General features: G+C 43.2%; 2 protein-coding genes across 6 annotated transcripts in view; one reads left to right on the top strand and one right to left on the bottom strand.

The window, feature by feature from the left end:
- DNAI1 (dynein axonemal intermediate chain 1) overlaps positions 1-35,137 on the bottom strand; it is a 142,908-nt gene extending 107,771 nt beyond the window's left edge. Inside the window, exons 1-13 of the mRNA XM_075847599.1 lie at positions 34,994-35,137; positions 31,802-31,862; positions 28,982-29,044; positions 27,941-28,039; positions 26,568-26,648; positions 26,112-26,238; positions 21,993-22,063; positions 21,015-21,137; positions 19,218-19,277; positions 18,960-19,091; positions 18,400-18,484; positions 17,984-18,101; positions 10,531-10,592 (exon numbers count right to left, since the gene is read on the bottom strand). Of these exons, the coding sequence (XP_075703714.1) occupies positions 10,531-10,592; positions 17,984-18,101; positions 18,400-18,484; positions 18,960-19,091; positions 19,218-19,277; positions 21,015-21,137; positions 21,993-22,063; positions 26,112-26,238; positions 26,568-26,648; positions 27,941-28,039; positions 28,982-29,044; positions 31,802-31,822 (1,042 nt within the window). The 5' untranslated portion in view covers positions 31,823-31,862; positions 34,994-35,137. The remainder of the gene's footprint in view (positions 1-10,530; positions 10,593-17,983; positions 18,102-18,399; positions 18,485-18,959; positions 19,092-19,217; positions 19,278-21,014; positions 21,138-21,992; positions 22,064-26,111; positions 26,239-26,567; positions 26,649-27,940; positions 28,040-28,981; positions 29,045-31,801; positions 31,863-34,993) is intronic.
- A 49,992-nt stretch (positions 35,138-85,129) lies between these two features.
- Positions 85,130-208,656, top strand: FAM219A (family with sequence similarity 219 member A). Of its 5 annotated transcripts, none has more exons than XM_075842617.1 (6): positions 85,130-85,348; positions 177,986-178,085; positions 198,008-198,110; positions 202,179-202,259; positions 202,577-202,631; positions 206,180-208,655. In XM_075842617.1, the coding sequence occupies exons 1-6, from the start codon at positions 85,289-85,291 to the stop codon at positions 206,333-206,335; spliced, it is 555 nt and encodes a 184-aa protein (XP_075698732.1). In that variant the 5' UTR covers positions 85,130-85,288; the 3' UTR covers positions 206,336-208,655. The 5 variants fall into 5 exon arrangements, with proteins under 5 accessions (XP_075698732.1, XP_075698737.1, XP_075698727.1 ...); XM_075842622.1 differs by having other exon boundaries at positions 85,134-85,315; positions 206,177-208,655; XM_075842612.1 differs by having other exon boundaries at positions 85,136-85,348; positions 206,177-208,655.
- Positions 208,657-209,959: the final 1,303 nt, after the last annotated feature.

The following is a 209,959-nucleotide window of genomic DNA, read 5'->3' as shown; positions in this document are numbered from 1 at the left end:
TAATGTAGTATAGAGGTGAGCACAGGTATAATGTAGTATAGAGGTGAGTACAGGTATAATGTAGTATAGAGGGGAGCAGCAGGTATGATGTAGTATAGAGGTGAGCACAGGTATAATGTAGTATAGAGGTGAGCACAGGTATAATGTAGTATAGAGGTGAGCACAGGTATAATGTAGTATAGAGGTGAGCACAGGTATAATGTAGTATAGAGGTGAGTACAGGTATAATGTAGTATAGAGGTGAGCACCAGGTATAATGTAGTATAGAGGTGAGCACAGGTATAATGTAGTATAGAGGTGAGCACAGGTATAATGTAGTATAGAGGTGAGCACAGGTATAATGTAGTATAGAGGTGAGCACAGGTATAATGTAGTATAGAGGTGAGCACCAGGTATAATGTAGTATAGAGGTGAGCACAGGTATAATGTAGTATAGAGGTGAGCACAGGTATAATGTAGTATAGAGGTGAGAACAGGTATAATGTAGTATAGAGGTGAGCACAGGTATAATGTAGTATAGAGGCGAGCACCAGGTATAATGTAGTATAGAGGTGAGCACAGGTATAATGTAGTATAGAGGTGAGCACAGGTATAATGTAGTATAGAGGGGAGCACAGGTATAATGTAATATAGAGGTGAGCACCAGGTATAATGTAGTATAGAGGGGAGCACCAGGTATAATGTAGTATAGAGGTGAGCACAGGTATAATGTAGTATAGAGGTGAGCACAGGTATAATGTAGTATAGAGGTGAGCACAGGTATAATGTAGTATAGAGGTGAGCACAGGTATAATGTATTATAGAGGGGAGCACCAGGTATAATGTAGTATAGAGAGGAGCACCAGGTATAATGTAGTATAGAGGTGAGCACCAGGTATAATGTAGTATAGAGGGGAGCACCAGGTATAATGTAGTATAGAGGGGAGCACCAGGTATAATGTAGTATAGAGGTGAGCACAGGTATAATGTAGTATAGAGGTGAGCACAGGTATAATGTAGTATAGAGGTGAGCACAGGTATAATGTAGTATAGAGGTGAGCACAGGTATAATGTAGTATAGAGGGGAGCACAGGTATAATGTAGTATAGAGGGGAGTACAGGTATAATGTAGTATAGAGGGGAGCACAGGTATAATGTAGTATAGAGGTGAGCACAGGTATAATGTAGTATAGAGGTGAGCACAGGTATAATGTAGTATAGAGGTGAGCACAGGTATAATGTAGTATAGAGGTGAGCACAGGTATAATGTAGTATAGAGGTGAGCACAGGTATAATGTAGTATAGAGGTGAGCACAGGTATAATGTAGTATAGAGGTGAGCACAGGTATAATGTAGTATAGAGGTGAGCACCAGGTATAATGTAGTATAGAGGTGAGCACCAGGTATAATGTAGTATAGAGGTGAGCACAGGTATAATGTAGTATAGAGGTGAGCACCAGGTATAATGTAGTATAGAGGGGAGCACCAGGTATAATGTATTATAGAGGGGAGCACCAGGTATAATGTAGTATAGAGGGGAGCACCAGGTATAATGTAGTATAGAGGGGAGCACAGGTATAATGTAGTATAGAGGTGAGCACAGGTATAATGTAGTATAGAGGTGAGCACAGGTATAATGTAGTATAGAGGGGAGCACCAGGTATAATGTAGTATAGAGGGGAGCACCAGGTATAATGTAGTATAGAGGGGAGCACAGGTATAATGTAGTATAGAGGGGAGCACCAGGTATAATGTAGTATAGAGGTGAGCACAGGTATAATGTAGTATAGAGGGGAGCACCAGGTATAATGTATTATAGAGGGGAGCACCAGGTATAATGTAGTATAGAGGGGAGCACCAGGTATAATGTAGTATAGAGGTGAGCACCAGGTATAATGTAGTATAGAGGTGACCACAGGTATAATGTAGTATAGAGGTGAGTACAGGTATAATGTAGTATAGAGGGGAGCACCAGGTATAATGTAGTATAGAGGTGAGCACAGGTATAATGTAGTATAGAGGGGAGCACCAGGTATAATGTATTATAGAGGGGAGCACCAGGTATAATGTATTATAGAGGGGAGCACCAGGTATAATGTAGTATAGAGAGGAGCACCAGGTATAATGTAGTATAGAGGTGAGCACCAGGTATAATGTAGTATAGAGGTGACCACAGGTATAATGTAGTATAGAGGTGAGTACAGGTATAATGTAGTATAGAGGGGAGCACCAGGTATAATGTAGTATAGAGGGGAGCACCAGGTATAATGTAGTATAGAGGGGAGCACCAGGTATAATGTAGTATAGAGGGGAGCACCAGGTATAATGTAGTTTAGAGGGGAGCACCAGGTATAATGTAGTATAGAGGGGAGCACCAGGTATAATGTAGTATAGAGGGGAGCACCAGGTATAATGTAGTTTAGAGGGGAGCACAAGGTATAATGTAGTATAGAGGGGAGCACCAGGTATAATGTAGTATAGAGGGGAGCACCAGGTATAATGTCGTTTAGAGGGGAGCACCAGGTATAATGTAGAATAGAGGGGAGCACCAGGTATAATGTAGTATAGAGGTGAGCACAGGTATAATGTAGTATAGAGGTGAGCACCAGGTATAATGTAGTATAGAGGTGACTACCATGTATAATGTAGTATAGAGGTGAGCACAGGTATAATGTAATATAGAGGTGAGCACAGGTATAATGTAGTATAGAGGTGAGCACAGGTATTATGTAGTATAGAGGCGAGCACTAGGTATAATGTAGTATAGAGGTGAGCACCAGGTATAATGTAGTTTAGAGTAGAGCACCAGGTATAATGTAGTATAGAGGTGGGCACAGGTATAATGTAGTATAGAGGGGAGCACCAGGTATAATGTAGTTTAGAGGGGAGCACCAGGTATAATGTAGTATAGAGGGGAGCACCAGGTATAATGTAGTATAGAGGGGAGCACCAGGTATAATGTAGTTTAGAGGGGAGCACCAGGTATAATGTAGTATAGAGGAGAGCACCAGGTATAATGTAGTATAGAGGTGGGCAGAGGTATAATGTAGTATAGAGGGGAGCACCAGGTATAATGTAGTTTAGAGGGGAGCACCAGGTATAATGTAGTATAGAGGGGAGCACCAGGTCAGGTATAATGTAGTATAGAGGGGAGCACCAGGTATAATGTAGTTTAGAGGGGAGCACCAGGTATAATGTAGTATAGAGGGGAGCACCAGGTATAATGTAGTATAGAGGGGAGCACCAGGTATAATGTCGTTTAGAGGGGAGCACCAGGTATAATGTAGTATAGAGGGGAGCACCAGGTATAATGTAGTTTAGAGGGGAGCACCAGGTATAATGTAGTTTAGAGGGGAGCACCAGGTATAATGTAGTATAGAGGGGAGCACCAGGTATAATGTAGTATAGAGGGGAACACCAGGTATAATGTAGTTTAGAGGGGAGCACAAGGTATAATGTAGTATAGAGGGGAGCACCAGGTATAATGTAGTATAGAGGGGAGCACCAGGTATAATGTCGTTTAGAGGGGAGCACCAGGTATAATGTATTATAGAGGGGAGCACCAGGTATAACGTAGTATAGAGGGGAGCACCAGGTATAATGTATTATAGAGGGGAGCACCAGATATAATGTCGTTTAGAGGGGAGCACCAGGTATAATGTATTATAGAGGGGAGCACCAGGTATAATGTAGTATAGAGGGGAGCACCAGGTATAATGTAGTATAGAGGGGAGCACCAGGTATAATGTAGTATAGAGGTGAGCACAGGTATAATGTAGTATAGAGGTGAGCACCAGGTATAATGTAGTATAGAGGGGAGCAGCAGGTATAATGTAGTATAGAGGTGAGTACAGGTATAATGTAGTATAGAGGTGAGCACAGGTATAATGTAGTATAGAGGGGAGCAGCAGGTATAATGTAGTATAGAGGTGAGTACAGGTATAATGTAGTATAGAGGTGAGCACAGGTATAATGTAGTATAGAGGTGAGCACAGGTATAATGTAGTATAGAGGTGAGCACAGGTATAATGTAGTATAGAGGTGAGCACCAGGTATAATGTAGTATAAAGGTGAGCACAGGTATAATGTAGTATAGAGGTGAGCACCAGGTATAATGTAGTATAGAGGTGAGCACAGTATAATTTAGTATAGAGGTGAGCACAGGTATGATGTAGTATAGAGGGGAGCAGCCGGTATAATGTAGTATAGAGGTGAGCACAGGTATAATGTAGTATAGAGGTGAGCACAGGTATAATGTAGTATAGAGGTGAGCACAGGTATAATGTAGTATAGAGGTGAGCACAGGTATAATGTAGTATAGAGGGGAGCACCAGGTATAATGTAGTATAGAGGTGAGCACAGGTATAATGTAGTATAGAGGGGAGCACCAGGTATAATGTATTATAGAGGGGAGCACCAGGTATAATGTAGTATAGAGGGGAGCACCAGGTATAATGTAGTATAGAGGTGAGCACCAGGTATAATGTAGTATAGAGGTGACCACAGGTATAATGTAGTATAGAGGGGAGCACCAGGTATAATGTAGTATAGAGGTGAGCACAGGTATAATGTAGTATAGAGGGGAGCACCAGGTATAATGTAGTGTAGAGGGGAGCACCAGGTATAATGTATTATAGAGGGGAGCACCAGGTATAATGTAGTATAGAGAGGAGCACCAGGTATAATGTAGTATAGAGGGGAGCACCAGGTATAATGTAGTATAGAGGGGAGCACCAGGTATAATGTAGTTTAGAGGGGAGCACCAGGTATAATGTAGTTTAGAGGGGAGCACCAGGTATAATGTAGTTTAGAGGGGAGCACCAGGTATAATGTAGTATAGAGGGGAGCACCAGGTATAATGTAGTTTAGAGGGGAGCACAAGGTATAATGTAGTATAGAGGGGAGCACCAGGTATAATGTAGTTTAGAGGGGAGCACCAGGTATAATGTAGTTTAGAGGGGAGCACCAGGTATAATGTAGTATAGAGGGGAGCACCAGGTATAATGTAGTATAGAGGGGAGCACCAGGTATAATGTCGTTTAGAGGGGAGCACCAGGTATAATGTAGAATAGAGGGGAGCACCAGGTATAATGTAGTATAGAGGTGAGCACCGGTATAATGTAGTATAGAGGTGAGCACAGGTATAATGTAGTATAGAGGTGAGCACAGGTATAATGTAGTATAGAGGTGAGCACCAGGTATAATGTAGTATAGAGGTGACTACCATGTATAATGTAGTATAGAGGTGAGCACAGGTATAATGTAATATAGAGGTGAGCACAGGTATAATGTAGTATAGAGGTGAGCACAGGTATTATGTAGTATAGAGGCGAGCACTAGGTATAATGTAGTATAGAGGTGAGCACCAGGTATAATGTAGTTTAGAGGAGAGCACCAGGTATAATGTAGTATAGAGGTGGGCACAGGTATAATGTAGTATAGAGGGGAGCACCAGGTATAATGTAGTTTAGAGGGGAGCACCAGGTATAATGTAGTATAGAGGGGAGCACCAGGTATAATGTAGTATAGAGGGGAGCACCAGGTATAATGTAGTTTAGAGGGGAGCACCAGGTATAATGTAGTATAGAGGAGAGCACCAGGTATAATGTAGTATAGAGGTGGGCAGAGGTATAATGTAGTATAGAGGGGAGCACCAGGTATAATGTAGTTTAGAGGGGAGCACCAGGTATAATGTAGTATAGAGGGGAGCACCAGGTCAGGTATAATGTAGTATAGAGGGGAGCACCAGGTATAATGTAGTTTAGAGGGGAGCACCAGGTATAATGTAGTATAGAGGGGAGCACCAGGTATAATGTAGTATAGAGGGGAGCACCAGGTATAATGTCGTTTAGAGGGGAGCACCAGGTATAATGTAGTATAGAGGGGAGCACCAGGTATAATGTAGTTTAGAGGGGAGCACCAGGTATAATGTAGTATAGAGGGGAGCACCAGGTATAATGTAGTATAGAGGGGAACACCAGGTATAATGTAGTTTAGAGGGGAGCACCAGGTATAATGTAGTATAGAGGGGAGCACCAGGTATAATGTAGTATAGAGGGGAGCACCAGGTATAATGTCGTTTAGAGGGGAGCACCAGGTATAATGTATTATAGAGGGGAGCACCAGGTATAATGTATTATAGAGGGGAGCACCAGGTATAACGTAGTATAGAGGGGAGCACCAGGTATAATGTATTATAGAGGGGAGCACCAGATATAATGTCGTTTAGAGGGGAGCACCAGGTATAATGTATTATAGAGGGGAGCACCAGGTATAATGTAGTATAGAGGGGAGCACCAGGTATAATGTAGTATAGAGGGGAGCACCAGGTATAATGTAGTATAGAGGTGAGCACAGGTATAATGTAGTATAGAGGTGAGCACCAGGTATAATGTAGTATAGAGGGGAGCAGCAGGTATAATGTAGTATAGAGGTGAGTACAGGTATAATGTAGTATAGAGGTGAGCACCAGGTATAATGTAGTATAGAGGTGAGCACAGGTATAATGTAGTATAGAGGTGAGCACAGGTATAATGTAGTATAGAGGTGAGCACAGGTATAATGTAGTATAGAGGTGAGAACAGGTATAATGTAGTATAGAGGTGAGCACAGGTATAATGTAGTATAGAGGGGAGCACAGGTATAATGTATTATAGAGGTGAGCACAGGTATAATGTAGTATAGAGGTGAGAACAGGTATAATGTAGTATAGAGGTGAGCACCAGGTATAATGTAGTATAGAGGTGAGCACAGGTATAATGTAGTATAGAGGTTAGCACAGGTATAATGTAGTATAGAGGTGAGCACAGGTATAATGTAGCATAGAGGGGAGCACAGGTATAATGTATTATAGAGGTGAGCACAGGTATAATGTAGTATAGAGGGGAGCACCAGGTATAATGTAGTATAGAGGGGAGCACCAGGTATAATGTAGTATAGAGGTGAGCACAGGTATAATGTAGTATAGAGGTGAGCACCAGGTATAATGTAGTATAGAGGGGAGCAGCAGGTATAATGTAGTATAGAGGTGAGTACAGGTATAATGTAGTATAGAGGTGAGCACCAGGTATAATGTAGTATAGAGGTGAGCACAGGTATAATGTAGTATAGAGGTGAGCACAGGTATAATGTAGTATAGAGGTGAGCACAGGTATAATGTAGTATAGAGGTGAGAACAGGTATAATGTAGTATAGAGGTGAGCACAGGTATAATGTAGTATAGAGGGGAGCAGCAGGTATAATGTAGTATAGAGGGGAGCACAGGTATAATGTATTATAGAGGTGAGCACAGGTATAATGTAGTATAGAGGTGAGAACAGGTATAATGTAGTATAGAGGTGAGCACCAGGTATAATGTAGTATAGAGGTGAGCACAGGTATAATGTAGTATAGAGGTTAGCACAGGTATAATGTAGTATAGAGGTGAGCACAGGTATAATGTAGTATAGAGGTGAGCACAGGTATAATGTAGTATAGAGGTGAGCACAGGTATAATGTAGTATAGAGGTGAGCACAGGTATAATGTAGTATAGAGGTGAGCACAGGTATAATGTAGTATAGAGGGGAGCACAGGTATAATGTATTATAGAGGTGAGCACAGGTATAATGTAGTATAGAGGTGAGAACAGGTATAATGTAGTATAGAGGTGAGCACAGGTATAATGTAGTATAGAGGCGAGCACCAGGTATAATGTAGTATAGAGGTGAGCACAGGTATAATGTAGTATAGAGGTGAGCACAGGTATAATGTAGTATAGAGGGGAGCACAGGTATAATGTAGTATAGAGGTGAGCACCAGGTATAATGTAGTATAGAGGTGAGCACAGGTATAATGTAGTATAGAGGTGAGCACAGGTATAATGTAGTATAGAGGTGAGCACAGGTATAATGTAGTATAGAGGTGAGTACAGGTATAATGTAGTATAGAGGTGAGCACCAGGTATAATGTAGTATAGAGGGGAGCACCAGGTATAATGTAGTATAGAGGTGAGCACAGGTATAATGTAGTATAGAGGTGAGCACCAGGTATAATGTAGTATAGAGGGGAGCACCAGGTATAATGTAGTATAGAGGTGAGCACAGGTATAATGTAGTATAGAGGTGAGCACCAGGTATAATGTAGTATAGAGGGGAGCACCAGGTATAATGTAGTATAGAGGTGAGCACAGGTATAATGTAGTATAGAGGTGAGCACAGGTATAATGTAGTATAGAGGTGAGCACAGGTATAATGTAGTATAGAGGTGAGCACAGGTATAATGTAGTATAGAGGTGAGCACAGGTATAATGTAGTATAGAGGTGAGCACAGGTATAATGTAGTATAGAGGTGAGCACAGGTATAATGTAGTATAGAGGGGAGTACAGGTATAATGTAGTATAGAGGTGAGCACAGGTATAATGTAGTATAGAGGTGAGCACAGGTATAATGTAGTATAGAGGTGAGCACAGGTATAATGTAGTATAGAGGTGAGCACAGGTATAATGTAGTATAGAGGTGAGCACAGGTATAATGTAGGATAGAGGTGAGCACAGGTATAATGTAGTATAGAGGTGAGCACCAGGTATAATGTAGTATAGAGGTGAGCACAGGTATAATGTAGTATAGAGGGGAGCACAGGTATAATGTAGTATAGAGGTGAGCACCAGGTATAATGTAGTATAGAGGTGAGCACAGGTATAATGTAGTATAGAGGTGAGCACAGGTATAATGTAGTATAGAGGTGAGCACAGGTATAATGTAGGATAGAGGTGAGCACAGGTATAATGTAGTATAGAGGTGAGCACCAGGTATAATGTAGTATAGAGGGGAGCACCAGGTATAATGTAGTATAGAGGGGAGCACCAGGTATAATGTAGTATAGAGGTGAGCACAGGTATAATGTAGTATAGAGGGGAGCACCAGGTATAATGTATTATAGAGGGGAGCACCAGGTATAATGTAGTATAGAGGGGAGCACCAGGTATAATGTAGTATAGAGGTGAGCACCAGGTATAATGTAGTATAGAGGTGACCACAGGTATAATGTAGTATAGAGGTGAGTACAGGTATAATGTAGTATAGAGGGGAGCACCAGGTATAATGTAGTATAGAGGGGAGCACCAGGTATAATGTAGTATAGAGGGGAGCACCAGGTATAATGTAGTATAGAGGGGAGCACCAGGTATAATGTAGTATAGAGGTGAGCACAGGTATAATGTAGTATAGAGGGGAGCACCAGGTATAATGTAGTATAGAGGGGAGCACCAGGTATAATGTAGTATAGAGGGGAGCACCAGGTATAATGTAGTATAGAGGTGAGCACCAAGTAGCATCTCCTAATATTCATTTGAAAGGTGTAAACCAAATAGATAACAGCAAAATATGGACTGTTCCAGTACTGACACCCGGTGGTTAAATGTAGGTACCGCAGTTGGTTATTGGCAGTCCCAACTCCTTGGCCCATATAAGCATACATGATGGACGCCTGTAACACACACCTGTCTAAAGGTGCCCCCTATGCTGCACACATATACAGGTGAGATATACTTTGATATGTGACCTCAGATATATCCTGATTTATGGAGCACTTCGGTGATCACTGCGTGTAATAAGTTGATGTTGACAGGGGCAGACGCGCAGCTGATTGGTGCACCATGTAATCCTGGAGAAGACGCGGGGTGAGGGCTGCATGTCCAGTATCATGAAGTTCTGCCCTGATGCTGGGAGATGAGCCGGCAGAGTGACTCAGAGGATACCGAGCTGCTCTGTGCGTTACAGTAATGGGGGTCGGGACCTCTTATCTACATAATTAACAGCTGCACAGTGCAGGACAAGCCGGCCAACTCCAATGTACATCATCCCCTTATTAATAATATTTTATCACTGCCGCAAGAGTCATCTCCGCTTCCACTGATGTGGAGGCTGAGAATAGGGAAGTGTGATCCCATGAATAATACTAGCTAGACTGTCTATATATATATATATATACATAGTGGCAACTAGAGTGCCCCATGAATAGAGCCAGAAAGAGTTCCCCCATGAATATTGCTAGAGTTACCCCCTTATAACAGTGCCAGCCAGAGTGTCCCCCTAACACTGCCCCCAGATGTCCTCCTAATCATACCCAGATTTTCCGACATGATGGATCCATCCCTTTTCTGATTGACCTGGTTATGTCTGGTTTCACATGGAGCGTTTGGTTCTTTCCCATATAAAATAACGCACTGGTAACATATAATGCGGATGAAGAAATTTCCAATTCCCTGCCTGTTATTTTATTTATAGCATGCTCTGTCCCTGTTTAGTTGTGAAATAAAAACTCTTTGTAATATAAACCTTTGGTTCTCTGTAAATAGCCTGCAGTGTAAAGAATGGGGGTTTCCATTCTAGTTGTCATGGCTACATCCAGGGTCATACATCTCTGTTGCAACAATGTTTCTATTATTTATATTTTGTATAAGAAAACATCTCTGCTGCTCACTGATTGGCTGCAACCAGAGAACTGCAGAAGGGTGGAAAACCATAAGTGTCATCAGTCCAGGGGTCCTATATACTCCATGTACATCATCAGCCATTAATATAGAACTTACATGATCCATGTCCCACGGCAAACAGATCCTTGTACTTGGGGTTCCTGTGAGTAGAAAGAACAGAGATCAGGGTCTGGGGTGATTCTCAGGTATGTGATGAAAGAGTTAATACTGGCTACAGGTACATGAGTAATATTCTGAAAGATGGACTTTCTGCTCCCCATGATATTTATGGACATCAATACAGAGCAGGTTATCAGAGTTATGTCCAACATACAGGTCCGCGGCTTCCTGTTAGCTCTCAGGTTGCAGGACATCACCTGTTGGTTCAGTGTCTGTATAGAGCAGGGGTGGCAGGGGTGGTAGGGGTGGCAGGGATGGCAATTATGCAGCTGCTCCCGCGCCAGAGGAATAAGTGTAAGTTTCATCATAGCAGACTGGCTGGGAATCCCTCTTCATAGCAGCGGGCAGGAGCATAAGCATCTTGTTTACAGGGGTGCAACAGCGACTAGGCCAGAGATGTAGGGGGACCAGGAGACTACCACAAAAAGGGGAGACTGCCCTGATTCCTGTCCGTCCGCTCCACTCTTCATTGGTAGTTTTTTGCTTTAAAAAACATCTAATGCCTATCAATAACACAAATTATATTAAATCCACGAACCCATGAGTGGGGAAACCGGAGGAGGTGGAGAAGAAAGATCCAAAAAGAAGAGAAAGAGGAAAATAACAAAACCCCCAAAAAAAATCTCCTGCTTTCACCCAACCAAAAACTTTCCATGAATATTCCCCATACTTTGTTAAATCCCATCTCTTTTCGATTCCTCATGGCCCAATTTTGTTCCTGCTGTATATATATATACCTTTATTAGGCCATGTTCACAGAAAAGTCAGCCTCAAAATTCCTTCAGGAATTCAGAGGCAGATTTTGACCTGCCTGCACTCTCTTTGCCGCATTCGTCGGGGGGCGTTTTTCAGCTGCGGCCATTAAAAAAATGCCACGAAAACTGTTTTCTCTGCCTCCCATTGCGGTCAATGGGAGGTCAGAGATGGAAACGCCGGAAGAAAGGGCATGACGCTTCTCTTTCCTGTAAGCGTTTTTTTCCACTCGTGGGAAAAAACGCCTCTTCCTGAAATCAATGAGAGGCATTGTTGGAAATTTTTTGGGGCAGTTTCCGCGTCAAAAACCGTGCCAACCACTGGCCACGATCTGCCCAGTTGATACACCGTCTCCCCGTCATATATTTGCATACTCCCAGTTACAGCATTTTTACAGTGTCACTAAGCGTAGGGCTCATCTTCACCGTCCGCTTACTGATTTTGAGCGGTTGTGCGTTTCCACCCGGTCCCCTGCGCACGCCATCTCCATATTCTATAAACTACTCCTATCCCAGCGATCCCCTCATCTCCCATCCTTCTGTAGGGCCTGGGAGACAGAATTGGACGCGACCTTCTCTGACGCTCAATGGAGACGGTGTTTCTACCATTTCCCAGAAGGCCTCAATAGCCATCCGAGCCCAGGAAACCAGCTACAAAATTATTTCTAGGTGGTATCGAGTTCCTGCTACCCTGCACAGATGGTACCCGTCTGTACCTGACGAGTGTTGGCGGTGCGGGGCGTCGGGGGCTTCCATGTCTCACATTTGGTGGATTTGTTCTAATTTGCAGAGTTGTTGGGAGGCGGTTCTTAAAATTATAGTGGAAGTGACTGGGGTTTCGGTCCCTAACTCCCCTGAGGCGGTCCTTTTATTTATGTTCCCTATGCCGCTTCCCATTTACAAATGTTCTTTAATTAGACATCTCCACCAAGCCGCCAAATCAGTTATCCCTCGTAAGTGGAAAACGGCAGTCCCTCCGCTGCTGGATGAGTGGTTCCAGGAGGTCGCTTTGATACAGCGCATGGAACACCTTCTGGCTCATTCCCCGGCCACTTCTAGACGGTACAAGGATACCAGGTCTCACTGGCTAACGTTTCTCTCTTCTTCCACCTATCGCAATGCAGTGGCCTGAGGAAAACATCCTTTCCCAGGAGACTTCGTCACTGTAGGGACTACAGGCCAGTGTATTGGGGTTTGTTCGCTCTACCATCATCTCTGACAGGTGCATGGCTGCTTCTTCTCATTTTATCTAGGATGTTCCGGTGCTGGAGTCCAGGTTCGCCACGACCTCTGTTTGTTTCCCATCCTATCTTTCCTTCCCTCATTGTGTCTATTGTGAGTGGTCTTTGCTTCCTGTGATTGCGCATACATGTACTTACCATTGTATTTTAGGAGGTCTGGGGGGTTGGATTGGTGTATTTTCTCTTCTTTTTGTTACTATGCTCATTTCCTTTTAGCTTCCTCAGACTGCTGGGACTGTATTTTGCGCTTGTTATGGCTTGTGATGTCCACTCTCCTGTTTGGGCTGTGCCCTTCTTGTCATGTTCTTTTTATTATGGGGACACATTTTTCCCGAATGTGTGTGTATTTGTTTGTATTAAAATCAATAAAAATTTTGAATATGAAAAAAAAAAAAAAACGTGACAAAAAGCTCTGTGTGAACTAGGCCTTAATTTTTTCCAGGTAACAAAACACTTGGTCCTTCTTCTGAGACCCATTGTTTTAAAATACATTTCCTGGCCATGAATAATAGGAGGTTTATTGCTAGTTTTTTTTTTTCATTTTATACCAGCATAAAGAAGATGTATATAAAATCGGCAGCCGTAAAGAGGATACGGTGTGAACCTGCCTCCAATACTTTCACCTTTCCTAGTTCTTTGTTCAGAAATTGGTGAACACATTGATGTATTTCTGTCACTCCTTTTGGAGTTCCCCTCCGTGCTGCCCCTTGTGCTGCCAAGTAGTAAGCTTTCCAATTTGGGACTGCCAATCCCCCCTTACCTACCGGAAGTTGTATATATTGCTTCCCAATTCTAGCGACACCATTTTTCCATATTAGTTCCCTCTCCAGGGTGTCCATAATTGAGGACATTTTTCCCGGTATCTCCACAGGACAATTCTTGAAGCAATACAATGCTTGGGGGTAACCACACCATTTTGATCAAATATATCCTATCAGCCATGGACAAATTCATTTTCGTCCATACTTTCACTTTTGCTCTCCAGCTATGGACCAAGGGGACATTCAACTCCACGTATCGCTCCACCTACCTAGACATATTGATTCCAAAATATTTAAAGGATTCTTCTTCCTCCAACACTCTAAGTTTTGGCGCTATTCTTTTAAAGGGGTTTTCCCATGAGAGACATTTATGACATATCCACAGGATATGTCATAAATGTCAGATAGATGCAGGACTCACCTCTGGGACCCGCACCTATCTCTAGAACTGGGCCGCCTAAACCCCGTTCAGCCGCTCTGTGTTGCGGCTGAATGATGTGAATTCCGACCATGAAAAAGGTTATATGGTCGCGAGTTATGAGAGCAGCGTACTCTGTTTCCGTAAGTCCCATAGAACTGAATGGTAGTTACGTAAACAGCGTAACTGGCATGCTACGCTGCTTCCGTAACTGCCATTCACTACTATGGGACTTACGGAAACAACGTAGCTCAGCGAGTTACGCCGTTTTCGGAACTCCCGACCATATAACCAGGAAGTGGCCGTAATTCAGCGATATCAGACGCAGCTAGAACGAAACGACCCTTCACTCACTATGGGTCGAAACGTTGCTTGTCGTTTGTGGATGTCTTGACAATAAAACCACTTTGCTGATTTGAAGACGTGTGCTGTTGTCCTACTACTTCTTTGGATATACATCGTGCTGGAGTGGGTTTGCCTGGCTTGACAGCGTGCACCGCACCATACTCGGGACTAGTGCTGCTTCAAAAATCTCCTTTTTTCTGATATCAAATCCTGTGGATATGTCATAAATGTCTCTCATGGGAAAACCCCTTTACGTCTGTCTTGATCCAGTTTCCCCATAGGCATTAGTACCGATTTTCCCCAGTTAACTAAAAACCCAGAGAATCTTGAGTACTTCCTAATTATTTCCCCTAGAATTTTTAATGATTCATTGGTGTCATCCAAAAAAATCATTAGATCGTCTGCATAAAGAGAAACCTTAGATTCTAGTTCCCCTATCCTGTCACCAGTTTATTAATTCTGCATCTCCTAACTAGTCTAATAGGCCCTTTGCTGCGGATAACTACAGTGAGATTTGTTTTAAACGTTTAGTATTTGCAAAGTTATCAGCATTTTCCTGAATATGTTAATGTGGCTCTAATAGCCAAGTGGGAGGTGACTCTTTCTTTTCACTCTGGGCGGTGTGATGTTTTCGGTATGATGCTGTCCAATCAGCATACAGCTTCTCCCCCTTCCCTGCCCAGCAACACAGCGTGATCATATAGTATACAGCTTCCATTCCCGACTGTGTTTTCAACTGGTGATATCTCTGGTTGTGTCACAGCTAGAACTGCTAGATTAGAATCTCCTCTTTCATATGCCATCAGAAGCACTGTTCTAGGTGGTCCACAGCTGGAGATATGGGTATTTGAACTGATCCCCCCTTCCCTCCAGCCTCAGTCTCTCACACTGTGTGAAGCAGCTTCATGCTGATAGGACAGCGTCAGAGGCTGTGAGGTAGCTCCGCCTCCGGAGAATCGCTGCGGTCACCTCCCAGTTGTCAAGTATAGGCTCATTTACATATTTAGAAAAAAAGCTCATAACTTAATAAATAATAAACGTTTTGGGACACAATTTTCACTAGCATTAATAGTATGACAGAACCTATCCGATTAGCTAGGAGATAGGGCATTACTAAACAAGTGACAGAGCGTCTTTAATATCCATACTGTTCCTCATTTGATTCGCTAGTACCTCTAAACCCAACGCAAATAGCATGGGGGATAGGGGGCAACCTTGTCGTGTTCCCCTTGTCAGGAGTAATGGAGGAGATCTATCCCCATTTATACACACTGAAGCCTGTGGTTTCCTAGAAATCAATATAATCCACCTCAAAGTGTGGTCCAAACCCCATTTTCTCCATTGTTATCAACAAAAAAGGCCATTCTACCCTATCTACGCTTTTGTTGCGTCCAGTGATAAGATTGCTCCTCCATTCCTACCGACCTCCTCCAGCCCAATAAGTGCAAAGAGATTCCGAATATTACGTGATGTTGTTTTACCTGAAACAGACCCTGTTTGCTCTTCTCCCGCAACCTCTTGGATCACCCCAGCCGACCTCCCTGCCAGCGCCTTTGTGAAGATCTTCATATCTGCATTTAGCAAGGATATTGATCTGTATTGTAACTGCCGTGGTCGCGGACCGCCACCGTTCCCCACCTTCAGAAGGCCGCGACCGCAGACTTCTGGCTTCTCGCCAGCGTCTCCTTCCTCGCAGGCGCCAGCTCACATGGCCGTTCTACTCTGGACTGTCTCCTAGGGTACGCACGCTCGTCCCCAGCCTTAAAGGGCCAGCATACGCACATACAAAAACTTCCCTAACCAATCCTCAGATCACCCTGGACTATAAAGTTGGCTCCGCCCTCCCACTACTTGCCTGAGCGTTGTTGCTGTTGTTGGTGTTGTTAGTCTTGCAAATGGTCCCTTAGTTGTTATCCTGCTCCCAGTGTTCCCGTATCTTACTACCTGTATCCTGTATCCCGTAACTGTGCTTGTTCCCGAGTTGCATCAATTGTTGAAGTCGTGTTGTCATCGGCCAGGTCTGGTGTCATCCGCCACGCCAAGCATCACCTGTGCCACGTGTTTGCTACTCCGAGCATCTGCCTGAAGATCCTGCCAGGTACTCTTACCCTAGAGACTGTTATTGACTGTAGTTGGCCAGCTGCTACACCGCTACGGTCTAATGGGTCCACATACCCCATAGCGTGACATGTATGATCCATGGTCTAGGGTATCCTTCTCTTGTTTACCTATCAGAATCATATCTGCACTATACATTGACTCAGGGTGTATCCCACCTTCATAATATCATTCTGATATTTTTTATATATCTCCACCGGGATACCATCGGCTCCTGGTGCTTTATTTTTCCCCAAGTTTTTAATAGCTTTTTTAACTTCTTCCAACTTAAGTGGAGCATTTAGTATTATACTGCCGGCTTCCGCTGAAAGGGTTCTCAACTTCGCGGAGTCAATATAGATTGATAAATCTGCCATTGTATCCCTATATCCTGTTGAATATATTTCCTCAAAGCAATTCCTAAAATAGCTCATAATCTCATTCTCCTTCCAAAAAATAGTTCTCTCATTGCTTTTTATAGCCCCTATATGTGTTTTTATTTTGGTTCTTGATCAACTGCGCCAGATTAGATTGAAGCTGCGATATTTCTTTCTTACATAAACCTCTAAAGGAGGCCATTAATGGTAGCTTAGTGTGTGATGTTGATGGAGATCACACGGCTCAGGAAGACGTAATCCGTCACTGAGTGAGGGCTAAATATTACATTTAAAATAATTTTGGGTAAATATTAAACTTTTGTAATGCTGAAGAGAAGGTATTTAAAAATAATTATGTGAAACATATTTTGGGTAATTTATTTTTTACATTTTCTATGTTGTTATTTTTTATTAAAAAATAATCCTACAATCTTGCAGTTCTTATTCTGGCCACTGAGCCTGGAAATAGAGTGACCCTTCCTGTTCTGTAGAGATCACTTCTCAGCAGTCATCACATTATCATCAGAGGCAGGATTACACTGACAGGTGACACAGCTCCCCTCTCCCCCTTCGTGCACAATGACCTCTACATGCATATATCTAGATGCTGTTAACAGCAGCTCAGGCAAGATGGCTGCCCCATAATATTTCCGTTAGGGAAACCCATCAACGGAAAGGCAGACGGAACAAGCCTCCATTTGCATTATCATTGATTTCAATGGTAATACTTCCATTGCAAATGGTTTCCGTTTTTTTAGCGGAATCAATAGCGCAGTCGACTGCGTTATTGTTTCCACAAAAAAAGGAAGCCTTTCAGAACGGAGACAAATGGAAACCATTTGCAACGGAAGCATTACCATTGAAATCAATGGTGATGCAAACAGAAAGCTATGGTTTCCATTTGGTTTCCTCAGACGAAAAGGTCTAGCGGAACCCATCAACAGAGCCCCGACGCTGATGTGAACAGGCCCTACGATTGGTCGTTAGATTACACGCACTAACATCATCATACACAACCCAGCTGCTGCAGAACCTCATAATACACACTACAGCTGCATGGCCAAGTACAGCGCTGCAAAACCCAACGCTGTTTTACGATGCAATTTTTGGCGGCACAGCTAGTAGAGGTGTAGCACGTATCTTCAATATTCCTTCCCTTTTACAAGCCGCATGTCCAAAATCCACATTGTAAAACTGCAGCAATTTGCGCTTCTTCTACGGCACAGTTTCTGCAAATTATTAAGGCTACTAAAATGCATCAATCAGTCACATGACCAAATAAAACCTACATGAGAGACACTGGGGGTCATTTTGGTAATCTGAGAACATTTCCTGCACCCCTCCTTATCAGGTAATGGAGTAGTGTAATACCAGCACTTACCAGCAGAGGGCAGTCACCGCTAGACGTTTGGCTTTTTCATACTGGAACTTCCACAGCGGCAGCAGCGTGCCCTCCTGATCCCTGAACTCGTCGGCCACATCTTCGAAGTACTTGAAGTCTAGGAGGAAAGAACGCAAATAAATGTATCACCGTCAGGTGACTGTGGGTAATTGGGAGACATTAGTAACATGAACCCAAACGTCTATCTGTGCGGATATAAATCCAAGTGACCAAATATAAGGCATTCATAACAAAAAACGTAATACTATGTAACACTTTATAATTGCTGCATTTATATAGTAGCAGATTCTATTTTCCAACATTCCGGATTATTAGGCTTTCCAGTTCGTCATATGTAGCAGAGCTGAGGGATCATGTGTTGATTCAGGACATGGTGTAACGTGCGTGATTCATACCTTGTGTGACGTCATCAAAAGTGTTCTGATTCACCATCCGCTCTATTATTTTGCTGGATTTCTCCACCTTCGTGATGTCATCGCTCTGATCCGTTATAAGAAAATGAGAATTCAGCTTATTACAGCAGAGAATCAGCAACAACAAGTAATGTGGGTACAGAGATCTGATCCATGGTACCGACTGTAGACTGAGACTGTCCGGTCACCCTTTGGTGTACTTGCCGTAGTAGTAGTGAACCCCAACACCAGCATTTTACTATCGGAACCCTCCATTAGGGACTACGTAACAGCCCTGGTAACACTGCCAATCTCACTGGTGGTAAATGTCACTTCTACTGGGATCCTGGTAATGGGCATACAGAGGAAGGTCGGAGCCGCGGTCTGATTTTGGTATGGGACCCTTTCTCGTGTATATGGGGGTTAAAGGACGCGGGGAGGAGCATGACCCCTATTCAAAGAGATGGGGGCACCATCATTGCCCGCAGCACAGCAGGGTATCTCTATCGCCTGTACCTACGTCATTCTCTCCCAGGCAGGTTGTGGGGGTTCGTGTTTCTCACCTGAAACTCTGAGGTTGGCGCTTTCCGCCGAGAATGGACCTCATCCTCCTTCTTAGAGACGGGAGCTTTCTGCTTCTCCTTCAGCTTCTCCTGTTTCTGCAGCTCCTCAATGTAAGCGTCATAGATTTCCCACTGAAAGATGGAGGAGCCAGGCTAAAGCAAGAGGGCTATATACATCTATAGTGGTGTACAGCTGAGGTATACGAGCAGCAGGACAGTACAGTGCTGTATGAGGTATATTGTCAGTAAGTCTTCTACCTGATTTGCGGTGCTGGAGAACGTTGCTCGAGGAGGGGGTTCAGTCTGGGAGGCTCTTTCCTGGAACAGAACACAGCGATACATGGAACCGTTTACTGGGATCCGCGCAGCTCTGTGTACATGGTGCTTTACTCTGCGCCAGACGTATGATACAAACAATTGCAAGAAAAAGTAAGTGAACCCTTTTGGAATTACCTGGATTTCTGCATTGATTACTAATAAAATATGGTCTGATTGTTATCTCAGTCACAACTATAGACAAACCCAATCTAACGGAACTAACAACACATAAACAGTTAAACATTCCGAATGCAGGGAGAAAAAGTAAGTGAACCCTTGAATTAATAATCTGCAAATCCCCTTTTAGCAGCAATCACCTCCACCAAATCTTTCCTGTAGCTAAAAATACGATTTTTGTAATGATGAGGAGGAATTTTGGACCTTTCCTCCCTGCAAATGGGTTTCAGGTGATGAATATATCTGGGATGCCTTTGCGTGCTCAGCCCTCTTAACGTCATGCCACAACATCTCGAAAGGGTTAAGGTCAGAACTCGGCCTTTCCAAAACACAAATCTTCTATGATTCAACTTTAAATTAATGGTTTCCTCAATGATAGCAAGGCGTCCAGACCCCGAGGCAGCAAAGCAGACCCAAACCATGATGCTGCCTCCACCATGACGCACCCTCCACCATGACGCACCCTCCACCATGACGCACCCTCCACCATGACGCACCCTCCACCATGACGCACCCTCCACCATGACGCACCCTCCACCATGACGCACCCTCCACCATGACGCTCCCCTCCACCATGACGCTCCCCTCCACCATGACGCTCCCCTCCACCATGACGCTCCCCTCCACCATGACGCTCCCCTCCACCATGACGCTCCCCTCCACCATGACGCTCCCCTCCACCATGACGCACCCTCCACCATGACGCACCCTCCACCATGACGCACCCTCCACCATGACGCACCCTCCACCATGACGCACCCTCCACCATGACGCACCCTCCACCATGACGCACCCTCCACCATGACGCACCCTCCACCATGACTCTCCCTCCACCATGACTCTCCCTCCACCATGACTCTCCCTCCACCATGACTCTCCCTCCACCATGACTCTCCCTCCACCATGACTCTCCCTCCACCATGACTCTCCCTCCACCATGACTCTCCCTCCACCATGACTCCCCCTCCACCATGACTCCCCCTCCACCATGACTCCCCCTCCACCATGACTCCCCCTCCACCATGACTCCCCCTCCACCATGACTCCCCCTCCACCATGACTCTCGCTCCACCATGACGCTCCCTCCACCATGACGCTCCCTCCACGATGACGCTCCCTCCACCATGACGCTCCCTCCACCATGACGCTCCCTGCACCATGACGCTCCCTCCACCATGATGGGGAATAGCGCTGTCGACTACGCTATTGATTCTGTCAAAACTACGGAACCCTGTCACAACGGTGACAGACGGAAACCATTAGCTAGGTTTCAGTCACCATTGAGTTCAAAAGTGAGGGAAACGGAAGCTGAGGTTTCCGTTTGAGTTTCCGCTGAGGGGTTAACCAGACGGAAACCTCCGACGGTACCCCTTAACAGAAACAAACGCTGATGTGAACACAGCCTAAGTGTCTGTGTGTTATTAGTTTAGTTAGATTGTGCCTGTCTATAATTGTGACTTATCAGACCACACTTATTAGTAATCAATGCAGAAATCCAGGTCATTCCAAAAACTTACTTTTACTTGTACCTGTATAAGGTGGACCGTAGGTAGATCTTACCCTCAGGGGGTTGTTGTACGTTTGTGACGCTCTCTCGCTGAAGTTGAACTGATTGGTCAGTTTTCGCTCCTTCCTACTTTTGGCGAGAAGTTCTTCATTCTCTGTTGCATCATCGCCCGTCCCCTAAAGTCATCATCACATATACAATGCTGAGGCAGCCGTCACCACATATACAAGTGTGTATATATATATATATATATATATATATATATTCCACCCACATATATAAGTATATACATTATATCACAGTGCAGATTCTCTATTAAAGAGTATATAATTATCAGCATGGTCTGGTGTCACTAACTGAAGCAGGTGAGGTGCGTATTATAATGCTCTTCAGCAGTTGAGCTGTGTATTATGATGTTCTGCAGCAGCTGATGTGTGTATTATAAAGTTCTGCAGCAGTTGGGGAGGGTATAAAAATGTTCTGCAGCAGCTGAGGTGTGCATTATGAAGTTCTGCAGCAGCTGAGGTGTGCATTATGAAGTTCTGCAGCAGCTGAGGTGTGCATTATGAAGTTCTGCAGCAGCTGGGGTGTGTATTATAGGTTCTACAGCAGCTGAGGTGTATTATGAGGTTCTGCCACAGCTGAGGTGTGTAGTAAAGGGCATAATTTGAATGATTATAAAAGTTTTTGGGCAAATAACACTCATGCCCTATCCTGAACATGCAATCAGTGTGTGCCCAACCACTGGGACTCCAACCAAGCAATGTGAAGGGGCAGCCGCACTTACTGGAGCGTTGCTGCCCCGTTCCTGCAGTACGTGACACGGCACTGTCCATTTCTTTACGTCTGTGCCCGATACCGCAGCTATTCCACGGATATTACAAGTCAAGTTTTGTGAACTGCAAGCTTATGCTCTTATATGAATGTGGAACTCTGCAGTGACAGTAATATTATTATATTTCACAGTATCGGGACATTATCCCACCCTTGTTCAGATTGTTGACAGATATAACCTGATGTCTATACAGTACCGTAGACTCGGGTCTCCCTTCTTTCTCGGCTTCTCTTTCTCCAGCCTCAGTGGAATCACTCGGCAGAGTCTCTGTGGGAGGTAGAAGAACAGGCATGAGTACGAGGATATAATCTACAAGTTATTATCAGAAGATCTTGTCATATCAGATACAAAAAATAAAAATAGATTATTTCTCAGCTCTGTTTGCTACATATACTGGCATTGTACCCTTAGGCCCTTAAAGCATACCTAACTTTTCAGGTAACTTTTCAGAATAAGCTGTCATTTGTGTGTACATGATGAATAACACTATTTCTGGCCATTATATGACTTGTATGTTCCATTATTTAGCAGTTTTCCTCTCTGCAGGCTCTCTCTCTCTAATTATCAGTTGTCTCTAATCTAGTGGGTAGAGCCTAACTCCCATCATGTCTTCTATACACTGCACACAGAGAAGCGGCGAATCCTGCTCTCCTATCTCTATCACACATATAGGAGCTTTTGAAGCATGGAGGACATTACACAGCAGTAATGAGCAGTGTAGCTAAGAATCCAGCACTGGGGTGACATAGAAATCTTACCATCACGTCTGTGTGTTTCTCTCTGCTCCTGCTTCCTCCCCCTGCTCACTCCTCCCCCTTCTATAGACTTACATGCATCTTATGTCTCTCTCTCTCTCTCATTTATGGCACCCCACCAGCACTTCAGGCAATGGGTCCAATGATATGTATGATATTCACGCTCCCCCCCAACCTTTAACGATTAAGTGACAAATTACTGAAATAAAACAGAGCACAATACAAATATGACAGATCCTCCTCTAAGAGACTGTCCCTGCCGAAAAAAAAACTAAACTGCAGTAGTCTGTAAATAGCTTGAAAGACGCGGACTCTGTATCTGCAATTTTTATCTTCCTTCTCACTTGCATTCCCCCTGCTGTAAGCCAATAAACTGGTTGTGCGCTGCAGGTGGATGCATAGAGGACTACTAATCTGGGCAATATAATAGAGAGGACCCCTAAGAACTAGTCCACACGTGGCATAAAAACTGTGGATTTTCCGCAACGTATTTCGTTGCGGAAAATCCACAGCATAATACAGTAGCAGCAAAGTGGATGAGATTCTAAAAAATTGGGGAAATTTGCGGCGGAATCGCAGCGATTACACCACAAAAATCGCAACTTGGAGAAAAGACAAAAAACACCTTATACTTACCTCTGACGTTCTGCAGACCAGCCTCCTGGGATGATATTTCATTCTATGTGACCGCCACTGCAGCCAATCACAGGCAGCAGCGATCTCCGTCTGCAGCGGACAGTCCGGGTGAAAAACCGCACCACGATTTGGTGTGTTTTTTGCCCAGAATTCCGCATCCGCACCGTGTGGATTCGTCATCCGCAGGCCAACAGCAGGGGGGGGATACAAGTGAATAGAAAAATTGCAGATTCAGAATCAGCGTCTTTTAAGCTACTTACAGAGTTTATGGGGGTTTTTGAGGTGACAGATTTCCTTTAAGTCCTGCAAGTTGTGAGGTGCATTCTCCCTGGATCAGACTTGTTTTATCCAGGACATCTCACCGATGATTGATCGGATTTAGAGCAGTATTCCCTATAAGGTGCGTGGCTGCGCACCTTCCACTGTCCCCCCGCTCACTAAAGTTTTAAGCCCGCGCACTGTCACGGGCGGCGGGCGGATGCAGTGGCATGGCTAGCACCGGAGGGAGCCCCGCTGCGAGTGACAGCCACATTCACTTGTATCTGCGTCCTTAGGACGCAGATACAAATGAATGCTATAGGCTGCAAGCCACGTTAGGTCTGCAGCCTATAAGGCGCTGGGAAGACTCCCTGACGTTACTGCATCACGCTGGCAACGTGGCAAGGCAAGTACAATATTTTTTTGGGGGGCTATGTGGCAATGTACAGGGGCGGATTGCTGTGTAGCACTATATACAGGGGGTCTGTGTGGCACTATCTATGGGGCTAGTGGTGTAATGAGGGATTCTTTCACTGATGCCTATAATTGGTGTTTATAACTGTCTATTTTACTGCTGGACTTGTAATATTATAGTATTTAAAAAAGTAATTAAAACTAATTTAACATAAGTTTTCTTATTCTCTTATTTAGTCGCTATATTAGCGTTTACTGGGGGTATTACTTTTGGTCATCAGATCACCCACCATTTATTGAGACTTGCCCTGCTCCCTAACTGCCCCAGCTGCCAAGACTTAGGGGGAACTTTGATTGAGATCTGGGAATTTGGAGACAAGTCATCACCTTGAATTCTTTGCCATATTCCTCAGACCATTTCTGAACAATGTTTGCAGTGTGGCGGGGGCATTATCCTGCTGAAAGAGGGCACTGCTATTAGGTATTACCGGTACCATGAAGGGAGTACTTGTCTGCAGCAATGTTTAGGTAGTGGGAACGTGTCACATCCACATGAACACCAGGACACAAGGTTTCCCAGCAGAACATTGTCCAGATCATCACTCTGCCTCCGCCGGCTTGTCTTCTTCCCATAATGCATCCTGGTCCTATCTCTACCGCAGGTAAGCGACGCACACGCACCCGGCCGTCCACATGATGTAAAACAAAATGTGATTCATCAGACCAGGCGCCTTCTTCCATTGTTCCTTCTGCCGTTTTGGAGATGTTATGACCCGGTCGTCTCTCATCACAATTTGGCCCTTGTCAGATTCGCTCAGATTCTTAGACTTGCCCATTTTACCTGCTTTCAACATCAATTTCAAGGACTAACTGTTCACTCGCTGTCTAATACCCCCCCCCCCCATCATTGTAACCAGATCATCAATGTTATTCACTTCTCCTGTCAGTGGTTTTAACCCCTTATCAACATTTGACGTATTTGTACGTCAATCGGCAAGGGGTTCCCACAACTTGCCGCACAGTTACGGAAAGCTGATGGCACAGGCTGCCGTGTGCCAAAACAGCAGTTTCCAACCACATATGGGGTATTACCGTACTGGAGAAATTGCGTAACAAATTGCGTAGAGCCTTTTCTCCAGTGCTACTTGTGAAAATAATTTCTTTTTAGGTAAAAATAAAATGTTTAAAAAAAAATTATTTCATTTTCAAGGCCAAATTCTGATAAAATTTATAAAACACATGTGAGGTCAAAATGCTCTATGGACCCAAGGATGAATGTAGTTTCTAAAATGGGGTCTTTTTGGGGGTGTTTGTTATGTTTTGGCACCTCGAGGCCACTACAAGTCTATAGTGGTGCCTGGGGGCTTCTAATATATAGGCCATTCAAAGCCACTTCAGAACTAAAGTCGTCCCTAAAAGAAAATTCTTGGACATTTTCTTGAAAATGTGAGAAATTACTGCTAAAGTTTTAAGCCTTGTAACGTCCTAAAAAGATAAAATGGCATAAAAAATGATGCCAACGTAAAGTAGACATATGGTATCGCGATAGCGAGGTGCCAATGGTTGCTATGGCAGCCTGAAGTACCAGAGGCAGGGCTTAATAGGAGCCGTTAAAAAACACTATTATTGCAGTATATTGTGCAAGTGATCGCAGGTTCAAGTCCCCTATGGGGAATAAAAAAAAAAAGTAAAATAATGTTTTTTTATATACAAAAAAGTTTATATTAAAAGTAAAAAAAAAAAAACTTTTCCCATCTTCCCTCAAAAGTAATGTAAGAAAAACAAAATTGTTATTGCTGCTTTCGTAAAAGTCTGAACTATTACAATACAACATTTTATATTGTATATTTAATACAAAGATTTTTTTTTTCCTGTTTCTTAGTACATTATATAGTACAATAAATGGTGACGCGAAAAACTACAACTCGTCCCGCAAGTTGTCGACGAAAAAAATAGAAAACTAATGGCTTTTGCAAGGTGGGGAGGAAAAAACGAAAATGAAACAACGAAAAAATTGCTGCAGCAGGAAGGGTTTTTAAAGGGTTTGTCTCAAAAAGACGACCCCCTACCCATATGCCCTATCAGTAAGGTATTGAATTTATTTCTGTACATGGAGTTTTGAGAAAGCATGGACTGGATTGGTTGCTGCGGATGCTTCATGGACGAGAGATCAGCACAATGTCGTTACACTGTCATCTATGAAGCTCGGCTCTGTTGTATGTCCAGGAATGGCGTTATGGGCTCTTTCTTACCTTCAATGACTCCCAACCTCGCCCTCTGTCTCCGCGCCTCATCGGAGTCTTTATGTAGCATGTTTCCATCAAGGGAGAAGTGTACGGCCAGTTGGTCCACAATGTTGATGGGTTTGTAAACTCGTTCCTACACAGGATGAAGATCATTATAGTATGCAATATACACATGATTCTCCTATATACTGTATATAGTGGAGGAGGGGGTGCAGGTCATCACTGACCTGATAATAAAAGTCCATCAATCTGGAATTAGATTATTAGACATTCTGGATTACTGGACACGATGGGGGAGATTTATCAAAACCGGCGTAAAGGAAAAGCGGAGCAGTTGCAACCAATCATATTTCACCTCTTATTTTTTAACCTGATCGGCTGCAATGGGCGACTACCTCTTGATAAATCTGCCCCATATTCCTCGTACACATTGAAGTTTCTGTAGGATCCCCCACTACTCACTTTGAAGCTATATCGGACGATGTTCTGTGGAGCGTGCGGGTTATTGGCGGTCAGGATACGAGTGAATTCTTCCTTCAGCTCCTGAAAACAACGTGAATATTTAGAGATGCCGGTAAATGTAGGGTTTGCGCTGTTCTAGAGCCGGTGACAGCGACGTCCTGCAGAGAACACTGAATAATTTACCGGACCCATCTGCTTTGTTTATTAGTAGAATAAAAGTGTGAAGTGAAATGCTGGGAGGAAGGCCGGGGGGACAATTCACCATCACGCTGCTCTCTGCTTATGTGACGACCTTATATACTGTATATATATATGGTCCCTACCGTCTGCAACCCTGATCCTTCGGCGCTTCTTTGCGGTATTTCACACAGTAGATCATACTTCCGCACACTCTCCACTTTTTTGGCATCCATCCGATCCCTCTGACCGATTCTTTAGTTTGTGTTTACTGGTTCCTTTTACTCTCCCGCTCGCGGTTCCTTAGGGCTCAGTGCTGTCTGTCAGTTTTCTCAGCTGTCTATCTATGGTATATATTGTCCGTCTCTGCTGTCTGTCTACTGTCTCTGGCATCGATGGCAGTCTATGTTATTGGTTGGATGTCTACTGTTGGTTAGAAAGCTTTGCTGTCTGGCGGTGCTGTCTGTCAGCTGTCTCTTCAGATGTCAATGCTCTCTCTCAGCTGTCTCTTCAGATGTCTCTGCTCTCTCTCAGCTGTCTCGGCTTTCTGTCTCTAAAATATATAAGACTTGTTATTTATTCCTTACTCTCAGCCCATTGCCAACTCCTGTAGCCTCCCCCTAGAAAACATCTGTCCTTACCTTACTATACTATAACTCAGGCCCTGATCATTTCTCACCTAGACTACTGTAACTCATTACTGACTGGTCTTCCATTAACCCACTGTCTCTGCTGCAATCCTTCATGAACGGTCATTCAGATCAGCGATCGCCACGTGACTGTCTCTACTCCATGGCAGGTTTGGCTCTGTTCACACCTGGTTATGGGGCTACATTCGGTGCATGCACCGGGTAATTTACCAGCATATTTGCCAAACTTATACCATACAGTTGCACACGTCATCCATAGAACTCTATGAAAAAATAACTATATACAGCACTGTATACCTTTTTTCGCTCTGTCCGACTGGATATGAAAGTGCAGCAGGTTGTGATTACCTATACAGTTACAAAAAAGGTATACAGGCATATACCTACCCGGAGGACACTATACATCAGGTCTATGGTTTATCTTACGCACCGGGAATATCTGAATACTTCTATGCTATAAAGACTCAAACGGCGTATAGGCAGTTACACAATACAACTATTATACTTCCTATTGCCGATCCCTTTAATTGTAATATTCATACTCACGGCCTCTGTTAATTCCAGCTGGTCTAGTGGTTTCACCAGGGTCTTGGCCTGCGTCCATTCATCTGCTCCGTCTCCCATGTCGGTGGAGTCATCTTCATCCTGACATATGGAGGCACCATAAATGGGGACAATAAAAGAGCAGGACAATAAGCTCTATGTGGTGGCGAACCCTCTGCATTCAGACAGGGCGCATGTATCATTTGCAGTGCAAAATAAACATTGTGGTCCCTTCAATCACAGGATCAGTGGGGGTCCCAAAGGTCGGATACAAGCGTAATAATGGCGTATTTTTGCATCCATATTACTGCCACGAGTCCCGGCTCGACCGCAGGAGTTATGACGTGAACAACAGCATCACAGGTCACCATGACGGTGCTTCAGCGGTCAGGTCGGGATTTCCAGCCGTGATATAGGTGCAAAAATGCACCCCTCTACTGCTCCTGAGAAACTGGCCTTATGCCACCTCGTGGTTGTCAAACATCAATATTTTGCACCAAAAAATGGAGGTGGTCCAAAAGTTTTTTGCCACGTCCCCTTTGATGCAGATTTTTTTCAAGTCTGTCGTACATGTTGCCGAACAAAATAAAGAGTTGAATAAATATGACATCACCTGTGCCATTTTTGTTACACTTAATGCACCACTCTGCGCCTCTATGATTGATAAATGTGCCCCAATATGTTCTTTATATGGGAGGGGTGGCAATCATTGTCTGCACTATGACCCTAATAATTGAGACGTACACTACAAGAAATGGGTTGAAGGAACACTCCGGCCAAAAGTGACATACTGTGGTATACCTGATGTAGGGTCTGTGGGGAAGGAGTATATGCGAACACTAAAGAGAGAACAGTGTCATGCCCCACCCTCTCATAATAACGAGGATGACAGGTAATTATTGGTGACTTGGGAATACATTATACAACATATAATAGTTTACCGTTGTTGACTCCTAATCTCCTTATTGTTTATGATTTTATATTCTAACCCTCAAATAGCACAGTATAGAAGTGGTACCCAAGTCTACAACAACATGTCCGCACCCTTCTCCTGGTAATGGTCTTCATCGGCTTGGAGACATTCTGCTTCTGAGCAGGAGCAACACCCTGCGGAGACAGAACAAGAGTCAGCAGGTAGGTAGTGGGAGGGGGGGTCTAGAGACAGGTGGGTGAGGGTCTATATGTGCATCAAAAAGATATATATATATATATATATATATATATATATATATATATATATACATACATAAAAGGTTATCACAGAAGGCAGAAGGTTGGAAAGTTCTAGATGGAAATAGAGAATTTTAATATGTAGAGGCTATATATGGGGTGGGTGAGTACTAGGAAGGTTGTAGATTGAGATTGTAGACTGAGAGGGGTGAATTCTAGATAAAAAAATGGAAGGTTGAAGATCAATCTACATTGAGATAGAGAGGTTCAAGATACACCATGTAGCTACAAGTATGTGGACCCCCCTCCTAATTGTTGAATTTCGGTATTTCCGCCACACCCATTGCAAACGGGTGCATAAAATCAAGCACACAGTCATGCAATCTCCATAGTGAAACATTGCTAGTAGTATGGCTCAGTGACTTTACACGTTGAACTGTCATAGGATGTCACCTTTACCACAAGTAACTTCATGAAATTTCTGCTCTACTGGATCTGCCCCGGTCACCTCTAAGTGTTATTATCTGTTAGATCTGCCCCGGTCACCTGTAAGTGTTATTATTATCTGTTAGATCTTCCCCGGTCACCTGTAAGTGCTATTATTATCTGTTAGATCTGCCCTGATCACCTGTAAGTGTTATTATTATCTGCTGGATCTGCGCCGGTCACCTGTAAGTGTTATTATTATCTGCTAGATCTGCCCTGATCACCTGTAAGTGCTATTATTATGTGCTAGATCTGCACCGGTCATCTGTAAGTGATATTATTATCTGCTAGATCTGCGCCATTCACCTGTAAGTATTATTATTATCTGTTAGATCTGCTCCGGTCAGCTGTAAGTGTTATTATTATGTGCTAGAGCTGCCCCAGTCATCTGTAAGTGATATTATTATCTGCTAGATCTGCGCCGGTCACCTGTAAGTGTTATTATCTGCTAGCTCTGACCCCAGTCCCCTGTAAGTATTATTATCTGCTAGATCTGTCCCAGTCATCTGTAAGTGATATTATTATCTGCTAGATCTGCGCCAGTCACCTATAAGTGTTATTATTATCTGTTAGATCTGCCCCGGTCACCTGTAAGTGATATTATCTGTTAGATCTGCCCTGATCACCTGTAAGTGTTATTAATATCTGCTAGATCTGCGCCGGTCACCTGTAAGTGTTATTATTATCTGCTAGATCTGCCCTAGTCACCTGTAAGTGCTATCATTATGTGCTAGATCTGCCCTGATCACTTGTAGGTGTTATTATTAGCTGCTAGACCTGCGCTGGTCACATGTAAGTTATATTATTATATGGCTAGATCTGCTCCAGTCACCTGTAAGTGTTATTATTATCAGTTAGATCTTCCATGATCACCTGTAAGTATTATTATTATCTGCTAGATCTGCCCGGTCACCTGTAAGTGCTATTATTATCAGTTAGATCTTCCATGATCACCTGTAAGTATTATTATTATCTGCTAGATCTGCCCGGTCACCTGTAAGTGTTATTATTATCTGTTAGATCTGCCCTGATCACCTGTAGGTGTTATTATTAGCTGCTAGACCTGCACTGGTCACATGTAAGTTATATTATTATATGGCTAGATCTGCTCCAGTCACCTGTAAGTGCTATTATTATCAGTTAGATCTTCCATGATCACCTGTAAGTATTATTATTATCTGCTAGATCTGCCCGGTCACCTGTAAGTGCTATTATTATCTGCTAGATCTGCCCTGGTCACCTGTATGTGTTATTGTTATCTGCTATATCTTCCCTTCTCACCTGTAAGTGTTATTATTATCTGTTAGATCTGGCCCCCTGTAAGTGTTATTATAATCTGCTAGATCTGCCTGGTCACCTGAAAGTGCTATTATTATCTGCTAGATCTGCGCCAAGTCTCCTGTAAGTGTTATTATTATCTGCTAGATCTGCCCTGGTCAACCGTGAGTGTTATTATTATTTGTTAGATCTGTCCTGGTCGACTGTAAGTGTTATTATTATCTGCTAGATCTGCTCTGGTCCCTTGTGTTATTATTACCTGCTAGACCGGCGCCGGTCCCCTATAAGTGTTATTTGCTAGATCTGCCCTGGTCATCTGAAAGTGTTATTATTATTATCGGCTAGATCTTCCCGTCACTTTTAAGAGTTATTACTGAATGTAATACTTTTGGCCATATAGTGTAGATGTTTTAGATTAAAATGAGAATATTCTAGTTGAGGAAATTCTTGATGTAGATCATGTATTTATATTATCAAGGTTATCAAGGCCAGAAAAGATTCTAGACGGAAATTCTACTTGTAAATGGAGGTTCTAGATGGAAATTGGATGTTTTAGAAGCTGATACTAATATATACTAATATAGGGGTGGGGGAGTTCTAGATGAATCTTTTAAAATTGCAGATGGAGATTTATATATGGAGATACAGAAGTCCTACATAGAGAAAAGTCTACATGAAAATAGGAAAATTGTAGATGGAGATCTGCAGATGAATATTCTAGATAAAATTAAGAGAAGTTCTAGATGGAAATATGATGATTTTAGATGGAGAGGCTGTAGGAGTAGGGAGAAAGGTCAGTGATGGGCATTTGGGATGCAGATGGAGAAGACTCTAGTTGTAGATGTCTTTCTATTGTACACATTATGTATCCGTCACAGTGATGCTATAACAAAAATACATCGCAGGCTGCCCACTGACCAATACCATTACCTGTTTCGCTCTGGTGGGCATGTTCCTGTCAGTCCTGGATGTCTTTATATGGTTAATGAATCTAAATAAAACATAAAAAAATAGAACTGTTTGGATTCCAAAATATAAACGCACACCCCTCCTCCCATGCACACACAAATGTCCCACATCCAGCAGAGCTGTCCTGCAAGTCCCATAAGGTCCAGAGAGACTGTAGTTATTCTATCGCCTATGTTTAAGAGACATTGTAAAATGGGGGACACGTGACTGTGATGTATATGGGGGTATGCGACTGGCGCTGAATATTGAGTGGGGCATGTGATTGACATTGTATATGGAGCATGTGACTGGCACTGCATATGGGAGGGAACGTGTGACAGATGCAGCACATGGGAGGGGCCATGTGACCGACACTGCATATAGGGGGTGGTATGTGACTACAACTGCATATGGGAGGGGATATGTGTCTAACACCGCATATAGAGGGTGGTGTGTGACTGACACTGCATATGGGATGGGGTATGTTACTGGAACTGTATATGGGGCTTGTGACTGCCACTGGATATGGGATGGAGCATGTGGTAGACACTGTATATGGGGAGTGTGTAGCTGGCACTGCATCTGTATATGGCACTGTATTTGTATATAGCCGTGTAGCACTGTACAGGGAATACAATTATGGATGTTAGTATTTACAATATATAATAATAGCTTACCTCCCAACCGTCCCAGATTCCGGGTGGTGTCCTGCTGTCCTGGGTGGACGGTGGTATGTCCCAGTTTCAACTGTATTTGTGTCCTCAGGACCCAGATACAGTTGAATCCAATGCTGAAGTAGGGAAGCTCCCTGCTTCATCATTCAACCATGGAGTACTGGGCCAGAGCAGCGCAAGCTCTCTGGCCAGGGACTCCTGTCTTAGAAAAGCCCTTGATGTCACTGCCCATATATGGACAGTGTAAAGGGAAGTGTACCAGAGGCTCTGTCACCAGATTCTGAAATCCCTATCTCCTATTGCATGTGATCGGCGCTGCAACGTTTTTGTTTTTTTTTAAAACTTTCATTTTTGGCCAAGTTATGAGCTATTTTATATATATGCAAATAAGGTTTGAAATGGACAATTGGGCGTTTTTTTTTCTTTATGTCCAACTGGGCGTGTATTGTGTTTTTAACTGGGCGTGTTTACGTGTATGACGCTGACCAATCAGTGACCAGTCAGCGTCATACACTCATCTCCATTGATTTACACAGCAGCAATGTGCAGCCGCATACACAGAGAGTAACGTTAATCAAGTGTCCTGATAATGAATACACATGAAATCCAACCTGGACGTCATGTGTACTCAGAATCCTGACACTTCTGAATCTGTGAGATTTGCAGCAAGGGAAACGAAATCTCGTTTATCTCCGAAATCTCGCGAGATTTCGTTTCCCGTGCTAGAAATCTCAAAGAAAAGAGTCAGAAGTGTCAGGATTCTGAGTACACATGACGTCCAGGCTGGATTTCATGTGTATTCATTATCAGGACACTGCAGTAACGTTAATCTCTGTTTATGTGGCTGCACATCACTGCTGTGTAAATCAATGGAGATGAGTGTATGATGCTGACTGGTCACTGATTGGTCAGCGTCATACACGTAAACACGCCCAGTTAAAAACACAATACACGCCCAGTTGGACATACGAAAAAAAAACGCCCAGTTGGACATACGAAAAAAACACGCCCAGTTGTCCATTTCAAACCTCATTTGAATAAATATAAAATAGCTCATAACTTGGCCAAAAATGAACGTTTTTTAAAAATAAAAACGTTTCTGTTATCTACATTGCAGCGCCGATCACATGCAATAGGAGATAGGGATTTCAGAATCTGGTGACAGAACCTCTTTAACAGACAGTGATGTCAGTGGCTCCTCCAGGAGCGGAATCCCTATCTAGAGCGTTGCCGACGCTCTGGCCGGGGATATGGCTCCTAGAGGGAGCCCCTAACATCACTGTAGTGATGTCAGGGGCTCCCTCCAGAAGCGGAATCCTCGGCCAGAGCGTTACCGCCGCTCTGGCCGGGGATTCCGCTTCTGGAGGAACCCCTGACGCCACTATCCATCCTGGAGCGGAATCCCTGGTCACATCGTGGCCGATGCTCTGGATCCTAGAGGAGGGAGCCCCAATGGAGTTATATACTGGGGGGGGGGCTATCTACAGGCAGGGTGGCGCTATCTTCAAGGAGTGTGTGGCACTATCTACATGGGCACTGTGGCACTATATAAGCACCTTCTACATGGGCACTGTGGCACTATGTGGGCACTGGCACTTTATATGTGGGCACTGTGGCACTATGCAGTCACTGTGACAATAACTACCGAGGGCACTGTGTGACTATGTGGGCACTATGGCACCATGTGGGCACTGTGGCACCTTATATGTGGGCATTGTGGAACTATCTATGTGGGCACTATCTACAGTGGGCACTGTGGCACTATCTACATGGGTATTGTGGCACTACGGGGCATTATACTGTATGGGGACATCTGTGTTGGCTTTATACTGTATGGGTGCAGCTACGGGTGCATTATATGTACGGGGGCGGCAGCTATTTGGCATTATACTGTGTGCGAGGCACTATGGGGTATTATACTGTGGGGGGGGGGGTTCTATGGGGGCATTATACTGTGGGGAGGCACTATGGGAGCATAATACCACGTGGGCTTAACCGGGTGTGTATGGGCGGGTATTGGGCGGGGTTAGAGGTGTGGTTTAAAAGTAAAAAAATTGCCTTGACGCGCTACACTACGCGTGCCGCATCGCTTGTCCATCTTTGCAATACTTGAAAGTTGGGAGGTATGTAATAGGACTCAGCAGTCAAGGAAGTCATGGTGGTGGTTTATTATAAAGTATGAAACATAAAGAAGAAATATCATATAATATAAGGTATTCTATTTATAATACAATGTATAATATTCTGTGAATACATAATAAATCGTATAGTACAACAAACAGGTTATATATAATAGTGTTACATGATGATAATACCATACACATATATAATCATATAAAAGACAGGTAATTTATAATGCAATGATGAAATGACATGTACAGGTGACACATATACTACAGATGTCACAGCATTCTACAGCATGAGGAGCGGCTCCTATATATATATAACATATAACATACGATATAACATTTTATAATACGATATAATGAGAATTATTTACCTACAATCGCGCTGTTCCTCCGGCCGGAAGTTGATATCTGGTTGCTAGGACACAGAAGGCACGTTGAACTTGTACCGGAAGTTGATATCTGGTTGCTCGGAAACGGCGAATTTCGGAGCCGTGAGTTTTATAATCTGTGGACGCGGAATGCGGCTGAAACGTTGGTCATGTGACGAGAAATGAAGGACGTAATTGGTCAGAGAGCGGTTACCGTAGAAACCGCGTTATACACGTACAGAGTTTACATAATTTATACTTGTAGTCACCTGACCTGCTCCGTGCCCTGTAGTAGTCACCTGACCTGCTCCGTGCCCTGTAGTAGTCACCTGACCTGCTTCCCATGTACGCTATACATTTGCTTGATCGATATACATAATGAAGTGACGTCTATGGCCGATTGCTGCCACATAATGTGATGTCACCGTGGACGAAAAGGAAGGAGTGAATGACTACATCGATCTTGTAATGTGATTTTAAATGGACGTAACATTATCATGTCGCCATCACCCGTCTTTAACAAAACATTGATTCCAATGGACGCATTTAATGCCTTTTTTTTTGTCTTTTGCACCAACAGATCTAGAAAGGAAGGTGAGGGACTTCTGTGACTACTGGGGAAGGGGGACTGCTGTGACTACTGGGGAAGGGGGACTGCTGTGACTACTGGGGAAGGGGGACTGCGGTGACTACGGGGGAAAAGGGGACTGCTGTGACTACTGGGGAAGGGCGACTGCTGTAATTACTTGGGAAAGAGGGCATTGCTGTAACTACTTGGGAAAGAGGGCATTGCTGTGACGACTGGGGAAAAGGGGATTGTTGTTACTACTGGGTAATAGAGGACTTTTGTGACTACTGGAGAAGAGGGGGACTTTTGTGTCTTCTGTGGAAGAGGGGACGGCGGTGACTACTGGGGAAGAGGGACTGTTGTGACTACTCAGGGAAGGGGACTGCTGTGACTACTGGGAAAGGGGACTGCTGGGGAAAAGGGGACTGTTGTGACTACTGGAGAGAGGGGACTGCTGTAATTACTTGGGAAAGAGGGCATTGCTGTGACGACTGGGCAAAAGGGGATTGTTGTGACTACTGGGTAATAGAGGACTTTTGTGACTACTGGAGAAGAGGAGGACTGTTGTGACTACTTGGGAAAATGGGACTGTTGTGACTATTGTGAAAAATGGCACTGTTGTGACTACTGGGGAAGAGGGGACTATTGTGATTACTGGGGAAGAGGGCACTATTGTGACTACTGGGAAAAAGGGGATTGTCGTGACTACTGGTAGAAGAAAGGAAAGCTTTGACTACTGGGGAAAAGGGGACTGTTGTGACTACTGAGGTAGAGGGGACTGTTGTGACTTCTGGGGAAAGGGACTGTTGTGACTACTGGGGAAGAGGGGATTGTTGTGACTACTGGGAGAAGAGGGGACTGCTGTGACTACTGAGGAAGAGGTGACTGCTGTAACTACTTGGGAAAGAGGGCATTGCTGTGACTACTGGGGAAAAGGGGACTGTTGTGACTACTGGGTAAAAGAGGACTGTTGTGACTACTGGGGAAGAGGGGGACTGCTGTGACTACTGGGGAAAAGAGTACTGCTGTAACTACTGTTAAAAATGGGACTATTGTGACTATTGGGAAATAGGCGATTGTTGTGACTACTGGGAGAAGAAAGGAAAGCTTTGACTACTGGGGAAAAGGGGACTGTTGTGACTACTGGGGTAGAGGGGACTGTTGTGACTTCTGGGGAAAAGGGGACTGTTGAGACTACTGGGGAAGAGGGGATTGTTGTGACTACTGGGAGAAGAGGGGACTGTTTTAACTACTGGAGGAAGAGGCGACTGCTGTAGCTACTTGGGAAAGAGGGCATTGCTGTGACCACTGTGTAAAAGAGGACTGTTGTGACTACTGGGGAAGAAGGGACTGCTGTGACTACTGGGGAAGAGGTGACTGTTGTTACTACTGGGGAAGAGGGGACAGCTGTAACTACTGGCGAAAGAGTGGCCTTTTGTGACTACTGGGGAATATGGGACTGTTGTGACTATTAGGAGAAGTAGGCACTTCTGTGACTTCTAGGAAAAGGGGACTGTTGTGACAACAGGGGGAAGAGGGGACTGTTGTGACTACTGGGGAAGAAGGGACTGTTGTGACTACTAGGGAAGAGGGGACTGTTTTGACTACTGGGGAAGAGGGGACTGTTTTGACTACTGGGGAAGAGGGGACTGTTATGACTACTGGGAAAGAGGGGACTGTTTTGACTACTGAGGAAGAGGGGGCACTGCTAATACTGAGGGGATACTGCTTTGACATACAGATCAGATGCCGTTATTACAGTTGGAGCAACACTACCTTGATTTATTTTGTGGGAACACTGCAGTACAACTTAGGGGATAGGTTGGACACCGTGGCTGTGCTGTGTCTGCTGTGGAAGGGGACTGGTATGCAGCTCTACCTAAAAACTGTTAGTTTTCATTTTTTTCAATAAAGAAGGGATGTGGCCTAAGTTTTCTGACTTGTATATCGGTACTGATCGATAGACGGTATCCAAACCGGAAAAATCCTTTAAGATTGCTCCTGCTAGAAGCACCAGTGATAATGCTAATGAGAATATCATACCTGCCAACTTTCAGATGGCCAAAAGAGGGCCAGCTGAAAATGTTTATGTCCTGCCGATATGACCTGCCACATGCCCCACCATACAAATTACCAGCCGCATGCCCCCAAATACAGTGCCTGACACATGCCACACTATACAAAGTACCTGCCACGTCTCCCACCTTCAGTCAAAGTGTCCGCACCAGCCCCCTATATACAGTGCCTGCCACATGCCACCGTGAGTGCCAGCCACATGCCCCATAAGTGCCAGTCGAGCTCTACAGTAAGTGTCTGCCACATGACTTCCCGTTTTTACATGTGCATATGTTTGGGATTATGGGTGTATTTGTGTTCCGTATTGGATGTATATTGGGCACCGGAGGTTTGAGATACTTCTTACACTGCCCAATGGTCCGACAGTTCCGTCCACCCCACGTTGCCCTGTAAAACAGCAGCTTGATTTTTTCTTTTTATAGACATTTCTCTCGTCCTTCAGTTCCTGCATTCTCTAGGTTTTTGTGGATATCGGAAAGTTGCAAAGTCTGTGGTTTCTTGAACTTGGCAAAACACGCCGTTTCCTCTCATCTTATGACTTTTGTCTGCAATTGTAAATTTGTCCGTGTTGATTTTGAAGCCTTTAGCATTTTTGTCTGTAGCAGCCAGCAATGTTCACAGTTAGGTTATTTCCATTCCAGTGATAAAGTATACAAAACATTCCTGTGATTCATATAAAACATGGCAGACCTTCTAATAACACATATACTACACAGAGAGCATTCTAATAAACATATACAACACAGAAAACACTCTAATAAAGATATAAAACACTGGGAACATTCCAATATCACATATATAATACAGAGAGTATTCTAATAAATATATACAACACAGAGAACACTAATGATACATAAGACACTGTAATAATGATATTAAACACTGAGGACATTCCAGTATCACATATACTACGCAGAGAGCATTCTAATAAACATATACAACACAGGAATCACTCTAATAAACATATACAACACAGAGAACACTAATGATACATAAAACACTCTAATAATTATATAAAACACAGAGGACATTCCAATATCACATATACTACACAGAGAGCATTCTAATAAACATATACAACACAGGAATCACTCTAATAAACATATACAACACAGAGAACACTAATGATACATAAAACACTCTAATAATTATATAAAACACAGAGGACATTCCAATATCACATATACTACGCAGAGAGCATTCTAATAAACATGTGCAACACAGAGAACACTCTAATAAATATATACAACACAGAGAACACTAATGATACATAAAACACTGAGAACATTCCAGTATCACATATACTACACGGAGAGCATTCTAATAAACATATACAACACAGGAATCACTCTAATAAACATATACAACACAGAGAACACTAATGATACATAAAACACTCTAATAATTATATAAAACACTGAGGACATTCCAATATCACATATACTACACAGAAAGCATTCTAATAAGCATGTGCAACACAGGGAACACTCTAATAAACATATACAACACAGAGAATACTAATGATACATAAGACACTGAGAACATTCCAGTATCACATATACTACACGGAGAGCATTCTAATAAACATATACAACACAGGAATCACTCTAATAAACATATACAACACAGAGAACACTAATGATACATAAAACACTCTAATAATTATATAAAACACTGATGACATTCCAATATCACATATACTACACAGAAAGCATTCTAATAAGCATGTGCAACACAGAGAACACTAATGATACATAAGACACTGTAATAATGATATAAAACACTGAGGACATTCCAATATCACATATACTACACAGAAAGCATTCTAATAAGCATGTGCAACACAGAGAACACTCTAATAAACATATACAACACAGAGAATACTAATGATACATAAGACACTGTAATAATTATATAAAACACTGAGGACATTCCAATATCACATATACTACACAGAAAGCATTCTAATAAGCATGTGCAACACAGAGAACACTCTAATAAACATACAACACAGAGAACACTAATGATACATAAAACACTGAGAACATTCCAGTATCACATATACTACACGGAGAGCATTCTAATAAACATATACAAAACAGGAATCGCTCTAATAAGCATATACAACACAGAGAATACTAATGATACATAAAACACTCTAATAATTATATAAAACACTGATGACATTCCAATATCACATATACTACACAGAAAACATTCTAATAAGCATGTGCAACACAGGGAACACTCTAATAAGCATATAGAACACAGAGAATACTAATGATACATAAGACACTGTAATAATTATATAAAACACTGAGGACATTCCAATATCACATATACTACACAGAAACCATTCCAATAAACATGTGCAACACAGAGAACACTAATGATACATAAGACACTGTAATAATGATATAAAACACTGAGGACATTCCAATATCACATATACTACACAGAAAGCATTCTAATAAGCATGTGCAACACAGGGAACACTCTAATAAACATATACAACACAGAGAATACTAATGATACATAAGACACTGTAATAATTATATAAAACACTGATGACATTCCAATATCACATATACTACACAGAAAGCATTCTAATAAGCATGTGCAACACAGAGAACACTCTAATAAGCATATAGAACACAGAGAATACTAATGATACATAAGACACTGTAATAATTATATAAAACACTGAGGACATTCCAATATCACATATACTACGCAGAGAGCATTCTAATAAACATGTGCAACACAGAGAACACTCTAATAAATATATACAACACAGAGAACACTAATGATACATAAAACACTGAGAACATTCCAGTATCACATATACTACACGGAGAGCATTCTAATAAACATATACAACACAGGAATCACTCTAATAAACATATACAACACAGAACATTAATGATACATAAAACACTCTAATAATTATATAAAACACTGATGACATTCCAATATCACATATACTACACAGAAAGCATTCTAATAAGCATGTGCAACACAGAGAACACTCTAATAAGCATATAGAACACAGAGAATACTAATGATACATAAGACACTGTAATAATTATATAAAACACTGAGGACATTCCAATATCACATATACTACGCAGAGAGCATTCTAATAAACATGTGCAACACAGAGAACACTCTAATAAATATATACAACACAGAGAACACTAATGATACATAAAACACTGAGAACATTCCAGTATCACATATACTACACGGAGAGCATTCTAATAAACATATACAACACAGGAATCACTCTAATAAACATATACAACACAGAACATTAATGATACATAAAACACTCTAATAATTATATAAAACACTGATGACATTCCAATATCACATATACTACACAGAAAGCATTCTAATAAGCATGTGCAACACAGAGAACACTAATGATACATAAGACACTGTAATAATGATATAAAACACTGAGGACATTCCAATATCACATATACTACACAGAAAGCATTCTAATAAGCATGTGCAACACAGGGAACACTCTAATAAACATATACAACACAGAGAATACTAATGATACATAAGACACTGTAATAATTATATAAAACACTGAGGACATTCCAATATCACATATACTACACAGAAAGCATTCTAATAAGCATGTGCAACACAGAGAACACTCTAATAAACATACAACACAGAGAACACTAATGATACATAAAACACTGAGAACATTCCAGTATCACATATACTACACGGAGAGCATTCTAATAAACATATACAAAACAGGAATCGCTCTAATAAGCATATACAACACAGAGAATACTAATGATACATAAAACACTCTAATAATTATATAAAACACTGATGACATTCCAATATCACATATACTACACAGAAAGCATTCTAATAAGCATGTGCAACACAGGGAACACTCTAATAAGCATATACAACACAGAGAATACTAATGATACATAAGACACTGTAATAATTATATAAAACACTGAGGACATTCCAATATCACATATACTACACAGAAACCATTCCAATAAACATGTGCAACACAGAGAACACTAATGATACATAAGACACTGTAATAATGATATAAAACACTGAGGACATTCCAATATCACATATACTACACAGAAAGCATTCTAATAAGCATGTGCAACACAGGGAACACTCTAATAAACATATACAACACAGAGAATACTAATGATACATAAAACACTCTAATAATTATATAAAACACTGATGACATTCCAATATCACATATACTACACAGAAAGCATTCTAATAAGCATGTGCAACACAGGGAACACTCTAATAAGCATATAGAACACAGAGAATACTAATGATACATAAGACACTGTAATAATTATATAAAACACTGAGGACATTCCAATATCACATATACTACACAGAAACCATTCCAATAAACATGTGCAACACAGAGAACACTAATGATACATAAGACACTGTAATAATGATATAAAACACTGAGGACATTCCAATATCACATATACTACACAGAAAGCATTCTAATAAGCATGTGCAACACAGGGAACACTCTAATAAACATATACAACACAGAGAATACTAATGATACATAAGACACTGTAATAATTATATAAAACACTGATGACATTCCAATATCACATATACTACACAGAAAGCATTCTAATAATCATGTGCAACACAGAGAACACTCTAATAAGCATATAGAACACAGAGAATACTAATGATACATAAGACACTGTAATAATTATATAAAACACTGATGACATTCCAATATCACATATACTACACAGAAAGCATTCTAATAAGCATGTGCAACACAGAGAACACTCTAATAAACATACAACACAGAGAACACTAATGATACATAAAAAAACAGAGAACACTCTAATAACACATGTACAACAATGAGAATATTCCAATATCACATATACATCACAGGGAGCATTCTAAAAGACATATACAACACAGAGAACACTAATGATACAGAAAATACCCTAATAAGATATAAAATACTGAGAACATTCCAAAATCACATATACTACACAGAGAACATTCTAATAAACATGTGCAACACAGGGAACACTCTAATAAACATATACAACACAAAGAACACTGATTATACATAAAACACAGAGAACACGCTAATGATACATGTACAACATTGTGAACAATCCAATATCACATACACAACAGTGGGAGCATTCTAATAAACATTTACAACACAAAGTACACTCTAATAAAGATATGAAACACAGAGAACACTCTAATAGTACATGTACAACACTGTGAACATTTCAATATCACATATACAGGGAGCATTCTAATAAACATGTGCAACACAGAGAACATTAATGTTACAAAACCACAGAGAATGCTCTTAAAGCACATATACAACACCCTGAACATTTCAACATCGTATTCTGTATATAACACAGAGAACACTCTAATAAACATATACAACACAGAGAACACTAATGATACATAAAACACAGAGAACACTAATGATACATAAAACACACAGAACACTAATGATACATAAAACACAGAGAACACTAATGATACATAAAACACACAGAACACTAATGATACATAAAACACACAGAACACTAATGATACATAAAACACACAGAACACTAATGATACATAAAACACACAAACACTAATGATACATAAAAAAAAACAGGGAATACTAATGATACATAAAACACACAGAACACTAATGATACATAAAAAAAACAGGGAATACTAATGATACATAAAAAACAGAGAACATTCTAGTAAACATAGAATCCAGAGAGCATTCTGATAAATATATAACACAGAGAGCTTCCTAGTAAGCATACAACACAAAGAGCATTCTAATATATGTATAACACAGAGAGCATTCTAATAAATGTATAACACAGAGAGCATTCTAATAAACATATACAACACAGAGCTGCAGTACCGGGCACAATCACACATATGTATGGCGCTGTGCCTGTGTGAACAGTAAAGGAGACACAGCGCTTGCGGTAGTTCAGCAGTCCCTTCATTATGCTCATCATCAGAGTCCTAGGGTTTGGAACCCCACCGATTAAACATTGATGGTCTATCCTAAGGCCATTAATGTAAGTTCCAGAAAACCCCTTTAATGGCAGTATAAACTTAAAGAGGCTCTGTCACCAGATTTTGCAGCCCCTATCTGCTATTGCAGCAGATCGGCGCTGCAATGTAGATTACAGTAACGTTTTTATTTTTAAAAAACGAGCATTTTTGGCCAAGTTATGACCATTTTTATATTTATGCAAATGAGGCTTGCTAAAGTCCAACTGGGCGTGTTTAAAGTAAAAGTCCAAGTGGGCTTGTATTATGTGCGTACATCGGGGCGTTTTTACTACTTTTACTAGCTGGGCGTTCTGACGAGAAGTATCATCCACTTCTCTTCATAACGCCCAGCTTCTGGCAGTGCAGACACAGCGTGTTCTCGAGATATCACGCTGTGACGTCACTCACTTCCTGCCCCAGGTCCTGCATCGTGTCGGACGAGCGAGGACACATCGGCACCAGAGGCTACATTTGATTCAGCAGCAGCATCGGCGTTTGCAGGTAAGTCGATGTAGCTACTTACCTGCAAACGCCGATGCTGCTGCAGAATCAACTGTAGCCTCTGGTGCCGATGTGTCCTCGCTCGTCTGACACGATGCAGGACCTGGGGCAGGAAGTGAGTGACGTCACAGCGTGATCTCTCGAGAACACGCTGTGTGTCTGCACTGCCAGAAGCTGGGCGTTCTGAAGAGAAGTGGATGATACTTCTCATCAGAACGCCCAGCTAGTAAAAGTAGTAAAAACGCCCCGATGTACGCACATAATACACGCCCACTTGGACTTTTACTTTAAACACGCCCAGTTGTACTTTTGCAAGCCTCATTTGCATAAATACAAAAATGGTCATAACTTGGCCAAAAATGCTCGTTTTTTTAAAAATAAAAACGTTACTGTAATCTACATTGCAGCGCCGATCTGCTGCAATAGCAGATAGGGGTTGCAAAGTCTGGTGACAGAGCCTCTTTAAGCTGGCATAGGCTCCACAAGTTTGTGAAAACCTCACGATACACCATAATTTGCGACTGTCTAAAGAGAATCGTGATGTTACTGAATGCTCTGCGTTCCCGCTCCTCTGGTGATTGTGAAGTTGAGGTCAGGTGACTCCTTGCTCTTCTTTTATCTTCAAGTGGTTCTTGTAAAGTTTTGACGTGTTTTGGATCATTACCTGCTACAATTTGTTCTTCACCTTGCCCTGGTCCAGCATTTCCAATGACTCTGACCCTTAGGGTATGTTCACACCAGTGGTGTAGCTATACGGGTCGCAGCGGTCGCAGTTGCGACCGGGCCCCCACGCAGGCCCACCGTTGCCACGCAGCGCGCTGATACAAACTTTGTATGTGCCATGATGCCAGCACTTCCTGATTACAGGTATGGTTTGTTTAGACGTCACAGTCACATGGTACACTGCGTGTACCATGTGACGTCACGTGATGGGGCGTTCCAGCCACTGTGGAAGAGCCGATGCGGAAGAGCATGGAAGACTGCAGGTGAGCTGCAGAGGGGGCCCGTAATGTATGTGTGTTGTATTGTATTGTACTGTCTGTTGTATTGTATTGTCTGTGTTTGAGGTGGAGAGAGGTGCTTTAAATTACAGGCCTCCCTCTCCTCTCTCCACCGCAAACACAAACTGCACGACACAATACATTACAAACTGTGGGTCGCACTCCCCCTGGGGGGTCGTGTGAAGACCTCCGGGTGGTCGCAAACCACTCACCGAGGTCCTGCTTCCAACTGTATTCGCGTCCTCAGGACGCAGATCCAGTTGAATTTAATCCTGGAGCAAGGAGCTGACGGCTCCTTCCTCTAGCATTCACTGCCGTGAGCTATTAGCGGCTCGGCGCAGACAGGTGCGATTTAGTTTCGTCATCGTGTCTGATGATATTTAGATTTTCTCCCCAGATCTGACGACTCATCGGAGGCATGTCCATCAAGTTCTACTGCGATTAAGGGAGAATAGTTTATATGACAAGCTGGAGAAGTGCGTCTTTCAAAATAATTCCCTGCCCTTCTTGGGCTACATCAGCTCAGATTAAGGCCTCAAGATGAATCCTCAGAAACTAAAGTCTGTCCTGGAAGAGCCACTTCCTCAAGGCCTGAGGTCTATACAACGTTTCCTGAAATTCGCCAATTTCTACCGGCAGTTTATCCCAAACTTCTCATCACTGACTGCTCCCATCTCTACCCTTACCAAGAAGGGTGTGAACGCCAAGTTGTGGACTTCAGAGGCAGAATACGCATTTATTGGGCCTCAAGAAAGCCTTCACTTCCATCATCCTGACGTGTCTCGGCAGTTTTCATTGGAGGTGGACGCTTCCTCTGTTGGTGCAGGTGCATTTCTGTTCCAGAGGAGCTCCAAAGGAAAGGCAGTAGTATGTGGCTATTACTCGAGACTTTTTTCTTCTGCAGAGCGCAACTACTCTATTGGGGATCGGAAGCTACTGGCCATCATGTTGGTTCTGGAGGAGTGGAGACATTTGCTAGAGGGCGCAGCTCACCCCATCCTGATCTACACAGACCACAAGAACCTCACCTATCTCCAGTCGGCACAACGACTAAACCCCCGTCAAGCCAGGTGGTTGCTGTTCTTCACCCATTTCCAGTTTGTGCTCCACTACCGTCCCACTGACAAGAATATGAGGGGCGTAATTTGAGACGGTTGATACGGTGGAGTCCCTTCAACGTATCATAGACCCGTCCTGCATCGTCACTGCCAATCCTTTGGAGGTTAGAGACATCCCTCCGGGGTGGACTTTTGTTTGGTTGGCAGACAGGAGAAGAATTCTCCGCTGGGGATACAGCTCTAAATTGACTGGGCACGCTGGTGTTCGTAAGACCCAAGACCTGATTACTCGTCACTTCTGGTGTCCCATGCTACCCAAAGATGTTGTGGACTTTGTCTCTTCCTGCACGGTGTGTGCTTCTAACAAGGTTGCTCACTCCAAGCCTGCCGGCATGCTCCAATCTCTGCTTGTACCCAATGTCCCCTGGCAGCACATTGTGATGGACTTTGTCACTGACCTTCCTCCCTCAGCAGGATGCAATACTGTCTGGGTGGTGATGGACCTGTTTTCGAAGATGGCACGTTTTATCCCGCTGACCAGCCTACCTTCTGCTCCCCGACTGGCGAGTCTCTTCATTCAGCACATCTTCCGTTTGCATGGCTTGCCCCTTTACATCGTATCCGATCGGGGGTTCAATTTACCTCAAAATTCTGTAAGCTCCTGGATGTGAGATTGGACTTTCCCTCAGCCTATCACCCCCAGTCCAATGGGCAAGTCGAGAGGATTAACCAGATCATGGAGAATTATCTCCGCCACTTCATGTCCTTGCAGCATGATAACTGGGCACAGCTTCTTCCATGGGCCGAGTTCTGGTATAACAACCACATTAGTGAGTCCACCACTTCCACACCATTCTACATTGTGTACAGTCAACATCCTAGAGTCCCTCTTCCTGTGTCGGCTACATCTCAGCTACCCGCTGCTGACTCTGCATTTGTGGACTTTCTGCAAATCTGGCAACAGACCCGCTCCTTTATTTTGCTGGCAGTCGATCGCATGAAGCGAAAAGCGGATATAAAGAGAAGGCAGCCGCCTCAGTATCTTCCAGGTACTAAAGTCTGGCTGTCCTCACGGAACATTTGTTTAAAGGTGCCTTCATACAAGTTTGCTCTCAGGTTCCTCTGACCTTTTGAGATATTGCAAGAGATAAACCCTGTCTCCTATAAGCTTCGGCTGCCTCCTACCCTGAGAATCCCCAACTCCTTTCATGTGTCCCTCCTGAAGCCTGTGCTCCTGAACCGCTACAGTAAGACTCCCAGTCCCACAATTGCTCCCAGTGGTTCATCTGATGTGTTTGAGGTGAGGGAGATCCTGGACTGCAAAAGTATAGAAGGAAGAACTTTCTATTTGGTGGACTGGAGAGAGTTTGGTCCTGAGGAGAGGTCCTGGGAGCCGGAAGAGAACCTCAGTGCTCCTGCTCCCATTAAGAATTTTCTCTCTCGTTCTGGTCCCAAGAAGAGGGGGTGTAAGAGGTGGAATACTGTAGCATCCATGGCCGCAGACCGCCGGGTTTACTCACCCCCTGGCAGTTGCAGCCATGGATCTGTGAGCGCTGGCTCGCATCTCCTTCCTAGGAGACTCCAGCGCTCACCTCCGGTCCACTGTGTCCCGTAGGGTGCGAGCGCAGGCTCGTGCCCGGTCTTAAAGGGCCAGTGCGCCCACAAATGGAACCATCATTATCAACTGCCCATGATTCCCTAGACTATAAAAAGGCCCTGTCCTTCTGAACCTTGCCTAAGCGTTGTTAGTGTTCCCATGTCAGTCTTGCAAATTGTCCCTTGGTGTTATCCTGTTCCTGTTGTTACCCGTGCCCTGTTTCCCGTGCTGTGTCCTTGTTCCAGAGCCTGTTAGTGTTGGAGTCGTGTCCCTCAGCACCTGCTGTCGTCTGCCACGTCCAGTGCCATCTGCCACGTCCAGTGTCATCTGCCATGTCCAGTGTGATCCACCACGTCTGGTGCAACCTGCTGTCATCCGCCACGTCTGGTGTAACCTGCTACATCCATTTTCATCCGTGCCAAAGCCTCGGCCACTGTCTGGACCATTCAGGTACCCTAGTGCGGGACTTTGTATTGCTGGGGTACTCTGTTATTTTGCCATCTGCCACCCCACTATGGCGGTGCGGCCTAGTGGGTCCACATACCCACAGACCGTGACACAGAGCCAATCTTATTTGTCTGTCTGCAACCTATCCGGGCCAAGGGAGGAGTGTTTGAGTCTGTTCAGTTTTTTCATTGTTGCTTGTGATTTTCTTGTGAATGCATATGTCTGATCAAAATCCTGGTTACACCCTGAATCACCTTGAATGCTTGGACTATTTGAACTGGACTTCGGCTTATTCTTTGGATTTACCATTTGCACACTGATTTGGATATTCTGCTCACAGTTGGTTTCGACCTCTGAAACCCCTGGTATTCTTCTGTTTTGCAATTTAGACTTTTAGTCTCCACTGGCTTGAACTCTGTTTGTTGATCACCCCTCTTGCCTTCTGGTTATCCGTTCTGGTATTGCCTGTAACTGCACCTCCTGTCCAACACCTTATTCTGTAAAAGCAACCTGGGTTCTATGCGGCCAAATCCAAGCTGCATTGCGGTGGGCTCTGGTGAAGACCATAGAGTAGTCTTAGACTCTGCTGACCAGAGTGGTGATGGACTTGAGGTAGCTGATATATGTGTATGCTTGATGCAGACAGTCTCCAGCTGCCTTTGGGGAATTGCTCGCATAGCACTTACACAAACTTGCACTCTGGGGAATTGCTCAAGTAGTGATGTCTTTACATAATCACAAGCCCTTAAAACTTGTCTTTTCCACTATGAAGCCTATGCATGGCCTGGTGGAGCAGATGTACGGTCTGACTCAGCTGGTACAAGATCTGGCCGAAAGGAATCAACACCATGAAACGTCGCAGGTCCAAGCAATCGTTCTAGCTGCAACTCCGACTGAACCTAAAATGAACTTACCTGATCATTTTTCTGGTGATCATAAGTCTTTCATTAACTTTCGGGAGAGTTATAAATATAAATGTAAAAATATTTTCGGCTAAGGCCTTTTTCCTCTGGAACTGAGCCGCAACGAGTTGGTGTCGTCATTTCTCTATTGCAGGGAGATCCTCAAACCTGAGCCTATTCACCCTGGACCTACACTTCTCTTCATTCCAGCCCAGCTTGATCCACAGCACAGCGTGATCTCACGAGATCACGCTGTGACATCACTTCATCCCGCGAGTCCTTCACCGGAGCGATGGAAGAATGAACAGACATCGCCTCCAGCCGCTGCAGATTCGGATAAACGTCCTGGCACGGCTGGAGGAAATGTCTGTTCACTCTTCCGTCGCTCCGGTGAAGGACCTACGGGAGGAAGTGACGTCACAGCGTGATCTCGCGAGATCACACTGTGCTGTGGATCAAGCTGGGCTGGAATGAAGATAAGTGTATGACGCTGATTGGTCAGCTTCATACACTTTTCTTTAAAAAAAACACCCAGTTGGGCATAAAGAATAAATTAGCATAAATCATAAAATGCTCATAAGTATGCTCACTACGCTATTGATTCCGTCAAAACGTCGGAACCCTTGTACAACTGAGACAAACGGAAACCATTAGCACCGGATCCGCCACCATTGAAATCAATGGTGATGGAAACGGAAACCTATGGTTTCCATTTGTGTTAGTCAGGGCTCCTTTCCAACTGAAAGCTCCGACGTTCCATTGGAACGGAGCCCTGGCGCAGATGTGAACGAAGCCTTACTTGGTCAAAAATAAATATTTATCTACATTAAAGCGCCTATCAGATTCGGTAGGAGATAGGGTAGTTATAATCTGGTGACAGAGCCTCTTTTAGTAATGCCCCAGCTGTTTTTTAGAACCTGGTAAGTTATATTTTCTGAAATTTTATCGGACGTTTTGTTGTTGTGTATCTGGACAATATTCTTGTGTTTTCTTCCGATTGGTCCTCTCATGTTCAACATTTAAAGAGGCTCTGTCACCAGATTTTGCAACCCCTATCTCCTATTGCAGCAGATCGGCGCTGCAATGTAGATAAGAGTAACGTGTTTTTTTTTCAAAAACGAGCATTTTTGGCCAAGTTATGACCATTTTTATATTTATGCAAATGAGGCTTTCTTAAGTACAACTGGGCGTGTTTAAAGTTATGTACAAGTGGGCGTGTATTGTGTGTGTGTACATCTGGGCATTTTTACTTGTTTTACTAGCTGGGCGTTGTGAATAGAAGTGTATGATGCTGACGAATCAGCATCATCCACTTCTCTTCGTCAACACCCAGCTTCTGGCAGTGCACAGGCACACAGTGTGTTCTCGAGAGATCACGCTGTGACGTCACTTCCTGCCCCAGGTCCTGCATCGTGTCGGACGAGCGAGGACACATCGGCACCAGGCGACAGAGGCTACATCGACTTACCTGCAAACGCCGATGCTGCTGCAGAATGAACTGTAGCCTCTGTCGCCTGGTGCCGATGTGTCCTCGCTCGTCCGACACGATGCAGGACCTGGGGCAGGAAGTGACGTCACAGCATGATCTCTCGAGAAAGGCCTTGCAAAGGTTCTTGGGTTTTGCTAATTATTACTGAAAATGTATTTTTCCTCCATTGCCAAACCTTTGACAGATCTCATGATAAAAGGATCTGACCTTGTAAATTGGAAACCTGGTGCGGTCTATGCCTTTAAAACATTAAAACTTTGTTTTTATAGAAGCGCCTGTACTTGTTCAACCTGACCTTTCTAGCCTTTATTGTTGAGGTTGATGCCTCAGAAATAGGCGTGGGGCTGTGTTGTCTCAAGGATCTTCTGTACTGACTAATTTGCATCCCTGTGCTTTTTTCTCTCGCAAATTTTCTGGCACTGAGAAAAATGATGATATAGGTAATCGCGAGCTTCTTGCTATTAAGTGGGCGCTTGAAGAATGGCACCACTTTCTAGAGGGAGCCAAACATCAAATTACTGTACTGACTGACCATAAGAACCTGACTTTTTTAGAATCGGTTAAAAGACTCAATCCCAGACAGGATAGATGGGCCTTGTTCTTTACCAGATTTGACTTTTTAGTAACCTACAGACCTGGGTCTAAAAATGTCAGGACTGATGCATTATCTCGAAGTTCCTCACAGGTCCCCGACATTCATCCTGAACCTATTTTGTGTAAAGGGGATAGTGCTGGGAAGTTGTTTGTACCTCCTCAGTTCAGATTTTGTTTGCTTAATGAGTTACATGATTCTGTTTTGTGTGGTCATCCAGGGATAACTGATACTAAAAAAAGAATCTCACGTCTCTACTGGTGGCCATCTTTATATCGTGATGTGAGTTCCTTCATCTCTGCATGTGATGTCTGCGCTCGCGCTAAGACTCCCCGAGATCGTCCTATGGATGCAGGGGCGTAGCTAAAGGCTCATGGGCCCCGATGTAAAAGTACTTATTGGGCCCCCCCCCCCCCGCAAACTTCTCATGGCTGATGGTCCGCAGCTTTCAGTTGCATCGCTGGGTCTCCTAAGTGACCCAACAATGCAGCACTAGCAGCCAGGGGCATCACTAAGGTCTTAAAATGTCAGGGGAAATAGCCCCAATACATATGTGTCCCCCCCAAAAAAAAATTTATGTGTGTATAATTCCAATTATTTTTTTTTTATTTTTTTTTAAATGACGTGGGGTCCCCCCCATTTTTCATAACCAGCCAGATACAATAAAGCAGCAGCAGCCTAGCATCACCAGGGTGGGAAAGGCCACTGTTTTTGGCCTTTCCCCTCCTGATAATACCAGCCTGCGGCCGCCCCAGTGGCCGACCATCGCTACAGATGGTCAAGTACTGGATGGTACCCGGCTCTTCCCAGCACCCCTGGTGGCGGTGGGTACTGGGGTAATAAAGGGGGTTAGTGTTAGCCTCTGCACCGGCTAACACTAAGCCCCGCCTTAGCAATGCATGATGTCAATCAGCCGGCGGCCATTACTAAGGCGGTAGTAATATAGTTTAAAAAAACCACAAAGACAGCAGACAGTAATCTTATACAGTAAGATTACTGTGTGCTGGGGCCCTGTATCTAAACCTACAGTGTGGTAGGCTTATATACAGGGACCATCAGACAGGATCACACATGGGCCATGTATCTAAGCCTACCATGTGATTGGCTTAGATACAGGGCCCAGCAGACAGCGTCACGCAATCTAAGATCCTGTCTCATGGGCCCTATAAGCCTGCTACATTGTAGGCTTAAAGGGGTTTTCCAGTCCCTAAACATTGATGGCCTATCCTCAGGATAGGCCATCTATAGCTGATGTGTCGGGGTCCGTCTCCCGGGACCTGCCAATCATATGATTTGAAAGGGCCGCAGCACTCGTACGAGAGCTGCTTCCCCTTCATTTCACTTACTCGCTCACACTGTGAATCGCCGACACCGATTCACAGTGTGACCGGAATGAAGGGGAAACAGCTCTCGTACGAGTGCTGCGGCCCCTTCAAAACAGCTGATTGGCGGGTCCTGGGAGTCGGACCCCGCCAGTCAGCTTTAGCAGTCAGGGCTACTAATCTTACCTTCTGTAATGACGGGGTAGGGAAACGGACAAGTGAGCTCTAATCTACCCGCCACTCTGTCCCTGCCTACTTGCAACGACCCGCCCTAGGCGACGGGGTACAACTGGGCGGCGGTCCCTACGCTCAGTAAGTGCAAGAGACAAACAGACAAGGGAACACAAAGCAAAGGGAAATGGGGCAGTTGCCCACGGCAACACCGTGAGCAACAAGAGTGGTGAACGAGCCGAGTCAAACCAGGAGTGCACGAGGTACCAAACGCAGAGCAGGAGAGTAGTCAGAAAGCCAGGGTCAGTATGGAGCAGGATAAAATAGTCAGAAGCTGTAGCTGGGCCAGGAAACCACACGAGAAGAATCACAAGCAAAGGAGGAACAGGAAAGGCAGGTATAAATAGACAGAGGGCGGGAGCTAGCTCCGTCTGGCCAGGCTGCGATAGGCTCTCCCACTCCTAAGCCTGCCATCCTGAGTGGTGGAAGCTGGAGTCAGTCTCAGAGACATAGACTCAGGTGCAGACTGATTACCTATGGGCGTATACACAGAAGTTGTGCCTGGCAGATCCTTTACAGTACCCCCCCTTTTAAGAGGGGCCACCAGACCCTTTCTAAGTAGACCTGGTTTATTGGGGAAACGAAGGTGGAACCTCCTGACCATTACCCCAGCGTGAACATCCCGGGCGGGTACCCAAGTCCTCTCCTCGGGCCCGTATCCTCTCCAATGGACCAGGTACTGGAGGGAGCCTTGGACCATCTTGCTGTCCACAATCTTGGCCACCTCGAATTCCACCCCCTCAGGGGTGAGAACGGGAACAGGAGGTTTCCTCGAGGGAGCCAAGGACGGGGAGCAGCATTTAAGGAGGGAGGCATGAAACACGTCGTGTATTCGAAAAGATGGGGGCAACTCCAGTCAGAAGGAGACAGGATTGAGGACTTCAATGACCTTATACGGCCCAATAAACCGGGGAGCAAACTTCTTGGACGGGACCGTAAGGCGCAAGTTCCTAGACGATAACCACACCAGATCCCCGACCATAAACAAGGGGTTAGCAGAACGTCTTCTATCAGCCTGAGTTTTTTGTACGTTCTTGGATGCCTCTAGGTTCTTCTGAACCTGGGCCCAGACTGTGCACAGTTCCCGATGAACGACCTCTACCTCGGGATTGTTGGAACTACCAGGTGAGATGGAGGAGAACCGTGGATTAAACCCAAAATTACAGAAAAAGGGGGAGACCCCTGACGAGTTACTGACCCGGTTATTAAGGGAAAATTCGGCGAGGGTAATGAATGAGACCCAATCATATTGACAGTCAGAGATAAAACACCTTAAATATTGTTCTAAAGATTGATTAGTCCTCTCAGTTTGACCATTAGTTTCAGGAAGGAAGGCAGAGGAGAAGGACAGATCAATCTCCAACTTTTTACAGAAGGCTCTCCAAAACAATGAAACAAATTGTACCCCTCTGTCCGAAACAATATTGACAGGGACCCCATGGAGACGCAGGATGTGTTTGTCAAACAAGGTAGCTAATGTATTGGCATTAGGTAGTTTCTTGAGGGGCACAAAGTGGCACATCTTACTGAAGCGGTCTACTACCACCCACACCACCGACTTGCCTTGAGATGGAGGCAAATCGGTGATAAAATCCATGGAGATATGGGTCCAAGGTCTCTGGGGAATGGGCAAAGAAAGTAGTAAGCCCGCTGGTCGGGACCTGGGAGTCTTGGATCTAGCACAAACCTCACAAGCAGCGACGTAGGCCTTAACGTCTTTAGGCAACCCAGGCCACCAATAGTTTCTGGCAATGAGGTGTTTGGTACCCAGGACGCCTGGATGACCAGATAGTGCGGAGTCATGATTTTCCCTAAGTACCCTTAGCCGGTATTGCAGGGGAACAAACAGCTTGTCCTCAGGAAGGTTCCCGGGAGCTGAACCTTGATCAGCCGCAATTTCAGAGACTAAATCAGAATCAATAGAAGAAATGATTATACCAGGAGGCAAAATACAAGCAGGATCTTCCTCCGAAGGAGGGCTGGCCATGAAGCTACGCGACAGAGCATCGGCCTTAATATTTTTAGACCCATCCCTATAGGTAACCAAAAAGTTGAATCTGGTAAAAAATAGCGCCCATCGAGCTTGTCTCAGGTTTAGCCTCCGGGCAGATTCTAGGAAAACCAGATTCTTGTGGTTGGTAAGGACCGTTACCTGGTGCCTAGCCCCCTCCAGGAAGTGGCGCCACTCTTCAAATGCCCATTTAATGGCTAAGAGTTCGCGGTTGCCAATATCATAGTTACTCTCAGTGGGCGAAAACTTCCTGGAGAAGTAGGCACAGGGACGGAGATGGGTGAGGGACCTGGGACAAGACAGCCCCCACTCCCACCTCGGATGCGTCAACTTCCACGATAAATGGCTCCATTTGGTTGGGCTGAACCAGCACCGGGGCCGAGATAAAGCACTTCTTAAGGACCTCAAAAGCCTGGACAGCCTCAGGGGGCCAGTGGAGGAGATCAGCACCTTTGCGAGTGAGGTCCGTAAGAGGCTTAGCGATGACCGAGAAGTTAGCAATAAATCTCCTGTAATAATTAGCGAACCCCAAGAAACACTGTAACGCCTTCAGGGAGGCAGGTTGGACCCATTCCGCCACAGCCTGGACCTTGGCAGGGTCCATGCGGAATTCATGAGGAGTGAGGATTTGACCCAAAAATGGTAACTCCTGTACCCCAAACACACATTTTTCGGTTTTCGCAAACAGTTTGTTTTCCCGAAGGACCTGGAGCACCTTCCTGACATGCTCAATGTGGGAGGACCAGTCCTTGGAAAACACCAGTATGTCATCAAGGTACACTACAAGAAATACCCCCAGGTAATCTCTTAAAATCTCATTTATGAAATTCTGGAAGACCGCAGGAGCATTACACAACCCAAAGGGCATGACGAGGTATTCTAAATGACCTTCGGGCGTGTTAAACGCAGTCTTCCACTCATCCCCCTCTTTGATGCGGATAAGGTTATACGCCCCCCGTAGATCAAACTTAGAGAACCATTGGGCCCCCTGAACCTGATTAAAGAGATCAGGAATCAAAGGAAGGAGATACTGGTTCCTTACAGTGACCTTATTCAAGTTATGGTAGTCAATGCATGGCCTAAGACCACCATCCTTCTTCCCTACGAAGAAGAAGCCAGCACCTACCGGAGAAGTTGAGGGGCGAATGTAACCCTTGGCCAGGTATCCCTGGATATACTCTCTCATGGCTTCACGTTCGGGACAAGAAAGATTAAATATCCTACCCTTAGGGAGCTTAGCTCCTGGTACCAATTCGATAGCGCAATCGTATTCTCTATGAGGAGGTAACACTTCGGAGGCCTCCTTAGAGAAAACAACAGCGAAGTCCTGAACAAACTCAGGTAGCGTGTTCACCTCCTCAGGGGGAGAAATAGAATTAACAGAAAAACATGACGTCAAGCATTCATTACCCCATTTGGTAAGCTCCCCAGTATTCCAGTCAAACGTGGGATTATGCAACTGCAACCAGGGAAGGCCTAAAACCAAATCGGACGATAATCCCTGCATCAACAGTACAGAGCACTGCTCCAAATGCATGGAGCCAACAAGGAGTTTAAAAACAGGGGTATGCTGTGTAAAATAACCATTAGCAAGAGGAGTGGAGTCGATACCCACTACCGGGACAGGTTTAGGCAAATCAATTAAAGGCATATCTAGAGACATGGCAAATTCCACAGACATGATATTAGTAGAAGTCCCTGAATCCACGAAGGCACTGCCGGTAGCAGACCTACCCCCAAAAGAGACCTGAAAGGGAAGCAAGATTTTATTACGTTTCATATTTACGGGAAATACCTGTGCGCCCAAGTGACCTCCCCGATGATCACTTAGGCGCGGAAGTTTTCCGGCTGCTTATTCTTACGCCTAGGGCAGGTGTTCACTTGATGCTTGTCATCCCCACAATAGAAGCAGAGACCATTCTCCCTGCGGAACTCTCTACGTTGTCGGGGGGACACGGAGGCCCCGAGTTGCATAGGTACCTCCGAGTCTTCCGTGGAAGAGCGAAGCAACGGGACCTCAGGAGGCATCATGGGGGAGTCAGAGGAGAAAACACAAAAACTTTCACGTTGTCGTTCCCTGAGACGTCGGTCAAGTCGTACCTCTAAAGCCATAACCTTGTCTAGGGAGTCAGAAGAGGGATAGCTAACTAGCAGGTCTTTCAGGGCGTTCGACAGACCCAACCTAAACTGGCACCTTAAGGCAGGGTCATTCCATCGAGAAGCTACGCACCACTTCCTAAAGTCAGAGCAATACTCCTCAACAGGTCTCTTACCCTGACGTAAGGTCACCAGCTGACTCTCAGCAAAGGCAGTCCTGTCAGTCTCGTCATAAATGAGTCCGAGAGCAGAAAAGAAACGATCAACGGAGGAAAGTTCAGGGGCGTCAGGAGCCAAGGAGAAGGCCCACTCTTGGGGCCCTTCCTGGAGCCGGGACATAATAATACCCACCCGCTGGCTCTCAGAACCTGAGGAGTGGGGCTTTAAACGAAAGTAGAGCCTACAACTCTCCCGAAAGGAGAGAAAAGTCCTCCGGTCCCCTGAGAACCGGTCAGGCAACTTGAGGTGGGGTTCAAGAGGTGAGGTGAGGGGCACTACCATGGTAGCGTCAGGCTGGTTGACCCTCTGAGCCAGGGCCTGGACCTGTAGGGAGAGACCCTGCATTTGCTGGGCCAGGGTCTCAAGGGGGTCCATAGTAGTGTCAGGGACCAGGGTAGACTAGGTATATGGGCTTATGATTATGTAATGACGGGGGTAGGGAAACGGACAAGTGAGCCCTAATCTACCCGCCACTCTGTCCCTGCCTACTTGCAACGACCCGCCCTAGGCGACGGGGTACAACTGGGCGGCTGTCCCTACGCTCAGTAAGTGCAAGAGACAAACAGACAAGGGAACACAAAGCAAAGGGAAATGGGGCAGTTGCCCACGGCAACACCGTGAGCAACAAGAGTGGTGAACGAGCCGAGTCAAACCAGGAGTGCACGAGGTACCAAACGCAGAGCAGGAGAGTAGTCAGAAAGCCAGGGTCAGTATGGAGCAGGATCAAATAGTCAGAAGCTGTAGCTGGGCCAGGAAACCACACGAGAAGAATCACAAGCAAAGGAGGAACAGGAAAGGCAGGTATAAATAGACAGAGGGCGGGAGCTAGCTCCGTCTGGCCAGGCTGCGATAGACTCTCCCACTCCTAAGCCTGCCATCCCGAGTGGTGGAAGCTGGAGTCAGTCTCAGAGACATAAACTCAGGTGCAGACTGATTACCTATGGGCGTATACACAGAAGTTGTGCCTGGCAGATCCTTTACACCTTCCCCTTCAGCCGCGGCGGAGGTCCTGTCCTCTCGATGTGCGCGGCGCATAGTGCTGTGACGTCATTCGCTGCGCACAGCGCTTGACGTCAGGACCTCCGCTGCGATCCGGAACCAGGAAGGTAAGTACAGTCTGTTACTATAGTAGCAGGGGCCCACGGCCCGAGTTACTATAGTAACTTTTTATTGATGTGGTGCGGGGGGCCGTGGGTCCCCCTGGCTTGGAGGCCCGGTCGCAGTTGCGACTGCTATAGCTACGCCACTCTATGGATGCACTGCTGCCATTGTCTGTTCCACAGAAACCTTGGTCTCATCTCTCTATGGATTTTGTCACCGACTTACCTCCCTCTGAAGGGAAAACTGTCATTTGGGTTGTGGTGGACCGTTTGTAAAATGTGTCATTTCATTCCATTGCCTCAACTCCCTGACTCCGAAACTCTGTCTCAATTATTTATTGATCAAGTGGTTCATCTGCAAGCTATTCCGGAAAATATTGTCTCTGATAGAGGTGTACAAATTGTGGCTAACTTCTGGAGAGCATTCTGTAAGAAACTTGGGGTACAGTTATCTTTCTCTTCTGCTTTTCACCCTCAGACTAGTGGTTAAACCGAGCGCTCTAAACCTTGGAACAGTAACTTGGGTGTTATATTGCGGATAACCAGGCTGAATGGGTCTCGTATTTTCCATTAGCGGAATTTGCTATTTATAATCGCCACCATGTTTCTCTTGACACCTCGCCATTTTTCTGTAATTATGGTTTTCATCCTCGTTTTGGTTCATTTTCCGCCTCTTCTAGTGATAACCCTGAGGTCGAAGTTCAACCAAATAAACTGTGCACAGTTTGGGCTCAGTTTTAATCGAACCTGAAAAATTCCGAATTAATTTGAAAGAAAAATGCTGACAAAAATGTATGGTGGGTCCTGTCTTCAGTGTGGGACAAAAGTACCGTCTCGTAAGTTCGCTCCAAGGTTTATTGGTCCATGCGAAATTGTTGACGTTATTAACCCTGTGTCTTTTCATCTGAGTCTTGCTCCTTCTTTTAAAATTCATGATGTTTTTCACAAATCTCTCCTTAAAAAATTTGCACCACCATCTAATCCACTCAAGAAACCTCCTCCTCCAGTTCAGGTAGAAAAAATATGGAATTTGTGGTTCAAAGGATTGTGGACTCCAGAAGTGTCAGGGGTACACTCCAGTACTTGGTGCACTGTAAGGGGCATGGGCCAGAAGAACGAACTTCGGTACTGGCTCATTCATAGAAGGAAGTAAAGATGATCCAGCGCTGTGTCGGGGTAAAAAGGATTCCTAGATCCCACTTTTATTGAAATGCAAAAAATTTGTAAAATTGGCAAAGAGACGAAGTCTCAGGATGGTTAGTAGTGCGGGCAGATGCCTGAGCCTACGCGTTTCGAGCACAAGCAGTGCTCTTAATCATGGCAAGAAATGTAGTGGCCATGCATGTCCGTCTCGTCCATATGTACCGTTTGTGATTAGGGCGGCATAACATTCCAGCATTTGGTTGGCGGAGGTCGGTGGATGAAAAATATAACCCTCTCCTTCCTGGAGGAAATTAGGGTAAGAAAAATATTAAATAATTTTAATGAAGAATATATATATATAATTATAAAACCACCGTCATGGAAATTAGGGAATCTGAAACCGGCTTGAAACACACAAACGGCATATCTGGACATGGACGAAACAATGACATACATGATGTTAAGGATCTGCCAGGCACAGCTTCTGTATCTACGCCCATAGGTAATCAGTCTGCACCTGCTTCTATGTCTGGGAGACTGACTCCATCTTCCACCACTCAGGATGGCAGGCTTAGGAGTGGGAGAGCCTATCATAGCCTGGCCAGACGGAGCTAGCTCCCGCCCTCTGTCTATTTATACCTGCCTTTCCTGTTCCTCCTTGCTTGTGATTCTTCTCGTTTGGTTTCCTGGCCCTGCTGCAGCTTCTTGATCTATTTGACCCTGCTTCATATTAACCCTGGCTTACTGACTACTCTCCTGCTCTGCGTTTGGTACCTCGTACACTCCTGGTTTGACTCGCCTTGTTCACTACTCTCCTGCTCTGCATTTGGTACCTCGTACACTCCTGGTTTGACTCGGCTCGTTCACCACTCTTGTTGCTCTTGGTGTTGCCGTGGGCAACTGCCCCTTTTCCCTTGCTTCTGTGTACCCTTGTCTGTTTGTCTGTCGTGCACTTATTGAGCGTAGGGACTGTCGCCCAGTTGTACCCCGTCGCCTAGGGCGAGTCGTTGCAAGTAGGCAGGGACTGAGTGGCGGGTAGATTAGGGCTCACTTGTCTGTTTCCTTACCCCCGTCATTACATAATCACAAGCCCATATACCTAGTCTACCCTGGTCCCTCACACTACTATGGACCCCCTTGAGACCCTGGCTCAGCAAATGCAGGGTCTCTCCTTACAGGTCCAGGCCCTGGCTCAGAGGGTCAACCAGCCTGATGCTACCATGGTAGTGCCCCTCACCTCACCTCTTGAACCCCACCTCAAGTTGCCTGACCGGTTCTCAGGGGACCGGAAGACTTTTCTCTCCTTTCGGGAGAGTTGTAGGCTCTATTTTCGCTTAAAGCCCCACTCCTCAGGTTCTGAGAGCCAGCGGGTGGGTATAATTATTTCCCGGCTCCAGGAAGGGCCCCAAGAATGGGCCTTCTCCTTGGCTCCTGACGCCCCTGAACTTTCCTCCGTTGATCTTTTCTTTTCCGCTCTCGGACTCATTTATGACGAGACTGACAGGACTGCCTTTTCCGAGAGTCAGCTGGTGACCTTACGTCAGGGTAAGAGACCTGTTGAGGAGTATTGCTCTGACTTTAGGAAGTGGTGCGTAGCTTCTCGGTGGAATGACCCTGCCTTAAGGTGCCAGTTTAGGTTGGGTCTGTCGAACGCCCTGAAAGACCTGCTAGTTAGCTATCCCTCTTCTGACTCCCTAGACCAGGTTATGGCTTTAGCGGTACGACTTGACCGACGTCTCAGGGAACGACAATGTGAAAGTTTTTGTGTTTTCTCCTCTGACTCCCCCATGATGCCTCCTGAGGTTCCGTTGCTTCGTTCTTCTACGGAAGACTCGGAGGTACCCATGCAACTCGGGGCCTCCGTGTCCCCCCAACAACATAGAGAGTTCCGCAGGAAGAATGGTCTCTGCATCTATTGTGGGGATGACAAGCATCAAGTGAACACCTGTCCTAGGCGTAAGAATAAGCAGCCGGAAAACTTCCGCGCCTAAGTGATCATCAGGGAGGTCACTTGGGCGCACAGGTATTTCCCGTAAATATGAAACGTAATAAAATCTTGCTTCCCTTTCAGATCTCTTTTGGTGGTAGGTCTGCTACCGGGAGTGCCTTCGTGGATTCAGGGTCGTCTGCTAATATCATGTCTGTGGAACTTGCTATGTCTCTAGCTATGCCTTTGATTGATTTGCCTAAACCTGTCCCGGTAGTGGGTATCGACTCCACTCCTCTTGCTAATGGTTATTTTACACAGCATACCCCTGTTTTTGAACTCCTTGTTGGCTCCATGCATTTGGAGCAGTGCTCTGTACTGTTGATGCAGGGATTATCGTCCGATTTGGTTTTAGGCCTTCCCTGGTTGCAGTTGCATAATCCCACGTTTGACTGGAATACTGGGGAGCTTACCAAATGGGGTAATGAATGCTTGACATCATGTTTTTCTGTTAATTCTATTTCTCCCCCTGAGGAGGTGAACACGCTACCTGAGTTTGTTCAGGACTTCGCTGATGTTTTCTCTAAGGAGGCCTCCGAAGTGTTACCTCATAGAGAATACGATTGCGCTATCGATTTGGTACCAGGAGCTAAGCTCCCTAAGGGTAGGATATTTAATCTCTCTTGTCCCGAACGTGAAGCCATGAGAGAGTATATCCAGGAATGCCTGGCCAAGGGTTACATTCGCCCCTCTACTTCTCCGGTAGGTGCTGGCTTCTTCTTCGTAGGGAAGAAGGATGGTGGTCTTAGGCCATGCATTGACTACCGTAACTTGAATAAGGTCACTGTAAGGAACCAGTATCCCCTTCCTTTGATTCCTGATCTCTTTAATCAGGTTCAGGGGGCCCAATGGTTCTCTAAGTTTGATCTACGGGTGGCGTATAACCTTATCCGCATCAAAGAGGGGGATGAGTGGAAGACTGCGTTTAACACGCCCGAAGGTCATTTCGAATACCTCGTCATGCCCTTTGGGTTGTGTAATGCTCCCGCGGTCTTCCAGAATGTCATAAATGAGATTTTAAGAGATTACCTGGAGGTATTTCTTGTAGTGTACCTTGATGACATACTTGTGTTTTCCAAGGACTGGTCCCCCCACATTGAGCATGTCAGGAAGGTGCTCCAGGTCCTTCGGGAAAACAAACTGTTTGCGAAGACCGAAAAATGTGTGTTTGGGGTGCAGGAGATTCCATTTTGGGTCAAATCCTCACTCCTCATGAATTCCGCATGGACCCCGCCAAGGTCCAGGCTGTGGCGGAATGGGTCCAACCTGCCTCCCTGAAGGTGTTACAGTGCTTCTTGGGGTTCGCTAATTATTACAGGAGATTTATTGCTAACTTCTCGGTCATCGCTAAGCCTCTTACGGATCTCACTCGCAAGGGTGCTGATCTCCTCCGCTGGCCTCCTGAGGCTGTCCAGGCTTTTGAGGTCCTTAAGAAGTCCTTTATCTCGGCCCCGGTGTTGGTTCAGCCCAACCAAATGGAGCCATTTATCGTGGAGGTTGACGCGTCCGAGGTGGGAGTGGGGGCTGTCTTGTCCCAGGGTACCAGGTCCCTCACCAATCTCCGTCCCTGTGCCTACTTCTCCAGGAAGTTTTCGCCCACTGAGAGTAACTATAATATTGGCAACCGCGAACTCTTAGCCATTAAATGGGCATTTGAAGAGTGGCGCCACTTCCTGGAGTGGTCTAGGCACCAGGTAACGGTCCTTACCAACCACAAGAATCTGGTTTTCCTAGAATCTGCCCGGAGGCTAAACCCGAGACAAGCTCGATGGGCGTTATTTTTTACCAGATTCAACTTTTTGGTTACCTATAGGGCTGGGTCTAAAAATATTAAGGCTGATGCACTGTCGCGTAGCTTCATGGCCAGCCCTCCTTCGGAGGAAGATCCTGCTTGTATTTTGCCTCCAGGTATAATCATTTCCTCTATTGATTCTGATTTAGTTTCTGAAATTGCTGCTGATCAAGGTTCAGCTCCCAGGAACCTTCCTGAGAACAAGCTGTTTGTTCCCCTGCAATTCCGGCTAAGGGTACTTAGGGAAAATCATGATTCCGCTCTATCTGGTCATCCAGGCATCCTGGGTACCAAGCACCTCATTGCCAGAAACTATTGGTGGCCTGGGTTGCCTAAGGACGTTAAGGCCTACGTCCCCGCTTGTGAGGTTTGTGCTAGGTCCAAGACTCCCAGGTCCCGACCAGCGGGCTTACTACGTTCTTTGCCCATTCCCCAGAGACCTTGGACCCATATCTCCATGGATTTTATCACCGATTTGCCTCCATCTCAAGGCAAGTCGGTGGTGTGGGTTGTAGTAGACCGCTTCAGTAAGATGTGCCACTTTGTGCCCCTCAAAAAACTACCCAATGCTAAGACGTTAGCTACCTTGTTTGTCAAACATATTGTAATGGCAGGAAGGAGGTGAAGGGAAAGTGAGCCCTAATCTACCCACCGCCCTGTCCCTGCCTACTTGCAACGACCCGCCCTAGGCGACGAGGTACAACTGGGCGGCGGTCCCTACGCTGGCTAAGTGCACAGGAAGACAAACAGGGAACACGCAAGGGAAGGGGCAGTAGCCACGGAACGCCACGAGGAGACGGGGCGGCGAACGAACAGTCAGGACCAGGACGAAGTGAGTACAACCGAGTGGGCACGGAGACAGAAGCAAGCCAGGGGCAAAGCAAAGCAGGTCAAGCAGAACTGCAGCAAGGCAGAAGCACGGCAGAAGCAGGCTGGAGCAAGCAGCAGTGGGGCCAGGAATCCAAAAGAATTACAAGCACCGAGGGAGAGCACAGGGCAGGTAATAAAGGGCAGGGGGCGGAGCTAACTCCGACAGACCAGGCCGCGATAGGCTCTCCCACTCCTGAGCCTGCCACCCTGGTTGGTGGGAGATGGTGTCAGTCGAACAGGTCTGGCCTCAGGTGTGGATTGATTAATCCCAGGAGTATAGCTAGATGAAGTACCTGGCAGATCCCTAACAGTACTCCCCCTTTTATGAGGGGCCACCGGACCCTTACTAAGGGGACCCGGTTTAGTGGGGAAGAGGAGGTGGAACCTCCTGATCAATACCCCAGCGTGAACATCACGGGCAGGTACCCAAGTCCTCTCCTCCGGCCCGTATCCTCTCCAATGGACCAGGTACTGGAGGGAGCCCTGGACCATCCTACTGTCCATAATCTTGGCCACCTCGAATTCCACCCCCTCAGGGGTGAGAACGGGGACAGGAGGTATCCTCGAGGGGGACCAGGACGGGGAGCAGCGTTTAAGGAGGGAGGCATGGAAGACGTCATGTATGCGAAAGGATGGGGGGAGCTCCAGACGGAAGGATACAGGGTTGAGGACTTCAATGATCTTATAAGGTCCAATAAATCGGGGAGCAAACTTCCTGGACGGGACCTTAAGGCGCAAGTTCCTGGACGACAACCAGACCAAATCCCCGACGACAAACCGGGGGTTAGCAGAACGTCTACTATCCGCCTGAATCTTTTGTGCGCTCTGGGACGCCTCTAGGTTCTTCTGAACCTGGGCCCAGACAGTGCACAGTTCCCGATGAACCTCCTCTACCTCAGGATTATTGGAACAACCAGGGGAGACGGAGGAGAACCTTGGGTTAAACCCGAAATTACAGAAAAACGGGGAGACCCCTGACGAGTTACTGACCCGGTTATTCAGGGAAAATTCAGCAAGGGGAAGGAATGAGACCCAATCGAATTGACAGTCAGAGATGAAGCACCTTAAATATTGTTCCAGGGATTGGTTGGTCCTTTCCGTTTGGCCATTAGTTTCGGGATGGAAGGCGGAGGAGAAGGACAGATCAATCTCCAACTTTTTACAAAAAGCTCTCCAAAATAAGGAAACAAATTGTACCCCTCTGTCAGAAACGATATTGACTGGGGCCCCATGGAGACGCAGGATGTGTTTCACAAACAAAGAAGCTAACGTCTTGGCGTTAGGTAGCTTCTTAAGGGGCACAAAGTGGCACATCTTGCTGAAGCGGTCGACTACCACCCACACCACCGACTTGCCCTGAGATGGAGGCAAATCGGTGATAAAATCCATGGAGATATGGGTCCAAGGTCTCTGGGGAATGGGCAAGGAACGTAGTAGGCCCGCAGGTCGGGACCTAGGGGTTTTGGACCTAGCGCAAACCTCACAAGCGGCGACGTAAGCCCTAACATCTTTAGGCAACCCAGGCCACCAATAGTTTCTGGTAATGAGGTGTTTGGTGCCCAAGATGCCAGGATGACCAGATAGAGCGGAGTCATGGTTTTCCCTGAGTACCCTCAGCCGGTATTGCAGGGGAACAAACAGTTTGTCCCCAGGGACGTTCCCGGGAGCTGCACCCTGATCAGCCGCGATATCAGAAGCTAAATCAGAATCCGTGGCAGAGACGATTATACCAGGGGGTAAAATACAAGCAGGATCCTTCTCGGAAGGAGGATTGGCCATGAAACTACGTGACAGAGCGTCAGCCTTAATATTCTTGGACCCAGCCCTATAGGTAACCAAGAAATTAAATCTGGTAAAGAATAGTGCCCACCGAGCTTATCTAGGATTAAGCCTCCGGGCCGATTCTAGGAAAACCAGATTCTTGTGATCCGTAAGGACCGTTACCTGGTGTCTGGCCCCCTCCAGGAAGTGCCGCCACTCCTCAAAAGCCCATTTAATGGCTAGAAGTTCGCGGTTGCCAATATCATAGTTACTCTCCGTGGGCGAAAACTTCCTAGAGAAGTAAGCACAGGGGCGGAGATGGGTGAGGGAGCTGGTACCCTGGGACAAGACGGCCCCCACTCCCACCTCGGAAGCGTCAACCTCCACAATAAATGGCTCCTCTTGGTTGGGCTGAATCAGCACGGGGGCCGAGATAAAGCACTTCTTGAGAGTCTCAAAGGCCTGGACGGCCTCAGGGGGCCAATGGAGGACATCGGCACCCTTGCGGGTAAGGTCCGTAAGAGGCTTAGCGACGACCGAGAAGTTGGCAATAAATCTCCTGTAATAGTTGGCGAACCCTAAAAAACACTGTAACGCCTTAAGGGAGGCAGGTTGGACCCATTCCGCCACAGCTTGAACCTTGGCAGGGTCCATGCGGAATTCATGAGGAGTGAGGATTTGCCCTAAAAATGGTATCTCCTGTACCCCAAAGACACATTTTTCAGTCTTAGCAAACAGATTATTCTCCCGAAGGACCTGGAGCACCTTCCTGACATGCTCCACGTGGGAGGACCAGTCCTTGGAAAACACCAGTATGTCATCAAGGTACACAACAAGAAAATTACCCAGGTACTCTCTCAGGATTTCATTAATAAAATTCTGGAAGACAGCAGGGGCATTACACAACCCAAAGGGCATGACCAGGTATTCGAAATGACCCTCGGGTGTGTTGAACGCAGTTTTCCACTCATCCCCCTCTTTGATGCGGATAAGGTTATATGCCCCCCGTAGATCGAACTTAGAAAACCATTGGGCTCCCTGAACCTGATTAAAAAGATCCGGAATCAAAGGAAGTGGGTACTGGTTCCTTACGGTGACCTTATTCAGGTTACGATAATCAATGCACGGCCTAAGACCACCATCCTTCTTCCCCACGAAGAAGAAGCCAGCACCTACAGGAGAAGTCGAGGGGCGAATGAAACCCTTGGCCAGGCATTCTTGGATATACACCCTCATCGCTTCACGTTCAGGACATGAAAGATTAAATATCCTACCCTTAGGAAGCTTGGCACCAGGCACCAAATCGATAGCGCAATCGTAATCTCTATGGGGGGGCAACACCTCGGAGGCCTCCTTAGAAAACACATCGGCGAAGTCCTGAACAAACTCAGGAAGCGTGTTTACCTCCTCCCGGGGAGAAATAGAGTTAACGGAAAGACATGACATAAGACATTCATTACCCCATTTGGTGAGATCCCCAGTATTCCAATCAAATGTGGGATTATGCAACTGCAACCAGGGAAGACCTAATACCAGATCAGACGATAATCCCTGCATCACCAGTACAGAGCACTGCTCCAAATGCATGGAGCCAACCAGGAGTTCAAAAACAGGAGTATGCTGAGTAAAATAACCATTAGCAAGGGGGGTTGAGTCGATTCCTACTACAGGGATAGGATAAGGTAAATCAATACAAGGCATCTTTAGAGACATAGCAAATTCCACAGACATGATATTAGCAGATGAGCCAGAATCCACGAAAGCACTGCCCGTGGCAGACCGGCCAGCAAACGAGACCTGAAAGGGAAGCAAAATTTTATTGCGTTTCACATTAACGGGAAATACCTGTGCGCCCAAGTGACCTCCCCGATGATCACTTAGGCGCGGAAGTTTTCCGGCTTCTTATTCTTGCGCCTGGGACAGGTGTTCAGTAGATGCTTGTCGTCCCCACAGTAGAAGCAGAGACCATTCATTCTGCGAAACTCCCTACGTTGTCGAGGGGACATGGAGGCCCCGAGTTGCATAGGTACCTCCGAGTCCTCCGTGGAGGGGCGAGGAGACGGGACCTCGGGGGGGATCGCAGAAAAGTCAGAGGGGAGCACACTGAAGCGTTCTAGCTGACGTTCCCTGAGACGTCGGTCAAGTCGTACTGCTAGGGCCATAACCTGGTCAAGGGAGTCAGGCGAGGGGTAGCTAACCAGCAGATCCTTCAGGGCGTCAGATAATCCTAACCTAAACTGGCACCTTAGGGCCGGATCGTTCCACTGAGAAGCTACGCACCACTTCCTAAAATCAGAACAGTATTCCTCAACCGGTCTCCTACCCTGACGTAAGGTCACCAGCTGACTCTCGGCTAAAGCAGTCCTGTCAGTCTCGTCGTAAATGAGTCCGAGGGCAGAGAAAAAACGATCAACAGAGGAAAGTTCAGGGGCGTCAGGAGCCAAGGAGAAGGCCCACTCTTGGGGCCCTTCCTGGAGTCGGGATATGATGATACCCACCCGCTGGTTCTCGGAACCTGAGGAGTGGGGCTTTAGGCGGAAATACAGTCTGCAACTCTCCCGGAAGGAGAGAAACGTCTTACGGTCCCCTGAAAACCGGTCAGGTAACTTGAGGTCGGGTTCTAGAGGTGAGGTGAGGGGTACTACTAAAGCAGCGTCACCCTGATTGACCCTTTGGGCCAGGGCCTGGACCTGTAGGGAGAGGCCCTGCATCTGCTGGGTCAGGGTCTCAAGGGGGTCCATGACAGCGTCAGCGTAGGAGAAAGGGTAGACTAGGTAAGGGCTTGTAATTATGTAATGGCAGGAAGGAGGTGAAGGGAAAGTGAGCCCTAATCTAGCCACCGCCCTGTCCCTGCCTACTTGCAACGACCCGCCCTAGGCGACGAGGTACAACTGGGCGGCGGTCCCTACGCTGGCTAAGTGCACAGGAAGACAAACAGGGAACACGCAAGGGAAGGGGCAGTAGCCACGGAACGCCACGAGGAGACGGGGCGGCGAACGAACAGTCAGGACCAGGACGAAGTGAGTACAACCGAGCGGGCACGGAGACAGAAGCAAGCCAGGGGCAAAGCAAAGCAGGTCAAGCAGAACTGCAGCAAGGCAGAAGCACGGCAGAAGCAGGCTGGAGCAAGCAGCAGTGGGGCCAGGAATCCAAAAGAATTACAAGCACCGAGGGAGAGCACAGGGCAGGTAATAAAGGGCAGGGGGCGGAGCTAACTCCGACAGACCAGGCCGCGATAGGCTCTCCCACTCCTGAGCCTGCCACCCTGGTTGGTGGGAGATGGTGTCAGTCGAACAGGTCTGGCCTCAGGTGTGGATTGATTAATCCCAGGAGTATAGCTAGATGAAGTACCTGGCAGATCCCTAACACATATCCTGCGTCTCCATGGGGTCCCTGTCAATGTTGTTTCTGACAGAGGGGTACAATTTGTTTCATTGTTTTGATGAGCCTTCTGTAAAAAGTTGGAGATTGATCTGTCCTTCTCCTCTGCCTTCCATCCTGAAATTAATGGCCAAACTGAGAGGACTAATCAGTCTCTAGAACAATATTTAAGGTGTTTTATCTCTGACTGTCAATATGATTGGGTCTCATTCATTCCCCTCGCCAAATTTTCCCTTAATAACCGGGTCAGTAACTCGTCAGGGGTCTCCCCATTTTTCTGAAATTTTGGGTTTAATCCACGGTTCTCCTCCGTTTCACCTGGTAGTTCCAACAATCCCGAGGTAGAGGTCGTTCATCGGGAACTGTGCACAGTCTGGGCCCAGGTTCAGAAGAACCTAGAGGCGTCCCAGAGCATACAAAAAACTCAGGCAGATAGAAGACGTTCTGCTAACCCCTTGTTTATAGTCGGGGATCTGGTGTGGCTATCGTCAAAGAACTTGCGCCTTAAAGTCCCATCCAAGAAGTTTGCTCCCCGGTTTATTGGGCCGTACAAGGTCATTGAAGTCCTCAATCCTGTCTCCTTCCGACTGGAGTTGCCCCCATCTTTTCGAGTACACGACGTGTTTCATGCCTCCCTCCTTAAATGCTGCTCCCCGTCCTTGGCTCCCTCGAGGAGACCTCCTGTTCCCGTTCTCACCCCTGAGGGGGTAGAATTCGAGGTGGCCAAGATTGTGGACAGCAAGATGGTCCAAGGCTCCCTCCAGTACCTGGTCCATTGGAGAGGATACGGGCCTGAGGAGAGGACTTGGGTACCAGCCTGGGATGTTCACGCTGGGGTATTGGTCAGGAGGCTCCACCTTCGTTTCCCCAATAAACCAGGTCCATCTAGAAAGGGTCCGGTGGCCCCTCATAAAAGGGGGGGTACTGTTAAGGATCTGCCAGGCACAGCTTCTGTATCTACGCCCATAGGTAATCAGTCTGCACCTGCTTCTATGTCTGTGAGACTGACTCCATCTTCCACCACTCAGGATGGCAGGCTTAGGAGTGGGAGAGCCTATCACAGCCTGGCCAGACGGCGCTAGCTCCCGCCCTCTGTCTATTTATACCTGCCTTTCCTGTTCCTCCTTGCTTGTGATTCTTCTCGTTTGGTTTCCTGGCCCTGCTGCAGCTTCTTGATCTATTTGACCCTGCTTCATATTGACCCTGGCTTACTGACTACTCTCCTGCTCTGTGTTTGGTACCTCGTACACTCCTGGTTTGACTTGGCTCGTTCACCACTCTTGTTGCTCTCGGTGTTGCCGTGGGCAACTGCCCCTTTTCCCTTGCTTCTGTGTACCCTTGTCTGTTTGTCTGTCGTGCACTTATTGAGCGTAGGGACTGTCGCCCAGTTGTACCCCGTCGCTTAGGGCGGGTCGTTGCAAGTAGGCAGGGACTGAGTGGCGGGTAGATTAGGGCTCACTTGTCTGTTTCCTTACCCCCGTCATTCACACATGACTTAAAACAATATTCTTGTTACAAAGACAGACAGAATAAAATTAAAATGAATACATGAGAACAATCGGAAAAGGCAACATATAATACAATACTAGATTATATAAGAGGTTATATTTGGAGATTTTCTCCTATTTTTTTCTACTGGCTCATTCAGTTCATGCTGTTAGTTTAGTTAAAGTTTTTAATTTGAATTTTCCTTTAAAACCTAGTCCGAGGTTTAAGGGTCTGGTGGCCCCTTGTAGAAATGTGGGTACTGTTAGGAAACGTCCGTCACTTTTAGGTTGTCATGACTGCTAGCTAAGCTAATGGCTGGCCCTGGTTTGAGATGCAGAGCCAATCTTATTTCTCTGTCTGCAACCTATCAGGGCCAAGGGTGGAGTATTTGGGTCTGTTCAGGTTTTTCATTTTTGCTTGTGATTTTCTTGTCATTGCATATGTCTGATCAAGCTCCTGGTTACACCCTGAATCACCTTGAATGCTTGGACTCTTTGAACTGGACTTCGGCTTTATCTTTGGATTTACCCTCTACTCACTGATTTGGATATTCTGTATTTTGATTTGGATATTCTGGATTTGGATATGTGTTATTCTCTGTATTGTATTTGTGTTATTCTCTGTATTGTATTTGTGTTAGTCTCTGTATTGTATAGGTGTTATTCTCTGTATTGTATAGGTGTTATTCTCTGTATTGTATAGGTGTTATTCTCTGTATTGTATTGTATTTGTGTTATTCTCTGTATTGTATATGTGTTATTCTCTGTATTGTATATATGTGTTATTCTCTGTATTGTATATGTGTTATCTTCTGTATTGTGTACGTGTTATTCTCTGTATTGTGTATGTGTTATGCTCTTTATTGTATATGTGTTATTCTCTGTATAGTATTTGTGTTATGCTCTGTATTGTATATGTGTTATTCTCTGTATTGTATGTGTTACGTTCTCTATTGTACGTGTTATTCTCTGTGTTAATATATGTGTTCTTCTCTGTATTGTATATGTGTTATTCTCTGTATTGTATATGAGTTATGTTCTGTATTGTATGTGTTATTCTCTGTATTGTATATGTGTTATTCTCTGTATTATAGTGTATATGTGTTATGCACTCTATTGTATGTGTTATTCTCTGTATAGGTATTGGTTCATAGTGCACTAGACCTATAGGAGGTGCACGAATAGGGTCCCAACCCAATCGTATGTAGAGAAGTATTCGGCACACAGACAAATATGATTCAAAAATTCTTTCGTTTTATTTGTATTGTATTCTATACAATACAAATAGAACGAAAGAATTTTTGAATCATATTTGTCTGTGTGCCGAATACTTCTCTACATTATTCTCTGTATAGTTTACGGGTCATTATATTGTATGTGTTATTCTCTGTATTGTATATGTTATTCTCTGTATTGTATTGTATATGTGTTATTCTCTGTATTGTATTGTATTGTATATGTGTTATTCTCTGTATTATATTGTATATGTGTTATTCTCTGTATTATATTGTATATGTGTTATGCACTGTATTTTTAATGTATATATGTTATTCTCTGTATTGTTTTTTATATGTGTTATTCTCCGTATTATATTGTATATGTGTTATTCTCTGTATTGTTTTATATATGTGTTATTCTCTGTATTGTAATGTATATGTGTTATTCTCTGTATTGTATATGTGTTATTCTCTGCATTATATTGTATATGTGTTATTCTCTGTATTATATTGTATATGTGTTATTCTCTGTATTATATTGTATGTGTTATTCTCTGTATTGTATGTGTTATTATCTGTATTATATAGTATATGTGTTATGCTCTGTATTGTATATGTGTTATTCTCTGTATTGTATATGTGTTATGCTCTGTATTGTATGTGTGTTATTTTCTGTAGTATATTGTATATGTGTTATTCTCTGTATTATATTGTATATGTGTTATTCACGCTATTGTATATGTGTTATTCTCTGTATTGTATTGTATATGTGTTATGCACTCTATTGTATTGTATGTGTTACTCTCTGTATTATATTGTATGTGTTATGCTTTTTATTGTATATATGTTATTCTCTGTATTATATTGTATATGTGTTATGCTTTGTATTGTATATGTGTTATTCTCTGTATTATATTGTATATGTGTTATGCTTTGTATTGTATATGTGTTATTCTCTGTATTGTATTGTATATGTGTTATTCTCTGTATTGTATGTGTTATGCTCTGTATTGTATATGTGTTATTCTCTGTATTATATTGTATATATGTTATTCTCTGTATTGTATTGTATATGTGTTATTCTCTGTATTATATTGTATATGTGTTATTCTCTGTATTATATTGTATATGGGTTATGCACTGTATTGTATGTGTTATTCTCTGTATTGTATTGTATTGTATTGTATGTGTTATCTGTATTATATTGTATATGTGTTATGCTCTGTATTATATTGTATATGTGTTATTCTCTGTATTCTATTGTATATGTGTTATTCACTCTATTGTATATGTGTTATTCTCTGTATTATATTGTATATGTGTTATTCTCTGTATTATATTGTATATGTGTTATTCTCTGTATTATATTGTATATGTGTTATTCACTCTATTGTATATGTGTTATTCTCTGTATTGTATTATGTATGTGTTATTCCCTATATTATTTTGTATATGTGTTATTCTCTGTATTATATTGTATGTGTTATGCAGTCTATTGTATATGTGTTATTCTCTGTATTATATTGTGTATGTGTTATTCTCTGTATTGTGTATGTGTTATTCTCTGTATTATATTGTATATGTGTTATTCTCTGTATTGTATTGTATATGTGTTATGCTTTGTATTGTGTATGTGTTATTCTCTGTATTATATTGTGTATGTGTTATTCTCTGTATTGTATTGTATATGTGTTATGCACTTGATTGTATTGTATATGTTATTCTCTGTATTATATTGTATATGTGTTATTCTTTGTATTGTATATGTGATATGCACTCTATTGTATTGTATATGTGTTATGCACTCTATGGTATTGTATGTGTTATTCTCTGTATTATATTGTATATGTGTTATTCTCTGTATTGTATTGTATATGTGTTATGCACTCTATTATATTGTATATGTGTTATTCTCTGTATTGTATTGTATGTGTTATGCTTTTTATTGTATATGTGTTATTCTCTGTATTATATTGTATATGTGTTATGCTTTGTATTGTATATGTGTTATTCTCTGTATTGTATTGTATGTGTTATTCTTTGTATTGTATATGTGTTATTCTCTGTATTATATTGTATATGTGTTATGCTTTGTATTGTATATGTGTTATTCTCTGTATTGTATTGTATATGTGTTATTCTCTGTATTGTATGTGTTATGCTCTGTATTGTATTGTATTGTATGTGTTATCTGTATTATATTGTATATGTGTTATTCACTCTATTGTATATGTGTTATTCTCTGTATTGTGTATACGTTATTCTCTGTATTATATTGTATATGTGTTATTCTCTGTATTATATTGTGTATGTGTTATTCTCTGTATTATATTGTATATGTGTTATGCTCTGTATTATATTGTATATGTGTTATTCTCTGTATTATATTGTATATGTGTTATTCACTCTATTGTATATGTGTTATTCTTTGTATTGTATATGTGTTATGCACTCTATTGTATTGTATGTGTTATTCTCTGTATTATATTGGATGTGTTATTCTCTGTATTGTATAGTATATGTGTTATTCTCTGTATTATATTGTATATGTGTTATTCTCTGTATTATATTGTATATGTGTTGTTCTCTGTATTATATTGTATATGTGTTATTCTCTGTATTATATTGTATATGCGTTGTTCTCTGTATTATATTGTATATGTGTGTTATTCTCTGTATTATATTGTATATGTGTTATTCTCTGTATTATATTGTATATGTGTTATTCTCTGTATTATATTGTATATGTTATTCTCTGTATTGTATTGTAAATGTGTTATTCTCTGTATTATATTGTATATGTGTTATGCTCTGTATTATATTGTATATGTGTTATTCTCTGTATTGTATATGTGTTATGCACTTTATTGTATTGTATATGTTATTCTCTGTATTATATTGTATATGTGTTATTCTTTGTATTGTATATGTGATATGCACTCTATTGTATATGTGTTATGCACTCTATTGTATTGTATGTGTTATTCTCTGTATTATATTGTATATGTGTTATTCTCTGTATTGTATATGTGTTATGCACTCTATTGTATTGTATATGTGTTACTCTCTGTATTATATTGTATGTGTTATGCTTTTTATTGCATATGTGTTATTCTCTGTATTATATTGTATATGTGTTATGCTTTGTATTGTATATGTGTTATTCTCTGTATTGTATTGTATGTGTTATTCTTTATATTGTATATGTTATTCTCTGTATTATATTGTATATGTGTTATGCTTTGTATTGTATATGTGTTATTCTCTGTATTGTATTGTGTATGTGTTATTCTCTGTATTGTATTGTATATGTGTTATTCTCTGTATTGTATTGTGTATATGTTATTCTCTGTATTGTATTGTGTATATGTTATTCTCTGTATTATATTGTATATGTGTTATTCTCTGTATTATATTGTATATGTGTTATTCTCTGTATTGTATTGTGTATATGTTATTCTCTGTATTATATAGTATATATGTTATTCTCTGTATTATATAGTATATGTGTTATTCTCTGTATTATATTGTATATGTGTTATTCTCTGTATTATATTGTATATATGTTATTCTCTGTATTGTATTGTATATGTGTTATTCTCTGTATTATATTGTATATGTGTTATTCTCTGTATTGTGTATACGTTATTCTCTGTATTATATTGTATATGTGTTATTCTCTGTATTATATTGTATATGTGTTATTCTCTGTATTGTATTGTATATGTGTTATTCTCTGTATTATATTGTATATGTGTTATTCTCTGTATTATATTGTATATGTGTTATTCTCTGTATTATATTGTATATGTGTTATTCTCTGTATTGTGTATGTGTTATTCTCTGTATTATATTGTATATGTTATTCTCTGTATTATATTGTATATGTGTTATTCTCTGTATTATATTGTATATGTGTTATTCTCTGTATTATATTGTATATGTGTTATTCTCTGTATTATATTGTATATGTGTTATTCTCTGTATTATATAGTATATGTGTTATTTTCTGTATTGTGTATACGTTATTCTCTGTATTATATTGTATATGTTATTCTCTGTATTATATTGTATATATGTTATTCTCTGTATTGTATTGTATATGTGTTATTCTCTGTATTATATTGTATATGTGTTATTCTCTGTATTATATTGTATATATGTTATTCTCTGTATTATATTGTATATGTGTTATTCTCTGTATTATATAGTATATGTGTTATTCTCTGTATTATATTGTATATGTGTTATTCTCTGTATTATATTGTATATGTGTTATTCTCTGTATTATATTGTATATGTGTTATTTTCTGTATTGTGTATATGTTATTCTCTGTATTATATTATATATGTGTTATGCTCTGTATTGTGTATGTGTTATTCTCTGTATTATATTGTATATGTGTTATTCTCTGTATTATATTGTATATGTGTTATTCTCTGTATTGTATTGTGTATGTGTTATTCTCTGTATTGTGTATGTGTTATTCTCTGTATTATATTGTATATGTGTTATTCTCTGTATTATATAGTATATGTGTTATTCTCTGTATTGTATTGTGTATGTGTTATTCTCTGTATTATATTGTATATGTGTTATTCTCTGTATTGTATTGTGTATGTGTTATTCTCTGTATTGTGTATGTGTTATTCTCTGTATTATATTGTATATGTGTTATTCTCTGTATTATATAGTATATGTGTTATTCTCTGTATTGTATTGTGTATGTGTTATTCTCTGTATTGTATTGTATATGTGTTATTCTCTGTATTATATTGTATATGTGTTATTCTCTGTATTATATTGTATATGTGTTATTCTCTGTATTATATTGTACATGTGTTATTCTCTGTATTATATTGTATATGTGTTATTCTCTGTATTATATTGTATATGTGTTATTCTCTGTATTATATTGTATATGTGTTATTCTCTATTATATTGTATATGTGTTATTCTCTGTATTGTATTGTATTGTGTATACGTTATTCTCTGTATTATATTGTATATGTGTTATTCTCTATTATATTGTATATGTGTTATTCTCTGTATTATATTGTACATGTGTTATTCTCTGTATTGTATTGTATATGTGTTATTCTCTGTATTGTATGTGTTATTCTCTGTATTGTATGTGTTATTCTCTGTATTGTATGTGTTATTCTCTGTATTATATTGTATATGTGTTATTCTCTGTATTGTATTGTATATGTGTTATTCTCTGTATTATATTGTATATGTGTTATTCTCTGTATTATATTGTATATGTGTTATTCTCTGTATTATATTGTATATGTGTTATTCTCTGTATTATATTGTATATGTGTTATTCTCTGTATTGTATTGTATATGTGTTATTCTCTGTATTATATTGTATATGTGTTATTCTCTGTATTGTATTGTATATGTGTTATTCTCTGTATTATATTGTATATGTGTTATTCTCTGTATTATATTGTATATGTGTTATTCTCTGTATTGTATTGTATATGTGTTATTCTCTGTATTGTATATGTGTTATTCTCTGTATTATATTGTATATGTGTTATTCTCTGTATTGTATTGTATATGTGTTATTCTCTGTATTGTATTGTATATGTGTTATTCTCTGTATTATATTGTATATGTGTTATTCTCTGTATTGTATTGTATATGTGTTATTCTCTGTATTGTGTATATGTTATTCTCTGTATTATATTGTATATGTGTTATTCTCTGTATTTTGTATATGTGTTATTCTCTGTATTATATTGTATATGTGTTATTCTCTGTATTGTATTGTATATGTGTTATTCTCTGTATTATATTGTATATGTGTTATTCTCTGTATTGTATATGTGTTATTCTCTGTATTATATTGTATATGTGTTATTCTCTGTATTATATTGTATATGTGTTATTCTCTGTATTATATTGTATATGTGTTATTCTCTGTATTATATTGTATATGTGTTATTCTCTGTATTGTATTGTATATGTGTTATTCTCTGTATTATATTGTATATGTGTTATTCTCTGTATTGTATATGTGTTATTCTCTGTATTGTATTGTATTGTATATGTGTTATTCTCTGTATTATATTGTATATGTGTTATTCTCTGTATTATATTGTACATGTGTTATTCTCTGTATTATATTGTATATGTGTTATTCTCTGTATTATATTGTATATATGTTATTCTCTGTATTATATTGTATATGTGTTATTCTCTGTATTATATTGTATATGTGTTATTCTCTGTATTATATTGTATATGTGTTATTCTCTGTATTATATAGTATATGTGTTATTTTCTGTATTGTGTATATGTTATTCTCTGTATTATATTATATATGTGTTATGCTCTGTATTGTGTATGTGTTATTCTCTGTATTATATTGTATATGTGTTATTCTCTGTATTATATTGTATATGTGTTATTCTCTGTATTGTATTGTGTATGTGTTATTCTCTGTATTATATTGTATATGTGTTATTCTCTGTATTATATTGTATATGTGTTATTCTCTGTATTATATTGGATGTGTTATTCTCTGTATTATATTGTATATGTGTTATTCTCTGTATTATATTGTATATGTGTTATTCTCTGTATTATATAGTATATGTGTTATTTTCTGTATTGTGTATATGTTATTCTCTGTATTATATTATATATGTGTTATGCTCTGTATTGTGTATGTGTTATTCTCTGTATTATATTGTATATGTGTTATTCTCTGTATTATATTTTATATGTGTTATTCTCTGTATTGTATTGTGTATGTGTTATTCTCTGTATTATATTGTATATGTGTTATTCTCTGTATTATATAGTATATGTGTTATTCTCTGTATTGTATTGTGTATATGTTATTCTCTGTATTATATTGTATATGTGTTATTCTCTGTATTATATTGTATATGTGTTATTCTCTGTATTATATTTTATATGTGTTATTCTCTGTATTGTATTGTGTATGTGTTATTCTCTGTATTATATTGTATATGTGTTATTCTCTGTATTATATAGTATATGTGTTATTCTCTGTATTGTATTGTGTATGTGTTATTCTCTGTATTATATTGTATATGTGTTATTCTCTGTATTATATTGTATATGTGTTATTCTCTGTATTGTATTGTATATGTGTTATTCTCTGTATTATATTGTATATGTGTTATTCTCTGTATTATATTGTATATGTGTTATTCTCTGTATTATATTGTATATGTGTTATTCTCTGTATTGTATATGTGTTATTCTCTGTATTATATTGTATATGTGTTATTCTCTGTATTGTATATGTGTTATTCTCTGTATTATATTGTATATGTGTTATTCTCTGTATTATATTGTATATGTGTTATTCTCTGTATTATATTGTATATGTGTTATTCTCTGTATTATATTGTATATGTGTTATTCTCTGTATTATATTGTATATGTGTTATTCTCTGTATTATATTGTATATGTGTTATTCTCTGTATTATATTGTATATGTGTTATTCTCTGTATTGTATTGTATATGTGTTATTCTCTGTATTATATTGTATATGTGTTATTCTCTGTATTATATTGTATATGTGTTATTCTCTGTATTGTATATGTGTTATTCTCTACATTATATTGTATATGTGTTATTCTCTGTATTATATTGTATATGTGTTATTCTCTGTATTGTATATGTGTTATTCTCTGTATTATATTGTATATGTGTTATTCTCTGTATTGTATTGTATATGTGTTATTCTCTGTATTGTATTGTATATGTGTTATTCTCTGTATTATATTGTATATGTGTTATGCTCTGTATTTTGTATATGTTATTCTCTGTATTATATTGTATATGTGTTATTCTCTGTATTGTATTGTATATGTGTTATTCTCTGTATTATATTGTATATATGTTATTCTCTGTATTATATTGTATATGTGTTATTCTCTGTATTATATTGTATATGTGTTATTCTCTGTATTGTATTGTATATGTGTTATTCTCTGTATTATATTGGATGTGTTATGCTCTGTATTTTGTATATGTGTTATTCTCTGTATTATATTGTATATGTGTTATTCTCTGTATTGTATTGTGTATATGTTATTCTCTGTATTATATTGCATATGTGTTATTCTCTGTATTATATTACATAGTTACATAGTAACATAGTTACATAGTTAGTACGGCTGAAAAAAGACACATGTCCATCAAGTTCAACCAAGGGAAGGGAAAAGGGAAGGAAAAATTTCTACACATAGGAGCTAATACTTTTTTGTTCTAGGAAATTATCTAACCCTTTTTTAAAGCCATCTACTGTCCCTGCTGCGACCAGCTCCTGCGGTAGGCTATTCCATAAATTCACAGTTCTCACTGTAAAGAAGCCTTGTCGCCTCTGCAGCTTGAACCTTTTTTTCTCCAGACGGAGGGAGTGCCCCCTTGTTTTTTGAGGGGGTTTTACAAGGAACAGGATTTCACCATATTTTTTGTATGTGCCATTCATATATTTATATAAGTTAATCATGTCCCCCCTTAGTCGTCTTTTCTCAAGGCTAAATAGGTTTAGTTCTTTTAATCTTTCCTCATAACTTAAATTCTCCATGCCCCTTATTAGCTTCGTTGCTCTTCTTTGTATTTTTTCCAACTCCAGGGCATCCTTTCTATGAACTGGAGCCCAGAACTGAACTGCATATTCTAGATGAGGCCTCACTAATGCTTTGTAAAGTGGCATTATTACATCCCTGTCCCGCGAGTCCATGCCTCTTTTAATACACGACAATATCCTGCTGGCCTTTGAAGCAGCTGATTGACACTGCATGCTGTTATTGAGTTTATGATTTACAAGTACACCCAGATCCTTCTCAACAAGTGAATCCGCCAGTGTAGCGCCCCCTAGGACATATGATGCATGCAGGTTGTTGGTACCAAGATGCATAACTTTACATTTATCTACATTAAACTTCATTTGCCAAATGGACGCCCAAACACTTAGTTTGTTTAAATCTGCCTGTAATTCATGAACATCTTCCATAGTCTGAACTATATTACATAGCTTGGTGTCATCTGCAAAAATAGAAATAGTGCTATTAATCCCATCCTCTATATCATTAATAAATAAGTTGAATAATAGTGGTCCCAGCACTGAACCCTGGGGTACACCACTTATAACCGGGGACCATTCAGAGAAGGAATCATTGACCACAACCCTCTGGATACGGTCCTTGAGCCAATTCTCAATCCAATTACAAACTATATTTTCTAAACCTATAGTCCTTAATTTACCCATTAGGCGTCTATGGGGGACAGTGTCAAATGCCTTTGCAAAGTCCAAAAACACTAAATCCACAGCGGCCCCTCTGTCTAGACTTCTGCTCACCTCTTCATAAAAACAGATTAGGTTAGTTTGACAACTTCTGTCCTTAGTAAAACCGTGCTGGCTGTCACTTATAATGCTATTTATTGTCACATAATCCTGTATATAGTCCCTCAATAGCCCCTCAAACATTTTCCCCACGATGGATGTTAAGTTTACTGGTCTATAATTACCCGGGGAAGACCTAGAGCCCTTTTTGAAAATAGGCACCACATTTGCCCTGCGCCAGTCCCTTGGCACTATACCAGTCACTAGAGATTCTCTGAATATTATGAAAAGGGGGACAGAAATAACTGAACTAAGCTCTTTAAGAACTCTAGGGTGTAACCCATCTGGTCCCGGAGCCTTGTGCACATTTATTTTATTTAATTTAGCTTGGACCATCTCTACATTCATCCAATTCAGTATATCAACTGATATATTACCAGCACTGGCACCGGCTACATCAGCTGCTCTTTCTTCTGTTGTATATACAGAGCTAAAGAACCCATTTAGTAACTCTGCCTTCTCTTGATCCCCTGTGATCAACTCCCCATTACCATTGTCTAGGGGTCCTACATGTTCAGACCTTGGCTTTTTTGCATTTATATGCTTGAAGAATTTTTTAGGATTTGTTTTACTATCCTTGGCCACCTGCCTTTCATTTTGTATTTTTGCTAATTTTATTACATTTTTACAGATTTTATTAAGCTCTTTATAATTTACAAAGACTACAGCTGTACCCTCAGATTTGTATTTTTTAAATGCCCTTTTTTTGTCATGTATTGCCCCTTTCACAGAAGGTGTAAGCCATGTGGGGTTTAATTTGAGTCGTTTATACTTATTACCTGTAGGAATAAATTTTGCACTATAATAACTCAAAGTAGATTTGAAAATCTCCCATTTATCATTTGTTCCATTATTTGACATTAGTTCTTCCCAGTCCATATCCTGAATTGCAGCCTTCATCCTGGGGAAATTGGCTTTCTTAAAAGTAAATGTTTTTGCCCTCCCAGCCTGCGTTTGTTTTTTACAGTATAGGTAAAATGTAACTATATTGTGATCACTGTTACCGAGGTTTTCACGAACATTGACATTCCCAACAAGATCTGCATTATTAGAAATGACCAGATCCAACAGAGCTTCACCTCTAGTCGGGTCTTCCACAAACTGGCCCATAAAATTTTCCTGCAACAGGTTGAGGAAATGTCTCCCCTTTGCAGTTGAAGCCGAACCATGACACCAATTAATATCCCGGAAATTAAAATCTCCCATTATCACTACAGTACCCGCCTGTGCAGCCCGCTCCATCTGTTTATATATCTGACCTTCCATCTCCTCAGTTATATTGGGGGGTCTATAGATTACACCAAAAGTAATTTTTTCAGTGTTTACCTCCCTTTCTAGTTCCACCCACAAGGTTTCAACCTCCTCACAGTCTTCACCCACTATTGTCTCTTTCACACTCGCCTTCATATCACTTCTCACATACAGACATACACCACCGCCTTCATATCATTTCTCACATACAGACATACACCACCACCTTTCCTATTTGTCCTGTCTTTCCGAAAAAGTGTAAAACCCTGTAGATTTACAGCCCAGTCATGTGAAGAGTCCAGCCATGTTTCAGCAACACCAACTATATCTATATTTTCTTCCAGTATCAAGGCCTCCAGCTCCCCCATTTTGCTTGCTAGACTTCTGGCATTTGTGAACATACACTTTAACTTGCCTGTCAGTTTTTCACTTTTATTATCAGAAATGTGATTTGACATTAATCGGTCCTTTTTATTTACACTGATGTTTTGTAACGAAAGGATCTCCTTAACTTGTTGTCTAGTCCTCTCCCCACATTCTGTTTCTCCCCCCACCAATATAGTCTGACCCCTCTCTAACCTGGCTACCCCTTTTTTTTCCACATTGACCTCCCTCCTCAGCCCTAGTTTAAATACTCCGCCACCCCAGCTAGAATTCTCTCCCCCAGCACAGCGGACCCCCTTCCATTTAGGTGCAAATCATCTGCAGAATACAGTTTGTACCCCAATGAAAAGTCAGCCCAGTGCTCTAGGAACCCAAATCCTTCTCCTCTACACCAAGACTTCAGCCATGCATTTAACTCCCTGAGCTCCCGCTGTCTTTCCTGTGATGCGCATGGCACAGGCAGTATTCCTGAGAATACAACCTTGGAGGTCCTTCCCTTCAGCTTGTAGCCTAGTTCTTTAAAATTATTCTTAAGGCTCCTCCACCTACCATTTATTCTGTCGTTGGTACCGACATGGACCACGACAGCTGGATCATCACCAGCCCCTCCCAGCAATTTGTCCACCCGTTCCACCACATGCCGAACCCTGGCACCAGGGAGACAGCAAACCATTCGGTTGAGGCGGTCTTGGTGACAAATTATTCTATCCGTCTTCCTGATTATAGAATCCCCTACAACTATCAATTGTCTTGGCTTACCTGCATTACCATCCCGCCGACTACTAGCTGGGCTGTTCTCCCGGCTGTTAGGGAGATCAGTATCCACTAGGGCTGCCATTTCTGAGACTGACACCCTCGCATCATCACCCAACCTGGCAATTTTGCTTGGAATGCCAGAAACCGGATCGGCCTTCCTTGTCTTTGACCCCTTTCTACTGCCCCTAACTACATTAACCCAGCTACTTACCTGATCCTGCTCACCCATGTCTTCACCCTCCAGTTCTAACCCACTAACTGCATGCTCTGTGAGCAGCAAGCTCAGCTCAAGATTGTCTATCCTCCTCAGTGTTGCTGTATTATATTGTATATGTGTTATTCTCTGTATTATATTGTATATGTGTTATTCTCTGTATTATATTGTATATGTGTTATTCTCTGTATTGTGTATATGTTATTCTCTGTATTATATTGTATATGTGTTATTCTCTGTATTATATTGTATATGTGTTATTCTCTGTATTATATTGTATATGTGTTATTCTCTGTATTATATTGCATGTGTGTTATTCTCTGTATTGTATTGTATATGTGTTATTCTCTGTATTATATTGTATATGTGTTATTCTCTGTATTGTGTATGTGTTATTCTCTGTATTATATTGTATATGTGTTATTCTCTGTATTTTGTATATGTGTTATTCTCTGTATTATATTGTATATGTGTTATTCTCTGTATTATATTGTATATGTGTTATTCTCTGTATTATATTGTATATGTGTTATTCTCTGTATTATATTGTATATGTGTTATTCTCTGTATTATATTGTATATGTGTTATTCTCTGTATTATATTGTATATGTGTTATTCTCTATTATATTGTATATGTGTTATTCTCTATTATATTGTATATGTGTTATTCTCTATTATATTGTATATGTGTGGTATTGTTTATGGTCTTTATGCTGTGTACTTAGCTATGGTCACGTGGTAGTATGATGTATTTACAGCTCATTGAAACCACGCCCATAGCGGTCACAATGGCCTCCTTCGTGCTCTGCCCCGTGTATTTGTGATGGAGGAGGGGCACTGCCTGTATGTACAGCTCAGATCACACATATAACGGCTGCCGGTTATTCTCCACGGGATCACATCTCTGCATCACACTGACGCCATGACAACAGCGGCTGTGACGTCATAAACGTCCTATTTTGACTGTCAGTCTGGCCCCACCCTCGTCACACTCTCTAATTCATATTAACGAGTAGGAGCGCAGCTGTCATTATCAGCCCCGCCCAGCTACTAAATATTGATTATAAGGCCCGCCCTTGTTTTAGGTTTGGTATAGTGTTTCGGCGTCTGCACGGGTTAGCCCCGCCTGGCTCCTGAATATTAAGCAGCTGGCTTCGCCCATTTATGAATAATTTATTAGGTCTCCGGTAGCCGGAAGCAGAATTAAGTCAGTGTGAGGGGATAAGGTAGACGGAGCCGCTGCCTCCCGCTCCTCCTCCTCCCGCTCCTCCTCCTCCGCCCTGTCCTCCAGATTGTCAGCCTCAGCACCAGCCGCAGAGCCCGGCCCTCCGCACCGGCACCATGATGGAGGAGATAGACCGTTTTCAGGTGCCTACCGTGCACTCCGAAATGCAACCACTGGTGAGAGACCCCGGTCACCACCACCACCATCATCAACACCACCACCACCACCATCATCGTCCTCCCCCCTCCCCCACTGTTTAGGATGTGATATGACAGGGGCAGTATGGGTGCAGTGATGATGAGGGTTATAGTATCATGGGAGCAGGGACTTGGAGGGCTATCATCATCCGTGTTATGATGGAGGTTGTAGTAATGGGACACGGAGGATCAGTGTAGTGATGATGATGATGGGGGTTGCAGTATAATCAGAGGTTCATGGACCTGGGGACAAGTATGTGGTGTAGTCATAACAGGGGACTGGGGGGGGGGGTCATTGTAGAGATGATGGGGAACATAATATCCGGGGTGCAGCGACCTTGGGGGGTTCAGTGGTGTAGTGTCAAGGGTACTGGTAGATTTGGGTGTTGGGATGATGGGGGTTATAATAATGGGTTCAGGGACATAGGGTCATTGTAGTGATAATGTGGTCAACAGTAATGGATGTGCGAACATGATGGGGTCAGTAGTGTAGTGATAATGGGGGTTATAGTTAGAGTAGATACATGGGGTGATCATTGTAGTGATGATGGGGGTTATAGTTATTGATTAGATACATGGGGTGATCATTGTAGTGATGATGGGGGTTATAGTTACGGAGTAGATACATGGAGGTGATCATTGTAGTGATGATGGGGGTTATAGTTACGGAGTAGATACGTGGGGTGATCATTGTAGTGATGATGGGGGTTATAGTTACGGAGTAGATATATGGAATTATCATTGTTGTGATGATGGGGGTTATAGTTATTGATTAGATACATGGGGTGATCATGGTAGTGATGATGGGGGTTATAGTTATGGAGTAGATTCATGGGGTGATCATTGTAGTGATGATGGGGGTTATAGTTATGGAGTAGGGGGTGATCATTGTAGTGATGATGGAGGTTATAGTTATGGAGTAGATACATGGGGTGATCATTGTAGTGATGATGGGGGTTATAGTTACGGAGTAGATATATGGAATTATCATTGTAGTGATGATGGGGGTTATAGTTACGGAGTAGATACATGGGGTGATCATGGTAGTGATGATGGGGGTTATAGTTATGGAGTAGATACATGGGGTGATCATTGTAGTGATGATGGGGGTTATAGTTACGGAGTAGATTCATGGGGTCATCATTGTAGTGATGATGGGGGTTATAGTTACGGAGTAGATACATGGGGTGATCATTGTAGTGATGATGGGGGTTATAGTTACGGAGTAGATACGTGGGGTGATCATGGTAGTGATGATGGGGGTTATAGTTATGGAGTAGATTCATGGGGTGATCATTGTAGTGATGATGGGGGTTATAGTTATTGAGTAGGGGGTGATCATTGTAGTGATGATGGAGGTTATAGTTACGGAGTAGATACGTGGGGTGATCATTGTACTGATGATGGGGGTTATAGTTATGGAGTAGATACATGGGGTGATTATTGTAGTGATGATGGGGGTTATAGTTATTGAGTAGGGGGTGATCATTGTAGTGATGATGGAGGTTATAGTTATGGAGTAGATTCATGGGGTAATTATTGTAGTGATGATGGGGGTTATAGTTATGGAGTAGATACATTGGGCTATCAAGGTAGTGATGATGGGGGTTATAGTTATGGAGTAGATTCATGGGGTGATCATTGTAGTGATGATGGGGGTTATAGTTATGGAGTAGATACATGGGGTGATCATTGTAGTGATGATGGGGGTTATAGTTACGGAGTAGATACATTGGGCTATCATGGTAGTGATGATGGGGGTTATAGTTACGGAGTAGATACATGGGGTGATCATTGTAGTGATGATGGGGGTTATAGTTACGGAGTAGATACATGGGGTGATCATTGTAGTGATGATGGGGGTTATAGTTACGGAGTAGATACATGGGGTGATCATTGTAGTGATGATGGGGGTTATAGTTACGGAGTAGATACATGGGGTGATCATTGTAGTGATGATGGGGGTTATAGTTACGGAGTAGATACATGGGGTGATCATTGTAGTGATGATGGGGGTTATAGTTACGGAGTAGATACATGGGGTGATCATTGTAGTGATGATGGGGGTTATAGTTATTGAGTAGATACATGGGGTGATCATTGTAGTGATGATGGGGGTTATAGTTATTGATTAGATACATGGGGTGATCATTGTAGTGATGATGGGGGTTATAGTTATTGATTAGATACATGGAGGTGATCATTGTAGTGATGATGGGGGTTATAGTTATTGATTAGATACATGGGGTGATCATTGTAGTGATGATGGGGGTTATAGTTATTGATTAGATACATGGAGGTGATCATTGTAGTGATGATGGGGGTTATAGTTATTGATTAGATACATGGGGTGATCATTGTAGTGATGATGGGGGTTATAGTTATTGATTAGATACATGGGGTGATCATTGTAGTGATGATGGGGGTTATAGTTATTGATTAGATACATGGGGTGATCATTGTAGTGATGATGGGGGTTATAGTTATTGATTAGATACATGGAGGTGATCATTGTAGTGATGATGGGGGTTATAGTTATTGAGTAGATACATGGGGTGATCATTGTAGTGATGATGGGGGTTATAGTTATTGAGTAGATACATGGGGTGATCATTGTAGTGATGATGGGGGTTATAGTTATTGATTAGATACATGGGGTGATCATTGTAGTGATGATGGGGGTTATAGTTATTGATTAGATACATGGGGTGATCATTGTAGTGATGATGGGGGTTATAGTTATTGATTAGATACATGGGGTGATCATTGTAGTGATGATGGGGGTTATAGTTATTGATTAGATACATGGAGGTGATCATTGTAGTGATGATGGGGGTTATAGTTATTGATTAGATACATGGGGTGATCATTGTAGTGATGATGGGGGTTATAGTTATTGAGTAGATACATGGAGGTGATCATTGTAGTGATGATGGGGGTTATAGTTATTGAGTAGATACATGGAGGTGATCATTGTAGTGATGATGGGGGTTATAGTTATTGAGTAGATACATGGAGGTGATCATTGTAGTGATGATGGGGGTTATAGTTATTGAGTAGATACATGGAGGTGATCATTGTAGTGATGATGGGGGTTATAGTTATTGAGTAGATACATGGAGGTGATCATTGTAGTGATGATGGGGGTTATAGTTATTGAGTAGATACATGGAGGTAGGGCTGGGCGATTTAGCAAAAAATTAAATCTAGATTTTCTTTTCAACCTTCTGGACGGTTTTCGATTTTAAACTCAATTTTGGTATTTTATGTTAAGTAAACAAAACCAAGACACAAGTTATGGTGGGGGGGGGGCTGGTGCTGCTAGTGACAGCGAGTCGCATGGTTTGTGGGGAAGATCCTGTTGGCTAGAGGGGCACCGTCAGTTACAATGGTGAGGGGCACCGTCAGTTACAATGGTGAGGGGCACCGTCCGTTACAATGGTGAGGGGCACCGTCCGTTACAATGGTGAGGGGCACCGTCAGTTACAATGGTGAGGGGCACCGTCCGTTACAATGGTGAGGGGCACCGTCCGTTACAATGGTGAGGGGCACCGTCAGTTACAATGGTGAGGGGCACCGTCAGTTACAATGGTGAGGGGCACCGTCCGTTACAATGATGAGGGGTGGAGATGTGCCATCAGGGGCAGCAAGGCACTATGTTGTCCTGGAGATGTCTGGCAGGTAGGGCAGCAGGGCACATAGTGGGTGGAAAGGCACCTGGAGGGTGGGTGATCTACATCAGGGGCAGCGAGGTGACTGTAGGGATGATGGGGCAGAGGCACCTGGAGGTGAAGGATGAAGATATGGAATGTAAACCTTTGAGGCCTTTTTTTCTTTTTCTTTTTTTATAAAAAGGTCAATCAGTGTGTTTTGTGCAACTTAATAATTAGTTTTTATTAAAAATAATTTTTACTTTTTGAGAAACAGCTGCTGAGTATTCGCTATACAGAGCAGCTATATCTGGCGCTGAATCCTTTTCCCGTCAGGTCCGCGTGACTGCCGGGTTCAGCGAATAGCGCAGAGCAGCTGTATCTCAAAAAGTAGAAATCATTTTTAATAAAAACAAATTATTAAGTTGCACCAATCACACTGATTGACCTTTTTATTAAAAAAGAAAAAGACAAAAAGGCCTCAAAGGTTTAAATCGCCTATAAGCTAACCTGAGGCCAACGTATGCTGGTGGCAGGAACAGCCAAGTATTAGGTGGTGCGGTGCAGCAGGGTACAGTGAGGGTACTTATTTATGTGTGTGTGGGGGGCACAAAGAAATGCTAAAAAAAAGTCTGCCATTTTAGTTTACCTGGGGCTCTAAAGAACAACTCATATAGCCCGTAACGGCTGGAAGAATTAGCCCTGCTCCCATTTCCCTATATACAAATAGCCAGCCTGCCCACTCCAACCCTGCCCACCTGTCTCAGTTTACATTACCCCCATGCCCATACCTCCCAACTTCCAAGTATCACAAAGATGGACAACCGATCCGGCGTGCGTAGCAATTTTTTTCTTTTAAGCGACGCCTCTAATCCCACCCAATCTCCGCCCACACAGTATCATGCACCCATAGTGCCTCCCACACATTATAATGCCAAATAGCTGCCCCCACACAGTATAATGCCAAATAGCTGCCACCATACAGTATAATTCCCCCATAGATGCACCTATACATTATAAAGCCCACACAGATGCCCCCATACAGTATAATGGCCAATAGCTGCCCCCATACAGCATAATGCCCCCATAGCTGCCCCATACAGCATAATGCCCGTTTAGCTGCCACTGAACAGTACAATGCCCCCATAGAGTATAATGCCCCATACAGTATATTGCCCCCTTAGTAGCCCCTAGTGCCAGTACCCATGTAGATATTGCCACTGTGCCCATGTAGATAGCGCCAGTGTCCCCTGTGGATAGTGCCCCTATATAGTTCCACTATGCCCATATATATAGTGCCACTCCTCCCTTGAAGATAGCGCCACCGTCCCTGTAGATAGCGCTATTCCCCAGCGCCATTGGGACTCCCTTAGGCTATGTTCACACGGAGTATTTTGGGGGAGGAATATCTGCCTCTAAATTCCGTTTGGAACTTTGAGGCAGATATTCCTCTCCCTGCACGCCGATTTTCGCGGCGATTATCGTGCCGTTTTTCGCCCGCGGCCATTGAGCGCCGCGGGCATAAAACAGCGAGAAATACGCTTTCTCCTGCCTCCCATTGAAGTCAATGGGAGGTCAGAGGCGGAAGCGCCCGAAGATAGGGCATGTCGCTTCTTTTTCCCGCGAGGCAGTTAAAAGTAAAACTGCCTCGCGGGAAAAAGACGCCGACGCCTCCCATTGAAATCAATGGGAGGCGTTCTCGGGCCGTTTTTGCCGAGTTTTGCGACGCGGTTTCCGCGTCAAAAAACTCGGCAAAATACCCCGTGTGAACATAGCCTTAAGGAGCGGAATCCTCAGCCAGAGCATAGACCGGGGATTCCGCTCCTAGAGGGAAGCCCTGATGTCACTCTCATGTATGGACAGTGACGTCAGGGGCTACTCCTGGAGTGGAATCCCTTGTTAGAGTGTCGGCAAGGGGATTCTGCTCCAGAGGAGCCACTGACGTCACTGTCTATTTATGGATAGTGACTTCCAGGGCTTCCCCGGGCACAGCGCTTAAAGTAGCGCTGTGACCGGGGAGTCCTCGGTGAGCGGTGGAGCTCCCTCTGCTCCTCCACTCTGAACTAATGCTGAAGCAGGGAGCTAACAGCTCCTTGCTACAGCATTGGGTTTAACTGCATCTGTGTCCTGAGGACGCAGATACAGTTGTCAACAGGACATACCCCCCGGCCACCAGGGACAGCAGGAAAACACCCGGAATCCGGGACTGTCCCGCTGAATCCGCGACGGTTTGGAGATATGCCCATGCCCTCCTGCCATTGGCTGGCAGCCTATGACTTCAATTAATGGATGCAGTACTGACTTGCCTTGCCAGTACTGCGGAGCCACAGGAGGTGGGAGGAATCTGCTTTGTTACATCCTGTCCTCATTCACAAGTAAACGTAGGAAGAGAGCGACAAGGCAGAAGGGCGGTGAAGAGGTAGTGGGGCGGAGGTTAGTTGTGTAGCTCGGCCCGACAGCGCCATTTTTAAACCGATACAACAATTCTGTCTAAACACAGAATCATTGTAGTGATGATGGGGGTTATAGTTACGGAGTAGATATACATGGGGTGATTATTGTAGTGATGATGGGGGTTATAGTTACGGAGTAGATACATGGGGTGATCATTGTAGTGATAATTGGGGTTAAGGTTATGGAGTAGATACGTCGGGGTGATCATTGTAGTGATGATGGGGTACAGTAATAGATGCGTTGACATTATGGGATCGGGTGTAATGTTGGGGGCATGGCGGGAGATTAGGGATGTATTAATAGGGGTTACAGTATCAGGTGCGGGATCACAGGGTGTAGTGTTGGATTTATGGGTGTATAGGGTATAGCGGTGTGGTGTATTGTTGAGGACAGGGACATGGGGAGTGGTCAGGGGTGTATTGTTGGGGCAGGGTCATGGGGAGTGGTCAGGGGAGTATTGTTGGGGACGGACATGAGGGGGTCAGGGGTGTATTGTTGAGGACAGGGTCATGGGGAGTGGTCAGGGGTGTATTGTTGAGGCAGGGTCATGGGGAGTGGTCAGGGGTGTATTGTTGAGGCAGGGTCATGGGGAGTGGTCAGGGGTGTATTGTTGAGGCAGGGTCATGGGGAGTGGTCAGGGGTGTATTGTTGAGGCAGGGTCATGGGGAGTGGTCAGGGGTGTATTGTTGAGGCAGGGTCATGGGGAGTGGTCAGGGGTGTATTGTTGAGGCAGGGTCATGGGGAGTGGTCAGGGGTGTATTGTTGAGGCAGGGTCATGGGGAGTGGTCAGGGGTGTATTGTTGAGGCAGGGTCATGGGGAGTGGTCAGGGGTGTATTGTTGAGGCAGGGTCATGGGGAGTGGTCAGGGGTGTATTGTTGAGGCAGGGTCATGGGGAGTGGTCAGGGGTGTATTGTTGAGGCAGGGTCATGGGGAGTGGTCAGGGGTGTATTGTTGAGGCAGGGTCATGGGGAGTGGTCAGGGGTGTATTGTTGAGGCAGGGTCATGGGGAGTGGTCAGGGGTGTATTGTTGGGGACAGGGACATAGGGGGGGGTCAGGGGTGTATTGTTGGGGGCAGGTACATGGGAGTGGTCAGGGGTATATTGTTTGGGGCAGGGATATGGGGGAGTGGTCGGGTGTATTGTTGGGGGCAGGTACATGGGAGTGGTCAGGCGTGTATTGTTGGGGGCAGGTACATGGGGGTGGCTTAATAAAGATAAACACAGTTGGAGTGTAATGTAGTGTAGTATTTTGATAACGTCCAGTACTATAGAGCGGTGGATATGGGGATGGGGGCAGGCACGGTTACACACTGGGGCTGCTGTAGGGGGTGAGGTCGGGTGCAGATGTCTGCTGGCTGATGCTGCATGTCCCGAGGAGGCTGCTCACTCTATCTTTGCACTGTGTCATTGCTCCTGTGCCCTCTGTTGTGTGTGATTTGTGTGCCCACTGTTGTGTGTGGCTCCTGTGCCAGGTGGTGTGTGTGGATCAAGCACATAGAAATGTGTGTGGCTCTTGTGCCCAGTGTTGTGTGTGTGATTCTCCTGTGCCCGCTGTTGTGTGTGTGATGCTCTTGTGCCCACTATCGTGTGTTTGTGATGCTCCTGTGCCCGCTGTTGTGTGTGTGTGTGTGATGCTCCTGTGCCCGCTGTCGTGTGTGTGTGATGTTCCTGTGCCTGCTGTTTGTGTGTTTGTGATGCTCCTGTGCCCGCTGTTGTGTGTGTGTGTGATGCTCCTCTGCCCGCTGTTGTGTGTGTTTGTGATGCTCCTGTGCCCGCTGTTGTGTGTGTGATGTTCCTGTGCCCGCTGTTGTGTGTGTGTGATGTTCCTGTGCCCGCTGTCGTGTGTTTGTGATGCTCCTGTGCCCGCTGTTGTGTGTGTGATGTTCCTGTGCCCGCTGTTGTGTGTGTGATGCTCCTCTGCCCGCTGTCGTGTGTGTGTGTGATGCTCCTGTGCCCACTGTCGTGTGTGTGTGTGATGCTCCTGTGCCCGCTGTTGTGTGTGTGTGTGATTCTCCTGTGCCCGCTGTCGTGTGTGTGTGATGCTCCTGTGCCCGCTGTCGTGTGTTTGTGATGCTCCTGTGCCCAGTGTGTGTGACGCTCTTGTTTTTGGATATTCTGGGTGTGGTGCATGGTATGAGTGGACCTCTCTGTTCTCTCCTGGAGGTTCAGGGGTTAATCCCTGTAGACTGTGGCTCCTTTCTTCTTCATTGACTCCATTATAATGGCCGCCTGTGAGTCAGCGGCTGCTTGTCCTGTGCAGTGAGCGCTCTCTACACAGCTGTGACCTGCCCGGGGCCCCCTGAGGACTGAGCTGGGCCTATGGGTGGGGGGCAGAGGCCCGGGACACTATAATATAGTCTGCATTATACTGATGTGATCTATCCGGCAATTCACCAATCAAATCCTATCACAATCAGATCAATATATCCTGTAAACTGGGGGGATCGCAATAATTGGTCACGTGGCATAATATTTATACTGTACTGTGTGGTCCTGACTGTAGATTATATATCACATGGTGGAGTAATATTTATACTGTACTGTGTGGTCCTGACTAGATTATATATCACATTGTGGAGTAATATTTATACTGTAATGTGTGGTCCTGGCTGTAGATTATATATCACATGGTGGAGTAATATTTATACTGTACTGTGTGGTCCTGACTGTAGATTATATATGACATGGTGGAGTAATATTTATACTGTACTGTGTGGTCCTGACTGTAGATTATATATGACATTGTGGAGTAATATTTATACTGTAATGTGTGGTCCTGACTGTAGATTATATATCACATGGTGGAGTAATATTTATACTGTACTGTGTGGTCCCGACTATAGATTATATATCACATGGTGAAGTAATATTTATACTGTACTGTGTGGTCCTGACTGTAGATTATATATCACATGGTGGAGTAATATTTATACTGTATTGTGTGGTCCTGACTGTAGATTATATAATCACATGGTGGAGTAATATTTATACTGTACTGTGTGGTCCTGACTGTAGATTATATATCACATGGTGGAGTAATATTTATACTGTACTGTGTGGTCCTGACTGTAGATTATATACCACATGGTGGCGTAATATTTATACTGTAATGTGTGGTCCTGGCTGTAGATTATATATCACATTGTGGAGTAATATTTATACTGTACTGTGTGGTCCCGACTATAGATTATATATCACATGGTGGAGTAATATTTATACTGTACTGTGTGGTCCTGACTGTAGATTATATATCACATGGTGGAGTAATATTTATACTGTACTGTGTGGTCCTGACTGTAGATTATATATCACATGGTGGAGTAATATTTATACTGTATTGTGTGGTCCTGACTGTAGATTATATAATCACATGGTGGAGTAATATTTATACTGTACTGTGTGGTCCTGACTGTAGATTATATATCACATGGTGGAGTAATATTTATACTGTACTGTGTGGTCCTGACTGTAGATTATATATCACATGGTGGAGTAATATTTATACTGTACTGTGTGGTCCTGACTGTAGATTATATATCACATGGTGGAGTAATATTTATACTGTACTGTGTGGTCCTGACTGTAGATTATATATCACATGGTGGAGTAATATTTATACTGTACTGTGTGGTCCTGACTGTTGATTATATATCACATGGTGGAGTAATATTTATACTGTAATGTGTGGTCCTGGCTGTAGATTATATATCACATTGTGGAGTAATATTTATACTGTACTGTGTGGTCCCGACTATAGATTATATATCACATGGTGGAGTAATATTTATACTGTACTGTGTGGTCCTGACTGTAGATTATATATCACATGGTGGAGTAATATTTATACTGTATTGTGTGGTCCTGACTGTAGATTATATAATCACATGGAGTAATATTTATACTGTACTGTGTGGTCCTGACTGTAGATTATATATCACATGGTGGAGTAATATTTATACTGTACTGTGTGGTCCTGACTGTAGATTATATATCACATGGTGGAGTAATATTTATACTGTACTTTGTGGTCCTGACTGTAGATTATATAATCACATTGTGGAGTAATATTTATACTGTACTGTGTGGTCCTGACTAGATTATATATCACATGGTGGAGTAATATTTATACTGTACGGTGTGGTCCTGACTGTAGATTATATATCACATGGTGGAGTAATATTTATACTGTACTGTGTGGTGCTGACTGTAGATTATATATCACATGGTGGAGTAATATTTATACTGTACTGTGTGGTCCTGACTGTAGATTATATATCACATGGTGGAGTAATATTTATACTGTACTGTGTGGTCCTGACTGTAGATTATATATCACATGGTGGAGTAATATTTATACTGTACTGTGTGGTGCTGACTGTAGATTATATATCACATGGTGGAGTAATATTTATACTGTACTGTGTGGTCCTGACTAGATTATATATCACATGGTGGAGTAATATTTATACTGTACTGTGTGGTCCTGACTGTAGATTATATATGACATGGTGGAGTAATATTTATACTGTACTGTGTGGTCCTGACTGTAGATTATATATGACATTGTGGAGTAATATTTATACTGTAATGTGTGGTCCTGACTGTAGATTATATATCACATGGTGGAGTAATATTTATACTGTACTGTGTGGTCCCGACTATAGATTATATATCACATGGTGAAGTAATATTTATACTGTACTGTGTGGTCCTGACTGTAGATTATATATCACATGGTGGAGTAATATTTATACTGTATTGTGTGGTCCTGACTGTAGATTATATAATCACATGGTGGAGTAATATTTATACTGTACTGTGTGGTCCTGACTGTAGATTATATATCACATGGTGAAGTAATATTTATACTGTACTGTGTGGTCCTGACTGTAGATTATATACCACATGGTGGCGTAATATTTATACTGTAATGTGTGGTCCTGGCTGTAGATTATATATCACATTGTGGAGTAATATTTATACTGTACTGTGTGGTCCCGACTATAGATTATATATCACATGGTGGAGTAATATTTATACTGTACTGTGTGGTCCTGACTGTAGATTATATATCACATGGTGGAGTAATATTTATACTGTACTGTGTGGTCCTGACTGTAGATTATATATCACATGGTGGAGTAATATTTATACTGTATTGTGTGGTCCTGACTGTAGATTATATAATCACATGGTGGAGTAATATTTATACTGTACTGTGTGGTCCTGACTGTAGATTATATATCACATGGTGGAGTAATATTTATACTGTACTGTGTGGTCCTGACTGTAGATTATATATCACATGGTGGAGTAATATTTATACTGTACTGTGTGGTCCTGACTGTAGATTATATATCACATGGTGGAGTAATATTTATACTGTACTGTGTGGTCCTGACTCTAGATTATATATCACATGGTGGAGTAATATTTATACTGTACTGTGTGGTCCTGACTGTAGATTATATATCACATGGTGGAGTAATATTTATACTGTAATGTGTGGTCCTGGCTGTAGATTATATATCACATTGTGGAGTAATATTTATACTGTACTGTGTGGTCCCGACTATAGATTATATATCACATGGTGGAGTAATATTTATACTGTACTGTGTGGTCCTGACTGTAGATTATATATCACATGGTGGAGTAATATTTATACTGTATTGTGTGGTCCTGACTGTAGATTATATAATCACATGGTGGAGTAATATTTATACTGTACTGTGTGGTCCTGACTGTAGATTATATATCACATGGTGGAGTAATATTTATACTGTACTGTGTGGTCCTGACTGTAGATTATATATCACATGGTGGAGTAATATTTATACTGTACTTTGTGGTCCTGACTGTAGATTATATAATCACATTGTGGAGTAATATTTATACTGTACTGTGTGGTCCTGACTAGATTATATATCACATGGTGGAGTAATATTTATACTGTACTGTGTGGTGCTGACTGTAGATTATATATCACATTGTGGAGTAATATTTATACTGTACGGTGTGGTCCTGGCTGTAGATTATATATCACAGGGTGGAGTAATATTTATACTGTACTGTGTGGTGCTGACTGTAGATTATATATCACATTGTGGAGTAATATTTATACTGTACTGTGTGGTCCTGACTGTAGATTATATATCACATTGTGGAGTAATATTTATACTGTACGGTGTGGTCCTGGCTGTAGATTATATATCACAGGGTGGAGTAATATTTATACTGTACTGTGTGGTCCTAACTGTAGATTATATATCACATGGGGGAGTAATATTTATACTGTATTGTGTGGTCCTGGCTATAGATTATATATCACATGGTGGAGTAATATTTATACTGTACTGTGTGGTGCTGACTGTAGATTATATATCACATGGTGGAGTAATATTTATACTGTAATGTGTGGTCCTGGCTATAGATTATATATAACATTGTGGAGTAATATTATATTATAGTAGTTATATTCTTTTATATAGGAGGCAGTATAAGGGTATGGCCAGACGTGGTGGAATTGCTCTGGAATTCCGCTGCGGACACTCCGCAGCGGAAATCTGAAGCGTACCTGTTTCTCCATTGCCTTCCACAGCTTTGTGGTTGCGTTCGTTTACACGTTGCGGACAATTCCGCTACGGAGCATAGGCTGCGGTGCGGAATTTGGTGTCCGCAGCATGCAATGGCTGTTGCGGAGTTGTGGCGGACTGTTTGCGGACTCATTGCGGAATTTCTCCATTGACTTCAATGGAGATTCTAAATTCTGCAATGAAGTCCGCAGATGTTATGTAGATGTTATGTGTGCTGCGGAGCGTATTGGTTTTACTACCATGGCATTTCTTCATTCTGGCTGGACCTATGTATTTCTAGATCTACAGCAGACTGAGGAAGTCAATGGGGCACCCGTAATTACGGGAGCGTTGCTAGGCGACGTCAGTAAATAGTCACTGTCCAGGGTGCTGAAAGAGTTAAGCGATCGGCAGTAACTGTTTCTGCACCCTGGACAGTGACTTCCGATCACAATATACATCAACCTGTAAAAAAAATAGAAGTTCATACTTACCGAGAACTCCCTGCTTCTTCCTCCAGTCCGGCCTCCCGGGATGACGTTTCAGTCCAAGTGACGGCTGCAGCCAATCACAGGCTGCAGCGGTCACATGGACTGCCGCGTCATCCAGGGAGGTCGGGCTGGATGTCAAGAGAGGGACGTGTCACCAAGACAACGGCCGGTAAGTATGAAATTCGTTTACTTTCACTAGGGAAAGGGCTGTCCCTTCTCTCTATCCTGCACTGATAGAGAGAAGGGAAGTACTTTCACCTCAATACGCAACGGCCAGTCCGCATCAATTTAATGCCCATTTTGGGCAGATCCGCAACAGAATCTGCAACGCAGATTCTGTGCGGCATCAATGCTGACCGTTGCGGAAGAATTCCGCCACGTCTGGGCATGCCCTTATAGTAGTTATATTCTTGTATATAGGGGGCAGTATTATAGTAGTTATATTCTTGTATATAGTGGGCAGTATTATAGTAGTTATATTCTTGTATATAGGAGCAGTATTATAGTAGTTATATTCTTGTATATAGGAGCAGTATTATAGTAGTTATATTCTTGTATATAGGGGGCAGTATTATAGTAGTTATATTCTTGTATATAGGAGCAGTATTATAGTAGTTATATTCATGTATATAGAGGGCAGTATTATAGTAGTTATATTCTTGTATATAGTGGGCAGTATTATAGTAGTTATATTCTTGTATATAGGGGGCAGTATTATAGTAGTTATATTCTTGTATATAGGGGGCAGTATTATAGTAGTTATATTCTTGTATATAGGGGGCAGTATTATAGTAGTTATATTCTTGTATATGGGGGGCAGTATTATAGTAGTTATATTCTTGTATATAGGGGGCAGTATTATAGTAGTTATATTCTTGTACATAGGGGGCAGTATTATAGTAGTTATATTCTTGTACATTGAAGCAGTATTATAGTAGCTATATTCTTGTATATAAGGGCAGTATTATAGTAGTTATATTCTTGTACATAGGAGCAGTATTATAGTAGTTATATTCTTGTATATAGGAGCAGTATTATAGTAGTTATATTCTTGTACATAGGGGGCAGTATTATAGTAGTTATATTTTTGTATATAGGGGCAGTATTATAGTAGTTATATTCTTGTAAATAGGGGGCAGTATTATAGTAGTTATATTCTTGTATATAGGAGCAGTATTATAGTAGTTATATTCTTGTATATAGGAGCAGTATTATCGTAGTTATATTCTTATATATAGGGGCAGTATTATAGTAGTTATATTCTTGTATACAGGGGGCAGTATTATAGTAGTTATATACTTGTATACAGGGGGCAGTATTATAGCAGTTATAGTCTTGTATATAGGAGCAGTATTATAGTAGTTATATTCTTGTATATAGGGGCAGTATTATAGTAGTTATATTCTTGTAAATAGGGGCAGTATTATAGTAGTTATATTCTTGTAAATAGGAGGCAGTATTATAGTAGTTATATTGTTGTACATAGGAGGCAGTATTATAGTAGTTATATTCTTTTATATAGGGGCAGTATTATAGTAGTTATATTCTTGTATATAGGGGCAATATTATAGTAGTTATATTCTTGTATATAGGAGCAGTATTATAGTAGTTATATTCTTGTATATAGGGGCAGTATTATAGTAGTTATATTCTTGTATATAGGGGGCAGTATTATAGTAGTTATATTCTTGTACATAGGAGCAGTATTATAGTAGTTATATTCTTGTATATAGGAGAAGTATTATAGTAGTTATATTCTTGTATATAGGAGCAGTATTATAGTAGTTATATTCTTGTATATAGGAGCAGTATTATCGTAGTTATATCCTTATATATAGGAGCAGTATTATAGTAGTTACATTCTTGTACATGTGGGCAGTATTATAGTAGTTATATACTTGTATACAGGGGGCAGTATTATAGCAGTTATATTCTTGTATATAGGAGCCGTATTATAGTAGTTATATTCTTGTATATAGGGGCAGTATTATAGTAGTTATATTCTTGTATATAGGGGGCAGTATTATAGTAGTTATATTCTTGTATATAGGAGCAGTATTATAGTAGTTATATTCTTGTATATAGGGGCAGTATTACAGTAGTTATATTCTTGTATATAGGGGCAGTATTATAGTAGTTATATTCTTGTATATAGGAGCAGTATTATAGTAGTTATATTCTTGTATATAGGGGCAGTATTATAGTAGTTATATTCTTGTATATAGGAGCAGTATTATAGTAGTTATAGTTTTTGTACATAGGGGCAGTATTATAGTAGTTATATTCTTGTATATGGGGGGCAGTATTATAGTAGTTATATTCTTGTATATAGGGGGCAGTATTATAGTAGTTATATTCTTGTACATAGGGGGCAGTATTATAGTAGTTATATTCTTGTACATAGGGGGCAGTATTATAGTAGTTATATTCTTGTATATAGGGGGCAGTATTATAGTAGTTATATTCTTGTACATAGGAGCAGTATTATAGTAGTTATATTCTTGTATATAGGAGCAGTGTTATAGTAGTTATATTCTTGTAAATAGGGGGCAGTATTATAGTAGTTATATTCTTGTATATAGGAGCAGTATTATCGTAGTTATATTCTTATATATAGGAGCAGTATTATAGTAGTTATATTCTTGTACATGGGGGCAGTATTATAGTAGTTATATACTTGTATACAGGGGGCAGTATTATAGCAGTTATAGTCTTGTATATAGGAGCAGTATTATAGTAGTTCTATTCTTGTATATAGGGGCAGTATTATAGTAGTTATATTCTTGTAAATAGGAGGCAGTATTATAGTAGTTATATTGTTGTACATAGGAGGCAGTATTATAGTAGTTATATTCTTGTATATAGGGGCAGTATTATAGTAGTTATATTCTTGTATATAGGAACAGTAATATGGTAGTTATATTCTTGTATGTAGGGGCAGTATCATTGTAGTTATATTCTTGTACATATGAGCAGTATTATAGTAGTTATATTTTTGTATATGGGGGGCAGTATTATAGTAGTTATATTCTTGTATATAGGGGGCAGTATTATAGTAGTTATATTCTTGTATATAGGGGCAGTATTATAGTAGTTATATTCTTGTATATAGGGGGCAGTATTATAGTAGTTATATTCTTGTACATAGGGGGCAGTATTATAGTAGTTATATTCTTGTACATTGAAGCAGTATTATAGTAGTTATATTCTTGTATATAGGGGCAGTATTATAGTAGTTATATTCTTGTACATAGGAGCAGTATTATAGTAGTTATATTCTTGTATATAGGAGCAGTATTATATTAGTTATATTCTTGTACATAGGAGCAGTATTATAGTAGTTATATTCTTTTATATAGGAGCAGTATTATAGTAGTTATATTCTTGTACATAGGGGGCAGTATTATAATAGTTAGATTCTTGTATATAGGGGCAGTATTATAGTAGTTATATTCTTGTATATAGGGGGCAGTATTATAGTAGTTATATTCTTGTACATAGGAGCAGTATTATAGTAGTTATATTCTTGTATATAGGAGCAGTATTATAGTAGTTATATTCTTGTATATAGGAGAAGTATTATAGTAGTTATATTCTTGTATATAGGAGCGGTATTATAGTAGTTATATTCTTGTATATAGTGGCAGTATTATAGTAGTTATATTCTTGTATATAGGGAGCAGTATTATAGTAGTTATATTCTTGTATATAGGGGCAGTATTATAGTAGTTATATTCTTGTATATAGGAGCAGTATTATAGTAGTTATGTTCTTGTATATAGGGGCAGTATTATAGTAGTTATATTCTTGTATATAGGAGCAGTATTATAGTAGTTATAGTCTTGTACATAGGGGCAGTATTATAGTAGTTATATTCTTGTATATAGGGGCAATATTATAGTAGTTATATTTTTGGATATAGGGGCAGTATTATAGTAGTTATATTCTTGTATATAGGGGCAGTATTATAGTAGTTATATTCTTGTATATAGGGGCAATATTATAGTAGTTATATTTTTGTATATAGGGGCAGTATTATAGTAGATATATTCTTGTACATAGGGGGCAGTATTATAGTAGTTCTATTCCTGTATATAGGGGCAGTATTATAGTAGTTATATTCTTGTATATAGGAGCAGTATTATAGTAGTTATAGTCTTGTACATAGGGGCAGTATTATAGTAGTTATATTCTTGTATATAGGAGCAGTATTATGGTAGTTATATTCTTGTACATAGGGGGCAGTATTATAGTAGTTATATTCTTGTATATAGCAACAGTAATATAGTAGTTATATTCTTGTATGTAGGGGCAGTATCATTGTAGTTATATTCTTGTACATATGAGCAGTATTATAGTAGTTATATTCTTGTACATATGAGCAGTATTATAGTAGTTATATTCTTGTATGTAGGAGCAGTATCATTGTAGTTATATTCTTGTACATAGAGGCAATGTTATAGTAGTTACATTCTTGTATATTGGGGGAAGTATTATAGTAGTTATATTCTTGTACATAGGGGGTAGTATTATAGTAGTTATATTCTTGTATATAGGGGACAGTATTATAGTAGTTATATTCTTGTATATAGGAGCAGTATTATAGTAGTTATATTCTTGTACATAGAGGCAATGTTATAGTAGTTACATTCTTGTATATTGGGGGAAGTATTATAGTAGTTATATTCTTGTACATAGGGGGTAGTATTATAGTAGTTATATTCTTGTATATAGGGGACAGTATTATAGTAGTTATATTCTTGTATATAGGAGCAGTATTATAGTAGTTATATTCTTGTACATAGAGGCAATGTTATAGTATTTACATTCTTGTATATTGGGGGAAGTATTATAGTAATTATATTCTTTTACATAGGGGCAGTATTATAGTAGTTATATTCTTGTATATAGGGAGCAGTATTATAGTAGTTATATTCTTGTACATAGGAGGCAGTATTATAGTAGTTATATTCTTGTATATAGGAGCAGTATTATAGTAGTTATATTCTTGTATATAGGGGCAGTATTATAGTAGTTATATTCTTGTACATAGGAGGCAGTATTATAGTAGTTATATTCTTGTACATAGGGGGCAGTATTATAGTAGTTATATTCTTGTATGTAGGGGCAGTATTATAGTAGTTATATTCTTTTATGTAGGGGCAGTATCATTGTAGTTATATTCTTTAGTTTTTAGGGTACCAGCTGAATCGGTTTTACAAGTGATAGCTATTTTTAAGAAGTAGAAATTGGTTTCAATTCAGGGTTAAACTGCAGATTTTTGTAGACTCCGCATATTGTGAATTGGTCACTCGTATTTTTGTACTTGTTTTATTATTTGCTTCTTGTCGCCGTGGTGAAAAATAAACGTAATCTCAATCCCCAACCATAAATTTTCCTATGCAGTTAATTGTTTTTGCGCTGCCTCTAATAACAGCAGAAATCCGCACATGTCAATATTTTATGAGCCCAGCGTTTTCCTGAATGTTCTTCTCGGCTCCGCACTGTCCGCTGGAAGCCGACAGCAATTTACAAACATAAACTGGAGCAATTTTTCCCTGGAGACTTTATCCTCCAGCAACTGAGATAATGTTTACAGGTAGGAAATCAGTGCGGTGTATTTATGGCCGCCATGTTTACTGCGCTCTCTGTGTGGCATCGGTATTTATGTAGTAGTAGAGATAACTCTGCAGAATATGCAATAAAGAAAATGGCACAGGAGTGCGATGCCAACAGGTGGCGGCTAGGAGTGTGATTCTGGCAGTTCCCTGTATGAGGGAAAGTTGGGTTATTATGTAAGTTTTTTTTGCTGTGTCACCAGCAGGGCGGCGATCTTGTAGGAAGATGTTAGGTTCTAGCCCTGCCATATTGATATCACTATTCACATTACTATATGGTTTAACCTCTTCCCCTGGTTCAAGAAACAGCGCCACTCTTTGGGCTAAGTCTATTATTGCAGCCATGCCCAGACACCAGACAAAGCCCATGTACAAGAGTGGAGGGGTTTTTAACAACTGAAGAGGATAAGTCTGGGGGGGGGGTGTATGAGTGAGCGGGGGCTCAGAATGTGTGGATTCTGTACGGTTTACATTTAGTTCCCATTTTCCAGAACCTTGGAATAATTTGAGGTCGTTGTCCCTTCAATTATCTTTGTGCGCTCCGTTAGAGCGGGGCAGTGATGCAGCTCCCATTAACACCGTTTCCAGAGTCTTCGTGTTGTGAAGCTGAATTATTGGTCCCGTTAATTAAAAGTTCCATCCGGCAGATTGTGGAAGGGGAATCAATTCGAGCTCATCCATGTAAATGAGACCCGACTTCACGGCTGGAAAATAGAAGGAACGTCGTGCGCCAGAACAGTAGTCTTGGCTCCTTTACAGGTCTGACATACCTGGCACCAAATGGCAGGAGAGTTTGTCATATTTTCGCTGGTTTTCCTGTGACCAGTCATCCCAGCACAGTGTGTTGCCTCAATGCGTATCCCTGCTTGATCAGCAGCTTCTGACGTTCTCATCTATACCGTATGTTGCACCATTTACAACTTTTTCATAGAATTAAGACCCGACTCCACGTCTGTGACAAATAAGTGAACATCTCCTCTTTTTGTTAAGCTTTAGAGCAGAACCTCCAGCATCAAGTAGCGTCTTCTATAGCAGAAGTTGTGCCCTGGAGCAATAGATTGACTCTTTATAGGCATGACGTACCTGGTGCCAAGAATTTTTTTTTCTTCTATCTGCTGGAAGTTGCATTCATTCAGAGAGATATTCTTCTTTGGCCAGTCCTATAAGTGCAGTGACTTGCTCCAAGGTCACCCCTGCTTGATCGGTGGCTGCTAAATGATGACCGTGGTCTCTAGAGTTGGCTTCCATGAAGCTTGTATCCTCCGATGTAAGCCACGCATATGATCCATTTGATGGCACTTAAGCCTCCCTAGATCAGTGGTTGCTAAAAGTTTTCGACTAGGATCTCACCAGGTGAACCCTGGCACCAACTGAACCTGGCACAAGTCTAGTTATAGGTGGTCCGCTATTAAAAAAAAAGGCAGAACATAAATTCTCCACCGTCTTGCTGGCGCAGCTGCTATATATGTCGCCAGTTTATTCTGTCCTGATCCTTCGGTTACCACATATGACTTGTTAGCCATACCTGGCGTCATCCACAGGTACCAGTCTGTAATTTTCAGCAATAATCCTTTAGTGTGACTCCACTAGATAAAAGCCGTGTGAACAGCAGAGCCGTATTCCTGTGAGGCCGGAGTTCCCAGACATCCTGTGCTCTGTATCTAGCGCCGGACCTTGCAATATTAATGCCCATTTATCATCTGGACGGAGACAAGAGGACTGTGCGCTGCATGCCAATGTCGTCTTCTGTCTGCTGGATTCATACCTGGCAGCTGATGAGGGGGCAAATTTGTCGCACGTTGAGATTTTTTTGTTGTTGCAGTTTGCGACAGACCTAGCGTTAACCGCATGACTAATGTGTCCCATTGACTTCCATCTGGGCCATGTGTGGGGTAAGCCATGGAGGTCTAGCTCAAAAGGTTTCTTTTCCACCCAGTGGAACCAGTTATTGGGGCGGTAGTCAGTACATGTAAATAATGTAGGGGGTCATATGATATCTCGGAGGCATCTTTGATAACCAGGGAACATCGCGGTAAATCCTAGTACACATTTGCTTAGGAACGGCCAAATCTTCCATGTCCAAATTATTTTGGCTGATGTAAAATAAACCTTTTATCAACACAAATACTTTATAATATGCACAGGTGTATCAATGCTGCGTTTGTCACTTTACACACCACACAGTGTAGTTATCTGTGGTGTTACATAGGACTGCAGGTAACATCTACTACATTATCTGTACTCAGAGAGTTATCACTGTGTTATCTGTGGTGTTACACAGGACTGCAGGTAACATCTACTACATTATCTGTACTCAGAGAGTTATCACTGTGTTATCTGTGGTGTTACATAGGACTGCAGGTAACATCTACTACATTATCTGTACTGAGAGAGTTATCACTGTGTGTTATCTGTGGTGTTACATAGGACTGCAGGTAACATCTCCTACATTATCTGTACTCAGAGAGTTATCACTGTGCTATCTGTGGTGTTACATAGGACTGCAGGTAACCGCTACTACATTATCTGTACTGAAAGAGTTATCACTGTGTGTTATCTGTGGTGTTACATAGGACTGCAGGTAACATCTCCTACATTATCTGTACTCAGAGAGTTATCGCTGTGTGTTATCGGTGGTGTTACATAGGACTGCAGGTATCACCTTCTGCATTGTCTGTACTACGTGTTGTTATTCTACAACTTAGCTGACAAAGCCTGGGGTAGTGTAATGGCAGTCTTTAGTGTTCCCCCTCCTTCGGTACTGGTAATGTGCCATACAAAAACTGTAATTGCATGAATTCTGTGGTTTACACCCTAAGTGTCAGTTCTGACTGTAATTCTGTCATGATATTCATCAACTAAGTATTCCTCTTATCATAACGGCTGCAGGTCTCCTCTGCTGAATACAGGGACTGCTTGCTGTGTTGTCTTATCCTCACCCTTCTGTTCCTCAGAAATAGACTCGTCTTTCATTATAGAAATTGCAGCCTTTTCCTGACATTCGGCTCAGGTTACCGCTCAATGGAATTACAGGGTTTGTCCGAGATGAAATGACTTTGTGTTAATGCTTGTAATTTATAAATGTAAATACATTTGTTATATACTTACATTTTCCAAAGTGGCCCCGTTTCCAGATCCTGCCGTGGGGAACTTGACGGGTGACGTCACTCTCTGCTCTGGCCGCTGTGTTGATCTTCAATTTTTTTTCCGGGTATACGTCCCGTCACAGAATAGTGAGTGCAGCTCTGGAGTATAATATAAGCTGTAACTCGGGATCAATACAGGATAAGTAAGGTCATGTATGCACACAGTGACTCCACCAGCAGAATAGTGAGTGCAGCTCTGGAGTATAATACAGGATGCAACTCGGGACAAGTACAGGATAAGTAATGTAATGTATGTACAGGGTGAGTCCGCCAGCAGAATAGTGAGTGCAGCTCTGGAGTATAATACAGGATGTAACTCAGGATCAGTACAGGATAAGTAATGTAATGTATGTACACAGTGACTCCACCAGCAGAATAGTGAGTGCCGCTCTGGAGTATAATACAGGATGTAACTCAGGATCAGTACAGGATAAGTAATGTAATGTATGTACACAGTGACTCCTCCAGCAGAATAGTGAGTGCAGTTCTGGAGTGTAATACAGGATGTAACTCAGGATCAGTACAGGATAAGTAATGTAATGTATGTACACAGTGTCTCCACCAGTAGAATAGCGAGTGCAGCTCTGGAGTATAATACAGGATGTAACTCAGGATCAGTACAGGATAAGTAATGTAATGTATGTACAGGGTGAGTCCGCCAGCAGAATAGTGAGTGCAGCTCTGGAGTATAATACAGGATGTAACTCAGGATCAGTACAGGATAAGTAATGTAATGTATGTACACAGTGTCTCCACCAGCAGAATAGTGAGTACAGCTCTGGAGTATAATACAGGAAGTAACTCAGGATCAGTACAGGATAAGTAATGTAATGTATGTACACAGTGACTCCTCCAGCAGAATAGTGAGTGCAGCTCTGGAGGATAATGCAGTATGTAACTCAGGATCAGTACAGGATAAGTAATGTAATGTATGTACACAGTGACTCCACCAGCAGAATAGTGAGTGCAGCTCTGGAGTATAATACAGGATGTAACTCAGGATCAGTACAGGATAAGTAATGTAATGTATGTACACAGTGACTCCACCAGCAGAATAGTGAGTGCAGCTCTAGAGTATAATACAGGATGTAACTCAGGATCAGTACAGGATAAGTAATGTAATGTATGTACACAGTGACTCCTCCATAGGAATAGTGAGTGCAGTTCTGGAGTATAATACAGGATATAACTCAGGATCAGTACAGGATAAGTAATGTAATGTATGTACAGGGTGAGTCCACCAGCAGAATAGTGAGTGCAGCTCTGGAGTATAATACATGATGTAACTCAGGATCAGTACAGGATAAGTAATGTAATGTATGTACACAGTGACTCCTCCAGCAGAATAGTGGGTGCAGCTCTGGAGTATAATGCAGGATGTAACTCAGGATCAGTACAGGATAAGTAATGTAATGTATGTACACAGTGACTCCTCCAGCAGAATAGTGAGTGCAGTTCTGGAGTATAATACTGGAAGTAACTCAGGATCAGTACAGTATAAGTAATGTAATGTATGTACACAGTGACTCCTCCAGCAGAATAGTGAATGCAGCTCTGGAGTATAATACAGGATATAACTCAGGATCAGTACAGTATAAGTAATGTATTGTATGTACACAGTGACTCCTCCAGCAGAATAGTGAGTGCAGCTCTGGAGTATAATGCAGGATGTATATCCGGATCAGCACAGCATAAGGATTGTCTAAGACTCCACCCAGCCGTGTAGAGTTTTTCCATCTTGTGGTAGTGGAGGGGTTAATGGTGAAGTATGTTGTACTACATTATTCTCCAGCACAAGCTGCTAGATCTTCAAAGTGTTCAAAGATAAAAGTAATTTCTGCAGCTAATGAGTCGTCCACAGGGCCCGTGGATTCTACCAGCCACCTTTCCATGCCCGCAGTTAATTATGCCGATTGCCAGGCTGATGGCATCTGGCACATCTACAGAGCCCCAAGTCCTGAGCAGAATGGTTCAATCACAGGTGACCTGTGATCTGAGGAGGCAGCGGTGGACACTATAAATCTTAGCAGGAATGTTTATGGGGGAATGTTGGCCGGTAGGTCGCAGCTGTGTAATGTCTTGGTCCACCTCCAGGGATAAGATGGAACGTCTGTGTGATCCTACTCTTCGCTGGAGAACTATGAAGGGAAGGTTTATACATCGTATGCTCAAGAGTGATCCTATAACTCGTCTTCCTATGTGATCACACTCGTCTACCATCAGCATAGAAGGGGATTCTTTACTGTAAGAGCAGTCCCACTATAGAACCTTCTTATAGGGGAGCGGTGATGGTTGTTTCCTTGAAATACAAGGCAGATGTATACACACACTCTTCTTTGGATCGTTGGTTGAGCGATCCCACTCCAGTTGGGGCATGATATGGATTATCTAGTTGTCTACTCATGTTTTTGGCTAAGGATACGAGATCACACTCTAATCTTTTTGGATAAGGTGGAGTGGCCCACTATGTGATACCAGTCCAGTCTGGGGATAAGGAAGACGTCGTCCTTGGGATTCCATTTATGCGTTGTATTCCGCCCATGATTCTCTTTTCTGTGGACACCTGGCAGGATAGGCCCATGGTGGGCCGGGATGCCCGCTGGCGAGCCTACTCTACAATATACAGCTTATGTCCATGATGTTGTATAGAGATCTAATAAGAGGAGTGTGTATAAGACGGCTCAATGCAATCTCCTGGATATTTGAGGATCTTATTAAGCCAGTGTAATAGTCAGTGACTAGCGGCCGCTCGTGTTCCCGTCACTTGGAGGTCTGTGAGATGCCCCCTCCCTGTAGTTAGGAGCACACAGCTGGGTTGTGGTTTGTTGTTTCTCCATAACAGAGGACGCTAAAAGTTCTTGTCAGACGCGTCCGCGCTTTTTTATGAGTGGAAATTGATGCTCCCAAGTGCATATTCTCCAGATATTGGAGGAAAGTGGATGGAAACCTTGAAATAGACTGGAATTACTTGTTATCTCTCTGGGAAACCGGCCAATAAGACACAGCAGAGCTCAGGGGTCGCTGACCGTAAATTCTGCATGCAGCTCGAATACAGTTATGGGGGTGCGTCAGTAAATTCTTCAGTATTCTTGAGACCAAATCGGTGGCAGTAAATTCTACAGAGCCCCTGGAACCGACTCCTATCTTGGTAAATTCTGCAGAAGCTTTGGATTGTTTTGTGTGTCATTCGATGCTACAGAACCTCTGGATGATATCTGCGTGTCGGTACATTCTGGAGAACCTCTGATCAGGTCTGTGTGTCAGTAATTTCTGGAGAACCTCCGATCAGGTCTGTGTGTCAGTAATTTCTGCAGAGCTTCTGGACCAGATCAGTGTTTCAGTAAATCCTGCAGAGCCTCTGGTTCAGATCTGTGTGTCAGTAAACGCTGCAGAGCCTCTGGATCAGATCAGTGTGTCAGTAAACGCTGCTGAGCCTCTGGATCAGATCAGTGTGTCAGTAAATGCTGCAGAGCCTCTGGATCAGACTCCTATCTTGGTAAATTCTGCAGAAGCTTTGGATTGTTTTGTGTGTCATTCGATTCTACAGAACCTCTGGATGATATCTGCGTGTCGGTAAATTCTGGAGAACCTCTGATCAGGTCTGTGTGTCAGTAATTTCTGGAGAACCTCTGATCAGGTCTGTGTGTCAGTAATTTCTGCAGAGCTTCTGGACCAGATCAGTGTTTCAGTAAATCCTGCAGAGCCTCTGGTTCAGATCTGTGTGTCAGTAAACGCTGCAGAGCCTCTGGTTCAGATCTGTGTGTCAGTAAACGCTGCTGAGCCTCTGGATCAGATCAGTGTGTCAGTAAATGCTGCAGAGCCTCTGGATCAGATCTGTGTGTCAGTAAACGCTGCTGAGCCTCTGGATCAGATCTGTGTGTCAGTAAATGCTGCAGAGCCTCTGGATCAGATCTGTGGGTCAGTAAATGCTGCTGAGCCTCTGGATCAGATCTGTGTGTCAGTAAACGCTGCTGAGCCTCTGGATCAGATCTGTGTGTCAGTAAATGCTGCAGAGCCTCTGGATCAGATCAGTGTGTCAGTAAATGCTGCAGAGCCTTTGGACCAGATCTGTGTCAGTAAATGCTGCAAAGCCCCTGGATCAGATCTGTGTGTCAGTAAATTCTGCAGAGCCCCTGGATCAGATCTGTGTGTCAGGAAATGCTGCAAAGCCTTTGGACCAGATCTGTGTCAGGAAATGCTGCAGAGCCTTTGGACCAGATCTGTGTCAGTAAATGCTGCAGATCCCCTGGATCAGATCTGTGTGTCAGGAAATGCTGCAGAGCCCCTGGATCAGATCTGTGTGTCAGTAAATGCTGCAGAGCCTCTGGATCAGATCTGTGGGTCAGTAAATGCTGCTGAGCCTCTGGATCAGATCAGTGTGTCAGTAAACGCTGCTGCGCCTCTGGATCAGATCTGTGTGTCAGTAAATGCTGCAGAGCCTTTGGATCAGATCTGTGGGTCAGTAAATGCTGCTGAGCCTCTGGATCAGATCAGTGTGTCAGTAAATGCTGCAGAGACTTTGGACCAGATCTGTGTCAGTAAATGCTGCAGAGCCTCTGGATCAGATCTGTGGGTCAGTAAATGCTGCTGAGCCTCTGGATCAGATCAGTGTGTCAGTAAACGCTGCTGCGCCTCTGGATCAGATCTGTGTGTCAGTAAATGCTGCAGAGCCTCTGGATCAGATCTGTGGGTCAGTAAATGCTGCTGAGCCTCTGGATCAGATCAGTGTGTCAGTAAATGCTGCAGAGACTTTGGACCAGATCTGTGTCAGTAAATGCTGCAGAGCCTTTGGACCAGATCTGTGTGTCAGGAAATGCTGCAAAGCCCCTGGATCAGATCTGTGTGTCAGGAAATGCTGCAAAGCCTTTGGACCAGATCTGTGTCAGTAAATGCTGCAGAGCCCCTGGATCAGATCTGTATGTCAGGAAATGCTACAGATCCTATAGACTGGATCTACATGTCAGTAAGTGCTGCAGAAAGGTGGCCTCTAGTAGGCAAATGTTTTAGTACAAGCTTAAAATAAAATGGGAAAATTTCTCAGCTGCACATAGTTCTGGTGAACAGTCACACGTTGCCGCGATGTTCTGCAGTGGGACACTTTTGGATGGAAATAAATACTCTGCTGCGTTGGTTCTTACATCTGCCCCTCTTATGATGGTCCTGGCACAGTTTGGAATACGGCATCTCCACCTGGCTGGTCGCCATCATCCATCCTCTTCACTTCCAGCTCTGACGTGTTCTGGAAAATAACGAGACAAGACATTGAACACAACGGCCCGCACTGATGGAGAGCGCAGATCACAGCCCCGCTTCTTCTCATGATGTCCTCCAAAAATTATCCTGACAGATCAAAGAGGCCGAGACACAGAGGAAAAGAGAGAGGAGACGAGGGAAGTGGGAACCATGAAGAAGAAGAGCGACTCAGGGGACGTGATGGGAAAGCAAGTGGAGCCGCCTACGAGAAGGTGGTGATGTCCGGCAGGAGTGTGTGGAGTCTTCAGGCAAAGCATCCGGTATGTCCGCGCCAAATCCTGTGTTTTTATTTTTCATATACCAAAAATGGTATTTGATCCTATGAGGCGGAGTTGGTGCTTTCCATGCAGAGTACAGCTTGTGCCCCCCTCCCACCCAGTTACAGAAACCCCATTCACATGCACGGCGTGCGGATTGTCATCAGATTCTACGAGTGGTGAAGGGGTGGAGTGATGGAGAGATGGAGGGGGGTATGGAAAATCACTCACCAGCCTGGGGCTTTGTACAAGGACCTGACCGGTGGGCGGGCCTTCTCTTCCGGAGATATGATGCTGGGGCAGAGGGACCTAATTGGTGGGCGGGGTTACATGGGCATAACGTCATTAAAGGTCCTTTAGCCCACTATAAAACAGTATCCTTAACATTTTTATGTGAATCAACTCAGGCAAATGTGGTGCGGGGGGACCCGGGACCCCCCTGGCTTCTGGACCCGGACGCTATTGCGACTGCTGCTATCCCTAAAGCTACGCCATGTCTGTCCTCATTCCTGTAGGAACAACCCCCTACTGTGGTCGGACACCATGCTAAAGACTTCTATACCCAGTAATACGCAGGTGTATACAGTGAAAACTGCCCCTAAAGGGGGTTAGTCCGATCTTCTGCTGCCTCCCTTCTATCCTCGGTTGAGCAGTATATTGAAAGACTTTTAACCCAAAACATTGCTGCATGTTTTCCCCCCGCTGTCTTTATGTGCCCTAGAAGATTACTGTATATGAAAGTGCTTGAACAACGCCTCGATAAAGTAGCATGATGTAAGACCATGGGGTGGGGGGTACTGTTACTTTCTACTTGTATACTAGATATTGCCTTGACTCTGTGACGGTGGCTAAAGTGCCCCACAAAGCGGGTCTTTATAGGGTGAGTGATGCCATTTTTGTGTGTTGCAGCAATGGGTCCAATGACTGATGCAATGAATTATCATTATAGGGCAGTTTAAGAAAATGTGTAGGTGGAGGCTGTTGATGATTGGCCAATCTTAGAAAATGTGAGGGTGGAGACTCTTAATGATTAGCAAGTCTCTGATGATGTGTTAGTGGAGGCCATTGATGATTGGCCAGTCCCAGAAGATGTAAAGGCCGTTGATGAGCCTTAGTGGATATTCAAAGAAGATGTGTAGGTGGGGTTTGTTGATGGTGGGCCAGTCCCAGAAGACGTGTAGGTGGAGGCTGTTGATCATTAATGGGGCTTCTGGGAAGATGTGTAGTTGGGGTTTGTTGATGGTGGGCCAGTCCCAGAAGACGTGTAGGTGGGGCTGTTGATCATTAATGGGGCTTCTGAGAAGATGTGTAGGTGGGGGGAAGTTGATGATGGGCCAGTCTCAGAAGATGTGTAGGTAGAGGCCGTTAATGATTGGCCAGTCCCAGAAGATGTGTAGGTGGGGGCTGTTGATGATTGGGCGGTCTTAGAAGATGTATAGGTGGAGGCCGTTGATGATCATAATGGGGCTTCTGAGAAGATGTGTAGGATGGTGCTGCTGGTGATTGGGCAGTCATATAAGATGTGTAGGATGGTGCTGCTGGTGATTGGGCAGTCTCATAAGATGTGTAGGATGGTGCTGTTGATGATTGGGCAGTCTCATAAGATGTGTAGGATGGTGCTGCTGATGATTGGGCAGTCACGTAAGATGTGTAGGATGGTGCTGCTGATGATTGGGCAGTCTCATAAGATGTGTAGGATGGTGCTGCTGATGATTGGGCGGTCTCATAAGATGTGTAGGATGGTGCTGCTGATGATTGGGCAGTCTCATAAGATGTGTAGGATGGTGCTGCTGATGATTGGGCGGTCTCATAAGATGTGTAGGATGGTGCTGCTGATGATTGGGCAGTCACATAAGATGTGTAGGATGATGCTGCTGATGATTGGGCAGTCTCATAAGATGTGTAGGATGGTGCTGCTGATGATTGGGCAGTCACATAAGATGTGTAGGATGATGCTGCTGATGATTGGGCAGTCACATAAGATGTGTAGGATGGTGCTGCTGATGATTGGGCAGTCTCATAAGATGTGTAGGATGATGCTGCTGATGATTGGGCGGTCTCATAAGATGTGTAGGATGGTGCTGCTGATGATTGGGCAGTCACATAAGATGTGTAGGATGATGCTGCTGATGATTGGCCAGTCTCATAAGATGTGTAGGATGGTGCTGCTGATGATTGGGCAGTCTCATAAGATGTGTAGGATGGTGCTGCTGATGATTGGGCGGTCTCATAAGATGTGTAGGATGGTGCTGCTGATGATTGGGCAGTCACATAAGATGTGTAGGATGGTGCTGCTGATGATTGGGCAGTCACATAAGATGTGTAGGATGGTGCTGCTGATGATTGGGCAGTCTCATAAGATGTGTAGGATGGTGCTGCTGATGATTGGGCGGTCTTATAAGATGTGTAGGATGGTGCTGCTGATGATTGGGCAGTCACATAAGATGTGTAGGATGGTGCTGCTGATGATTGGGCAGTCACATAAGATGTGTAGGATGGTGCTGCTGATGATTGGGCAGTCTCATAAGATGTGTAGGATGGTGCTGCTGATGATTGGGCGGTCTCATAAGATGTGTAGGATGGTGCTGTTGATGATTGGGCAGTCTCATAAGATGTGTAGGATGGTGCTGCTGATGATTGGGCAGTCTCATAAGATGTGTAGGATGGTGCTGCTGATGATTGGACAGCCTCATAAGATGTGTAGGATGGTGCTGCTGATGATTGGGCAGTCTCATAAGATGTGTAGGATGGTGCTGTTGATGATTGGGCAGTCTCATAAGATGTGTAGGATGGTGCTGCTGATGATTGGGCAGTCACATAAGATGTGTAGGATGGTGCTGCTGATGATTGGGCAGTCTCAAGATGTGTAGGATGGTGCTGATGATGATTGGACAGCCTCATAAGATGTGTAGGATGGTGCTGCTGATGATTGGGCAGTCTCATAAGATGTGTAGGATGGTGCTGTTGATGATTGGGCAGCCTCATAAGATGTGTAGGATGGTGCTGCTGATGATTGGCCAGTCTCATAAGATGTGTAGGATGGTGCTGTTGATGATTGGGCAGTCACATAAGATGTGTAGGATGGTGCTGCTGATGATTGGGCAGTCTCATAAGATGTGTAGGATGGTGCTGCTGATGATTGGGCAGTCACATAAGATGTGTAGGATGGTGCTGCTGATGATTGGGCGGTCTCATAAGATGTGTAGGATGGTGCTGTTGATGATTGGGCAGTCTCATAAGATGTGTAGGATGATGCTGTTGATGATTGGGCAGTCTCATAAGATGTGTAGGATGGTGCTGTTGATGATTGGCCAGTCACATAAGATGTGTAGGATGGTGCTGCTGATGATTGGGCAGCCTCATAAGATGTGTAGGATGGTGCTGTTGATGATTGGCCAGTCACATAAGATGTGTAGGATGGTGCTGCTGATGATTGGGCAGTCTCATAAGATGTGTAGGATGATGCTGTTGATGATTGGGCAGTCTCATAAGATGTGTAGGATGGTGCTGCTGATGATTGGCCAGTCTCATAAGATGTGTAGGATGGTGCTGCTGATGATTGGGCAGTCACATAAGATGTGTAGGATGGTGCTGCTGATGATTGGGCAGTCTCATAAGATGTGTAGGATGGTGCTGCTGATGATTGGGCAGTCACATAAGATGTGTAGGATGATGCTGCTGATGATTGGGCAGTCTCATAAGATGTGTAGGATGGTGCTGCTGATGATTGGGCAGTCTCATAAGATGTGTAGGATGGTGCTGCTGATGATTGGGCAGTCACATAAGATGTGTAGGATGGTGCTGCTGATGATTGGGCAGTCACATAAGATGTGTAGGATGGTGCTGCTGATGATTGGGCAGTCACATAAGATGTGTAGGATGGTGCTGCTGATGATTGGGCAGTCACATAAGATGTGTAGGATGGTGCTGCTGATGATTGGCCAGTCTCATAAGATGTGTAGGATGGTGCTGCTGATGATTGGGCAGTCTCATAAGATGTGTAGGATGGTGCTGTTGATGATTGGGCAGTCTCATAAGATGTGTAGGATGGTGCTGCTGATGATGTGTAGGATGGTGCTGCTGATGATTGGGCGGTCTCATAAGATGTGTAGGATGGTGCTGCTGATGATTGGGCAGTCTCATAAGATGTGTAGGATGATGCTGCTGATGATTGGGCAGTCTCATAAGATGTGTAGGATGATGCTGCTGATGATTGGGCAGTCTCATAAGATGTGTAGGATGGTGCTGTTGATGATTGCGCAGTCTCATAAGATGTGTAGGATGATGCTGCTGATGATTGGGCAGTCTCATAAGATGTGTAGGATGGTGCTGCTGATGATTGGGCAGTCTCATAAGATGTGTAGGATGGTGCTGCTGATGATTGGGCGGTCTCATAAGATGTGTAGGATGGTGCTGCTGATGATTGGGCAGTCTCATAAGATGTGTAGGATGGTGCTGCTGATGATTGGCCAGTCTCATAAGATGTGTAGGATGGTGCTGCTGATGATTGGGCAGTCTCATAAGATGTGTAGGATGGTGCTGCTGATGATTGGGCAGTCTCATAAGATGTGTAGGATGGTGCTGCTGATGATTGGGCAGTCTCATAAGATGTGTAGGATGGTGCTGCTGATGATTGGGCAGTCTCATAAGATGTGTAGGATGGTGCTGCTGATGATTGGGCAGTCTCATAAGATGTGTAGGATGGTGCTGCTGATGATTATTAGTAGACAGTGTTAGAACATGTGTAGGTTGGAACAAGGTCTAATATCTTTTGTCAGTTGGTTTTGTATCATTCTAGGTTCCCGTAGTAGTGAAGGATCGAGAGGGGTCTAATTTGGGGGTTTCCTACATGTTGTGATTGGCCCTTTTTAGCTGAACCTTGTACTGAAATTATTACTTAGAAATGTTCTGTAATCCTTAAAAAAACCTAAAACGGCGCTACAGTTGAATAATCTCCAGAGACAGGACATGATGGTAATTATCAGCCTCACTAGTGAGCCTGACTGTCTGCTGACTCCTGAAGAGAACAGTTTGTTGAAGGTTTGACCTGCCGTGGTGTCATTAAAGGGAATGTGACGCTAGAAAAAAAAATGTATTTTTTTTTAGTTAAACAATTAGTGTGTAGGTGATTAGACATTGTTCTAATTTTTTTAATTTTTTTCACGAGTCAGGAAATACTATAAATTAGATTCTAATTTATAACATTTCCCTGTGCTGGTCACTAGATGGAGCAATTCCCAAAATTGCAGCATTGCATGTGGTAAAGCAACCTCATTGCTTTATGCTGCAAAATTTGGGAAAAATCCCTCGCTCTAGTGAGCTCTCAGAATCCCCCCCTCCTTTATCCTGGCTAGTGCCGGGAGAAACGAGGGGATTGAACGGTCAAACCTCCTACACTGTGTGTCGCCATTTTTTGAGCTAACACAGTGTAGTAGGTTAACATACACTAGTAAACACACAGTAAAACACGAACATACATAGAAATAACTTACCTGCTCCAGTCGCCGCCGCACCCTCCGGTCCGTCCGCTCCGTCTGCTACCGCCGCTCCAAGTGCACAAGTCCGGAAGCCGCGACCGGAAGTAGTAATCTTACTGTCCGGCCGCGACTTCCGGTCCACAGGAAAATGGCGCCGGACGGCGCACAGTTCAACTTGGACTGTGTGGGAGCGGCGCATGCACCGTTCCCACACAGACGGCGTACAGCATAGTGGATGGAACGGGCCCCGTTCGCATTCACTATGGGACTGGAGCTGCGGTATTCCATGTCTGTATGTATCGTTAATCGACACATACAGAAATGGAAAAAAAAATGGCAGCCCCCATAGGGAAGAAAAAGTTCAAAAGTAAAACACAAACACACAAATAAATATAAACGTTTTTAATAAAACACTAAAATCAAACTGATGTAAAAAAATAATAATTTGTGACACTGTTCCTTTAAGGCTGATGTGCTATTGTTATCTGATTTCAGGTCATTACTTCTTATCATACAACATCTTTTCATCTCTTGTTCTGCTTCTGGGACGGGTTTTTTCTTTTGGGGCTTTTACAGATACTGTTTTTTTGTTTTTTTTTTACCAATTTCTATCCAGTCAGACCAATATCAATCTAAATTGCTATGTGTTATTGGTCTATCGATGTGACTGACCTAGACCTAGATTGGCTTGGGCAAAGACTGAATGACTGAAATTGACATAAATTATGAAATTGTTACTGCCTGCAGCCACCACTAGGGGGAGCTTACTGCATACTGTGTATACATTGACCACAATAATAACCCAGTATGCTATAAACTCCTAAGTTCTCCCTAGTGGTGACTGCAGGTAGTCTAACTTTTATCATTTATGTCTATGCAGGGGATTTGGATCTCTGTATCAGAAAAATGTGTTTGTGACTGATATAAAGATATTATGAAATTGATCTGCACAGTGCAGCCTGCCTGACCATCTGATTTTATTAGGGTAGCCACAGCCTGCATGACCGGAGTCCGCCAGAACAGAACAGGGTTCTACGACGCCCATATGGTGATCTATTTCCCTAAGTGGACAACCCTAATAATGTAAGGTGATTTGAAGGGTGAAAACCTCCTGTGTCTCCAGCGTGAGGCTGGACCTGTGGTCACATGCAGTGGATCAGGGCAAGTTATCTGGGCACATTGATAGGAGCTCCTATTAACTGTAAACTATTACACTGATTTGTTTTACTTCTGCAGGATCCTATAATTAATATAACATTTTATACTCTTGTCACATCCAGAGTTGCATTCACAATCTGCTGTTTTCTTGTTAAATTATGAGACTCGTTCTGTTATCAGAATATACCATATACTAATAATATTGATAGGGAATAAAGTAAAAATGAGATTGAGGTGAGTAGATTTTATGTATGTGAGCTGAGGGTGCTTTGGGGTGTTGGCATAGTAAAGGATAATGTTACTATTGGCACAATAAGTTTGAAGGACTGGGATACGTGGAGAGAGCACTTTATAACGTAGACAGAGGAATACAAGGTGAGGGTGGCATGGACATGGGCAGACATGAAGTGAGGGTTCAGGTTGGGCACAGTGGGGTATTACAGGGAGCAGGTTATATCCATTATCTGTGTAGTGTGGGATGCCTCTCACCCCCCTCTCGCCAGTGCTGCAGTCTGGTTGGCAGCCGGGTACTCAGTGATTCTGGGCACGTTGTGGGGCTGCATAGCTCAGTACAGAGTGCAAGCTCCTGGGCTAAACTCACAACAGGCGGGTCACATACCTATAGGGGATTTCATCCATAATTTGCTGGCAGCAGGTTCTGGTCTTGTTATTCTTTGCCTTGCAGAAGAGGCTGTTAGGTACTGACCCCCTCCCCCCCCCCCTCCCTTAATGTGCTGATCACTATACCAGTGTCTCTATCATCTTACTAATGTGCTGGATGTAGCTGCATATACAGATAAGAGTGAACTGCACAGATGTAGCAGAGCTGTGTTTATTTGGCATAACTCATGGTGAGATCACCGATTATCTGCGGTGTTACATAGGACTGCAGGTAATATCTACTGCATTATGTGTACTCTGAGAGTTACCACTGTGTTATCTATGGTGTTACATAGGACTGCAGGTAATATCTACTACATTATCTGTACTGAGAGAGTTATCACTGTGTGTTATCTGCAGTGTTACATAGGACTGCAGGTAATATCTACTGCATTATGTGTACTCTGAGAGTTACCACTGTGTTATCGGTAGTGTTACATAGGACTGCAGGTAACATCTACTACATTATCTGTACTCAGAGAGTTATCACTGTGTTATCTGTGGTGTTACATAGGACTGCAGGTAATATCTACTACATTATCTGTACTCAGAGAATTATCACTGTGTGTTATCTGTGGTGTTACATAGGACTGCAGGTAACATCTACATTATCTGTACTCAGAGATTTATCACTGTGTTATCTGTGGTGTTACATAGGACTGCAGGTAATATCTACTACATTATCTGTACTCAGAGATTTATCACTGTGTTATCTGTGGTGTTACATAGGACTGCAGGTAACATCTACTACATTATCTGTACTCAGAGAATTATCACTGTGTGTTATCGGTAGTGTTACATAGGACTGCAGGTAACATCTACTACATTATCTGTACTCAGAGAATTATCACTGTGTGTTATCTGTGGTGTTACATAGGACTGCAGGTAACAGCTACTACATTATCTGTACTCAGAGAGTTATCACTGTGTTATCTGTGGTGTTACATAGGACTGCAGGTAATATCTACTACATTATCTGTACTCTGAGAGTTACCACTGTGTTATCGGTAGTGTTACGTAGGACTGCAGGTAACATCTACTACATTATCTGTACTCAGAGAATTATCACTGTGTGTTATCTGTGGTGTTACATAGGACTGCAGGTAACATCTACATTATCTGTACTCAGAGAATTATCACTGTGTGTTATCTGTGGTGTTACATAGGACTGCAGGTAACATCTACTACATTATCTGTACTCAGAGATTTATCACTGTGTTATCTGTGGTGTTACATAGGACTGCAGGTAACATCTACTACATTATCTGTACTCAGAGATTTATCACTGTGTTATCTGTGGTGTTACATAGGACTGCAGGTAACATCTACTACATTATCTGTGCTCAGAGAGTTATTACTGTGTTATCTGTGGTGTTACATAGGTCTGCAGGTAATATCTACTACATTATCTGTACTCTGAGAGTTACCACTGTGTTATCGGTAGTGTTACGTAGGACTGCAGGTAACATCTACTACATTATCTATACTCTGAGAGTAAATAATTGTATTCCCCATAAAATAACAATTCTGGAGCATCATTTCTTAGAACTCTGTGTTGTGCAATTCCTCTGTTGTTACTCCTAGAAATGTATAAATAAATTGACAGCTAGGTGTTACCAGTTGGGGGCGTGTCCCTACAGACTAACCTTGTCCAATCAGTATTGACTGACAGAGTTAGACTGTAGAGACACACCCCTTTGACAAGGAAAATGGTAACACCCAGTTGTCAATTTCTTCTTACATTACTAGGAGGAATAACAGAGGAATGGCACAGTTCTAAGAAAATATGCTCCGGTATTGATATGGTGAATACAAGTATTTTATTTATTTTTTTAAAGTATGTATTTTTTATTTTCCAACAATTACAGACAAATAAACAAATATTAAGAAATTCAAACAGCATGTCCCATGGCAATAACATCTCTGAACACTGATATCAATATATTGCAGAAAATATATCCTACAGGTAATAGAAATGATTACAAAGGATCCTCGTTAGAGCAGGGGACACGTAAGCCCTATGTGCTATCTTATAAGACCTCTCCCAGGACATGGCTGACGGGAGGTATTAAGCGGCCGTGGTTACAGATGATAGGATATCATCATGAGTGATGTCATCTAAGTGGTCGACCCAGTAAGATCCACCCGATCGTGATTTAGCGTAGTCCAGTGGCTGTCTTAAAACGTTATAGTAGGTAGTGATTAGTCTCTTTCGGTGTTGGTGAGATGGAGTTAAGTGACAGAAGAAGTCATCCCAGTCTTGGTCTTGTGACTGTCTAATGACCTTGTGAGCATAGCTACAGGCCTTCATGTAGTAAAAGGGGTGTTGGCCCAAAAAATCAAATTGAATACGCAGTTCATTAAATGAATAGGGGCGGCGAGTGAGCACGTTAATTATCTGACTAATACATGTCAACCCCCTCCGAGCCCATCCACGAAAGACCACATGGGGATTGGCGTTTTGGAAGTCAGGGTTATGGGTCCAGGGAAGGAGTAGGGAGAATCTAGGGTTTAATCCTAAATGCCGTCTGACCTTGGTTCACGTCTTCCAGGCGGACATGACTAGGGGATTAGCCCGTTGATCAGGCGTTAGGGCCGAGTAGGGAGTGTGTAGAAGGCAAGTTAAGGAAATGGGTCTGGAAAATTGTAGATCTAATGTCGAATCGGTAAAGCAGGAGCTGCCGGTTATCCAATCCCCAATCACTCGCAGTTGAGCCGCCATGTTGTACAAATGAATCTGGGGAAAGTTAACCCCTCCATGTTCACGGCGTTGTTGCAGTATGCATAGACTCACTCGTGGTCTCCTGGTTCCAAATGAAACCTCGGAAAAGAGCATTCAGCCGCCTAACGTCCACTGGTCTCAAGTATATAGGCAATGACTGTAGTAAGTGTAACAATTTTGGGAAGACAACCATTTTTAATAGGTTTGCCCTACCCAAAAACGACAAAGTAAAGTGTCTCCAAGACACGAGCTGGGATTCCAAACATGCTACATAGGAAGTAAGATTTTGTTGGTATAAAGGTGATGGTCGTCTCGTGATGCGCACCCCCAAATAGGGAATGTAGTCAGAGTTCCATTTAAATTCATGTTTCGAAGACCAGAGTGGCCTGGAGGGACCCTTGAGAATTAGGGCTTCCGATTTTTGTATATTGATTTTAAAACCTGACAAGGCGCCATAAAACGAGATATCCTGGAGGATCGGTTGTAGCGTAGAGGCAGGGTTGGACATGAACAGCAAAATATCATCTGCAAATGCCGATAATTTAATTTGAGAGCCTCCAATTTGTATAGCCTGAAAACATGCTAGGGACTGGAGATGACGGAGAAGGGCGTCTAGGGACAGGTTAAAAAGTAACGGGTAGAGAGGACACCCCTGACGCGTGCCCCTGAAAATAGGGATAGGAGGCGAGTTAAGCCCGTTGACGGTAAGGGATGTGACAGAGCAGGCCTATGAGCGGGAGAGAAATGTTAGAAAGCGGTCCCCGAAGTCCCGGGACTGCAACACCGCTGTGAGAAATGGCCATGAAACTGAGTCAAACGCCTTTTCCGCATCAAGTCCCAGCAGCATGGTCACTGGGGAGGGGTCTAGTGCAGACACCGTGGCTGCTACAGCCTGGCGAATACCTTTAGTGGAATGTCTATTCCTCAAAAAACCTAACTGGGTTGGGGCAATGATCGGGCCTAGCATGGTTTAGAGACGGTCAGCCAAGATCTTTGTTAGGAGCTTATAGTCCTGGTTTAAGAGGGAGATCGGGCGGTAAGAGGAAAGGAGAGTTGGGTCCCTATCTGGTTTGGGAAGCAATATGGTCCTGGACTCATGAAAGTCAGGCACGTCGATCTCCCCACTAAATATGGCTTGTAAGGTCCTCGTCAATGTCGGTACAATATCAGGCAATAGTTTGTAATATTCCGACGATAGACCGTCAGGACCCGGCGCTTTATTATTGGGTAAGTTAGAAATTGCTATAGCAACCTCCGCCTCCGTAATATCAGTATTTAACACTGCTCTATTCTCTTCAGTCAGTTTGGGCAGATGAAGCTTAGATAGGAATGATTTCGTTTCCTCCTGATCATATGTCGTCGTTTGATAGAAATCCGTAAAATAATTCACGAACTCCCGTCGGATAAGATCAGAGTCCAGAATCTCCGAGCGAGACACCGGATCCACTAATCTCACAATGTTGTGATTTGAGCGCTTAGGCCTGTGAATCTTTGCCAGCAGAGAGCCGATACGGTTACCCCATCTAAAATATCTGTTGTTGGTCATATCCACGCCCCATCTGGCCTGACCCTGTAGGTAGGTCTCCAGTAGAGACTTAGTGGCTAGATATGCTGTTTTAGCCTCCGGAGTACAGGAATCCACCAGTCATTTATGAGCCTTGATAAGGTCTGTATTTAAGGAGTGAAATTTCTTACGATATTCCCGTCGTTTAAAATTAACATAAGAGATGATGTGTCCTCTCATAACCGCCTTAGATGTGGACCAAAAAAGGGCCGTATCATCTAGGTGGGCAATATTGTCATCTACGTAATGAGACCAGTGGACGGTCAGGTATTTGCGGAAATCCTCAGAGGTCAACAGATAGGAAGGGAACCGCCAGTTACGACTATAGGACGTTGGAGCGCCCGTGGTAAATTCCATGCATACCGGAGCATGATCTGATATACATATGGGCGTCAGGTCCACTGAAGTGAGTGATGGGAAAAGGGAATCCGGCACAAGAAAATAATCAATGCGAGAGTGAGTGTTGTGAACATGCGAGAAGTACGCGTATTCTCGAGAGAAGGTGCGGGTTACACGCCAGGGATCACACAAGGACAGGTGTTCCATGAGTGTAAGGAGTACTGAGGCCCCCGCGCGGTCCTGTGTGGTCGGCTTGGACCGGTCAATGTCTGAGTTCAAGGTGAGGTCAGGTCCAGAGATTTATGAAAGAGAGTCGCCACCCCCCTAGATTTAGAAGTGTAAGAGGCCGTGTAACAGTCACCCAACCACGGGGCCTTCAGTGAACCCCCCGCGCCCTCTCGCCAGTGTGTCTCCTGCAAGAAGATGACATGGGGTCTCAACTCACTTAAAGCGACTGAGACCTTTTTTCGCTTGACCACAGTGTTTAAGCCGGCAACGTTCCAGCTGACCATTCGTAGTGTGGAAGGCGTGACGACAGGTGTGTCTAGAGTGCTATAGAGGGTACTCATCCTATCCCAGTAGTGGCGATCTTAGAGTGGAGGTGCGAAGCGGTACAAAATCGGGGTCCACTGTCCCAGCAAGCAGTAGATCTCACGGTGTAGTGACCTAGGAGGATAACACGTGTCCGGGGAAGAAGGGGGTAGGAAAAAACCTCAGGATCAGCAGCAGAGGAGACAAGTATTTATTAAAATAGACATGTCAGGAGATGTGACAGGTCCTCTAATGATGCCGCCACTTCCAATACATCAGCAGGGTGCTGGGGGACATGCCACCGAGCAGCACTACATCAGAGCATACTTTGCACAGACACTGAACCAGTAGGGGGCAGCAGCGAGAAGATAGGTTAGTTGACCTGAAATGTGAACCTATGGTATTGGAGTAATATAGATAAGAGTCCTCCAGTTACAGCGCACCCCGTGTATCTGTTGCTGAGGTATCAGTAGATGCGCAGCAGAGAGACTGTAAGTGGCAGAACATCAAATCTTATAGGAGTGCAGCTCTGGATGTGATCTACACCAGTTACATCCAGAGCTGCTATTACAATTCTGACTCAGGGTCATGTAGATTTGAACTGTACCAACGATGAGCAAAGGTGGAGCTGCAGTTCTGACATCTTGGAGAGTGTGACCTTGTAGCGGGACCGCGGTGACAGCCATGTGCTGAGACAGCAGAAGCCGAGCCCCAGCTTAGGGTATGTGCACACGATAACTTCATTTACGTCTGAAATTACGGAGCTGTTTTCAGGAGAAAACAGCTCCTGCATTTCAGACGTAATTGCTCGTAGTCGCGTTTTGCGAGGTGTCAATTACGGGCGTAATTTTGAGCTGTTCTTCATTGAATTCAATGAAAAACGGCTCAAATTACGCCCCAAGAAGTGCCCTGCACTTCTTTGACGAGGCTGTTATTTTACGCGTCGTCTTTTGACAGCTGTCAAACGATGATGCATAAAATGACAGGTCGTCGGCACAGTACGTCGGCAAACCCATTCAAATGAATGGGAAGATGTTTGCCGACGTATTGGAGCCCTATTTTCAGGCGTAAATCGAGGCGTAAAACGCCTCCATAACACCTGAAAATAGGTCGTGTGAACCCAGCCTTACTCCTCCGGTCACAGCAAGGAGCTTCATGTTCTTATCCAGCTGTAACACAATGGGGGGGGGGGGGTTCTCCCAGTTCTCCCAGTTTTGGTATAAAATCTATGAGGTCTTCATCTGGTGGCCCCCGGTGTGTGATGGATCCCATTCCCTCTAGATACCAGTATGTCACTGTGCTGCCATTATTTACATAGCGCTCATATATTCCACAGCCATTTACTAGACCTCCCAAGCATGTGGATTTATAGTGACAGTCCTGTGCCATCTGTGGATGACACTGCTATGAGGACATCTGTGGATGACACTGCTATGGGGACATCTGTGCATAATACACTGTTATAGGGACGTCTGTGGATCATACATTGTTTTGGGGACGTCCGTGGATCATACATGGTTATAGGGACATCTGTGGGGGATACACTGTTATGAGGACATTTGCAGATGACACACTGTTATAGGGACATCTGTGGATTATACACCATTATGAGGACTTCTCCGGCTGACGCTGTTATGAGGACACTGTTGTATCTGAGGTCACTTTCACCTCATCCTTTGGTCCCACTTGGGGTTGGAGTACATGGGACGTCGTCACTCCTGTCATTCTTGGTGGGGTTGCAGTCTCAGACTCTCCTGTGTGTGGCGGGCACACTCAATGGAGTTTATCATCATCCTCAGAAATCCCTGTCAGCTGCTCCTGGATCCACAGGGAGAGTAGCGTCCATGGTGGGAACATACAGTGGGATACAGAGTTCAGCTCTGGAGGATATTGATGTCTCTTTCCTCATACATTGTACTTAGTGCCTCTTATGGAACCCGGCCCCTATTCATTATATTCATGTCTCCCGGCCTCTAGTGACCTGCGGATCCAGATTAAGAACCAAGACCACCCACATCCTGGGAGATACAGCGCAATGATCCTGTACCCAGAGCATAGCTAGGTTCTCCAGCAACCGAGGCAAAGGTTCAGTTTGGCGCCAGCCCCCAATACCCAGAACCTTTTTCCAAACATTTCCTTCCCCCTCGCCATGTTTGCTTTCTCTACCAAATCAATGAGATGTAATTTTTTTTCCCCCTTTTTTTTACAAGCGATATAGTTCTATAAGGGAGATAACATAACAATAAATTAAAAGAAAATAAATAAAGAGGTCAATGTCTGACTAAAACAGATAGCATAACTGAGGCTAATGAGAATATATGGTGACATAATGAACAGCCTCCTCTTGTGGATAGTGCCACACACAGCCCCCCTGTAGATAGTGCCACACACAGCCCCCTGTAGATAGTGCCACACACGGCCCCCTGTAGATAGTGCCACACACAGCCCCCCTGTAGATAGCGCCACACAGCCCCCTGTAGATAGTGCCACACACAGCCCCTTGTAGACAGTGCCACACACCTCCCCCTGTAGATAGTGCCACACACCTCCCCCTGTAGATAGTGCACACACGGCCCCCTGTAGATAGTGCCACACACAGCCCCCTGTAGATAGTGCCACATACCGCCCTTTGTAGAGAGTGCCACACACAGCCCCCTGTAGATAGTGCCACACACAGCCCCCTGTAGATCGTTCCACACACAGCCCCCTGTAGATCATTCCACACACAGCCCCCTGTAGATAGTGCCACACCACTCCTTGTAAATACTGCCACACAATCCCCCTGTAGATAGTGCTACACGGCTCCCCTTGTAGATAGTGCCACACACCGCCCCCTGTAGATAGTGGCACACACCTCCCCTTGTATATATTGCCACACAACCCCCTGTAGATAATGCCACACACCTCTCCCTATCGATAGTGCCACACAACCCCCTGTAGATAATGCCACCCACCTCCTTTTGTAGATAGTGCCACACATAGTCCCCTGTAGATAGTTCCACATCCCCTTGTATATAGTGCCACACAGCCCCTACAGATAGCGCCACACACCTTCCGTTTTAGAGAGTGCTACACACAGCCCCTGTAGATAGTGCCACACACAGCCCCCTGTACATAGTACCACACCCCTACTTGTAAATACTGCCACACAGCCCCCTGTAGATAGTGGCACACACCTCCCCTTGTATATAGTGCCATACAACCCCCCTGTAGATAGTGCCACACACCTCTCCCTGTCGATAGTGCCACACTACCCCCTGTAGATAATGCCACACACCTCCTTTTGTAGATAGTGCCACACCCCCTTGTATATAGTGCCACACAGTCCCTACAAATAGCGCCGCACACCTTCCGTTTTAGAGAGTGCTACACACAGCCCCTGTAGATAGTGCAACACACAGCCCCCTGTACATAGTGCCACTCCCCTCCTTGTAAATACTGCCACACAACCCCCTGTAGATAGTGACACACAAATCCACTTGTAGATAGTGCCACACAGAGCCCCCCTGTAGATAGACACACACCTCCCCTTGTAGATCGTGCCACACAACCCCCCTGTAGATAGTGCCACACACAGCCTTCCTGTAGATAGTGCCACACAACCCCCTGTAGATAGTGCCGCACATCTCCACTTGCAGATAGTGCCACACACCTCCCCTTGTAGATAGTGTCTCACACAGCCCCCTGTAAATAGTGGCATACCCCCCCCCCCTGTAGATACTGCCACACTTTTCCTCCCCAGGAGATAGTGCCGCACATCCCCTATCGATAGCGCCACATACCTCCCCTTGTAGAGAGTTTCCAAAAACTGTGTCGGTTTATTCACCAAGCATGTAACACTTACAACCTTTCAACCCAGCATGGGTCCTTATCAAGCATGATTTCAAAGATCCAGCACACACTTTATATAACACATAACATGTCACATCATTTCCCGCATCCAATTTAGTGTAAACAATTCTTTAGATACTGTAAAAGAGAACATATATAGTATAACCTATAAAATACATCCATATAATCCATATAATACCAACTTCTAAAAAATCTATACAAACAATGTCAAGCCCATAATATACATAGCGTCCGTAGATCCTCATTGTGCCTGCCCAGCGCTTTCCCCTCCTTCCTTCACATGTGCAGCGTCTCCTGTTTCCATGGCGAGCCACACGTCATTTCTAAGGATCTGCGTAAGCGTCCGCCTATTCACTAAGTGACGGGACAAATATGTAATATTTAACCGTTACCCGGTGACTGATGACACTTAGAAATGGATTGCATGCGTATATAGGGGATCATTACGTACGGTTCTTACTGAATAACACCATCTATCCTCGTATTTAGTTATATTTAAACTCTTATATTGCTCTATCACGGGTCCATTCGGGTTGCTCTCCTATCAGATAGATTCTCAGCTGATTATCGCTATTGAATCCCACTATTACCCAGTTCCCAAAAATTCCATCTGCCCCATATCGGACTCAAAAGCTAATCCAACCATAAAAGTAACCATTTAGATAAAAATAAGCATATGTGGAGTTGTGCCTATCCCATAGTATTCACAAGGAGCGTTTCTAAGCATAGTATTCATTCTATATGCCCAGACAAAAACCCAAACATTTCAAATGTATTCTAGTTGTACCTCAGGTGGAGCAGATGGAGGTCCAAGTGACAAGGGAGTTAGAATTCTGCACTGATCTCCATCTTCAGGGCTTTTTGTACATTGTATTCCTGGTTCCATTCACCAAAGACCACCACTTGTGCTGCAGTTCCTTTCTCTTCTATGTAGTAAGCTGTCTCTTTTGGACCTGGGACTTTTTTGCTGTGTGCACCACCCACTATTGGGAAATTGTCCTCTCCTGTTGATGAAATCTATTTGGTTGTGCTGCTGACTTCTCTAAATCTACCCCTTGTAGAGCGTGCCACACACAGAACCCTGTAGAGAGTGCCACAAACCTCCCCTCGTAGATAGTGCCACGCACCTCCCCTTGTAGATAATGCCACAGACGACCCCTTGTAGGTACTGCCAGCCCCCCTGTAGATAGTGCCACACAGCCCCCCTTGTAAAGATATTGCCGCACACACTCCTGTAAATAGCACTACACTCCTCCTCCCTGTACATAGTACCATTGGAGCACCCTAGAGGAGCCCCTGATGTCACTGTCCATATATGGATAGTGATGTCAGGGGCTTCTCCAGGAGTAGAATCCCTGGGAAGAGCTTCGGCATTGCGATGGCGGGAATTCCTCCATACCTCCCAACTTTAAAGTATCACAAGGAGGGACAACCGATGCGGCGCACATAGCAACACCGTAGAATGCCCTCTAGCTGCCACCATACAGTATAATGCCCCCATAGCTGCCACCATACAGTATAATGCCCCCATAGATGCACCCATACAGTATAAAGCCCACACAGATGCCCCTATACAGTATAATGCCCACACAGATTCTGCCATGCAGTATAATGCCCAATCAAATTCCCCCATACAGCATAATGCACCTATAGCTGCCCCCATACAGCAATTTGCCCCTATAGCTGCCCCCATACAGCATAATGCCCCCATAGCTGCCCCATACAGTATAATGCCCCCATGGCTGCCCCATACAGTATAATGCCCCAACAGCTGCCCCATACAGTATAATGCCCCCTTAGATGCCCCTAGTGCCAGTGTTCACAGTACCCATGTAGATAGCGCCAGTGTCAACTGTAGATAGTGCCACAGTGCCCATGTAGATAGTGCCACACCCCCTTGAAGATAGCGCCACCGTCGCTGTAGATAGCGCTACCCCCTCCACCCCTCTACATTGCACCATTGGGACTCCATCTAGGAGCGGAATCCCCAGCCAGAGCATAGGCCGGGTATTCTGCTCCTAGATGCTACTGTTCATATATGGACAGTGACGTCGCTGTCCAAATATGGACAGTAAGGTCAGGGGCTACTCCTGGAGCGGAATTCCCTGCCAGAGTGTCGGCAACGGGGATACCGCTACAGAGGGGCCACCTACGTCACTGTCCATACATGGACAGTGACGTCAAGGGCTTTCCTGGGCACAGCACTTAAAGTAGCGCTGTGCCCGTGGAGTCCTCAGCGAGCGGAGAAGCTCCCTCTTCTCCTCCACTGTAAGCTAATGCTGGAGTTCTTTGCTTCATCATTAGGTTCAACTGTATCTGCGTCCTGAGCACGCAGATACGCTTGACTGTGGGACATACCGTCGGGTCGTCAGGGAGGTTGTGACATATGATTCCTCTCCTGGAGGAGGAGCCCCTGACATCACTGTCCATATATGGATAGTGACGTCAGGGGGATTCCGCTCAAGAAGGAATATTTAATTGTATCTTCACCCCCCCTACACCTTCTCTCCCAGTTGCGCTTGAGGCACGTGCCCCTACGCCCCTGCCTGTACCTGCAACCAATCCTATGTACAGCCGTGTTATCACAGGACAGGCTGAGAAACAGCCCATCAGCAGACCGTATCACACGTGATTAGATACATCAGTAGCTTTTTCTGAGGTGGCAGGTTTTTTTACTTGGGTTATTATTGCTCTGTAATAGCATTATGTTGTGTCAGCAGCTGTAGTGCTCCCCTCTCCTTCATGGGTAGAGTTTATGGGAGTAGCGCCCGGAGGTGGCATGTGCTCTGCTGTTATTATTTCTGTAAGAGATGGTTATTTCTGTAGAGATGGTTTTAGTTGCTATTTCAGCGTAGGATAATTTTATGGTGTTTATCTCGCCCCGAGATCTCCTGAGATATATGGTGAGGACGTCCCGCCAGCTGTGAAGGTTGTTCTCCAGGCAGACAGATTTTCTTTTCTTTTGTTATGAGCTTTGTTCTTCTCTAGTCACATCCAGTGCTGCACTCCCAATTTCAAGAGGAAGCCAGCAGAATTGTATGTACACAGTGACTCTACCAGCAGAATAGTGAGTGCAGCTCTGGAGTATAATACAGGATGTAATTTAGGATGAGTACAGGATAAGTAATGTAATGTATGTACACTGATACTCCAGAGCTGCACTCACTATTCTGCTAGTGGAGTCACTGTGTACATGCATTACATTACTTATCCCGTACTGATCCTGAGTTACATCCTCTATTATACTCCAGAGCTTCACTCACTATTCTGCTAGTGGGGTCAAATACAGGCTAAAATGAAGGATCAGAACAGGATAAGTAATGTAATGTATGTACACAGTGACTCCACCAGCAGAGTTGTGAATACAGCTCTGGAGTATAATACAAGATGTAACTCAGGATCAGTACAGGATAAGTAATGCAATGTATGTACACAGTGACTCCACCAGCAGAATAGTGAGTGCAGCTCTGGAGTATAATACAAGATGTAACTCAGTGCAGGATAAGTAATGTATACATACAGTAACTTCCCTGGTTATATCGCTTAATTCTATATGTAAACTCTGACATTGTGTTCAGATGTGAATATAGACATTAAGAATCTCACACGTCCTCGTCTCACGGTCACTCCCTGTATGTTCCGCTTCATCAGATCTCTGTACGTTTAATGTCAGAACAAGCAGCAATGATGACAAGAGGGGGACGGCTGGTGTAGTCTGCAGACCCCTGGGAAGGGGGTGACCTGATCGTCCTATAGCCGGGGATGAGCGCAGTCATACGTGGCATATGCTGAAAGGCCACTCCATGAATTCATTACCTGTAATGCCTGTGCTGCAGATAAGTTTCTGCTTCCAATTCATTGATTTTATGCCGTTGAATGGTTCATAAAGACCCCCCAATAAATCACAGCCATAAATGTGGCAGGTACCTCTGAGAATCACATGGTTTATATTCATTTATTTCCTTTTGCTTTTTTCCCATGTCCTTTCACGTTTCCATGCGCTGATGCTCCCCCCTGTATAGGTGAGACCCATAGCTTTGTTGAGCCTGATCTTCCTGGTTAATTAATAGAATGTCAGAATCGGAGGTATGGAATTAAAAAAGCATTCCTCTGGCAATTTTTATTTTTTTTAGCATATAATTCTTACTCACCATCAATATTCTAGCAATGTCATTTGTTTCTTCCCAGCTCAGTTGCATCCTTGTATTTTTAACCCTTTCATTATGGGCAGCTTTGTCATGTGATCTCAGTCTGACCACCAGAATAGGCCACGTTCTCATGTGTAGACAGGAGGTCAGTCTCCACTGTGTAGATGCCTTACTGTGCGCTACAGGATTAGGCCCCATGCACACGACCGGGCCTGTAATCACGGTCCGTGATTACAGACAGGGCCGGCCGCGGGTGGCTGCAGAGTCATCACGGTCTGTAAAATAAAAAAATAGGATATGTCCTTACATCACCTATCAAATCCCTCCTGGCAGCGCTGAGACCCCTCCCCGCTCCACCCTCCTTGTTCCTCTGTATGTCCCGTCCCCCCCCCATACATATATTGCTGCTGAAGAGATAATTTCTGCACTATCTAAGGGAGCAGGAGTACAGTGATAAAATAGGTGAGTCCATACAATGATCAGCTGCAGAGTTATAAACCCCCCTAATACTGACTGTATATACTATCTGTGAGTAATGTGTGCAGAGTCAAGTGTATTTCTATGAAATGCTGCTCTTCACTGACTCCTTTGTAAAAACTGACAGAAACCTATCACTGGCAGGAATCAGAGGAAACAGGCTGAAGCTGCATCACATAGGATACACTGAGACACTAAAGTGTGAGTACAGAAGTTCTATGTCACTGATCTATCACCAGCAGGAGGCAGGGAGACAGGCTGAAGCTGCATCACATAGGATACTCTGAGACGCTAAAGTGTGAGTACAGAAGTTCTATGTCACTGATACATTACTAGCAGGAGACAGGCTGAAGCTACAGCACATAGAATACACTGAGACTGCAGTGTGGGGACAGCAGTTCTATATCACTGATCTATCACTAGCTGGAAGCAGAAGACAGAGACTGCAGTCCCAGTGTATCCTAGGCGATGCAGCTTCCGTCTGAGTACAGTTCCTTGTCTCTGATCTATCACTTGCTGCACTTAGATATAGCTCAGAGCAAGTGCAGTGTGATGATAATCCGCCCCCTGTGCACAACCAGAAGAATCATGGGAAATGTAGTTTGCATTAGGCGAACCATATCAGAGGGGAAGAATGAACCAAGATGGCAGACAACCCATAAATGGCACTTCAGCTAATCGGTATACACCAGGCAAAAACAAGAGTTTTTACATTATACTTTAATAACAGCCGCAAAAAAAAATTATTGCTGGAGTGCGTCTTTAACTAAATTCAATTATGGTTTATATGCCACATTTCTGCATTGTGTGAACATGGTCTACTGCAATACTCTGTCATATTTTCAGTATGCGGTGCTGCTGTAGTCTGTAGTGATTTAGTCATCGTGTAACGGCTGGTCTGCGTCGGGAGGCACATACGGTCGTCTGACGTTGACGTGCAATGATCCTGCATTTACCTTACTATTTACTATCCATCTGCCTGTGGAGCTTCATTAACCTCGGGTTCACAGTCTGGCAGTTGTGAAGCAGAGCTGTGGAGGAGTTCATTATAGGGTGTCCATATATGTAGCGGATGTGTGCCGGTAGTGTGTTACCTGGCCGCTATGTGTACTAGTACCCTTGTAGATGACTTTGCAGGCGGCATATGTGCCAATTGCTCCAGCAGCAGGTTATCAGGGGATGGGGGCACATACATTATTACTGCTTCCGGTACCCACATCCAGCTCAGTGGAATGTCCTCACAATACAACTCTGTCTTGCAGTATAGCATCTGTGGATGACACACTGTGATGGGGTATATGTGGATGATACACTGTTATGGGGACATATGTGGATGACACTGTTATGGGGGCATATGTGGATGATACACTGTTATGGGGACATATGTGGATGACACTGTTATGGGGGCATATGTGGATGATACACTGTTATGGGGACATATGTGGATGATACACTGTTATGGGGACATATGTGGATGGTACACTGTGATGGGGTATATGTGGATGATACACTGTTATGAGGACATCTGTGGATGATACACTGTGATGGGGTATATGTGGATGATACACTGTTATGAGGACATCTGTGGATGATACACTGTGATGGGGTATATGTGGATGATACACTGTTATGGGGACATATGTGGATGACACTGTTATGGGGGCATATGTGGATGATACACTGTTATGGGGACATATGTGGATGATACACTGTTATGGGGACATATGTGGATGGTACACTGTTATGGGGACATATGTGGATGATACACTGTTATGAGGACATCTGTGGATGATACACTGTTATGGGGACATATGTGGATGACACACTGTTATGGGGACATATGTGGATGATACACTGTTATGGGGACATATGTGGACGATACTCTGTTATGGGGACATATGTGGATGATACACTGTTATGGGGACATATGTGGATGATACTCTGTTATGGGGACATATGTGGATGATACACTGTTATGGGGACATATGTGGATGGTACACTGTTATGGGGACATATGTGGATGATACACTGTTATGGGGACATCTGTGGATGATACACTGTTATGGGGACATCTGTGGATGACACACTGTTATGGGGACATATGTGGATGATACACTGTTATGGGGACATATGTGGATGATACACTGTTATGGGGACATATGTGGATGACACACTGTTATGGGGACATATGTGGATGATACACTGTTATGGGGACATATGTGGATGATACACTGTTATGGGGACATCTGTGGGTGATACACTGTTATGGGGACATCTGTGGATGATACACTGTTATGGGGACATATGTGGATGACACACTGTTATGGGGACATATGTGGATGATACACTGTTATGGGGACATATGTGGATGATACTCTGTTATGGGGACATATGTGGATGATACACTGTTATGGGGACATATGTGGGTGATACACTATGTGTTATTGATTGTTACATCTCCGGTGGGGCACGTTTGGGGTACCTATTTTTTTAATACAAATGCATCTTGTGACCTATTATAACAATCTATATGCTGTGGCTTCTCGCAGGGCACAGGTACAGGTGTGTGGTCTGTATGGGCAGGATACTGGGTTCTCTCTGGACATATCTCACCCACACTGAGCAGACATAAGCAATCAATCCTTCAGGGAGCTGCATATGAAGAATCATTGTCCCCCCCTCTCCCGAGAGCTGCGTGCAGGGATCGAGTCCACTACCTATAACGGTGGGATGCACCGCGCCTCTTGCGCCTTCAGATATTTTATCCTGGAGATCCCCTCTAATAGGAGGCGTACATCACGGTCGAGCGATTAGCGTTGCAGCCGAGCGATCGCTGACCCCCGCTTCACCTGACGCCACTTTTACAGATCAGTTATTTTCAGCTGTTACAAAAATAGAGAAGATTACATAAGACTGCGGCTCGCTGAGCGTCGGATGATTGTCACCTTACTAATGTTCGGCTCTACACACACACGTCACGTTTTTTAGTCTGATGTCATCTCTGTTATTTTTGTGTCATGTTTGCATAAACCAAACCCTCTTTGAGGTCTATTGTGTGTATGCATTATACTCTAGTTACATCCAGAGCTTCATTATCAACCCCACTGGTTTATTATGATCTGTCAGACTGCTGGACCTCACGTCTCTCTGCTGCCTCCTGCTGACTTGGTTCATACAAGGTATGTTCTGCTATGTTGCATTGTGGGAGATGTACAACCTAAACTCTACATCTTCCACAATGCAATATACCGGAGTACCTGAGAGTTCAACAGCCTTGTGCAAAGTCTAGTGGAGCCAAACCTAAAATTTGAGCTCTGGTAGATGTGTAGGCGGCGGCCTATGCAAATTCCGGAGCACAGACGGGTTCTCCCCAAGCTTCAGGGAAGGGTGCCCACTGGTCCCGGACCGTTGACGCTCCTTCTGGTTTGGATCGTTGGGGGCTTTGTATTCTTATGGCTCGGTACCGTGTTATATATGGCACCGGTATTCTGCTGACAGCTTCCATATGGGATCTGAAATCCCTAAGGCTTATAAGGAGAACGTACCATGAAAAATTCTAAAAAAAAAACCAGAATGTCAGGCAATTGCTCAAATGGCAGTTCCCCAATTGGTAAAGTGGCACAGCATTGCGGTTAGGGGGTTCACAATGGGCAGTTCCTTGGGACCACGAACGTCCTCTCCCGTTGATCTCTATGATTAGGGCAGGAAGAGGGGTCTCCAGCTCTGCCCTTGTGCAACCCTAAATGTCCAGGGATATTACTATTTAACCCCAAATCACCCCAGACAATCATATATACTAAAATTAATTAATGCACCACATACATTTGTGTGGGTACGGTGTGGTGGGTGTATATGGGCACTGTATGCCATTTTTATAAGGGCAATATGCTGTATGGCAGTTGTTTGGATTTTGGTCATTATTGGGCACTGAAATTCCTAGGGCATTGTATGGTAATATTGGACACTGTCTGACATTATTATATGGGCACATTTTTAACTTATTATGTGGGTGCTGTATATAGTGGTATTGCGAGTACTGTATGGTATAATTACATTGGCATTGTATGGCAGCATTATGTGGGCATTTTATGGCAGTGTTTGACTTGTGTATGGCAATATTATATGTGGACTTTGTAAAATTAAGATGTAGGCATCGTATATTGGCTATTGTATGGCATTATTATGTAAGTGCTATGTGTCCGTGTTATGTATGTCACATTATGAAATTATTATGTGGGTACTGTATGTAGTGGTATTACACTATGGTACAATTACATTGGCATTGTAGAGCAGTATTGTGTGGGCACTGTACGTGTAATTAATTTAGCATTTTATGGCAGTATTTGCGGTGGTATTATGTCACAATATATGGCGGTATTGTGTGGCATTGTATTTCAATTTTATTTGGCATTTCATGGCCGTATTATTGGGCATTGTATGGCGGTATTATGGGGCATTTTATGTCAGTATTATGTGACATTGTATGGCAGTATTATGTGGCATTGTATGGCGGTATTATGTGGCATTGTATGGCGGTATTATGTGGCATTGTATGGCAGTATTATGTGTGCAATGTATGGCGGTATTATGTGGCATTGTATGACGGTATTATGTGGCATTGTATGGCAGTATTATGTGGCATTGTATGGCGGTATTATGTGGCATTGTATGGCGGTATTATGTGGCATAGTATGGCAGCGTTATATGGCTAGGTATGGCAATATTATGTGGCTAGGTATGGCGGTATTATGTGTGCATTGTATGGCAGTATTATGTGGCATTGTATGGCGGTATTATGTGTGCATTGTATGGCGGTATTATGTGTGCATTGTATGGCGGTATTATGTGGCATAGTATGACAGTATTATGTGGCATCGTATGACAGTATTATGTGGCATCGTATGACGGTATTATGTTGCATAGTATGGCGGTATTATGTGGCATTGTATGACGGTATTATGTGGCATTGTATGACGGTATTATGTTGCATAGTATGACGGTATTATGTGGCATTGTATGACGGTATTATGTTGCATAGTATGACGGTATTATGTGGCATTGTATGGCGGTATTATGTTGCATAGTATGACAGTATTATGTGGCATTGTATGACGGTATTATGTGGCATAGTATGACAGTATTATGTGACATTGTATGGCAGTATTATGTCTGCATTGTATGGCGGTATTATGTGTGCATTGTATGACGGTATTATGTGGCATTGTATGGCGGTATTATGTGTGCATTGTATGACGGTATTATGTGGCATTGTATGACAGTATTATGTGGCATTGTATGACGGTATTATGTGGCATTGTATGGCGGTATTATGTGACATTGTATGGCAGTATTATGTCTGCATTGTATGGCGGTATTATGTGTGCATTGTATGGCAGTATTATGTGGCATTGTATGGCGGTATTATGTGGCATTGTATGACGGTATTATGTTGCATAGTATGGCAGTATTATGTGGCATTGTATGGCGGTATTATGTGTGCATTGTATGGCGGTATTATGTGGCATTGTATGGCGGTATTATGTGGCATTGTATGGCGGTATTATGTGGCATTGTATGGCGGTATTATGTGGCATAGTATGGCAGTATTATGTGACATTGTATGGCAGTATTATGTGGCTAGGTATGGCAGTATTATGTCTGCATTGTATGGCAGTATTATGTGGCTAGGTATGGCGGTATTATGTGTGCATTGTATGGCAGTATTATGTGGCATTGTATGGCGGTATTATGTGGCATTGTATGACGGTATTATGTTGCATAGTATGGCAGTATTATGTGGCATTGTATGGCGGTATTATGTGTGCATTGTATGGCGGTATTATGTGGCATTGTATGGCGGTATTATGTGGCATTGTATGGCGGTATTATGTGGCATTGTATGGCGGTATTATGTGGCATTGTATGGCGGTATTATGTTGCATAGTATGGCAGTATTATGTGACATTGTATGGCAGTATTATGTGGCTAGGTATGGCAGTATTATGTCTGCATTGTATGGCAGTATTATGTGGCATTGTATGACAGTATTATGTGGCTAGGTATGGCAGTATTATGTCTGCATTCTATGGCGGTATTATGTGGCATTGTATGACGGTATTATGTCTGCATTGTATGGCGGTATTATGTGGCATTGTATGGCGGTATTATGTGTGCAATGTATGGCAGTATTATGTGGCATTGTATGGCAGTATTATGTGGCATTGTATGGCAGTATTATGTGGCATTGTATGACGGTATATTACTTCACACACACATTGACATTTTTATTGTTGCTGTGGTCAGTCCTCACATCAGTGTCTGCCCTATAAACCCCCAGTAAGAGCCAGCGCTGCCCTCACCCCAGACCCTGGTGACCATATGATTCATTTGCATAGAAATAACCGTCATGTCCTTGGCCTCATCTTATTTCTCCTACAAAGTCGTCTCTGGTAGATTGGAGGAGGGGACCCCTGGGAGCGGAGACCTCTCAGCATCAGTGGGCTCAGACAAAACATGATCTGTAAATCCTACCAGGCAGTAGACTGAATACTAAAGATGGTGTTACTGGAGAGAACGACGAGCCGGGCACGCGGCAAAAATCTCTAAAACCATCCAATCTGGTCCAATCAGAAAACCATTATAAATGGGGTAATTTGCCAAAGTTTATGAAAATGGCGCAATTCTTACACATAAATTAAGAAATATGCGGACGTACGTGAATTTGATGCGAGTGATCTATGTTATAGAGCAACCAGAAATGGCGTAACATTAATGTGTAGCATCTGCGACAATTCTTATAGGGCCAAACGGCGGAGCAAGCCCACTACAAACATGCCACAACTAGAAAGTTCCTTTCAAATTTCAAGATCTCTGCTTGCTGTCAGTGCATGTAAAATCTCTACTTTATACTCAGAGGCTTAAAGCTTTTCCTACTCCTGCTCAAACAGCTGAGCGCTTGCTACAGTTGTATGCAGTCTGTGTTAAATACATCAATATAGAAATCTGCCTGCTGTGCTGATAGTTTGTTACAATGTATCACTTCAGGTTACATAGTTACATAGTTTGTACGGTTGAAAAAAGACACATGTCCATCAAGTTCAACCAAGGGATGGGAAAAGGGAAGGAAAAATTTCTACACATAGGAGCTTCACCTCTAGTCGGGTCTTCCACAAACTGGCCCATAAAATTTTCCTGCAACAGGTTGAGGAAATGTCTCCCCTTTGCAGTTGAAGTTGAACCATGACACCAATTAATATCCTGGAAATTAAAATCTCCCATTATCACTACAGTACCCGCCTGTGCAGCCCGCTCCATCTGTTTATATAGCTGATGTAATGGCAGGAAGGAGGTGAAGGGAAAGTGAGCCCTAATCTACCCACCGCCCTGTCCCTGCCTACTTGCAACGACCCGCCCTAGGCGACGAGGTACAACTGGGCGGCGGTCCCTACGCTGGCTAAGTGCACAGGAAGACAAACAGGGAACACGCAAGGGAAGGGGCAGTAGCCACGGAACGCCACGAGGAAACGGGGCGGCGAACGAACAGTCAGGACCAGGACGAAGTGAGTACACCCGAGCGGACACGGAGACAGAAGCAAGCCAGGGCAAGCAAAGCAGGTCAAGCAGAACTGCAGCAAGGCAGAAGCACGGCAGAAGCAGGCTGGAGCAAGCAGCAGTGGGGCCAGGAATCCAAAAGAATTACAAGCACTGAGGGAGAGCACAGGGCAGGTAATAAAGGGCAGGGGGCGGAGCTAACTCCGAGAGACCAGGCCGCGATAGGCTCTCCCACTCCTGAGCCTGCCACCCTGGTTGGTGGGAGAAGGTGTCAGTCGAACAGGTCTGGCCTCAGGTGTGGATTGATTAATCCCAGGAGTGTAGCTAGATGAAGTACCTGGCAGATCCCTAACAGTACTCCCCCTTTTATGAGGGGCCACCGGACCCTTACTAAGGGGACCCGGTTTAGTGGGGAAGAGGAGGTGGAACCTCCTGATCAATACCCCAGCGTGAACATCACGGGCAGGTACCCAAGTCCTCTCCTCCGGCCCGTATCCTCTCCAATGGACCAGGTACTGGAGGGAGCCCTGGACCATCCTACTGTCCATAATCTTGGCCACCTCGAATTCCACCCCCTCAGGGGTGAGAACGGGAACAGGAGGTATCCTCGAGGGGGACCAGGACGGGGAGCAGCGTTTAAGGAGGGAGGCATGGAAGACGTCATGTATGCGAAAGGATGGGGGGAGCTCCAGACGGAAGGATACAGGGTTGAGGACTTCAATGATCTTATAAGGTCCAATAAATCGGGGAGCAAACTTCCTGGACGGGACCTTAAGGCGCAAGTTCCTGGACGACAACCAGACCAAATCCCCGACGACAAATCGGGGGTTAGCAGAACGTCTACTATCCGCCTGAATCTTTTGTGCGCTCTGGGACGCCTCTAGGTTCTTCTGAACCTGGGCCCAGACAGTGCACAGTTCCCGATGAACCTCCTCTACCTCAGGATTATTGGAACAACCAGGGGAGACGGAGGAGAACCTAGGGTTAAACCCGAAATTACAGAAAAACGGGGAGACCCCTGACGAGTTACTGACCCGGTTATTCAGGGAAAATTCAGCAAGGGGAAGGAATGAGACCCAATCGAATTGACAGTCAGAGATGAAACACCTTAAATATTGTTCCAGGGATTGGTTGGTCCTTTCCGTTTGGCCATTGGTTTCGGGATGGAAGGCGGAGGAGAAGGACAGATCAATCTCCAACTTTTTACAAAAAGCTCTCCAAAATAAGGAAACAAATTGTACCCCTCTGTCAGAAACTATATTGACTGGGGCCCCATGGAGACGCAGGATGTGTTTCACAAACAAAGAAGCTAACGTCTTGGCGTTAGGTAGCTTCTTAAGGGGCACAAAGTGGCACATCTTGCTGAAGCGGTCGACTACCACCCACACCACCGACTTGCCCTGAGATGGAGGCAAATCGGTGATAAAATCCATGGAGATATGGGTCCAAGGTCTCTGGGGAATGGGCAAGGAACGTAGTAGGCCCGCAGGTCGGGACCTAGAGGTTTTGGACCTAGCGCAAACCTCACAAGCGGCGACGTAAGCCCTAACATCTTTAGGCAACCCAGGCCACCAATAGTTTCTGGTAATGAGGTGTTTGGTGCCCAAGATGCCAGGATGACCGGATAGAGCGGAGTCATGGTTTTCCCTGAGTACCCTCAGCCGGTATTGCAGTTTGTCCCCAGGGACGTTCCCGGGAGCTGCACCCTGATCAGCCGCGATATCAGAAGCTAAATCAGAATCCGTGGCAGAGACGATTATACCAGGGGGTAAAATACAAGCGGGATCCTTCTCGGAAGGAGGATTGGCCATGAAACTACGTGACAGAGCGTCAGCCTTAATATTCTTGGACCCAGCCCTATAGGTAACCAAGAAATTAAATCTGGTAAAGAATAGTGCCCCCGAGCTTGTCTAGGATTAAGCCTCCGGGCCGATTCTAGGAAAACCAGATTCTTGTGATCCGTAAGGACCGTTACCTGGTGTCTGGCCCCCTCCAGGAAGTGCCGCCACTCCTCAAAAGCCCATTTAATGGCTAGAAGTTCGCGGTTGCCAATATCATAGTTACTCTCCGTGGGCGAAAACTTCCTAGAGAAGTAAGCACAGGGGCGGAGATGGGTGAGGGAGCTGGTACCCTGGGACAGGACGGCCCCCACTCCCACCTCGGAAGCGTCAACCTCCACAATAAATGGCTCCTCTTGGTTGGGCTGAATCAGCACGGGGGCCGAGATAAAGCACTTCTTGAGAGTCTCAAAGGCCTGGACGGCCTCAGGGGGCCAATGGAGGACATCGGCACCCTTGCGGGTAAGGTCCGTAAGAGGCTTAGCGACGACCGAGAAGTTGGCAATAAATCTCCTGTAATAGTTGGCGAACCCTAAAAAACACTGTAACGCCTTAAGGGAGGCAGGTTGGACCCATTCCGCCACAGCTTGAACCTTGGCAGGGTCCATGCGGAATTCATGAGGAGTGAGGATTTGCCCTAAAAATGGTATCTCCTGTACCCCAAAGACACATTTTTCAGTCTTAGCAAACAGATTATTCTCCCGAAGGACCTGGAGCACCTTCCTGACATGCTCCACGTGGGAGGACCAGTCCTTGGAAAACACCAGTATGTCATCAAGGTACACAACAAGAAAATTACCCAGGTACTCTCTCAGGATTTCATTAATAAAATTCTGGAAGACAGCAGGGGCATTACACAACCCAAAGGGCATGACCAGGTATTCGAAATGACCCTCGGGTGTGTTGAACGCAGTTTTCCACTCATCCCCCTCTTTGATGCGGATAAGGTTATATGCCCCCCGTAGATCGAACTTAGAAAACCATTGGGCTCCCTGAACCTGATTAAAAAGATCCGGAATCAAAGGAAGTGGGTACTGGTTCCTTACGGTGACCTTATTCAGGTTACGATAATCAATGCACGGCCTAAGACCACCATCCTTCTTCCCCACGAAGAAGAAGCCAGCACCTACAGGAGAAGTCGAGGGGCGAATGAAACCCTTGGCCAGGCATTCTTGGATATACACCCTCATCGCTTCACGTTCAGGACATGAAAGATTAAATATCCTACCCTTAGGAAGCTTGGCACCAGGCACCAAATCGATAGCGCAATCGTAATCTCTATGGGGGGGCAACACCTCGGAGGCCTCCTTAGAAAACACATCGGCGAAGTCCTGAACAAACTCAGGAAGTGTGTTTACCTCCTCCCGGGGAGAAATAGAGTTAACAGAAAGACATGACATCAGACATTCATTACCCCATTTGGTGAGATCCCCAGTATTCCAATCAAATGTGGGATTATGCAACTGCAACCAGGGAAGGCCTAAAACCAGATCAGACGATAATCCCTGCATCACCAGTACAGAGCACTGCTCCAAATGCATGGAGCCAACCAGGAGTTCAAAAACAGGAGTATGCTGAGTAAAATAACCATTAGCAAGGGGTGTTGAGTCGATTCCTACTACAGGGATAGGATAAGGTAAATCAATACAAGGCATCTTTAGAGACATAGCAAATTCCACAGACATGATATTAGCAGATGAGCCAGAATCCATGAAAGCACTGCCCGTGGCAGACCGGCCAGCAAACGAGACCTGAAAGGGAAGCAAAATTTTATTGCGTTTCACATTAACGGGAAATACCTGTGCGCCCAAGTGACCTCCCCGATGATCACTTAGGCGCGGAAGTTTTCCGGCTTCTTATTCTTGCGCCTGGGACAGGTGTTCAGTAGATGCTTGTCGTCCCCACAGTAGAAGCAGAGACCATTCATTCTGCGAAACTCCCTACGTTGTCGAGGGGACATGGAGGCCCCGAGTTGCATAGGTACCTCCGAGTCCTCCGTGGAGGGGCGAGGAGACGGGACCTCGGGGGGAATCGCAGAAAAGTCAGAGGGGAGCACACTGAAGCGTTCTAGCTGACGTTCCCTGAGACGTCGGTCAAGTCGTACTGCTAGGGCCATAACCTGGTCAAGGGAGTCAGGCGAGGGGTAGCTAACCAGCAGATCCTTCAGGGCGTCAGATAATCCTAACCTAAACTGGCACCTTAGGGCCGGATCGTTCCACTGAGAAGCTACGCACCACTTCCTAAAATCAGAACAGTATTCCTCAACCGGTCTTCTACCCTGACGTAAGGTCACCAGCTGACTCTCGGCTAAAGCAGTCCTGTCAGTCTCGTCGTAAATGAGTCCGAGGGCAGAGAAAAAACGATCAACAGAGGAAAGTTCAGGGGCGTCAGGAGCCAAGGAGAAGGCCCACTCTTGGGGCCCTTCCTGGAGTCGGGATATGATGATACCCACCCGCTGGTTCTCGGAACCTGAGGAGTGGGGCTTTAGGCGGAAATACAGTCTGCAACTCTCCCGGAAGGAGAGAAACGTCTTACGGTCCCCTGAAAACCGGTCAGGTAACTTGAGGTCGGGTTCTAGAGGTGAGGTGAGGGGTACTACTAAAGCAGCGTCACCCTGATTGACCCTTTGGGCCAGGGCCTGGACCTGTAGGGAGAGGCCCTGCATCTGCTGGGTCAGGGTCTCAAGGGGGTCCATGATAGCGTCAGCGTAGGAGAAATGGTAGACTAGGTAAGGGCTTGTAATTATGTAATGGCAGGAAGGAGGTGAAGGGAAAGTGAGCCCTAATCTACCCACCGCCCTGTCCCTGCCTACTTGCAACGACCCGCCCTAGGCGACGAGGTACAACTGGGCGGCGGTCCCTACGCTGGCTAAGTGCACAGGAAGACAAACAGGGAACACGCAAGGGAAGGGGCAGTAGCCACGGAACGCCACGAGGAAACGGGGCGGCGAACGAACAGTCAGGACCAGGACGAAGTGAGTACACCCGAGCGGACACGGAGACAGAAGCAAGCCAGGGCAAGCAAAGCAGGTCAAGTAGAACTGCAGCAAGGCAGAAGCACGGCAGAAGCAGGCTGGAGCAAGCAGCAGTGGAGCCAGGAATCCAAAAGAATTACAAGCACTGAGGGAGAGCACAGGGCAGGTAATAAAGGGCAGGGGGCGGAGCTAACTCCGAGAGACCAGGCCGCGATAGGCTCTCCCACTCCTGAGCCTGCCACCCTGGTTGGTGGGAGAAGGTGTCAGTCGAACAGGTCTGGCCTCAGGTGTGGATTGATTAATCCCAGGAGTGTAGCTAGATGAAGTACCTGGCAGATCCCTAACAGCTGACCTTCCATCTCCTCAGTTATATTGGGGGGTCTATAGATTACACCAAAAGTAATTTTTTTCAGTGTTTACCTCCCTTTCTAGTTCCACCCACAAGGTTTCAACCTCCTCACAATCTTCACCCACTATTGTCTCATTCACACTCGCCTTCATATCACTTCTCACATACAGACATACACCACCGCCTTCATATCACTTCTCACATACAGACATACACCACCGCCTTCATATCACTTCTCACATACAGACATACACCACTGCCTTCATATCACTTCTCACATACAGACATACACCACTGCCTTCATATCGCTTCTCACATACAGACATACACCACTGCCTTCATATCACTTCTCACATACAGACCTACACCACCACCTTTCCTATTTGTCCTGTCTTTCCGAAAAAGTGTAAAACCCTGTAGATTTACAGCCCAGTCATGTGAAGAGTCCAGCCATGTTTCAGCAACACCAACTATATCTATATGTTCCTCCAGTATCAAGGCCTCCAGCTCCCCCAGTTTGCTTGCTAGACTTCTGGCATTTGTGAACATACACATTAACTTGCCTTTAAATGTTTCAGTATCAGAAATGTGATTATTTTTTTTTCTTTATCAAAGTTTATTAAATTTTCAATACAAACAAATAACAACTTCAATGCATTTGAACGAGTGGCAGTTCAACTGAACCACTTTACATGAAATTTTTGCATACAATGCAAATGTTATACATAAAGACCATATACATTATTGGCATTAAGAAGTGTACCTTGCGTAAGAACCATTCAATGAGGAACAAATAAGTACAGAAGAATTAGTACAATATAATCAATCTGATGTATTATGTAATATAGTGCAAAAAAATAAAATAAAAATAAGAGACAGGGGGGGAGAAAAGAAAAACAAAGAGAGCAGAAGAAGAAGGAAGGACCGCGGGAAAGGTAAAGTGTATAGTGGAGAGGGGTGGCCTCTAATCAAGACGTACGGACGCCAAAGGAGATTTAGGTGTGTTCTTCCAGCCAACGAGGAAAGGCTTCGCTTTCTGCAAACAGAATCCAGCTCCTCCATGTAGCCATGAATCTGTCTCGTTTGCCATCGTCCCCTGCCAGGAGACCTTCCATTCTCATGATATGAGTTAACTCGGTAACCCATTCACGAAGAGAGGGGCATCTCGTGGATTTCCAATGTCTAGGAATCGCGCACCTAGCTGCAGTGAGAAAGTGTCTGAAAATACCTTTTTTCAAGGCTGTGACGTTGCCTGGCAGAAGGGACAGTAGTCCAATGGCAGGTTCAATAGGAGTTTGGGAATCAAACAGCACATTATATAGTTCGAATATGTTAGTCCAAAATGGAGATAATATGGGACATTCCCACCATATGTGCAACATGGTTCCCAAAGCGGAAAGGCAGCGCCAACATTGGTCAGACACGGAGGGAAAAGCTCTATGTAACAAGACTGGGTATCGATACCAACGGGTGAGAATTTTAAAATTATTTTCCTGAGCATAACAGGCTGATGGCAGTTTATGGGTAAGCAAAAAAAATTTTCCCCAATCCTCCTCCTGTATGTGAAACCCCAGTTCGCGCTCCCACGCCTGTACATATCTAAGTTGAGACAGCTCGGAGCAGTCACGTAGAAAGACGTGCATTGTTGATAACAGTTTGGTCGGCATGGAGGGTATCAGTAGGAAGGCCTCCAATGCTGTTTTGTCTAAGGGGATAGCCTCATTGTCTGGAAAAGAGGAAATGTGTGCCCTAAGCTGTAGATACTCCATCCAAGATAGTCTTTTGTGAGGACACGATTCCCTCAAGGACAGTAACGTGGGGAGCTCATGAGTGTCAGTGAGTGTGGAAGCGAGTCTGACATTGTCCTGCTTCTTCCAAGAAAGAAATTCCTCGACTCCCACTGCCGGTGTAAAGTCTGGATTGTCAAATAAAGGAGTGAAAGGACCAGGACAATGGGTTAGGTTAAGAGCCGCTGCCTCCCTATCCCAGGCCACTAAAAAAATTTTGAGTTAACGATGGTAGCATAGAGGTGTTTCTGAGCTGTTTGGCCGTCCATGGGAGAGATGTTGGTCGTAAAGGGGAAATTTCTAATTCCAAACGGACCCATTGTTTGTGAGTAGATGATCTAAACCAGTCAGCGATTCGCAGAGTGGTACTTTTTTAAAATCTGGTAGCCCCGCCCCTCCCTCCGATTTTGGTTTGCAGAGCACTTTCAGGCTTATTCGGGGTTTTTTAGATCCCCAAATAAATTGATTTATGCTTCTATGTAACTGACGGAAGTAGGGTTGAGTTGCCAGAATCGGGAGCGTCTGAAATAGATATAAAAATCTAGGCAAAATGTCCATTTTTACCGCATTGATTCGGCCAAACCAAGAAAGGCGAGCCGAAGAGTACTGCTCCACGTCTTTCATTGTGCGATGCAATAAAGAGGTGTAATTCAGACGGAACAACTCTGTCAAATCCGTTGGGATATTGATTCCCAGGTACTTTAGAGATTCTTGCTGCCATTTGAATGGGAAATTTTGTTTTAAGTGTTCAACCGAGTCACTGCTGAGGGAGACATTTAAAGCTTCAGTTTTAGAGTAGTTGACTTTGAAATTGCTGAGCTGACTAAAACGTTCGAATTCCTTAAGGATGGATGGCAGAGTCACAATAGGTTCAGTTACATACAAGAGGAGGTCAGAAATGTGATTATTTGACATTATTTGTTTTTGTTTTTTTTCACTGCTGTTTTGTAACGAAAGGATCTCCTTATCTTGTTGCCTAGTCCTCTCCCCACCGTCTGTTTCTCCCCCCACCAATATAGTCTGACCCCTCTCTAACCTGACTACCCCTTTAGTTAGGTAAAATGTATCCGTCTGGAGTCCAGCATGTTTACCTCACAGAGGGTTGTCTAGAGTGGATGCAATTGTAGCAAAGCCTCAGCTGCGAGAATTATTAGGTCTGTATGGAATTGAAGTCTCTTAATGTAAACAAGCACGTTACCATTCACGACAGCAAGCAGAAGTTTTAAAATTATACATTTATTTGAGTTCATTTGCACATAGACGAGCCATTTAATATATGCGCTTGTACTGGAGTGGCTGTAGTCCTGCTCCGAGGTGGTGGATTTTATGCCTCATGTGTCCTCCATTGGCTTAAAAAATAAATGTGAGGGGGGCTGCAGAGGTTGTGATGTTTTTGGGGCAAACTGTGGTGTGGGGGTGCATGGACATCATTATACTGGCTCACACTGCTACTTGTTCATATGTATCTGTATGTAAGACGATGTAGGGGGGAGTCATTAAGATCAGCGACCATTGATGATGATGATGATGATGATGATGATGATGATGATGGTGGTGGTGGTGGTGATGTGTGAGACGTCTGCCCTTCCACCAGTCTACGGTTGACGGGGTCTGATCCACTGGATGTAGGTTTTCCAAAATATTGTACATTTCTTCATGTTATTAGGTGCTTTATTAAAAAGCTATAGCTGGGGGCAAAGAACCATTTCACTGCCCATATCCCCCCCCCCCTTTAGACACGCTTATTATGTCCCCTGATTTGTTGTTCCTTTGTATGGCCGGCTTCACTTCACTCTGTTTGGTGATATGTGATGTTGTCACAGCCCCTCCCTCTATCTCCAGTTTCTACAGGAACTTTAAAGAGAAGCTCCGCTAACCTCTGCAGCCTATTGAGCAGATGTCTTCAGTAAAGAGGTCTCTATATTTTATTACGTCATAGAGAATTCCACCCAAAACCACATTTTTATTTTTGTGTGGAATTCACCTTTAAGGCACAGGCGCCCCCTACTGACTGGATAAAAAAAAGTGCATTTCTGTTTAGGATATGATCTGTGTTTCTGGGGTTATGTACAGTCTCCTCCAGATGGTGGTGCTGTCTCTATCCTGGCAGGGTTGCTGGACACATCTGCTCAGGATGCAGCGGACGCCTCTACATCTTATTAATGGCGGCAGCACATATGGGAATTGTCCTGTGGGAATTCTGGACATTACACTGCATTCACCGGACATCTGTGTCTACTGGAGGGGCCCAGCTGAGACCAGTAATGATGCAAACCATCCATTCATCTTCCTGTCCTCCACTGACTGCTCATTGCTGGGATGTGTGGAGACTGCAGAGCTGAGAATCCCATTACCTTTCATCTCTAATTATGTGGCTTCAGTACAAGCTGCACCCTGCCTGGACATAACCCATACCTGTCACGTGCCGGACATGACCCATACATGTCACGCGCCGGACATGACCCACACATGTCACGCGCCGGACATGACCCACACCTGTCACGCGCCGGACATGACCCACACCTGTCACGCGCCGGACATGACCCACACCTGTCACGCGCCGGACATGACCCACACCTGTCACGCGCCGGACATGACCCACACCTGTCACGCGCCGGACATGATCCACACCTGTCACGCGCCGGACATGACCCACACCTGTCACGCGCCGGACCTGACCCACACCTGTCACGCGCCGGACCTGACCCACACCTGTCACGCGCCGGACCTGACCCACACCTGTCACGCGCCGGACCTGACCCACACCTGTCACGCGCCGGACCTGACCCACACCTGTCACGCGCCGGACCTGACCCACACCTGTCACGCGCCGGACCTGACCCACACCTGTCACGCGCCGGACCTGACCCACACCTGTCACGCGCCGGACCTGACCCACACCTGTCACGCGCCGGACCTGACCCACACCTGTCACGCGCCGGACCTGACCCACACCTGTCACGCGCCGGACCTGACCCACACCTGTCACGTGCCGGACCTGACCCACACCTGTCACGTGAATTTACTAATGCCTGTCTCATTCCGGGCATAACTGGTACCTGTCGCATTCCGGACATAACTGGTACCTGTCGCATTCCGGACATAACTGGTACCTGTCACATTCCGCACATAACTAATACCTGTTAGAGTATGTGCACATGAGAACTGGCTTTTACGTCTGAAAAGACAGACTGTTTTCAGGAGAAAACAGCTGCGTCGTTTCAGACGTAAAAGCTCCTCGTATTATGCGAGGCGTCTTTGACGGCCGAACATTTGAGCTGTTCTTCATTGAATTCAATGAAGAACGGCTCAAACTACGTTTCAAAGAAGTGTCCTGCACTTCTTTGACGAGGCAGACATTTTACGCGTCGACGTTTGACAGCTGTCAAACGACGACGCGTAAATGACAGGTCGTCTGCACAGTACGTCGGCAAACCCATTCAAATGAATGGGCAGATGTTTGCCGATGTATAGTAGCCCTATTTTCAGGGGTAAATCGAGGCATAATACGCCTCGTTTACGCCTGAAAATAGGTCGTGTGAACCCAGCCTGAGGGTATGTTCGCACGCTTAACAAAAAACATCTGAAAATACGGAGCTGATTTCGTTTTTGAAGCTGAAAATGAAATTTGGAGCTTCTTTTGAGGCTTCTTTTCAGGCGTTTTTTGACGCATTTTTGGAGCGGTTTTCAATAGTCAATGAAAAACGGCTCCAATTACGCCCCAAGAAGTATCCTGCACTTCTTTTGATGAGGCTGTATTTTTACATGCCGTCTTTTGACAGCGACGCGTAAAATGACAGGTCGTCTGCACAGTACATTGTAAAGCCCATTGAAAGTAATGGGCAGATGTTTGCCGACGTATTGGAGCCGTTTTTTCAGACTTAATTCGAGGCGTAAAACGCCTCCATTGTGCACACGCTAGCTGTCTTTGACGCCCGTAATCTTGAGCTGTTCTTCATTGAATTCAATGAAGAACGGCTGAAATTACGTTGCAAAGAAGTGTCCTGCATATAATGTATATAAGTGCCCTGCATATAATGTATATAAGTGTCCTGCACTTCTTTGCCGAAGCAGTCATTTCACGCGTCGTCGTATGACAGCTGTCAAACGACGACGCATAAATTACAGGTCGTCGGCACAGTACGTCGGCAAACCCATTCAAATGAATGGGCAGATGTTTTCCGACGTATTGGAGCCGTATTTTCAGGCGTAAATCAAGGCATAATACGCCTCGTTTACGCCTGAAAATAGGTCGTGTGAACCCAGCTTTACATACCAGACATAACTAATACTTGTCACATGCCGGACATAACTAATACCTGTCACATGCCGGACATAACTGATACCTGTCACATGCCGGACATAACTAATACCTGTCACATGCCGGACATAACTGATACCTGTCACATGCCGGACATAACTGATACCTGTCACATGCCAGACATTCCATGTACATGGCTGATACCTGTCACATTCCGGACATAACCCATACCTGTACCATGCCAGACATAACCCATACCTGTACCATGCCAGACATAACCCATACCTGTACCATGCCAGACATAACCCATACCTGTACCATGCCAGACATAACCCATACATGTACCATGCCAGACATAACCCATACATGTACCATGCCAGACATAACCCATACATGTACCATGCCGGACATAACCCATACCTGTACCATGCCGGACATAACCCATACATGTGCCATGCCGGATATAACCCATACATGTACCATGCCGGACATAACCCATACCTGTACCATGCCAGACATAACCCATACCTGTACCATGCCGGACATAACCCATACCTGTACCATGCCGGACATAACCCATACCTGTACCATGCCGGACATAACCCATACCTGTACCATGCCGGACATAACCCATACCTGTACCATGCCGGACATAACCCTTACCTGTACCATGCCGGACATAACCCACACATGTCACATTCCGGACATAACTAATACCTGTCACGTGCCGGACATAACTGATACCTGTCACAGGCCGGGCATTAAATGTACATGGCTGATACATGTCACATTCCAGACATAACTAATACCTGTCACATGCCGGACATAACCCATACCTGTCACATGCCGGACATAACCCATACCTGTCACATGCCGGACATAACCCATACCTGTCACATGCCGGACATAACCCATACCTGTCACATGCCGGACATAACCCATACCTGTCACATGCCGGACATAACCCATACCTGTCAAATGCCGGACATAACCCATACCTGTCACATGCCGGACATAACCCATACCTGTCACATGCTGGACATTAACCATACCTGTCACATGCTGGACATTAACCATACCTGTCACATGCCGGACATAACTGATACCTGTCACATGCCGGACATAACAGATACCTGTCACATGCCGGACATAACAGATACCTGTCACATGCCGGACATAACTGATACCTGTCACATGCTGGACATTACATGTACATGGCTGATACCTGTCACATTCCGGACATAACTAATAGCTGTCACATGCCGGACATAACTGTTGCCTGTCAGATGCTGGACATAACCGATACCTGTCACATACCGGACATAGGAAGTCGTCTGGATATAATTGATACCTGTCACATGCTGGACATCGCCTGGACATAACGTATGACTGTAACATGCTGGATATAACTGATACCAGTTAAATGCTGGACACTGCCTGGAAATTACTAATACCTGTCACATATCGGACATAACTGATTCCTGTCACATTCTGAAAGTCGTCTGGATATAACTTATACCTGTCTAATTCCGGACATAATCGATGGCTGTCCCATGGTGGACATAACTGATACCTGTCACATGACGGAGATTGCCTGGACATAACTGATACATGTCACATGCCGGTCATAACTAATACCTGTCACATACCAGACATAACTGATATCTGTCACATGCTGGACATTACATACATGGCTGATACCTGTCACATGCCGGACATAACTGATACCTGTCACATGCCGGACATAACTGATACCTGTCACAGGCTGGACATAACTGATATCTGTCACATGCTGGACATTACATCATACATGGCTGATACCTGTCACATGCCGGACATAACTGATACCTGTCACATTCCGGACATAACTAATACCTGTCACAGGCTGGACATAACTGATATCTGTCACATGCTGGACATTACATCATACATGGCTGATACCTGTCACATGCCGGACATAACTGATGCCTGTCACATGCCAGACATTACATGTACATGGCTGATACCTGTCACATACCAGACATAACTAATAGCTGTCACATGCCGGACATAACTGATGCCTGTCAGATGCTGGACATAACCGATACCTGTCACATACCGGACATAGGAAGTCGTCTGGATATAATTGATACCTGTCACAAGCTGGACATCGCCTGGACATAACGTATGACTGTAACATGCTGGATATAACTGATACCAGTTAAATGCTGGACACTGCCTGGAAATTACTAATACCTGTCACATATCGGACATAACTGATACCTGTCACATTCTGAAAGTCATCTGGATATAACTTATACCTGTCTAATGCCGGACATAATCGATGGCTGTCCCATGGTGGACATAACTGATACCTGTCACATGACGGAGATTGCCTGGACATAACTGATACATGTCACATGCCGGTCATAACTAATACCTGTCACATACCAGACATAACTAATACCTGTCACATGCCGGACATAACTGATATCTGTCACATGCTGGACATTACATACATGGCTGATACCTGTCACATGCCGGACATAACTGATACCTGTCACATGCCAGACATTACATGTACATGGCTGATACCTGTCACATGCCGGACATAACTGATACCTGTCACATTCCGGACATAACTAATACCTGTCACAGGCTGGACATAACTGATATCTGTCACATGCTGGACATTACATCATACATGGCTGATACCTGTCACATGCCGGACATAACTGATACCTGTCACATTCCGGACATAACTAATACCTGTCACAGGCTGGACATAACTGATATCTGTCACATGCTGGACATTACATCATACATGGCTGATACCTGTCACATTCCGGACATAACTAATACCTGTCACAGGCTGGACATAACTAATACCTGTCACATGCCGGACATAACTAATACCTGTCACATGCCGGACATAACTGATACCTGCCAAATGCCAGACATTACATGTACATAACTGATACCTGTCACATTCCGCACATAAATAATACCTGTCACATACCGGACATAACTGATTCCTGTCACATTCTGGAAGTCGTCTGGATATAATTGATACCTGTCACAAGCTGGACATCGCCTAGACATAACGTATGACTGTAACATGCTGGATATAACTGATACCAGTTAAATGCTGGACACTGCCTGGAAATTACTAATACCTGTCACATATCGGACATAACTGATACCTGTCACATGCCGGACATAACTGATACCTGTCACATGCCAGACATTACATGTACATGGCTGATACCTGTCACATGCCGGACATAACTGATACCTGTCACATTCCGGACATAACTAATACCTGTCACAGGCTGGACATAACTGATATCTGTCACATGCTGGACATAACATCATACATGGCTGATACCTGTCACATGCCGGACATAACTGATGCCTGTCACATGCCAGACATTACATGTACATGGCTGATACCTGTCACATACCAGACATAACTAATAGCTGTCACATGCCGGACATAACTGATGCCTGTCAGATGCTGGACATAACCGATACCTGTCACATACCGGACATAGGAAGTCGTCTGGATATAATTGATACCTGTCACAAGCTGGATATCGCCTGGACATAACGTATGACTGTAACATGCTGGATATAACTGATACCAGTTAAATGCTGGACACTGCCTGGAAATTACTAATACCTGTCACATATCGGACATAACTGATACCTGTCACATTCTGAAAGTCATCTGGATATAACTTATACCTGTCTAATGCCGGACATAATCGATGGCTGTCCCATGGTGGACATAACTGATACCTGTCACATGACGGAGATTGCCTGGACATAACTGATACATGTCACATGCCGGACATAACTAATACCTGTCACATACCAGACATAACTAATACCTGTCACATGCTGGACATAACTGATACCTGTCACATGCTGGACATTATATATACATGGCTGATTGATACCTGTCACATACCAGACATCACTAATACCTGTCACATACCAGATTTAACTGATACCTGTCACATGACGGACATAACTAATAGCTGTCACATGCCGGACATAACTGATACCTGTCACATGACGGACATAACTAATAGCTGTCACATGCCGGACACTACCTGGACATAATTGATACACGTCACACGCCGGACACTGCCGGAACATAACTGACACCTGTCACATTCTGGATATAACGTTTCACTGTAATATTCTGGATATAACTGATACCAGTTAAATGGTGGACACTGCCTGGAAATTACTAATACCTGTCACATATCGGACATAACTGGTACCTGTCACATTCTGGAAGTGATCTGGATATAACTTATACCTGTCTAATGCCGGACATAATTGATGTATGTCCCATGGCGGACATAACTGATACCTGTCATGCTGGAGATTGCCTGGGCATAACTGAAACCTGTCACACGCCGGACATCGCCTGGACATAACGTATGACTGTAACATGCTGGATATAACTGATGCCCGTTAAATGCTGGAGACTGCCTGTAAATTACTAATGCCTGTCACATACCGTTATAAGTGATAACTGTCACATTCTGGAAGTAGTCTGGAAATAACTTATACCTGTCTAATGGCGGACATAACCGATGGCTGTCCCATGGAGGACATAACTGATACCTGTCACATCCTGGACATAACTAATAGCTGTAACATACCAGATATATCTGATACCTGTCACATGCCGGACTTAGCTGATACATGTCACAGGCCGGACATAACTAATGCCTCTCACATACCAGACATAACAAATACCTGTCACATGCCGGACATAACTGGTACCTGTCACATGCCGGACATTACATGTACATGGCTGATACCTGTCACATGCCGGACATAACTAATACCTGTCACATGCTGGACATAACTGGTACCTGTCACATGCCGGACATTACATGTACATGGCTGATACCTGTCACATTCCGGTCATAACTAATACCTGTTACATCCTGGACATAACTGATACCTGTCACATGATGGATATAACTGATACCTGTCACACGCTCTACATAATTAAAAGCTGTCACATACCAGATTTAACTGATACCAGTCACATGCCGGACATAACCAATACCTGTCACATGCCGGACATAACTAATACCTGTCACATACCAGACATAACTAATACTTGTCACATGCCGGACATAACTTAGTTACAAGGTTCGGATAGCACTAGGTAATGGTGTGGGTGCATGAGTAGGGGCCCAACCCGATCCAGTAGAGAAATGAAGTACTATGCACACCAATATGGAATTATTTATCCAAGTAAATAATTTATTTATTTGTAGCCAGTGACAGTGCGACGTTTCGGTCAAAACCTTGACCTTCCTCAGGCACTTTAGTCAATGCTGGTCCTGCGTGGCTGGCGCTGTAAGATTGGGCGGGTAACCGCTGTGTGAGGAAGGTCAAGGTTTTGACCGAAACGTCGCACTGTCACTGGCTACAAATAAATAAATTATTTACTTGGATAAATAATTCCATATTGGTGTGCATAGTACTTCATTTCTCTATGCCGGACATAACTGATACCTGTCACATGCCGGACATAACTAATACCTGTCACATGCCGGACATAACTAATACCTGTCACATGCCGGACATAACTAATACCTGTCACATGCCGGACATAACCGATACCTGTCACATGCCGGACATAGCCTGTCACATGCCGGACATAACTGATACCTGTCACATGCCGGACATAACTGATTCCTGTCACATGCCGGACATAACTGATACCTGTCACATGCCGGACATAACCGATACCTGTCACATGCCGGACATAGCCTGTCACATGCCGGACATAACTGATACCTGTCACATGCCGGACATAACTGATACCTGTCACATGCCGGACATAACTGATACCTGTCACATGCCGGACATAACCGATACCTGTCACATGCCGGACATAGCATGTCACATGCCGGACATAACTGATATCTGTCACATGCCGAACATAACTGATACCTGTCACATGCCGGACATAACTGATACCTTCCACATGCCTGACATTACATGTACATGGCTGATACCTGTTACACGCCGGACACTGCCTGGACATAAATTACCTCTGCCGTGTGCAGCACATACAGTATATACATGTAGCTAATGAGAATCGTGTTCTTTTGTGAATGCACATAACGAGAGGGGACGGGGTTGTTGCAGTTCTGTATGTGGTGAGGGCATCGGTGCTTAGGAATCCACTGTCCTAAAGCAGTACAATGTCTGTGAGCACGAAAACCTCTACTTGTGCGGGAGACAGGCAGAATACTTAACAAGGAAGAGAAGTGTGACACAGACTCAGGAGCCTCTGCCAAACCGTGTTTTCTCAGATGATCCCACCAGATGTCCGGCTCATATCAATGGCCGCAATGAATTAATGTGCAGAGACCAGAGCGGGCCGGATGTTGCTGTCCATACAACTCCTACTAATGATCTCCCACAGGCTGCCTCCCCTACCCACATATCTCGGAACATGCACACTGCACTCCACAGGGGGGCAGTATTATGGTAGTAATATCCTTGTACATAGGGGGCAGTATTATAGTAGTTATATTCTTGTATATAGGAGCAGTATTATAGTAGTTATATTATTGTATATAGGGGCAGTATTATAGTAGTTATATTATTGTATATAGGGGGCAGTATTATAGTAGTTATATTCTTGTATATAGAGGCAATATTATAGTAGTTATATTCTTGTATATAGGAGCAGTATTATAGTAGTTATATTCTTATATATAGGAGGCAGTATTATAGTAGTTATATTCTTGTATATAGCGGGCAGTATTATAGTAGTTATATTCTTGTACATAGGAGCAGTATTATAGTAGTTATATTCTTGTATATATGGGGCAGTATTATAGTAGTTATATTCTTGTATATAGGGGCAGTATTATAGTAGTTATATTCTTGTATATAGGGGCAGTATTATAGTAGTTATATTCTTGTACATAGGAGGCAGTATTATAGTAGTTATATTCTTGTATATAGGGGCAGTATTATAGTAGTTATATTCTTGTATATAGGGGCAGTATTATAGCAGTTATATTCTTGTATATAGGAGGCAGTATTTTAGTACTTATATTCTTGTACATAGGAGCAGTATTATAGTAGTTATATTCTTGTATATAGGAGGCAGTATTATAGTAGTTATATTCTTGTATATAGAGGCAGTATAATAGTAGATATATTCTTGTACATAGGGAGCAGTAATATAGTAGTTATATTCTTGTATATAGGAGCAGTAATATAGTAGTTATATTCTTGTACATAGGGGGCTGTATTATAGTAGTTATATTCTTGTATATAGGAGCAGTATTATAGTAGTTATATTCTTGTATATAGGAGCAGTATTATAGTAGTTATATTCTTGTATATAGGGGCTATATTCTTGTATATAGGAGTAGTATTATAGTAATTATATTCTTGTATATAGGGGGCAGTATTATAGTAGTTATATTATTGTATATAGGAGCAGTATTATAGTAGTTATATTCTTGTATATAGGGGCAGTATTATAGTAGCTATAGTCTTGTATATAGGAGTAGTATTATAGTAATTATATTGTATATAGGGGGCAGTATTATAGTAGTTATATTCTTGTATATAAGGGGCAGTATTATAGTAGTTATATTCTTGTATATAGGGGCAGTATTATAGTAGTTATATTCTTGTACATAGGGGGCAGTATTATAGTAGTTATATTCTTGTATATAGTGGCAGTATTATAGTAGTTATATTCTTGTACATAGGAGGCGATTTTTATTAGTAAAAAACAAACAAATATAACATTCCATCAAAATTCCAAAGCAAATGATCATTTAACAGAACTCATACATGACTATGAAAAATAAACTAGAAAATAACTTTAACTTAACAAGAGTCCATTGCTGTTAAAAAGGAAGGAGGGAGAAAAACCAACAACAAGTTTGCATTATACAGAGAACTAGGATTATTCCATATATACATTCCTCCATAATGCGGTGTTTTTCTCATTTTTCCTAATTTCTAGGGATTTGATCCACCTTAGTTCTGACATGATCAGGTCCACGGCTGACATATGGTGAAATGGCTGGTTATAAATGGACATTCTGGTTCTTGTATGCCACTGGTAATATTTGACTACATTAATTATCAGATACAAGGTCCCCCGGTCAATGTTATTTACATTAGCTGGTACTCCATAAATAATTTCTGGGTATTTTAGAGACTGTAGTCTTGGGATTTTTAACTTGCAGGATATTTCTTGCCATATATTTTGTCCTCCCCAGCACTCGGTTATAAAATGCTCCATTGTCTCCTCCTGTTGACAACCCAAGGGACACTTCCGATCTGACACACTCAAATATTTTAGATTCCCTTTAACATAAAGTTTCCCATGCAGTGACAGCCATGCAATGTCAAAAAGTTTACCCGGGAGTCTCGCTCCATTGAGAAACCTCAGACTCTCCTGTAAGGTTGCTGTTGTGCAATCTTTAAGTGCTGGCTGTAAACAAAAGAAAGTCCTACATACGGTGAAATATAGATCTCTCCTGGTCTTACTCTCAATATAGGACTTGTCTATTCCCCATCTCCTCAGACATCTAAGACCATAATCCAGATACTGGGGAAGGAAGTCTCTTGTCAATCGCCCCCTTTTGAGACTGCCGCCCCGTATCCAAGACTCTGCAAAAGGCAATATCCAATCCCTGATACTGTTTACCCACAGGGCACTGTTATTTACGTCCAGGTTGCCAAAATTTGTTTTAAGAAACAAGGAGTCAAAGAAAACCCTTGGATTCAACATACCCAACCCACCCTCTCTCCTCTGTAGGTAAGTAATCCCTCTTTTTACTGGGTTCAACCTGTTCCCCCAAAAAAGTTGGAAGAACAGGCTAAAGAGCCTAGCGGAGAAAGATTCTGGCAAAGGAAAAAATGACAGAAACATACAAGAAGACGGGGACCAGGTAAGTCTTCAACATTTTAACCCTCTCACTATAGGTCAGCCTCCAATTTCTCCATCGCTGAACCTTTGCATTTCCGGCTTCCAATTTCTGCTCCCAATTTAGTTTGGCATTATCATCCCTCCCAAATTTAATTCCCAGAATCTTAATATCGGTGGAGGCTTTCGCAAATTGTGTCAGATCAAAGTCTGGATCACTGTGCAATACCCAGAAAGCTTCACTCTTCTCAAGGTTGACCAGAAACCTCAGAGTAGCTTCTGATGGCTGCAGACAACATCTGCACCTCACTAGGCTCAGATATCACTACCGTCACATCATCCGCGTAGGCGACAACACTCAGGGGTGAGCAAAGCGGGATCGGTACGCCTCGAAAATCACACCGCTGCAGTAACCGCAGAAATGGGTCTATGGCAAAAACATACAGAAGTGGACTCAACGGACAACCCTGTCTCACCCCCGACTCAACCCCGAAATTGTCACCCTGCCAGCCATTGATCAAAGGAAAGCTCTCTGCCTCACAATACAAAGTTTTCAGCCAATCAATAAATTGTCCCGGAACACCGTACTTTAACAAAGTGGCCCATGGATAATCATGATCTACTCTGTCGAAGGCTTTAGCCTGGTCTAGAGCAACAACATATCTCCCACACCCAAGAGCTTTACATCTCTCAAACATTTCCCTGATGGAGATAACGGCCCCAGAGATGTTCCGCCCTTTTACTGTGCCGAACTGGGAGCCTGCCAACAGTGCTGGGGACAGACCGACCAATCTAGAAAACAGAATTTTTGCCAAAATCTTTCTGTCAACATTCAAGAGGGCAATTGGCCTCCAGTTCTTGATGTCACCAGGGTCTTTACCCTTGGACAGCAAAATCAACGAAGACACTCTCATGGAGGAAGGCATCAGGTGGTTTTCTAGGCAGCTTTTGTACACATTCACCAGAATTGGTGCTAAAAGGTTTTTAAATTTCTTATAAAATTCGGCTGTTATACCGTCCGGACCTGGTGCCTTCTTTTGATGCAAGTTGTTGATGGCCTCAATAACTTCCTCCACTGTCAATTCTGCTGTCAAGGGTGAAAAATCCACATTAGCAGTATCAGGGCTTGGAGTTGCCCTCAAAAATTGAGTCATTTTCTCTTTATCCAATATCTTTTTCTGAAACAAGACAGAGTAGTAGGATTTCACCACACCCAGAATGCCCTCCTGAGATTCCTGAAGAACACCCTGGGAATCCACCAAACCTGTGACCAACCTGTTTTTTACCTGGTCTTGGCAACTTTCAAATGGATCAGGCTTTCCTAAACGCCCATAGTCTCTCTCCAGAAGCAGGGACGTGTATCTACTATACTGATACTGCCTGATCTCAGATTTCAGCCGATCAATCTTTGCTCTGTCATCCTTATCCTCTGAACAAAGTGACTCTAGTTCCCTACGCAGCTTCAGATACAGGCTGTACTTACTCCTGCCTCTATTAATGGACAGTCTCTTTAAGAGCGATGCAATGTCCTTCTTGACATCCTCCCACCAGTCAGCAGCACCATCATAAAAATCTACTCTCCCCAATTGACTTTGCAAAAGGGAGACAACGCAACTCTGCACATGACTATCGTCCAAGAGACTAGAGTTAAGTTTCCATAGCCCCCTACCAATATCTGGCCGTTTAGTGGCTCCTAAGCAGAAACACAGCGCCATATGGTCTGAATAAGGGACCACTTTTTCACTTATCCCAGTAACCATCTCTGTAGCGTTGACAAAAGCCAAATCGATCCTACTGTTCCTGTCCGCACAACAATATGTGAATTTTGGCTTCCTACCACCCTGTGTGAAGACATCACTCAAGCCTGCCTGTAAGATCATTTTATTTAGGACATTCGAGTCCCTGGTCACTGCTCTGGCAGAGGATCTGTCACCTGATGTCCTCGTGACATTGAAATCCCCAGCCATCACCACAGGAACAGAGGTAAAGACGTATGGTTTCACATCATTAAAAAGCTGGACCCTGTCAGTCACTGTCTGTGGGCCATAGATATTAATGAGTCGGAGCCTTCTACCGTGGATTGTAACTTCTAGGACCAGACACCGTCCCATACACACCTCCGTTAACCTATGTACAGTCACATCATTGGTGTTAAACAGTATAGCGACCCCGGCATAAGGCTCCACAGCCAGTGACCAGAAAGAAGGACCGGACCTCCACTCTCTCTCCGCCTCATGTATAAGACCAATTGTGGTTAAACGAGTCTCTTGTAAGAAGATGACATCTGCATCCAGATATCGGAGATGATCATAGACTGTAAACCTCGTCTTCCTCACTTTAATACTGTTTACATTGCTGGAAGCAACTTTTAAGGAAAACCCGGCCATCAGAGCACAGCACAAAAAGAAAAGCAAATAAATGACCCCCATCATAATAACTAAGAATTGGGGTCACTCTGCCGACCACCTGTTTCCATATCTAACGGTCCTGGGGTTTCTACAGTGCAAGGTTTCTTTTTTATTAGGGGATGATCCCCTGCGTCTTCTTCGTATTCACCATCTATTTTTAATAACTCTCGTTCAAAATCCCCATCTGACTCTGACAGGACACTGAATCTATTAGATACGACCATTACTTCTGCTCTTTTCCCTTTCTTCCTGCCTCTTTCCTCCTCTCCCTCAGGCTTACGAGAGGACGGGTCTTTTTTCCTCTTATTCTGCATACCCCTCCTTTCCTCAGATGGTAATGCAGAAGAAGAGGCTCCCGGTGGCTGGTCCCCAGGGACAACTTCCATGGTCTCCTGTGTACTGTCCGACTGCTGGTGTTCTGGACCTGGATGACCTGACTCCTGCTGGACCTCCTGTCTGGTCATTATTGACCCTGACATTAGAGCCTCCTCCTCTACAGCGTCCGTCTCAGTCATAAACTCCTCAACAGGAATCTGTTTACAGATATTGTGCCAGGCGTCAGGACAGTCCCTGTGCGGGTGACCTACCCTCCCACACAGATTACATCGGACATTCTGACAGTTGGAACTTAGATGGCCAACTTCACCGCACAGGTTACACTTTACCACGGTGCAGATGTTTGCCAGGTGACCGGTCTTACCACACTTGAAACACTTTCTGGGTTGACCAGGATAAAAGCAAACACCCTTTTCTCTCCCAATGAAGAAGGAATTGGGTAAATGTAAAGTGACGTTGTTATGCTGGCGCAGTTTTACCAGAACCCTCCAGTCCAGATACCATCAGCGTCTCTGTTCTTGGTCAGGTCAGACACCAGGTCACAGTGCCGCCTGAGCCAGACCACAATATCCTGGGGAGGAACAGCTTCATTCCAAAAAATGATGTTGACACCAACGGTATCTGGCTTGGACACTGGAATAAAGCTCAATTTGTCCCAACCGGTTTTGTCCCTGAACTTGGAAAAATGTGCCCAGAATCTATCTAAGTCAGGCATTAGCTTAAAGCTGACATCGTAGCCCTGTCTGTCTGGTAGATTTATTACTGCCAAGATATTTGCTGGCACAAAACCCATCTGGTGACACAGAAGTTCTCGGACCACAAACCTCCTATCTGGAAGGTCCTCCTTGGCGCCCTTGTGCTTGAACCTCACCACATTCCTCCTTTTAAAGGCCTGGCCTGTATAGTTAGCGCCAGAGGTAAAAGATGGAGCACCGCGGCTCCAGGAATTTCTGGGAGGAGGCTGGCGGGTTTCACTGTCCTGACTTATAGGGCGAGTGTCTGCTCTAGAGGGGTCTGTCACACCTTGTGTACTTACAATTAGAGGGGGGAAATCAAGCACATTATTCTGAACATCTTCTGACCCATCAACCTCTATGTCATCATCAGATAAACCTACATCATACACAAGCCGTGCGTTCCCTCCAACCACCAACCCTTCAGGTACATTCCCACTCCCCCCAGTCTGTGCCCCAGCAGTACAGCTCTGCTGTGTCAGCGCATCATCCTAACCCATGGATGAATGTCCACTGTCCTGTTGTGCTGAGCATCCTGGGACTTGTGGTGCCTGTGCTGGTATCCGACTTCCATGCCCCTGTTCAGACACAGCTGCAGATTTTTGCTGTTTTTCTTTCTCCTCTTTCTGTGCGTCCGCTTCTAGAAATGAGAACCTTGCAGGTTGCAGCACTAGTCTGGTCTCTGGCCGGGGATCGTCTGGGAAAATATCTGACCCCGAGTCCGCCTTAGAGAATCTGAACTCTGGATCAAAGTTCTGTCTGTCGGTCATACTAGAAAATCGTTCCTTGTTTTTATAGGACTCTGCGAGTGGCCCCATCCTCTCCAGGACACCGTCCATCTCCCCCACCACTTGTGCGAGTTGCATCCCGAGTGAGTAAAGCTGAGCAGCATATACGGCTTCATTCTTAGGATTGGCGTTCTTCAGTTTATATACACAGTCAATTTGTATTTGCAGCATTTGTTTTTGGCTCTGTAACTCTCCCATCCTCCTCACCAGAGCAGGGATTTCCTCCGCCAGTTGCAGCTCGGGCGCACGCTCTGTCTCTTTAGACTGTGGGCTTTGCTTGTGCAGGGTCTCAGGCTGTCTGAATGCCGCTGACCCCTCCAGATTAACCGTCCCAGCTTAATAGGAGCAGTATTATAGTAGTTATATTCTTGTATATAGGGGGTAGTATTATAGTAGTTATATTCTTGTTCATAGAGGGCAGTATTATAGTTTTAATATTCTTGTACATAGGAGCAGTATTATAGTAGTTATATTCTTGTATATAGGAGCAGTATTATAGTAGTTATATTCTTGTATATAGGAGTAGTATTATAGTAGTTATATTCTTGTATATAGGAGCAGTATTATAGTAGTTATATTCTTGTATATAGGGGCAGTATTATAGTAGTAATATTCTTGTACATAGGAGCAGTATTATAGTAGTTATATTCTTGTACATAGGAGCAGTATTATAGTAGTTATATTCTTGTATATAGGGGGCAGTATTATAGCAGTTATATTCCTGTATATAGAGGCAATATTATAGTAGTTATATTCTTGGAGATAGGGGGCAGTATTATAGTAGTTATATTCTTGTTCATAGGGGCAGTATTATAGTAGTAATATCCTTGTACATAGGGGGCAGTATTATAGTAGTTATATTCTTGTACGTAGAGGCAGTATTATAGTAGTTATATTCTTGTACATAGGGGGCAGTATTATAGTAGTTATATTCTTGTACATATATGCAGTATTATAGTAGTTATATTGTACATAGTAGCAGTATTATAGTAGTTATATTCTTGTATATAGGAGCAGTATTATAGTAGTTATATTCTTGTACATAGGGGCAGTATTATAGTAGTTATATTCTTGTATATAGGGGCAGTATTATAGTAGTCATATTCTTGTATATAGGAGGCAGTATTATAGTAGTTATATTCTTGTACATAGCAGAAGTATTATAGTAGTTATATTCTTGTACATAGGGGGCAGTATTATAGTAGTTATATTCTTGTACATAGGGGCAGTATTATAGTAGTTATATTCTTGTATATAGGGGCAGTATTATAGTAGTCATATTCTTGTATATAGGAGGCAGTATTATAGTAGTTATATTCTTGTACATAGCAGAAGTATTATAGTAGTTATATTCTTGTACATAGGGGGCAGTATTATAGTAGTTATATTCTTGTACATAGGGGCAGTATTATAGTAGTTATATTCTTGTATATAGTGGCAGTATTATAGTAGTTATATTCTTGTACATAGGGGACAGTATTATAGTAGGTATATTATTGTACATAGGGGGCAGTATTATAGTAGTTATATTCCTGTTCATAGAGGGCAGTATTATAGTAGTTATATTCTTGTTCATAGAGGGCAATATTATAGTTGTAATATTCTTGTATATAGGGGGCAGTATTATATTAGTTATATTCTTGTGCATGGACAGTATTATAGTAGTTATATTCTTGTATATAGGAGCAGTATTATAGTAGTTATATTCTTGTACATAGGAGCAGTATTATAGTAGTTATATTCTTGTACATAGGGGGCAGTATTATAGTGGTTATATTCTTGTGCATAGGTGCAGTATTATAGTAGTTATATTCTTGTATATAGGGAGCAGTATTATAGTAGTAATATCCTTGTACATTGGGGGCAGTATTATATAGTTATATTATTGTACATAGGGAGCAGTATTATAGTAGTTATATTCTTGTACATAGGAGCAGTATTTTAGTAGTTATATTCTTGTATATAGGAGCAGTATTATATAGTTATATTCTTGTATATAGGAGGCAGTATTATAGTAGTTCCATTCTTGTATATAGGGGGCAGTATTATAGTAGTTATATTCTTGTATATAGGTGCAGTATTATAGTAGTTTTATTCTTGTATATAGGGGCAGTATAAGGGCATGGCCCCACGTGGCGGATTTCCTCCGCAGCTGTCCGCATCAATGCCGCACAGAATCTGCGTTGCAGATTCTGCGGCGGATCTGCCCAAAATGTGCAGTAAATTGATGCGGACTTGCTGCTGCGGACTGCGGGAAAAGTGCTTCCCTTCTCTCTATCAGTGCAGGATAGAGAGAAGGGCCAGCACTTTCCCTAGTGAAAGTAAAAGAATTTCATACTTACCGGCCGTTGTCTTGGTGACGCGTCCCTCTTTCGGCATCCAGCCCGACCTCCCTGGATGACGCGGCAGTCCATGTGACCGCTGCAGCCTGTGATTGGCTGCAGCCGTCACTTAGACTGAAACGTCATCCTGGGAAGCCGGACTGGAGACAGAAGCAGGGAGTTCTCGGTAAGTATGAACTTCTATTTTTTTACAGGTAGCTGTATATTGGGATCGGTAGTCACTGTCCAGGGGGCAGAAACAGTTACTGCCGATCGCTTAACTCTTTCAGCACCCTGGACAGTGACTATTTACTGACGTCTCCTAGCAACGCTCCCGTAATTCCGGGAGCCCCATTGACTTCCTCAGTCTGGCTGTAGACCTAGAAATACATAGGTCCAGCCAGAATGAAGAAATGTCATGGCAAAAAAGCAAGACGCATCCGCAGCACACATAACATGTGCATGACAGCTGCGGACTTCATTGCGGAACTTAGATTCTCCATTGAAGTCAATGGAGAAATTCCGCCATGAGTCCGCAACCAGTCCGCCACTGGTCCGCAACAGACAGAGCATGCTGTGGACACCAAATTCCGCTCCGCAGCCTATGCTCCGCAGCGGAATTTTACGCATCGTCTAAACGAACACTTCTAAATAGAAGTGGAAGTCAATGGAGAAACGGCTCCGCTGCGGATTAACGCTGCGGAGTGTCCGCAGCGGAATTCAAGTGAATTTCTGCCACGTGTGAACCCAGCCTTATAGTAGTTATATTCTTGTACATAGGGGCAGTATTATAGTAGTTATATTCTTGTACATAGGGGGCAGTATTATAGTAGTTATATTCTTGTATATAGGAGCAGTATTATAGTAGTTATATTCTTGTACATAGGGACAGTATTATAGTAGTTATATTCTTGTATATAGGGGCAGTATTATAGTAGTTATATTCTTGTATATAGGAGCAGTATTATAGCAGTTATATTCTTGTATATAGGAGCAGTATTATAGTAGTTATATTCTTGTACATAGGGAGCAGTATTATAGTAGTTATATTCTTGTATATAGGAGCAGTATTATAGTAGTTATATTCTTGTATATAGGGGCAGTATTATAGTAGTTATATTCTTGTATATAGGTGCAGTATTATAGTAGTTATATTCTTGTACATAGGGAGCAGTATTATAGTAGTTATATTCTTGTATATAGGAGCAGTATTATAGTAGTTATATTCTTGTATATAGGGGCAGTATTATAGTAGTTATATTCTTGTATATAGGGGCAGTATTATAGTAGTTATATTCTTGTACATAGGTGGCAGTATTATGGTAGTTATATTCTTGTATATAGGAGTAGAATTATAGTAGTTATATTCTTTTATATTGGGAGCAGTATTATAGTAGTTATATTCTTGTACATAGGGGGCAGTATTATAGTAGTTATATTCTTGTACATAGGTGGCAGTATTATAGTAGTTATATTCTTGTATATAGGGGGCAGGATTATAGAAGTTATATTCTTGTATATAGGAGCAGTATTATAGTAGTTATATTCTTGTATATAGGGGCAGTATTATTGTAGTTATACTCTTGTACATAGGGGGTAGTATTATAGTAGTTATATTCTTGTACATAGCAGCAGTATTGTAGTAGTTATATTCTTGTATATAGGAGGCAGTATTATAGTAGTTATATTCTTGTATATAGGGGCAGTATTATAATAGTTATATTCTTGTATATAGGGGCAGTATTATAATAGTTATGTTCTTGTATATAGGATCAGTATTATAGTAGTTATAGTCTTGTACATAGGAGCAGTCTTCTAGTAGTTATATTCTTGTACATAGGAGGCAGTATTATAGTAGTTATATTCTTGTATATATGGAGCAGTATTATAGTAGTTATATTCTTGTACATAGGAGGCAGTATTATAGTAGTTATATTCTTGTACATAGGAGCAGTATTATAGTAGTTATATTCTTGTACATTGGAGCAGTATTATAGTAGTTATATTCTTGTACATAGGAGCAGTATTATAGTAGTTATATACTTGTATATAGGAGCAGTATTATAGTAGTTATATTCTTGTATATAGGAGCAGTATTATAGTAGTTATATTCTTGTACATAGGGAGCAGTATTATAATAGTTATATTCTTGTACATAGGGAGCAGTATTATAGTAGTTATATTCTTGTACATAGGGAGCAGTATTATAATAGTTATATTCTTGTACATAGGGAGCAGTATTAGGGCACGGCCAGACGTGGCGGAATTGCTGTGGAATTCCGCAGCGGACAGTCCGCAGTGGAATTCTCCAGCGGCCTTTTTTTACATTTGTTTCAATACATTTTGAGGCAAGTTAGTTCAGACTTTGCGGAAAACTCCGCTGCGGACCATAGAATGCGGTGACGAAGGCTGCATTGAGCAGCTGAAAAGTTGCATTCTATTGCACAGATGGGTGAATAAAAATCCCTTTTTTTGACCTTTAGAGTGCTGCTTCTATTTATATTCTGTCTGATATCTGTGGACTCTAAAGTCGGATTCCTGGAGGCTTGCACCCTGCTACCCTGGAGGTTGTTGTTCTACTGTGCTGCCCATTTTCTCTATTTGGACTCTCCCTGTAAAGGATGTAGACATGGATAGTACTGCCTCCATATCTCTCCCTGTGAATGATGTAGGTACAGACACTACTGCTTCCATGTCTCTCCCTGTAAATGATGTGGGTACAGACAGTACTACCTCCTTGTCTCTTTCTGTATATGAGGTACGTACAAATAGTACAACCTCCCCATTTCTTTTTGAAAATTATGTAGGTACAGATAGCACTGCCTCCCTGTCTCTTCATGTACATATGGTGCTGCCTCCATGTAAATGGTATGGGAAGAAATACCACTGCTCTCATATCTCACCCTATAAGTGAGGAAGGTACAGATAGTACTGCCTCCTTTAACCCCTTAGCGCACCAGGACGTACCGGTACGTCCTGCATTGAAGTGCTTTAAGGCACAGGGACGTACCGGTGCGTCCTGGCTAAAAACTGTCACCCTGTCAAAGGACAAGGTGACAGAACTGTGCCGTCAACTGTTTATGACAGTTGATCGGCACAGTAAGACGGCAGGGGACCATTCACAGCGGTCTCCTGCCGGCGATCGCTGTGATTGGTCAGTCAAAGCAGACTGACCAATCACAGCTCTATGACGTGTGTATGTGATGACGCTGGCTCAGAAGCTGAGCCAGCGTTATCACCGCCGGGAATCAGCTGCCCGACGCCCCTCTGCAACGGCCAGGACCGGAGCTAGGCTCCGATCCGGCCGATTAACCCCTTCGATGCATCGATAAACGTGATCGATGCATCGAAGTGGCTTGTAGCCCTGTCGGCAACCACGATGGTTGCCACGGGCGCGGGTGTCAGCTGTTTGTCACAGCTGACATCGTGCCCTAACGGCCAGGACCGGAGCAAGGCTCCGATCCGGCCGATTAACCCCTTAGATGCAGCTATCGCTGCATCTAAGTGATTAGATCGTACCCTATGGTTGCTAATAACAACCATCGGCACCCGCGAGTGTTCTGATGGTTGCTATGGCAACCATAGCCTAACAATCGCTTCCTAGTACGGAAGCCTATTAGGCCCCGCCGGGAGGCGAAGCCTAATAGGCTTGCTGTCAGTGAATAGCTGACAGCTCTAATACACTGCACTATGTAGGTAGTGCAGTGTATTAGAATAGCGATCAGGGCTTCATGCCTTCAAGTTCCCTAGTGGGACAAAAGTAAAAGTTAAAACAAGTTAATAAAAATGTTGTAAAAAAGTAAAAAAAAAATAAGTTTCATGTTAAAAAACACTATAACAGCCTTTTTTCCTATAATAAGTCTTTTATTATAGGAAAAACCAAAAAACATAAATAAAAGTACACATATGTGGTATCCCCGCGTCCGTAACGACCCAAACTATAAAAATATCACGCTATTTTACCCGTACGGTGAACACCGTAAAAAAATTAAATAAAAAACTATTCCAGAATCGCTTTTTGTTAGTCACTACCCCTTGCAAAACAGAATAAAAAAAGGGATCTAAAAATTGCATGTACCCCAAAATTATACCATTAAAAAACGCAGCCCGTCCCGCAAAAAACAAGCCCTCCCGCAGCTTTTTTGACGGAAAAATAAAAATGTTATGGCTCTCAGAATCTGGTGACACCAAAAATAAATTATTTGAAACAAAAGCGATTTTATCGTGCAGACGCTGCAAAACTTAAGAAAAACTATATACATATGCTATCGCTGTAATCATACCGACCCGCAGAATAACGTAAAATTGTCATTCATAGCGCATGGCGAACGCCGTAAAAAAAATAATAATAAAAATCATCAGAATTGCAGGTTTTTGGTCACCTTGCTTGCCAAAAAAATTTAATACAAAGTGATCAAAAAAAATCGCATGTACCCCAAAATGGTGCCAATGAGATCTACAGATTGTCCCGCAACAAATAAGCCCTCACCCAGCTCCAGGGAAAAAAAATAAAGACGTTTTGGCTCTCAGAATATGGCGATGCAAAATGTGCAGAGTGTCCAAAAGCGGATAATATCGGGCGCCATTTATCAGTGCAACACCGGCCACGTCTGCGGATTATTTATTTACCGCATTATTATACTCTCTTATTATACCCCTGATGTTCTCCACACAGCTTACATATGCCCCCACAGTATAAACTGAAATACCAGCAAAACCCCAAACAGAACAACTAGCGAGCAAAATCCACGCTCCAAAAGCCAAATGGTGCGCCCTGCAGCGTGCCCAAGCAGCAGTGTACGTCCACATATATGGCATCGCCATACCCGGGAGAACCCGCTTAACAGTTTGAGGTATTTGTCTTCAGTGGCACGAACTGGGCACAAAATATTGTGCACTAAAATGGCACATACCTGTGGAAATTTGCAATTTTCACTTTGCACCATCCACTGAGCATTCATTTCTAATAGAAAAAAAAAAAACCTGTGTGGTCAAAATGCTCACTACACCCGTTAATAAAATGCCTTCAGGGGTGCAGTTTCCAAAATGGGGGTCACTACTTGGGGGTTCGTTTTACTATTTGACCCCAGAGCCCTGCCGTTGTGGGCTAATGCTGCGAAAATCACCAAAATTGGTCTCACATGCGCCTTTCACTCCTAAGCCGTCATATGTCCAGGCAAATGATAAATGCCTTGAGGGGTGTAGTTTACCAAATGGGGTCACTTTTGCCGGGTTTGCAGTATTTTGGCCCCTCAGTGGCTTTTCAAATGTGACATGGGGCCGCAAACCATTCCAGCAAAACTTGAGCTCCAAAAGTCAAATGGCGATCCGTCCTTTCTAACTTCCGCCATGTGTCCAAACAGCAGTTTATTACCACATATGGGGTATTGCTGTGCTCAGAAGAGTTTGCTTTACAAATATTGGGGTGTTTTCTCCTTTATCTGTTGTAAAAATGAAAAAATCTGAGCTAAAACTACATTTTATTAGAAAAAATTTAGATTTTCAATTTCACGGCATAATTCCCATAGATTCAGCAAAAACCGTGTAGGGTCAAAATGCTAACTATACCCCAAGAAAAATTCCTTGAGGAGTGTAGTTTCCAAAATGGGGTCACTTTTGGGGAGTTTCCACTGTTATGGTCCCTTCAGGGCTTTGCAAACACGGCATGGCACCGAAAACCATTCCAGCAAAATCTGCGCTCCAAAATCCAAATGGCCCTCCTTCCCTTCTGAGCCCCGCTGTGGGTCCAAACAGCAGTTTATTACCACATATGGGGTATTGCCGTAATCGGGAGACATTGCTTTACAAATGTTGGGGTGCTTTTTCTCCTTTATTCCTTGTAAAATCTAAAACATTGTATGTTTTTCCAGAAAAAAAGTAGATTTTCATTTTCACAGACCAGTTCCAATAAATTTAGCAAAAAATCTGTGGGCTAAAAATGCTAAATATACCTCTTGAAAAAATCCTTGAGGGGTGTAGTTTCCAAAATGGGGTCACTTTTGGGGAGTTTCCACTGTTATGGTCCCTCCAGGGCTTTGCAAACACGACATGGCACCGAAAACCATTCCAGCAAAATCTGCGCTCCAAAATCCAAATGGCCCTAGTTCCCTTCTGAGCCCTGCCGTGGGTCCAAACAGCAGTTTATTACCACATATGGGGTATTGCCGTAATCGGGAGACATTGCTTTACAAATGTTGGGGTGCTTTTTCTCCTTTATTCCTTGTAAAAACGAAAACATCGTATGTTTTTTCAGAAAAAAAGTAGATTTTCATTTTCACAGACAAGTTCCAATAAATTTAGCAAAAAACCTGTGGGCTAAAAATGCTAACTATACCCCTAGAAAAATTCCTTCAGGGGTGTAGTTTCCAAAATCGGGTCACTTTTGGGGGGTTTCCGTTGTTTTGGCACCACAAGACCTCTTCAAACCTGACATGGTGCCTAAAATATATTCTAATAAAATAGAGGCCCCAAAATCCACCAGGTGCTCCTTTGCTTCGGAGGCCGGTGTTTCGGTCCTTTACCGCACTAGGACCACATGTGGGATATTTCTGAAAATGGCAGAATCTGGGCAATAAATATTGAGTTACATTTCTCGGGTAAAACCTTCTGTGTTACAGAAAAAACTGTATTACAAATGAATTTAGTAAAAAAAAATTGAAATTTGTAAATTTCACCTCTACTTTGCTTTATTTCTTGTGAAATTCCTAAAGGGTTCAAATAATTTCTGAATGCTGTTTTGAGTACTTTAAGGGGTGCAGTTTTTAAAATGGGGTGTTTTATAGGGGGTTTCTAATATATAAGGCCCTCAAAGCCACTTCAGAACTGAACTGGTCCCTGAAAAAATAGCCTTTTGAAATTTTCTTGAAAATATGATAAATTGCTGCTAAAGTTATAAGCCTTGTAACGTCCTAGAAAAATAAAAGCACGTTGAAAAAACAATGCAAACATAAAGTAGACATATGGGAAATGTTAACTAGTCACTATTTTGTGTGGTATAACTATCTGTTTTACAAGCAGATACATTACAATTTAGAAAAATGCAGATTTTTGCAAATTTTCTCTAAATTTTGGTGTTTTTTACAAATAAATATTGAATTTAACGACAAAATTTTTTCAGTATCATAAAGTCCAATGTGTCACGAGAAAACAATCTCAGAATCGCTTGGCTAGGTAAAAGCATTCCGGAGTTATTACAACATAAAGTAACACATGTCAGATTTGAAAAAATAGGCTGTGTCCTTAAGGCCAAAACAGGCTGTGTCCTTAAGGGGTTAATCTCCGTCCCCTACAGTCTTTGTTTACTTTTCTGCAGCGATGACGTGCTGTACAATCACGTGACTTCTACAACCTATCACTGGACTCGGCTGTGATGCTTGCATGTACAGCACCAGACCACTAAGACCAGTGATTGGCTGCAGTGGATGTACATTGCTGTCATCACTGCAGGACAAATACACAGATACCGACGGGAATTTGCGCAACGTCACCGCTGGAGCGGCAGAGGATTTAACAGGTGAGTATTGGTTATTTTTTATTTTATACCATTATCTAACGCCAGGCTTATTTTTTAAACTCCCAGAAAACCCTTTTAAAGGGAACCTGTCACCAGCATTTCACCTATTGAACTTTACTCCCTCACCTGCCGCTGCAAAGTTCATTAGGAGAGTGGATAACGGTAAACTCCTCCGACTGTACTAACGGTCTGCAAACATTTTGCACTTTTTATCGTAATAATCCGGTGTCCCTTTGTGCGCACACACCAGAATAGTTCATCAATGCACAAGCACAGGATTGTGCGTGCTGGGGGAAGGCGAGGAGCTGTCAATCAAAAGTAAGGAGGCGGGGCTAACTTGGAAAGACTTGAGGAATATAGATTTGACTATTTTCTGCTCATTAGCATACGGTTTGGGAACACTAACAAACTGAATACTAAAGCTACAGAGCCGACTAAGAAGACAATTATAGGTTATATAGAAATGATTTTTCACCCACTACCACCAGGTATTGCTGGTTTAATAGGTGAAATGCTGGTGACAGGTTCCCTTTAAGCTTTATGTTCTTAAAGAGTCTCTGTCACCACATTATAAGTGGCCTATATTGTACATGATGTGATCGGCGCTGTAATGTAGGTCACAGCAGTGTTTTTTTATTTGGAGAAACAATCATTTTTGACGGGAGTTATGACCTATAGTAGCTTTATGCTAATGAGTTTCTAAATGGACAACTGGGCGTGTTTTACTATATGACCAAGTGGGCGTTGTGGAGAGAAGTGTATGACGCTTACCAATCAGTGACCAATCAGCGTCATACACTTCTCTCCATTCATTTACACAGCACATAGTGATCTTACTAGATCACTATGTGCAGCCACATAAACACACTATAACATTACTGCAGTGTCCTGACAGTGAATAGGCATTACCACCAGCCAGGACGTGTTGTGTATTCAGATTCCTGACACTTCGGTAAGGTTTGTGTGAGATTTACAGCAAGGCAAGCATAATCTCGTGAGATTACGCTGTAAACTGTCATTTAAAATGAGATTATGCTTGCCTTGCTGTAAATCATACACAAACGTTAGCGAAGTTTCAGGATTCTGAATAGACATCACGTCCTGGCTGGAGGTAATGTATATTCATTGTCAGGACATTTGAGTAACGTTAATGTGTGTGTATGTGGCTGCACATAGTGATCTAGTAAGATCACTATGTGCTGTGTAAATGAATGGAGAGAAGTGTATGACGCTGATTGGTCACTGATTGGTCAGCGTCATACACTTCTCTCCACAACGCCCACTTGGTCATATAGTAAAACACGCCCAGTTGTCATTTAGAAAGTCATTAGCATAAAGCTAAAATAGGTCATAACTCCGTCAAAAATGATCGTTTTTCGAAATAAAAAACACTGCTGTAATCTACATTACAGCGCCGATCACATTATGTAGAAGATAGGCCACTTATAATGTGGTGACAGCCTCTTTAAGACTGGACAAGCTTTTTAAGGGACATCAGCGCATTGGATGAGGTGACATCACTTGTTTCAGCTCTTAAGGTCCAGGGCAGCTTTTTCAAAGAATATCTGCAGATCTGAATTCCAGGTCTGGTCGACTTCTTCAGACATTTACTGGTATTTTTAGAATTCTGAGAAGAGGCACTGAATGAAATCTAATAACCGTTCGGCTGTCAGGCTTCATTTCCACCCTGTGTCTGGATCCGGGGAAAATTACCCTCGCTTCAGCACGGCCTGTGGTGCAGTCATAATGATAATAGAGCGTCTCCACACGCAGACCTCCAGACCTAAGGACCTCACTGATGTCAGGGCCCCGGAGCAACAGTATATATATATATATATATATATATATATATATATATATATATATATATATGATCATATATATATATATATATATATATATATATATGATCATCAGTAGATCTGCAACAGGTATGGCAGTCATCTGATCATGGTTCTGCAGTGGGGTAGCTATAGGAGGTGCACATAGTATATCTAAACCCAGAATGTGCCACCCTATGCAGTGTGTAGGGCACATGGCATTTTGGGTGTTTTTTGGGGGATGTAGGGCTCTAATAGAATTTTTGCATTGGCCCTAGGAATTTCAAGCGCCGCCTCTGTTTCTTTATGAATTGATTTAAGTGCGACAAACATAATAACAGAGAAGTTGTTACAGTATCGCCCCTGTTACTAGCATCTTCCGGTTCCTGTCCTTATATTCCTTCCATAAAAGCGCATTTTATAAAAAATTGTAAAGTCCAGATTACACATATATATATATACAGCAAAACAATGATAAACGGCAAAGTCATGTTAACCTTGCATTGGCGGCTTTGCTGTGCAACTTTTTTTTAAAACTAGACACAACGATCACCCCATATAAGCCTCATATTGTACAGAGAGATTTTCCTTATTATTGTACGACCTGCACTTATGGTTCTGTCCCTTCCCTCCGCAGGATCCTGCGGCAGCCGCCATTTCCGATGGAGACTGTGATATCCGGGAGGGTGAGAGTGTGTCCATGAACTACAAGCCTTCCCCGCTGCAGGTGAAATTAGGTGAGTGATGGAGCCGACCAACTTCTCCTCAGCAGGAAGTATAACCAGTTATCAAATGTAAGATTCAGAAGGGGGAGTGCTGAAACAATCCGTTGTAATTAATAGAAATTAGTTTTATGAATCATAACAGTTGTGGGGGGAACTCAACCGTATTAAACGTCACGTATAGAATGAATCTCCATATACAGCGGATTCACTGTGTACATACATTACTTATCCTGCACTGATCCTGAGTTACATCCTGTATTATACTCCAGAGCTGCACTCACTATTCTGCTGGTGGCATCACTGTGTACATACATCACATTACTTATCCTGCACTGATCCTGAGTTACATCCTGTAATATACTCCAGAGCTGCACTCACTATTCTGCTGGTGGAGTCACTGTGTACATACATTACTTATCCTGCACTGATCCTGAGTTATATCCTGTATTATACTCCAGAGCTGCACTCACTATTCTGCTGGTGGAGTCACTGTGTACATACATCACATTACTTATCCTGTACTGATCCTGAGTTACATCCTGTATTATACTCCAGATCTGCACTCACTATTCTGCTGGTGGAGTCACTGAGTACATACATTACATTACTTATCCTGTACTGATCCTGAGTTACATCCTGTATTATACTCCAGAGCTGCACTCACTATTCTGCTGGTGGAGTCACTGTGTACATACATTACATTACTTATCCTGTACTGATCCTGAGTTACATCCTTTATTATACTCCAGAGCTGCACTCACTATTCTGCTGGTGGAGTCACTGTGTACATACATTACTTATCCTGTACTGATCCTGAGTTACATCCTGTAATATACTCCAGATCTGCACTCACTATTCTGCTGGTGGAGTTACTGTATACATACATTACTTATCCTGTACTGATCCTGAGTTACATCCTGTATTATACTCCAGAGCTGCACTCACTATTCTGCTGGTGGAGTCACTGTGTACATACATTACATTACTTATCCTGTACTGATCCTGAGTTACATCCTGTATTATACTCTAGAGCTGCACTCACTATTCTGCTGGTGGAGTCACTATGTACAACATGACATTACTTATCCTGTACTGATCCTGTATTATATTCCAGAGCTGCACTCACTATTCTGCTGGTGGAGTCCCTGTATACACACCAAATTGCCAGAGGCAAATAAATTAGCCCTTATTTCCCAGATACGTAATGCACGTTTAGGAAAAAATTAAGACGTAACTTTTATTTTTATCTATGTATTAGACAAACACACACAGAATTAAAAAGTCCAATGTGAACTGAGCGTCCTTATGCTAATAGCGTAGTGTAACTTGGCAGTGTAAGAAGTCTCGTAGCAGAGTCAAGGCAAAGCTAACTAGGACTACACTGCCTGTATAAGTGAGAACAAAGAGATAGCGGCTGCAGTCCGTTTAATGAGGACAATGTTTCAGATCACATTGACGTTAAAATAACTCGAAGAGCCCCCCCCCCCCTGACATGTTTCACCACCATAGTGGCATCTTCAGGGGTATTGGGGCACATGGCCATTATACCGTTGCTACTGGTATGGATTGTGCCGGTGCGACATGTTTTGCAACATGCGGACAATGTGCGGCTTAGTGAGGGGATTGTTTCTATGACGGGCATCTACTTCTGTAGTGCTGTCACCCGTGAATAAAACTTGAAGCTATAAAGGCGATGCTTCCAGATTGTCTTCATTAAACGGTGGCAATAGAGATCCCAATGTGTGGTAGACTTTCCCCTAGATCTTGAACGTTGGTACGTATCCTGGCTTCAGCACACGTTTTCCACATCCAAATTATGTCATCTGGAAGCCATTGTTGTAGACTCGGATATGTTTCAGAAACACGGCAGAGTGTGTGGAGGAAACATCGAGCAAAGTTGAGATCTTCTGGTGGAACAGGTAAATCGGGTATTCTGACCTTTACGCCAGTGCAGCACATTCCTGGTCATTCACCTTCGTACTTAAGTGCCCTTCAGTGTTCGCATTGTTACTCCATTCGGCCATTCAGAAGCAACAGAGATTGACCATATTGGGATTTTGAATTGTAAGGGAAAGCAGCATTACGCATATCAGCCCAGGTAGTAGTTCATCGATTAGCATATCGCACCTGGTCAGATGGAGACGGGCTTAGGTCTGCTGGGGGTCTCTGCGGCTCGTCTGTCTCGCTGAGACAGCAGACATTCCTCAGCCTGCTGGGGAGTTTTTCAGCAGCTCGCTGTTGACTGTGAAGCATCTTTTCAGCCTGGAGACGGGCTTGGTTTTGCTGAGAGGTTCCAGCAGCTCGGGCAGCATCCATGCACTTTGCCGTAGGAGACTTTCATCCAAGTGCAGGGTTCCCTTTTGGAGGCATCACTGGTATGAAAGGGATTCAATTTATGAGAATGATCAAATCCAGTATATGTACAGTGTAGTATAGGTGTAGGTCCTTTCACGGCGAGTAACATGTCGAGTAAAGAAAAATGGATTTGTTGTTATGGAAACCTGGTCTAAAGCTGTGTGTATGTGAGTGAGGCTAAGAATGAAGGGCCTACGAGCTTCTATTGGCTAATATGGGTCATCTGATGTGATATGGAGGAGGGTCCTTGATGTGGAAGCCAGTGGTGCCATATTTGCTTTTGTGAATATGTCAAGAACGGTAGGTCCTAGAGACCTAAAACCCGGTCTAAAACCTTCGGAAGCGCGTGATTTACTTGTGTGTCCAATGTGGTGCAGATTGGTCCAGTCATTTGGCCGTGCACAAAGATCATTCAACAGAAATACATTTTTATATATATATAGAGATGATACATTGTTACTCAGTGTTATAAGTGATACATTGTTGCTTGGAGTATGTATTGTATATAGGCGATACATTGTTGCTTGGTTTTTATATTAGTTATAGATGATATATTGTTACTCAGTGTTATAAGTTATACATTGTTGCTTGGAGTATATATTGGATATAAGGTTGTCACCATACCAGAATTTGAACTTCGATACCGATACTTCGTGTAGTATTGCGATACTTGATACCAAAACAATACTTTTGCCAACAATAATAATAATAATAAAACAAAAAAGTTCTTCCGTTTTCTGATGTGAGGCACGAGGTATTATGAATTTTGATTCTCCATGTGCCTCACATTAATAGTAATTAAGCCCATCATGTTCCTCAGTCATAATGGACAACATTAGGTTAATGTGTGAGGTACATGATGGGGTTAATTACGATTAATGTGAGGCACATGGAGGTTCAAAATTCATAACACCTCGTGCCTCACATTAATAAGTGAAAGAAAGCAGTTTTTTTTTAATTTTATAACCGCGTAAATATAAATGACGCTATAAATTTATTACGGTCGCGATTATACAGAATACGTGTATATTTTATGTATTGAGACTTATTTTAATGTTAATTGTAAAAAAAAAAATGTGTTTTTTTTATTTTTTTTATTTAACATTACTTTATTTTTTTAACTTTTTCTTTTTAAACTTTAATGTACTGGCATATATCTATACACTGATAATACACAGGAAATATGGTCAGACAGCCCTGGGGTCCTTCAATGGACACTGGGCTGTCTGCCCATATATGGTATGGCCCTCGATCCGTCACAGGGATTCCCCGTGACACGATTGAAAGGGCATCCCCCCTCTCATTCACCCCTTGAATGCTGCAGTCAGCTTTGATCGCAGCATTCAGGAGAATAGCGGCGGAGATGAGAGGTTTCTCTGATCTCCGCCGTTACAGTGGTACTGTGGCTGTGTAATACAGCCATTGCCCCGCTCCTGACAATAAGGGTATGTTCACAGGATTAACAAAATACGTCTGAAAATACAGAGCTGTTTTCAAGGGAAAACAGCTCCTGATTTTCAGACGTTTTTTGAGCAACTCGCGTATTTTGCTGCGTTTTTTGCGGCGTTTTTTACAGCCATTTTTGGAGCTGTTTTCATTGGAGTCGATGAGAAAACGGCTCCAAAAACGTCCCAAGAAGTGTCCTGCACTTCTTTTGACGAGCCGTCATTTTACGCGCCGTATTTTGACAGCAACGCGTAAAATGACAGCCCGTCTGCACAGAACACCGTAAAACCCATTGAATTCAATGGGCAGATATTTGCAGACGGTTTGGAGCCGTTTTTTTCGGGTGTAATTCGAGGCGTAAAACGCCTGAATTACGTCCATAAATAGGGCGTGTGAACATACCCTTAGTGCGCGCGCGGTCAGCATAAGGTGATGCGGCCGGCGCTGCACTAATGAGCAGCAGCGCAGGCACTAAAGACAGAACATGGGTATGTTTTGCAGTGCGCCCGCCATGGTCTTCAGTGCCGGCAATCATTAGTGCAGCGCTGGATATCGTGCTGACCGCGCGCACACTTGTCAGGACTAAGGAGCGGGGCAATGGTTGTATCACACAGCTGCAGCCCCGCTCTAACAACATTCATGTGTTACTATACTATACGGTATCGAACCGTTTGAGGGTGCACGGTATTGAAACAGTATCGAAGTTTCGATGCATCGTGCATCCCTAATTGTATATAGGCGATACATTGTTGCTTGGTATTTATATTAGTTATAGATGATACATTGTTACTCATTGTTTATAAGTGATACATTGTTGCTTAGAGTATATGTATATATTGGATAAAGGTGATACATTGTTGCTTGGAGTATATATTGGATATAGGCGACACATTGTTGCTTGGTTTTTATGTTAGTTATAGATTATATATTGCTACTCATTGTTTATACGTGATACATTGTTGCTTGGAGTATATATTGGATATAGGCGACACATTGTTGCTTGGTTTTTATGTTAGTTATAGATTATATATTGCTACTCATTGTTTATACGTGATACATTGTTGCTTGGAGTATATATTGGATATAGGCGACACATTGTTGCTTGGTTTTTATGTTAGTTATAGATTATATATTGCTACTCATTGTTTATACGTGATACATTGTTGCTTGGAGTATATATTGGATATAGGCGACACATTGTTGCTTGGTTTTTATATTAGTTATAGATGATATATTGTTACTCAGTGTTATATGTTATATATTGTTTCTTCGTGTGTACAGTGTGGTGTTTGCAGCTCTCCTGGCTTGTCCTCTCTGTAGGATATTGATCTTGGGATTCTCCGTTATATAAGGAGCTGTTGTCATTATATTAACCATCTTTCCTGACTTCGGATTCTGATTGAATTTCCTGCGCTGCTGCCTCGGGAATGGATATTGTGACTGATTACTTCTCAGCGATTATCTACAGCACGACTACTTAATATTTATGTATATATGAAGCAGAGGATCAGCAGGGGCCACTCTCCCGGGGCCCCATCCTGAACCATGACCGGCGCTGCGTGTGTCATACAAGCATAATGTTAATATGTCTCCCAACTCCTGTAAATTATCACCTGTTGATAGAGATATCAATGAGTATGATCTGTTGTGTTACATAGGACTGCAAGTAACATTTTCCACATTATCTGTATTCAGAGAGTTGTCTCTATGTGTTATTTAGGTTGGGACATAGGACTGCAGGTAACACTACTACATTATCTGTAATCAGAGAGTTATCACTGTGTGTTATCTATGGTGTTACATAGGACTGCAGGTAACACTACTACATTATCTGTACTGAGAGAGTTATCACTGTGTGTTATCTGTGGTGTTACATAGGACTGCAGGTGACGTCTACTACATTATCTGTACTGAGAGAGTTATCACTGTGTGTTATCTGTGGTGTTACATAGGACTGCAGGTAACATCTACTACATTATCTGTAATAAGAGTTATCACTGTGTTATCTGTGGTGTTACATAGGACTGCAGGTAACACTACTACATTATCTGTACTGAGAGAGTTATCACTGTGTGTTATCTGTGGTGTTACATAGGACTGCAGGTAACACTACTACATTATCTGTACTCAGAGAGTTATCACTGTGTGTTATCTGTGGTGTTACATAGGACTGCAGGTAACATCTACTACATTATCTGTAATAAGAGTTATCACTGTGTTATCTGTGGTGTTACATAGGACTGCAGGTAACACTACTACATTATCTGTACTGAGAGAGTTATCACTGTGTGTTATCTGTGGTGTTACATAGGACTGCAGGTAACACTACTACATTATCTGTACTCAGAGAGTTATCACTGTGTTATCTGTGGTGTTACATGGGACTGCAGGTAAGTTTACTGGCTTATCAAAACATCAAACACTTATAGACATCATAATAGCATACAGAACCCCCACCTGCCCCTTTTAGCTGCTGTTGGACCCTTTATAAAAATGTTAACCTCTTTAAGGTCCTCATGTCCCAGGTTGTAGCTATGGTGAGGTAATGCAGCATGTGGAGGGACCCTTCTTCCTCTATGTACATCTGACCCTGTGATACTGGGGTGTTTCTGCTTTGAGATATGTCATTAATGTGACACATGTTCTGGGTTATATATTACACGCTGCATCCTTTTCCTTGAGCATTGTTCCTGAGATGGAGAATGGTCTTCAGATGAATCTTCTTCCGATAAATGTTCTGCTGATGAATAGTCTTTCGATAAATCTTGTGATAAATCATCTTCTAGTGAATCTTCTGATAAATCTACTTTTTATGAATGTTCTTTTGATAAAACTTCCTCTGATAAATCTTCCTCTGATAAATCTTCCTCTGATAAATCTTCCTCTGATAAATCTTCCTCTGATAAATCTTCCTCTGATAAATCTTCCTCTGATAAATCTTCTTCTGATGAATCTTCTGCTATGAATAGTCTATCTGTAACGTCCGTGGTTGCTGACCACGAACTCCTTCCATCCAGTCAACGCCCTTCTCAGAGATGTCTGCACATACGGCCGTCCTGTTCCACAGTGACCACCAGGGTGCGCTCGCGAGCTCAGTCCAGACTTAAGAAGCCAAAGCACACGCAGGTGGGAGATTGAGCTGATTACTACCAGAGTATCCTGGGCTATAAGAAGGGCTGTGCCTCTTCCATGCCTGAGTGTTGTTGTCGTACCCAAAGTTTGTGTATACAAATGCTCTCCTAGTGTTTTCCAGTTCCCTTTGTTCCCCGTACCTGTATCCCGTGCTATCCTGGTCAAGTGCCGTATTAGGCTGTACTCATGCTGTACTGTATTCCACACCTGTCCTGCTACTCCACGCCTGATGTCTACCTGCTGCCTAGTCCCAGCCGAGCCTGTCTTGCTACTGTTCCGAGCTGCCACAGGTACACTATACGAACTATGGACTGTGACCTGCACCCTGTTGGCCAGCTGCCATACCGTCAAGGCGGTACAGCCCAGTGGGTCCATGAACCCAACGTGACAGTACGCTCTGGCCATGGACCCCGCTAGTCAATCCAAGACCAAGATGACGTCACAAGAGATGCGGACAGATATGCTAGACTTCCGGTCTTGACAGGACCAACTCCTCCAGGCCTTGAACATTATCGCACGTCGGCAGGAGGTGCTAGCTGCCGTTCCTCCTACTACACCTCCTGGCAGTGTTGATCCTCAGACTACACCTCCTGGCAGTGTTGATCCCCGTTTTTCTTTGCCACTTCCTGACCGCTATGATGGAGACGCAGGGGCCTGTAGTGGATTTTTAAACCAGTGCCAGATCCACTTCAGCCTGTATGCAAGGGCATTTTCGTCTGATGGCGCAAAGGTCGCTTTCATCATCTCTCTCCTCAGTGGCAAGGCCCTTGCATGGGTGAATCCTATCTGGGGGAGACAAGGACCAGAGACCCGTGACTTCCAGGGGTTCCTCCAGACATTTCGCACAGTGTTTGAGGAGCCTGGACGAGTCTCGTCTGCAGCGGCTTCCTTGCTTAACCTACGCCAAGGAGACACCTCCGTGGGCGAGTACGCCATCCACTTCCGCATCCTGGCGGGAGAACTGTTGTGGAACAATGAGGCCCTGGTGGCTACATTCTGGCAGGGACTGTCTTCTAAGATTAAAGACGAACTTGTCGTTCGAGATCCTACAGCAGATCAACCCTGTCGCCCACAAGCTTTGGCTGCCTCCTACCCTCAAGATCACCAACTCCTTCCATGTCTCCCTCCTGAAGCTGGTTGTTCTGAACCGCTATACCAAGACTCCTAGCCATACGGTTGCCTCCAGTGGTCCTTCAGACACCTTTGAGGTTAAAGAGATCCTGGACACTAAAAAAGTAAGAGGAAGAACCTTTTATTTAGTAGATTGGAAGGGGTTTGGTCCAGAAGAGAGGTCCTGGGAGCCAGAAGAGAATCTCAATGCTCCTACCCTAATTAAGAGGTTTCTCTCTCGTTCTGGTCCCAAGAGGAGGGGGCGTAAGAGGGGGGATACTGTAACGTCCGTGGTCGCTGACCACGAACTCCTTCCATCCAGTCAACGCCCTTCTCTCCAGAGATGTCTGCACATACAGCTGTCCTGTTCCACAGTGACCACCAGGGTGCGCTCGTGAGCTCAGTCCAGACTTAAGAAGCAAAGGGCACGCAGGTGGGAGATTGAGCTGATTTCTCCCAGAGCACCCTGGGCTATAAGAACATCTGTGCCCCTTCCCATGCCTGAGCGTTGTTGTCATACCCAAATTTTGTCTATGCAAATGGTCTTCTAGTGTTTTCCAGTTCCCAGTGTTCCCCGTACCTGTATCCTGTATCCCGTGCTATCCTGGTCAAGTGCCGTGCTGAGCTGTAGTCGTGCTGTGCTGTATTCCACGCCTGATGTTTACCTGCTGCCTAGTCCCAGCCGAGCCTGCCTTTCTACTGTCCGAGCTGCCACAGGTACACTATACGAACTATAGACTGTGACTTTTGCCCTGTTGGCCAGCTGCCATACCGTTAAGGTCGGTACGGCCCAGTGTGTCCACGAACCCAACGTGACACTGTCAAACAAACCTTGTGATAAATCTTCTGATAAATCTTCGGATTAATTTTCTTTGGTGGAATCTTCTTTGGATGAATCTTCTATTGAATCTTCTGTTGCTGAGGAACCTTCTTCTGATAAAATCTTCTTCGGATGAATCTTCTTCGGATGAATCTTCTTCTGAGGAACCTTCTGATGAATCTTCTTCGGATGAATCTTCCTCGGATGAATCTTCTTCTGAGGAACCTTCTTCTGATCAATCTCCTGATGAATCTTCTTCTGAGGAACCTTCTTCTGATCAATCTCCTGATGAATCTTCTTCTGAGGAATCTTGTGCTGATTAATCCTCTGCTAATAAAACTTGGATGAATCTGCTTTGGATAAATCTGCTTTGGATGAATCTTCGGCTGAATCTTCACGTGAATCTTCACGTGAATCCTCTTCAGATGAATTTTTTTTCTGATGAATCTTCTGATAAATCTTATAAATCTTCTGATGAATCCTACTTCAGATGAATCCTTCTTTTGGATGAATCTACTGTGGATGAATCCTACTTCGGATGAATCTACTTCAGATGAATCTACTTCGGATAAATCTACTTCGGATGAATCTACTTTGAATGCATCGTGTTCTGATAATTCGTTTTCGGATAAATCTTCTTTACAGAGTTTATTGGCATGTGATAAAATCTGTGCCAGGTAGAAGGGACCACCAATGGACTCTTGCACAAGAGCAGTTTTCATCTTGCAGCATTGGAGAATGAGGGAGGGTTTTCACTTGTTTTATAATCTGCCGGGCTGGGGGATGTATCATCATGTTGGTAGGCAATAAATCTTGTCCTGATCATTGTGACCTGAGTTACACCTTATGTTGCATAAAATCCCTTAAAACTGACATCTACCTTTTTATCATTATGTGATTTTTAGGTCTAACATTCAGTGCTGACTAATTTCATAATAAATCTTTATATTTGTCTGTTACAGAGCACCAAATCCCCTGCATTGACATAGTTACATGATAAAATTCTGACTACCTGCAGCCTCTTTTGCGTTAGATAACAGTATACATTAAGCTCCCCCTAGTGGTGGCTGAAGGAGTTCAGAGTTCTGTGACCAGCTTAGCTGAGATCCTTTAAATGGGTTTCCCAGTCCGTTAACAAATTCCAATAGAGAAAAAATATTTTCTGGTCCCCTGCCACCATTTCCCTAGGTATATGCTGCACCAATGTTGTAAATCCGGGTGACAAAAATCTATCCATTGTAATGTCACGTCACAGTGGCAGCCAAACACTTCCATGTTATATGACGTCATAAGTGATGAAACGTCAAAATGGAATATAGACTACATCTTCAAAAATTCAGCGCAGCATAGCATGCTGTGTACAGACCTTGCTTGCATCAACTGAATTGTGATTTCAGCTCTGGAGGTGACTATAGAATAGTACATGATACAACTGAATACCAGTTCAAAGTAAGTCAAGCAGTGTGACTACACAGACTAGATGAATTCCCGGAAGCGTCTGGCGGTGTACAGCGCAGCATATAATGATCAGACGGCAGCCTCGACCGCAGCCTCATCTCTGAACCTCTTCGTATTCTGCACTAGTCGTCGTCTGCTTCAAGATTCTGCTGCGTCAGCAAATATAATGCACAATCCAATGTTCATTAATCTAAGTGTCAGGAAATGTTGCAATATTTGCCCAAGTGTCTTGGCGCTTCAAGAATGAAAAACAGAGCGCGCGCCAAAATATGGACACAATGAAATTATTTGTGGACAATAATTAACGTAATCGCTTAGTCCAGGTAACCCGGGGCTTGTTCTATTCATCTGGAAGTGCTGTGTCTGCGGGATATCTCCAGCACTGCTACCTCTGTCTATCCCAGACTCCAGACTCAGTGCTTCCCAGTGTATGCTCTACACTGCAGCCAGGGGTACACCGTCCATAGGGGGAAAACTTCCCCTTAAGCAGTGTCATTCTATGACTGCAGGGGGCAGCCTCTTGGCATTTTATTATTCCAGAATTCAGCCCTATACTGTTCTAGGAAGAGGGTTCAGTAATGGAGCTCTTCTGCCCAATAAACTTCCCAGTGACAGATCAGCACAGGAAGAGGAAGTTACCACTGACTGACGGAGCACAAGTTACTTCCTGTCTGTCTTGCATTACTCTCTGTGGTTGGCGCTCTATGTGGTTGGCACATTGGCATTACTATATGGCTGGCACTATTATGAATGGATAACCAGGCTGGTCTGAGCAAAGGGTAGGGCTAATGTTTGGAAGCGTACATCACAGGACACTGTGAAAAAAGGAGTCGAACACTACTATTAAAAAAGTAGAAAATATAAATTTTTATTATATCAATTTAAAAATGAGGACATATAAAAACTACAGAGGAACCAAAATCAGATCTGTATAACGGCCATATAAATTCTCGTATAAACACCACATGTATTTGTAATATTGGGATACACAGTCCCTGTAATTTACAGTGGAAAGACAGGCAATTAGTATGATTTAAACAATACAAATACTAATGATACAAATACATGCTGCGTATCCATCTAAGTTACTACGTGTTGGCAGTATATAATCACAGACCTACTAGAACCAACAGTAAAGTCACAGACTAGAAATATCAAACCTAGCATGATAGCCAGTCATAACTAGCCTTATAGACACAATCCAATGTGTCAAAGACTCCCCAGAAGCAAAGGGTAGAAAGGCAAAAATACCACCGCATACATCATGCCTTACCTATGGATGTCATCATATGGGCACGAAAGTGTTAGGTCAGCGCCCCGACACGCGTTTCGCAGTTAGCTATTTGAAAACCTGTAACTGTGGCCATACGACGACATCCATAGTGCAAAAACCCTGTGTAGAGTAGAGCGTTTCGATAATGGAAAAACATTGGACGTTCGCTTGATCGGGGGAATGAACAAGTAGTGGGGCGCCATGCCTAGAAGAACAGACAGACGATGAAACCAGAACACAGCAAAGAGGTGATGCAGATAATCAGATGAAGCCAGAGCTATTCATTAGATTACAACGAGGGTCATCGCTGAGGAAGGATCAACAACAGGACACAGGAAGACCAGGGGTTAACCGCATGCAGACGATGTAAACAAAGGCGATTATCCATACCTGCTACCATGCTGCCTGGAGCCCAAGTGCCGAACACCGGACAGAGCTCATGTTTTACTATAAATGTGCAGCCTGGGAGAAAAGCACCATGATCCTCAATATGGAATAGTAACTGAAACCATCTCCAACAATAGACATGGATACACTAATTGCATAAATAGAACAGTTAAGAAAGAGAGAAAAGTGAAAAATCGGTGTGTATGGAAAGACGCACCAGCTGTAACAGGACAGGTGTTGTGTATGGAGAGGACCCTCAGCTGTAACAGGACAGGTGTTGTGTATGGAGAGGACCCTCAGCTGTAACAGGACAAGTGTTGTGTGTGGAGAGGACCCCCAGTGACAGCAGGACAGGTGTTGTGTATGGAGAGGACCCCCAGTGACAGCAGGACAAGTGTTGTGTATGGAGAGGACTCCCAGTGACAGCAAGACAGGTGTTGTGTATGGAGAGGACCCTCAGCTGTAACAGGACAAGTGTTGTGTATGGAGAGGACCCTCAGCTGTAACAGGACAAGTGTTGTGTATGGAGAGGACCCCCAGTGACAGCAGGACAGGTGTTGTGTATGGAGAGGACCCCCAGTGACAGCAGGACAGGTGTGTATGGAGAGGACCCTCAGCTGTAACAGGACAAGTGTTGTGTATGGAGAGGACCCCCAGTGACAGCAGGACAGGTGTTGTGTATGGAGAGGACCCTCAGCTGTAACAGGACAAGTGTTGTGTATGGAGTGGACCCTCAGCTGTAACAGGACAAGTGTTGTGTATGGAGAGGACCCCCAGTGACAGCAGGACAGGTGTTGTGTATGGAGAGGACCCCCAGTGACAGCAGGACAGGTGTGTATGGAGAGGACCCTCAGCTGTAACAGGACAAGTGTTGTGTATGGAGAGGACCCCCAGTGACAGCAGGACAGGTGTTGTGTATGGAGAGGACCCCCAGTGACAGCAGGACAGGTGTGTATGGAGAGGACCCTCAGCTGTAACAGGACAAGTTTTGTGTATGGAGAGGACCCCCAGTGACAGCAGGACAGGTGTTGTGTATGGAGAGGACCCTCAGCTGTAACAGGACAGGTGTTGTGTATGGAGAGGACCCTCAGCTGTAACAGGACAAGTGTTGTGTATGGAGAGGACCCTCAGCTGTAACAGGACAAGTGTTGTGTATGGAGAGGACCCTCAGCTGTAACAGGACAAGTGTTGTGTATGGAGAGGACCCTCAGCTGTAACAGGACAGGTGTTGTGTATGGAGAGGACCCTCAGCTGTAACAGGACAAGTGTTGTGTATGGAGAGGACCCCCAGTGACAGCAGGACAAGTGTTGTGTATGGAGAGGACTCCCAGTGACAGCAGGACAGGTGTTGTGTATGGAGAGGACCCCCAGTGACAGCAGGACAGGTGTTGTGTTTGGAGAGGACCCCCAGTGACAGCAGGACAGGTGTTGTGTTTGGAGAGGACCCTCAGCTGTAACAGGACAAGTGTTGTGTATGGAGAGGACCCCCAGTGACAGCAGGACAGGTGTTGTGTATGGAGAGGACCCCCAGTGACAGCAGGACAGGTGTTGTGTATGGAGAGGACCCTCAGCTGTAACAGGACAGGTGTTGTGTATGGAGAGGACCCTCAGCTGTAACAGGACAAGTGTTGTGTATGGAGAGGACCCCCAGTGACAGCAGGACAGGTGTTGTGTATGGAGAGGACCCCCAGTGACAGCAGGACAAGTGTTGTGTATGGAGAGGACCCCCAGTGACAGCAGGACAAGTGTTGTGTATGGAGATCCTCAATAGAACATCTCTGGTGTATAATATGATGGACATTAATCCAGTTGTGGGCTGATGTGGGACCATCTCTGAATGTTCGGCCACATTTCCCCCCTCAGCTCAGCCACATGACAGTCGGTTGAGTGTTTCTTTGTGTTCCGCATCTTTGTGGCGATCTCTCCAGGACTGACGTCTCTATTGAACTATTTATATCCTGCTTTGTGCGCTTGATTCCTTTTAACAAAATGTCAGCAAGACGAGAGAATTACATGGAAAGGTCACAAGAATGATTTGAGGTGACAGAAGGGACATGGTGACTGTCAGAGCAGAGACTACTGTGCTGGGGAGGCGTAAGACTGCACATATAATAAATCTCGGACCTTCTCCTGTACAAGTCATGGAGTGCACAGTAATAACCCCCAGCAGCCGCTCCATGATGGGGTCCAATGCTGAGGAGAATGCAGAAGAATTGTACTTTGTAATTTTTCCGGTTAAATCGGCATATAATGTTCAGAAACATGAATCCTTTACTGTGCCGATCTCTTCCAAAGCTGCATTAACAATTCTGCTGATTTCCTGTTAGCTCTCAGGCTGTAGGATCTCACATCTCACCCCTGCCTTCTGGTGGTTTGCACAGAGCCTTTAGGAGAGATGTAGAGTTTACACCAGGCTTTGTACAGAAGTTATCAAAGAAACCGTACATCTTCCACAATGCAGTGTATCTAATTAGAATACATTATATAATCTCTGTGCAGATTTTAGGGGTGTGTCTGTCAGCACAGTGCTGACAGATTGCAAGTGGTAGCCAGCACATTTGTGAATGCACCCAGGGTATAATTGGAGTATAATCTCTGGTGGTGACTATCCATAGTTCTGACTTCTGATCTCAATGGCAGCACGGTGGGTCAGTGGTTAGCACTGTTGCATTGCAGAATATGTTGGCGCTATATAAGTAACAGAAATAAATAAATAAAAATCTCAGCATAATACCCATCATATGGAGACATTCTCTAGTGGTGGTTACTGTCCATATTCCTGATCTCAGGATAACACTCATCATATGGAGACATTCTCTGGTGATAGTAACTGTCCATAGTCATGATCTCAGGATAACACTCATCATATGAAGACATTCTCTGGTGGTGGTAACTGTCCATAGTACTGATCCCAGGATAATACTCCTCATAAGGAGACGTTCTCAGGTGGTGGTTACTGCCCATAGTTCTGATCCCAGGATAATACTCATCATATGGAGATGTTCTCTGGTGGTGGTTACTGCCCATAGTTCTGATCCCAGGATAATACTCATCATATGGAGATGTTCTCTGGTGGTGGTTACTGCCCATAGTTCTGATCTCAGGATAATACTCATTATATGGAGATGTTCTCTGGTGGTGGTTACTGCCCATAGTTCTGATCCCAGGATAATACTCATCATATGGAGATGTTCTCTGGTGGTGGTTACTGCCCATAGTTCTGATCCCAGGATAATACTCATTATATGGAGATGTTCTCTGGTGGTGGTTACTGCCCATAGTTCTGATCCCAGGATAATACTCATCATATGGAGATGTTCTCTGGTGGTGGTTACTGCCCATAGTTCTGATCTCAGGATAATACTCATTATATGGAGATGTTCTCTGGTGGTGGTTACTGCCCATAGTTCTGATCCCAGGATAACACTCATCATATGGAGACATTCTCTGGTGATAGTAACTGTCCATAGTCATGATCTCAGGATAACACTCATCATATGAAGACATTCTCTGGTGGTGGTAACTGTCCATAGTGCTCATCCCAGGATAACACTCATCATAGTGAGACGTTCTCTGCTGATGGTAACTGTCCATAGTCATGATCTCAGGATAACACTCATCATATGAAGACATTCTCTGGTGGTGGTAACTGTCCATAGTCATGCTCTCAGGATAATACTTATCATATTGAGACATTCTCTGGTAACTGTTCATAGTCCTGGTCCCAGAATATTAATTCATGATATGGAGACATTCTCTGGTAACTGTTCATAGTCTTGATCCCAGGATAATACTCATCATATGGAGACGTTCTCTTGTGGTGGTAACTGTCCATAGTCATGCTCTCAGGATAATACTCATCATATGGAGATGTTCTCTGGTGGTGGTTACTGCCCATAGTTCTGATCCCAGGATGTTACTCATCATATTTAGACGTTCTCTGGTGGTGGTTACTGCCCATAGTACTGATCCCAGGATAATACTCATCATATGGAGACGTTCTCAGGTGGTGGTTACTGCCCATAGTTCTGATCCCAGGATAATACTCATTATATGGAGATGTTCTCTGGTGGTGGTTACTGCCCATAGTTCTGATCCCAGGATGTTACTCATCATATGGAGACGTTCTCTGGTGGTTACTGCCCATAGTACTGATCCCAGGATAATACTCCTCATATGGAGACGTTCTCAGGTGGTGGTTACTGCCCATAGTTCTGATCCCAGGATAATACTCATCATATGGAGATGTTCTCTGGTGGTGGTTACTGCCCATAGTTCTGATCCCAGGATAATACTCATCATATGGAGACGTTCTCTGGTGGTTACTGCCCATAGTACTGATCCCAGGATAATACTCCTCATATGGAGACGTTCTCAGGTGGTGGTTACTGCCCATAGTTCTGATCCCAGGATAATACTCATTATATGGAGATGTTCTCTGGTGGTGGTTACTGCCCATAGTTCTGATCCCAGGATAATACTCGTCATATGGAGATGTTCTCTGGTGGTGGTTACTGCCCATAGTTCTGATCTCAGGATAATACTCATTATATGGAGATGTTCTCTGGTGGTGGTTACTGCCCATATTTCTGATCCCAGGATAATACTCATCATATGGAGATGTTCTCTGGTGGTGGTTACTGCCCATAGTTCTGATCCCAGGATAATACTCATTATATGGAGACGTTCTCTGGTGGTGGTTACTGCCCATAGTTCTGATCCCAGGATGTTACTCATCATATGGAGACGTTCTCTGGTGGTGGTTACTGCCCATAGTTCTGATCCCAGGATATTACTCATCATATAGACATTCTCTGGTAACTGTTCTTCATCCTGTCCACATTTCACTCAGAAATTGAGGATATATCTGTAATATTGTCAATGTTAGTGCAGTTTTGTAGTCATGGAAATGTGGGTAAAATATCATCCAACATCAGTATAGTTCGAATGTAATTATCAGAGAGCACACATAGATGGGTGACTGGTGAGTTGGCAAGTAAACTGTATCGTGTCACATACAGAAACTACTCCACAAAAACATTCCCAGGCACCAACACGAGTCCCACTAGGTGACCCGACTTGGTATAAACATCCACTTACAGGGTCTAAACACAAAGTTCCGAGGTTATGCCAACACAGCAACAAGGAAATGTGAGTAGGGGCGCTACCCGGTTATCCGATGTCAGGGAAAAATAGCACACTGTTCCAATGCTCAGGGGAAGCCAAAACCGCATAAACTCCTATGACGTGCAACAGATAATGCCACAGCTTCTATTTCTCCTTGCAGTGGTACCAGGATTTGGCCACAGCAGCAGATCCTGGCCCCTTCCAAATCACTAAAAAAAAATATCCCAAAACACACGTCCTCTTTTAAAACTTCCTCTGGCTGATCAGTCTATGGGTGGGCAGGGGTGTACATAATTAACAGTCCTGACCACCCCTCTGCTTACCAGCCCATCATCTTCTGTAGTGTCCCTCAGCAAGGGATGGATAAAGTTCCATGAAATCCTGCCCCCTCCTCTCCAGCACGTCTGACACCCCCACTATACTCCAGTACTTCTTGGTAAAATTCTGTCTCCAGCCAGTCTGCCGGCGATATTAAAAGCAAAGGACAACAATGTCACAGTATACTAGTGGCCAATGATGATATCCAACATACATGACTGGGGGCAATGGATGGAGCATTGAGTTGGAAGTGGTGCCATGATGGATCATAATTAAACCCTCATTTTAATAATGTTAAAAAATTTAGGCATTTACTTCTATTTTTAACTGATTTGAGTGCCAGCTTACCCAATAATAGTACCAGTAACCATCATACATGGGTGGTCACATCATAGTATGTTGTCATGTATGTTAATCACCATGTGTCCATGACTTGCTAACTCCTCTCTCTGGGTTCATCTGTTTTTTATAAAACCTTGTCACTTGACATACATGTAGGACAGGATCATTACGGTCACGTATCACATAGAGAGGAGGGCATGTCATAGTAGGTTTCCATGCAATGATACAACCGTATACAATAATATATGCACCACCCCCCCTTCTTAAATACAGAGATATGAGGGCACCCTGCCATCACTGTGACAAGATTGTTTTACATGCCAATCTGACTCTTCCTATAAGTATTGTAAAAGATAACAGGCTGCTGGTCATAAATCGGGGCTTCTATTACAAGCCACACCAGCTGGGGGTTGTGAGCCACTCATTGGGGACCTCTGATATACAGATTTTGTTGTAACTGTCCATGATCCTGATTTTGGTGCATCTACTCATTATATACGAATTCTGTGATGGTTACTGTCCATGGTCCTGATATTGGGGTGTCTATCCATCAGATTCTCTAATCGTTACTGTCCATGTCTTTCCGTTATTGTCCATATCTTCCTATTATGGCCCATGTCTTTTTATTATTGTCCATGTCTTCCTGTTATGTCCATGTCTTCCTGTTATGTCCATGTCTTCCTGTTATGGTCCATGTCTTTTTATTATTGTCCATGTCTTTTTATTATTGTCCATGTCTTCCTGTTCTGGTCCATGTCTTTTTATTATTGTCCATGTCTTCCTCTTATTGTCCATGTCTTCCTGTTATTCTCCATGTCTTCCTATTATGGTCCATGTCTTCCTGTTATTGTCCATGTCTTCCTGTTATTGTCCATGTCTTCCTGTTATTGTCCATGTCTTCCTGTTATTGTCCATGTCTTCCTGTTCTGGTCCATGTCTTTTTATTATTGTCCATGTCTTCCTCTTATTGTCCATGTCTTCCTGTTATTCTCCATGTCTTCCTATTATGGTCCATGTCTTCCTGTTATTGTCCATGTCTTCCTGTTATTGTCCATGTCTTCCTGTTATTGTCCATGTCTTCCTGTTATTGTCCATGTCTTCCTGTTATTGTCCATGTCTTCCTGTTATGGTCCATGTTTTTTTATTATTGTCCATGTCTTCCTGTTATGGTCCATGTCTTCCTGTTATTGTCCATGTCTTCCTGTTATGGTCCATGTTTTTTTATTATTGTCCATGTCTTCCTGTTATGGTCCATGTCTTCCTGTTATTGTCCATGTCTTCCTGTTATTGTCCATGTCTTCCTGTTATTGTCCATGTCTTCCTGTTATTGTCCATGTCTTCCTGTTATTGTCCATGTCTTCCTGTTATTGTCCATGTCTTCCTGTTATTGTCCATGTCTTCCTGTTATTGTCCATGTCTTCCTGTTATGGTCCATGTTTTTTTATTATTGTCCATGTCTTCCTGTTATGGTCCATGTCTTCCTGTTATTGTCCATGTCTTCCTGTTATGGTCCATGTTTTTTTATTATTGTCCATGTCTTCCTGTTATGGTCCATGTCTTCCTGTTATTGTCCATGTCTTCCTGTTATTGTCCATGTCTTCCTGTTATTGTCCATGTCTTCCTGTTATTGTCCATGTCTTCCTGTTATTGTCCATGTCTTCCTGTTATTGTCCATGTCTTCCTGTTATTGTCCATGTCTTCCTGTTATTGTCCATGTCTTCCTGTTATTGTCCATGTCTTCCTGTTATTGTCCATGTCTTCCTGTTATTGTCCATGTCTTCCTCTTATTGTCCATGTCTTCCTCTTATTGTCCATGTCTTTTTATTATTGTCCATGTCTTTTTATTATTGTCCATGTCTTCCTGTTATGTCCATGTCTTCCTGTTATTGTCCATGTCTTCCTCTTATTGTCCATGTCTTCCTCTTATTGTCCATGTCTTCCTGTTATGGTCCATGTTTTTTTATTATTGTCCATGTCTTCTTGTTATGTCCTTGTCTTCCTGTTATGGTCCATGTCTTTTTATTATTGTCCATGTCTCCCTGCCATGGTCCGTGCTGTTCTTCTGCTTTTACCTTCCTGCTCTTCCCCACCTGTTGTGGGGCACTCCTGCCTTTCTGATATTATCCACTCTCATCTAATATCAATCATAATCTGCTCTTTTTACAGAGAAACAGCGGGAGATGGCCAGGAAGGGGTCGCTGAAGAACGGGAATGTAGGGAGCCCAGTGAATCAACAGCCCAAGAAAAACAACGTCATGGCCAGAACAAGGTATCGATATGTGGCAGGACGTGATTGTCTGTAAATGATTCCTCAAGATAGTTTCACCTGTCCATATATATATATATAGAAAGAAGCATAGAACACAGCAACGGCACCAGGACTTCTGAGTAGATGAAAGCAAAAGTGGATTTATTCACCTCAGTTAAGCAACGTTTCGGTTCAACAGGAACCTTTCTCAAGCCATCTTGAGAAAGGTTCCTGTTGAACCGAAACGTTGCTTAAAGGGGTTGTCCCAAGTTGATAAATGGAGCTATAAAGCTCCCCCATGTAAAAATAAGAAGAATTCTAATTACCTGTCCGTCGTCCAGCGATGTCGTTTTCTTGATATCCTTGATTGAAGTTGCGGTCGGTCCCTCTTTGTATCCTGCTCGTTGCCTAGGTTCCCGGCCACCGCTATTTACCTTTAGCGGTGGCCGCGCATGCGTAATGACATCCTCTGCGTCCTGAGCAGAGGATGTAATTTACTCATGAACGCGCATCTCGGCGCATGCGCAGGAGATGCAAGGAGATGCAGTGGAAGGCACCCGTCGCGAGAAGTCTGCGCTCCGCTAAAGGTAAGTGTGTGTGTGTGTGTTTGTGTATATATGGGTGTGTTTGTGTATATGTTTGTGTATATGTGTGTGTGTGTTTATGTGTGAGTGTATATATGGGTGTATTTGTATGTTTGTGTATATTTTTATGTTTGTGTATATGTGTGTGTGTATATATGGGTGTGTTTGTGTATATGTTTGTGTGTATATGTTTGTGTGTGTGTGTGTGTTTTTGTATATGTGTGGGTTTGTGTATGTGTTTGTGTATATATGGGTGTGTTTGTGTACATATGTTTGTGTGTATATGTGTATATGTTTGTGTGTATATGTGTGTGTGTTTTTTTGGTGTGTTTATGTGTGTGTGTGTGTGTGTGTGTGTGTGTGTTTGTGTATATATGGGTGTGTTTGTGTATATATGGGTGTGTTTGTGTATATGTTTGTGTGTGTTTGTATATGTGTATGTTTGTGTATATATGGGTTTGTTTGTGTACATGTGTATATGTTTGTGTGTATATGTGTATGTTTATGTGTTTGTGTATATGTGGGTGTGTATATGTTTGTGTGTTTTTGTATATGTATATGTGTGTGTGTGTGTGTGTGTATATGTGTGTGTTTGTGTATATATGGGTGTGTTTGTGCATATGTGTATAGGTTTGTGTGTGTTTTTGTATACGGGTGTGTTTGTGTATATGTTTGTGTGTTTGTGTATGTGTGTTTGTGTATATATGGGTGTGTTTGTGTATATGTGTGTGTATGTGTGTGTGTTTGTTTATATGTTTGTGTGTATGTGTTTGTGTGTTTGTGTAATATATGGGTGTGTGTTTATATGTGTTTGTGTGTTTATGTGTGTGTTTGTGTAATATATGGGTGTGTGTTTATATGTGTTTGTGTATATGTTTGTGTGTGGTTGTTTGTGTGTGTGTGTGTAGGAGAGTAGAAGTATTGGTATTGTTCACATTGCTAACTTTTTTTTAATGTTGTTGCAGATTTTGATGTACCGATTGGACTACATCTTCGATTCGTTGGACTACTGCGTAGATCTACGTTTTTTGAAAATTTTAATAAAATGGTTAACGAGGGTTTTGTTGGGGATTTCTTATTTCAATAAAATAGAATTGTCTTTGTGTTTTTTTTAAACTTTATTAGTGCCTAGATAATGGCAGTTGGCTGATTGACAGCGTCCATTATTAAGGCGGTACTTAGTGTTAGCCGGTGCAGAGGCTAGCGCTAACCATCCATTATTACCCCGGTACCCACCACCACCAGGGGTGCCGGGAAGAGCCAGGTACGATCCAGTACCCGACCATCTGTTGTGATGGTCGGTTACTGGGGCGGCCGTAGGCTGGTATTATGAGGCTGGGAAGGGCCGAAAACAGTGGACCTTCCCACCCTTGTAATGCTAGGCTGCTGCTGCTGTGTTGTATCGGGCTGGTTATATAAATGGGGGGGACGCCACGTCGTTTTTTTTTTAAATTTAACAATAGACGTTGGGTCCCCCACATTTTTATAACCAGCCATATACAAGGCCGCAGCAGTCTGGCATTACATGGGTGGGAAGGGCCACTAGTTTTGTCCATTCCCAGGCTAATAACACTGTGTTGTATGTGGCTGGTTATGATAAATTGGGTGGAACCCCATGTCTTTTTAATAAAAATAATAAATAATTTAAAAAAATGACGTGGGGTCCCCCCCATTTTTATAACCAGCCAGATACAACACAGCAGCAGCAGCCTAGCATTACAAGGGTGGGAATGTCCACTGTTTTTGGCCCTTCCCAGCCTCATAATACCAGCCTGCGGCCGCCCCAGTACCCGACCATCACAACAGATGGTCGGGTACTGGATCGTACCCAGCTCTTCCCGGCACCCCTGGTGGTGGTGGGTACCGGGGTAATAATGGTGGTTAGTGTTAGCCTCTGTACCGGCTAACACTAAGCCTCCCCTTAGTAATGGACCTTGTCACTCAGACAGCGGCCATTACTAAAGTGGTAGTAATAAAACTTGAAAAGAAAAGACAAAGATATAGATAAAATATTTTATTGAAATAAAGCACCCCCAACACAACCCTCATTAACCATTTTATTGATGAAAAAAAAAGCGTCCTCTAAGTTGTCCTCGAAACCGACGTAGTCCAAACACCAAACCTGTAAAAAATCTAAAATATTAAAAAAAAATGTGAAATAAAACATGTCGTAGGCTTAGATTCAGTTTAATGTGTGATACTGACTGTTATACCATGTATAGAAGCCTGCGGCAAAGTTGACTTAGATACAGGGCGCCAGCAGACAGTATCATACATGGCCATACATACATATATACAAACATACATACATGCATACATGCAAACATACATGCACATATACACATACAAACATGACAACATACATACAAGCAAACATACATACATGCAAACATACATACATGCAAACATATATATACACATACAAACATGACAACATACATACATGAAAACATACATACAAGCAAACATACATACATACAAGCAAACATACATACATACATGCAAACATACATACATGCAAACATACATGCACATATACACATACAAACATGACAACATACATACATACATACATGATAACATACATACAAAAATAAACTCACCTAAGACGTTCCCACGAAGAGCTGAACGGTCCCGTCACTTTTCTTCTCCCATTCACAATAACAGAGCGGTGGGTGCAGATGACGTAATCACGTGGGCCTGATATGATTACGTCATCAGCGCCACAACGCATTGTTACTATGAATGCGAGCGGCGCCAAGAAGAAGGAAGATGGCAAGTGACGGGGCCGTTCAGAGCGCCGTTAGAACGTCTTTGGTGAGTTTATTTTTTTTATATATTTTTAGTTGTTCGCCGGGTGCTGATGCAGCACCGATGCGGCGGGTACAAAAATGTAGTGACAGGGTGGGGGAGGGAAAAGTGGCTTTGCCGAAACGGGGTGAGTGTAGTGTAGTGTAGTGTAGTTGACATTCACGGTAAGTTCGTCTCAATCGGGCTTACCATGCCGGCTTGAGACGAACATTCTCCCGATGTTGCTAGAACTACAGTATCTAGCAACATCGGGAGCGCGCACACTGCAGAGCGGAGCGGCTTGATTGACATCGAGCCGCTCACGCCCCCTTTTTAGAAAAGATAACCAGCACTTGCTGAGTTATCAAGTGTAGAAAAAAGGCACTTAGGAAATGAATTTTTACAATTTTTTAACACCAAATGTTTTCAAATTCATTTCCTGCTTAGAATGTCTAAAAAAAAAATTTGAGTCAACTTGGGACAACCCCTTTAACTGAGGTGAATAAATCCACTTTTGCTTTCATCTACTCTGAAGTCCTGGTGCCGTTGCTGTGTTCTATGCTTCTTTCTATTTGGATGTTGGGGAATTGATTCACCCCCAGGTAACGAGCACATGGCCTGATTTTCTGGAAACCATTGGAGTGCTGTGTTCATCTACTGTTGGACTGTATATATATATATATATATATATATGATATGTCTCATTGTTTCCTAGACTGGTCGTCCCAAACAAAGGATACTCCTCTCTAGACCAGAGTCCAGATGAAAAACCTCTTGTAGCCCTGGACACAGACAGGTATTTATCTATCTATCTCATATCTATCTATCTATCTATCTATCTATCTCATATCTATCTATCTATCTATCTATCTATCTATCTATCTCATATCTATCTATCTATCTATCTATCTCATATCTGTCTATCTATCTATCTATCTATCTATCTATCTATCTATCTATCTATCTATCTATCATCTATCTATCTATCTATCTCATATCTATCTATCTATCTATCTATCTATCTCATATCTATCTATCTATCTATCTATCTATCTATCTCTATCTATATATCATAGAGAGTAACATTCGCTCACTATATTTGTATCTCACTAGTGACGATGACTTTGACATGTCCAGGTATTCGTCTTCAGGTTACTCATCAGCTGAGGTAGGTCAATGACTTGACATCAAGACAGTGCTGATTTTTTTTATAATTGACATGAAAACTGATCCTTGGAGGCATTCCATAGTCTCCCGCCTGCAGCCGACGTCTTTTCCCTGACCATTAGATTTCCTGCTGCCCAGATTATAGTAATGAGAGGTGACAGTGGGTAAGAGATGTATACAGCATGCCCCAGTATCACCCATGTCTTGTATGTATATATATATATATATATATATGTGTGGGTATATTTACATACACTGAATGGCCACTGTATTAGAGACACCGGCCCTTTCACATTTGGAGCTTCCCTGTAAGGAAATTAGACACGTGACACTGGACGCAGCATAAAATCCAGTGACAAGTTTTCTGTAGATCAGTGTCAGTGTGAATCAACATTAGAATGGGAGAATCCAGCGATCTGAGCGACAGGGAACAAAGCATGGTCATCAGTGTTAGACTAGCCGGGGTCGATATGTCAGAAACTGACGACCTTGTGAGGTTTTCTTGTGCAACAGAGTGTAGAGTAGTGAGTAGTTTTATCACTGAGCAGTGGAAAACATCGCCTGGTCAGATGAATCCTGATTTCTATGGCACCATGCTGATAGAGGGTCACAATTTGGTACAAGCAGCATGATACCATGAACCTTTTCTATCAGGTGTGAACAGTCCAGGCTGGTGGAGGTGGAGTAATGGTGGGGATGTTTTCTTGGCCCACCCTGGCTCCTCTGATACCTCTGCATGGACGGTTGAACAGTAGGACTTACCTAGTCTTTGTGGCCGACCAAGTTCATCCCTTCATGGCAGCTGTTTTCCCTGTGGCAGAAGGACAACTGTGAAAAGCTATCCTGTCCGCATGGGCCAATATTTCTGCAGAACAATGTCAACACCTACTGGAATCTGTCCCACGACGAATTGCTGTGGTTCTGAAGATCAAAAGGGGTCCAAGTGCTACTAGATGGGTGTCTCTAATAAAGTGGCCAGTCAATGTACAGATAGATAGATAGATAGATAGATAGATAGATAGATAGATAGATAGATAGATAGATAGATAGATAGATAGATAGATAGATAGATAGATAGATAGATAGATAGACAGTACTGTGCAAAAGTTTTACGCAGTTGTGGAAAAATGCTGCAAAGTAAGAATGCTTTCAAAAATAGAAGTGTTAATAGATTTTTTTTCAATTAACAAAATACAAAGTGAATGAACAGAAGAGAAATCTAAATCAAATCAATATTTGGTGCAACCACCCTTTGCCTTCAAAATAGCATCAATTCTTGTAGGTACACTTGCATAAAAGTCATGGATTTTGAAGGATTATAGTCATGTGTATGATTAATCAATTATACCAAACAGGTGATAATGATTGTCATTCTCTATGTAGGTTGAAACACTGTAACAGAAACAGCTGTGTAGGAGGCTTAAAACTGGGTGGGGAACAGCCAAACTCTGCTACAAAAGTGAGGTTGTGGAAGAGAGTTTCATGTCCACCATGGCATGACAGAGTACAGCAACAAGACACAAGGTAGTTATACTGCATCAGCAAGGTCTCTTCCAGGCAAAGATCTCAAAGCAGACTGGGGTTTCAAGATGTGCTGCTCAAACTCTTTTAAGAAAGCAAAAAAGAAAAAGCCAACATTGAGGACCGTAAACGCAGTGGTTGGCCAATGAAGTGGGATCAAAGACAGCCTCATGCTTTCTTCCCTTCGAAATCGGAAGATGTTCTGCAGTGCCATCAGAACTAGCAAAAACCAGTGGAACCCAGGTACACCTATCTACTGTTCGGAGAAGCCTGGCCAGAAGTGGTCCTTATGGAAGAATTGCGGCCAAAAAGCCAACGACCCCAAACATAAAGCCAATGTCATTAAAAAGTATCTTCAGTGTAAAGAAGAACAAGGAGCCCTGGAAGTAATGATATGGCCCCCACGGAGCCCTGATCTCAACATCAAGTCTGTCTGGAATTACATGAAGAGACAGAAGGATTTGAGGAAGCCTACATCCAAAGAAGATCCGTGGTTAGTTCTCCAAGATGTTTGGAACAACCTCCCCACCGAGTTTCTTCAAAAGCTGTGTGCAAGTATACCTAGAAGAATTGATGCTGTTTTGAAGGCAAAGGGTGGTCACACCAAATATTGATTTGATTTAGATTTCTATTCTGTTCATTCACTTTGTTAATTAATTAAAAAAACAAAAAATGAACACTTCTATTTTTGAAAGCATTCTTATTTTGCAGCATTTTTCTGCAACTGCCTAAAACTTTTGCACAGTACTGTATATATATATATATATATATATATATAGACAAATACACAACCTTTTATCTTCTGCTCCTGTTTATTGTTTGTGAGTAAAAATAACAAATTTCTCCGCTGAGGTTTGTCCTCATTTTCGCCCAGGGAAAGCAATTTACTTTGAGCTGCAAATTTCCCAGCAGATTAGTATGGAGAGATTCAGCAGGGGACGCACATAAAATATATAGCACTTAAAGGGCTGCAGCACAGAATAAGCACCGTTTTTTTACTTGTGTTAACTCTTTCCAGTACTTTTCAGATGATATTGTGCAGATAGCAACACCGCACTGCATTTATCTAAAGATTTACATGTAGCCTTCAGCTGTATATTTTATAACAAGTCATTACAAACTTAGCACAGCTTCTACAATGCAGGGGGCAGTTAGTTTTTTATACATCAGATGAGTGTAAAGACAACACTAACCAGAATGGAGTATAATAAAGGATGTAACTCAGGATCAGTACAGGATAAGTAATGTCATGTATGTACACAGTGTCTCCACCAGCAGAATAGTGAGTGCAGCTCTGGAGAATAATACAGGATGCCACTCAGGATCAGTACAGGATAAGTAATGTAATGTATGTACACAGTGACTCCACCAGCAGAATAGTGAGTGCAGCTCTGGAGTATAATATAAGCTGTAACTCAGGATCAATACAGGATAAGTAATGTAATGTATGTACACAGTGACTCCACCAGCAGAATAGTGAGTGCAGCTCTGGAGTATAATACAGGATGTAACTCAGGATCAGTACAGGATAAGTAATGTCATGTATGTACACAGTGACTCCACCAGCAGAATAGTGGGTGCAGCTCTGGAGTATAATACAGGATGTAACTCAGGATCAGTACAGGATAAGTAATGTAATGTATGTACACAGTGACTCCACCAGCAGAATAGTGGGTGCAGCTCTGGTGTATAATACTGGATGTAACTCAGGATCAGTACAGGATAAGTAATGTCATGTATGTATACTTTACATTACTTATCCTATACTGAACCTAAACTACATCCTGTATTATACTCCAGAGCTGCACTCACTATTCTGCTAGTGGGGTCAAATACAGGCTATAATGAAGGATCAGAACAGGATAAGTAATGTATGTACACAGTGACTCCACCAGCAGAATAGTGAGTGCAGCTCTGGAGTATAATACAGGATGTAACTCAGAATCCGTACAAGATAAGAAATGTAATGTATGTATTACTTTCTGTTGTGTGTAGTATCCTGACTGAGCTTCTACTTCTCTACAGCAGATTAACCAAGACTTGAACATTCAACTCCTGAAGGATGGCTACCGATTAGACGAGATTCCAGACGATGAAGATTTGGACCTTATACCCCCCAAATCTGTCAACCCCACCTGCATGTGCTGCCAAGCCACCTCCTCCACCGCCTGCCATATCCAGTAATGAGGGAGGTGCCTGTGATTTGTGTATTCCACGATAACTGTAAATCTTAACAGCCATTGCTTCCTCCTATGGTAGGACACGCACCTATTTGTGTTCATGGAGCCAGGAGAAACCAAAAAATACATTGATTTTATTATTTTATGTGATTCTATCAGACTGTGAGACTAGGGGCCATGGAACAAAGACTGGTGAGGGCAATGCAGGAATAAGCGGCGCCTCCCTCATAAGTCACAGCTGCTGATCACAGATATATGTTACACAACTTATCATCAGTCACTAGATGTATTCAGGTCACTGTGAAGTCTCATCAGAGAAATGGGCAATGTGCCAAGACTATAGACCTGAGGACCATGTGTGGTCTTCCCATAGGGGTCATCCTAAGGGGCATTTGTGGGTTCTGCGTAGATTAAGGGGGTTAATTGTGGATACCCCAAGATTTGTAGGGTTCACTGTAGTATCCTGATGTGGGTTCCAGATAGATAGTTGGGGTCTGTAGCTCATCTTTTGGTTCCGCACACATGGTGAGATTAATTTGTGGGAGCCCCGGGCCCCTGAAGCTTCTTCCCTTTTTTAACAGTGTTTTCTGTATTTTAACTCTTTACTACACTGGCACAATGTATCCGAGCACTAACCGGATGATCTTATCCAATCACCATCGCGCACAGTCACATGATCTTCACCAGACAAACCTCATGCCTCCGTGCTGAGCTCGTTCCAGCAGATACATATATATACAGTAGAGATATATATATATATATAGATATTACATTATTGGGAATTGTGCAGTAGTACAGTGACTGTACGGTCAGTAATATGTATTGAGGACGTGTCACACCCTGGTAATGCCTCTAGTCCCCCTCCATATACTGCATACGGCATTTGGTTTCTTCTGTCTCCATGTTTAATGTCCATATTTTACAATGAGTGCCCCCCATCCCAGCCAAATACTGAAGGTGAATGTGAGTCTGCTAGAGAAGTCGCCTGCACACGGTCCACACTCACTTCCACCACTGCTCAAAGCGTCGTCACTCACGTATCTCACCCAGACACTTATATAATATGTTGTGAAGCTCCGCCCCCGAGGAGCGAGGTCCTCCAAGGCTTCACTCTATATTCTGTCAGGGTAGTAGTTTCTTGCATGTTGAATATGTGTGGATAGATCATCGGTGTGTAAAGATGATGATACATATTGTGTATCAGTCCCATAATAAAACCCTCCGTCCTATAATATATACTATAACCGACAGTACGGGGAATCATGGGCCGGTCCATTACTAGAAGTCATCTGTAGTGCCATAGAGTCCGTATCCTGGAACGTATACAGAACATGTATATAATGTTTACACAGTGTCAAGAGGCCATTTTTGTTTAATGTCATGTGATATAGGGTTACTCTATATAGGTATTTCATAGTGAATGCTTTCTCTGAAGGTTTATCTTAATAACCTGCAGGGGTCACTGTTGCAGCTGCTGTGTGCGGTTTAGTCAGTGACTAACACAGAGGGAGAATAAGCGAGGAGACTTTCATGCTTGATTATTTATTTCTACTCTATTAAAACACAATTGAACATGCCAAACATCTATAACAGTGACTGTCCACAGTCCTAAGGTACAGGGTGCTATACGCAGGAACACAGTTCAATCATCCCAGCCCTTATGTCCCTGCAGAGAGCAGCCTCTAGGGGGAGTAGTTGTATTTTTATTCTTAATATTCTTGCAGAGGGGGGATCGTTGTGTTTTTATCTCTGATGTACTTGGAGAGAGCAGTCCCTAGGGGGAGATGTTGTATCTTTGTCCTTGCAGACATACGCCACTAGGGGGCGGTATTGTATATTTGTCCTTGCAGAATTCAGCCTCTAGGGGGAGATGTTGAGTCTTTAACCCATATTTTCTTGCAGAGAGCAACCTCTAAGGGGAGTGGTTGTATTTTTATTCCCAGTATTCTTGCATAGTGGGAGTTGTTGTGTTTTTATCTCTGATGTACCTGATGTACTTGCAAAGAGCAGCCTTTAGGGGGAGATGTTGTATCTTTGTCCTTGCGGAAAGCAGCCTCTAGGGGGAGATTTTGTGTCTTTAACCCTGATGTACTTGCAGAGAGCAGCCTCAAGGGGGAGTAGTTGTCTTTTTATTGCTGATGTTCTTGCAGAGAGCAGTCTCTAGGGGGAGATGTATCTTTGATGTGGTTGCAGTGAGCAGCCTCTAGGGGGAGCCGCTGTGGCAGATGACATGTGGAGTGCGGCTTGTGTTCTGTCTTATCATTACAATACAAAGTACTAATATGCCTAAGGCACAAAAAAACAAAAAACTGATTTCCAACTACTAAATAGTGGCAGAAAGTAAAATAAAATATAACTTTTATTAACATAAATTAAACAATTCCAAAAGAGACACAAAACACATAGGGTTAAAATTAGCCAATGTAAACTAGCAATGGGGCTTATTGACTAGCCCCAATATACCCCTGAAGACGCTACGTTTGTAGCGAAACATGTCGAGGGCTATCTCGATTTTAATCTCCAAGTTTGTCTAGCAATCATATGTTAACCTCTAAGGCCCTGTTCACACGCTTAACAAAAAACGTCTGAAAATACGGAGCTGAGTTCAGATAAAACAGCCTCTGATTTTCATTCTCTTCTTTTAATTTGGAGCTTCTTTTCAGTTGTTTTTTGAGGCGTTTTTCATAGTGTTCGAGTATGTTCACACGGCCTATTTTCGGACGTTTTTCGGGCAGTAAACGGCCGAAAAATCGGAGGCAGAACGCCTCCAAACATCTGCCCATTGATTTCAATGGGAAAACGGCGCTCTGTTCCGACGGAGCGTTTTTCGCAGCTTTTTTTTACGCGTGCAGGACACTTCTTGGGATGTATTTGGAGGCGTTTATCATTGACTCCAATGAAAAACCGCTCCAAAAACGGCCGTAAAAAACGCGAGTTGTTAAAAAAACGTCTGCAAATCAGGAGCTGTTTTCGCCTGAAGACAGCTCGGTATTTTCAGATGTTTTTGCTCACTGCGTGTGAACATTCCCTTATAGTGATTTGGTGCCTGTTCAGCGTTCTGCGGCTGCTGACTGATACACCCCGTGCTGTCCGACACTACATGTATCCACCCTCGCAGCACATTTGTACTTGCGACACATTGCTAGTCTACATTGGCTCATTTTAACCCTATGTGTTTTGTGTCTCTTTTGGAATTGTTTAATTTATGTTAATAAAAGTTATATTTTATTTTACTTTCTGCCACTATTTAGTAGTTGGAAATAAGGTTTTTTTTTTTTGTGCCTTAGGCATATTAGTACTTTGTATTGCTCTATATACCCGCCAACTACTAGGGTCATTTTTTGTTCTACCGTCTTCTGATTGGGCAGCAGCTGCTCTTTTCTTCTTGTCCTTCATCTGCTGCTTCCCGGAGCCGCCATTGCGCTCCTACTTATATCCTACCTCTCCTAGTGAGGACGAAACCTGCAAATATATAATAGCCGCCCCACCCCTTATATTTTCCCATGGGTCCTCCCTGTAATCTGCAGTGTAGTCATCTAAAGGGGCCCCCCGTCATTTCCAGAGGGTCTTAGGTTCCCCTATAGTCACCCCTAGTGATCTCCTGAGAGTCCTCGTGTAATCACCCTGA

Source organism: Rhinoderma darwinii, chromosome 1 (genome assembly GCF_050947455.1).
Source record: "Rhinoderma darwinii isolate aRhiDar2 chromosome 1, aRhiDar2.hap1, whole genome shotgun sequence".
In the NCBI taxonomy this organism is placed as follows: Eukaryota; Metazoa; Chordata; class Amphibia; order Anura; family Rhinodermatidae; genus Rhinoderma; species Rhinoderma darwinii.
This window is presented reverse-complemented; position numbering and strand designations above follow the sequence as displayed.

What these genes read in the sequence shown, in the direction of transcription:
- FAM219A (XM_075842596.1), top strand. Translation starts at nt 112,623, where the DNA reads ATGATGTCCTCCAAAAATTATCCTGACAGATCAAAGAGGCCGAGACAC. An exon ending in GTCTTCAGGCAAAGCATCCG is followed by an intron (nt 112,818 to 177,985) that starts GTATGTCCGCGC and finishes TTCCCTCCGCAG; the next exon opens with GATCCTGCGGCAGCCGCCAT. An exon ending in GTAGCCCTGGACACAGACAG is followed by an intron (nt 202,260 to 202,576) that starts GTATTTATCTAT and finishes GTATCTCACTAG; the next exon opens with TGACGATGACTTTGACATGT.